We start from the raw sequence: 263,942 nt of genomic DNA, 5'->3' as shown, positions 1-263,942 counted from the left end.
TTGGATAGGATGTGGGATAGCTTCACATTTATTATGTTACATCTTGATTTAAAAAAAAAGCATCATGCAGATCTAGGAAGATAGAGCGAGATAATAGGTTCTTAATGTCCCTAACCATGACGATAAGTAGAGTTGCATCTAAATGATCACTAGGTAGTCTAATATAAGGTCATTTGTCGTGTTGTGACGTGACATCCGGCTCTTTGGTATGCATTACAATGTAAAAAATGAAGTATTGATTAAAGAAGCCATTAGTTTTAATAATGGTTAGAATGAGCTAGCTACCATTGCAAAAGCGAAGTCAAAAGGTCGGACTAAAAATAACTCCTTTGGCTATTTAACTCTCTTGTGTGGGGTTTTTTGAGGGTTTGTGAAGTATTTCTTCTTTAAAATGTGGGCTACTATTGGTTATACAAATGGTGGGATAGGTTGTCATGGTGGGAGGCTTCATTGAGAGCAATAAAAGAAAAAGATATGTTAAGTTGGATAGTTAGAGAGGAAAACATGGTGAGTCTTTGACACATTATAGATCTTAGATGTGAGAGCTCTTTATAAACAAGTAAATGAGGATTTTACAGTGTGCAAGATCGTGCTCTCTTTATAAATAAGTAATGAGGTTTTCATAATATGCTCAAGACTTTAGAGTTACCTTTCTTGCCTCTCTAACTATCTATCTATATATATCTATAGAGAGAGAGAGAGAGAGAGAGAGAGACGTCCATGGGAGGCCTCACGAGCCTATGGGACAAAGTATAGAATCAAGTAGCTAATACAGACCACTGTGGGCCGGGGCAAAGGGCTCACTAAGGCTCTTGTTGAGTACTAAAATGCTATGCTAGTACAAAATATTCACTCTTAGGAACTTATATGCTATAGTTTTGTAGACTGGAGTGATCAGAGCATCTATTTGTCTTAGGAACTTATCTGCTATAATTTTGTAGGCGGGAGCGATCAGAGCATCTTTCTCACCATCTATATCGTCAATCTTGGTTCCCTTGGATGAATGTGTGTGGAGAGAGAGAGAGAGAGAGAGAGAGAGAGAGAGAGACCTCGTGGGCCTATGGGACGAAGTGCACAAAAAGAAAGCCTTAAGGGATTGGAGCAAAGCGTGCACTAGGGCCCTTGGTAACTATTAATCTATGTTGATCTATTGAGCTCGAGCTCAAGTAAAATCACAATCAAAATACAAGCTGAATCAATCTAAGACTCAGTAACATAAGCTTGGCACAATGGTGGCTCTTTGGTGAGGATTGAAGGTATCTTGGATCCGCGTCTATCGAGCTGTCTCATGTTGTGGTGGGGGACACAATGTCCTCGATCTCTGAAATGGTTAAGCTATGTCGAGTGACCCGTTGTCCGTGTTGGTCTCGCTCGAGGAAAGTTGTGATAGGTTCGGACCTCAATAGAATGTGCTTTGGGTGCTCTCTGTCTCACGTGTGGTCTTTGCGTCTCTTGCTCTGTGGTACTGTGTTAGCTCTCTCTGCTAATCTAGGTTGCCATCACATCAGCTAGCTAGCTCCTCTACTCCGTTGTGTCTTGGAGTAGACTCAAATGAGAGGGAGGGGTGTGCAAATAGTGCATGCACTTGCCTACATGTGTGTGTGTGATAGTTTTTCCCAATGAGTATCTCATATGTTGGCAACTTGCTTTTCAAAACAACGACATGGTTCAAACATCCAAAACTTGGCAACATGTATGCGTATAAGGAAGTAAATAAGGAACTAATGATGCAAGATCATTTGCAAAGCCAATTCAAAATGAAACTTAAAAATGGGGTATTAATGTGTTTTTATAATAATGTGTTGTTGGATAACTTGTGTGTGGCATACATTGCTTGTTAAAGCATGTTGAATGGGTAAGGTGGTACTTGATATGGTATTTTAGATTTGAATTATACTTTGAAATCCTAGTAGAGAGAGGAAAAGAGGAGTTGGATTTAGTGTCTAATTGTTTTTTTAAATGAGTACTATTATTTTGCAACAAGGGACATGCATCACATGACTTCCCCAAATAAATTGCCATTGATTTGATTAGCTTTAGGATGAACTCACGAACTATTTTTAGCTTGGGTGAAGTTGGAGAACCTTTTATGCTAGCATCTTTAGGGTTGTTTTTGTATTCATAAGTGATGCTCAAAGGAGGCTTTTGTATTTCTTTTGCCATAGGAAACATGCATCACAATATACATCTTGTTCACATAGTCCACTAGTAATTTTGTTAGAGGGATTTAGAGTTGGTGTTTTTTAGGTTGTGCATAAGGTAACATCTTGCTCACATAGCCCGCTAGTAATTTTTAGATGGATTCACAGCTGGTGTTTTCTAAGTTGTGCATAAGGCAACATCTTTGGGGCTAGTTCTAGTCCGCCAGTAATTTTGTTAGATGGATTCACAACTGGTGTTTTCTACGTTGTGCATAAGGCAACATGTTGCTCACGTAGTCCGCTAGTAATTTTGTTAGATGGATTCACCGCTAGTGTTTTCTAGGTTGTGCATAAGGCAACATCTTTGGGGCTAGTTCTATGTTGATGAGAGGCACGTGTTGATCTTTGAATGAAGCTTCTTTGTCACATTGAGTGGCCTTGAGTTGTGTTGGTAGGAGAAATCAAGGCACATGATGAGGTCCTCAATGCCTCTTTGCTTCATTAATAGCCTCTTGAAATTTTGTAAAGAACAACACAATGCTATCGAAATGGGTAACTCACGAGATTTGAGATCAGCAACATTCTATATTTTAAATACATTGGCATGGAGGGTAGTGGAAAAATGATTTGAGTGGAGTTTAGTTATTGAGCGTGTCTATCCAATAGTGCCATTGACACTTTTTGTAGAAAATTGACCTTTTTTTAGGTGCATGTTGGCATGCAATCGATGTTTGATTTCATGCAATGAAGAGATTGTACTTTTATCATGTTAAGCGCTTTGGGTATTGGAAATCATGCTAGGCTAATGCATTAATTTGTCATTTTTTAATCATTTGGGAGAAAAAATGATTTTGTAATGCTTTTCTCTTTTGTGGAAAAGTTCTTTTAGCACTCATATATGCACTTGTCTCCACAAGAAATGTGTTAAGGGATGGGAGTCTTCTTGCATAATACCATGATTGCCACTCTCATCATTGTTGATTTCATCATCATCGTCGTCGTCATCATCATCTCTCTCTCCCTCTCTCTCTCTCTCTCTCTCTCTCTCTCTCTCTCTCTCTCTCTCTCTCTCTCTCTCTCTCTCTCTCTCTCTCTCTCCCAATCCAGGCAGTTCGAGCAGCCCGTCTCTCCTAGTGAGCAGGTCGTTTTGCCGCTGTCGAGTCGCCGCCAAAGGTCTTCGTCACTGTTGTGCTGTTGCTTTTCTCACCACCGCCACAAAGTTTCTCCAAAGTGCATAGTTTTACAGTTGCCATCTTGGGTTTAGTTAAGCTTCAGTTCAGTAAAGTTCAGCTAACTTCACCTCGATTCAGTATGGTCTAGGCAATTCAGAGTTCAGTTTTACTAGCACTCCAGTGCATAGACTCCAGGTTAGGCTGAACCCCTAGCCGAACGTTTGGGGTTAGCTTGGGCAAGGGGTACACATACAAGTGTAGGTCACCATGGAATTCCCTAAGGTAAATTTTTTTGCAACCCTAGCTCCCTCTTTCAAGCCTTCGTATTCTACCATTGCGAAGACACCTTCCCCCAATGCAAAAACACATCAAAGGCGGATGGTTAATATTGACCCACAGGAGCAAATCTATTACTTACAGCAAGAGATTAGAAAGCTCAAGCTTCAGCTTGTAGCCCTTGGGAGGATATGGAGAGTAGTGGAAAGGAGAAAATTATTGTAGAGGTAGTACACAACTGTAATGCATCTGCACTAGCACCGATACTTGTCTCCGCGGTTCAAGACATGATCACCACTCACGTGAGCTCAATCAGGCAAGAGATAGCTGTTGCCAATGCCAGTAACAAAGTCAATAGAGCTGACCTTTATGTGGAAGTAAAAGAGCAAAAAGAGCAAGAAGCTAGAGCACGGAATAAGACGATCTTATGCATTGGGGGGCTGAAAGAAGATTGCCTTCATGATGATGAGGAGAAAAGCATTGAGGACATAATCATATGCCTTAAGAAGGAAGTATCGCAAATCCAATGGGATGAAAATGACATCCGCAATGTCTGTCAAACTAGCACACAAGCATAGCTATTGCAGAGGGAAGGTAGCAAGAATCAAAATTCTCAGACAAACACATAACTTGAAGGGTACAAAGATTTGGATATCTGAGGAGCTCACTCCACTCCAGCACAAACAAAGAAACAACGAGCTCACCAAGGTAAAGGAAACACACAAGGTAGGCAAATGGGTGTTTTATCGAGATGGGCAAGCATTGATTAGGGACTCCAAATCCAAACCCAAAGACTCTTAATCTTAAACTGATGTTATAAAGACCACTTTATGATAGTGTGAGAATGTAGTTAAGATCTATAATAACTCGAGAGGAGTTGGCCTTGTCCACTCCCTCAATTCTATAGCTATCTAGATGTAGTAAGTCATTTTTTTGATGTTGATACTTTGTCTCATAGACCTGTGGGGTCTTCTACAAACGTTAATAGATCTTTCTCTCTCTCTCTCTCTCTCTCTCTCTATCTCTCTCTCTCTCTCTCTCTCTGTTTGTCTCTCTCTCTCTCTGCGCCTTCCTCTCTCACCGCCTCAGTGCTTCCCTCCTTTCTGCCTCAGTTGCTCCCTCTTGCCACCGCCTTAGCCGCTAGGGTAGTAGTATCTTAGCCATTAGGTCTCTAGCAGAACCGCCATTGCCTAGCTCCTTCCTCTGCCTTAGCTTAGCAAGTAGAATGTAGCGTAGCTATTTACTAGTTTTTGATTCCAGGTCGCATCACTAGGCCCAAGGTCAATTCACGGGTCAGATTAGTCTTTCCATTTTCAGTTTTAGATTGAGGTCAAAATAAAAGTTTCCACTTTGCATCCCCCACCTTGGGTTGTGTTGAACCTTAGCCAAACTTGGGGGTTAGTTTCGACAGTGGGGTACATAGTGTATGTAAAGCATTTTTTGCCTTGACCTCGATTAGTAGGATTTCTTAACCATTGGAGCTACTTGGACTACCACCCCCAATGCAAAGATGCATCAGGAGCAAAGGATCATTTCAGACTTGCAGGTAGATCACAAAAACAAGAGCTCAAGCTCCACTTTGCAGCTCTTGGGAGGAAGGTACAAGATATGGAAAGCAATAGAATATAGGAACTTGTGGTAGAAGTATTACACAAATGCAATTACACAAATGCAATGTATATTTGCCAATACCATGGTTTGTCTCCACGATTAAGGAGATGATCACTAATTAAGTAATTTTATCAAAGAAGAGATGATTGCTGATGATGCAACAAGTAAATAAAGTAAAAGAATAAGAATCTAGAATGAATAATAAATCTTATGCATTAGAAAGTTGAAAGATGGCTACCTTCATGATGATGAGGAGAAATCCATAGCTAACATAACCATATGCCTTAAGGAGGAGGTATCGCAAGTTGAATGGGACGAGAACGATATATGCCATAGGGAGGGAAGCAAGAGTTAAGGTCCTCATATAAAAATATAAGCTGAAGGGTACAACGATTTGGATATTTGAGAAGCTCCCTCCAATCTAGCTCAAACAAAGAAATAGCATTTACAAAGTAAAAGAGGCACGCAAAGCAAGAAAATGGGTGGTTTATTGAGATGGGCAAGCACTGATTAGGGTCTTCAAATCCAAAACCAAAGACTCTCACCTTAAATCAATGTTATAAAGGCCAACTTATGATAATATTATGCCCTATAATAACTCGAGAAGAGTTGAGCTATGTGCATTCCCTTGATTCTTTGGTTATGCAGATGTAGTAAGTCACTTTCTAGCGTTTGTACTGTCTCATACACCCGTGAGGTCTTCTATAGGTGTTAATCTCTCTCTCTCTCTCTCTCTCTCTCTCTCTCTCTCTCTCTCTCGCCATCGAATTGTCGCCTACCTTGGCCTAGCCTTCTCCCCTACCCGCTCCTGGCTGAGCTGAGCTCCATGGGCTCAGCTAGGGGGTTTGCAAACTTTAGAGCAGAACCTTAGCCGTAGCCTTATGCCATAGCTTCACGCTGCCTCAAACAAAGCATCTTGTTACCTCAAACGAACTTCAACGATACCGCCACAGATTGCCTCCAGACTATGAACAGACTACCTCCTACGCGTTCAAGCCATAGCCTCACACTATTGATAACTGTCGCCTCAAACGAGCTCCAAAGTCAACGAGCCACATGCCAAACAAGATCCAAAGACATGCGAATGTTGCTGCCACAGACTGTCGCCACAGAAGACAAATCATAGGCCATTTTCTACCATACTTCAAATATTACCTTGAATATTCTTAAGTGATATGTTAGCATAGTGGATAAGAGCAATGCTTTGTATCTTTGGATATGAAGAGCCATCTTTGTTGGGGTATGACTCTTGAGTTCTCACATGTCATGAGTGTTGGTGGTTCAAGTTGGAATTATTCGTATTTGGCATGTTCCAAAGAAGAATGATATTCATATATGCAGTTCTTCATGTTCATAATTTTCTGTTTTTGAAATATTAATTTTGTATTTTTCATTAGACTCTAATGTTTCTCATACTAGTTTGAAAGAGTTTGATGTGTCTACTCAATTAAATTTAGCAAGGATTTTAGATTCTACATTCCAAATCATGTTCAACAGATGCATTTTTCATTTTGAAATATAATCCTAGTTTACATAATTTTGGAGGCTTGTACCCCATTAACATTAGCGATCTTGCGTGTTTGAAGACTCAATCGAATCTAGTAATGAAAGATGCCTTCAAAGATTAGAAACATGGACCAAAGAGCATGATTTGACAATGAGGATTCTAGCCATGAAGATTCAGATTCAATAATAGATGTCTGAGTTCAGTCTGACGAAGTATTATAGGTTGATGAAGAAATAAACATGGCTACCTAAAATGTTGATGTAGTACAACAACGACTCCAAGGGTCAAGCTGAGACTAGATCTGACTTTTGAGTCCTGATGGAGAGTAGTAGACCTGGATTCACAACCATCATTGGAACTATTGAAGTGGACAAGAGACGAAAGATAGCAAACGAGGTTGTGTCATTCTTGCTAAAGCAAACAAGTAGAATGGACTCATCAGGAGCTAGAAAGGATATCTTTGAACAAATCATTTCTCATCCCCATGTCAAGCATTTGCATAATGTCAACGATGAACTCCAATTGCAGGGAGCAATTGTATCCAAAATTCGCAGCACCTTAAGCCATGTCAAGCAGCCACGAACCTTTGATGAAGTTTTCTTCAAAAGGTCTACCATGATGATGGCAATGAATTCTAATGGACCAAAATACCAAGAATTTAACATTACAAAATCCTCAAAGCTTTTGGGTGTCCATTGAAGGAATTTTTACTTTGCAAAATCTCTTTTGTTGGTTAAAGATCAAGGAATGTTGTTGCTATCCATGTGCCAAAGACAACAACGATGATGTAGCAGCATTATATAGGAGCTTTAGGATATTGTCTTTGCATTTAAGGGTGCCCCCTAATAAGAAAGATGTATGTCGAAAGAGGTTAGGCAAAAAAAGCAGTGTGAAGCATCCCATCCACCTTCTCGAGGAACCTCAGGTCAATGCACTCACTGATTTGTAGCTTTCATGGGACTGCTATTAGATACTTCCAATAGGCACAACAATTCTTAATACATTCATTGTCCCCCATAAATTCTATGGATTTTTGGATTGCTCTAGATTGATATGCTTTTTGACTGCTTTGAAAATGCTATGTGGCTACTAGGTGCCATAATGAAGATCACATGCAATAAAGCTACCAATTCTTGGTGTTTTTTGACTGCTTTGGAACTGCTTGGGGTCATGTGGACTCCCCCAAGCTATGGGCCACATAGACTCCCCTAAGCACCAATTAAACCTGCTTTTGGGACTGTTTGAGAGCTTTCAGAATGCTTTGTGGCTAGAGCCATGATAAAGTGCTTTGAGGCTATTTGATATTGCTTTGAGAATGCTCTATTGCTGGAACCATGATAAACTTCTTTGAGACTATTTGAGTTTGCTTTGAAAATGCTTTGTGGCTGGAGCCATGATAAACTGCTTTGTGACTGATTGGATCCATGATGAACTGCACTAAGAGTGTTTTCATATTGCTTTCTAATTGTTTGGAGCTTTCTGCATGTTTTCAGATTACTTTCTAAATGCTTTTTGACTGGCTGTAGAGCCATGATGAACTGCTTTAAGCATGCATTCAGATTGCTTTCTAAATTCTTTGTGAGTGGCTTTGGAACCACAATGAACTGCTTTGAGACTGTTTTTTTACTGCTTTTTGATTGTTTGGAGCCATGATGAACTGCTTTGAGAGTGTTTTCAGACAATTGCTTTGAGACTGCTTTAAGTAACTACTTTGAGATTGTTTTGAGTAACTGCTTTGAGACTTTTTCCAGTAATTGCTTTGAGACAAATCACAATGCACAAAGGGAGCACAAAGTGATATGATAGTTTTGGCCACAAAGAAACCTATGGGATGGAATGATGAACTGCTTTGAGAGTTGTTTCAGATTTCTTCTTGACTGGTTGGTGACATCATGAACTGCTATGAGAATGTTTTCAGATATTTGCGTTGAGATTGCTTCCAATATCTGCTTTGAGACTGCTCACAATGCACAAACAGGGGCAAAAGTGATATGATACTTTTGGCTACAAAGAAACCTATGGGATGGCATGATGAACTACTTTGAGAGTTGTTTCAGATTGCTTCTTGATTGGTTGGATATGAGAGTGTTTTCAGATAGTTGCTTTGAGACTGCTTTGAGTAACTTCTTTACTTTCAGTAACTGCTTTGATATTCCTCACCATGCACAAAGGGGGCACAAAGTATATGCCAATTTTGCCCACAAAGAAAGGTATGGGATGGCATGATTGTTGGACTTGTCTAGAGTCAGCCTTGGTTGTTGTAAAGCGGGTGAGTTTGTGGTGAGAGCACTATTGTTATTATATAATGAGAGCACAGTGCTGGTGATTTTTTTTAAAAAAGTAGATAAATGATAGTCTGTGTTACTGCTTCTGAGAGCTCCCTTGATTTGTACACCGCCATAGGTTGAGCTCTTCCAACAAGGACACCTTTCAAGAGATCAAAATTCAACAACGCTCATTTGAGTGCTTGAAGCCCTATTTTGTGCGAAAGTTGAAGGACAGGTACACATGCTGTTGCATTTATCATGTGTAGATGATTTTTATCAAGGATGCAATCAATCAGCTTAGGACGCAGAGTTTTGGTCTTCATGGAGCATCTTGCATCTGTGACTGCTAGATATGTGGAAACAGCAAAGGTTGTAGAGCTTTTGGACAGGCTTACAAGGGCATCACTCCCCTCTAGGAGTTATGGTGTGCCCAAACTTGTTGGAGCCACATTCCACTATCGTCAATGTTATGTGGTCCAAAGAACATATCATGTTGCCCTCGTGAGATGAATCAAGTTTCCAAAAAGATGATGGTGAAGGTCTTCCGATATGTGGACATTGGCACCACTGTGAATGGGAAAAAGAAGCAAAGGAAAGACCTTGTGAGAAAGGAGATGGATTGCAATGATCGTATACAGTGACTGAAGAAGCACCTCAAAATATTCATAAAGAATAATTACACTTATAAGTGGCAAGCTAGACAATTCAAAGATGTGGTAGTTTTGGTGGTTGACATCGCAGAAAACTACTCTCTCAAGGAGCAAAATGAGATTCAGTCCATGCATTGGCATTCCATCTAGGTTGCAATTTTTTGCACATAACATATGTTCGTATCAGAAGTGAGGTGGAGAAGACATTTCACTTCTTTATTTTTGATGACAAGGTGCATGACACCCTCTTTGTCTAGTATTGTTTAATGCTGCATCATAGGTGGTTGACAGATCAAGGGCTGGAGCTTACCAAGCACTGGGTTTGGTTAGATGGCGCAGCCTCCCAATTCAAGGCTAGAAGGCCTTTCTATTTCATATCTAGATTTGAACAGCTCAAAGGTTTGCAATTGACATGGAATTTGTTTGGATCTGGGAACGGAAAGGGAGAGCATGATGGAGCTAGGTCTATTATGAAGAGAGCATTGACACATGAACAGCTTAAGGAAAATGGAGCCATCGTAAATTGTGCATTTGATGTCGTAGGTTTCTTGAGGACCAACTTGTCTCATGGGGCTCAAGCTAGCTATGCATCTAAGGAAGGGAACATAGAACGAGCATTTTGGGAGGTTAAGGAAGGAGATTTTGATAGATCTATATAGTGGGACTATCAACCTGCACCACACAATCCATGCACTGCATCAAGGGAGCTACACAAGGGGCTAGCAAGGAAATAGCAATGAAAAGGTTGTCATGCTACTACAATGCTTGTATCCAAGAGTCTTGGAGAAAGTGCACCAATAAAAATCATGTGTCCAAATGGGAATATCACATATTGTTTCTAATGATGCCAATGTAATCTGTACAATACCATGCTTTAAAAAACTTAGGGAGCCAAAAAAGGATTTTAGCCCTCCATACTTCTATTATGACCAATGTTTGAATGATAGTTCTATCGGAACTAGAAATGAATGCATCTAACCACTATGTTGAGTGCTCATCCAGTATCCTGTAGACTATTATGTTAAACTCAATACGTGACCACAAACTCAAGCATAAGAAAAGCATGATTCAAGTGAAATAATTGGCAAAGACACTCTGTAACTAGTATCCTACTGCATCTAACGGAAAATATGCACCAGGTGTTAACAAGCTTCTATTTCCACCTGTATAAGCAAACTCGTATCCTATAGTATGAAAAACTTTAAGGAAAACATTGCACTTAATGCATCAATTAAGCTAGTGACTACTCATCATGCACAATCGAACAATCATCAAGGAAAGTCTAGTCAAGCAAGTTGAAGCAAAAAACCAAATATCTATTCGGATCTATGCCGTGTTGTATCCGCCAACCATGAGTAGCAAAAGAACCTATTAAAAAAGCAAAATAAGGATTATGCCACTCTACCATGATCACTTCCATGCTACAAATAAGGGAATACATAGTCATTTTAGGGTACTTTTAGGGTTCATTCCCAACCACTAAAAAGAGAGCCAATGCTATCTATTTGTATTCATAAAATCTTTATGAACATTATCATGTTCAATATAAGGATAGGAGCCAGCTCAATGGGTAGTCTCAAACAAATATAAATACTATTCGAATTTTGACCTTATGCAAAAGCTTTTTTTTTAACACAAAGTAAAACTTGATTATACATATAGATGGAAATCAGGTCACCATTGTAAGTATGTATTTAGTAATTAAGTTGAAAATATTCCCTTAGAAAAATAGCTCAATCAACATAGTACCCATATTATATATCCAAAATTTACAAGATCTCATTCATACCATTAGATTGTTTTCATCACTTGTCATGAGCACTAACCTCAATTGGCATTATGTATTTGGGCCAAAATAGTTTTTAGTATAGGATATAATGGAGCAATACATTTATGTAATATCTAGTGATCATAGTTTCTAATATAGGATAAAATGGAGCATAGAGTAATGTTGTCATTCAAAAATGATAATATACCTTCCTTGACCGTATACAAGTATCATGCATTCATAAAAAAAGTTAGTCATAAACTGCAATATAATGTTCCCATAATGCTGTACATTAAATCTTCACATGTTAGAATCTGAGAAAGGGAATAATTTAACTATGAAATCAGGGATCAATGTAGGAAATGGTCTTCTATGCACACATATATGCTAAGGGTCCATCTAATACAATATTGGAAATTGATGTGAGTATAAGTGTATGCATCCATCGCTGATGTATATGAGTGTATGCATCCATTTGTGATGTATATTGTTGTACTAATCCATGGTGCTTTACGGCTTGAGTTGTTTGTAGCACAATTAATCACAATGTTGTATTTTTAAAAAGAAAAATGCCATAAAAATTTCATGCTGCAAAACACACACAAAAAAATGGCATTTGTAGCATTAATCCAAGCATTTCTTACAAGCAATCTCCATCCCTCCCTTTCTTGCTTACTCTTTCAGCCACCTCCACCCTCTTGTTGCCCTTCAAGACTGCCTCTTGCCTCCTTGCCTCCTTGCTTCCTCACCTCCTCACCTCCTTGCTTCTTTGCCTTCTCACCTTCTTGCATCATGCTTCATCAAGATTTGCATCAATATATACATATGTAGAGGCCAAGTGGACAAATGCCAGTATTCCAGCTTCTTGTTAATCTTTTGAAGCACCCATTTAAGCTGTTGTTGAGGGGTAATATTCCAGCCAATAGGATACCCTAAATGCCTCACAATGGTATGGGATGAAATAATGTGGCCTGGCCAGAGAAGAGCATGCCAATCAGCTTCTTTCAATGCTAGAAGATTTGACTTCTGAAAGTTAATATGCAGTCCAGCAGCTATGCCAAAATCATTCAGGGTCTGCATCAAATGAGATAGGTCACTTTGAGAATTCCTGGGCATAAAGTATGAATCATCAGCATATGCCTGTGCAAGAAATGGCTGTGCTTCTGGAATTTGCAATCCATGAAGGTGCCCTGTGGCTGCAAGATGGTCCATATGCAACAATAATGGATGAGTAGCAATAGCATACAGTAGCGATTTAAGAGGGCAACCCTGTCTCACTGAGCGGGTCATAGTCCACGGTCCCGTACAGTCTCCTCGTCTGTCTGTACAATTGTACGGCTACCGTACGCTCACCGTATGACCGTACGGTCTGGCCTCTGGCGCTTCCCTGTGTAGCCTCGACCCTTTCAGCCATTGTTTTCATCGCTCTGCCATACCTTCTCTGAAACTCTATTCGCATATCCGTACTTCTTCGTCCTTTTCCGTACAGCCTACTTTCCCCATGCCCTGCTAGCATTCCCGTCCAATCTTCTTCCTCCGTACAGCTTCTGCGCGCCCTATCAGCACTTCTGTACCACTCAGTTCTTTCCATACAGCCCCCTTCGTACATCCATACATTCTGTACGGTTTCGTACAGTCCGTACAATTTGCACTGATTGCCCGTACAATTTTCGTACTTTTTGCCTGTACAAAACCTTCTGCACAGTTCTGCTTTTTCCTGCTATTTCATCAATCTTGCCCCGTTTACCTCTATGGAAGACCAGCTCAAAAGCTATTCCCGGAAGGACTCGTCCCGGGATTCCAAAAGACAACAAATTGACTTCTCTACTGCAGCCTCTGTAGATGCTCACTATGTTTTTGACATGCTCAAAGACGAATTTCACCATAGCCGGAAGGAGTGGGCCAAACCTCCCCCGGCCCTAAAGTATAAGTTGAAGCTGCCCTCTTTGGTCGCTCCTCTCCGAAAGTTCTCTCAGCAAGCAGTTATCATCTTCTTTCCAGGAAAATTACCCTCAGCAAATGATGTGGCTCAGTGGGTTCAGGCTTTGTTGGGAGGTTGCTTTGTTGAAGGAGTATATTTTGCTTCTCGAGGTTTTTATGAAGTGCACTTTATGGATGCCTCATATCGTCAGCAAATATTGGAGATGTCACCTCTATTCTATGGCAGACAAATGGTGCATGTCATGCCATGGTCGCCAAATAAGGATTATCATGGTCTCATTCGACATCACTGCCCTATATGGGTTGAGGTAGTGGATTTTCCGGATTATATGAGGGCTGAGTTACCCAGTCTGGCTGCTACTTTGGGGCAAGTTGTATGCCCACCTCGTCCTTCGGGTAATCGAAATCGATTTTGTGTTCTTTGGGATACAGATCATCCAACCCCTCCCTCCATTGCGGTAGAGGTGGAGGATGTTCCCTTAGGTGAAAAATATTTCGACTTGAAATGCGGCGTATTTGCAGGTGCATGCTTCACTTGTCATAAATTTGGTCACTTAGCCTCACAATGTCCTACAGTTCTGCATCAACTCCCACCCACAGCTATTGCTCCAGAAAACACTTCCCCTTCAACTTATGGTCCGGGGCCTAAGGCTATGCCTAGCAAATTGGGTGATGTGGCATCTAAATCTATCCCTCCCAAAGAAAATCTGGTTCAGATTTCAGCCAAGCAAAAGGATAAAGGAAAGAGCAAGATTTCAGAATCTCATGCTTCTCCCCAGGGTGCTTGGCAGCAACCCAAAAAGGTATTTGTGCTCAAGCCATGACCGTTACAATCTCGCCATTGGGATGCCTCCACTTCCACCCCTAGTCAGGCCTCTACCCCTGCTGATAGCCTCACTTCTCAACTGTGGGTTGATGTACTAAAGAGGGGCATCCCCGTATGCGATAATGATGAAGATTATAGAGCTAATGATCTAGGAGGCCAGGTGGATGTTGATGTCATGGCTGAGGCCTGCTGACAACTTATATCTTTACTATGCTTTTTGGCTCGGCTGTACATACCTTCTATGTCTACTTCAATCACTTGCATTACATACAATGTTCAAGGTCTCTGCAATGTCAATAAGTGGAGACTTTTTTGGCACTATGTACATAGAATGCACCCTGATGTAATTTCTTTACAGGAATACAACCAACACTTCTTGGCTGGCCAGCAAGGCCACTTTGCTGGTTATGACATCTTTTATGCTGGTACAATGCACTTTTCGGGGGTCTGCATGCTGGTGAAACATGATATGCAGCCCGTGGTTACTTACAATGACCCCCAGGGTCGATGGATGGTTATCAGATGCACCTATAATGCTGATCTTTATGAAATAGCATCTATTTATGCCTCTCAAACTTCTACGACAAGAGCTCTAATGTGGGCCTCTCTCAAACAATATCCATGGCTGTCCAATGCCTTTTTGTGTGGAGACTTCAATAATTCACCTGCCATCCAAGATAATACCACTCACCGTTCTCACATGATCCCCACTGAGCTTTGACATTGGGAGGATATGCTTTCTTTCTTGCATGCAGAAGATTTATGGCTCTCAACAAGGGATAGAGATATGGGTTATACATACCATCACAATGCCCTTACTCATTACTGGGCTCGACTTGACAGATGGTATCTGTTGCATGCTTAGCAGTATGCTAGTTTTACATGTGCATTACGGGTTGATCATTCCCTCTTGCTATCTGATCACTTTCCAGTATGCTTGACATTATCTGTAGCACAATTGACAGATGATATGCCTTTCTTTGGTCGTCGCCTCCTCCATGTTAATAGTGCTTATTTGCTTCATTAACAATTTCAGAACATGGTGAGAGTGGCTGTCCGCCCCCTCCTCCTACATGCTCAGGAGGACATGGATTTTGCTCGGATGAGTCTTGCTCATCGTTTGCAGGTTGTCATTCAAGATTATGGATGGACTTACATGGGAAACTTCAGGCTTATGCTGAAATGGGCTCAATCTCACAAGCTACAAATGGATGCAATCAGCTCTCATAGGCAGCTCACCTCCTCTGAGTAGGACTCTTGTGCTTATGTTGTTCATATCATCCATCAAAATGATCTTCGCAAATTAAAGAAATGGCAAATCCGAGCTCGCATGAAACCCCTTCTGGATAAAGGCTACTCCTCCAAAGCATTCTTTAAAAGCCTGCACGCGGATAGGTGAAAGGAGGATATTTGCAGGATCAGGCAAGATGATGGCACCTAGACCACTTCCAAATCAGAATTGGAATCACAATGCTCTCGTCATTTCCAGCATCTCTTTTCTCTTCAGCCTGATCATTCAATGCAAGTGAATGCAGCCAGGTCTCAATTTCTTGTGCATGTTCAGCCTATACTGTCTCGGGAACAAGCTCATGCATTGGAGCAGCCCTTTATGCTTCATGAACTGGATGATGCTTTGAGTCATTTACGTAAAGGTAGCTCTCCTGGCTGGGATGGATTGACAGTTGAATTCTTCCGTGCATTTTGGGGTGATCTTAAAAACACTCTTCTTCTTATGATCAATCATGCTTGGACAGAACGATCTCTTCCTCCTTCTTGGAAACATGGCCTTGTCAAATTGATCCCCAAAAAAAGGTTGTGTGAGACAGTGGCTGATTGGCGGCCCATATCTCTTATGCCAGTCATTTACAAACTCATTTCCAAAATGATCGTCCTCAGGGTTCAATTTATTTTGTAAGCAGGACTTCATCCCAGGCAGTATGGGTTTGTTCCCAGAAGGCAGATTACTGACAATATCTCCAATGCTTTGCTTGCAATTGAGTATGCCAAATATTCCAAACAAGATGTTCTCATTCTGCAGGTGGACATTGCAAAAGCATTTGATACTGTCCATTGGGATTTTATCTCTCAGACCATGCATAAGTTAGGATTTGGTCCTCGGCTGGTCCATATTATTTACTGGCTCTACTCCCATGCTACATACATACACACTTTTTTTTTTGGGTAAAATCCAGTGCATTGTATTTATATTGTCATAACTTTACAAGAGGGAAAGTCTCCAAGATGGAGAGTATTCCACAGATCAGAAGCATAAAAAGAAAAGCTCAATGCAAGATGCATGTATATCACCCTCATGGCAGGCATCATATAAAGATTGCCGCAATGAGGCTCTAAAAGATTCATATGACTTTTGAAACTGACGGCCCAAGTATGCCAGATTATGCTCTTCCCAGATTGTCCAAAGAGCCCAATATCTCACCCATGAGAAAAAGAGTGAGTATTGAGATAAAGGCATCCTAAATCTGCCAAATAACAAAAAATGTTTCCCAAATATGTGACTCGGGAAACGGAGGCGAAGATGATTTGAAATTTTCCCCAGAAGGTTCCGAGTAGACTGGCAATGCCAAAGCAAATGAGGGACAGTCTCTGAAAGAGCGTGACACCGTAAGCAAGTGGGTGAAGCAATGTGACATTTGGCAAGTGTGATTCCCACTGACAGTGTGCCGGTCATGCATCTCCAAAGAAAAAGTCTTTGTTTCAAAGGCATTTTACACCTCCATAATAGTCGGAGATTCTTTCGCCACCATGAAAGGGGCTGCCTGATATGCCACAGAGTATTAGCTACATACACACACACACACACACACACACACACACACACACACACACATATATACACATATAGATATAGATGTATGTATATACATACATATATACATACTTACATACATACAGCAAAATTAGGACCCCATTGGTTGCCTATTTCATGCATTTTGTTGTCTCATGAACATAAGAACAAGCACTTGTGTTCCTTACCTTTCTTTGCAATGGGGGTCTTGATTTTGGGGGGTATGCCAAAAATTGATAAACAACATTATTTGATGAATATAGTTTTAGTTGATGGAGAAAATAGACATGAAAACCATCTAAATTGGATCTTGCCATTCGATTTGATATATGACATGACCCCATTCGGATATGCAAGTCCAAAGATACGGGGTGCTACTTTTAGGGTCTGAATGCCTCAAATAGGCAGTGCGTTAACGCGCTACCTATTTCATGCATTTAGGCCTCAAAAGTAGGACCCCATTGTGTTGCCAATGGGGTCCTACTTTTGAGGCCTAAATGCATGAAATAGGTAGCGCGTTAACGCGCTGCCTATTTGAGGCATTCAGACCCTAAAAGTAGCACCCCGTATCTTTGGACTTACAAACTCGATTTGATATATGACATGACCCCATTTGGATATGCAAGTCCAAAGATACGGGGTGCTACTTTTAGGGTCTGAATGCCTAAAATAGGCAGCGCGTTAAGCCCTAAAAGTAGGACCCCGTATCTTTGGACTTACAAATCCAAATGGGGTCATGTCATATATCAAATCAAACAGCAAGAGCCAATTTAGATGATTTTCATGTCCATTTTCTCCATATATCAAAATTGTATGCATCAATATGTACATATATGCATCAACATATACATAAATACATACATACATATACATATATATATATGTATGTATGTATGTATGTATGTATGTATGTACATGCATATATATACATACATACATACATACATACATTAAAAGTAAGACCCCATTGGTTTCCCATGTCATGCATTTTGTTGTCTCATGAGCATAAGAACAAGCACTTGCGTTCTTTACCTGTTCTTTGCAATGGGGGTCTTGATTTTGGGGGGGTATGCCAAAAATTGATCAACAACATTATTTGATGAATATAGATTTAGTCGATGGAGAAAATGAACATGAAAACCATCTAAATTGGATCTTGCCGTTCGATTTGATACATGACATGACCCCATTTGGATATGCAAGTCCAAAGATACGGGGTACTACTTTTAGGGCCTGAATGCGTAAAATAGGCAGCGCGTTAACGCGCTGTCTATTTCATGCATTTAGGCCTCAAAACTAGGACCCCATTGTGTTGCCAATGGGGTCCTACTTTTGAGGCCTAAATACATGAAATAGGTAGCGCGTTAACGCGCTGCCTATTTTAGGCATTCAGGCCCTAAAAGTAGGACCCCATATCTTTGGACTTACAAATCCAAATAGGATCATGTCATATATCAAATCGAACGACAAGAACCAATTTAGATGGTTTTCATGTCCATTTTCTCCATATATCAAAATTGTATGCATCAATATATACATATATGCATCAACATATACATATACATATATATATATACATACATACATACATACATACATACATACATACATACATACATACATACATACATACATATATATATATATATACACACACACACACACACACACACATATATATATATATATGTATGTATGTATGTACATACATATATATATACATACATACATATAAACATCAAAAGTAAGACCCCATTGGTTGCCTATGTCATGCATTTTGTTGTCTCATGAGCATAAGAACAAGCACTTGTGTTCCTTACCTTTCTTTGCAATGGGGGTCTTGATTTTGGTGGGGTATGCCAAAAATTGATCAACAACATTATTTAATGCATATAGTTTTAGTAGTTTTAGTACACATACATACATACATACATACATATGTGTGTGTGTGTACATACATGCATGGATGCATGCATGCATGCATAAATACATACATACATATATACATATTGATGCATATAGTTTTACTAGATGGGGAAAATAGGCCCCACTCCGATTTTTGTGGACAGACACAACTAGACAAATAGAGCAAGTCCAAGGGGTCGCTAGGGATACCCCCCGACAAATGGAGATGCCTGGTATGCAATTTTAGCACCAATTTTGGGATGTAAGCTGCATAGTCATGTCCAAAAAAAGTTGTCAATTCTTGCATTAAATGTAGGGTGGTGAATATATCATATTCCGTCATGGGGCCGGAGAAGACGGAGGCAAAAAATTGAACCTCCAAAAAGACTTCTTATACCGGTCTATGGAGACCGGCTCTTACTAGTGTTGAGAGTGGACAAGACAGCTACCGTTGGTGTGATATGGGAATCTCCCAGTCTGCAATTTTAGCACCAATTTTGGGATGTAAACTACATAGTCAGGTCCAAAAAAGTTGTGTCAATTCTTGCATTAAATGTAGGGTGATGAATATATCCTATTTCATCATGGGGCCTACAGAATACGGAGGGAAAAAATTGAACCTCCAAAAAGACTTCTTTTACAGGTCTATGGGGCCTAGCTCTTACTAGCATTAAGAGTGGACAAGATAGCTACCGCTGGTATGATATGGGAATCTCCAAGTCTCAAGTTTTGGGATACATGAAATTAGATCATGCTAACGGTAACTCTAAGAGGATCCAAAGGCAGGCAACATTCTTCATCATAGCTAACTCAAATGCAAGGCAGTGAAAATGCCAGAAGAGTTGCTAGGTAGCATTGATTTTGGGAAGGGATATGATGATACTTTGTTGTGTTATGTAGGAAAAATTTCCATTAAATTTGGGACATGTTAGATATAACTTCATAAAATCCTAAGTCATGAAATTAATACATTACAAGTTCAAGCATAAATAATAGTTGTGAAGTTAATGCATTAAATATTCAAGCCTAAAGAAGAATTAATCAAGACCCAATGCACCGTACTAGAGACTTTGGCCTTACCCTCATTCCATAGACTTGGCAACGTAAGGCCAAAATTTTCATTCTTAAGAATATGTGGAAAGACCTTACATTTGGCCCACTTTTGGCGAAAAAATTTCATTCTAAAGAATAGGTGGAGTGAAATTGTGTTTGATAAATACAAATCAATGCTCAAGTTTGGACATAAATAAAGGTATCCTTTTGAAGATATTGGAACACATGAGAGAAATAATATTGAAGATACATGAATTTTTAGACATACTATTAAAGACAAATAAACATATAATGGATGAAATCCTATTGATGATACATGAATTTTCAATAGAACTGTTATTCAAAAGATTTGATGGATTGAATGTAGCTTTAATACATTATCCCTTTTACAAGGGTATTTGAGTTTGAGGCTTGAAACATAAGAATGAATTTGTGTTGAAGCCTAGTGGTTTGTTAAGGATATGTGAAACTTAAAGTAAAAGTACTTACAATGGAAGGGATTATATCCAGATCCTATTAAGGACATGTGAACATATAGTAGAATAATTCTACATGAAATCAGTGGATCAAACTTAATGGCTCAAAAGCAAAAAAGGATGATGGTGCAACCTAGGGGCTACTCTACGGCACTATGGCAGCAATCTTTGTAGTTACTATCAAAGGTAGTGTAACTTTTTTGTCAAGGAAAGAGACGCGAACCACTCCACATGACCTAGATCTGTATGACCTAGGTTGCACCGACTTGTTTCTTTCATGGATAAAAAGTGACCCTTAGGTGATGCTATAGCACTCCCTTTTCATTATTATAGCACAATTGGGGCCTTTTGACCTAATATTAGCTACCCATCAAATATTTGTTGTAGATGTTAGGGGTAATTACCAAACTACTAGTGGTAGTTTTATCACCTTATTTGAGTGTTCCTTAATGGTAGTTCTCCTACTACTACATACAATATTACCAATAGTAGTCCTAATCCCAATGATAGTACACATAATATTATTACGACCGTCCAACTTTAATCATCATCATTATATCTATGAATGCATATATATAGGTCTATCTATATCTATACCTATTTATTCCTCATCCAATACGTTTGCATTTATTTTTGGTGCTTTGCTTACTTTGAAACTAAAGATAATGTGATTTCATTATTGTTTGCATTCTTGTCAAACATGAGGAGCTGGAATGCATAAGAGTTGGGAGTAACATAATAATTTCTGTGCAGATTTGAGCCATTGAATAGCCTATTGATTCTAATTGTTTTCTTTCTTATTAAATTCTTAATTTGGTTATTTCACACCGAACATCGCCATATCAATTCATATTTTTTTTGTTCTAGTAATGTCCTATCGCATCATAGTCTAGGGTTGATCAAACAAGATAAATGGGTGCTCACATTTAATATATTTTTGAGAGTCAGAGGATAGTGGCTGTAGACTACAAAATCATCACTTTGAATAAATTTGGCAAGATTCTTCTGATAGAAGGAATAATTTCTATTGCACTAACGATGAAAAAAAATTATCAAAAGGCTGATACAAGGCTCAAAATCACACTGGTGCTACTAGGCTTAATAATCGTAGGCTAGTAGTAGTATTAGTGTATTTACCAAGTAGTGTGCATGCCTCTCCTCATTAAAATTCATAGTCTTCAAAAATATATAATACATAAGTCAAAATATTCTAATTAGTTTTATTATCCTAATGTTGAAACTGACTTAAATTCATAGTCTTCAAAAAGGTATAATACATAAGTCAAAATATTCCAATTAGTTTTATTGTCCTCATGTTGAAACTGACTTTCTCTTCCTTCGTCTCCTATGAGCTTCAAACCTTTAATCCATTAATCTCTCAAATAGTAAGAATGGTCTTGTATTAAGAGGTGATAATATCTAAAGTGATCTATAAATACTAAGAATGGTCTTATATTAAGAGGTGATGATATCTCAAGTGTTATACAAACGGTAAGAATGGTTTTGTATTAAAAGGTGATGATATCTCAAGTGTTCTACAAATAGTAAGAATGGTTCAAGTGTTCTACAAAAGTATTAGGTACCTCTTAGTGGCTGAAGGGAAGGAGTGATGATATCTCAAGTGTTCTACAAATAGTAAGAATGGTCTTGTATTAAGAGGTGATGATATCTCAAGTGTGTTGAGAGTTCACGCTCAACATCATGTGATCATGTGTGCATAGCACCATCACGTGATCATATGTGCATAGCACTAACCTTATAGAGTGCTATAAAGCAAAGGGTTAGATCCCCTAACCCTAACCCTAAAAGGGTTTGTATATATTCTATTTTTTCAACTAAATCTAGTGTACAGTTAGTCATCATTTGTGGTGTGCTCTCTAGCTGTGCCCTCTCTCCTCATCTCCACTCTTCTCCTCTCCCCTCTTCATATTTTGTCATAGTATCAGAGCTTCCTTGCCTTCCGCTGAGGCATTGTGATTCTTGAGAGTTCTCTTGAGTGATTGTGAGATTTTTCCCTTCACTTCCGTTGAGAGAATTTCCGTCCATTGAAAGAAATTTCCGTCATTGTTCTTGAGAGATTTCCATTGTGACAAAGAGAGTGCTTTACTTGCGAGGTATTCTTCCCTTAACTGAGAGAGATATGCTCCTTCATTTCTTGAAAGAATTCTGATTGAGAGCTTATGTTTTCATTATTGAGAGAAGAGTGAGAGAGCTTACAAAGCTCGGATATAGGGAGAGTTCATTTGAGAGAAAAGAGAGATTTCAGAGACTATTGAGAGTTTGTGAGAGCTCTTCGTGAGAGAGATATGCTTATGACAGAGAGTCTGAGTTAGCCAAGGCTCCAAAGGCTCAGCCCACCTACTCGGATTCCTGGCTCTCCATAGCCAGCAGCGTCTACAACAAACGCTCCTTCACGGTCTCTGCTCAAGCAAGCCCATCAACGATCCTTAGGAGCTTGAGCCTCCTCAACGAGCTTCTGCATCCACTGCGACTCAACAGCCGAAGGCTCCAAAGCCTTTGCCGACCTCCTGCTGCCACCTCCTTCCGCATCAATCGATGCTCACTCGCCTCACACGGCGGCTACCCATCGACTCCCACAACTCTATCAACCACGATATCTTCAAAGGCAAGGGAGTGTGATCGTCCTCTATTATTGACTCACAGGCAAAGCTTGTTCTCTTGGTCTCGGGCAGCGCATCTATAGCGGCTCTCATTCTTGACCAGCACCTTCTCCAACAAGGCCAAGGTCGCCTCCAACGACAGCCGCTCTGCATCGACTCCTACTACTCCAACACCCTAGCTCCTCGCCTTCAATGACTCCAGACGTCAAGGAGGTTGTAACGACCATCAATGAGCCTCCAACCTCGCTAATGAAAGGCTCAAAGGCCTTAAGCTCCCATCCTACTGTCTCCAAAGGCGCAGCAACGAGCAACGACACAGCTAGCTCCAGCCTCTTCAGTAGACTCCCGGATTCTCCCAGCATCATGTACTACAGAGCCGACTCTACACGGCTTTGATCAACAGCCCATGCTCCTTGTCAACGAACGACCGACACCATAACGCTACTCGAAAGACGACTTCCACAACAGCCTCCTACGTGCATCTTCGGCTCCCTCTCGACGGACTGCGCCTTCTCTGCGAGCTCCCTCGCTACCCGTGCTGCTCCTCAACGAGTCTCTTGAAGCTCGCCTCCAAACGACCGACGACGGAGAAGATGACGGAATCTTAAAGATTCCGTCAGCACCTCAAAATATTCCGGTAGGCCTTCTATCGACACGTGGCAACCTTATCTTATCCATTGCCATGTCATCAGCCTATCCACACTGCCACATCAACATTGACACGTCAACAATCCATGTCATCAGGCCACGTCATCACCGACTGCCACATCACCTGCCACGTCATCAGCCATGTCACCTATGCCACATCATCAGTGCCACGTCAACATTGCCACGTCATCCTGCTGACATCATCTGTGCCACCTCAGCACTGCCACCTCAGCAATCCAGTCAGCACTGACCCTTTGCAGGCACAGTCCCTTGCCAGGCACACTGTGCCACACTGCATGTGCACACTCCTGCCACCTCAGCACAGAGCTTCACTGGCACACCTCTTGCTAAGCACAGTGCCACATCATCACTGCATGTGACTCACTGTGGCACATCATCATTGAGCACCATTTGCACTCCTTTTGCCCCTCCACCTAGATCAAGTCATATCTCTTGATCCAGGAAGAATTTGAGGGTGCTTTAAAAAAAAAAGTCGCTCGTTTTTTCGTGCTCTACGCGCTCGTCACATCACGCGCACATTTCGACGCAAGTTACACTCACATTTGAGCCTCGCCGACAAAACCACTTCCTTCATGCACATTTGCCTCTACATCGACGCATCTGACCCAGCACTTAAAAAGAACAAAAGAAAAGGAATTATTTGCTGCTCTTTCATCGATCGACGGTTGGTTTAGATCTAGATCAGAGTAGACTAGATCGCCATAGAGGGGACGCTTTGAATTTCCCCAAGTTGCCAATCTAAGCCATGCCCAAAATTCCCGACTAGTACCTACTCGGAGTCAGTCCATACGCTCACATCCGATTTCACATCATTACATTACCTGAAACCTTACGTTCATCAGTTCAGTGAGCAGACTTCAGAGTTCAGAGGCATTGCAGATTGATTCAGTGGGCAAATAGCACTTGATTTCACACACACATGCCACCATTGTAAAGCCTATTCGGCTATCTCACGGCATTGTGCACATCATTTTCAGCCTTGTAAAGCCTCTTGGCTATTCCCGGCATCATTGCCACAAGCCTTGTAACACAGATCAGATTTTATATACTGCAGTTCTATCTTCACCGACGGTACAGAGATTCCACTTGGCATCTTCTGTGTATTTGCAGTTGATTCATACAGAGTTTTTCAGGACATTTTTGAGTACATTGTTTGCACCATGTCGACTAGCAACCTCAATCTGGAGGCATCTGCTAATTTAGACAACTCCAATTATGGTACATGGAAATACCGAATGGAGACCATTCTTGTGCTTCAGGACAAATGGGAGTATGTTGATGGATCTATACCTAGACCATTGGCCGATCCAGCCACCAGTAGCTCTACTCCATCTGTTGTCATAGCACCAGCAACGGGATCTATATCGGGATCTACATCTACACAAACAGTTTTCGCACCAGTAGCAGATCCTGCCATTGCCCGAGCTCAAGCAGAATGGGATAAGAAAGACAAGTATGCCTATCACTTGATCAAGCAGAATGTGCAAGATGTCATGCTAGGACAACTCAACACAGTTAAGACATCAAAAGAAGCATGGGATATGTTCGCAGCTCTCTATGAGTCCAAGAACACATCCAGGATTCTCACCCTGAGAAACCAGATCAACCAGAGTTTCCGCAACAGCAGTGAAACCGGTCATGCTTATGTACTCCGCATAAAAGACTACAACAATCAACTTGCAGCAGTAGGAGAGACTATGAATCCCGCAGAAATGGTTCAAGTAATCCTGAATGGACTAGGAGAAGGATATGAGAATCTAGTCCAGAGTATTGCCATCCAACGGCAAATTCCAACACTGGAAGAACTTCAGTCAGTTCTACTTGGTGAAGAACTCAGGACTCAGGCCATTCAAGCACGTAAAGGTCATTCTAATGATCAGGCATTCACAGCTTCAGACAGAAGCAGAGGCAAAGGCAGAAACAGAGGTAGATCATATCAGAAAAGTGGTCATCATCAACAAAATCAAAGTCAGCATCAGCATCAGCATCCTCAGCAACATCAAAATCAGCAAAGAGGAAATCATTCCAATCGAGGAAGATTTAAAGGACGAGGGAATGCATCCACCAATGTGTCAAACATTCAGTGCAACTACTGTCACAAGTTTGGACACTATGAAAGAGATTGCCGCAAGAAGCAGTATGACCAAGGCAGTCAATCCAGCAGTAATCGAGGGAATTCCCGAGGAAGAGGAAATCATCGTGGTGGACATTCTAGTCACAGTCATTTTGCAAATGAACATGGAAATATGTTTCTTGCAAGCGAGGAATTGCATACAATGCACCTAGACACACCTAGACACTGATTTCAATCCCAAAGAGGATTTCAGCTATCAAGTCGACCAAGTGGAACAGGATCCTTGGTACATCGACAGCGGTGCATCATCTCATATGACAAATCATCAGGAATGGTTCACAGAAATGAAGCCATTAGAAGGACAAAAGAATGTCATCTACACAGCAGACAATACACCGAATCCGGTTCAAGGGACAGGTGTTATCCCTATGAACAATTTCACTGGTACAAAAGGATTAGTCAAAGATGTGCTCTATGTTCCGAAGCTCAGCAAGAACCTTTTGTCAGTAGGTCAAATGACGGAACACAACTACAAAGTCATCTTCGACGGTGATGAATGCACTATCAGAGACAAATCCAAAAGAGGTCAGCTAGTAGCAAAAGGTGTCAAGGAAGGACGTTTATACAGGATGCTAGCTATAGTACCAGATAAGCATGCCATGTCAGCTCAAATGCAACAGATGCCACTATCTGCAAAATGGCACAAGAGATATGGTCATGTCAACTTCAAGTACTTGTTAGATCTCAGGAATCAGAATATGGCAATTGGGATTTCGAAGCTACAGTTTCTTGGAAAAGTTTGTGAAGCATGCTGCTTCGGCAAACAAAAGCGAACCAACTTTGTCAGAAGTACCTCTCGTGCACGAGGTATTCTTGATTTGATTCATACAGATGTATGGGGTTATGCCCAGACCCGCAGCATCAATGGTTCACTTTATTACTTTCAAATGTATGGGTCTACTTTCTGAAAGAGAAATCTGAAGTGTTTGCCAGATTTCAAGAATTCAAAGCCATGGTAGAAAACCAAACAGGCAGAAAGATCAAGGTCATGAGATCAGACAGAGGAGGTGAATACATGTCTTCAGCATTCATGAACTTTTGCAAAAATCATGGCATACGAAGACAGTTCACATGTGCAGATACTCCTCAGCAGAATGCAAGAGCTGAAAGAAAGAATGCGACTTTAGCAGACAGTGCTAGAGCAATGCTTAGTGAAAAGCATCTTCCGAATCAGTATTGGGCAGAAGCAATAGCTACAGCTAACTATTTGCTTAATCGGCTTCCTACCGAACCGATACAAGGTATGACTCCTTATGAAGCATTCACTGGACACAAGCCACGCATTGGGCATCTCCGCATATTTGGTTGCATAGCATATGCTCACATACATGATGATCATCACAGGAAATTGGATGCGAAGTCACGCAAATGCATCATGGTTGGCTACAGTGAAGAAAGCAAAGCATACAAATTGTATGATCCCATCAACCGCAAAGTCATTATCTCCAGAGATGTAATCTTTGATGAGGAATCAGAATGGAAAACCTCACCTACACAAGAGATAGAAGCATCGACTTCACAGTCATCTACAGAACAGGTTGATGAAGAAGAGCAAGAATTGCCAGCAACACCCCAAGCAGCGCCACAGCAGCTCAGACGGTCTACTAGGGAAAGCAGACCACCAGCCAGATTGACATATGCTCAGAAAGGCAAAGCAATTCAGGTGGAAACCACCAACTATGCTCTTATGACTACCATCATGGCTACAGAAGAGCCAGTGTACTTCGAAGACGCACTTCGAAGACGCAGTAGACAAGCCCGAATGGCAAACTGCTATGAATGAAGAAATGGATGCTTTGTATAAAAATCACACTCGGGAATTATGCGACCTTCCACCAGGAAAGAAGGCCATAGCCAACAAATGGGTATACAAAGTGAAGTACAATCCAGATGGCAGTATTCAGAGATACAAAGCCAGATTAGTTGCAAAAGGATTTGCACAACAATATGGTCAAGATTATGATGAGACTTATGCTCCAGTAGCAAAGATGGATTCCATACGGTTCTTGATATCACTAGCGACACTCAGTAAATGGAATGTGTATCAGCTCTTCCAGAAGCTCACCTGCATCTGCGCTTAACTTCACATTCTGCTCCAAAGGAACTGAAATAGGCTTACAGCCTGTCATCCCATATTTAGACAGCATGTCCAATCCATACTGCCTCTGCAAGAGCCATATCCCACTTGTGGATCTAATTACCTCAATGCCCAAGAAGTAACGTAGCTCTCCCAAATCCTTCATCTCAAACTTCTGCTTCAATAGCATTTTCACATGAAGGATATCTTCATCACTATCACCTGTGATGATCGAATCATCAACATAAATAACAAGCAACATAATGCCTTTCTCTATTTTTCTCACATAAAGTGAGAAATCTGCCTTGGAAATCTGAAAGCCAATAGTGACAAGATACTGTCCTATCTTGTCAGGACTCAGACCATGCTCTGGGTGCTTGCTTCAAGCCATACAAGGCTTTCTTCAACCTGCAAACAAACTCAGGATGAACAACATGTACATAACCTGGTGGCTGCTCCATATAGACCTCTTCTTGCAAATCACCATGCAAGAAGGCATTCTTTACATCCATCTGATGTAAAGACCATCCCTTTGATGTAGCCATAGCAATGACTGCTCTTACGGTTGCCATCCTTGTAACCGGACTGAATGTTTCTTCATAATCAATGCCATATGTCTGTGCATACCCCTTGACAACTAATCTTGCCTTGTATCTGTTCACAGAACCATTTGCATTGTGCTTCACCTTATAAACCCACTTGCAGCCAATTGCATTCTTGTCTTTAGGCAAAAACACCAATTCCCATGTAGCATTTGCTTCCAAGGCATCCATTTCTTCATCCATGGCTTTCTCCCATTTTTCTTTTCCCATGGCTTGTTCAAAAGAACTGGGTTCTAGTTCATGTATCACTTTGATCATATAGACATAGTGAATGGCTGTAAATCCATCATATTTCAGCCTATCCACATGATACTTAACTCTGGTAGACTTGCGCAAAATAGGATCACTACCAAGTGCTCTTAAAACATCCCTTGTCTTCCTTACTCCAGGTGTAACAATAGAAGGAATACCCAACTCATCATCAAGGCTCTGTTCTGAGCCATTGGATTCACCATCCACATAAGAGTGACCTGTCCACATAAGAGTGACCTGCATTCACATCAACCATGGGCTGATCTACTTTCTCTTTTCCTTTTCGTGTGATACTTGAATACCGCTATCTGCATTGCTTTGAGGAGATCCTCCTGATCTCAATCTACCTGTCCATGGTGAAGTATGTGAGTTGAATTGCCATCAGACAAAAAGAGAGGTAGACAGAGTGGAATTCACTCTTTGGAGAGGGCAGCCTGGGATGCCTTTCTCTTTCAGTACAGTGGCAGGGACACTTGGTTTGATGATGCCTTTCATGTTATGCCACAGTCACTCCTGTACTCTTGGTCGAACAGGAGATTACATATGCCCATCCATGCACGTATTGATAGATTTTATGTAGACGATTGGGCACTTGACAGAGACAGATCTGTATGCTTTTCTACTGGGGTTTCCACCTCATATCATTTTCCAGTGGTATTGCAGATTTTTGAGCCTCATCGGAGAGGACACTCTGCCAGTGTTAGGATTCCAGATGCTTTTCATGTAGAGAAGAGCCTCACGGAGGATATTTTACAGATTTGGGTTTCTCACATACAGGGTGTTGTTGTCCGCCCATCTCAGGTAGCCGCAGCCATATCCGGAATTAGTGACTATTATCATACCATCGCTGAGTCCAGAAGACGTGAGATTCTCAGACGTGAGATTGGATTACGCCAGCAGTTAGCGTCCCTTCAGAGGGAAGAGCAGAAGAGGCCCAGTGATGCTTGGATTCAGGAGTGCCTTGCTGTAGCAAGGGCTCATATGCAGACATTGTTGGATCAGAGAGCAGAGTATGCCTTTCATGCACGGGAATCATTTTGGATTCAGATGGGTGGCAGGGTCAACAAACACTTCTTCTCTACTCATGGGCCCAGACATAGTAGAGATAGTGTCTCGCAGCTTGTTGACTCAGACGGGGTTTTACAGTCAGATCCGGATGCCGTCATGCATATAGCCTCATAATTTTTCGCATCCCTTCTTACTGCAGATCCGGGCACACAGGCCATAGATGATGCCAGAGAGGTTATTTAGCAATGTATGTTTCTCTGGATGCACCTTTCACCAATGCAAAATTCAAGATTGCATTGCTTGCCCTTCACAAGGGCAAGTGCCCAGGTTTGGATGGACTTACCCCTTCCCTTTTTATTACTTTTTGGGAGCAAATTAGTGATCACATTACATCAGCCCTGCAGGGCGTGTGGGACTCTGGTGAGATGCCTGATTCACTTACAGATGGTCTCATTCATCTCATCCCAAAGGGGGGTAGTAGGAATCTAGTGTCTCAGTGGAGAGGGGGAGATAATACCATGACCAACAACCAAGGGGAGAATAGAAGGAGAGACCGAAATGCAAGTACCTCCCCTTGTGCCCATAGCAGGCGACCAGAAGGTATGTCCTGAAAGCAGTTTGCTAGACCTACCGCAATCACTAGCATCCAACTTGTGTTCCTAGATAAAAAGGATATCAATAGCACCTCTAGTGACACCTGGATGAAGCTGATTCCGAATCAGTTGCCTACAGCAATGGTGTGGAACTCCGCCTAGGCCTTGTATGTTCCAGCTGACTATCCTCATCGACGGGAGGATGTTGGATGGAAAGGCTTACCCGACCTAGTAGAGGAGACCAGCTTTCCCTGGGCCGACGAAACACTTTTGCTGAGGGCAAGAAACTCAATAGGTGAAAGGATCCCCACACCTGAGAAGCAAGTCTAGCCGAGGAGTGCGAAGAAGACCTACACTCGTGGAAGATGGATGAGAAGGACCTGCCAGGCCTCTATCAGCAGAACTGGAGCTGGGGGCTGAGGAGGCCTGTGGCGGGGCTGAAGAGGGATCTGGAGTCCTCATTTGTGCATACAGTCCCTCGATCGTCCTGACTATGGCAGGAATAGTCTGTGGGGAAGAAGTATCGGAAGCCCCCTCGTGATCCGAAACCAAAGTGACTGGGGCTGGTGCATCTGAAGGCCCCTCTTGATGTGGAACTGTAGTGTTTGGGGCTGCAGCAACATCCATCTCTGGAGTCTGGATGGCGTCTATTTGAATCTGATCAAAGGTCTCCTCATGAGGTAAAGGAGCCGCTCTGATCGCTCTCCATCATGGTACTGGGTGTGCTGCGGGCTTTGGGCGCCCTGCTGTCCCTTGTGGTCCTGGGGTGCACGAAGCAGGGTGCCGTCACACCACCTAGAATAACCCATACAGAAAACAGTTGGAGTCAATGGTCTAACTGTGCTCCAATCACCTAACTAGTTTGATATTATGTCACTCCATTGATTCTCATAACCCATCATTCCCTGGGTCGCTATCCCTTTTCTCTGAACCCATCTAGAGTAACTCAATTGTGCTGATATTGAAGACGATCCTACTATAGATAGAAGACTCTTAGACAAACTCCCATTTTGGAGAACAATGCAAAGAGCCTATGGCCTCAAGGGTTTGGCCAAACCAGTATCCAAGATGGCCTCCTTGATCTTTCAAATCCTTCTACTGCCCACTCTTAGGTGGGTCCGCACACTTAGTCTCTCCTTGAGTTGTTAAGAGAGGAGACTCCATATCCCTAGGGATCTTGTCAAACCATTATTGTTAGGAAATGGAGTCAATTTGAGTGACTTTTAGTGTGTTCTAAAGTAATACTATACTACTTCATATCCTAGAGTGCCACATGTCACTATGGGACTTATCCCATATACATTTGACACTTAGAGTGTGTGTGCCTATCCTATAAAGGCATTGTACTTTCTCATGTCAAATTATCAAGCCTCAAGCCTTTCTTGATCATGTAAGTACTTTGCTTGGTTGTACATTTCTTTCTAGCATTCTTTCATTTCCATTATATTTGGCTAGTCTTGCTTTTTTACTTTCCTTTCCATTCCATGTCTTGCATCTTCATATGGTATCAGAGCTAGGCTATCTTCCAAGAGGTTGAGGTAAGAGATTGAGGACATTGAAGCCTCTCTCCCTCATTCCCCTTGAAGGAATGCCTTCTCCAATTCCATCTTGAGCTTCCTCTCTCTCTTCCACCTTGAGCCTCACGATTGGAGAGCTTCATCAACAAAAGATCATGCTTCAGCTCGTGCCTCAACTCGCCATTCAGCCCACGCTGCTGCTGCGCCATAAAACAAAGCTGTACAAACAGCCCGTACCAGCCGTGCAACTGTACGGACTGTTGCGCTGTACAACAGGCTTGCAAACAGCCCATACAGCCTGCCCGCACACCTGCTCGTGATCTGCCGCTCCTTTTCTCTGCCCGCTGCTATTTTGTCTGCCACCTATAGCTCTATTGTGCCCGCCATCTCTTCCTCTGCTCACTTGTTCCCCGCCACCTACTCATTCTATCCACTCTTCCTATTCTACATTCACTCTTCTCTTTCCTAGCTGCCAGCTTTATGGGTTCGATTTCCACCAACTCTCTTCTTGTGGAAAAATTCAAGGGGGACGGATTCCCCACATGACAAACAAAAGTGCAACTCCTTCTCATGAAGGAGAATGTTTGGGATGCCATTAAAGATGAGAAACACTTGAGGCATCAACGGAGCCTCAAACATGCAAGATTTGGAAGCAACGCAATTCAAGGGCCATCGCAATCATTGGGCTTTGCCTAGATGATTCAGTGATTCATCACATTGACTTCAAGTCCAAGGCAAAGGAGATTCGGGCACGCCTCGAGAATATATTTGGTAACAAGATCACCAACTCCAAGGCATTTCTGAAAATGCAATTTTGTAAGTTGAAAATGAAAGAGTCTGATACATTGAGTGCACATATAGCAAAAATTCAGTCTTTAGTTCAACAACTCTCCAACTTGAAGTGTTGCCCGGATGATGAGGACAAAATGGCTGTCCTCATGACAAGTATGGAAGGGATTTCTCGCTTTGAGAATGCCCTTGAAGTACTTCTCATTGCATCAACTACCTTCGAAGATATGGTATCTCTTCTTCTTGAAAAGGATCGCCGCAACAAAGAATCTCCATCCTACTCAGCGGATACTACATAGGCTCTTGCCTCCACCAGCAAATGGAGACCTAGGCCATTGACTCCACCAGCACGAGGAAAGACATTGAAGCCATTCAAGTGCACATATTGCAACAAGCTCGGTCATACAGAGGATAGGTGCTACCACAAGCTTGCTCAAGAACAATCGAAGGATCATGCCAATTGGGTGGCATCCGCCACTAGTGATGATGCAGATCAAGATGACTAGCCGACACAAGATCATGCTCTTACTATCTGTCTCCAGCATTTAGAGGATGATGGAGATCATGACTTTACTTTCTAAGCATGATATATTTGGGTACTCTGCCCTGGGGGTGTTTCCCAAAAATGAATGTAATAAATCATGTGTGTTGAGTCAATAAAGGTACTCTACCTTGGATAGTTCTCCTAAAATGATGTATTTCCTTTCTAATTTTGGTGTGTGGCTCCATGTTCCTCATTAGTCTTTAAAGCTAGGAAGGGATGTACTGTGGGAGCCATATGTTTTGGCTTTGAAATCAAGTACCAAGTATAGTGCAACACTCCGTAAGTAATCTAAATCAAGTGCAACATGCGATACAGCTCCTGCGAGCTTCCCCTCCCCCCCTCGCCGTTAGCCCCTACCTCCCCTTCGCTCCCCCCCCTCGCCGCGTCCACCTCCACCCCTCCCGTCCGCCCTCGACCCCCGTCCCCTCTCCTCCCCCCCCCGCCGGCACCCCGCTACCCCTTCGCCTCACCTCCGCTCCAGCCGCCCCTCGCTCCATCCCGCCCCCTCGCTCCATCCCGCCCCTTACCTCCGCTCCATCCCGCCCCCTCGCTCCAACCCGCCCCTCGCCCCCGCTCCAACCCCCCCCCCTCGCCGCCGCTCCAGCCTCCCCCTCCGCTCCATCCCGCCTCGCCTCGCCTCGTCCCCCCCCCCCCCCCCCCCTCTTTCTCTCCAGCCCGCCTCGCCCTCGCCCCGCCTCCGCTCCACTCCGCCCCTCGCTGCTCCCTCGCCATCCCCCCGCTCCAACCCGCCCCCTCGCTGCTCCTTCACCCCCTCGCTTCACCCGCCCCGCCTCATTCCGCTCCCCCCGCCCCCCCGCTTCACCCCTCCACCCCCGCCATTCCAACTGCACCCCCCCCCCCCCCCCGCCCTCCCGCCCCTTCCGTACTCCCCGCATCCCGCAGCCTCCGCCCCGCCCTCCGCTTCGACCCCTCCGACCCTTCATTTCGCCTCGCCCGCCTCACCCCCAGGCTCCACCGCCGCTTCATCTCTTCTTGGGTGGCAGCCTGTTTTTCTTCATCGGAAGCTTGCAGTTAGTCTTGGCGGTATGGCGGCCCCCAGCCCGGATCCGGAGGCCCAGTCGGACCCTCCCTCTCCAGATGCCTACCGCGTTATCCTGACAGAGCAACAATCATCTCGTGTTCAGGAGGTAGCCAGTGACTTTGCTCGTACCTCTGTTTACGGTAGAGTCATTGGACACTCCCCCTCCAGGTCTACCATCAGGGACTGGCTCCAGTCCACTCTCTTGCTAGAGGATGGCCATATCGAGGAGGTGGCCCTTATGGGAAGGGGCATCTTCTGGCTCAAACTCTCCAGTGAGAAAGCTGCGAGCAATCTGATTGCCGGTTCCCCCACATCGGTGGATGGGAAGATCATCATGATAGTCCCGTGGTACCGTGGTTTCAGCGCAGCGGATTTCGATACTCGGTTCCGTATACCTCGCCACCCAGTGACACTAGTTTTTCCAGGGCTTGCTACTGAGCTGCGGCCGATTGTCAGGGACTTGGGCTCCCATTTTGGCTGGGTTATGCACGACACCTTTGCCGACGCGGTGACCACGGCAGGAGCTCCCCGAGTCCGTGTGGCTGTGGCGGATCCTGCGACTCTCCCTGCAGTGATCGAGATCGTTACAGGTGCCGGCAGTATCACCCAGAGCATGATAGTCACCGGACAGCCAGGTCAGTGCCTGCGGTGCCATGGCTTTGGGCACTTGGCGGCTGCTTGTCCACGCTTTGCCAGCTCGTCTCGACCCTCCCCGCCCCCGCCCCCTCCGCCCCCACCTCCCCCCCCCGGACAGCCACGTCAGGAGGAGCCGAGGCAGTCGGAGCTTGGGCCAGAGGTAGTGGGCGGTTGGACCGAGGTTCGAAGGAAAAGAGGAAAGAATAAGAAGATTTCGGATAAAGGCAAGGAGGCAGAGGTCACCATTCCTGCAGCAGCACTCCACAGACCTGACAGGCAGATGCCCCAGGGACCTGGGAGAGCCTCTTCTTCGACGGCAGCCCGCCCTCCACAGCCTCAGATCCTCCTCTCTCCCACCCCCCTGCCTTCTCCCCAGTTTCCCCAGTTTCCCCCCCCTTCGCCTGCCCCGCAGTTTCAGCCCCCGCCTCCTTTTCCTCAATCCCCTCCCCCTCCCCCTCCCTCTCAGCCCCAGTTCCAGATGCATCCCCATCCCCCTCCCCCCCCTGCTCCCCTCGCCCCTCCTACAGAGTTAGCTGCACCGTCGCCTTCCCAGCCGAGTGCAGCCTCCGCTCCACCTCCTCCACCTTCTCCGCCAGTCGCCTCCGTGGAGCCCGAGTCGCCTATCCCGCAGCCTCCTCCCCCTCCTCCCCCGCTTGCAGGACACCCGGTGTCTGTACCACCAGTGGAGCAGGTTTCCCTTCCCGCTAGCCCCTCAGTGGCAGACTCAGCTGGGTCTCAGCTCCAGGAGAGAGAGCTCCCTCGAGACTTTTACAGATCTGGCCCCTGGGACTACCTGGATGTGGCCGACCTTGGGACCTTCCCGGCTTGTCTCGACATTAGTATCTTCATGCTCCGCAAAGGGGCGGATGGGAGGATTGGTGCCTTGGCTCCCAGGGATGGCCCTAGCTTCGCCTTCACGTTCCTCAGCGATGGCACCGAGACCTGGACAGACGACTCGGTGTGGGAGGCTCTCAGAGAGCAGACACACGCCCAGATTTGCTCCTGGATAGGCCCGCCCGGTGGGCAGCTCCTCGAGACTCAGTGGTCCGAGGGCGATGTGCGCTTGCGGTGGCGTTGCGCTGCCAAACGTTTCCGATTGATCGTGATCCTCAGACCCCCCCTGGCATGGCCTCTTCCCCAGGATGTCAGAGCTTGGTCCCAACAGAAACTCCGAACCTTCTACGGGATGACCGCTTCAGAGATCTCGAGCTGGCTCGAGAAAGCATTTGTTCATGGCACTAGAGGCCTCTCGCCTTTGCTGAAGGTGTTGAAGAACGGGCAGGACGACCCCGTCTCCCCCTCCAAACCTTCTCACAAGCGGCAGCGCCTCCACTCCGATCTGTCTGATTCTTCTTCGACTTCTTCTGCGAGCAGACAGCTGTTCGCAGCCCCCCATCCCTCTCCATGAGCCTACACCTCGTATCCTGGAATGTGAACGGGTTTCACTCTTCGAGTACCCGTGGTCCCAGGAAGCTCATTTTGCGTCAGGAACTTCAGCCTGCAGTGATTGGTCGATTGGATGTACTGCTGCTCCAGGAGCACAAGCTTTCTGCGGCTCATGCCCGTAGCTGCGGGAAGGTTCTCCCTGGACGCTCCTACACTTATTGGGAGCCTTCGATCGGCGCACAGGGGAGGAGCGGGGGGGTCTGTACCTCCGTGTGCGAGCAGTTAGCTCAGTCAGTTTTCGGTCACGGCACGTTGATCCCAGGCCGAGCCCTTTGGGTAGGCCTGAATTTGGAGGGATCCAAGATAGGAATCCTCAACATTTATGCTCCCACAGACCTCCGATGCAGAGCCACCTTCTGGAGGACACTTACAGGGATTCTTCCAGACATGGATTCCTGGATTGTTGGAGGAGACTTCAACAACCTGGAGACCTTGGAGGACCAGCAGGGTAGAGATCCGGAGTTCACAGGTATGGCCCAGGCAGAGCAGTCAGCTTGGGACTCTTTCATCTTCGCGACAGGAGGGAGGGACAGTTGGAGAGACCCGGCCTTCCGGCGTTGGCACGGGAGCCTGGACTTCTCTTGGGGCTTCCGCAGGGAAGGAGGCAGACTCTTGGAGCGGCTTGATAGGTTTTATGTCAGTGATTGGGCCATCAGCAGAGGTGGCCAGGCGGGCATTGTTCCAGGGACGACACTATCCGACCATGCGCCTGTGCTCCTCTCATTAGTTTCGGCAGCCCAGACTCTCCCCCCCCGATCATGCAGGATTCCCGATTCCATCTTCTCGAGGGTGGACGTCCGTAGCAGCATTTGCAGTCTTTGGGACAGAGACTGGGGGGAGGGCATGGATCTGGTAGACTCGGTCGCGCAGGCTCTGCAGGAGTCCAGCCAGATCTGCCAGCTCGCAGCCCTACAGGTTCGACAGGATTGGTGGGGCAGAGAGAGAGCTCTTCGGAGGGACCTCGCCTCCATTCAGCGACTTCAGCAGTCTTCCCCGGGCTCGGAGGAGCTTCGGATCCAGGCCCTTCGAGCCAGAGCCCTCTTGGAGGAGACCCTCCAGCGTCGCTCCGAGTTCTCCTATCACGCCTCTCTCTCCTTCTGGGCCCGGAAGGGTGACCGGATGTGCAGGGAGTTCTTAAGGACACACGGCCAGAGAGCTGCAGGTGATCAGCTACGGAGTCTCAGGACAGCGGATGGTCACATTGTTACGGACCCGGGGGAGGTCCTGGGGTTGGCCACTGACTTCTACAGGACCCTCTTCCAGCAGGAGCCACTTGCCCCTCGTGCTAGTCGTGACCGTGAGGAGGTGTGGAGGCACATTCCATCCCTGGTCCAGCCCAGCATGCAGGCGACGTTGTTGGCGCCGTTCACCGCGGATGAGATGTTGGAGGCCTTGATGGCTATTGATGGGCAGAAATGCCCAGGTGAGGATGGGCTATCCCGAGCTTTCTTCACCTCCTTCTGGGACCAGATCCATCAGCCCCTCCTTGCAGCTCTGCAGGGGATTTTCAGTAGCGGTCAGATGCCAGAGAGCCTTTCCTCGGGACTGATTTGCCTCATCCCGAAGGGAGGAGATAGACAGGAGATCCGCCAGTGGCGTCCGATCACTCTCCTTACCACTGCCTACAAAATCCTCGCCAAGATGATCAGTGCCAGAGTTCGACCTCTACTCCCAGACCTCGTCCATGACACTCAGACAGGCTTTGTCCAGGATCGCAGTATCCTGGATAATGTCTTCACCTTTTCAGAGGCAGCGGAGTGGGCTCAGTACAGCGGTTCACACCTTGCCATTTTACTTCTCGACTTCGAGAAGGCCTACGATCGCGTGGATTGGTCCTTTTTGGAGGGGACTCTGGAGCGGCTAGGTTTCCCGGCAGGCTGGATTTAGGGTATCTCAGCTTTGTACAGGACAGCGTCTAGCAGAGTCATCATTGGAGGCAGGATGGGTGAGCGTTTCAGCTTGGAGAGATCAGTACGTCAGGGCTGTCCCCTGGCTCCTTATCTGTTTCTCTTCTTCGCCGAGGCCATGACTTACTACCTTCGGGCGATTTCCATAGGGCTCAGGGGTGTTCGCCTTCCACTCCGGGAGGACACGGAGCTTCTGGACTCAGAGTACGCAGATGATACAGCCCTTTATGTCCAGGACGATGAGAGGATGCTAGAGAGGGTGCGGATGGCCCTGGAGGTTTTCTGCTCGGCCGCTGGTGCGAAAATCAACTGGAACAAATCAGTTGGTTTTCTCACAGACCCGGGGGCGTGTTCTCAGTGGGGGCGATTCCTGGGCTTCAGATGGATTCCACGTGGACAGACAGCTAGATACCTTGGCTTCCAGGTTGGCCTAGACATTACGCCAGCTCAGCAGTTTCTCCCGGTGCTAGATTCCATCCGACGGAAGCTGGCTTTCTGGAGCACTGCTAAGCTGTCCCTTGCAGGTCGTGCTTTAGTAGTTAACCAGGTCCTTCTAGCCACGGCTTGGTATGTGGCTTCCTGTTGGTGCTTCTCGAGATCCAGCGTGGCACAGCTCAGGAGGTTGGTTCGGAACTTTCTTTGGTCTGGGGAGGATGGGCAGAGAGATACCAGAGCCAGGGTTGCTTGGCAGACAGTCATTCTTCCGCAGGCGGAGGGGGGTCTGGGGGTCATTGATCCAGAGCTTCAGAGTCAGGCCTTGTTAGGCAAGCTTATCATCCGCGGTTTGACCCCAGGGGGGCAGACGTGGAAGATGTTACTTCAGCAGGGAGTCGGCTCTTGTGTCCCGCGCCGAGGTGGAGAGTGGCTACCGTCCTTCAGGTGGATCTTCACTTCCGCCCCGCTCACTCAGCCCCGCTCCCCACTCGTTCGTAGCCTCCTCATGGTTTGGAGGCGGCTAGATCGATCGCCAGCCGCTCGTCTGGAATGGGCAGGTCAGAGACGCCGAGGGCCTTCAGTTGGGGGAGAGATCACATATCAGGTGGGACGGCTGGATGAGGGGGCCAGCCCGGTCCCTTCGAGTTTGGAGGGATACGTACAGACATCTGGAGATGGCCGATCTTGCAGACGCAGCGGGAGGTGCACGCGGAGTCCAGGCGAGACGCACGGAGATCGACGGTGCGATCCCAGCCGCTTGGTTGGCCCCACCTGAGCCTCAGGTCCTCATGCCTGGAGACACCCACTGGCTGGGACAGTTCACCCCCCGTGGCATCCCACTGGTGGTCGCAGGACGTTTGGATGACTCCTCTATCGCCTTCTTCGCGGTTTCAGGGGACGGACGACTCAGGAGAGAGGATGCGCTCATCGACCCCCTACTCCCGTGGCAGAGGGTTAGGGTCGTAGGCCTTCTGGGGAAGGTCTGGCATACCGACCCTAGTATCGAGCAGGACCAGTTGCAGCTTTGGCGTCTTTGGCTCTGGGAGGGGCGGGCCTTGTCAGAGCTTGAGTGGGACCCAGGAGAGTGGTGGTGGCCAGAGATTGTGACAGGACAGGGGCCGACTTCCTTCTTCGCTTACAGCACGACTCTGGGCAGGCGAGTTCTCGGGAGGATGCAGAGCCGCCCCCCCACCCAGCGTCCTAGTTGGTACGCACAGGGTATTTCCAGGTTCTTTTTGCAGGCTTTCTGGAAGGCCTTGTGGGAGAGCTGGCGGCCGCGGAAGATCTCATACTTCCTGTGGCTTCTTACCCACAAAGGTCTTCCAGTGGAGAGCTGGTTGAGGCAGATAGGCCAGGACGGTTGCTGTCAGATTTGCCATGCGGATGAGGAGTCACCAAAACACTGCCTGTGGAGCTGCACGCGCGCCCAGGAAGTGTGGAGGTGGACTTTCGGGCTTCTTACTCGTGCAGCACCAGAGCTAAGAGTGATCACTTGGGGCGCGTTCTGTTGGTGCAGCACCGCACCTGGTCTTCATCACTTGTTCGAGGCATGCCAGCAGGACCCCACTTTCCTTATCACACAGGGGACGTGGGGGCCGCTCGAGGGTATCCCACAGCACCTAGCAGAGGCTGATACAGGAGTTCGGGAGAGGCAGCCAGTCTGGGAGATTATCAGCAGCATTACAGGATGGCACATCTGGACCTCGCGCTGCGCGCAGATCCTCGGTGGCACCTCCTTATCGACTGCCCAGATCATGGCGGAGATTTGGAGTGAGATTATTCATACCCTCAGAGGCCAGTGGGACCAGATTCAGGGAGACTCCCGGGCTGGTCAGGAGAAGCGGAGACGCTTCCTCCAGGCTTGGGATACACAGAGCCTCTTCTTCGAGCAGACTACGCAGGGCCTTCGGTGGCACTACTCACCACCCCGATGGCTGTTCATTCACACTCAGCATATTCCTCCGTGAGAGTATGATTTATTATGCTACCTTTTGGGCTGCGTCCGGTTTGTGAACGCAGCCCGTCAGCTATAAGCTGACCTCTTGTATCTTGTTCTCGAAGTAATATAATTAGAACTGTTTTTTCGGCAAAAAAAAAATATGTTTTGGCTTTGATAGGCCTATTTTTTGGTGCATTGGTCTCCTAGACCTTTGAGTTGATCATACATCCATGCATGATGAGCCTCTTAGCCATGCTAGATGAGATTTCTATGTTATGCTCACTAGCCTCTGAGCCATGCTCCCTTGCCTCTGAGATTGTGTGGGAACCATGTCTAGTTCTAGACCGGCATGCACAGTTTTTGATGACCGTCACGTGATGGCACAGCAGATACCTTAGCCAGGGTGGCTTGGGAGACCCTCATCCTCCCTACACAGGAAGGGGGTCTCAATATTATTGATCCAGATTTACAGTGCAGAGCTTTACTATGCAAGATGGTGGTACGGGGACTTATGCCAGGGTAGGAACCATGGAAGGCCTTTCTTATTAGCAACATACAGAGGTGCACACCTTCTTCAGGAGGAGACTGGATGAGCAGTATTAGGTGGATCTTCACCACAACACACCTCAAATCACCTTCCTCCCCTCTCATGGTTGCCATTCTGAAAGCATGGGCCAGTTTCAGGAGCACTCTTCAGAGGATTCCTCCTTCCTCTCGTGAAGAGATTGATAGGCAACCCATCATGTGGAATGACAGTATTTTAGATGATCATGGCAGACCACTTGGTGCCTCACTCTACATGCAGTGGTCCAGTTGGAGAGGGGACTTGCATCATCTTTGGGGTCTTGGAAAGCTTTCCGCAGGCTTCCAGAGAGGAGACCAAGTCTCAGTTGACAGGACATCTCAGAGGGAGTGCAGGGACGATCTTGTAGATTGAGGCAGCCCTTCCAGAGAACTGGGTAGACACAGATGATATGCCACTCACTTGCTCCACTTGGGTAGGTACTTTTACGAGAGGCGGTGTTCCGCTTCAGGTTTTGGCCTTTCGAGATGCACAGGAGGATGCTTTAGTTTTTAGTGTGCAGGATGGTGGCAGATTGCTCAGATCCACAGAGGACATCTTGCTTGAGTCTGCTTTTCAGCCTATCAGGGTTGTAGGTCTTTTGGTGTAGGGATCAAATTCAGAGTGGTTCCTCGACCCAGACCCCCGGCTGCTCTCCAATCAAATCAAGACTACCTTCATTACCCCCTGGGGCTGTTTTTGTTACAGGAAAATGCCTTTTGGAGTTACCAACGGCCCCTTGCACTATCAGGAGAATTCAGATATGATTTTATTACCTTTCCTGGATAAATTTTGTAAAGTGTTTATTGATGACATCTGTGTCTACAGTGGAAGAAGGGAGCACTGTGGCAAGCTGGATGAGGTATTTTATGAGATTGATAATAATGGTGGTCAATTAAATCCTAAGAAGACTCAGTTAGCTCAGACTAAATCCCATTTTATGAGCTTTTACTTTTACTGTATCTGAGAATGGGATTGAGCCAGATCCAGATAAAGTAAAAGCTTTAGTTATGCTGTCCTCTCCTGAGAATACCAAGCAGTTGCATACCTTTCTCCAGAAGGTGAAGTATCTGTCGAGATTTATTCATATGTTATCTCAGATTTTGTATCCTCTTCAGTAGGTGGTAAAATCTGAGCCTCTGAAATGGACGACAGAGAGTGAAGAGGTGTTTGAGGCAGTTAAGGAATCCTTGACTCATATTTCAAGTGTAAAGCCACCAGCTTATTCCAGGACTTTTTATGTGAATCCGTCTGTAGGACCAGATGCTATTGGTGCTATTCTTTTGCAGCAGGGAGAGGGTTTCAGATATATGAGGCTAGTCTATTATGCCAGCAGGGTGAAGAGTGAAGTAGAAAGGAAGTATTCAGCGGCTGAATTGGCCCTGGCTAGCCTCTTGTATGCTTGTAGGAGATTTCGGTCTTATCTATTGTCCAGACCTTTTGTGGTTCTCACCTCGTGTTCACTATTGCCTCATATGTTGAATAGTACAAACATCTCCAGGAGCATGATTAAATGGATAGTAGAGTTACAGTAGTACTCTTTTACCTTCTTGGTTGAGAACTCTACCAGAGCTTCCTTGGCTGATCTCCTCACCTATAAGGAAGGACCTATTTTAGTTGAAGATGTGGAGAAGAACACTGACATGAATGAAGAAAAAGTACTAGAGGATGCATTTGTTTTACACTTTGATGGATCTTACAAAAAAAGTTTTTTTTTTTTTTTCCCAAGAAAGAGACTTCTATTAAGAAAGAGAAAAAACCCGCGAGAGCAAGCTCAAAGCGGAATACATCATGAAATCATGAGGATAAATAAAAAATCTACTCAGAGTGAGATGGAAAACAACCAAGGCTGAGGCTGAAAGTGCCACCTCAACCCTGTAGTAGTCTCAGAGAAGAAAGGAGAATCCTTCCATTCCCTGAAGAAAGAAGCCCTCCTAGCTGAGGCTGCATGGGAGTCTCCCTGCATACCCGTCCATACGGCCATCAAAGTATGTACGGTGTCTGTCCAAATACTAGCCAATGTGTGCGAGGGATGAACCTGAGTACCCTCCAAAGGCTCTGTGCATCTGGCTCTCCAGATATGCCAGGATGCTATGCTCGCTAGAATCTCCCAAGAAGTATCCACAGAGGCATGTATAGCTGTAAAAGGAAGGTGTGGTACCACATCCAACGAACAGGACTCAGTCCGATGACGTCGAACCGAAATGGCCCGAGAGGAGTCAAATCTCTCATAGAAAACCTAAGGTCTTGTAAGAGAAAGCCAAGCCACTGAGCCCCATGTCATAAAAAATGGGGAGTGAGAAAAGTGACTGAAAATCCTGGCTACCCCCATCCAAATCATCCTCGCCTGTCTGCAATCCCATAAGCAATGCTGAATAGTCTCCGAAGCAGAGAGGCATCGAGGGCAAGTAGGGTCGGCTCCGAACCTGGACCTCCAAAGGTTCACTGCAATCCCACCATGGATAGAAAGCCAAAAGAAGATAGTGATCTTTCTATTCCTGTGGGATTTCCAGAGTCTCCTCCAGAAGCACCTCTACAGATCCGCAGTGATATCAAATGTCTTCCAATGAGGAACTTTGGAAGGTCTCCAACCTCTACTACTGAGCTAATATCTTGAGCTAATATCTCCTGGCATTATTGACCGTGTAACGAAAGAAGGGGATGCTCTTCTCTCGATGCCCTGCGTCAATCCACTCCCACTCTCCGGGGTCCCACTGCAAATACCTGATGGGAACTCCCCCATAGAGCCAGAGCCTCCAAGACCCGGTGGAGAGTAGCCGGGGGTCTGGGTCTAGAAACCACTTTGAATCTGATCCCTGCACCAAAAGACCTACAACCCTGATAGGCTGAAAAGCAGACTCAAGCAAGATGTCCTCTGTGGACCTGAGCAATCTGCCACCATCCTAGACACTAAAAACCAAAGCATCCTCCTGTGCATCTCGAAAGGCCAAAACCTGAAGCGGAACACCGCCTCTCGTAAAAGTACCTGCCCAAGTGGAGGAAGTGAGTGGCATATCATCTGTGTCTACCCAAACCTCTGGAAGGGCTGCCTCAATCTGCAAGATCCTCCCTGCACTCCCTCTGAGATGTCCTGTCAACCTTGATTTGGTCTCCTCTGGAAGCCTGCGGAAGGCTTTCCAAGACCCCATAGATGATGCAGGTCCCCTCTCCCACCTGGACCACTGCATGTAGAGTGAGGCACCCAGTGGTCTGCCATGATCATCTAAAATACTGTCATTCCACATGATGGGTTGCCTATCAATCTCTTCACGAGAGGAAGGAGGAATCCTCCGAAGAGTGCTTCTGAAACTGGCCCAAGCTTTCAGAATGGCAACCATGAGAGGGGACGAAGGTGATCTGAGGTGTGCTGTGGTGAAGATCCACCTAACACTGCTCATCCAGTCTCCTCCTGAAGAAGGTGTGCACCTCTGTATGCTGCTGATAAGAAAGTCCTTCACGGTTCCTACCCTGGCATAAGTCCCCGCACCACCATCTTGCAAAGTAAAGCTCTGCATTGTAAATCTGGATCAATAATATTGAGACCCCCTTCCTGTGTAGGGAGGATGAGGGTCTCCCAAGCCACCCTGGCTAAGGCATCTGCTGTGCCATCAAGCCCACTCCAGAGAAAGTTTCTGATCGGTCTTCTGAGCTGAATGATGCAATCCCTACAGCGGCACCAGCATGAACAAACAAACGAGGCTGTGGCCAAGAGGACCTGGTTGACCACCACAACTCTAGAGGCAAGATCCAGCTTGGCTGAGCTCCAAAAAAGAAGCTTCCCTCTGATGCTCTCCAAAACGGGAGCAAACTGCTGCGTGGTAGAAATATCCAAGCCAACCTGGCAGCCCAAATACCTGATAGGCTCACCCCTCTGAACCCTAGTGAATCCTATGTCAAGCCCCCAAACTGGAGTGTCCTCATCACTGATCCAAAAGCCATTGGATTTATGCCAATTTATCTGCGCCCCTGCCGCCAAGCAAAATAAATCCAATGCTGTGCTGAAAGAAGTGAGCATCTGTGGAGTGGCATCCAAGTAAACTACTGTGTCATCTGCCAACTCACTGTCAAGTAGCTCCTCTTCCCTTCTGATGGGAAGTCTCAGCCCAAAGATGTCAGCTTGAGATCTAACATAGATACTCATAGCTTCGGCCACGAACAAAAAAAGGAAAGGAGCAAGGGGGCATCCCTGACGGACTGATCTCGAAATCTGAAATCTCTTACCCCTTACCCCACCAACAAGTACCTGCTGATCTGTACAAAGAGGAAACACCTCTGATCCAAGCATCAGTAAAGCCAAAGCGTAGAAGGGTGCCCTCCAAAAAACCCCAATCTACTTTGTCATAAGCTTTCTCAAAATCCAAAAGTAGAATGGCAAGATTCTGGCCACTCTGCATGGCCCACTCTGAAGCTTCCCAGAAAGAGAAAATGTTATAAAAAATGCTTCTGCCATGCACAAATCCCGTCTGAGTGTCATGAATAAGATCAGGGAGAAGGGGCTGCAATTGGAGGCTAATAGCCTTGACCAGAATCTTGTAACAAGTCCACAGAAGTGTGATAGGCCTCCACTGGGACACTAAATTTCTACAACCTCCTTTTGGGATAAGGTGGATGAGACCCTCTGTAAGCGACCCAGGTATCTCGCCAGAGTCCCAAATGGCCTGCAGGGCTGAAGTAATATAGTCTCCAATCATATCCCAAAATGCAATGAAAAAAGACGGGGTGAGGCCATCCGAACCTGGGCACTTGCCCTTGTGAAGGGCTGAAAGTGCAGTCCTGAACTCTGTGTTGGTGAAAGGTGCATCGAGTAGAACATGCATACCCGGATTCACCAACACAGGGATGCTCTGCCAAATAGCCTGCATCCTCTCTATCATGTGTCTCAGGATCAGCAGTAAGAAGGGTGGCATAGAAATCTGAAGCTATGCGTAAGACATCATTAGGCTCTGTCTGTAAAACCCCATGTGAGTCAATAAGCTGGGATACACTCTCTCTACTATGTCTAGGGCCAAGAGTAGAGAAAAAGTGTTTATTGACTCTACCACCCATCTGAATCCAGAAGGACTCCCGTGCATGAAAGGCATACTCTGCTCTCTGATCAAGCAATAACTGCTGATGAGCCCTTGCTGCAACAAGGCGCTCCTGAATCCAAGCATCTGAAGGCCGTTTCTGCTCTTCCCTCTGCAAAGCTGCCAACTGCTGGCGAACACCAATCTCACGTCTGAGAATATCTCGTCTCCTAGTACAAGCAACTGAGCGGTAGAAGTCGCTAATACCAGAAAGGGCAGCGGCTACATGTGATGGATATGGCTGCCCACCCTGGTGGACATGAGAAACCCATATCTGTAGGGCTGCCTCTGTAAGGTCCTCCTCTGTGTAAAAGGCATCTGGAATCCTGATGCTGGTAGACCGGCCTCTCAAGTGAGGCTCTGAGATAGCCAACACAACAGGAAAGTGGTCTGAAGTGGAAACCCCAGCAGCAATGCATACTGATCCACCTCTGTCTAGTGCCCAGTCATCTACATAGAATCTGTCAATGCGTGCATGAATAGGCATCTGCTGCCTCCTGTTTGACCAAGAGAACAGGAGGGACTGTGGCTGAATAAGAAAGGCATCATCCCACCAAGTATCTCTGCCACAGAAGTGAAAAAGGAAGGCATCCCAAGCTGCTCTTTCCAAAGAGTGAAGTCTGCCTTCTCTACCCCCTTTTTTGTCTGACGGTAACTCGACCATGTTAAAGTCATCTCCAATCACCCATGAATCCACAATGGGGGCCTAGGAGAGCAAAGTCTTCCACATAAGGACACGTTCCCCTCTAATGTTGGAGGCATACAGGTTAAGGAAACCAACCTTACGCCCTCCAATCAAAAGAATAATCCACTGAGCTCTAGAGGGAATAATGACTCCGTGTCCAACAACTAAGGGGAGAACCGACTGGGGAGAACCGACTGCGAAACTAAAATAGAAGTGCCCCCCCTGGTGCCCAAGGCAGGCGACCAAAAAGTATGGCCAGAAAGCAACTTGCCTGACTTGGCACAATCTCTAGAATCCAGCTTGTGCTCTTGAATAAATAAGATATCAATGGAACCCCCAGTAACACCTGGATGAAGCTGATCCCGGATCAGCTGTCTACGGCGGCGATGTGGGATGCCACCTAGGCCCTGTATGTTCCAACCAATAATCCTCATCGATGGGAGGATGTAGAGTGGAACACCTTACCCGACCTAGTGGCGGAAACAAACCCCTCAACAGGGAAAGACCTCCTGGTTGAGGAGGGAGGGATGGAACCAAGTGGCGGAAAATCAACAGGGGAAAGAAACATGCCACCTGAAGAAGAAGCCCTGTCAACAGGAAACCCAATCACTGGCTCCCCAAAAGTAGCGGGCACAAACTCCTCCTCTGGGAAATCTGAACCATCTGCCAGGGCTGAAAACGAGTTCCTGTGAAGCAAGCCAGACACGGGAGTGTGAAGGATCCCTTCTGAGGGAAGAGGATCAATAGTGTAAACCATCCCCTTCCCCCTATCCAAGGGAGGAAGTGAGGACTGCTCTCTATCCTGTGTCTGCCCAGTTGCGGAGACCTCTATTGCCTCAAGAAGAGCGTCTGGCACCGCTGGATCTAGGGAAGAAGCTGCAACCAGGGAGGAGGTCGAAGCTTCAGTGTCTCGGACTGTGCGAGGTGAGACTGGAGGGACAGCTCGAGGTGAAGCAGAGTCCACTAATGTATCCTCATGAATTGAAGGAGGGATCTGCACATGTGCCAGAACCCACTGGAGAGCGTCGCGTGCCCCTGAGGTAGGTGGGGGTCGAGGAGCAGGTGATGGACCTGTACCACCACCATCCTGAGGAGGACCGCCATGCGAAGGTCGAGGAGCACCCCTCTGTCGAGGCCGAGGAGCAAGTGCTGGACCTATACCACCCCCCTGTCCCCCCTGTCGAGGCCATGGGGCGGTAGCTATACCAGAGGGCTTCTTGGGCCTTTTCTTCTTCTTGGGGCAATCCCTGGCAAAGTGTCCACTGGTCCTGCATATCCTGCACTGGTCATGTCTGCCTGAAATCTCTACTCTCTGGCGAAAAAAGGAACCATCCGGGCGCTGGATCATAACATGATCCATCTTGAGGTTAGGATCCTTACAGAGGACCCTAACTCTAGGTACCCCATCAGCCTTGGTTGCCTCTTCTGCAGTCAATGGCAACCCAGGGAGGGGTGGGATCTCAGCAACTACGCCAAAATGCTCCCCAATAACAGAAAGAAGTCGATGGTGAACCTAGGGAAGCCCGGGGAATCTGATGAAGAGCGAAAAGATTTCCTTATCTGCCTCCACTGGGTCGAAACCAATATGAAAGGCTTCAAAGAAGATCTTCCTGTGTCCCAGGTGTAAAAACTAAGCCTTGAGCACAGTGCTCGCAGCCTCTGGAGTGTCAAAAACAACCTGGAAAAAACCTCATCCCAGAAGACGAACGTCTGACAATCGTGGAGTGAGGTCTAGGGGGAGAGCCTCAAGCATCCAGTCTCTGGCTTGGGATCTGGAGGGATGAGACCTGAAGATGCATGCTAGCAACATGGTAGAGCATTCAATCTCTACATCCTTCTTGAGCTGCTGCAACTCGTCTTTAGAAAAGGTAATAGTTTTCGCGGCCGGTGGAGGTGGAGTAGGATTGGCTGACGGAGTATCCATCGCCAATCGAGGTGAGGAGGCCGACTCTAACAATTTGGAGGCTCCTTCCGCTCCAAAAAAAAGTTGCGGGAGATAGGGGGGTAGAAAACAGGGAAAGGAGGTGAGGAGGGAGCGGGGGGAAGGGGCGAGGAGGGGAGGGGTAAAGGGGAAAGGCTGAGAGGCTGAAGGGGAGGGGGCAGGCTGAGAGGGAGGGAGGGGGCAGGCTAGGGAGAGGAAAGGGAGAGGAAGGAGAGGCAGGAAGGGGGCGGGCTGAGGGGCAGGGAGGGGGCGGGCTGAGAGGGAGAGGAGAGGGAGAGGAAGGAGAGGGAGGGGCAGGGAGGGGGCAGTGCAGGCTGAGAGGGAGAGGAGAGGGAGAGGAAGGGGCGGACTGAGAGGCAGGGAGGGGGCGGAGAAGCAGGCAGGGAGGGGGCGGAGGAGCAGGCTGAGAGGGGGAGGAGAGATAGCGGGGGGTGAAGGGAAGGGGGAGGAGAGGGAGAGGAGGGGACGGGCTGAGAGGCAGAGAGGGGGCGGAGAGGCAGGGAGGGGGAGGGGGAGCAGGCAGGGAGGGGGCGGAGGAGCAGGCTGAGAGGGGGAGGAGAGGGAGCGGGCTGGAAGGGGGCGGGCTGAAGGGGAGGAGGAGAAGGGAGGGAGGGGCTGAGGGAGAGGGAGGGGCTGAGGGCAAGGGAGAGAGGGAGGGACGGGCTGAGGGAGAGGGTGCAGCAAGGGAGCCGGGAGGAGCAGCAGCTCGTCCTTTAGGAATGCTCCAACCGTGGAACACATACAAAAAAAGTTTGAATAAAAGTACAGGAGGAATTGTCATTTATGATCCTGGAGGAAAGGAGATTCGGAAAATGGGAATTCAGATTGAAGCCAACAGTAATAATGAAGCTGAATATGCAGCCCTCTTAGAAGGTTTGAAAGTATGCATTAGTTTGGGTATAAAGAAACTTATGATTAAGGGAGATGCTCTGTTGGTTGTGAAGCAAATTTTAGGTGTCTGGAAGGTTAAGCATGTTCATTTGAAGAGATGGATAAGCGCGGTGAAGAAACTGTTAAATCGATTGGATGCCTGGACACTCCAGCATATTGAAAGAGGTAAGAATGTAAATGCACATGATGCTGCGCAGGAAATTACAGCAGCTTATGTTGATGCAATAGGAGTGCAGGAGCCCTTATACAAAGGAAGGGAGACATTGGCTTGTGAGGAAAGCTTCCTGTTAACTAGTAAAGTGCCTGAAGAAGTTCTGAAATAAAGAAAATACAGATTTATTAATAGCTGTACTTATTATTGTCTGATAGATGATGTTCTTTACATGAAAGGGGCTGATCTGGTGCTCGGAAGAATTCCTTGGCATGAGAAAGTTTTTCATATTCTACAAGCTAATCATGAGGGAGTATGTGGAGGACATTTTTCTTTCAAAATCATGCTGAGGAAAATACTTACAGAAGGGTATGTGTGGCCGTCCCTCCAGAGAGACATAAGACATTGGTGTAGGTCATGCCTACAGTGTCAGCAGATGAGTAAGAGAATCTTACATCCAGAACTCAGAAATATCATGCTTGCTTATAATATTTTTGAGAAATGGGGAATAGATGCCATCGGTCCTCTACCCATGACAGCCAAGGGAAATTGTTATGTGCTGACAGCTGTGGATTATTTGACAAGATGGGCTGAAGCACGAGCAGTACGGGCTGTCAATGCGAAATCTGTATGTAAATTTTTGTATGAGGATATTTGCTGTAGATTTGGTGTGCCACTGGAGTTGCTTTCTGATAGAGGTCCAAGTTTCAGGAGTGAACTGATTGATTTATTATGTGGAAAGCTGAAGATTAAACACATATATGCAAGTCCCTATTATCCCCAATGTAATGGGATGAATGAAAATTTTAATGGTGTGTGTACTAATATCATGGGAAAGATCATGAGAACACATGAGAAGGAGTGGGACCTTGCTTTGCACTTGGCTTTATGGGCTTACAAAGTTGCAGTAAAAGAAGGCATCCAGTTTTCACCATTTCATCTTGTTTACGGGAAAGAAGCTCTATTACCCTTGGAAGTAGAAATTCCTGCATTACAGATGTTAATGAAGATAAACGAGGATTCAAATTCTACTTTCCAGAACCGGTTATTGGATTTGTAGGAAGCACAACCAGACAGACAAAAGGTGGTGGAACATTATGCTTTAATTCAAGAGGGGAATCAGAAGAGAGCAAACACGAAATTTAGGGATAAGAAAATCAAGGAGGGTGATCTAGTTTTGAGATACAACAGTAGCCTGGGTTCTACCTTCAAGAAGAAATTTGTGACCAAATGGGATGGACCTTTTAGTGTGACGAAGAAATTAAAAAATGGCTCATATCAACTTGAGGATTTGGATGGTCAGTAGCATAAGAATAGAGTCAATGGCTTCAGACTAAAGAAATACTTCCATAGGATCATGAGTGTGGGCAGCTGTGGACCTATTGTGATGAAACCAAACAAGCCGAAAGACCTCATGGATGAGGATATCTCTGAAGAAATGCAAATCTTATATACCCCTATCTGCAAGACATGAATGTCTACAGACTTGGGGATGGGCAAAATGATAGGACAAAATATGTATCAAGTTTTTTAGCACTGTATATAGCTCTGGGTAGGCACATAGTTGTACACATCTAGGGTAGGTGTGGGCTTTTGGCATTTGTGGATTTTTCTTTCACAAGCATGATGGAGTGATGTATAGTTTTTTGAGACAATAAAGTATGTTTTGCAGATACTTCATGGGAAATGATGAAATGCAATGTGGTTGTACGAGACTTCCAGAGCAAGGGTGTCCAGTGTGTGGTCAAGTGAAATGTTTTTGGGGTCATGTAAAGTCAAGTCATGAAGGGTTTTTTTATATTTTCCTGAGTCAATGTGCACTTGCATGTTACGGGAATTTGATATGTTTTGGTGCCCATGTCAAGGGGCTTTTCATGTGTGTGTACGGGGGCGCATGTAAGTTTTAATGTGCATGGTAATGTGTGTGGGAATTGTGTGACTAAAGGTCCAAAATGTGCATTTAATGTGCCTTGGGGGGATATTTGCATTTTTTAAATGGGAGTGGTAAAATGTCACTGATGAGGTGGCAAATTAGGCTGAGGTGGCTGGACTGATTGGGAAGGCATCCTGCACATGCAAGGTGGCTACGTGATGGATGGAGTGTAGGGGAGTTTTCTAGACTGTGAGCTGGAGCTACATGAAGATGGCGGCTGAGCTATGCGGGTGGACGCTAGAAGGATCTACGTTGCACTTGGGGGCTCCTTGAAGAGAAGGCTGGATGAAGAGAGAGTCTCTCGTAGATGAAAGAGAGGGTGTGCATAAGCAAAAGGCTGAGCGCCTATCAAGTGAAGGCCTATGTATGTGACGGGATGGGGATTTCCGATGTGTGAAGATTTTTGAAAACCCCAAACTCAACTTGTACATGTGTACATGAGTGATGTTCTGTATTGTGGTAAAGTCATGGGAGCACTCATTGACTCAGTGTGGGCGTCATGGATGTGTGGATATATGTGGCAATCAAGCTTTAGGCTTTGATGGAAAGCAGTGTGGTTGCAGCAGGCTAATCCAGAGCATGGCATCCAAAGTGTGATGGCGTTTTGTTGAGGGATGACATGTGCTTTCATGGTTGTCCCGAATCCTTCTTGTATGAGGGCATGAGTATTTTTTTGTCGTGGTTGTCTTGTAGATCCTTTGTGTCGGGATGGTGTTCACCATATGTGGTAGTATGGGCAATATGGTGCTAAGCGCTTTTGGCATGCATTGGTGTGTTAAAGGATGGAATTTTGGGCATCAATGGTCTTGGTGTAAAGTTTGAAGGAAGGGTGGAAGAGTGGTGAAAAATAAGGTGATGACGTGGCTATAATCAAAAAGGCATGCATGCAAAGAGGGCTACGTGATTGGAATTTTGGAGGTTTTGGATCGTGAGAGCTGGCATGAACGTGGAGATGGCGGCTGGCAGGAAGGATCTGGACTACGCAGGAGGGAGGACAAAAAAGAAGGATTGCAAATTGCAGGTGGGGGGGAGGCTGCAGTGATGGAAATCATTGCGCAGAGGGAAGGAGTTCGTGAGCTCGCAGGGGGTGATACGAGAGCTCGGGGTGGTGGGAATTGCTTGGAAGTTGCAGAAGAGCTTGCTGACGGTGGGTGCAACCAGAAGCTGGAGGCGTGAATTGGGAGCACCAAAGAGCAACTGTGCATGAACTCGAGAAGAAGGAGATTGGCGCTTCAGCTTGGCATGCAAGGTAGCGATGAGATCGAGAGAAGGCGGACGGGGTGAAGGAGGTAGGTGCATGCTTTGCTGAGGGGGTCGACTGCTGGAACTATGTGGGCTGAAGAGAGGAGGACCTGAGATGTCAGAGAGCACGTACTGAACAACAGGAGAGGCTGTGGCAGTTGGTTGAGACGAAAGCTTCAGGACTTGACTGGAAGCTACGTAAAAGAGGTGGAGTGCAGAGCAACTACACGTGAGCTCGAGGATGGGAGGAAACTAAAGACCAGGGAGAGCAGAGGAAGAGCAGGGGGAACTCGGTGGGAGCGTATAAGGAGGTGAAGGATTGCGCGGGAGGGAGGACTCTTCTTGATAGAGCAAGAAAACTCGTCGTGCGGGAGACGGGCGAAAATAGAGGCCAAAGCTCTGTGAACTAGGAAGAGTGCAGGTAGAGATGGGGAGCTGGGGTGGACTAGAGCTGATGGCTATGGAGGCTCGTAGAAGGGGAGGACCTTGGGAAAAAGAAGAACTACGTGAGCTCCAGGGAGTGATACGTGAGCTTGGGGTGGTGGGGAATTGTTTGGAGGTTCCAAAGGTTTGAAGGATAGATAGTTGCTGCGGAGGTGACCTTCAGGACTTGAAGGAAGGAGTTTGTTGATCATGGAAAGAGGCTTGGCTTGTGGCGATGGAACTATGGGCAGTAGAGAGTTTTAGATAGAGGATTTCATGCAGACCAAAGGTGTTATTCTATAATGGAGATGGCATGTTGTTGGTTGAAGAAATGGCTCTATGATTGTCACCATACTTGATCGTGGATCTCGCAAGAAGAAGACTGGCCGATTGCAATCTGGTATCATAGGAAGGACTTGTGTGGAATTCTTGGCTGCTTATGTTGCTCTCAGTGTGGGTTCTCTCACAAAGTTGTGGCGGGTTTTAATATAGCATGTTGTTCATGAAGTTTGCTCATAGGCTATGGGGTAGTAGTGTTTGATGGCATAGAAGAGGGGTGATGGCTTTGAGTATATGAGGCAGATGATTGACTTGAAGTCAAAGAGATCCGGGATTGTTCATGGATTTTGTCAGGGAAGATATGAGCATGGTTGTTATACCTTGAGCTATCAGGATGTGTTCATGGTAGTTATGCAGTCGTGAAGTTGTCATTTTCTGGAGTTTATGTTTCATAGGTCATCTATGTATTTCCTAAGCTTGAGCTCAGACAGTAGGAGCTTGTGTTGGACTGTGTGGTCCATTGGGTTTCTTTCTGAGGTTGTCTGGCTTCTGGAGGAAATGTGGCCAGAGTGTGAGTTGTATCAGAAGGTATGTAAAGAGACGAGGATGTTGAATGAATGCCTTTTACCTTGGGATTGTGTTGTTCGGTTGTTTTAAACGTAAATGAGGGTGGCTGTGAAGGCGGATTGGGCTCTACTACTTTTGTCCATCCACCGACTGCATGCTTGGCACAAAGGGACTCCAGGTTTGAAAAGGATAAGCTGTGGGTGCTCCGGGATTACAGTTATGTGGTGAATTCAGGTCGAATGGGAGAGAAGGGCTACTGCGAACGCTGCTGGTTATCTTCACGTAGGGGAGTTTGTGAGCTTGTGTGCGCTGAGAAGACCTTGGCTCTGGAGATCTCCAGAGATAGCGAGCTGTTTGTAGTTGGCTGAGCATGGCTTCACAGGCCGGACGATCATCGTTTGCACGTGAGCAGATGCAGGAGAGGCTACGAAATATCAACATTATAGGAAGGAATGTGGTGATAACAGAAATGATGCAGAGAATGCGTTGTCTGCCTATGATCATATGAAAGGGCTGTTGCTGGAGGTGTCTTCTGTTGGGTTTGTGCTTTATTGGTGATGAGCTATGGATTAGTAAAGCTTGAGGCATAGCTGTGTATCATTTTCTGCTGGCTGAAGGACTGTTGGCGACGTGAAGTATGAGCGTGGAGTACTCTGTGGGCAGGAAAAGGATACATATGCTGAAAGTGGATTTGTAAGGCAGAGATGGTTGATGCGATCTGATATTCCAGTCCCTTTCACTCTTTGGTCGTTGACTGCAGCTTTGGGGAGAGTTACGAGCTGTTGTCCTTGATGGAAGCTTGGGAGTTTTGGCTGTGGGTTCATAGTATTCTGAGGCTGACTGTTCTCTGATTTTTGGGGGGAAGTTCAGTTCTAAGTTTATCTGTTTCGGGCTGTGTATTCTTTTGGCTCTCTTTGAGTCTGTGTGATCCATGTTCAGTCAGTTTTTTTTGTGGGGGTTTGTCTCGGTGCCTATTACAAAGACACATACTCTGGAATCTGGTTCATAAGTTCATCATCTACGAGTCCGCATTGCAGCTGATCCCTATGAAGTCTCACCTATCTGACGTGGTGAAGTACATAATTCCTGGTTGCCGCATTGCAGCTGATCCCTATGAAGTCTCACCTATCTGACGTGGTGAAGTACATAATTCCTGGTTGTCTTTCCTTTTTTTTCCATATCAGCGGGTTTTTTCTCCTACTTAATAGAAGTCTATTTCTCGAAAAAAAAAAGACCAAGAGGGTCTTGGATGCCTGGATTCCAGATCAAGGTCTTTCACTTGAATTCATATCTGTCTTTGAGGGTTGTTGGCTCGAATTAGGGTGATTGAGAGACGCTACGACACTCTCATCAAGCTCTCTGCATCGATAGCGACCCCTCCATAAAGATCCATTGTGAAAGGGGCCACCATAAAGATCCACCAGCGAGACTACTACCATTGTCCATCTATATTCCTTAGAAGCCCCTACCATAGCAAGAGCTTCCAAGGCTCGGAGCCTAGAGCAAGGCCCTTGAAAAAAAGCTTCCCCAACATGGATCTACGTGCATATTTGGATAATCAAACCTAGGCCTCCTTCTACTTGGAGGAAAATTAATGTCTTCTAGGTGACCTTGGCCCAAGTATTCTGTGTGTTATCTGAGCTATCCAAAACATATTGCACACCAAGTGTCTCCACTACCCCATGCATCTCTTGTGAAAGAACCATCATGAGGCGATGAACCAGGTTGTAGCCACCAAAAGGACTTGGTTCACTACTAAAGCTCTTTGGGTCAAAGAGATCTAGCTGAGCTCCAATAGAGGAGCTTGTTCCTCTTTGATGCAAGGGTAATCGGACACTTTAATGAAAAATTATATACAGTCCCACCTGACTACCTAGGTACCTCACTGTCTACCTTGGGAAAGCCAACTAAAGCTAAGGTCAATGCCCACAAGTAGAGCTCCTTGAAGCCTATGCTAAGATCAATTGACTTGTTCCAATTGATTTTGGCTCCTGAAGCCACATAGTACACCTCCGAGTAGAGCTGGATCTCCATGCTCTCTATGAACAAGATAATATCATCTATGAACTCGGAAGTCCAATAACTCTTATTAGGTTGGGCAATATATCCACAAGGCCAATTACTTGAGAGCAGAGGAAACACCCTAGTTAAGTTTGCTTGGATGGCCAGCGGCAAGAGTAACTAACTTTCTATTAAGCCTCATACTAACATCCACACCTTCCAACATTCAATAATTAACTGAAATTAATCCCAAAAGCAATCCGAAAAAACACTCCAAAATAGTGTCTAGTAATGAAATGCAAATTACTATATATATCTGTCAAAAACATGAAAGTTCTCCCAATTGGGGGCTTTGGATAGCCTCCAAACTCTAGAAATCATATGAAACGTCCTAGCATCACTTACAATATAACAAAAGAAGGGGAGACTCTTCTCTTGGCACCTTGCATCAATCCATTCCCACTCTCCTGGATCCCACTGCAAAAACTTGATGGGGACCCCTCCATATAGCCAAATTCTCCAAGATCCCAAGAGAGTAAGATGAGGGTTCAGATCTAGGTGCCACTCTGAATCCTTGCCATGCCCCACAAATCCCATGATCTTGATAGGCTAAAAGGGAATGCCCAAGAGAATATCATATGAAGATGTAGACACCCTGTCATCTGACTGAGCATCTGACTGAGGTTTGATGGAAGCATGATATTTAATTATTGGGTCATTGTTTTTGTCTTGGTTTTTCATGCTTTCTAATTGTGCTTACTTAATAGAATAGACAACGTGTAAAATTCATTCTACTAAACACTCCTAAACGCTCTACAAATAGTCAACAAATTGCGTTCTACCAAACACTCCAAAATCAAAATGAAGAGATAAAAGAGATAGAATGAATTTCTAGGGTAGTTTCTCTACTAAACACTCCTTCAGTGTATTGCTAATCTTGTATCACTGATAAAACCTCGCTCATACAATTTTGCTCAGAGGAAGTACAACTCCCCTCGTGTGCTCCTTGAAAGGCTAGGCCTTGAAGAGGGATGCCAGTCCTCGAGAAATCCCCCATCCAAGTGGAACAAACAGTCTACTTGTCATCTGTATCCACCCAATCCTTGGGTAGGGCTGCATCTATCTATTGAATCCTCCCCGCACTTCTCTGAGGTGGTATAGCAATTGCTGTTGACGATCCTTTGGAAGATTTTTGAAAGCTTTCTAGGATCCTATAGAGGAGGCAAGGCCTCTCTCCCATCTGGACCACTGCATATAGTGAGACTGGCCAAGTGGTATGCCATGCTCGTTGACTATGCTATCATTCTACATGATAGGCTGCCTATCAATTTATTCCAAAGAGGTTGAGGGAACTCTTGGAAGAGTATGTTCTAAGCTTTCAAAATAGCAGCCATCAGAGGAGAGGAAGGAGAACTGAGATGTGCTGAAGTAAAAATCCATCTAGTGCTGCCTTCCCAGTCTCCACCTGAAGAAGGGGTACAAGACTATACTCATCGAATAAAAAAGTCCTTTCATAGATCTTGCTCAGGCATAAGTCCCCTTACCACCACAAACTTGCAAAGTAGGATCTTGCACTGCAAGTCTAGATCTATAATATTGAGACCCCCTTCTTGTGTGGGAAGGATGAAGGTCTCCCAAGCCACCCTAGCTCTACAGTGTCTGATGTGCCATCTAGCCCACTCCATAAAAAGTTCCTTGTGGGTCTCTTGAGCTGAGTAATGCAATCCCTAGAGCTGCACTACCAAGAGCAAACATACTATGTTGTTCCATTTGCATTTTGTGTGCATGCAATGGGGTGTGTATCATTGTTGCTATCGCCACTTTGCCCCCTCAAACACTATCTCATATTGTTGCACCATAGGATCATGGGAGTAGGAAGCATACATGAGTAGGAGGTACATAGAGTGAAATCCTCCCATACGTGATCTTTGGCCACTGGGATGACCTTCAAAAGGTTATGTGCCCTGATTGGGACCGCAGAAGCTGACTGTCTCCCTTTTATGCTCTCAAGCATTCATGCCATGTCTGGAAAAACAATGAACCGGAAAACATAAACTAGCCCCATGTGGAATTCATTAACTAGAAAGCAACATGATTATGAAATGCAAAAGAGAGCAAACGAATCTTAATTTCTCAAATAGCCATGCTATGTCACTTAACAAAACAGCCATAATTGCATGAAGAATCGTGCAATATAGAGATTGCTATGAATAACAAAAGTTGAAACCTTCCATTTCAAAGATCAATGATAATGATATATAGTGGCCAAGGCAAGAACAATGCCTTCATGCCATTTTCAGCTTATAAGAGTCTCTACCAAACTCAAGAGATATAGATATATTAAATCTTACCATTCCGCATGACCAATCACCACACATTATTAACTTTTAAAGTGTCTCAATACCAACTCGGGATAACTTACTTTCAACCTCGAGTAGATACGACATTAAACCCTCACCCCCCCTCTCAGATTGGGGTGAGAAACAGTGGTTTGAAACAACCTAGCATGGGCATCCAGCAGCTTCGAAAGTTAATCCGCTTGTTAACGATGTTTAGTTGTGTTTCCAGAATGAGTGATTGGTCATTTATGGTCTCTTTTAAGTGATAAAGATGAGTTCTCCAATGTGATGGAAACACAAACATTGGTGAGAATCCAATGCCCCGAAAACTCAGGGGTTCCTCCGCAAGGTTCATCCATGCCGGGTATATACGAAATATTGTTCAAACGCCTGTTGATTCCGATTGCTCTGCACTGACTTTTGCTTAGTATATGTAGTAATGGACTTTCTGCAGTGTGGCCCACAAACGCTTGATCCTGTAGACTGGCATCATGTTGATATTCTAGATCTGTGCTACATGGCTCATCAATTGTAGCACTTCCGCACTAAGTCTCAGCTATTCCACAATATTGTATAGTTCCAAATATCTCGGCCTTCCTTTATATCTCCCTTCGTACCCTTTATGCTTGACATTTTTTGGCTAGATAAACACCTTCAGAATATTTTGTGATTCCTTGAGTAGAAGTGCAGTCACTGCATCAAGGTCCTTTTCTAGGGATGCATACTGCATGGATGCAAACGTGGAGACCTATCCTCTATGCTCGACGATATCACTTTGCATGTAAAGGCTCTTTCGGACTGGCTAGTTGAGCCATGGTGGATTTGAGTGTACTGATGTGGTCTACAATAGCTCAATCTTGAGACGATAAGATGCTTACGTCGATACAGCCTGTCCTTTCTGCATGAAAAAAAAAAGAATCTCATAGTGCTCCCTGAGGAGACTTTGTAATATCAAGATAATGCATGTACATTTTTCATTACCAGACGTTATCAATCTCAGAGCCTTGTCATTATTGGCATCCCGTAAGGCTATCTTTTTTTCTCCTGTAATAAACTTTTCTCTAGTTCCTGCAACCACTGGCCATTGACTTTTAGGCTTTCTTGACATGATTGCATACGAAGGCTACATGTATGAAAGTTGGTGCCTGAAAACATTCTATCGTTTTGAGTGACAGGAATTCAACTGCATGACATACGTGCTCTAGGTTGAGAGCCCTTGTCTCTGATCCCAAACATTAGTCTCTCTCCCAACCTTTTATCTCTTGCATTTGAGTTGTAAAGAACAAATGCCTTTTAATATCGCTTCAAACTTACAGGCTTCATATTGAATAGAAACTAGCTTGATATAATTCAAAAGAGAACAACAGCATCTTGATCACTCAGACAAGACAGCACTTCAGGACTTACCACAAAACAAATTGAATGCATGATAACAATGTGTAATTTAAAGAATGCTACAAGGAACAAAATGTCAATTCCTTCATGTACAAAGATAAAGATATGTAGTTATCATGACACACAGAAGGATTTGGTTGCTTTCATGATGTTTGCATAATCAGGTTACAGATAACAACTTTGAGTTGATACAAAATGTAACCAGTGGAAGCAGGAGACGACCTGAGATGGGGGTTGGAGCCTGAGAACAGGCAGGGAAAAGTGAGTAGCAGGCTGGGATGCAAGCTTGTGGGTGAGGCTGAGAATTGACTAGATCTGTACCTGGGCTATTAGACTGGAGATGCAGGCTACCGTGCCACAAGGGTGTGCAATGGGCTGAGTGGAATTGAAATTGTGGGTGAGAGCAAGAAAAGAATGAGGTGAGTGTGGAGGGGAGGGGCTGGATGAGAGCTGCTACTTCTTTGCAGCAGTGATGAGGAGAGGGACCGCAGGTTGGTGTGTCAAGGAAAGGTTAGTAGAGGGGAGGAGAATACTAGGCTATGAGCAGGCAGGGCTGTATTTGAAGTTCCTTTGCATTTCATGGAGTTATAAAATAAAATCAATGATAAGGAATAAAGATCATGATGGGATCATTGTTTTGAAAAGACTGTTGAAATTTTAATTGTAGATCAATAGGAAACTCTTTGGTGGTTACCTTAAATGTATTTGAGGAGTCCAAACATTGATGCCTTTTATTTATCCTCGTGTATAGGAGTTTTGCAGCACCATGCAACATTGCAGCCTAGAAAAACGAATCAAAGTATTGTCGAATGAACAACTTATTCTGAGTGGGATACAAATCCAGCTTTAAGAAAAACGAATCAAAATATTGTTGTATGAACAACTTATTCTGAATGGCATATAATCCAGCTTTAATGAGAAAGAAGATTCAGATTGCTGTATATGAGTTGTAACCTAGCAACTGTTTTTGTTTTATGAGGGAAAAAGTAAAATTTTCTGGTGGTACCTGAGCCAACATCTGCCATCACTTGAACTGTACTGTATTTGCTGGGAACGGGCTCCCTGGAGATATATAGGACCACAACGTTCTGATCTTTTCAGCTGTTCTGTTTCAAATGTGAGGCACACATGGACTGCTCTTGTCCCACAAAGGGATGGCAACCATTTCCATGTCCTTTTTCTTGACAATCGTATGGTATATGATGTGGAAGAGCTAAATTTAGTGTTCACGTACTTTCCGGTTGAAAGATGAGGAATTCATGTTTGCCAACAGAGTAGATAAAAGAGACTGTGATTAGATATGGTTCATTGGGCATAAAAACTCATGTTTTATCTCTTCTCTGAAAGCATCCACCACCAAAAGTGAAGCTATTAATGCAATTCATCCACCAAGGTGATGGAGAATCTGCCATAACCAAATTGTGTACATTGTTGCTACAGTGCTTATCCATTATGTTGCTACTCTTAGCATGGACCAAGTTCTTGGGGTCTGAAAAAAATTCTCCACAAATATGTTTATCAGCATCAGGATTGGAATATCTGCAGTCTGTTTTTTCCAAGTCCTGCTGGTAGGTTTCTTTACAGCCAGATATTTCAGAGTCATTAAAACCGCAATGGGACATCCTGATATTTTTAATGCCACACTGATCAGTACAGGAGCAGTATCCAATGCCTTCTCTTCTCAACCTCATTCGCAGCTGTTCTAGTTGCAAGATAACTGCATCAAGGGTAGGCCTCTTCATTGGATCTCGCACAAGTACAAAGTGAAGAAACTCCATGATAGGCTTGAAGTGATTCACTTTTGCTGCTTTCTCATCAGTGATGAGTTCCTGCAAGTAAAAAGTTTGGGAGTACGTATTAACTTTTGCTGCTTTCTCATCATTGATGAGTTCCATATTTCTTAAAACCATATTAACCTAAAACCATATTATTCAATATCGACTAAAGGCAATAAGATTCTCTAAAAATGAAAGACAAGCATTTCAACACAGAAACTTTATGCACAATTACTGCATTTTCTTTTCCCTGTGAAATAGACTTCTATTAAGTATGAAAGAAACAGCCAAGAGAAAACCACTCAAGGTGGAAATACATCATACAGAGCATGAATTCTAAGAGAAACCGGAGGTTGGCTGAAAGTGCCATGCCATGCCATGCCATTAAGAAACTTAGAGAAGAAAGGACTGCCTCTCCAATCTCTGAGAAAAAGCGTCCTCATTTTTAAAAGAGAAAAGAACATTCTATTGATAAACTCCTTAGGGACATAGACACCATGGAAAATAAACTCCTAATGAAGGATACAATATAAAAATACGAGGAAATCCCCCTACTGGCCGCTCTATAGGGGATTATTGTTGGATTATGAAGCCAAAGTGAGTCTAAAATGAGTGTTCTAGGTGGTCTTTTTTTTTTTGCGCAAAAAGTAGTGCTAGTTATATTACTTGAAAACGAGAGTACAAGAGGGCCTAAAGGCCAGCGGGCTGCAATCACAAAATGGATACAGCCCGAGGAGCCAAAATGCTAATTACAAGCCTCTCAGGGCATAATCATCGGAGAGTGGACAAACAGCCACGGTGGGGGGGCGTAATGCCATTGAAGACTCTGAGCAGAGTGCTGGAAGAACAGCTCCCGGTGGTCCCAGTCGCGAAGGAAGCGCCGTCTCTTTTCCTTCCCTGCCCGGGACTCCCCCTGAATCTGATCCCACTGACCCTTGAGCGTGTGAATGATCGTGCTCTGCTAGGGTCTGGGTAGCAGAAGAAGCCTGATCTCCTACGGTCTGCGCGCATCTAGAAGTCCAGATATGCCAGCCTGCAATGCTCCCTATGATCTCCCAAACTGGGTGCCGAGTCATCGCTCCTGCATCTGTCTCTGTCAGATGCCAAGGGAAGCTGTCCATGTATGCCCAGGTGGCCTGCGTGATGAAGAAGACTGGATCCTGCCTAGAGAACTCATAAGCCAAGTGATGTCCCATCTCGGTGCTACACCAGCAAACGGCTCCCCAAGTGATCGGTCCTAGCTCGGGTGCAGCCCTCGCTAAGATCCCCATGACTCCCTTTCAAACTGTCTACGCATGCGAGCAGCTCCAAAGCCAGTGCTTCAGAGACTCCTCCTCCTGAAAACACATCTGGCAGTGCCCCTCCTGCCCCATCTGCCTCAGCCAGCTGCCAACTGGTAGCCCCTTGTGTGCCACCATCCAAAGAAAGTAAGAGATCTTCCTCGGCCGCCAGCTTGCCCAAAGAGTCTTCCAGAATGTGCGAAGAAAGACCAGAGATATCCCTTGGGCATACCAACTATGTGCCTGTGTGGGTAGCCCGCACTGGAGAGCCCCAAGAGCGCGCCTACCAGTACGCGCACTGTAAGAGAAGAAGGGGGTAGGGTTCTCTGAGGTCTCCAATGGTGGCCAGCGCCACTCCCCTGGGTCCCACTCCACCTCTGTCAAGGAACGGCCCTCCCATATCCAGAGTCTCTAGTCCTGGTCCTGCATAATCAGGGGGTCTATATGCCACGTTTTCCTTTGCAGCCCTACGATGCGAAGGTGCTGCCAGGGAAGTTGGGGGTCGATCACGGCCTCTCTGCTCTGGAGGCGGCTATCATCGGCGATGGAGAAGAAGTGGATCGAGGAGCCCGAGAAAAGGCCTGCAACCACCAAAGGAATGTCCTGGGGTGTGAACTGTCCTAGCCACCTCTCATCTCCCGGGAAGAGCTGTCTGGTGACCATGGGAATCCTCCAACCTGCAGGAATGGCAGCATCGATCTCCGCTCGCTGAGCCTGGATCCCACATGCCATACCTACTGCTGCTGCTAGCTCGCCTGGGCTCAGCTGGTTGTAGACGTCCCTCCAAACCCGGAGCGAGCGCGCGGGCCCACGCGCCCAAAGCGCCCAAGGGATATGGGATCTCTCTCCAAGCTGGCGACCTCTATCATCTGTCACCTAGCTACTCCAGATCAGGGGCTGTCTGTCTATCTCCTCTCGGTAGCTAGGGGGAACCTGGGAGAGGCTGTGTCGCAACTTCCTCCAGACCGAGATGAGGCTACGGAGGAAGGGGGAACGGGGCTGAGTCAATGGGGTAGAAGTGAAGATCCACCGGATAGATGGCTGCCAATCACCCCCTCTCTGGGGGGTACACGCGCTGAGACCATGCTGAAGCAAGAGTTTCCACATCTGCCCTCTTGGGGTCAGACTGCGGATGACTAACTTGCCAAGTAGTGCCTGACTCTACAGTTCTGGATCTATGATGCCAAGGCTGCCCTCTGTCTGGGGGAGAATGACCGTCTCCCAGGCGACCCGGGCTCTGGTGGTGCCGGAACCATCTGAGCCAGACCAAAGGAAGTTCCGCACCAGTCTCCTCAGTTGGGCTACACATGATCTCGAGAAACACCAGCAAGAGGCCACATACCAAGCGGTGGCAAGAAGGACTTGGTTGACCACAAGGGCCCTGCCTGCCAAGGATAGCTGAGCCGTGCTCCAGAAGGCTAGCTTCCGTCGTATGGAGGCTAGGACCGGTAAGAACTGCTGAGCCGGCGTGATGTCCAGGCCTACCTGGAATCCCAGGTAACATGTCATCTGTCCTCTAGGGATCCAGCAAAACCCCAGGAAAATACCCCACTGTGAGCTGGCTCCCGGATCCATAAGAAAACCAACTGTCTTACAGGACCTCAGGTTTTCTATGAGGGACTTGACTCCTCCTGGGCCATTTCAGTTCGACATCATCGGGTTGAGCTCTGCTCGTTGGATGTGGTTACACACCGTCCTTTTACAGCTGTACATGCCTCTGTGGATACTTCTTGGGAGATTATAGCGAGCATAGCAGCCTGGCATATCTGGAGATCCAGATGCACAGAGGCTATGGAGGGTACTCAGGTTCATCCCTCGCACACATTGGCTAGTATCTGGACAGACATCGTACACACTCTGATGGCCGTATGGACGGGCATGCAGGGGGACTCCCGTGCAGCCTCAGCTAGGAGGGCTTCTTTCTTCAGGGAATGGAAGGATTCTCCTTTCTTCTCTGAATCTACTACAGGGTTGAGATGGCACTTTCAGCCTCAGCCTTGGTTTCTTTCCACCTCACTCTGAGGGGGTTTTTTATTATCCTCATGATTTCATGATGTATTCCGCTTTGAGCTTGCTCTCGCGGGTTTTTGTTCTTACTTAATAGAAGTCTTTTTCATGAAAAAAAAAAAACCTCTAAGGATAGTCTCACTCGCTCCAGTGACTCGATATCATCCTGCACATATAGGGCTGTGTCGTCTGCATACTCGGAGTCCAGAAGTTCTGCATCGTCTTGAATAGGGAGACGCATCCCGCGAAGACCAGTGGTACGGGCTCGTAGGAAGTGGGTCATGGCCTCCGAAGAGGTAGGGCGCAAGCGGGCAGCCCTGATGCACCGAGTGCTCGAGGGTGAATCTCTCCCCCATCCTGCCGTTGATGATAACCCGGCTGGAGGCTGACCTGTAGAGGCTAGCAATACCTCTGATCCACTCGTCCGGGAAACCGAACCAAGAGAGTGTACCTTCCAAGAAGGACCAGTCTACCCTGTCGTACGCCTTCTCAAAGTCAAGAAGGAGTATGGCAAGGTGCTGGCCACAATCCTGCAGTTCCTGCTCTCGTGATGACGGTCGCACGTTAGTCACAACTCCTTCACGGCGATCACGGCTCCTTCACGGCGATAGGAATCACGTAGTGCCTGGGTACTCCATTTGTTTCAAAGGAAAGATGATTGCGTAGGACGACAGCTGCTACGCATAAGGGGCTGGCGGCACTCCTGTAATCTTGCTGCTAAACACAGTTGCGCATGGTTCTCCAAAGCCTATCGTTGCAGGCCTTTGTTACGCCACTTAATTACTACCGGGCCATCGTTCCGGACTCTTGCTACTTCAAGTCTATTGTGGGCCGCACGACTTCAATTGAGCATTGAAGTCCTTCCTGATGCTCCTGGCGTTAAATCTCGTCTCCTCCATCCCTCCATCATGACCGGCTCTGATACCAATGTTGTAGAACCCCAATCCTCGAGGGCTTTCTTCATTTTCCACCCAACCGCGAATTCCAGTCAGCTCCCCTTACTTACCATGTGGAGCTCTCTTTCTAGAATCCTCCCCCTTGCTCAATACCTCCCAAGTGGCCAACCCTCATGGTGCCATGCGTCCAAGTGGACCTTACCATTAAACCCCTCTTTAGGTTCACTAATGCACCCTTCCATTAATTGCCTAGGCCTAGGATTTCCCCCTAGACCCTAGCCCTCATTAGCCACACGGATAAGTATTGTCAAGCCCTCATGGTTTCCCCGTTATACCGATGTCACGGTATTACAGTTAATGTAACAATTGAGTCTAAAGGTCCTTTGCCTTGGATAGTCCTCCTAAAAAGATGTATTGGTTTTCCTATTATTTTGATGTGTGGCTTCCTAACATGTCCTGTTATGAAGCCAAGGGGGGATGTACTGTGGGAGCCATATGTATTGGCTTTGATAGGTCTATTTGTTTATCAAGCCTAGGCTTGAGAGTTCCAAGATGTTGGTGCATTGGTCTCCTAGACCTCTGAGTTGTTCATGCATCCATGGATGATGAGCCTCTGAGCCATGCTAGATGAGATTTCTATGTTATGCTCACTAGCCTCTGAGCCATGCTCACTTGCCTTTGAGATTGTGTGGGAACCATGTCTAGTTCTAGACCGGCATGCATAGTTCTGATGACCATCATTGTCATGTTCTGTTCTTGGTTCCATTCCACTAGTCTCTGACCTTGCCTTCATGGGGAGGTGTTGAAATATGAAGCCAAAGTGAGTCAAAAATGAGTGTACTAGGTGTCTAGGGGGTGTTTTATAGTCTAGTGAGTCCTAGACATGCCACGTGTCATATTGGGAGTTATCCCATATACACTATGGCTTTCTAGAGTCTAGTGTCACACTATATAGTGTTGTACTTGTCTTGAGTCTTATAATATCAGTCAACATCAAGCTATCTACATGTGAGTATTTTGGTTATCATTGCCTAGCACTTGTTCTTTCATTTTCCTTTCCATTTTGCTTTTCATTATGCTTTCCACATTTCCATTCCGTTCCTAGCTAGCTACTAGATCTCTTCAAGTACTTGTCCATTGCTTTCATTTTCTTTTGATTTCATTTTCATTATGCTTGTTATCTTTCCTTTCCATTCCTAGTATTAGCTTGTTTCTCTCCCTACCACTATGATCTTTCATGTGGTATCACAGCCATGTTCCTAGCCCTGCTCTCTCTTTCCCTTTCCCTTTCCCTTCCAAGAGGTTGAGGTGAGGGGGGCCAATGAAGCTACTCTACCTCCTCCTCCTTGGAAGACTGCCCTCTTCTCTCCTTTCTTGAGCTCTCTTCTCCACGCCATGATCTGCCACCTCTCTTCTTCTTCCTTCAACTACATCTTTCTGTGACCTGTAGATGATGTTCTGCTTCTATCCGGATCTAAAAGCAGAATCACGGCTTTGTGTGTCTTCAACAAAGTTGTAGAGGACCTTGAGTACTACAAATTTCGTTTTTACATCATTGCAATCCGAGTTTTCTGTGAAAAGATACAGCCCTTGCAAGAAGTGACGAAATTTGTTTTTGCGCGCGAATTTTGTTTGGAGCTCAATGATTTGACAGGCCAAGCATGATGCAGCCAGCTCAATGTGGAGCTGCCCATCCTCTTCATCGTTGACCTCTACTCCAGCCTGCTATTTGCTCCTTCTGCCCGACATTTTCTTGAAACTGCTGTCCGCAAGTTGGTGCCCGTGTTCTGCCCATCATTCTCTTGGAGCTGCTGTCCTTCTAATTCTGTCTGCCGTGAAGAAGTTCCAGACTTGCTCCAGCTCATGAAGAACTTATCAAGGTGATCTTTCTATATTTACACTTACATTTCTACTCTTTTCCAGCCATGGAGTCTTCTAAATCAACTATTATTTTGTTCGAGAAGTTTAATGGTAAGAATTTTCCTACATGGCAAACAAAGATGCGTCTTGTACTCATGAAAGATGGAGTGTGGAATGTTGTGCATGGCAAGGAGAAAAAGCCACCATCAGATGAAAAGAAAATTGCACAATGGGAGAATCTGAATGACAAAGCTCTTTCTCTCATTGGTTTGGGATTGGGTGATGACGTTATTCATCATTTCGATTTTGATTACACTGCACACGACTTATGGGATAAGTTTGAAGAATTGTTCGGCAACAAAATCATCAATTCAAAGGTATTCCTCAGACAAGAATTCTTCAAGCTGCAAATGAAGCATGAACACTCTCTTCTTGCTCACTTGAATCATATGGAATCCCTTGTCACTCAACTTGCTAGTCTGGTGGCCCCTGTAGGGGAAGATGATCAAGTTGCTGTGCTCCTCTCGAGCATTGAGGAAAATTCTAAGTACCGGGAAATCATACCAACATTGCGTGTGACACAAATGGGTTATCATGATATGGTTGCTATGCTTATTGATCATGACAGACGGTATGCAGACACTCCGAACTCCACTGTACTGTACTCCAAGGGCAAAGGCAAAGGCAAATTCAAGCCTTTCAAATGCAATCACTGTGGGAAGCTTGGTCACACCGAGGATCGCTGCTTCCAAAAGCTTGCCAAGAACCAACATAAGGATCATGTCAACTTGGTTGGGGCTGCAACAAGTGAAGACGAAGAAGAAGATGATGCTTCAACACCGACTCATGCTCTTACTGCCGACATCAGAGATCTCTCTCTCTATTCAGAGGTCTATGTACCTGATGATAGGGACTTTTGTTTCTGATCTATTATTCCTATAACTTGATGTATTTTGGGGTCCTCTGCCCTGGGTAGTCCCCCTAAAATGATATGTATTGAGTGTTTCGTTTTCATTAAGTCTAAAGGTCCTCTGCCTTGGATAGTCCTGATAAAAAGATGTATTGGTTTTCCTATTTTGGTGTGTGGCTTCCTAACATGTCCTATTATGAAGCCAAGGGGGGATGTACTTTGGGAGCCATATGTATTGGCTTTGATAGGTCTCGTTATCAAGCCTGGCCGAGTTTCAGGATGTTGGTGTATTCCTAGACCTATAAGCTGGTCATGTAGCCATGCTATAGCATAAGTCTCTGAGCATGTTGAGTCTCAAGCCATGAGAGTTCTTGGATCAATCTCTGAACACGCTCAGACTTTAGCCCCTGAGTTACATAGGGTGCATAGTTTGATGACTGTCATTGTCATGTTCTATTCTTGGTTCCATTCCAATAGTCTCTCACCTTGCCTTCATGGGGGGGTGTTGGAATATGAAGCCAAAGTGAGTCTAAAATGAGTGTTCTAGGTGGTCTAGGTGTGGTTTTATAGTCTAGTGAGTCCTAGACATGCCACGTGTCATATTGGGAGATATCCCATAGACATTGTGACTTTCTAGAGTCTAGTGGCACACTATATAGTGTTGTACTTGTCTATTGTCTATCATATCAGTCAACATCAAGCTCTTTGGTATCATGTGAGTACTTGTCCATTGCTTTCATTTTCTTTTCATTTCATTTCCATTATGCTTGATATCTTTCCTTTCTATTCTTAGTGTTAGCTTGCTTCTCTCCCTACCACTTTGATCTTTCAATTACCTCGTACAAAGGGCTGAACAAATAGCCACTCCGATGGTTTATAATGCCATATTATACACCATCTGTGAAATGAAGGAAAGGACCTAGATCCCAGTTACTGATGAAAGCCTCCCTCCTATGCCTAGCGCAATCCAAGTCTCCCTCGAGTCTAACCCATCTGCCTCTGAGAGTATGAATGATATCCAACCAAATGCTGGTTAGTGTCTCAGAGGCTAATGTGATTTTCTGCTCTACGGCCTGCCTGCACCTAGCTGTCCATATGTACCAGGAAATGATACTCACTATCAGCTCCCATCTATGGCACTATCCAAGTGTCCACAACCTCTCTATGAAATCCTGAGTAGGTCAACTCCTGCTTGCCAATCTAAAGGACAAGCTCCCTTGAATGTCCTCGTAACCACAAGCAAGTCCTCTGTTTGTAAACCAGGCTACCACTTCCTACGTCACCACCATTGCATCCTTATTCCTATCAAAGAACAAACTTGAAAGCTCTCCTCCAGGTAATCCCAAATGCAGTGCTTCTGAGACTCCTCTACGAAACCATATCATGAGCATGTAACTAGAATACGACCAAACTGAAACCAAGAACCCCATTGCAAGGGCTATGTGTGCCAATAGCCAAAGGAAGTTGGAGATCTTCCTTTGCTTGTAACTATCCCAAAGCATGTGCCAAAAATCCTCAAGAAATCTCTAAGATAGTCCCTATCTATGCCTATGCTCTACTATTGCCATCGATCCTCGTCATCTGTATCCTGCTACCTAATCTCACTAAATTGCTGAAAAAAGTTAATATTGGGGGCATCCTGGAGGAAAGGGTCTCTCCAAAACCACTCTCACAGGTCCCACTAAAGCCTTTGTAAGGGTCTCCTCACCCAAATCGAGAACCTCGTCAGAGTTTGGAGGGGATCTCCTTTCTTCTCTGAGTTTCCTTCAGGGTTGAGATGGCATTTCCAGCCTCCGCCTTGGTTCTTTATTAGCTCACTTTGAGCTGTTTTTTCCTCATGCATTGCATGATGTACTCCCGAATTTGAGCTTGCTCTCGCGGTTTTCATTCATTCTAAATGAAGTAATTTTCTTTATTAAAAAAAAAAACAAATCGAGAACCTCAGTGCTTTTGTCTGTTCCCCTTCTTCATGACCTGGGGCTCCATTGCTTGGCTCTCTCTTTTAGGGCCTCAAGTCTTTTATGAGAGACATGACTCCTCTTGGGCTTTATCGATTCGAGTTAGTGGAGTTATGCTTTCTAGATGAAGATCTTATCTCACCATTTAGAGCTGTGCATGCCTTTGTGGAAACTTCATGGGAGATATTGACAACTATTGCAGCATGGCATATTTGGAGAGCCAGATGTACAGAGGCATTGGACGTATCCCAAGTTCATCTCTCTCTCACGTTGGCCAATATATGGACTAACATTATACATACTTTGATGGCCGTCTAGGCGAGCGTGCAGGGGTCTTCTCGTGCAGCCTCTACAAAGATGGTTTGTGGATAAAAATGTAAATATGTTTTCCGCTTGTTGGATGCTGATGGGTAGGTGCATAGCTATGTACATAGCTGGTTGATGGTGGCTTTGAGCTATGGACACTCTCATAAAAGACTCTACACTAGTGTAGATATTTTTTTGAGAAGGTAGATACTTTGCAGGGACTCTCAGGATATGATGACAGAGCAGTGTGGGTGCATCATGCACTCCAAAGCACTTGGTGTGGGATGACACGTCTTTCATTATTGTCCTGAGTTATGTTTATCTTGCCATGAGTGGTTCCTAATTTGTAAATCCGGCGAGCAATTATATCATGGTTGTGGGCTTCATGAATGTGTGGTCATATGCGGTAATCAAGCACCCAAGGTTTTGCTTGAAGGTCGTGAATGAGGATGTGCTTAAAGCTTAAGGTTTGGGATTAATGGACCTAAGATTTAAGAAAACCTTTGAGAGGGGTTAAAAAGCATGGGATGATGTGTTTAAAAAAAAAGAAAGAAGATAAACCATGCATGCTACGTGAAAAAAGAAAGAGGAGCTTTTGGAATCACGTACGTGAGGATTACGTGAGGATGGTGGCTGTGGCAAGCACAGATCCGACCGGCAGGAGAGCTCGACTGTTATTTTGGGAGAGCTTAGGGACTTGTGGGGGACGCCACTACTTTGGAAGGTGGGAAGAAAGACGGCGAGGGACGAGAGACCGCCGGGGGCATGCTTGCTGGGGAGATCGTGACGACTGCAAGAAGGGAGAGGAGGAAGACGACGGACAAGGAAGAAGGGAGGAGGCCATTGTGACTGTGGAAGGATCAAGTGACGCCAGAGGAAGGGAATCTGATCGTGGGAGGGCTTGCAGACTTTTGGTAAGGGAGCGCTGTGAGGAGGAGAACTGTAATCGGAGGGGTGGTTTCTGATGGTATGCCTTGGTGCAGAAGGTATCCTAGGTGCTCGGGGATGAAGATATAGAGGAGCAGCTGGCGCTTACAGAGGTCCTGATTTCTGAGTATTGGGCTGGGTGTCGATAGTGTGGTTGAAGGAGAGCTGGTGACGGGAGAGGCGCAATGAAGAGCAGTTGGAGGTCCAGGATCGTGCAAGAAAATACGGTGATTGGACTTAGTGGAGGGTGACTTTGGGGTGGCTAGGAAGGATCTCAGACAACGGGAGAGGGAGCTACGTGATGATGAAGGAAGAGTTGATGGTTGTCTTCACGTAAAGGGAACCGAGCTTGAAGAAGAGATGGTTGCTGTGGTTGTGAGCCCCAAGACATGAAGGAAGGTATCGTGTATGCACAGGGGGATGTGGGCTTCCAGGAGGATGCAGAAAACTGATCACGGGCTGGCTGGAGTTTTTGGAAGGGAGCTAGGTAAGCAGGAGGACTACGAGGGAGAGAGCTCTTTAGAGGCGACGCTTCTATAAGGGCTGGAGATGACGGATGATGGAAGCTGGAAGTTCATGAGCTTTGAGTGCTCTGTGAGCAGGAAAGGAACCGGGAACCATGATTGTCATGCAAGGCAAAAGCTGACGGAGGCGAGAAATAAGTGCATGGTTATCATAGTGTAAAAGACAGTAGGTAAGAAATCTCAGGCTTGGTTGAAGGAATGGGTTGCTTGCTGGTCATAGCTAGCACCTTGTGACTTTGGTGTATAGTTTGAGGCACAATTCTAAAGCAAATGGTGACAAAGATAGATAACTCCTTTGAAGGAAGTTTCGTTGATGAGCATGTGTTAGCATTGGCCAGATCCTATATATTTACAGTGTACTAGTGTGGGTTTCTCCCACAAGATATCGGTGATTGGTCGTGCTGAGAAGTTAGATAGGGTCTTGCTCTTGCATTGAGCTTGTGATAATTCTTGAAGTCAATGGTTTGCTAACAGATGATGTCTAAGTTCCTATGAACAGTCTTGTGTGAGACCAAGGAAGAGAGCTTAAAGACTGATAATATTGGTGTTATTAGAGAATGTTTTTGGTGTTTGAGATGAGCCACAGGGTGGAGGCAATCATTGTATCATGACATGTGCAGTATGAAGTAATATACAATGAAGTTACAGAGGAGCGGTGGATTCTTATCCTACAAATAACTGATGAGATAGCTGTAGGATTGGAGTTTCCCAGGAACCAGTGGCCGAGAAATCTATTTTATGAAATAAATATGATACCAGAATATGTTTTTTTCTGAGACTAGAGTGTAGATATTATATCAGAAACATTTAAGTATGGGATTTGGTTCTATAGATACTTTTGTGGAAAGAGATAGAGGGATACCAGTAGGGGAGATACTGGGAAAAATGAAAAAAATAAAAAAATATATTTTTGTTTAGAGGTAGAATCACAGTATGATACAGTGAGCTTTAGCTGGAACTTTCAATTTGAAGAAATTCTCAACTTTTGAGCACGAGGTGTGTGGCACCTACTGTTGTATGTAAATGATGAAGAGTGGCAGGGTGTTGTGTTACTAGCAATGAAAGACCTCCCAGAAGAAATTCTCTGGATGAGTCTTTGTACAGATATTAAGTCCGATGAGTGGATATATATACTAAAAATAGGAAACTGTATATTCATGTACTTGATCTTGGGAATTGGGTCTGTCTGTGCAGAGCATTGAATCTAATCTGCCATTGCCATCAGCAGGACCTCTTTTGTAAGATGTGTTTTGCTTTAAACTTATCTGGGATGAAGATCTCCAGGGTTAAGGGAGTATATGGTGTCTGGTGTTTGGGGAAGGGGGTGAGCTTATGAAAGAGATTGCAGTAGTTATAAAGGCAGTAAAGTGCTCTATCTTTTTTGCAATCATCTTTTTGGTGCCTCCATAGAGGATCAAACTCCGGTTTACAAGACTGGAAGAGCAAATGATCTGAGTTGTGTTGCAAGCAATGGGGAGAAATCCACATATGAGAGTGATACAGTGTGAATGGTGTGGAGAGTGTGGTCACAGGAAGGACAGATGCATTGAAGTCCAGCTACGTGTGATCCGACTCCGTGCCAGAGTGCAGAGAGCTCTGAAAGTGCTTGCCCGCTGGAAAAAGAATGCTCTTCGGATGCAAAGTGAGCTTCTTCAGTAGTGTGTTTGCTGTTGCTTACCAGTTTTGTTGTGGTTGAGATAGGCCAGAGTGTGGTAATTAAAGGATTGTGAGGATGGCACAGGACTTCCCAGAGTACTGGGGAGTGCCATATGAGAATGCAGTAAGATTTCTGGAAAAGATGGAGTTTACAGCACTTATGAAAGATAGGGCAACCCTTGAGATTTTGTTTCAGATCCTAAATTATTGCTTGCAGGGAGATGCAAAAGCATGGCTGTAGACTCAAGTTGCTACCTTAAGGAATGCTCATCCTCAGCAGCAAAATCCGAAGTATACAGTGTGAGAGCAGCTTTCCTTGCACGGTTTGCACAAGCCAAGAGCCCTAATGAAGTTTGGAAAGAGCTATGCAAAGTGAGACAGGAGGAAGAGCAAGATGTGAATCAGTATCTGATCCGGTTTGGGAGGTTATGGAGTTTATGGTGTGAAGCTCTTGTTCTAGAGGTACCGCCTCAAATGATCAAGCGTGATCGTTTCATAGCTGGTCTGAAGCCTACACTCAGATTGAAAGTAGAGCTGAAGAATCTGGATAGCTTTGAGGATGCTGTCAGAGTGGCCAAGAAGATAGAATGGAAAGTCCAGAGACTGAGGCAGCTAGGCATGCAAGAAGAGCCAAAAAATCTGATTGGAAGTCCAGAAGTAATAAAGGCTTATGCAGACAGAGAGCCAGTGTCTGTCCCTATGCAGGATGACTCCTTGAAGAAGGACTTGCATGATGCTATAGAGCTTATGAAGTCACTCAGCCTGAATTGGATGGAGACTGCAAGAAGAGGAAGAGGAAGAGGCCGAGGTGTGCAAAATAACAGAAGAGATGTACAGGCTGGGAGTGAAGGAAATTCAGCTGGAGTAGGTAGAGGACGGGGATACATGAGCAATGTGAAGTGCTGGAACTGTGGAGAGTGGGGGGACATATCAGCCCTCACTGTGATAAACCAGCAAGAGTAGGTAGAGAAGTTTATCCTGTAATGCAGAAGACAAATGACAGGTCAGGAGACTTTAATGTGGAAGTGAAGGATTTGAATCAGCCCTGTACCAGTGGAGTCAAATGGGAAGATAAGGGAAAAGGAAAGGCAATCAGCCTGATTAGAGTGGAGACTATTCCGGAGATCATGCCAGTGGCAAAGAGAACAAGGAGTGCAATAGGAGAAAATGGACCTTCTGCAAAAAAAGGGAAGCATGTGGAGTTTGATCTCAGCTCTCAATCTCCTAAAAAGAAGAGTCGGAGGCCCAGGAAACATTATAAAACTTCAGATTTGCATATTGGTCAAGGACAGGAGGAATACACACTGATCAATGATTTGAAAGGAAGGACAGCCAATATAACTTTTGCACAGTTGCTTGGTTTGTGCCCGAAGCTCAAGAGAGAATGGAAGAAGTTGGCTAATCCCAGGAAAAGTAATGAGCAGGAACCTAAAAGAGGAGAGATGGAGATGATGTTTGTAGAAGATCTTCCAGATTTATGCCCTACAGTGGATGCATGGTGTGGAGGTATGAGTGTTGGAGAGGCATATGTTGATGGCGGTGCATAGATAAGTGTCATGACTCAGGCATGTATGGAGAGGTTGGGGCTAAAATTGAATGCACATTCAGATTTTAGGCTCCAATTGGCAAACCATGCGAAGGTGAAGTGTTTGGGTATATGCACAGGAGTAGTAGTGGATGATTTTGGAGTATCATGTTGCATTAATTGCCACATTATACATGTTGGTTTAGGAGCATATCCGCTGATTTTGGGCAGACCTTGGCTCACACAGGTGGGAGCAATACAAAACTGGAAGATGGGTACAATTACAGTGCATAATAAGAAGGCTAAGAAATTTGATATGAGCAGCAAACGGGAAATAGAATAAGAACCAGAAGAAACAAGAATGAAAGAGGAGTTCGACAGTGAGATAGAAGAAGAAAGTACTACATCTGAAGAGGAGGGGCAAGTATCATTTCTGTTGAAGGAGTCTTATGCATATGAATTGTAGGCAGCAAAGATACAAGAAGCTAAGGAGGAGAGTAAGCTTGAAGATATGGATAACTTGATGCAACCCTCACCTTCCCAGACAGAGAGAGAAGAGATATTGCTGTCCATGCTGAATTCTAGTCTGAAAGAAGTGGAGAAGGAAGAGTATATGAAGGTCATTCATCAATATCCAAAGCTGTTTATTACCTCACATGAAGAGATCAGGGGTTTCAGATGTGAGCCAATGCACATTGAGCTAAAAGAAGGCAGCAGGCCTGTTTTTCAGAAGTTGAGGAGGACACACAAAGAGCTTTTGCCTGTGTTGAGAGAGGAGTTAAATAAGTTGCTCAAGGCTGGGCTGATATATCCAGTGGAACATTCAGATTGGGGTAGTCCAGTGGTAATCATTCCTAAGCATACAAGAGGATGGAGAGTATGCATTGATTACAAACCTCTCAATGCGGTAATAAAGAGCAATCATTATCCTCTTCCTTTTATTGATGATATATTGGATAGAGTTGCCGGGTATGAGAAATACAGTGTGTGTGATGGATATTCTGGATACTTTTTGATTTCAATTACAGAGGAAGATCAAATCAAAACTACATTCATCACACCCTGGGGTTGCTTTTGTTACAAAGTAGTGCCATTTGGTCTGATCAAGTGTTCCACAGAATGGATGAAGCAGGAGGACAATTCAATCCACGGAAGTGTCATTTGGGATGCTCCAAAGTGAAGTTATTGGGACATATAGTATCTCAAAATGGCATTGAGCCTGATCCAGAGAAGGTGAAAGCCCTTATCTTGCTTCTAGCTCCCTCTACATCTAAACAGTTGCAGACTTTTGTGTAGAAAGTGAAGTATATGACAAGATTTATACATTTAGTCTCTCAGTTGTTGTATCCTTTGCAACAAGCTATGAAAGAAGAACCTCTGCAGTGGAGTGAGGATTGTGAAGCAGTGTTCAATAGAGTGAAGGAAGTGTTGGGAGAGATTGCTTGTGTGAAAGCTCCAGATTTCTCTCAGACCTTTTATGTGAACCCTTCATTTGGACCAGATGCTGTGGGAGCCATCTTATTGCAGAAAGGGGAGGAGTCCCGTTATATGAGGCCTATATATTATGCTAGCAGAGTGAAAACAGAAGCAGAGAGGAGGTACACAGAGGTAGAACTGATTCTGTCAAGCTTGGTGTATGCTTGCACGAAGTATGATGAAGTGGTTGGTTGAGCTGCAAGAATATACTTACTCATTTCTAGTGGAGAGCACTTCCAGAGCCACACTGGCAGATCTGTTAACATACAAAGAGGGCCCCATTTTGGTGAAAGAAGTGGAGAAGAAGATAGATAAAGAGGAGCATGCTATCATTCCAGGAGCATCTATCTTGCATTTTGATGGCTCATACAGGAAGAGTTTACATCAAGCTAAAGGAGGCTATGTGATTACTGATTCAGAGAGCAAGCTAATTGAGAAGGAGGGAGTTCATCTAGAAGCTGGAAGCAATAATGAGGCGGAGTATGCAGCATTATATGAGGGATTACTGGCTGCACTTAAGCTGAAAATTCAGAAGATAATGATCAAAGGAGATTCTCTACTTGTTGTTAAACAAGTCCTGTGAAGTTGGCAAGCAAGAAACCCGAGGTTGAGATAGTATCTAGCCAAAGTAAGAAGACTGCTTCAACAATTTACAGCATGGAATATCCAGCATGTGCAAAGGGAGGATAATCAAATGGCACATGAGTTAGCTCAGGAGATGAGTGATCAAGATCCAGTAATAGCAAAGCTTGAGATCCACTGTACAAAGGGAGAGAATTCCTGGCTCAGATAGTGGATTTCTTACTTACTAGACATCTGCCTCAGGAACTTAAGAAGAGCCAGAAATATCACTTCATACGGAAGAGTAGACAGTATATGATGATTGATGATGAGTTTACATGAGAGGGGCTGATCAGATTTTGAGAAGGGTGCCCTGGAGAGAAGAAATATATTATATACTGTCATCTAGTCATGAAGGAGCTTGTGGAGGACACTATGCTTTTAAGATTACACTACAGAAAATACTTCTGGAGGGTTATGTGTGGCCTTCAATACAGAAGGATGTGCAGCACTGGTGTAGATCCTGCCATGAATGTCAGAGAATGGGAAAAAGAATTCTTAAAATGGAGCCGAGAAATATTATGCTGGTTTATGATATTTTTGAAAGATGGGGAATAGATGCAGTTCTCTACCCAGAACTGCTAGAGGGAAATGTTATATGTTGATTGCAGTGAAGTATTTATCAAAATGGGCAGAGGTGAAGGTAGTAAAAAGAGTGGACAGCAAAGGGGTTGCTGATTTTATATATGAACACATATGCTGCAGATTTGGGATTCCCCTGGAGTTATTTTCAGATAATGGTCCGGGATTCAGAGGAGAAGTGATAGATTACTTGTGCTGACAGATGATGTCTAAGTTCCTATGAACAGTCTTGTGTGAGGCCAGGGAAGAGCTTAAAGACTGATAATATTGGTGTTATTAGAGAATGTTTTTGGTGTTTGAGATGAGCCACAGGGTGGAGGCAATCATTGTATCACGACATGTGCAGTATGAAGTAATATACAATGAAGTTACAGAGGAACGGTGGATTCTTATCCTACAAATAACTGATGAGATAGCTGCAAGATTGGAGTTTCCCAGGAACCAGTGGCCGATAAATCTATTTTATGAAATAGATATGATACCAAAATATGTTTTTTTCTGAGACTAGAGTGTAGATATTATATCAGAATCATTTGAGTGTGGGATTTGGTTCTATAGATACTTTTGTGGAAAGAGATAGAGGGATACCAATAGAGGAGATATTGGAGAAAATGAAAAAAATAAAAAAATGTATTTTTGTTTAGAGGTAGAATCATGATACAGTGAGCTTCAGCTGAAACTTTCAATTTGAAGAAATCCTCAACTTTGAAGCACAAGGTGTGAGAAATTCTTTGGATGAGTCTTTGTACAGATATTGAGTTTGATGAGTGGATATAAATACTAAAACAGGAAACTGTATATTCATGTACTTGATCTTGGGAACTGGGTCTATTTGTGCAGAGCATTGAATCTAATCTGCTATTGCCATCAGCAAGACCTCTTTTGGATGATGAGTTTTGGTTTGAACTTGTCTGGGATGAAGATCTCCAGGGTTGAGGGAGTATATGGTGTTTGGTGTTTGGGGAAGGGGGTGAGCTTATGGAAGAGATTGTAGTAGTCATAAAGGCAGTATAGTGCTCTATCTTTTTTGCAATCAACGGCTGCATTGTTTAGAGAATGGAAGGGTTTACCCTTCTTCTCTGAGTCTACCACAGGTTTGACATGGCATTTTCAGCCTCACCCTTGGTTGTTTTCTTTTTTTTAAAAAAAGAAAATTACTTCATTAAGTATGAATGAAAACCGGGAGAGCAAGCTCAAGTGCGGGAGTACATCATGCAATGCATGAGGAAATAAACAGCTCAAAATGAGCTAATAAAAAACCAAGACAAAGGCTGAAAATGCCACCTTAACCCTAAGGGAGAATCAGAGAAGAAAGGAGATCCTCTCCAAACTCTGAAAAAAGTGACTCTCCTGGCAGTAGTTGCTCTGGAGGATCCCTGATTACTCGCCCATATGGCCATCAGAGTGTGTACTGTGTTAGTCCAAATACTGGCCATAACCTGAGAAGGGTGAACCTGAATACCCTCCATTGGCTCTGTACACCTGGCTCTCCAAATATGCCAAGCTACAATTTTGGAATGAAGGCGCTGACGCTTTTGAGAGGGTTTGGAGGGGGAGGCGGGGTCGTCCTGCCCGTTCTTCAAAACTTTTAGCAAAGGCGTGAGGCCTTTGGTGCCATGGACAAACGCTTTCTCGAGCCAACTCGAGATCTCTGAGGTAGTCATCCCGTAGAAGGCTCGGAGTTTCTGAGGAGTCCAGGCTCTGACATCCTGGGGAAGGGGCCACGACAGAGGGGGCCTGAGGATCACAATCAATCTGAAGCGCTTGGCGGCGCAATGCCACTGCAGGCGCACGTCACCCTCGGACCACTGAGTCTCGAGAAGCTGTCCACCCGACGGGCCTATCCAGGAGCAAATCTGAGCGCGTGCGTCTGCTCTCTGAGAGCCTCCCAGACCGAGTCGTCTATCCAAGTCTCGGTGCCATCGCTAAGAAAGGTGAAAGCAAAGCTAGGGCCATCCCTTGGGGCCAAGGCTGCGATCTTCCCATCCGCCCCTTTACGGAGCAGGAAGATACTGATGTCGAGGCAAGCAGGGAAGGTCCCAAGGTCGGCCACATCCAAGTAATCCCAGGGACCAGATCTGTAGAAGTCGCGAGGAAGCTCTCTCTCCTGAAGCTGAGGCCCGCCAGAGTCTGCAATTGAGGGGGTTGGGCTAGCAGACAGGGAAGACTGCTCCAGGGGTGGTGTAGACTCGGGGTGCCCTGCCTGGGGTGGGGAAGGGGAAGGAGGCTGAGGGGTAGGCAACTCAGACTCCACGGAAGCGACTAGCGGGGGGGCGGAGGAGGGGGAGTGGGGGCTGCCCGCGGCTGAGGAACCATCGGTGCAGCTGACACTGCAGGAGAGCTGAGAGGGGCGGGGGAGGGGGGATGCGGCTGAAACTAGGACTGGGGCTGAGTAGGAAGAGGAGGGGGCTGAAGAGGAAGAGGAGGGGGCTGAAGAGGAAGAGGCGGGGGCTGATGCGGGGAAGGGGCTGGGGCTGAGTGAAATGGGCTGGGGAGCGGAAGAGAGGGGGACCTGAGGCTGCGGAGGGCGGGCTACAGTCGAAGAAGAAGCTCTCTCAGGACCCTGGGGCGGCTGCCTGTCAGGTCTCTGAGGCGCTGCTGCAGGTTGGGTAGCCTCTGCCTCCTTGCCTTTGTCAAAAATCTTCTTATTCTTTCCCTCGGTCCAGCCGCCAGGTACCTCTGGACCGGACTCCGGCTGCCTCTGCTCCTCCTGACGTGGCTGCCCGGAGGGGGGGGGAGGGGGCGGAGGGGGGGGCGGGGGGGGCCGAGAGGAGCTGGAGAATCGTGGACAAGCAGCAGCCAGGTGCCCAAAGCCGTGACACCTCAGGCACTGGCTTGGCTGTCCTGTGACTACCATGCTCTGAGTAATGCTGCCAGCATCTGTCACGATCTCAATCACTGCAGGGAGAGTCGCAGGGTCTGCCACAGCCACACGGACTCGGGGAGCTCCTGCCGTAGTAACCGCGTCGACGAAAGTGTCATGCATCACCCAGCCAAAGTGGGAACCCAGGTCCCTAACTATCGGCCGCAACTCAGCAGCAAGGCCTGGAAAAACTAGCGTCACTGGGTGGCGAGGTATGCGGAAACGAGTATCAAAGTCCGCTGCGCTGAATCCACGATACCAAGGGACTATCATGATGATCTTTCCATCCACAGATGTAGGGGAACCAGCAATCAGGTTGCTCGCAGCTTTCGCAGTGGAGAGTTTAAGCCAGAAGATGCCCCTTCCCATAAGGGCCACCTCCTCGATGTGGCTGTCCTCTAGCATGAGAGTGGACTGGAGCCAGTCCTTGATGGCTGATCTGGAGGGAGAGTGTCCAATGACTCTGCCATAGACGGAAGTAAGGGCAAAGTCATTGGCAACCTGTTGTACCCGAGACGACTGTTGCTCTGTCAAGATCACGCGGTAGGCATCTGGAGAGGGAGGGTCCGGCTGGGCCTCCGGTTCCGCCGGGCAGGGAGCCGCCATACCGCCAAGACAAACTGCGAGACCTCCGATGAAGAAGAGGCTGCCACCAAAAAAGGAGGGGAGATAGACGAGGGATGGAGCCTGGGTGTGACGGAAGAAGATAAGGCGAGACGAATCGAGGCGGGCGGGGGAAGCGGAGGCGAAGGCGGGGGCGGAGGTGGAAGGCGGAAGGGGGCGGAGGGCGGATGTCGGAGGCGAGAGCGGAGGGCAGAGGTCGAAGGCGAGGGAGAGGGACGGCGGCGGAGGCGAGGGTGGAGGGCGGAGGGGCGAGGGCGGAGAGCGGAGGGGCGAAGGGGGGTGAAGGGCGAGGGCGGAGGGCGGGGGGGGGGGGGGTGAAGGGCGAGGGGCGGGGCGGAAGGGCGGAGAGGCGAGGGGTGGAGGGGCGAGGCGAGGGGCGGGGGCGTGGCGGAGGGGCGAGGCGAGGGGCGAGGTGAGGGGCGGGCGGAGGGGCGAGGCGAGGGGCGGGGGGGTGAGGGCGAGGGGCAAGGCGAGGGGCAAGGGGCGGAGGGGCGAGGGGTGAGGGCGTGGAGGCGGGATGAGGCGAGGGGTGAGGGGTGTGCGGCGAGGGCGAGGGGGGTAAGGTGAGGGCGAGGGGGGGCGAGGGCGAGGGAGTGAGGCGGAGGAGGGTAGGGAGGTAGAGGCTGCGGAAGGGAGGGAGGGGGGCTCGCAGGAGCTCGTTGGGTAGAGAGTTGACTGTTAATACAATACTTTTCAGCTTCTTCATCGACATCAGCCGCGAGCAGACAGTTGTTCGCAACCTACCAGTCCTCATCATGAGCTTACACCTTGTCTCCTGGAACGTGAACGGGTTTCATTCTTCTGGCACCCGTGGTCCTAGGAAGCTCATCTTGAGACAGGAACTTCAGCCAGCAGTGATTGGTCGCTTGGATATACTCCTGCTCCAGGAGCATAAGCTTTCAGTGGCTCATTCCCGTAGCTGCGGGAAGATCCTCCCTGGACGCTCTCACACTTATTGGGAGCCCTCGATCGGTGCACAGGGGAGGAGTGGCGGTGTCTGTACTTCCGTTTGCGAGTCGTTTAGCCAGGGAGTTTTTGGTCATGGTACGTTGATCCCAGGCCGGGCACTTTGGGTTGGCCTAGAGTTGGAGGGCTCCAAAATAGGAATCCTCAACATCTATGCACCCACAGACCTCCGATGCAGAGCCACTTTCTGGAGGACACTCACAGAGATTCTCCCAGACATGGATTCATGGATTGTTGGAGGTGACTTCAACAATCTGGAGACTTTGGAGGACCAGCAGGGCAGAGGACAGAGTTTACAGGTATAGCTCAGGCAGAGCAGTCCGCTTGGGACTCCTTTATCTTCGCGACAGGAGGTAGGGACAGCTGGAGAGACCCGTCCTTCCGCCGATGGCACCGGAGCTTGGACTTCTCGTGGGGCTTCCGCAGGGAAGGAGGCAGACTCCTGGAGAGACTGGACAGATTTTATGTCAGTGATTGGGCCATCAGCAGAGGTGGTCAGGTGGGTATAGTGCCAGGGACGACACTCTCTGACCATGCGCATGTGCTCTTATCACTAGACTCGACAGCTCAGTCCCTTCCTCCCTATTCGTGCAGGATTCCCGATTCCATCTTCTCTAGAGAGGAGGTGCGCGCAGTAGTATCGGTAGCCTTTGGGACAGAGATTGGGGCGAGTGCGTGGATCTGGTAGAGTCGATGGCGCAGGCTTTGCAGGAGTCCAGCCAGATTTGCCAGCTCGCAACCCTTCAGGTTCGCCAGGAGTGGTGGGGCAGAGAGAGAGCTCTTCGTAGGGACCTCGCCTCCATTCAACGACTCCAGCAGGCAGCTCCGGGTTCGGAGGAGCTTCGGATCCAGGCCCTTCGAGCTAGAGCCCTTCTTGAGGAGACTCTCCAGTGCCGCTCAGAGTTTTCTTATCACGCCTCCCTCTCCTACTGGGCTCGGAAGGGCGACTAGATGAGCAGAGAGTTCTTCAGGACGCATGGCCAGAGGGCAGCAAGTGATCAGCTCCGGAGTCTTAGGACAGCGGAGGGGCACATCGTTACTGATCCGGAAGAGGTCTTGGGGTTGGCTACCGACTTCTACAGGACTCTTTTCCAGCAGGAGCAGCTTGCCCCCCATACTAGACGTTCCCGCGAGGAGGTGTGGAGGCACATTCCAGCCCTTGTTCAGCCCAGCATGCAGGCGACGTTGATGGCACCGTTCACTACTGTCGAGATGCAGGAGGCCTTGATGGCCATCGATGGGCAGAAATGCCCTGGCGAGGATGGGCTCTCTCGCGCTTTCTTCACCTCTTTCTGGGATCAGATCCATCAGCCCCTCCTAGCAGCCCTCCAGAGGATTTTCAGCAGCGGACATATGCCAGAGAGCCTCTCCTCGGGATTGATTTGCCTCATCCCGAAGGGAGGAGACCGACAGGAGATCCGTCAGTGGCGCCCGATCACTCTCCTCACCACTGCCTACAAACTCCTTGCCAAGATGATCAGCGCCAGAGTTCGGCCTCTACTTCCTAACCTCATTCATGACACTCAGACAGGCTTTGTCCAGGATCGCAGTATCCTGGATAATGTCTTTACCTTCTCAGAGGCGACGGAGTGGGCTCAGCACAGTGGGTCGCACTTAGCCATCCTACTTCTCGACTTTGAGAAGGCCTACGATCGAGTGGACTGGTCCTTCCTGGAGGGTACTTTGGACAGACTAGGATTCCCAGTAGGATGGATTCAGGGTATCTCAGCGTTATACAGGACAGCTTCCAGTAGGGTCATCATCGGCGGCAGGATGGGAGAGCGATTTCGCTTGGAGAGATCAGTGCGTCAGGGTTGCCCCCTCGCTCCTTACCTGTTTCTCTTCTTCGCCGAGGCAATGACATACTACCTTCGGGCGAGGTCGACCGGGATCCGGGGTGTTCGCCTTCCCATCAGAGAGGACACAGAGCTCCTGGACTCGGAGTATGCAGATGACACAGCCCTGTACGTTCAGGATGATGAGATGATGCTGGAGAGGGTGAGGCTGGCCTTAGAGGTCTTCTACTCGGCAGCCGGTGCGAAAATCAATTGGAACAAATCAGTTGGTTTTCTCACAAACCCTGGGGCATGCTCACAGTGGGGGAGTTTTTTGGGTTTCAGATGGATCCCGCGGGGACAGACAGCTAGATATCTCGGCTTTCAGGTCGGCCTGGATATCACGCCAGCTCAGCAGTTTCTCCCGGTGCTAGATTCCATTCAACGGAAGCTGGCTTTCTGGAGCACTACTAAGCTCTCTCTTGCAGGTCGTGCTCTTGTAATCAACCAGGTTCTTCTGGCCACGGCCTGGTATGTGGCCTCTTGTTGGTGCTTCTCGAGATCCAGCGTGGCACAGCTCAGGAGGTTGGTCCGGAATTTCCTGTGGTCTGGGGGGATGGTCTCAGAGATACCAGAGCCAGGGTAGCCTGGCAGACAGTCATTCTTCCGCAGGCTGAGGGTGGCTTGGGGGTCATTGATCCTGAGCTTCAGAGTCAGGCCCTGCTGGGCAAGTTAGTTATCCGCGGTTTGACCCCGGGGGGGCAAACGTGGAAGATGTTACTTCAGCAAGGGATCAGTTCTTGCGTCCCGCGCCGAGGTGGAGAGTGGCTACCGTCCCTCCGGTGGATCTTCACCTCTGCACCGCTCACTCACCCCCGCTCCCCGCTCATTCGTAGCCTTCTCATGGTTTGGAGGCGACTCCGTCTCAGTCTCATCCAGTCCCCTCCTAGGTGTCAGGAGGAGATCGACCGCCAGCCGCTCATCTGGAACGATCAGGTCATAGATGCCTTGGGCCTTCAGCTGGGGGAGAGGTCACATATCATGTGGGACGGTTGGATGCGGGGGCCAGCACGGTCCCTTCGAGTTTGGAGGGACACTTACAGACACTTGGAGACCGTTGCTCTAGCAGCCGCAGCTGGAGGTGTCCGTGGAGCTCAGGCGAGACGCACAGAGATAGACGGAGCAATTCCTATCGGTTGGTTGGCTCCACCCGAGATTAGATCCTCATGCCTGGTGATGACCGTTGGCTTGGACAGTTCACCCCTCGTGGCATCCCACTGGTGGTTGCAGGCCGGATGGATGACACCTCTGTTTCCTTCTTCGCGGTTTTGGGGGACGGCTGACTCAGGAGAGAGGGTGTGCTCATCGACCCCCTTCTCCCGTGGCAGAGGGTTCGGGTCATAGGCCTCGTGGGGAAGGTTTGGCGGACCGATCCTAGTATAGAGCAGGATCAGCTGCAGTTATGGCGACTCTGGCTTTGGGAGGGGCGGGCCTTGTTAGAGCTTGATTGGGACCCAGGTGAGTGGAGATGGCCAGAGGTTGTGGCAGGCCAGGGGCCGACCCCTTTCTTCGCTTACAGCACGACATTGGGCAGGAGAGTTCTCGGGAGGATGCAGAGCCGCCCGCCCACCCAGCGGCCCAGTTGGTATGCTCAGGGTATCTCCAGGCTATTTTTGCAGGCCTTCTGGAAGGCCTTGTGGGAGAGCTGGCGGCCGCGGAAGATTTCCTACTTCCTTTGGCTACTCGCCCACAAGGGTCTTCCAGTGGGGAGCTGGTTGTGGCAGGTTGGTCAGGATGGACTTTGTCAGATCTGTCATGAGGACGAGGAGTCACCAAAACACTGCCTGTGGAGTTGCACTCGCGCCCAGGAAGTGTGGAGGTGGACCTTCAGGATCCTTACTCGCGTAGCACCGGAGCTAGGTTTGATCACTTGGGGCGCGTTCTGCTGGTGCAGCACCACACCTGGCTTTCATTAGTTGTTCGAGGCAGGCCCGTAGGACCCCATGTTCCTTATCACACAGGAGACTTGGGGGCCGCTAGAGGGCATTCCGCCGCACTTGGCAGAGGCGGACACAGGATCTCAGGAGAGGCAGCCAGTCTGGGAGATTGTTAGCAGCATCGCTGGATGGCACATTTGGACCTTGCGCTGCGCGCAGATCCTCGGTGGCACCTCTCTTTCAACTGCCCAGGTCATGACCAACATCTGGAGTGAGATTATACACACACTCAGAGGCCAGTGGGACCAGATACAGGGAGATTCCCGGGCTGGCCGGGAGAAGCGGAGACGTTTCCTCCGTGATTGGGATACGCAGGGCCTCTTCTTCGAGCATACTTCTCAGGGCCTTCAGTGGCGCTATTCACCACCTCTCTGGCTGTTCATTCACACTCGCCTGATCCCTCCGTGAGAGAGAGCTTTCTGTTTCCTTTTAGGGCTGCGTCCGATTTGTGAACACAGCCCCGTCAACTGCAAAATTGACCTCATGTATCTTGTTTTCGAAGTAATATAATCAGCACTGTTTTTTCGGGGAAAAAAAAAATGCCAAGCTACAATGCTAGCCAGAATCTCCCACGACGTGTCTACTGAGGCATGAGTAGCTTTGAAAGGACTGAAGGGAACATCTTGGAGGGAACAAGACTCCACTGAGTGTCGCCGTACAATGAGAGCTGGATCTGGATCATGTCCCTCGAAAAACACCTGAGGGCCAGTAAGAGATAGCCAAGCCATTGAGCCCTAGGTCAAATAGAAAGGTGTTGTATGAAAGAAACTGAAAATCCTAGCAACACCTTTCCACATCTCGTCCTTGCCTGTCTGCACTCCCAAAGACAATGCTGTACTGACTCAACTGCAATGTGACAACGAGGACAAGTAGGTTCAGCCCTGAAGCTGGATCTCCACAGGTTCATTGCAATCCCTCCATGAATAGAAAGCCAAAAGAAAAGAGTGATCTTCCTATTCCTAAGGGATTTCTAGAGCCTACACCAAAAGTTATTCCAATCAGGCGCTCTAGAGGGCCTCCAACCTCTATTGCTTAGCTGAAATCTCCGGGCATTTCTAACTGTATAGCAAAAGAAGGGGAAGCTTTTCTCTCGGTGCCCCTCATCTATCCATTCCCACTCCCCTGGGTCCCACTGCAAGAACCTAATAGGGGAACCACCATATAACCAGAGTCACCAAGACCCCAACGCAAGGAGAAGAGGATCGGGGTCAAGATACCAATGTGAGTCCTTGCCCCCCTCCATGAAACCTGCAATCCTGATAGGCTGAAAGGCAACCTCTGAAAGAATATCATCAGAAGATCTGGTAAGTCTGCCTCCTAACTGAACATAGAAAAACTAGGGTATCCTCATGTGTATCCTGTAGGGCAATAATCTGTAAGGGAATGCCCGTCCCTGAGAACGCTCCCCACCAAGTGGACTTTGTGATCGGCATGTCACCTATGTCAATCCACTCTGGTGGAATGGCTCCCTCTATCTGTTGTATCCTGACTGCTCTCCCTCTGAGGTGCCCAACTGCTAAAAGTCTTTGATCCTCTAGAAGTCTCCTAAAGGCCTGCCAGGAACCTACTGTAGAAGCAAGTCCCCTCTCCCATCTAGATGACTGCATATATGTGACACTCCAAGTGGCCTGTCTTGGTCATCCACAATCGAGTCATTCCACATGACTGGCTTCCTGTGAATTTCTTCACGAGAGATGGGTGGAACTCTGCAAAGAGTGTTCTGAAGCTGCCCCAAGCTTTCAAAATAGCAGCCATGAGAGGGGAAGGGGGAGATTTGAGATGGGCTGAAGTAAAGATCCATCTGATGCTGTCCATCAATAGGAACAGAAAGGGGGCTAAGGGGCATCCTTGGCGGACTGATCTGGTAATCTCAAACATGTCCCCCCTGACTCCACCAATAAGAACTTGGTTGTAGGCTGATCTCTGTAGAGTGCTGACACCCCTCTGATACATGCATCTGAGAAACCAAAACGAGTAAGTATGCCCTCTAGAAAGCCCCAGTCTACCCTATCATAAGCTTTCTCAAATTCCAAGAGTAGAATGGCCAGCCCGTGGCCATTATGCATGGCCCAATCCGAACCCTCCCAAAATGAGAAAATGTTATCAAAGATGCTCCTGCCATGCACAAATCGCGTCTGCGTATCATTGAATAAGATCTGGAAGAAAGGGTTGCAGACGAAGGCTGATAGCTCTTTAGCTAGGATTTTATATAAGGTACCCAGCAAGGTAATCGGTCTCCACTGAGACACTGAATTCCTGCAACCCCCTTTCGGAATCAACTGAATGAGGCCCTCCATGAGCCTGGCATCTCACCCAAGTCCCATACACCCTGCAAGGCTGAAGTAATGTGATCCCCAATCTGATCCCAAAAAGTAATGAAAAATAAGGGGGTAAATCCATCTGAACCAGAACACTTGCCCTTGTGAAGGGCAAAGAGAGCAGTCGTGAACTCTACGTTGGTGAAGGGTGCATCAAGTGAGACAGTCATATCCCCTGTCACCAACTCAGGTAAGTGTCGCCAAATAACCACTCTAGCATCATCTATGGCCTGAGTGTCGGGATCTGTTGTAAGAAGGGACGCATAGAAATCAGTACTAATGTATAGATGGTAGATACTTCTACAGGGACTTCTGGGAGATGATGAAAAGCAGTGTGGGTGCAGCAGACAATCCAGAGCATGGTATCCAAAGTGCGACGATGTTTTGTTACGGGATGACATATGCTTTTCATGATTGTCCCGAGCCATGTGTATGAGGGCAATAGTTTTTTGTGAGGGCGTCTTGTAAATTTTCCAGTGTTTCGGGATTGGGCTTATATGTGGATAGTCAGTAGTAGGCAGTTAGATACTAAGTGCTTGTGGCTTGCATTAGTGTGCACAAAGTCTAAGTGTGGTGGATTAATGCCTTGATCATCTTTGTGGGGAAGTTATGGGAGTGGTAAACAGGCAAAGGTGACGTGGCTAATTTTGACAAAAGGAGGCCATGCATGCTATGTAGCAAGGAAAGAGGAGCTTCTGGAGAAGGACAAAGCCATGTACGTGGGATGGCGGCTTGCAGGAAAGGTGGGGGACTTCACGAGTATTCTGGAAGGAGTTAGTGGGAACACAGGGGATTCGTTGTTGGAGGAGGAGCTCAGAAGCGCAAGGGGAAGGATGGCGCAGGGAGAGGGACACCGGGGACCTGGGTGAGGAGACAGATTCAAGGAGCTGACGGGTGTGGAGGCTCATAGAAGGGGAGGACCTTGGAAAAAAGGAGAACTACGTGAGATCGAGGGAGCATGTGAGCTCAGAGGGAGCGTAAGGAGTCGTCGTGTGGGAAGAGCAGAGCTCTGTGATTGAAGGGGCTGCATGGTTCTGGTGAGGAGGCCGAGAATATACAAGTAGAAGGGGAGGCCTTTGGCTTGGGCGGTACGCGACAGAGTGAAGGGAGGAGCTTGGAGAGTGGGTTGGCATTGCTACGGTAGGCCTGGAGGTCCGTCTGAGGGGCTGTTCTATGAGAAGCTTGGTTAGAAAGGATAGAGAAGCTGTTGGAGTTTGAAAGGGGGAGTTACGTCGAGCGGCTGCGTGGAGGAAGATGGCATGAAGCTCACGGGCTGGCGGGAGGTCTTTGACGGATGTGGAGGCTCGTAGAAGTAGGAAGACTACGAGGGGAGGAGAACCGTGAAGGTCAGAGGTCCGTGTGTGCTCCGTGAGCATGGCAGTAGCCACTACGCTATGACCACCGTGTGAAGGATAAATAGGTGCCTTCAATCCAAATGAGTTGTGAAATTTGATGCACTTGAGAACCCATGCACTACTACAAGGAGTTCCTTTTGTAGAAGATCTCCAAGGGTCGAGATTATCAAAGGGCCAAAGCATTCTCAAAAGGCCTTGAAATGCACATAGGAGAAGAATATTACTTATTGACATGCTGATGAACGTGGCTTAGCAAATCAGAGGCACAATATGAAGTTATCATTGTGGGTTGTAGGTTTTGTGATCATACATGGTTGTCTGGATGATTGTTGGTCAATGAAGTGGGGACTTCAAATGAGTTGAACAGATCTGAAAATCATCAATCTTCTGTGCATCCTAAATTGTGGTTCTTTTGTATGTTTTTGAGCTTGAGCTCCGGTCAGTAGGAGAGCTTGTGTTGAGCTGTGTATCCACTAGGTGGTTTAGGTTGTTTGGCTTGGGAGGAAATGTGGCCAGTGTATGAATTGAATGAAAAGGGGTGTAGAGACAAGGATGTTGAATGAATGCCTTTTATCTTCTGATGGTGTTGTTCACTTGATTTATATGTGGATGAGGGTGGCTGTGAAGGCGGTTTAGGCTCTACTGCTTTTGTCCTCCAACCGCATCTTGATGTGTCTGAAGAAGTCCGCCTTAGTCAACAAGCTGTGAGACGCTCTTCCTACTATGTCTGGGGCCAAGAGTAGAGAAGAACTGCTTGCTGACCCTACCTCCCGTCTGAGTCCAAAATGACTCTCTAGCATGAAAGGCATACTCTGCTCTCTGATCTAAAAGTGACTGATGTTGGGCCCTTGCTGCAGCAAGGCGCTCCTGAATCCAAGTATCTGTAGGCCTCTTCTGCAGCCAACTACTGGCGGATACCTATCTCACACCTGAGGATCTCACCCCTCCTGATACGAGAAATTGAAAGATAAAAGTCACTAATATCAGATAGGGCTGTGACGGGCGGCTAAATCTGACGGAAAAAGCTGCCCATCCTGCATATGAGATACCCATGTCCTCAACACTATCTCTGTAAGGCCCTCCTTTGCATAAAAGGCATCTGGAATCCTAACACTGGCAGAGTGACCCCTCACATGAGGATCTGAAACCATCAAAATCACTGGAAAATGATCCGAAGTGGACACCCCAGCTGCAGTGCTAACAGTACCACCTCTGTCAAGAGCGCAATCATCCACATAAAATCTATCAATCCGTGGATGTATAGGCATCTGCAATCTCTTGTTCGACCAAGAAAACAGGAGAGAATGTGGCTGAGTGTGAAACGCATCATCGTGCCAAGCATCCCTGCCATTGTACTGAAAAAGGAAGGCATCCCACGCTGCTCTCTCTAGGGAGTGAATGCCACCTTCCCTACCACCTCTTTTGTCTGAGGGCATTTCAACCATGTTGAAATCACCCCCTATAATCCAAGCATCTGCAATATGTGACCAAGAGAGCAGTTCCTTCCAGAAAAGAACACGATCCCCTCTAGAATTGGGTGCATAAAGGTTTAAAAGACCAACCGTATGCCCACCAATCAAAAGTATAATCCACTGAGCTCTAGAAGGGACTATGATCCCGTGTCCAATCACCAAGGGGAGTATAGAAGAAGAAACAGAAATGCAAGTACCTCCCCTGGTGCCCAAGGCGGGTGACCAAAAAGTATGGCCTAAAAGAAGCTTATCCGACTTGGCACAATCCCTTACATCCAATTTGTGTTCCTGAATCATCAGAATATCCATGGGTCCCCCAGTAACACCTGGATGAAGTTGGTTATGAATCAGCTGCCTACGACGGCGGTGAGGTACACCCTCGAGGCCCTGAACGTTCCAACTGACAATCCTCATCTGCGAGAGGAGGAGGCTGGATGGAAGATCCTACCCAACCTGGTAGCAGAGAAGCCCTCTCCTGCGAAAAGTTCCTCCTATCAAGGGGATGGAAATCAACCGGGGAAAGCACACCCACACCTGTTGAGGGGGAAACTCTGTCCATGGATGTCTGAAAGATGTACTCCCCGAGCGTAGAGGGTACAAAATTCTCCTCTATCTCAAACTTAGCCAAGTTTGCCAAAACAAAAAAAGAGTTCCTTCGAAGTACCTTTGGCACATGAGTGCAAAGGAGCCCTGCGGAAGGAGGAGTGGAGCCAATGACCCCCTTACCTCTATAAGATGTAGACAAACGTGCAGGAGAGGGAAGGGGGTGCTGCAAGAACTCAACATGTTGCATGGCCTCGACGTGAATCTTCATCTCCTTAGCCACGACTTTGGCATTGTTCTCAAGTAAGGCACGGGTGTTTGCCGAAAGCTTCTCCCTAGGTGAGCACTCCTGCACATGAACACGTGAAGGGGTAGGAGTAGTCTCATTTGCACATGAAACCAGGATAGGAATGTCTCCTGCCTGAAGAGACGGGTTTGTGGCAGTGGTAGCGTGAGGTGGAACTGGCTCCCCAACTCTGACAAGCACCAAAAGGGGGACGATCGAAACGGGACGTGTTGACTGTCCTGACCGCGCTAAAGAAGTACCAGGACGAGAGGCTGATGGTCCTAGCTACGCTAAAGAAGTACTAGGCCGAGGGGTCGGTCCTAGCTACGAAGTCGAAGGTCTAGTAGCGCGTGAAGCGGTAGGAGCTGGTCGTGAGGAAGGTCCAAGTCGGGTGAAGCTATGAGGCGCACCTGTGGATCTTTTAGGTCTTTTCTTCTTTCTTTTTCTTGGGCAATCTCTGGCAAAGTGCCCAAGGGTCCTACAAATCGTGCACCGATCCTGTCTCCTTGCAATCTCGACTCCCTGTCTGAAGAAGGAGCCATCTGGACGCTGAAGCATAATGTGGTCATCCGATATGTTAGGGTCAGAGACAATGACCCTAACACGCGGTGCCCCATCGGACCTGACTGCCTCTGCCGTTGAAGAAGGCATCTCAGGGAGAGGCGGGATCTTGGTAACCACACCAAAGGCGGCTCCAATGGAATGTAAAAGCCAATGGTACACTTGAGGAAGGCCGGGAAATCTGATGAAGAGTGACGTCGTCCGTCTGTCCTCCTCGACAGGATCAAACCCCAATGAGAAAGGGGTTTAAAAAATCCTCCTGGAGCTCAGTGCTAACGGGTTGGCCTGAAGCACTATACCTACTACCTCCGAGGAGTCAAAAATAATATGAAAGAAACCTCACCCAAGTAGACGAACATCTGTGAGGTGCCCTGCGAGGTCTCTAGGTAGAGCGGCAAGCATTCAGTCCTTGGCTTGTAACGTGGAAGGGTGGGACCCATGGATGTGAGCAAAGAGCGATGTCGAGCTCTCCTACTCTGTATCTTTTTTGAGCTGTTGCAACTTGTCTTTTGAGAAAATGATGGTTTTCACAGCCGGAAGAAGCGGGCGAGGATTGGCTGGAACGCTGACCCATCATCAATCGAGGTGGGAAGGCCGCATGCCTCTCCTCCCCTGCGGCACCTCCTCACACCCCTCGCAGCACTTCTGCCTCCTCCACGGGTCTCCCCCTCCCCTACGCCACTTCTGCCCCCCCAAGGGCCTTCTCTCCCCCCCCTCGGGCTGTCTCCTCCTCTCCCTCCTTCCTTAGGCCCTCCTCCCGTCATCCTCTCTACTTCTACCTCCTCTCCTAGCCCCTCTCCCCCTCCTCCTCTCTACTCCTATCCCATCCTAACTTCTCTTCTCATCCTCTCTCTACTCCTACCCTCTTTCCTAGCCTCTCCCCCCTAGCCGGGAAATGGAAAGCAGGCCGACGGGGAGAGGAGCGACAGCGGGAGAGGGAGGAGCAGGCCGACGAGGAGGGGAAGCTGGCCAGCGGAGAGAGAGGCTGACGGAGGGGGAAGGTAGCGGAGGGGAAGGCTGAAGGCGGAGGCTAGAGGTGGGCGAGAGCTAGGGAGCAGCCGATGGAGCAGCAGCTCCGACTTGTGCTTTGGTTGTTTTCCACCTCTTTATGAGGAGTTTTTATCATGCATTGCATGATGTATTTCCGCTTTGAGCTTGCCCTTGCGGGTTTTATTCATACTTAATGGAAGTCTCTTTTTTGAAAAAAAAAAAAAAGAGATATCTAAGCCTCTTCTATTGTTGTGTAAGGATCTGGATCAATGTACCGCCTCCTCTAATATTGAGCTACTATCATGACTCTCTGGGCTGTACATCCTTCCAAGTCCTCCATTTTGACATCTATCTCTGTATTCTACCATTGTCTCACACCGTAAATGTGGAAGATGACTGACTTGAGCTATTGTCGTTACTCTCTGGGGTTTACACCTTCAAAGTCCTCCATTTTGACTCCTTCTCTCTGCATTCTACCATCGTCTCGCAATATAAATGCGGAAAATTACTGACTTTTTTTTTCCCAAGAAAAGTACTTCATTAAGTTTGAATAAAAACCGCAAAGCAAGCTCAAGTGCGGGAGTACAACATGTCAAGCATGAGAAAAAACAGCTCAGGATGAGCAAACAAAAATCCCGGGTGGCGGCTGAAAATGCCACCTCAGAAAGGACAATCCTTCCAAACTCTGAGAAAAGCAACCCTCCTAGCAGTAGTAGTCCTGGAGGTTCCCTGTATGTTCGCCCAAACGGCCATCAAAGTGTGTATAGTATCTGCCCTCTGCCCAGATACTGGCCATAGTCTGAGAAGGGTGAACCTGGGAGTCCTCCAAAGCCTCTGTACACCTAGCTCCCCAAATATGCCATGCTATGATACTAGCTAGAATCTCCCAAGATGTGTCTACAGAAGCATGGGGAGCTCTGAATGGAGTAATGGAACATCTCGGAGGAAGCATGACTCCACAAGATGTCGTCGAACAAAGAAAGCTGTGTCTATGTCATGTCCCTCATAGAAAGTCTGTGGACCAGTGACTGACAACCAAGCAACTGATCCCCAAGTCATGAAGAAGGGTGCTCTATGAAAAGTGCAAAGTATCCTAGCAACACCCTTCCAAACCGTCCTCGGCTGAGTGCCCCGTTTTTTTGGGGGTCTCTTGGGCATCTGGAAAGCGGACGGAGTTTTTTGGTGTTTGAGTCGGCCTTCCCCACCTCGATTGACGAATGGACACCCATTCAGTCAATCCGTTACCGCACACACCGGCCGTGAGAACTGTCACATTTTCAAAAGACGAGCTGCAGTAGTTGCAAAAGGACTTGGAGCATGAGTGTTCCACGACTCTCTTCACATGCATCTTTGGTTCACACCCCTCCAGATCACAGGCTAGAGATTGGATGCTTGCGGCGCTTCCTTAGGAGCTCGCCCCCCACCTTAAGGATGTTCGTTTGTTGGGACGAGGTTTCTTTTAGGTGTGCCAAGATTACCCGGACGTCACGAGAGACTTGCTACAGGTTGGGTTTCTATTTCTAGGCTACAGGAGGATCTTTTTGTTTCCCTTTCAACTGGGCTTTGACCCAGTTGAAGAGGACAAGCAGGGACTTTCTGTTTTCATCAGGTTCCCTGGTCTCCCCTCAGTTTATCACCGGCTTCTTTCAGTTATTGGCGAGAGGTTTGGTGTGGTAGCAGCGATTCCCCCTCTTCCTAGCGAGCCCTCTTCGGCTGCTGAGGCGGTCAAGATCGATGGGGTACCTAGGGTTAGGGTCATTGTCCAGGACCCTAATATTTCAGATGACCACATCATGCTATAGCGACCCGATGGGTCATTCTTCCGCCAGAGATTTGAGGCTGCAGGTCGGCAGGACCAGTGCAGGATTTGCAGATCCTCGAGGAACTTCACCAGAGATTGCCCAAAGAAGAAAAAGAGGCCCAAAAGGCAACCAGCTTGTACTAGCTTACGACAGAGAGTAGAAGCAGGACCTACCGCTCCACAGGCACCACCTCAGACACGGGCTCCCCCTCCTCCTAGGGTTGCTCGAGTCCCTCCTACACCCCACACCAACTCTGGCCCACGGTGGGTTAGGCCCTCTACTTCAGATCATACTTCCACCGCTTCGAAGGCTACCCCCTTGGAGCCTCGGGAGGCTAACGCCTTGGAGCCTAGTGTTCAGGAGCCTTCTTCCACCCACGCTGTACCTCCCTCAGCAGCCCAGGTTGTTGGCACCTCGTTTGCAGCGCTTCTTGATCAGGACCCAGTACACGTGCCTCCTTCCGTGGATAGAGGGAAGGGGGTCTTACACTCTCCCCAGGACTGTGGCTCAGCAGAACTCCTTTTCCGCTCTTGAGGACCTCTCTGACCTCCCAAATGATGATTTTGTACCTTCCACTTTCGGAGAGTCAGTTATCTGCATCCCTATTGAGAGATCTTTCTCTCTCTCACCTGTGGACTTTCCTCCCCTTGGACTTCGTGTGTGGTAGGAGGTCAGCACCGATGGAGGGTTCTTTTTTCGCCACCAGGTCGGGTAAGGTATTCCAACCCGCTTCCTCCTACCGATGAGGATAGCCAGTTGGAATATACAGGGATTGGGCGGCATCCCTCATCGTCATCGCAAACAGCTGATCAGGAATCAGCTCCATCCAGGTGTGTCAGGAACACAAACTGGATGCCAGAGATTGCTCCAAGTCAGGTAAGCTGCTTTCAGGCCGGACTTTTTGGCTTCCTGCCTTGGGAAACAGAGGAGGTACATGCATATCAGTTTCAGATTCTATTCTCCCTCCTCTGGTCATTGGACATAGTACCATCACCCCCTCTAGGGCCCAGTGGATTTTACTTTTGATTGACAGACATAAGGTTCGTTTCCTCAACCTGCTCCAAACAATAGAGGGGACCATGTTCTTTTTTGGAAAGAGTTGCTCTCGTATGCTGACATTGCAAATTCGTGGATTATTGGAGGTGACTTCAACATGGTTGAGGCACCATCCGATAAGCAAGGGGGCAGAGAAGGTGGTATTCATTCCCTCGAGAGAGCAGCTTGGGATGCCTTCTTGTTCAGGTTCAGTGATAGAGATGTTTAGTCAGATGATGCATTTCATATTCAGTCTCAGTTCCTTTTGTTTTCGTGGTCGAACCGTAGGGTGCAGATGCCTACGGATTGACAAATTCTATGTGGATGACTGGGCTCTTGATAGAGGGGGGACAGTTTGCATTGCACCTGGTGTTTCCACCTCCGACCATTTTCCAGTAGTTTTGTCTATCTCAGAGCCCCATCTGAGAGGACGGTCTCACAGTATCAGGATCCCCGATGCCTTATACATAGATGAGACTCTCACAGAGGCAGTCTTGAAGATCTGGGTTTCTCACTTGTAGGGGAGGGTGGCCGATCCTTCACATGTGGCCACAGCACTTGCCAATATCATCGACTTTTATCACTCTGTCGCTAGTGCTCGACGAGGTGAGGTACTCAGGCGGGAGATTGGTATCCGCCGACAGTTGGCAGCCTTGCAGAGGGAGGAGCAAAGATGACCATCAGATGCTTGGATACAGGAGCGGCTTGCTATAGCAAGGGCTCACTTGCAGACATTGCTTGATTGGAGAGCAGAGTATGCCTTTCATGCACGGGAGTCCTTTTGGATACAGATGGGAGGGAGAGTCAATAAAAACTTTTTCTCTACACTTGGTCCCAGACATAGTAGAGAGAGTGTCAGGTAGCTTATTGACTCTGATGGCGTTTTGCAGTCTCATCCGGATACCGTCATGCACTTGGCGACAAATTTTTATGCCTCCCTTCTTTTTGTAGATCCTGACACATAGGCCAGAGATGTGGCTAGAGATGTAGTTTGGCAGAGTTTACCTGTGTCTGTCACACTAGGATGATATGCTCACTTGATGCACGCTTTACCAACACAAAGTTCAGGACTGCTCTCTCTGCCCTTCATAGAGGCAAGTGCCCTAGTTCCGATGGTCTTACTCCATCTTTTTTTACAGCCTTTTGGGATATGATAGGTGATCATATTACTTCAGCTCTGCACGGCATTTGGGACTCGGGTGAGATGCCTGACTCACTGACTGAGGGACTCATACACCTTATCCCAAAAGATGGCAACATGAATTTTGTATCCCATTGGAGACCCATCACTCTTTTGGGCACTCTATACAAAATCCTTGCCAAAGCGATCAGCATTCGATTGCAGCCCCTTCTCTTAGACCTCATCCATGATACTCAGACAGGCTTTGTGCATGGCAAGAGCATATTTGATAATATCTTTTCCTTTTGCTGTTCTACTCTTGGACTTTTAGAAAGCCTATGACAAAGTAGATTGGGGTTTTCTTGAGGGCACTCTTCTACGATTTGGATTTTCAGATGCATGGATTAGAGGGGTGGCCTCCCTTTACAGATCAGCCCACAGCCAGGTTTTGATCGGAGGGGTAAGGGGTGACATGTTTCAGATTTCCAGGTCAGTTCATCAGGGATGACCTTTAGCCCCCTTCCTCTTTCTTTTTGTGGCAGAAGCTATGAGTATCTTCCTTAGATCTCAGGCTGAGATTGCCCTTGAGACAGAAGCAGGAGCTTCTTGACTGTGACTTGGATGATGACACTGCTATTTTTATTGAGGCCTCTTTGCAGTCACTTGATTCTTTCTGGACAGCCTTGGATATCTTTTGCTCAGCTGCAGGGGCACACATTAACTGGCATAAATCCTTTGGCTTTTGGATCAGTGATGAGGACACTCCAGGTTGGGGAGTTGACATTGGCTTTTCCTGGACTCAGAGGGGTGTTCCTGTCAGATATCTGGGATGCCAGGTAGGATTGGGCATCTCTCCATCACAGCAGTTTGCCCCAATACTGGAGAGTATAAGGAAAAAGCTCATTTTTTGGAGCTCAGCCAAACTCGACCTTGCATCTAGAGTTCTGGTAGTGAACCAGGTTCTTTTGGCCACCACCTGGTTTGTGTGTTCTTGCTGGTGCCAGTATAGGGATTGCATCACTCAGCTCATTAGACTAGTCAGGAATTTTTTACGGAGTGGACTTGATGGCACGGTAGATGTTGTAAGCAAGGGTGGTCTTGGATATCATTATTCTCCCTACATGTGAAGGGGGCCTTAATATCATTGACTCGGACTTGCACTGCAGGGCATTGCTTTGTGGTGGTGAGGGGACTCATGCTTGGGTAGAAACCTTGGAAGGATTTCTTTTTTGGATGCATTTAGGCTTGCACACCTACCTTGGGACATGATTGGGTGGATAGCCCTCGCTGGATTTTTACTTCCGCCCCTCTCAGATCTCCTGCCTCTCCTCTCATGACTGCCATCCTGAAAGCTTGGGGAAGCTTCAAGAACACTCTTCGAAGGGTTCCACTCTCTACCCTCGAAGAGATTGATAGGCAGCCGATCACTTGGAACGATAGTATACTTGATGAGCATGGCTGACCACTGGGCACTTCCCATTACATGCAGTGGTCTAGATGGGAGAGAGGCCTCGCCTACACAGTAGGCACTTGGAAGGCATTTATCAGGCTACCTGAGGATCAGAGACTACAGTCTGTGAGTTACCTCAGAGGGGTAGCACGCAGGATTCAGCACATAGATGCAGCCATCCCGATGGAATGGACAGTTGAGATGCCTATTACTTCCACCACTTGGATGGGAGCTTTCTCGAGGAGAGTGGGAGTGGATAGATTGTTGACTCTGTGCCAACATAGACTTAGGTAGAACAGAATGTGTGTGTAGAGAGTAGCGGCAGAGCTCCGCTTGTACTTGCATAAGGCTAGAAATAATCCCTCTTAGAAATCCAACTTGCATGTTCTACATGCAAGTTCGACATGCAACTCCTACATGCGAGTTCTACATGCAAGTTCTACATATGACTTCTACATACAACTCCTACATGCGAGTTGTACATGCGAGTTGTACATGCAAGTTCTACATACGACTTCTACATATAACTCCTACATTCAACTCCTACATGCGAGTTCTACATGCAAGTTCTACATGCGAGTTCTACATACGAGTTGTACATGCAAGTTCTACATACGACTTGTACATGCGAGTTCTACATATAGAGAGAGAAGGTGTTACACTTCCTACATGTAGAGAGAGAAGCTCTCCAACTTGTATAAATACCCCATAATGGAATGAAGCCCACTCTTTGCGGCATTGTATTGAGTTCTTTTTTTTTTCCCCCCCCAAAAAAGAGACTTCTATTAAGTAAGAAAGAAACCCGCTAGAGCAAGCTCTGTGCGGGAATACACCATGCTAAGTATGTAATAAAAAACACCTCAGAGGAATGAGGTAGAAAGAAACCAAGGCTGAGGCTGAAAATGCCATCTCAACCCTGTAGAAGTCTCAACAAAGAAGGGAGAGTCTCTCCAATCTCCGAGAAAAGTAACTCTCATGGAGGAGGCTGCTCGAGATGATTCCTGCATGGTTGCCCAAATGGCCATCAGAGTGTGTATCGTATCTGTCCAAGTAATGGCCAAGATCTGAGAAGGGTGAACCTAAGAACCCTCCAAAGCCTCAGTGCATCTGGCTCTCCAAATATGCCATGCTGCAATGCTAGCTAGGATCTCCCATGGAGAGTCGACCGAGGAGTGAGTAGCCCTGAAAAGAGTGGCCGGAACATCCTCCAGAGAGCACGACTCCACAAGGTGTCGTCGGATGTGAAGAGCCCAAGAGAGCTTACACGGGAATGCAGAATCTTAAAGGACCAACTTGCTACTGCTCAAGAGGCCAGCACTTCACAAGCACAAGTCTTGGACCAATGGTCCAATACCACTGAAGACATTCCTCAACAGGCAAAGGTCACCTTGCAAATGAGAAAGCTTAAGGAGGCATATACAACCATCTAGTATGATTTTGATGAGATACCACTTCCCAGTAACCCCATCAAGGAATTTTGGAGCAAATATCCTGATATGAAAACTCGAGGTGGATGGACCCTAGACAACTTTCCTACCAACCTTCGTCAACGTCAAATTAGTGAAGGTTGGATTAGCAAGTTGGATTCACAACCTGATTGGCACCGCCGCCCCAAGCTCTTTGATGTAATCTTCTTGAAGGAGTACCTACGGGCACCTCCATGTCTCAAAACCCATCCCAAGTTCTATGCAGTTCCACAGCGTAAAAAATGGGAAGCCAACATACACACTTTGGCTGAAGATTGAACCATTAATTGGCCAATGATCGAACCATACTCTGGCGTAGAATGGAATATCCAAGGCACAATGGTCCGAGCACTTCAGCAGCATGAGCAAATAATGTGCGGCAACATTGATCGCTTCCTTCACCTAAGTGCTATATTCTGTAAAACATTGGAATTCATTCTGGAGGTCCCATGTTACCTTGATTCCTATTTGCCTTCACTCAGCTTTAATCCCAATGAAAGGGTCGATGCTCAGATTACAAGCCGACTCTATCAAAGAGTGATCTCCTTAGAAGCACGCCACATATCTCTGTTCGAGCAAATGGTGGATACAGGCTACCTGGAAACTGCGCGAAAATTGTATGGTGCTAAGACTTTACAATAGGATCGACTGGCACGACACAAGTTTCACAGCCACTGGACTAAAAGCATGGCAACCCAGGTACGTGCTCGCAATCAGCCACAACCCGCCGAGGATGGGTGATAAAATGGATCTGGGAGTATGTTGACTCTGTGTCAACATGGACTTAGGTAGAACATAATGTGTGTGTAGAGTAGCGGCAAAGCTCCGCTTGTACTTGCATAAGGCTAGAAATAATCCCTCTTAGAAATCCAACTTGCATGTTCTACATGCAAGTTCTACATGCAACTCCTACATGCGAGTTGTACATGCGAGTTCTACATGTAAATTCTACATACAACTTCTACATACAACTCCTAGATGCAACTCCTACATGTGAGTTGTACATGCGAGTTCTAGATGCAAGTTCTACATACGACTTCTACATACAACTCCTACATGCAACTCCTACATGCGAGTTGTACATGCGAGTTGTACATGCAAGTTGTACATGCAAGTTCTACATACGACTTGTACATGCGAGTTCTACATGCAAGTTCTACATGTAGACAGAGAAGGTGTTACACTTCCTACATGCAGAGAGAGAAGCTCTCCAACTTGTATAAATACCCCATAATGGAATGAAGCCCACACTCTTTGGGGCATTGTGCTGAGTTCTACTTTGGTATTCCAAGCAATTGTCTCAAGTGTCCATGCTTCCTTGCACTCCACGTCCAAAAGCATGTCCTAACCTTGCAACCTATTCTCTCGCTCTCCTTGTTCCTCCTCCCTCTTCCTCCTCCTTCTCTCTCCTCCTCCCTTCTCCTCCTCCTCCTCTCTCCTCCCTTCTCTCTCTTCTTTCCCCCATGCTCTTACACCTTCTTCCTCTCCCACTCCTATGCTCCTCCTAAACCCTTTGTTCCTCAACCCTTAAACTCCATGATCTACGAGGGAGACGAGTTCTCTACCATGTACTCTACTCTAAACCTTGGAACCTCTTCTAAACTCTGGATCCTCTCTCTAAACCTTGGAACTCCTTCTAACCCTGGAACCTCCTTCTAAAACTTGGAACCTCTTCTAAACTCTAGAAGCTCTCTCTAAACCTTGGAACTTCTTCTAACTCTGGAATCTCCTTCTAAACCTTGGAACTCCTTCTACCCCTGGAACCTCCTTCTAAACCTTGGAACTCTTTCTAACCCTGGAACTCCTTCTAAACTTGGAACCTCCTTCTAACCCTTAAACTCCTCCTAAACCCTGCAACCCCCAATGAAGGCAAAAGCCTTCATTACCTCAATCATGATGATACACGTTCCTTTTACACATGCATGCACTTTGTTTGCTTACCACACTTAAGTCTATGTCTCTCAACGAAACACGACTCGAGGTCCTAAGCTACACATATACTACAAATGACAACCCCAATATATCTGTAGGTGACAAAAAGCCTTGGAACCCTGCATACTGAGAATACCCTGCTCTTCCTACGAAAGCCGTAGGAAAGAGCCAACATAGATCATGGGCACTGAGAGAGGGGGATTCCCTTCTTTCGTTTCACGGTTGGTAATGCCAGGAGATTTAAGCTGAGCAGTAGGGGTTGGATTCCTTCCAGATCCCCCCATTGGGACAGCTGCTTCATCACCGCAGATTTGCGTAGGAATTTCTGGAGGAGGCTCTAGAAATCCCTCAGAAATAGAAAGATCACTCTTTTCTTTTGGCTTTCTATTCATGGAGGGATTGCAGTGAACCTGTGGAGATCACGATTTGGGGCTAATCCCACTTGCCCTCGCTGTCATTCTACAGAGGAGTCAGTGTGACATTGCCTTTGGGACTGCAGTCAGGCGAGGACTATTTGGAAAGGGGTTGCTCGAATACTCAGCATTTTTCATACTTCCCCTTTCTTAATGACTTGGGGCTCGGTCGCATGGTTATCCCTCACTGGCCCCCAGGTGTTTTATGAGGGTGAGCCTTCTTCTTGGGCACTCTCAGTCCACCGGCAGGTGATAGAGCCTTGCTCTCTTCAGGATGTACCACTTACTCCCTTCAGAGCTTCTCATGCTTCAGTGGACACCTCTTGGGAGATTTTGGCAAGCATTTCCTCTTGGCACATTTGGAGAGCCAGATATACAGAGGCCTTGGTTGGCACTCAGATACACCCATCACAGGTGTTCACGAGTATTTGGACTGACACGGTTCACACTTTGATAGCCATATGGGCTAGCATGCAGGGCCCTTCATGAGCAGCCTCTTCTAGGAGGACTATATTTCTTCAAGTTTGGAGGGGTTCTCCCTTTTTCTCGGAGGTTTCTACCGAATTGAGATGGCACTATCAGCCCCAATACTTTCTTTTTGACTCTTGAGCTTTTCATGCATCGCATGGTGTATCCCATATGAAGCTTGCTCTAACGCTTTTCCTTAATACTTAATAGAAGTCTCTTTTTGCACACAAAAAAAAAACATCAGTTTAAGACTAAGAGTCTTTGGGTTTAGGTTTGAAATCTCTTATCAGTGCTTGCCCATCTCGGTAGACCGCCCATTTACCTTCCTTCCTTTCTTCTTTCACTTTGATGAGTTCATTTCCCATTGTTTGAGTTGGGTCATAGTGAGCTCTTTAGATATCCAAATCCTAGTACCTTTCAGCTTGTTGGTTTTTCTAAGGATCTTGACCCTTGAGCTTTTTTCTTTGAAGTAAATCTGTGCCTGGTTACCCTTTCGAGTGATGAAGCTAATGTCATTCTCATCCCAATCGACTTGTGGTATTGCCTTCTTGAGTTGAATGATCTTGCTCTCATCAATGTGTTCCTCTTCCTCTTCCATTCCATAACAGCTAAGGCAGTTGTCTTGCAATCCTCCAATGCGTAAAATGTTCTTGTTACTTACTATGGTTTTCTGCTCTCTTACCTCAGTATAGAGATCACATTTGTCGATCTTGTTGTGTATTGCTGCTGTAATTTCCTGTCCCATAGATTTGAGCAGAGTGTTGACCATTTCTTGGACCTTGACTACAAGCTGTGGTGTCGGAGCCGTGGTGTTGCATTGTTGTAGGACTTCTTGTATTACCTCTTGTCTACCTTCATTCTTCATTTCTGGAACTATCAGCTCAGTAGTAGAGGTTGGAGACCTTCCAGAGTTCCTCATTGGGAGACATTTGATATCACTGCGGATCTGCAGAGGTGTTTCTGGAGGAGACTCTGGAAATCCCACAGGAATAGAAAGATCACTATCTTCTTTTGGCTTTCTATCCATGGTGGGATTGTAGTGAACCTTTGGAGGTCCAGGTTTGGAGCCGACCCTACTTGCCCTCGATGCCTCTCTGCTTCCGAGACTATTCAACATTGCTTATGGGATTGCAGACAGGCGAGGATGATTTGGATGGGGGTAGCCAGGATTTTCAGTCACTTTGCCCACTCCCCATTTTTTATGACATGGGGCTCAGTGGCTTGGCTTTCTCTTACAGGGCCTCAAGTATTCTATGAGAGATTTGACTCCTCTCGGGCCATTTCGGTTCGACGTCAGCGGACTGAGTCCTGTTCGTTGGGATGTGGTACCACACCTTCCTTTTACAGCTGTACATGCCTTTGTGGATACTTCTTGGGAGATTCTAGCGAGCATAGCATCCTGGCATATCTGGAGAGCCATATGCACAGAGGCTTTGGAGGGTACTCAGGTTCATCCCTCGCATACATTGGCTAGTATCTGGACAGACACCGTACATACTTTGATGGCCGTATGGACGGGTATGCAGGGAGACTCCCATGCAGCCTCGGCTAGGAGGGCTTCTTTCTTCAGGGAATGGAAGGATTCTCCTTTCTTCTCTGAGACTACTACAGGGTTGAGGTGGCACTTTTAGCCTCGGTAGTCTGATTTTGATGATACTTATATCAGCACAAAGCTCTCTTCAAGGCGCATGTCTCAGTGTGATTAGATTTTGAATCAGATACTATAGCAAAAGGTTATGAGTCTCTGTGTCTGGCAATCTGTTTTCATGACAATTTTTACCCCCGTCCAGTAAGCTGCCCATATCTTTCCGACCACTTCTCTGTTTCTTACGAAACTTATATTAGAGCGAAGCCAATTTCAAGGCGCATTTGGATATGTGTTTGAATATTTGATGTCATGTCTCTACTGAAAGTTATGGGTCTTTGTGTCTTATGATATTTTGCAGAGTGTTTTGAGCTAATTATAAAGGTATCATGAAGGAGGTGCAATGTTTCCTCGGAACCTACCCATCCGACCCAATCAGCCCCTTCAAACTCCTCAATATATATCAGTTCATGTCATGTTGAGCCGCAAGATCTTCTTTCAGCAACGTATTGCTCTTCTCTTTGGCGCAGACCAGCTTGCTGAGATTATGGCCTCCGCTGATCCTTGAGTACAACATCACTTGGAATGTTACCATCTTCATTCACATCTAAGGAAGGAAAGTATGGTATGGTCTCTTGGTATAAAAGATTCTTTTTAATGTCCTTTTCTCAATGATAAATATCTCTATCATTCAGTTCGAAAGTAGTAGGAAGTGAAGAGGTGCGTGAAGTTTATTACCCCCAACTTCATGTCATAGTACTATTTGCAAAACAACCTGAAAATGCACATTTTTTACAGAAAGCTCTAGCTTTTCTAAAGGCATAGTCCAAAATCTCAAAGGGTTAATTTATCTTAAACATTTTCATATTTTGTAGCAAGAGCATGTTTGAAACAAACCTCTATTGCCTATGTCAAGGTTGCTGGAGAATAACGACTATAATAGTTCAATTATAGAAATTTTAAAGCCATTGAATCAGTATGCATTCAATATCAATAGGGTCAAAGATAAATGTCTTGTTCAATAATCTTTCTATCAAGTTTTGAGCTTGAATTCTAGAAGCACTTCTTATGAAGTGATGTATTGTGACAAAATTCCTGCCAAGCAGGGTTAAACAACGGTCACATCATTCAATTTTCATGACTCTATTATGTGTTATCAATGAAAAGCACTTACTTCAGAGGGAAATGTAACACGGACAAAAAATCTTGTCCAGTCTTCATCATAAAGAAGATACTCTCCTGTCAAAAGCTCATACAGTAAGCATCCCAAACCCCAAACATCAACTGCCCTTCCCACACTTTCATCTTTTGTTGGTATGTGGATCAATCCATTTTTTGGATTGATTGTGCTTAAGAGCTTCAACATCTCAGGGCTCTTCACATATTCAGTCCCCCGATTACGTACAGTGCATTCACCACCCTGTAGGATAGAAGCCTAAAAGCACAAAATAATATTAGATTGATCCCTCCATAAGTTTGAACAAGCCTTCCAATCATTGTTAAATTCACCAAAACATTAATATTCATAGCATCAGCTCTATTAAGTACCAAATACATCAAGTCTATTACATAAGAACAAATACATCAAGAAGATAAAGAAACTCATGTGATGAATAAAGCACACAAAAGGTGATAACAGATATCCTGGCTGACGATGAAAGTGCCAAGGCAAGGCAAGTACATCAAGGGTCCTGTGGGTGTGTGAAAAGAAAAGCCCTCCATGATCCCAGTTCCTCATGAAATAAGCTCTCCTAGTAGTGGCTACTCAAAAGGAATCCTGAATCCTACTCCACATGGTCATAAGAGTATGCTCAATGTCATGCCAAATGATACACTTGAGCTGCATAAGTCTAAGAGTCATCAATTGACCCTGTGCATCTGAATGTCCAAACCCACCAGGCTGTCAATGATCTGCCATGCTAAGTCAATGGAAGAAGAGCGACCATTGAAGGGAGTAAGAGGCACTACATCCAAGTGAATAACTTGGGGATAACCCTTAGAATCATGAGTGTAGTATCTACATATAGTCCCTCGTAATGAACCTGTGGTCTGGACTATATAAGCTAGGCAACTGATCCTCAAGGCCCCCTCTCCTAATCCCCTACCAAGCAAAAGTGAAATACCTTGCCGGATCCTCTTGATTACGTCCCAGTCCCAGCTCACTTTGTAGACTGCTACCTTTGTTTCAACTGCACTCTCTCACCCCTTTGCTCAAGTCCCAGCTGCCTTTTGCCTAGCCTTGGCATTGGGTTGGGTCCCCTTTTGCTTTTGCAGACCTCCTTTGCTCTAGCTCACATATGCCACGCCCCACATCCTACACCCTCTTCACTAGGGGGGGGGGGGTAAAGGATGCCGTAATGAAGCTTCATAATGGCCATGCACTGAGTTCATTGCATATGGGATTAACCTCTTAGCCCCGATCTTAGCAAAGCTATTTAATGAAGCTGTTTGTTTGGGGTTTCCACGCACGTAGACCATTAACACTATCTCACCCATTCACAAGGTAGGGGATCCCATGAGCGCGGAGAATTACAGGACCATTATGATTGGACATGTCATGTCCAAGATTTATGCATCAGTACTTGATTCCGAGGTCAACAGATTTGCGGAGTGTCAAGGGCTTAGAGTAGCAGAACAGGCTGGATTCTGGCGTGATCATGGGACCATGGACCACATTCTCACGCTCAGATGTATCATTGAGGAGGAGAGGGCACAGAAGCAGAGGGTTTACTATTGCTTTGTCGATTTCTGCAAGGCATTTGATACGGTTCGGAGAGCCCGACTCATACGGCGCCTACAGGATTTGGGTTATGGGAGATCATTTGGGTTGTCATGGCACTTTACGAGAGAGTTTCACGTAGAGTCCGGGCAGGATCTGGGTGGACAGAGTTTCAAGCAGAGTTCAAGTAAGATCTAGGTGGACAGACGAGATCATGAGTACTATCGGGGTCAAACAAGGGTGTCTATTATCACCTACCTTGTTTGGCCTCTACATTGACGAGCTTGAGACAATGATGCAGACATAGGGGGGGGTAGGTTGCTCTCTTGTGGGCGCACTGATTCGGATATTGCTTTACACAGATGATGTGGCTCTCTTGTCTTCCTCAACAGTGGGGATACAGAGACACCTTGACACACTACAGTCCTTTTGTGAGTCTCATGATTTGAAGGTCAACTTGGGTAACACCAAGGTTATGATCTGTAGGAACAAAGTGGAGACAGGTTGTGAACACAAGTGAGCAAGAGTGCACACACAAGAAAGCTCCAATAGAAATGTTCAAATGAAACAATATAAGTACTTGGTATATATAGTACCCAAGTACTACTGGTCAACCATATGGTTGACTTTATGCCTACAACACCATATCTTTGTAATCTCTTATAAATCCCCCCTCAAAGATATGGTTGAATGTACCCTGGAAACATCTCAGGTGTACCCTGCAGTACCTAGAGTACCATGGTTGCTCAAATTCATCCAAATGGATATGCAACCTATTGGAGTACATGAAAACAATGTCATTGTGAATCACTTACAACCCCCCTTGACATTGTGAGAATGTCTCTGATCCCCAAGCCATGTCGATGTCGTAAGAAAAGATCTATTGACAGGGCTTTGGTGAAGATATCCGCCACATTGTCCTCAGATGGACAATAGATGAGATTAATGAAGCCATGAGAAATACAATCCGTACATAATGATAATGATTTTCAATGTGTTTCATGCGAGCATGAAAAACAGGATTGTTGGCTATGGCAATGGAACTCTGGTTGTCACAGAAGATAGAGTTTACTTCACCATCCTATGCATGATGCAAGTCATGCAAAAGCTTCCTTAACCACATTAACTCCGTAGTGGCTAAATTTGCAGCTTTGTACTCTGCTTCACTGGAGGAAAGAGAGACTCGCTCCTGCTCCTTACTGAGCCATGAGATACATGCTGAACCCAATGAGAAGCAATAGCCAGTAGTGGACCGTCTGTCGTCAATGTCCCCTGACCAATCTGAGTCGGTGAAACCACTCAGCTTTAGATCACAATTTGAAGCATAATGCAAGCCAAGAGAGAGAGTGCCATGGACATATCTGAGAACCCTCTTTGCTGTATTCCGATGTGTGATCATGGGACAATGCATGAACTGGCTCAAAAGCCCTGTGGCATAGGCAATATCAGGCCGTGTGGAGCATAGATATATCAAATTGCCAACCAACTGCCTGTACAAAGTGCCATCAAACTTTTCAGCAGTATCATGCTTACTCAACTTGAGTCTCTTTTCCCAATGGAGTAGCCACAGGCTTACACTTCTCCACTTTAAATTTCTGCAACAACCCCTTCGAATAATTTGTCTGTGACATAGAAATCTCATCATTGGTCTACCAAAACTCAATGCCAAGACAATAGTGCAATAGGCCCAAATCTGTCATGTCAAAGTTGTGACATAAAGCGGACTGCACTGCTGTAATTTGCTGCAAATCACTGCCAGTGAGTATGATGCCATCCACATATAGTACCAACATGACCATTTCTGATTTTTGCTGCAGAACATACAGATTTGGCTCTGTATGAGTGTTTACGAAGCCCTGGGACAGCAAAAACTGATGTATCTTCTGATACCATGCACGAGGTGCTTGCTTCAGCCCATATAGAGCCTTCCTGAGCTTGCATACCTTGTGCTCTTGTCCCTTCACCTCAAAACCTTGGGGCTGATGTACATAGACCTCCTCTTTAAGATCTCCATTGAGGAAAGCGGTCTTGACATCCATCTGGTACACTGACCAACTATAAAACGCAGCAAGAAAGATGACAGAACGAATAGTGGTCATCTTGGTAGCTATACTTTAAGAATTATACAAGTGGCAGTGCACCAATATCAATGCCAAGACCAGTCAGAGAATCTAAAGTTCAAGAAACCGATAGCATTGGAGAAACTCCAATCTATGAGGGACCGGTAAAAACACGCACAATAAACCTCGCCCTTGAAGGGGAGGAAGAAAAATTAGTGAACATTGGGAAACAGCTCCGTCAAGAAGATGAAATCAAACTCAAAGACCTCCTAATGGAATACCGTGACTGCCTAGCATGGTCATACAAAGAGATGAAAGGAATTTCACCAGAAGTGGCAGTGCACATGATACCTATAAGGGAAGGTGCTCGCCCTAAGGTATGTGGACCTTATCGCACAAATCCTAAAAATGGCACCATGGTTTATGACGAGCTGGAAGTACTCCTAGATGCCGGATTCATCTACGAGATAGAGCACACTGATTAGGTTTCACCCATTGTCATTGTGCCTAAACGCAACAAGAAGCTCAGAATATGCGTAAACTTGAAAAATGTGAATGCCGCCACAATTAGTGATCACTTCCCCCTACCCTTAATAGAAACAGTGTTGGAAAAGGTGGCAGGATCCGAAATATATAGCTTCTTGGATGGCTTCAGTGGCTATAACCATTCACTGCTATCTCACCATGAATAGAAAGCCAAAAGAAGAGAGTAATTTTTCTATTCCGGTGGGATTTCCAGAGCCTCTGCCAAAAAATTTTCTGCAAGTCTGCAGAAATCCGATAATTCTCCCAAAGCAGAGCTCTGGTAGGCCTCCAACCCCTACAGCTGAGCTAGAATTCCCTTGCATTACTAACCGTGTAACAAAAGAAAGGGATGCCCTTCTCTCAGTGCCCTTCATCTATCCACTCCCATTCCCCAAGGTCCCACTGCAAAAACTTAATGGGACACCTCCATAAAGCCACAGCCTCCATGAGCCTAGGGCAAGGAGTAGCAGGTCAGGATCACGGGTCAGGATCAAAGTACCATTGTGAAAGAGAGCCATGCTCCATGAAGCCCACTATCCTGACTGGCTGAAACGGTACCTCCAACAATATATTGTCTGTGGACTTGGACATCCTGCCCCCCGAAGAAACATCAAAGACTAGGGCATCCTCATGTGTGTTACGTAAAGCAATCACCTGCAAAGGAATGCGCGATTTAGAAAATGCCCCCATCTAGGTGGAACAAGTAATAGGCATGTCATCTGTGTCCACCCAATCCAAGGGCAAGGCTGCATCAATCTGTTGAACTCTCCCTGCACTCCCTCTGAGATTACGAACCACCTGGGCCTGTCGGTCTGCAAGAAGCCTCCTGAAGGCTTTCCATGCTCCCACAGTAGATGCAAGGCCCCTATCCCATCTGGGCCACTGCATGTAAAGAGAAGCTCTAAGTGGTCTGCCATGCTCATCTAAGATACTGTCGTTCCACATGATAGGCTGCCTTTCAATCTTTTCACGGGTGGACGGGGGAATCCTGCGAAGCGTACTCCTGAAGCTGGCCCATGCTTTCAAAAAAGCAACCATAAGAGGGGAAGAAGGAGATCTGAGGTGGGTTGTGGTGAAAACCCATCTGGTACTATGTATCCAATCATCTCCTGAAGTGGCTGTGCGAGATTGTATGCATCTGATAAAAAAGTCCTTCCAAGGCTCTTGCCCTGGCATAAGTCCTCTCACAACGACCTTGCAAAGTAAGGCTCTGCACTGTAGATCCGGGTCAATGATATTCAAACCCCCTTCCCTTGTAGGAAGAATCAAGGTCTCCCAAGCCACCCTGGCTGTAACATCAGTTGTGCCATCTAGACCACTCCATAAAATGTTTCGTACGGGCCTCTTGAGCTGAGTGATACAATCCCTAGAGTGGCACCAACAAGAGCATACAAACCATGCTGTGGCTAGAATAACCTGGTTAACCACCACCACTAACCACCACCACTCTGGATGCCAAGTCAAGTTTGGTTGAGCTCCAGAAAAGGAGCTTTCTTCTGATGCTCTCCAACACCGGAGCAAACTGTTGTGAAGGAGAGATGCCCACCCCAACCTCGCAGCCCAAATATCTGACGGAGACACCCCTTTGTACCCAAGTGAAACCAATATCATTACCCCAATCCGAGGTGTCATCATCGCAAATCCAAAACCTGTCAAATATTTTCGAAAATACTTCTGCCATGCACAAACCCTGTCTGTGTGTCATGAATCGAATCTGAAAAAAAAACCTATAGCCGCATAGTGATGGCTTTTGCCACAATCTTGTAAAAAGTGCCCAATAGAGTGATGGATCTCCATTGTGACACTAGATTCCTATTACCCCCCTTTGGGATGAGATGAATGAGACCATCTGTAAGTGAGTTAGGCATCTCACCAGAGTCCCACACGCCCTGCAGGGCTGATGTAATGTGATCACCAATCTGCTCCCAACAAGTAATAAAAAAAGAAGGGGTAAGTCCATCTGAACCTAGGCGCTTGCCCTTGTGAAGGGCAAGTAAAGCAGTCTTGAATTATGCATTGGTGAAAGGTGCATCAAGAGAAAAATACATTTCATCCTTCACCAATACAGGGATACACTGCCAAATAAGCTCTCTGGCATCATCTATGGTCTGTGTGCCCGAATCTACAGTAAAAAGGGATGCAAAAAAATCTGAAGCTACATGCATGATGGCATCGGGATCTAACTGTAATACCCCATTAGGATGGGCATGTGTACTCCTGTTTGACCAAGAGTATAGGAGTGACTGTGGCATAACATGAAAGGCATCATCAAACCAAGTACACCTGCCACTGTACTGAAAGAGAAAGGCATCCCAGGCTGCCCTCTCCAAAGAATGAATTCCACCCTGTCTGCCTCCCTTTTTGTCTGACGGCAATTCAACCATGTTGAAATCGCCACCAATGATCCAAGAATCTGCAATGGGGGCCCAAGATAGTAACTCCTCCAAAAGGAGACTCGCTCCCCTCTGTTGTTAGGGGCATACAGATTGAGAAGACCAATCTTACGCCCTCCAATCAAAATAATGATCCATTGAGCTCTAGAGAAGGAGATAATACCATGACCAGCAACCAAGGGTAGAATAGAACGAGAGATCGAAATGCAAGTACCTCCCCTTGTGCCCATAGCAGGCGACTAGAAGGTATTAACTGAAAGAAGTTTGCCAGACTTAAAGCAATCACTGGCATCCAACTTGTGTTCTTGGATAAAAAGGATATCAATAGCACCTCCTGTGACACCTGGATGAAGCTGATTCCGGATCGGCTGCCTATGGCGACGGTGTGGAACTCCGCCTAGGCCCTGTATGTTCCAGCTGACTATCCTCATTGACAGGAGGACGCTGGATGGAAAGGCTTACCCGACCTAGTAGAGGAGACCAGCTTCCCTTGGGCCAAAACACTTTTGCTGACGGCAGGAAACTCAACAAGTGAAAGGATCCCCACACCTACTGAGGGGGAGGCCCTATCAAAAGGAATCCCAATGACCGGGACCCCTAAGGTGGAGGGCACAAACTATTCCTCATCCATGAAAGTCACCAAGTCTGCCAGTGCCGAAAAAGAGTTCCTGAGAAGCAGGTTTGGCCGAGTGCAAAGAAGACCTGCACTCGTGGAAGATGGAGGAGAAGGACCTGCCAGGCCTCCATCAGTAGAAATGGAGCTGGGGGCTGAGGAGGCCTATGGCTGGGCTGAAGAGGAATCTGGAGTCCTCATCCGTGCATTCCCTCGGTCGTCCTGACTGTGGCAGGAACAATCTGTGGGGAAGAAGTATCGGTAGCCCCCTCATGATCAGAAACCAAAGTGACTGGGGCTGGTAGTACTGGTGCATCTAAAGGCCCCTCCTGATGTGGAACTGTAGTGTCTGGGGCTGTAGCAACATCTACCTCTGGAGTATGGATGGTGTCTGTCTAAACCGGATCAAAGGTCTCCTCCTGAGGTAAGGGAGCCGCTCTGATCGCTCTCCATCGTGGTATTGGGTGTGCTGCGGGCTTTGGGTGCCCTGCTACCCCTGGTGGTCCTGGGGTGCGCGAAGCAAGGCGCCTTGCTCCTGGTGGTGATCCTGGAGTGCATAGTACAGGGCACGGGCGCTGGGGAGGTGCAGTCGGGGTAGTATGTGAAGGAGCCGCACCAGAAGACCTCGTGGGTCTTTTTCTCTTCCTTGGGCAATCTCTAGCAAAGTGCCCAAGGGTCCTGCAAATCCTACACTGGTCCTGTCTACCTGCAATCTCGACTCTCTGTCGAAAGAGAGAGCCATCTAGGCGCTGAAGCATGATGTGGTCATCTGAGATGTTAGGGTCAGAGACAATGACCCTAACTCGAGGCACCCCATCCGCTCTGACTACCTCTGCCGAGGAAGAAGGCATGCCAGGATGAGGGGGGATCTCAGTGACCACTCCGAATGTGGCTCTGATAGTAGTAGGAAGTCAATGGTAGACCTGAGGAAGACCAGGAAATCTAATGAACAATGATGCGACCTGACTGTCCTCCTCGACCGGATCGAAGCCCAAGGTGTAGGGCAAAAGAAAAATCCTCCTTGAACCCAAAGCTAGAGGATTAGCTTTGAGAACAAGGGCTGTGGACTCGTGGGAGTCGAACACCACTTGGAAGAATCCACGTCCCAAAAGTCGAACATCTCTGAGGTGTGGGGCGAGATCTCCTAGTAACGCCGCCAACATCCAATCTCTAGCCTGTGATCTGGAAGGGTGTGACCCAAAGATGCGGGCGAAAAGTGATGTGAAGCCCTCTAGTTCCACATCTTGAGCTGCTACAACTCGTCTTCTGAAAAAATGATGGTTCTCGCGGCCGGTGGAAGTGGATGAACATTGGCTGAGTGGAGCTCCATTCACCAATCGATGTGAAAAGGCCGATTCAAACACTGAAAAATTTCCGTCCGTGAACTGCTATCCAGGACGCCCTGGAACACGGGCGCTGGAGAAAGGAGAATAGGAGAGGGTAGGAGAGAGGGGAAGAGGACGAGAGGAGGCGGGGAGGCAACAGTGGGAGGGGAGGCGGGGGGCAGGGGAGAGGAGGCGGGGGGAGGCAGAGGGGAGCTACCTCAATGACAGTGCTGATTTGGCCGGTTCGATCGATAACATGCTCCAGCAATGTAGAGCTCATTGTCCAGCAGCTACCCCAATCGCAGAGGAGCAAAGCTCCCTTCCTCACCAATATTCAGCTCGTCAAGTGATGTTTAATCCCATGCTGCTTCAAAAATCCCTGGAATGCATGTGACATGTACTCTCCTCCTCTATCTGAGTTGAGTGTTCCAATTCTAGAATTGGTTTGGTTCTCAGCCATAGCTTTGAACTCCTGAAACCAATAGAACACCTCAAATTTTTCCTTCATGAGAAAAAGCCATGTGAACCTAGAGAAGTCATCTATAAAGGTCACAAAGTCCCTTGCTCCTCTAGGAATAGTCATGGGGCCACATACATCACTGTGCACTATCTGTTGGAATATGAAGCCAAAGTGAGTCAAAAATGAGTGTACTAGGTCTCTAGGGGATGTTTTATAGTCTAGTGAGTCCTAGACATGCCACGTGTCATATTGGGAGTTATCCCATATACACTATGGCTTTCTAGAGTCTAGTGTCACACTATATAGTGTGGTACTTGTCTTGGGTCTTTGGAGATCAGTCAACATCAAGCTATCTACATGTGAGTATTTTGGTTATCATTGCCTAGCACTTGTTCTTTCATTTTCCTTTCCATTTTGCTTTTCATTATGCTTTTCACATTTCCATTCCGTTCCTAGCTAGCTACTAGATCTCTTCATATAGTATCAGAGCCATGTTCCTAGACTTGCTCTCTCTTTCCCTTTTCCTTTCCCTTCCAAGAGGTTGAGGTGAGGGAGGCCAATGAAGCTACTCTAACTCCTCCTCCTTGGAAGGCTGCCCTCTTCTCTTCTTCCTTGAGCTCTCTTCTCCATGCCATGATCTGCCACCTCTCTTCTCCTTCCTTCAGCTACATCATTCTGTGACCTGCGAATGATGTTCTGCTTCTATCCGGAGCTAGAAGCAGAATCACGGCTTTATATCTTCAGCAAAGTTGTAGAGGACCTTTTGTACTACAAATTTTGTTTTTACATCATTGCAATCCGAGTTTTCTGTGAAAAGTTATAGTCCTTGCAAGAAGTGACGAAATTTGTTTCTACCCGCAGATTTTGTTTTGGAGCTCAATGATTTGATAGCCCAAGCATGATGCAACCAGCTCAACGTGGAGCTGTCCATCCTCTTCATCGTTGACCTCTGCTCCAGCCCGCCATTTGCTCCTTCTGCCCGACATTCTCTTGGAGCTGCTGCCCGCAAGTTCGTGCCCGCATTCTGTCCGTCATTCTCTTGGAGCTGTTGTCCATGCTGCCTCTATCTTCTCTGCCCGTTACTTGATGTGAGCTCTTGACATTACATTGCAGTGACTCCTTCACGTGACTACTCCAAACTTTGGTGAAGACTTCCCGAGCTAAATGTGAGTTCTCCGATACTACTTCAACACACTCCAGTGATCTCTCTGATTAGTGTATTACATCGAGCTTGATGTAGACCACTCTACATCAACAAGTGACTTCTTCAACATTGCTTATTCGATCGGTGCTTGAGGTACTTCACATTGATTGACTTTCCGATTAGTCGTGGTACTTGAGGCTTCTTCTTCGACATTGGTGACTCTCCTTCCTGCATTTTGAGAGTCATCATGTGATTGCTCCATGTAGCTACCCCATGGACTTCACCGACACGTCTTCAGGGGCATTCTTGCCTAGCGCTTCTTCGACATCGTCATCGTCTCGTAGGGATGTGCACACGTGTGCAATGGCTACTTGGAGGACATCTCTTATCATAAGAGATCTATTTTTTTATTACTACAGCTTGATGTATTTTGGGGTCCTCTGCCCTGGGTAGTCCCCCTAAAATGATATGTATTGAGTGTTTGGTTTTCATCGAGTCTAAAGGTCCTCTGCCTTGGATAGTCCTCCTAAAAAGATGTATTGGTTTTCCTATTTTTTGGTGTGTGGCTTCCTAGCATGTCCTGTTATGAAGCCAAGGGGGAATGTACTGTGGGAGCCATATGTATTGGCTTTGCTAGGTCTATTTGTTTATCAGGCCTGCTGGCTCAAGCCTGGCCTGAGACAGGATGTTGGTACATTGGTTTCCTAGACCTCTGAGTTGGTCATGCATCCATGCATGATGAGCCTCTGAGCCATGCTAGATGAGATTTCTATGTTATGCTCACTAGCCTCTGAGCCATGCTCACTTGCCTCTGAGATTGTGTGGGAACCATGTCTAGTTCTAGACCGGCATGCACAGTTTTGATGACCGGCATTGTCATGTTTTGTTCTTGGTTCCATTCTAGTAGTCTGTCACCTTGCCTTCATGGGGGGGTGTTGGAATATGAAGCCAAAGTGAGTAAAAAATGAGTGTACTAGGTATCTAGGGGATGTTTTATAGTCTAGTGAGTCCTAAACATGCCACGTGTCATATTGGGAGTTATCCCATATACACTATGGCTTTTTAGAGTCTAGTGTCACACTATATAGTGTTGTACTTGTCTTGAGTCTTTGGAGATCAGTCAACATCAAGCTATCTACATGTGAGTATTTTGATTATCATTGCCTAGCACTTGTTCTTTCATTTTTCTTTCCATTTTGCTTTTCCTTATGCTTTCCACATTTCCATTCCATTCCTAGCTAGCTACTAGATCTCTTCACTATCTGCAATACTTTGGTTGCCTTGACCCAATTCTTGCCTTATTTACTGAATGGCAAGCGATGCAATTTGCCAAGTGCACACCCCTCACATACTTCATTTTCTGATTGCTGCAATTTTAGCATTCCCTGAGTCATATTATTGTTGTGCAAGTAGGACAATGCCCTGTGATGGACATGTCCAAACTTGGCATGCCATAAATCAGCTTGGGAAGTGTTTGTTACAACCAATACCTTTTGATCATAAGGCTGAGCATCAAGCTTGTGAAAGCCTCTGTCATATGTGCATGTTGCTACAACCTCATACCCTTTCTTTGGATCCTTGAGCCTCCATTGGTTATCCTGAAATTCGACCAACATATGTTGATCATGGGCCTATCAGATTCTTCCTCAAATTTGGAACATACCAAACATCTCATATATACTTAACTTTCCCATTATCAAGCTGAATGGGAATGTGCCCAACTCCGATGATATCTTGAGAAGCATCATTGGCACATGTAAACTGTCTGCCATGAACAGGTGTAATGCTCTCAAACCACTCCTGGTGAGGAGTCATGTGCTTAGCAGCACCACTGTCGATATACCATGTATCACTTAAAACAAGGAAAGCATCCCTTGATTGATTTTCAGCATTCAAATCCCCTCGGGCATCCATCTTCTCATTAAATGTAGCAAACACAAAATCTCTATCACCTTGGGCAAGATGAGCTTCACCATGTGCATCTGAAGCACGAGTTTCAGTGGGGCTAATAAAATTACTGCTAGAGCTGTCCCTTTGCCTTTTCTTTTCATTGGCGATCCTTTTCTGACACTCTGCGATGTAATGTCCTGGCTTCTTGCAATAGTTGCATTTGCTATTTTTTAAATTTTTTCTTGAAGTGCTTGCATTCCCCTCCTTGGGCTGAGTTGTATGGCTATGTTTTGGCTCAAACTTTTTTTGAAATTTGCCCTTTCCACCCATGACAAGCGCTTGCTTACCCTGATGAGAGGCTTGGGCAAAATTTGAGCATCTCTCCTCTTCTTGCAATAAAAGCCCAACTAACTCATTGAACGCTAAGTGGGGCTGCCCTGAGAACAATGGTCAATGAAGTGACGAATGTGCCATATGAGGGCGCTAAGCTATTGAGAGTAATAGAGACGAGCTTCTTGTCTTCTATTTCCTCATCAATACTTGCGAGTTGATCACGTAGATCAGTGATGACCTGGCCTTCCTACATCTCGAGATCCTTGAGCTGATTTCTCAAGGCAATGGTCCTTGCCTCATTCTTAACATGATACATGTTTGCGAATCTTTCCCATGCTGCCTTTGCATCCTTGCATGACTTGATAGTCGTCATAATGTGCCTCTTCACATTTGTAGCAATCAAAAACATCGCTTGGGCACTGCGGCGGTCAAACTTCCTCTGCTCCTCCGTCGATGCTATGGGACTAGCAGGAGGGGCTGTAGCAGTCTGCTGTCTGCCTGTAGTCTGACTTGAAGAAGCTGTGCTGGATGTAGATGAGCCTGTTGGCCTCACCTCATCCCCACTAACAATATCCCACAAGCCCTTACCAACCAAGATGTTCTTAAGCATGAATGACCACAAGGCATAGTTTGGTCCATCCAGCTTGTCACCCTCGGACAAATTGCCAAAACTGTCTGAAAGAGTCGACATGATGCAAAATGGAATACCCACAAGCTTCAACTGTACTTGCAAAAAGAACTGCAAGTCCCAAAAGTGCAACTGGCTGCAAATGTGCCTGCAAATCCCAAACTAATACTGGCTGCAAATGTAAAGCACGACTGGCTACTCTGAAATGCCACTGACTGCACAATGCAATCATTGCAAAAATGGTATCAACCAATCACTGCACTTTGCTGCAATCTGAAGTGCAATCCCAAACTGAAAATGCACAACCCAAATCTGAAAGAGCGCACCCACGAGTGCTCAAATGCATCCAACGGAGCTCAAAAGCATCCACAACCCACTCTGTGGAGGGAGGGGGGGGGGGGGGCGCACGAGGGTGGCCACGGGGGCAATCTCTGGTGAGGTGACCCATCTGTCTGCAACGAAGACACTGGCTTGGTAGCCCGGAGATCTCCACCCTCTAGCAAAGTGTGCCCCCCTCCAGGGTCTCAAGAAGGATTAGCTCTGGGTGGGACTCCAGGCTCTCCACCACCAGTCTGATCCTGGGGACTCCATCATCTGCTAGGATGGAGGCGGCCGTCTCTGGTGGGGACTCGTGCACTGTGCCAATGCTCGGCCAATGGAAGGGAGGATGGCTCAATACTCCTTGGGGAGCCCTGGGAAGCGGAGTGTAACCGAAAATTGTGGAACATGGTGTGTCGTATCCATGTCCTCCACTGTGAACCCATGATACCAAGGAAAGAGATAGACAAGGTGCGAGCCAAGGAGAATGGGGCTCTGCTCCACAAGTGTCGAGGTGGTGTCAGGGGAGCTCAACTGGATGAGGAAAACACCTCGTCCATAGATGGTGACCCCACAAGCACCTTGTCCTAGAGGGACTGGAATGCTTGCTGTACCTGTTGCTTGTTAGCTGGGGAAAGAAGAACCTTAACGGCTGTGGGAGTCGAGGGTGTTGCCATAGAGCCCCTCTGGCCAGACCAAAGGTCACCACCAAGATTTTCTTTCACTGTAGCAAACATGAGTGCTCCCGCTGCAGGGAGGCAAATGAAAAAGGGACGAAGCGGAGAGGCGGAGGAGAGAGAAGGAGAGGGTAGGGGAGGAAGGAGGGAGCAAGGGGAGGAGGAGGAGGAAGGAATGAAGAAAAGGAAGGAGGCGGGAAAGGTGGGAGAAGAGGAGAAGAAGAAGGTGGGAGGAGGCGGAATGGCGGGGGGGGCGTGCTGGCAGGAGGGCGGGAAGAGGTGCGAGGTGGCAAGGAGGGGAGGCGAGGAGGCGGAAGGAGGGGGGGAGGGGAAGCGGGGGAGCAGCAAGGGGGGGGCGGAGCGGGGAAGGCAGCGGGTGGGGGGGCAAAGGTGAAGCAGGGGAGAAAGCAGAGCGGAAAAGATGGCGGAGGTGGAGCGGAAAAGATGGCGGAGGTGGAGAGGGAGGACGAGCGGGGGAGGCAGGGCGGAGCGGGGGGGTGGAGGTAGGCAGAGGTGGAGCGGGGGGGAGGTAGAGTGGGGCGGACGGAGCAGAGGTGGAGCGGGGGGAGGCAGAGAGGGGGCGGAGGGTAGGGGCGAGGGCGGAGGTGGAGCGAGGGGAGGCAGAGTGGGCGGAGGCAGAGCGGAGGGCGGAGGTGGGTGGAGTTGGAGCGGGGGAGGTAGGGCAAAGCGGAGAGGGAGGAGGGGCGAGGCAGAGCGAGGGCAAGGGCGAGGGAGAGGCAAGGAGGGCAGGGCGGGCAGCGGGAGAGCAAATAGGCCGTGGGCAGCCTACAGGCCGCTGCAGGTAGAGGGGGGGAGCTCACCTAGCAGCTCCTTCATACACACGAGATATCTCATGGACATCAGCACTTTTGGTGACTTCATGAAGCACATGCAGTTCGTGACTCTTCGATAAGGCAGCAACGATCCTTTTGGGTGCAACAACCTATATCTTCATCAAGCGCGACGTATTCTCTCCTTTTTGTCGAGGCTACTTGCTTATAGGTGTCTCTGTAGTGAGCAGTTGCTCATAGCGTAGTATAGGAGTTAGTCTGTTGTCTTGTATTGCCAAAAAACTGAGTACGGGTGAGGCTGATAGGTTTAACAGTTATCACTATAGAGAGTCGAGCTCAATAGATTGATCAATAAACGTTTTATATTGTGTGAGAAGAAAGAGGTTGATTCACTGTTGCGCTGAGTCAAAGAATCTGTCATTTTATGTACTATCTTTATATTGCATGTGAATTCTTTGAGTTTTGAAGTGCTTGTAGTAGTTGATTTGCCATCAGCATGTAGTAATAAAAAATAGATCTCTTATGATAAGAGATGTCCTCCAAGTAGCCACTGCACACGTGTGCACATCCCTACGAGACGATGACGATGCCGAAGAAGTGCTAGGCAGGAATGCCCCAAAAGATGTGTCGATGAAGTCCATGAGGTAGCTAAATGGAGCACTCACATAGTGACTCTCAAAATGGCTAAGGGAGACTCACCGATGTCGAAGTAGAGACCACAGGTGTCACGAGCACTTGGAGAGTCGGTCAAAAGTGGAGCTTGGGCACCAAGGACAATCGGGGCAGTAATCGGAGAAGTCGGGAAGTGTTCGGAGCTCAGATAATGCTCCCACAGCTCTTAGGAACCTTCAGAGCACAAAAGCCCCAAAGTTTATCCCAAAATAGGGCAGAAATGTTGTGTAGACTGAAGCAGCAGTAGTAGGCGAAACTTTTGAGTCATGAAATGAGGCGTGGATAGCAGTAGTCGTTGGTGGGAATCCCGAGGGCAGTAGCAACAGCTTGGCAACAATCCCGAGGGCAACGTGAGCAACAGATCCAAGGCTGACGGCGACGACAAAGGCGATGATAATCCCGAGTGCTAGACGTACAATCGTACGGCAGATCCATACGGCAAGCGAGTCAGGTTGGTATATGGCGCACCAGTCCATATGGATGTACGGTTGACTGTACGGCTGCTAAAGGAGCGGCCGATGGCGAGGCATAGGCCTAGGCTGAAGGGGCTGAGAAAGAGGGCAACGATGAAGAGGAAGGACAGCTCCACGTTGAGGCTCAAGGAAGGAGAGGAGGAGAGGCTAGCCCTCCAAGTGGAAGAGAGGACCTTCCAATGAGGAGGAGGGAAGGCAGCTTCTACTCTCTTACCTCAACATCTTGGAGGTGGCTCTGATACCATATGAAGAGACATGGCAATAGGAGAATGCCAAGCTAACTAGGAACGAAATGGAAATATGAAAAGCATAATGGAAAGAACAAGTGCTAGGCAATGATAACCAAAATACTCACATGATAGAAAGCTTGATGTTGACTGATGTGTTTAGACTCAAGACAAGTACAACACTATATAGTGTGACACTAGACTCCAGAAAGTCACAATGTCTATGGGATATCTCCCAATATGACACGTGGCATGTATAGGACTCACTAGACTATAAAACACCCCCCAGACACCTAGTACACTCATTTTTGACTCACTTTGGCTTCATATTCCAACAATCACTTGAAGACTCAGCTCATCACTGGGCTCGACAACTCTATGATTCTCTCTTGGAGTCTCTCAGTTTGCAGTAAAAGGATTGGATCTACTTGGCGATTTAATCTACAAATGGCGAGCTTTTATAAGCATGATATGAATGTAACTGATCCTCCAATAAGCTTAGTCAATATGAGGAGGATCTCATATGCGGTTTCCTATCATTGCATGCTATTTTTGTAGCCAGTCACATGTGATAATGAAGCTTTTCTTAGTTTTCTATTAGTTTGATGAATTGCATGTAGTGTTTTCATTTGGTATCAGAGCTGTCCAAGCGATGGAAGGGAAGTTATAGTAGCTCGTGATCTTCAATGGGACGAATTTCCTTGTGTTGCAGCCCAGTCTACGACTATACTTCTTGGAAAGAGCCTATGGGACATGGCTTCAGGCATTGATAAGAAGCCGATTGGAAAGGCTAGTCAGGATGCTCCCAACAAAGTCACTGCATGGGAAGCCAGAAATGAGCAAGCTTTGCGAACACTAGGTGTCATAACAGGACTCATTAAGAGACTCTGGGCCATCCTAGCATCCACTTGGATGTTGCGTGCCATAAAAGATAACAGCAATATCAAGGTCCTATCCACAATAAGAGCTTCACCCTCACTCACACTCTTTACTGAGACATTTGACTCTTTGCTTATCTAACTTAGCACTCAACATAGAGATCCTTGTCTGAGCTTTTTCCACATAAACTTTCATCCCTGGTTCAAGCTCAACTTCTGGCTCATCCCAATTGAGATCCTCTATGTTCATATCCTCCCAACTTTCAGACATTTTGCATGGTACTATTCACTGCATTGCACCCATTACATGTGTCCGTATCAACACAAACATCTGCTGAAACCCTGTTAAAAATCCAGTCAATCATCTCATCCAAAAAGTGGTTCCAGGAATCATCCACTTCATAGACACAAAGGCAATACAAATCTGCAAATAAGCATGCCTCAAAGACATCCAACTCACAATCCTCAAGCAACGAACACCGATTAACATCCTGCACCTCATGAACTCCATCTTGTGCATTTATCAGCATATCCTCATCACATAAAGGCATATCCAAATGCATACCAAATTTTCTGCTACCTGATACAATTCATGGCTTGTAAGTATAGAAGAATCCCTCAACACCGCATCACAGTTATTCAACTCATAGGGCATCCCTACTGCAGGTACCCACAAGGCTCCTGTAGCCTCTCATCTGCAGTGGATCTCTGACTCATGGACTCAACAATGCTGCCATCATCCTCACCATCAAACAAGCCATTCAATCCACCATCATAAACATCCTCATATTGAATACATGCATCTGAATATTTGCTCCCTAAAATGTCCCCTATTTCTTGCATATCCTCAGGTATTGGGCAAATGGAGGATCTTGTGCTATCCGCCTCAGCGTCTATGATATCTTCATCATTCTTCTTCGCATCCCTCAGCAGATTCTCTTGTTCCAACCAGCCTTCACCACTGCCAACTGTCACATGTGCCGTTTCTTCATGTTCCTCATGCTGCTTAACACTCCCAGTCTGCCACAAAATAGTTGAAGAAGACTCTTGTACCTTGAACTGCTCAACCAAAGCATTTGACAAGGCAACCCAACTGCTCTTGACTCTCCTGGGCAAAGACCTGTACCACGTAAGTGCACTACCCTCAAGAAAATCACCCACGATATCGGTCCATTTTGCCTCAGGCAACTTGTATGAATCACATGCATGCCGAAAAACCCGTAAATACACCTCAGGGTCCTCCCCCCTAGATCCACAATACACTGGCAAATCGATCTAAGGTAAACTACAAACCGCCACTCACCAGACACCAATTGGACCTCAAATTATCTTCAAAACATGTCCACTATGTAGTCTTTCCATCATCCCACACATGCATCCATTCATCATATGCATATTCCTCGAAAACTAAGTCAAACCACCTCCGAAAGTCCTGTAACCAATCAAATACAGCAACTTTGTGATGGTCTACCAACCATGCAATACACCATATTTTCCACGTGACTGCATACAAAAACACTTCAATATATAATCCACACCTCTACGCACTGCTTTGTATCGAAAGCCCCTTCTGGATTACTGAAATTACAGGCCAAATCTTCCCACACGCATGTTGTACCACAGTCAAACCTTGACTTTGCAATGACTCTCGGACTGTGTAATGCATCACTGCAATACCTCTGACCGCTTCCTTCAACAGTGCCAACGCAAAGGCATATACATGGGCATCAAAGTGCGCAAAAATCCCTGGTAATACCCTCGAAAACTCAGCCTCAAAACTACAAAGAAAAGCACTTTTTCCTACTATTTCCTGTTTATTTCCCAACCTGCAATCTCCCACAAACCTCCCATGGGTAATCTTCTTCCCATCAAACACCTTCACCTATGACTTTTATTTCCCACAGTTTCTGTGTAGCAAAAATGTCAAACTTTGCTCGTGCTTTCCCTTTCGCCTATCAGCCTTTATACAAAACCCATGCCATCGCCCACGTTGCCATTTCTTTCTTCATGTGCATCCTCCTCTATGTACGTCACCCAAGCTCTGGATTTTCCCCTCGCTAACACACCTTTGAGCAGGCTGAAGTGGGAAGCAAGTGAAAAGACCGGTAGGTTGCCACCAGCCTCATCTCCTCCATGTGCGCCCTCTCCTACCAGTTGCCTTGCACCTGCTCTTGATTCTTCATCTTTCCTGTCACTTCGAACATCTCTATTCCCTTCTAGCTTCCTCTTCACATAGCTAGCACCGATCCTTGTTTCATTGAGGCAATTCACGAGTCGATTGATCTCTCCAAAGTGGGGCCTGTACTTGTGACTACAACGTCAAGATAGGCTGTCAAGGTGGTGAATACAATCCATCGCAACAAGCTTCAATTTCATTTTTCCTCCTTTTGTGTTACTCGTCTTTGCTGTCTTTCAAAGCTTCCTTTGCTAGATCATGGGCACCGAGAAAGGGGGATTCCCTTCTTTCGTTTCACGGTTGGTAATGCCAGGAGATTTCAGTTGAGCAGTAGGGGTTGGATTCCCTCCAGAGCCCCCCATTGGAACAGCTTCTTCATCACCGCAGATTTGCGTAGGAACTTCTGTAGGAGGCTCTGGAAATCCCTTAGAAATAGAAAGATCACTCTTTTCTTTTGGCTTTCTATTCATGGAGGGATTGCAGTGAACCTGTGGAGATCAGGATTTGGGACTGACCCTACTTGCCCTCGTTGTCATTCTGCAGAGGAGTCAGTGCGACATTGCCTTTGGGACTGCAGTCAGGCGAGGACTGTTTGGAAAGGGGTTGCTTGGATACTCAGCAGTTTTCATACCTCCCCTTTCTTCATGACTTGGGGCTCGGTTGCCTGGTTATCCCTTACTGGGCCCCAAATGTTATGTGAGGGTGAGCCTTCTTCTTGGGCACTCTCGGTCCACAGGCAGGTGATAGAGACCTGCTCTCTTCAGGATGTACCATTTACTCCCTTCAGAGCTTCTCATGCTTCAGTGGACACTTCCTGGGAGATTCTTGCTAGCATTTCCTCTTGGCACATCTGGAGAGCCAGATGTACAGAGGCCCTGGATGGCACCCAGATACACCCTTCATAGGTGTTCACAAGTATTTGGACTAACACGGTTCATACTTTGATAGCCATTTGGGCTAGCATGCAGGGCCCTTCACGGGCAGCCTCTTCTAGGAGGACTATATTCCTATGAGTTTGGAGGGGTTCTCCCTTTTTCTCGAAGGGTTCTACAGGATTGAGATGGCACTATCAGCCCCAATCCTTTCTTTTTGGCTTTTGAGCTTTTCATGCATTGCATGGTGTATCCCGTATGGAGCTTGTCTTTCTACGTAGCCTCAATCTTGGATGCTCAAATTATACATTTCCCTCCCCTCCGTAACCACCGGCTTACCCGCGTACAATTTCCCTTTGTCACAACTCCAATCCTCGCTTTTCTCGGCGTTCTTTGATCTCTCCCTCTGTGACCTCAAACCTCCGCTGTCAAATCATATGTTTTTCTTCCCTCCGTGAACAAAGGCTTACCCGGCATCTTGACCAAAATCAAAGCCCAATTATTTATCTATGTACTCCACATGCTTCATGCTCGGGATGCAAGCAAGAAGGGAGAGAGAACCATATCCAAAAGCTGCATATTTGTATATCCAAAAAAACTGTACATAAGTACCACCACGTCCAGCCTCCCTGATCACCTCGCTCCCTCTAGAGAAATCTCTCCCCAACTCTCATCCTCCAAATACTTCTCAAGGTCCTATTTACACCAAGTCTCACATTCCTTAATTAACCCCCCCTCCCTTATGGAAACGCGACCATGCACACCCACATTTAATTACATATCTTGGGCCCCCGTTACCCAATCAACATGAAACAGGTCCCATACGAAAGCTCACTCAACACGCCACCTCCCTCTAGACTCCATTACGGAGGTGGATTTACAAAACAACCGAACACATCCTCCTACACCACATCACTAAAGCCCACTAACCACCCCTAGTAGCAACAAAATAAAATTTCACATAACACTACCAATGACAAAATCTGCAAATAAGCTGTAGGGGAACATGCACCAACTTTTGATGCTGGTCCTTCTCCCATCTATCTTGCATGTATCTTGAGAAGCCAAAGGTTGGCCCAAATCATTGGGCTGTTTATAAATCTCATCCCAAGTCTGCAGAGTGGTCTGCGTAAGTATCTGTAGTATCTTGTATGCTTGTCAAATCTGATGGGTTGAAGACTTACAAATACTTAACTGTGGGTTGACTTTCAGTTCTTGTTCACCTTTTTTTAAATCTATCACAAGGGGAGGTCAACAAGCCATATTTAGCGAAATTTCCTACAACCAGATCACATACAAAACACGGCAATAGGTGATTGCAAGATACATTTTCTAAATTACATTGATAGATCAAAACAGTGATTGCAAAATACATTTTCTAAATTACACCACGAGTCACTTCCAGGGTACAGCCCCTGTTAGATATTTGACAAGTTAGAGGCTTGATGCAAATCCCTCTTATAATCAATAATTTGACAGATTAAGGAAAATTCATTACTCCAACTTGAGCAGAGGAAATAGCATACCTTGCTCTGACCAAAATCAGCAATGCAAACTCTGAATGGTAAAGAAAAGCTTCGTCCTGGCTCGGGCCAGACTGGATCCCAAAAGTCTTCTTCAGATACTATGGTATCAATAGGTTCCAATAAAATGTTGTCACATTTAAGATCATAATGAACAACATTGTGTGACTCGAGAACCTTCACCTGTCATAAGAAAAAAAGAACCGCATAAACATCATGGATGTAATCTATAACCTCAAAGTTGAGAAAACCCACCTAAGCCCGGTGGCACAACCATTTTTCCTAGTTCTTATTCTTTCATCTACTTCTCACACACAGGCCTTGCGGAATTTATGAAACTTTTCTCATGCTTGAGTCTGTGCAGTCCATTCTATACTTATGCTTTAAAATTATCAAAAATTGGTAGAAGCTGAGTTTTTTTTTAAATGAAAGACTTCCATTAAGTATGAAAAATGCCTCGAGAGCAAAGTGGTCAAGGCAATGAGAAAATTTTGAAAAGCATCATGCCCCAATCAATAGAAAAGTGGTAGAAGCTGAGTTTTTTTCCCCATGAAAAAGACTTCTAATGAGTATATGAACAAAGCCCCAAGATCAAGTGGTCAAGGAAAGAGTACATCATACATAGCATGAAAAAAACCCAAGAGGTCAAGACCTACTCATATAAATGCCCAGCAAAGATCCAAGGTTGAGGTTGAAAATTCCACCTCAAACTTGTAGTGAACTCTGAAAAGAAGGGACAGCCTCTCCGCTCTTGAGGATACTCCTAGCAGAGGCAGCCCTAAAAGACTCCTGCATACTCCTCTACACTGTTTGTCAAAATACTAGTGTAGAGGAGTGGACTTTGAAAGTGCCTCTGTGCATTTGGATCTATATGCCATGCTAAAATGATCACTATGATCTCCCAAAATATGTCCATTGAGGCATGTGTAGATCTATAAGGGAATCGGGCGCACAACATCCAAAGAGAACGGTAGAAAAATCCCTATAGGAGCTATGTATCTCATAAAACACCTGAGACCTTGACCATGAAAGCTAGGGCATGATGAAGAAAGGGGAGGGAGTGAATCTAGTCAAATGTCTTACAATTTCTTGGCCCATCTTTTTTTTTGCGGGGGGGAAGTTATAACATCTTATATTAATTTAAATAATTTACATAGTATTGAATTTCTTCTCAAGTAGAGGGAAAATAAAAAAGTCCAGCTAGCCTACATGACTTATATAGCTTTTCATGGTGTATCTGAAGAGATCTAGTGGCTAGCTAGGAACGGCGGAATGGAAATGTGGAAAGCATAATGAAAAGCAAAATGGAAAGAAAAATGAAAGAACAAGTGCTAGGCATTGATAACCAAAATACTCACATGTAGATAGCTTGATGTTGACTGATATCAAAAGACTCAAGACAAGTACAATACTATATAGTGTGACACTAGACTCTAGAAAGCCATAGTGTATATGGGATAACTCCGAATATGACACGTGGCATGTCTAGGACTCACTAGACTATAAAACACCCCCTAGACACCTAGTACACTCATTTTTTACTCACTTTGGCTTCATATTCCAACACCCCCCCATGAAGGCAAGGTGAGAGACTACTGGAATGGAACCAAGAACAGAACATGACAATGACGGTCATCAGAACTGTGCATGCTGGTCTAGAACTAGACACGGTTTCCACACAATCTAGGAGGCAAGTGAGCATGGCTCAGAGGCTAGTGAGTATAACATAGAAATCTCATCTAGCATGGCTCAGAGGCTCATCATGCATGGATGCATGACTAACTCAGAGGTCTAGGAGACCAATGCACCGGCATCCTGGAACTCTCAAGCCAGGCCTGATAAAAAAATAGACCTATCAAAGCCAATACATATGGCTCCCACAGTACATCCCCCCTTGGCTTCAAAACAGGACATGTTAGGAAGCCACACACCAAAAAATAGGAAAACCAATACATCTTTTTAGGAGTACTATCCAAGGTAGAGGACCTTTAGACTCAATGAAAACCAAACACTCAATACATATCGTTTTAGGGGGACTACCTACCCAGGGCAAAGGACCCCAAAATACATCAAGCTATAGTAATAAAAAAATAGATCTCTTATGATAAGAGATGTCCTCCAAGTAGTCACTGCACACGTGTGCTGTTATGGATAAATTTGTCTAAGAAAGAAGGCATTAATATGTGTGTGTGTTTGTATGTGTGGCAATAGTATAATAAAATATGGTGTGCATAGGGCCCAGAGTTGAGGTGGCAGGGCATGACCATGTGCCACCCTTCCACGTAAGAGGACCCATAAGGTGTGATCCATGGTAGTAATATTAAAAAATGTAAGATGGCATGGCTCCTCCATGTGCCACCCCTCCACCTAGGCTGTATTTAGTGAGATATGGCTCAAAGTCCATGGGAGAAGTACTCAAAGTCCATGGGAGAAGTAATATAAAATAGGTGGAGATGAATATTATATTGGGTTATTCCCTCCATATAGGATAGGCCCATGTGGGGAAGGTATAGAAGGTCCAAGAGAGCAAGTTAAATAATGGGGAAAGTAGGATGAGGTGGCAAGATTCCTTGTGCCAACCCTCCACTTGTCCTCCTAGAGGTTTGAATGTATTATAAAATTGGAAAGAGACCAAGGGAGTATCATAGGCTTGAGATATGGGGCTTGATTTATGTGAAAAAATGAGGCAAAGGGTTGTCACACACAATTGAGAGTGTGTAACCGCCTAGCCCACATGGGAGACTTTTCCACACACACCATGCATGTGGGAGGATGCATTTATTGGGAGAGACCCCCACTCTTGGCTATAAAAGGAGGGGGCTATTCCTTGATGAGACACGCTCATTCTTGTAAAGCCACCTAGCTAGTACTTTGATTTCTTCCTTCCCTTCCTTTCAAAATAAAGCATGGTCCTCTTCCCTTGATGTCTCCATCTTTACATTCCTTCTCCCATCATGTACAAGCTTCTCTTCCCCCTCTCCCTTTCCCCTTATGTCATAGTCTCCCTCTTCATTCCCTCCCCTTCCGATTCCTTTTCCCCTCCCATGATAACGTTTCACCCTCACGTTCTCCTTTCCTCTATGGCCCTCGAGCGTCGCCATGCTTAGCCTCTAGCCTCTGGTCCTGATTTCTTTTCCGGCTAATAGAAATGGTGTGGCCGCTGGGATCGAAATCTCCACGGCTAGCGGTGTAAAACCTGTTACTCCTACGACTGGGTGTGGCTCTGCAGCCTCTTTCGTGCGCAGTTCTCTACTTTTGCACCTCCAAACTGTGTGTCTTCCCTGTCTCTACGGCTGTAAAATCTCCCTGCTTCTGCACTTTCAGTCTGCCTGCTTTCTGCTCACGGTTCCTACGTGTATTCTGGCCGGCGAATCTTCTGCTCGTACCGGTTGCATCTGCAGAACTGTAACATCTGTGCTCCTTCTGAGTTCCTGCGCACGCATTCACTTCGCGCGTCTATTGTGTTCACCCACGCGACAGTTTTCTGAGCTCCCGTATCTTCTAGTTGCGGACAGTTTTTTTGGGTCCGCGCGTCTACTGTGTTCACCCGTGCGACAGTTTCCTTGGTTCCTGTGTCTTCTGGTTGCGGACAGTTTTCTGAGTTTCTACAAAACTGTAATAGATCCCGCGCCCGAAACTGGGCTCCAGTGTCTTCTGGTCGCGGACAGTTTTCTGAGTTTCTGCAAAACTGTAACAGATTCCGCGCCCCCCCCCTCTCTCTTCTATTCTTCTTCTTCTCCTTCTCTTTCTCTTCTCTTTCTCCTCTCCTCTCCTCTCCTCTCTTTTTATTAAAGAGTAGGATTTGAACCCAAGACCTCCCCTTCACAAAAGGGAGACTTATCATTGGGCCAACAAGTTGGAAGTGATGAAAATGTAATGATTTTTACTTATATATTAAAATCTCGGGAGCTGTAACTCTCTAACCGTGGGGAGTTTACTCTTGCTGTAAAAAGCAAAAGTACTTCATTTCCTGTGCTCTATTCACATCTCCTACTAGATCGCCGATTCGGAACTTTTCCGAGTCCACTTCACGGACGCACGCCACATGAGGAGGGTGGATATTTATGTCACTTCTCAACGAGTTTAAGGATTTGGTGCCTGGTCCTCCGCTCATTACGGCTACCAATTGGCGAGATCTCTTTCTTGATCTTCATGTCGACCTTCAACGGCTGATTGTCCAGTGTATTGTTCAAGGAGATACTGGGTGGGATGATACACCGTGGTTGATTCAAGGTGAAGAACTATTGATACGCTGGGAGAAATTTGATTTTAATTCTACTCATTGTGCGGTGATTGAGCTACTTACTGCTTCGGAGGTAATTAAAAGGGTATCCTTCATCGAAGGGTGGGATGCTCCCCAAGCTTGGAGGAGATTTGGTGCATTTGCTTATTAATTCATGTTGATAAGCTCGTCTTGAATGGTTTATTCTCAATCTCACTACAAAGGTTTCTAGGCCTCGGCTATGGTTGGTAATGTTTTGACCAAGGAATCCATTTGTATCTAATCAACCTTTTGTGCCTCATTTCGAGCTTCAAGTTGTAATTATTTTTTGTCTAAAGATAAACTATCAACAAAGGATTGTAAGTTTATTTGGTGCTGAACATTTGGCTCAAGTGTTGAATTCTCCCCACCCTCTCCTTCTACCTATCTTGGACTACCGAGAAACTTGGGATGTCCGAATTTTAGTCTTGGTGTGATGACATCTTGGATCCTTCAATTTGATGAAGCTTACAAACCTTCGACCAAGGCTGCTGGCATGGGTGTGAAGCTCACTTCACCGGGTGGTGAGGAGTATTGTTATAGCAAGTCTGTACCTGCAAGTACATGTAACCAAGCTGAGTACGCGGCACTCATTTTTGGGCTACAAAAGGCACAAGAGCATCGCATCAAGCAACTTGAGGTGCAAGGAGATTCTCAACTAGTGTGTGAACAAGTTAGTGGAAGGTGAAAGGTGCGGAGCAAAGGCTTGGTTCCACGACATCAACAAGCATTGGAACTGTGCCAATAATTTGAAGAGGTAAAAATTCAGCATATCTCTCGAGCTCAAAATATAGTTGCTGATTTCTTGGCACGTGAAGCTTGTACTTCAATCAGGCATGACGCGAGTGGAAGCACCACCCCAACAAAGCTGCAAGCCGGAGGTGGCAGCAGGAAAACAGCTCGGGGATGACAAAACAGCTCTAAAATGCTCATTCAGGGCACCAAAATACTTCGAAATGCTGTAGCAGCCTGAATGGAGGTGATTTTCCAGCGATGGAACTCCTTAGAACAGCCTTAGGGGACCACACATGCAGCAAATGCCTTCAAGACGAACGAAGGAGGGTGATCATTTGTAAGGAATGCAAAGGTTGTGGTCATCATGAAACTAAGTGTTGGGCATACTTGATACGAGTTTACCGACTTCGAAAGATCATCTGAAAGGTCCTCAAGGACATTGCTCAAAAGAAGGATGCCAGACCGCACACCCCTTGAAGAAATAGCATGGCGACTACAAGAACTGGAAGAAGTTGAAGGTGATGTGTAAGCTCTCCAACTGTTGACATTTGTCATGGCATTCTTGTTTGCCTTGATGAACAACCTCATGCAGCGTCGCGTCTCTAACCCTCGCTTGTAAAGATGGCTGCGATATCATGAGGGTTGGTCCTTTTAAGATTGTCTATGAGCTATTCTATGCTGAAAATTCTTCCCATGCAGTATTTCACAATACACCAGTCACACCCTACCTTGCCTATGTGTGCTTTGTGGATGTATGTTCACCTGATTTTCAATTCAAGTTACCTCTTTCCATTGTTTGTCCATAGATAAGTCTCATTTCGTCTCTCTCTTTTCCATTTTCCAAGCATGGCTGACATTCCCGTGTTTTGTGGATGGGTTGAAGAAAATCCAAATGAGTATCTTGTGGCCTTCAAGCGCCGTTGTGTTTCTCTCAACTTTCTTACTGAAGATAGATGGCTGTTGGTTCTTCCCACATTTCTAGAGGGTTTGGCTCAAGTGTGGTATGAGAAGCAGGCTGAAGACGTTCGCCAAAGCTGGCCAAGGTTGATAGCAGCGATGATTGAGTATTTCGGCAAAGAAGAGGAGCCGGAGAATGTGTACCTGCAGGTGGTAAACTTGAAGCAGTCAGAAGGTGAGACGGCGCATCGATATGTGGATCGAGCGGCCGTGCTCCTGGACCGTTTAATTGCCACATAGGAGGACAATGCCGGATTTCGAGCTGGAATGACTCAGCATGTGCTGGGCTACCTTGTAGCAGGAGCAAGTGACGAATTCCGCCTCAAGCTTAAATGGGAGAATCCAGAAACTATGGTGCTAGCAAATGAGATTGCTCAAAAGTTTGATAAAGTTCAGTCTGATCCCGCTTCAAAGAAGACGATTGTCCCTCCGCAACCCCCTCAATTATTGCAACAACAACCTGGGGGGTCTAACTCAGGGGCATACCCCCACTCCTCATCAGGGATGTATCCACCACCTCCACTTCAAATGTATGGTCCTCCCTTAGATGCTTACCCTCAACAAGGTATATATTCTCACCCTCCGTCTCGAAGATTTTCCCAGCCTCGCCCACGAGCCCCCCTCCTTTCTACTCCCTCGGCCCCTCCAGCTAAAGAGGCCCCTCCTGCAAAAGAACCCGGAGTCAATGACCTAGCCAAGGCCCTGAATGATCTTCGGCTTGAGATGGTGGGCATCAGAAATCAAGCCAACCGCCCTCCAAGAGACCGAGCTAATGTTGTATGTTACGAGTGTCACCAGAAAGGTCATAATCGCACGGAATGTCCCAATATTCCAAGGGTGAATCTTCTAAGTGAATCTGACACTGAGGATTCTAATGTAGAGATCCTTGACCTCGGGAAAAGAAGTCGTACCACCTCGGACCCCTCTCCAAACTGTGGACTAGGCCACCCCAGGAAGAAGGTGTCCTTCTCAGAGCCCTCAGATGCTGAGATGGCAGACCCACCAATAGAGAAGACGAAAAGATCTCGCAAGAGTAAGTGGTCGCCCTCGGATTTTCCCATCGGCTCGGGGCAAGAAGACTATTCGGTCGTTCAAGACCTTGCTCATCGTTCTTTGAGCATCACGCTCCCTCAACTAATAGCATTAAGCCCTAAGGTGAGACGTGAGCTGCAGCAAGGGCTCTCAACAAAGAGGAGCAAGAAAAAGGAAAAGGTACGAGAGGTATCTTCTATCTTTGAAGAAATTGATCGGCACCCACATACAGTAGATGTCATCATAGATAATTGCCGTGTCAAAAATGTGTGTGTTGATGGGGGAGCTGCATGTAATATCATGGTGCCCCGAATCATGAAGAAATTGAATTTGAAATGTACAAGGCGTTCCTCCACTCGAATCAAGGTAGCAGATGATCGACGACTCGCCACCCTTGGAGTCATCGAGGATTTGCCCATCACTGTCAATGGGTTGGCCACCACCGTCAATTTCTATGTAGTGGACATTGAAGATACAGGTAGGAGTTACCCAGCCATACTCGGGAGACCATGGTTGAGAAAGAGTGATGTAGTCAGCTATTGGAAGATAGGACACATGTCTTTTGGTGCTTCTAAGGAGAAGATCCCGGTGCAACCAGGTGCCACGGAACCAGAAGAAGAAGAGGAGCAAGACAGTTATACTCCCTCATCCTCGGTGTCTGAATCAATGGAAGAATCAGACGGGGGGGGAGGAGTTCTCAGAGGGAAAAGTTTACATGATGGGGGTGTCTCTGACCCCGCCACCTGCAGAAAAGGTAACAGCTAGTCCTCAACAGCTTGAATCTATGCTTTCCGTAGACCTCACTCCAAGTGAGAAAGACAAGTTCCTAAAAATGTTCAAAGATTTCCCTGACCTCTTTGCAACTAGCTACCACCACCTTCGCCATGTGACTGCCATAGAGCACAAGATAGAGCTGAAGCCTGATGCGAAGCCTGTGGCTCAAAAGTATCGGAGATTAGGGCTACTACAGACCGATGCTTTGCGCTCGAAGTTGCAGAAACTTATAGAAGCTGGGTTTATTGTTCCGGTTCACAATACTGAATGGGTTTCACCAGTGGTAGTCACCCCAAAGAAAAACAACAAGTGGTGGGTCTGCATCGACTATAAGAAACTCAATGCAGCCACCAAGAGGGACCATCATCCTCTTCCCTTTCAAGACCTCATTCTTGAGAAGGTAAGTGGTCATGAGATGTATACTTTTTGTGATGGTTACTCTGGGTTTAATCAAATCAGAATTGCCGAAGAAGATGTGCTTAAAACCACATTTGCCACACCCTGGGGGACATTTGCATTCAAAGTAATGCCATTTGGCCTCACCAATGCTCCTGCTACCTTTCAAAGATTTATGCAAATGGTGTTTGCTCCTCATTTGGGGGATTTCTTGGAGGTGTTTTTAGATGATTTTTGTATATTCTCATCACGTAAGGAGCACGTCATGAAGGTTAGATTGGCCTTCCAAAGGGTCAATGATACGAATGGCAGTCTCAACCCAGAGAAATGCACCATTGGAGCCACTCAAGGGAGGTTACTGGGACATATTGTCTCATCAGAGGGTGTCAAGCCTGACCCCGAGAAGGTAGAAGCCATCCTCAAGCTCTGAACATGTAGAGGCCAGATTGGTACAACTTGAGAAGTTAGATGAAACCTGATGCCTTGCACTACACCAAACAGAGATCCAAAAAAATCGACAAAAGGCCCGCTTGGATGCTAAGATTTGTAAGGGATGGGAAATACATTTTGCTGAGGGGATGTTGTGCTATGCTTTGATAACATATTGGACCACCAAATGGATAAGAAGTTTCTGCCACTGTGGACCGGTCCATACAAACTCATCAAGGAACGTAGCAGTGGGTCTGTACAAGTTCAGGAGCTGCATGAACCATATGGCAAGAAGGTGATAACCAAGCGTTATCTCAAGCCCTTCTTTGTGCGTGATGGACCCAGGCATGGAAATGTTGTGCATTCCCTACCTGGGGGGGGGAACTGTTATGGATAAATTTGTCTAAGGAAAAAGGCATTAATATGTGTGTGTGTTTGTATGTGTGGCAATAGTATAATAAAATATGGTGTGCATAGGGCCCAGGGTTGACGTGACAGGGCATGACCATGTGCCACCCTTCCACGTAAGAGGACCCATAAGGTGTGATCCATGGTAGTAATATCAAAAAATGTAAGATGGCATGGCTCCTCCATGTGCCACCCCTCCACCTAGGCTGCATTTAGTGAGATATGGCTCAAAGTCCATGGGAGAAGTACTCAAAGTCCATGGGAGAAGTAATATAAAATAGGTGGAGATGAATATTATATTGGGTTATTCCCTCCATATAGGATAGGCCCATGTGGGGGAGGTATAGAAGGTCCAAGAGAGCAAGTTAAATAATGGGAAAAGTAGGATGAGGTGGCAAGATTCCTTGTGCCAACCCTCCACTTGTCCTCCTAGAGGTTTGAACGTATTATAAAATTGGGAAGAGACCAAGGGAGTATCATAGGCTTGAGATATGGGGCTTGATTTATGTGAAAAAATGAGGCAAAGGGTTATCGCACACAATTAAGAGTGTGTAACCGCCTAGCCCACATGGGAGACTTTTCCACACACACCATGCATGTGGGAGGATGCATTTATTGGGAGAGACCCCCTCTCTTGGCTATAAAAGGAGGGGGCTATTCCTTGATGAGACACGCTCATTCTTGTAAAGCCACCTAGCTAGTACTGTGATTTCTCCCTTCCCTTCCTTTCAAAATAAAGCATGGTCCTCTTCCCTTGATGTCTCCGTCTTTACATTCCTCCTCCCATCATGTGCAGGAGTTAGGCTACGACTCGGTGATTATCTGGACAGTAGTAGCTCTCTATGAGCGGGTGACGGGGCAGGTCAGGATTGGCACCAGCTGGACCCCAGAGATCACGAGCACTATCGGAGTCAAACAAGGATGTCCCTTGTCACCGACTCTATTTGGCCTCTACATCGACGAGCTTGAGACCACCATCAGGACACTCGGAGGTGCAGGCTGCTCTCTTGCGGAGGCTGTCATCCAGATTCTCCTATACGTAGACGATGTAGTACTACTATCCTCTTCTGCTACTAGTCTTCAGCGATACCTGGATGGACTTCAGGTCTTCTGTGATACACATGACTTGAAGGTCAACCTTGGGAAAACCAAGGTGATGATCTTCAACACTTCCAGACCCGCTATGCACCGAGAGCAGTTCCTCTTCGCCGGCGACCCTGTTGAGATAGTTGACTCTTACACATACTTGGGCGTTGTCTTCTCAGGCCTGTCTTCTCACGCCCGATCTTCACGATGCGCCCGGCCATGCAGGCCAAGATCAGCCGGGGATATGCCGCTCTTGCCAGGCTGGAGCGACAGTGCTACCACTCCCACTTCCAGGACCCGCGGACCAAGTCTCTCCTTTTTGATTCTTTGGTCCACCCAGCAGGCATGTACGGTAGCCCTTGGTGGGGAGTGGATCTTTCAGACACAGAGTGGGCTCGAGTCGAGCCCCTACAGATACCGATGTTTGCTCGGATGATCCGCAGCAAACCATCGGTACCACACCAGATCATTCTAGCAGAGTTCGGCGCCTCACCCCTACAGCTTGATGCGGCTTTTCAGGCTATCACCTATCTCCACAGAGTCAGGTATTTCAGCTCCTCCGCCAACGGTCGCCTCCGCCTACCTTGGCTAGCCCTATCCTCCTCTATGGCCTTATCCGTTGATGGGGACCAGCGATGCTGGTATAGTCGTCTTTCCAGTTGGTTCACCCGACTGGGCCTCGACTTAGACCGGTTGCCTCCTTTTCAGTACAGCCTCGACGCTCCACCATCTCCCCTCTCCCCCACTGACCAGGAGGTCAACCAGCTCATTCGAGCGGATCTGCTCCAGCTCCACACCTGGCGGACATGGTTTCTTCACTCCGAGCTTCCTGTGAAGCTCCACTTCTACCGCCGACACTGCCTCCAGATCTCACGAGAGGGCTTCATCACACCTCCGGGTTACACACAACTTCATCTACCACATGTGCTCCGGATCTCCCTCGGTCAGTTTAGGGTCTTGTCACACCGATTACGGATCGAGAGCGAACGCGCAGAGGGTATCCCACGAGAGGACCGCCTTTGCCCACTTTGCGACTTGCAGGAGATCGAGTCGGAGGAGCACTTTGCTTTCAAATGTCCTATCTATTATGCCATTCGAGGCCGGTACCACTGCCTCTTCCGCGACGGATTCGGCTCCCTCCCACACATGCTGCAGTTCCCGGATCAGCGATGCCTAGCCGCTTTCTTACATGAGATGACTCGCCACCAAGATACCTCTCTCCGAGCACGGCGACACGGTCAGCGCACACAGCGTGAGGACACCCAGCGGCCTATCACTGACTTCTTCCAGTCACAGGATACCTCTTCTCAGTCTAGCCGACGACGCGGACGTGAGCGAGAGCCAGAGCCACGACAGCTGCGCCAGCGGACAGACTCACACATCCAGGTCCATGACATCTCGTCTCTGCTCTCTGCCCGCCCCACCGGGGTTACCGTTGCCCTCATCCACAGGGCCACCTGCCGCCCTCGACGACCGAGCTCGACTAGGCCGCGTGACGTCAGAGGCCAATCATCTATCGCAGGGTTTTTTCTGACCTCCCATTTGACAGCCCCTCTATGATTGGTCTCTGACGATCACCACCTGCACATGTATACTGTATCTCCCCCCTCTGTCCCATTTTTGGTGCCCCCCCCCTTCTTTTTTGTATCATCCGGAGGTAGACACATATTTTTTGTATCAGGACTAGACACACAGTCCTTCATAACCTCTTTTTTGTTGAAACGGTTGGCTGGCCCGTTTTGAGACCACCACCGTTATCCTCATTGTATCAGTTATCTTTAGTCTCATAGACCTTCACGGTCTCCCGAAGACTTTATTAAACTTTCTTTCTTTCTTTCTTCCCCCTCTCCCTTTCCCCTTGTGTCATAGTCTTTCCATTCCCTCCCCTTCTAATTCCTTTTCCCCTCCCATGATAACGTTTCGCCCTCACGTTCTCCTTTCCTCTATGGCCCTCGAGCGTCGCCATGCTTAGCCTCTAGCCTCTGGTCCTGATTTCTTTTTCGGCTAATAGTGCACATCCCTACGAGACGATGACGATGTCGAAGAAGCACTAGGCAAGAATGCCCCAAAAGATGTGTCGGTGAAGTCCATGGGGTAGCTACATGGAGCAATTACATGATGACTCTCAAAATGTAGGAAGGAGAGTCACCAATGTCAAAGTAGAAGCCTCAGGTACCACGACCAATCGGAAAGTTAGTTAATGCGAAGTATCTCAGGCACCGATCGAATAAGCAATGTTGAAGAAGTCACTTGTTGATGTAGAGTGGTCTATATCAAGCTCAATGTAATACACTAATCAGAGAGATCATTGTAGTAGAGTGTGTCGGAGTAGTATCGAAGAACTCACGTTTAGCTCGGGAAGTATTCACCAAAGTTTGGAGTAGTCACGTGAAGGAGTCACCACAATGTAATGTTAAGAGCTCACATCAAGTGACGGGCAGAGAAGATAGAGGCAGCGTGGACAACAGCTCCAAGAGAATGACGAGCAGAATGCGAGAACGAACTTGCGGGCATCAACATTAAGAGAATGTCGGGAAGAAGGAGCAAAGGCGGGCTGGAACAGAGGTCAGCGATGAAGAGGATGGATAGCTCCACGTTGAGCTGGTTGCATCATGCTTGGGTTGTCAAATCATTGAGCTCCAGAACAAAATTCGCGTCGTGCAGAAACAAATTTCGTCACTTCTTGCAAAGGCTGTAACTTTTCACAAAAAACTCGGATTGCAATGATGTAAAAACGAAATTTGTAGTATTCAAGGTCCTCTACAACTTTGCTGAAGACACAAAGCCGTGATTCTGCTTCTAGCTTTGGATAGAAGTGTCACATAGTCCGCAGGTCACCGAAAGATGTAGCTGAAGGAAGGAGAAGAGAGGTGGCAGATCATGGCGTGGAGAAGAGAACTCAAGGAGAGAAGAGAGCAACATTCCAAGGAGGAGGAGTTAAAGTAGCTTCATTGGCCTCCCTCACCTCAACCTCTTGGAAGGGAAAGGGAAAGGGAAAGAGAGAGCAGGGCTAGGAACATGGCTCTGATACCATATGAAGAGATCTACTAGCTAGCGAGGAACGGAATGGAAATGTGGAAAGCATAATGAAAAGCAAAATGGAAAGAAATATGAAAGAACAAGTGCTAGGCAATGATAACCAAGACAAGTACAACACTATATACTGTGATGTTGACTGATATCAAAAGACTCAAGACAAGTACAACACTATATACTGTGACACTAGACTCTAGAAACCCATAGTGTATATGGGATAACTCCCAATATGACACGTGGCATGTCTAGGACTCACTAGACTATAAAACACTCCCTAGACACCTAGTACACTCATTTTTTACTCACTTTGGCTTCATATTCCAATAGTATCATAGAAACAAAAAAGATTCACAGGCCATGGGCTAGTATAAAGTCTTAGTAGAGCTCTTGTATGTCTTTCAACAAGGTTCATCTTTGACTTTGGGGTCAGCAAGAGCTTTGGGCATAGGAGCATAAGGGAGACCAGGTTCATCTTTGACTTTGGAAGTAGCTGGTACTTTGGAAACAGTTGCATTAGTGACAAGAACTCTGCCACCAGGAGAAGTAGGGGCACTGAAACTCGAAGAAGGTACTCTGGATTCAAGGGAAGTAGGCAACCTAGAGTCAGTAGCATGAGTTGAGGGAATAGAAGTAGTCTGGAAAGCATGAGTACTATGATAACCGTGTGTCAGTAGGTGTAGAAGCATTTTCAGCAGAAGGCTTAGCAGCCACAACTTGAGGACTCTTTTGACAGTTACATGCATGAGCATCAATTCCTTTGTTGAGTTGGTCTTGGGCCTCATTGTAATTATTTAGGGCCCTCTCAAGTATGCTTTGTTCCTATCCAACCAAGACAATAACAAGGCATCAATAATAAAATCAACAATATTGAGCTGAAAGTTATTCCTAGAAATCCATATGTACCAAAGGATACGAGCTCTAAGTTGAGCCCAACTTATTTTGCTTAGTTCTAAAAGCATCCCCTAAACGGATAGCTTTCCAATTTAGCAGTTCTCTTGTAACCATCTGAATTGTTTTCCAAAATTTCTTGGTCTGAGGACAAGCAACAAACAAGTGGAAGACATCCTCTTTTATTCTGGTGTTTCCTACAAATACCATCCCCTTTTCCAATGGACAGACTTCTAGCATTAGTCCACCTAGCCAAATGCAATATTAGACAAAACAAAGTATATATCTTTTATGATTTGGTTTTTACCCATATCTTGCAAAACTTGTCCTTCCATTGCTCTCTACTGTCAAGAAGATTCCATCTAGAATTTAGAACTCTAAAGACCTTCTCAATGGTGGTTGAGGGTGTGGCTATAGTAAAAAATATGAGAGCTGCCTATCCAACTGAACTCCATTTTGTAGAGAAGGTGAGTGTCATCTTTCCATCGAGTATCCCCCTCCCAAAGTCCAACTCTGAACATAATGAGCTCTTGAACTTGATTAGAAATTGCAAACTCCCTCTTGATCTGAGGCCAAGACTTCCACCTCATGTTCCACACTTGTCCCCAACTCTGCAGTCCTTTCTTGAAAAGAAGACTAGCTCTAACAAGGTCAGCATCACTAGGAACTTTGTCCTTCAAAATAATAGAAACTCATATTGAGTCAAGATCCATGAATGCCCCTTTTTCTAAGAAAACTATTTGACATTAAATATTTTCACAATGAATGCCAGAGAGGGCTTCCCTTAGAGATGCAAGGTTCTAGGTGACAGAGAGCTGAAAGGATTGGATAGCTCTTTTTCTTTTTTCCAAGAAAAATACTTCTATATTAAGTATGAAAGACCCTCCCAGAAAAACTCAAGGGGGAAAAAACAACGTGCACTACATGAAATGCACCCTAGATGGGCAAAAAATAAACTCCTAAACAGAGGAATGAAACAACCAAGGTTGAGGCTGAAAATGCCATCTCAACCCTGTAGGTGACTCTGAGAAAAAAGGGGAGCCATTACATTCCCTGAGAAATACCTCCCTCCTAGGAGAGGCTGCCTGCGAAGACCTTTGCATCCTCATCCACATGGCCATCAAAGTATGTATTATGTCTATTGAGATACTCGCCAAGGTACTAAGTGGGATGAACTTGGGAGCTGTCCAACGTCTCTGTACATCTAGACCTCCAAATATGCCAAGCTGATATCCTCGCCAGAATCTCCCAAGATGTATCAATTGATGCATGTGTAGGTCTGTGTGGAAGTATCAGAACATCATCCAAGAAACATGACTCAACTGCATGTCAAATCAATAGAGCCTTGGAGAAGTTATGTCTCTCATATAGAAAATGAGGCACGGAAAGGGAAAGCCAAGCTATCGATCCCTAAGTCATATAGAAAGGAGAGTGTGTAAAGGTGCTCAATAGCTTAGCAATCCCTTTTCAAATAATCCACACTTGTCTATAGTCCCAATGACAATGCTGAATAGACTCCTTAGCAAAAAGGCAGCGAGTACAAGTAGAATCTATGCCAAACGTCGACCTCCACTGGTTCACTCCAATCCCTCCATGTATGGAAAGCCAAAAGAAAAGAGTGATCTTCCTATTTTTGAGGGATTTCCAGAGTCGCTTCCAAAAATATTTCTTCAAGTTGGTAGAAATTTGAAAATTCTCCCAATGAGGAGCTGTGGTAGGCCTCCAACCTCTCAAGCTCAGCTAATATTTCTTGGCATTACTCACCATGTATTGAAAGAAGGGGAGGCTCTTCTCTCAATGTCATGCATCAATCCATTCCCATCCCACTGCAAATACTTAATCGAAACCCTCCATAAATCCAAAGTCTCCAAGAGCCCAAGGGAATGTGGTTTGGGTTAGGATCTAGATACCATAGTGAATCCAAGAAACTTTGCTCCACATGGCATACAACCTTGACACGCTAAAAACAAAAATGCAAAGCTATATCATTTGATGATCTTGACAACGTGCATCCAGAATGAACATCAAAGACCAAGTCATCCCTATCTGAGAGTGAAAGTCCTATGACCTAAAGATGGATCCTGAATTCTTGTACAAGCTCCAAGCCAAGAAGCAGGAGAATGGTATCTTGTCACTTGGGAATACCCAGTCCATAGGTATAGCAACATCTATCTATTGTATCCTCCTTGCATTTCCTCTGAGGTGGCTTACTAATTGAAATTATCAAACGTCTGGGAGTCTTTTAAAATCCTTCGGGGAGTCCACCAAGGAAGCAAGACCTCTCTCCTATCTAGACCACTGCATGTAAGAAGAAAAACCCAAGGGTTGGCCATGCTCATCAAGTATGCTATAATTCCACATGACTGGCTGCCTATCGATATCTTCCTGAGAGGTAGGGAAAACTCTCCGAAGAGTACTCTTGAAGCTGGCCCAAGATTTCAAGATGGCAGCCATAAGAGGGGAAGAGAGAGCCTTGAGACGGGGGAATGAGGTAAAAATCCACCTATACTATCCAATCAATCTCCACATATGGAGGGAGAATAAGATCGTATGCATCAAAGGAAAAAATCCTTTCAAGGTTTCTGCCCTAGAATAAGACTTTGACCACCATCTTACATAGTAGAGCTCTGCTTTGTAGGTCTAGGTCTATGATATTAAGGCCCTCCTTCCCATGTGAAAAGGATCAAGTTATCCCAAGCTACCCTAGCACTGGTATCTACCAAACCATCTAAGCCACTCCAAAGAAATTTCCTTATCGGCCTTTTGAGCTGAGTTATGCAATCCCTAGAATGGCACCAATAAGAGCATAGGAGCCAAGCCATGGCCAGCAGCACCTGGTAAGACCACCGCCACCTTAGAGGCGAGGTCAAACACAGGGACAAACTATTGTGAAGAAGAGATGCCAACACCGACCTGGCAGCCCAAATATCTGGTAGAAACACCCCTTTGGATCCAAGTCAATCCAAAATCGGTCCCCCAATCTGGAGTATCCTGGTCACTAATCTAGAATCCTTTGGATTTATTCCACTTCATATGTGTACCTGTTGCTAAATAGAACAAATCCAAGGCTACCTTGAATGAAGTAAGATTAAGTGGAGTGGCATCCAAAAAAACCAGCAGTATCATCAGCCAACTCGCTATCTAGAAGTTCCTTACTCTATCTCAGGGGGACCAACCACATCTACCTGAGATCTTAAAAATAAGGCTATATAGAAGTTCCTTATTCTGTCTCAGGGGGAGTCTCAGCCCAACCACATCTACCTGAGCTCTAAAAAATAAGTTCTTCACTTTAGCCACGAATAAGTAGAGAAAAGTTCAAGAGGGCATCCCTCTCCAACTGATCTCAAAATCTGAAACCTCTCTTCTTGTACTCCTCTCTTCATGTACTCTTCTTGTACTCCTCTAATAAGCACCTGGCTGTAGGCTGTTTTGTACAATGAGGAGACCCCTCTAATCCATGCATTTGAGGATCCAAACCATAGAAGGGTACCCTCCAAAAAACCACTATCTACTGTCATAAGCTCTTTCAAGATCTAGTAAAATGGCGAATCTTTGGCGACTGTGCATAGCCCACTTAGAAGCCAAAAGGAGAACATGTTATCAAATATACTTCTGCCATGCACAAATCCCATTTGTGTATCATGGATAAGGTTTAGAAGAAAGGGCTGCAAACTCAAATTGATGGCTTTGGCCAAAATCTTATAATAAGTCCCCAAGAGAGTGATGGGCCTCCATTGGGAGATTAATTTATACAACCTCTCTTAAGGATGAGATAAATGACACCCTCTACAAGTAAGCCAAACGTAGTACTAGAGTCCTATGTACCCTGCAGGACTAAAGTCAAGTGATCCCTAATCATGCCTCAAAAAGAAATAAAGAAGGAAGGTGACAACCCATGTGAACCCACACACTTGCCTTTGTGCAGGGCTCGAAGTACAGTCCTAGAGAATCAAGAATAACTATCATGTGTGGTTTCACCAATATATGAACATGCTGCCACACCCTATCTCTAGCATCATCTCTAGTAGCTGGTGTGTCAAGATCTGCTGACAAGAGGGAGGCATGAAAATCTGGTGTGTCAAGATCTGTTGACAAGAGGGAGGCAGAAAAATCTGTAGCTATGTGCAAAACCGCATCAGGATCGGTCTGCAAAACACCATTCGAGTCAATTAAGCTGAGAAATACTTTCTTTACCATGTCTAGGACCAACCGTAGAGAAAAAATCCTTATTGACTCTCCCTTCCATTTTGAATGAAAGAGGATTCTTGTGCATTAAAGGCATACGCTGCTCTCTGATCTAGTAAACCCTGTTGGATGAGCCATTGCTGTAGCAAGGTGCTCATGAATCCAAGCATCAGTAGGCCATCTCTGCTCTTCCCTCTCTATAGGGTTGCTAGCTGTTGTCTAAGGCCTATCTCCTGTCTGAGAAGATCAAGTCTTCTGGTGCTAGCAATACACCAATACTTGAGAGGGTTGATACCATTTGAGAAGGGGATGCTACTTCACCCTGCATGTGAGACACCAAAATCTGTAAAATCTCCTCAATAAGATCCTCCTCTACATATAGGGCATCTGAAATTCAGATACTGTGTAGATTAGTGTCTCGAATGAGGGTCAGACTACGAGAAAGCAATCCGATGTAGAGACACCCAATGCAATGCATAGCAAACCTCCTCTACCTAGTGCCCCATCATCCACATATTATTTGATCATGAAAACATAAGAGAATGTGGCAAAGCATGGAAGGCATCGTCTATCCAAGCATCTCTGTCCCACTGAACTGAAAAAGGAAGGCATCCCAAGCAACTTTCCTAGTGAATGTATGCCTCCTTCTCTCCCCCCCTTTTTATTTGAATGCAATTCAACCATGTTGAAATCACCTCCAATAATCCATGAAAGCTGCAATGGGGTTCCAAGAGAGAATTTATTTCTTAAAAAATGCACGATTTCCTCTATTATTTGGGGCATAGAAATTGAGAAGGCCACCTTACAACCCCCGATCAACAAAATAACCCACTGTAATCTAGAGAGGATAATGATACCATGTCCCACCACAAGGGTAAGTATAGAGACTAAAACTGAGATGCAAGTTCCACCCCTAGTACCCAAGGCAGGTGTCTAAAAAAATGACTAGAAAGTAGTTTATCTAACTTTGGGCAGTCTTTGACATTGCTCCTGGATAAAGAGAATGTCGATAGGTCTCCCAGTGCTGCAAATACTCGCCAGTATCTCCCAAGAAGAATCCACAGAGACAAGCACAGCTCTAAAAGGTGAGGCGAGAACATCATCTAGAGAGCATGGCTCAACTAAATGGCGTCGAATTGATAAGTTCTAAGAAGAGTCATGTCTCAAATTTCGAGGCTCCATAAGAGAGAGCCAAGCAACTGAGCCCCATGTCATGAAGAAGGAAAAATGGACAAAAGTACTAAAAATCCTAGCTATCCCCCTCCAAATAATCATCACTTGTCTGCAATCTCATAAGCAATGATGAATTGATTCCACAGGAAAAAGGCAACGAGGACTAGTAGGATCGGCTCCAAACCTAGATCTCCAAAGGTTCACTACAACGCCACAAAGATGACAAGAGTGATTTTTCTATTTCTGAGGATTTCCAATGTCTCTTCCAAAAGTTCTTCTACAGCTCAATAGAAATCTTAAACCCCGCCCAAGGAGGAGCTTTGGAGGGCCTCCAACTTCTACAACTCAGCTGAAATCTCGTGGCAATGCTAATAGTGTAATGATAGAAGGGGAGGCTCTTCTCTCGGTGCCCTTCATCGATCCACTCCCACTCCTTGGGATCCCACTACAAGAACCTTATGAGTACACACCCATAGTCACAATCTCAACGTCTATGTACCACTCTGAATCTGAACCATGCACCACAAGATCAACAATCATGACTGGCTGGAATGCAATCTGTAATAAAAAATCATCTATCGATCTAGATAGCTTGCCTCTTGCAAGGACATTAAAAACTAGGGCATCATCCAACACAGCTTCTTCGGGTCAAACTATAGGCAGACAGCAGATTGCTATAGCTCCTCCTACTAGCCCCATAGCATTGATAGAGGAGCAGAAGAAGTTTGACCAAAGCGATGTTTTTGATTGCCACAAATGTGAAGAGGCACATTATGACGACTATCAAGTCATGCAAGGATGCAAAGGCAGCATGGGAAAAATTGGCAAACATGTATCATGTTAAGAATGAGGCAAGGGCCATTGCCTTGAGAAATTAGCTCAAGGATCTCGAGATGCAGGAAGGCCAGGCCATCACTGATCATATTGCCAGGATCACTGATCTACGTGATCAGCTCGCAAGTATTGATGAGGAAATAAAAGACAAGAAGCTCATCTCTATTACTCTCAATAGCTTAGCGTCCTCATATGGCACATTCGTCACTTCATTGACCATTGTTCTCAGGGCAGCCCTACTCTCATTCGATGAGTTAGTTGGGCTTTTGTTGTAGGAAGAGGAGATATGCTCAAATTTTGCCCAAGACTCTCATCAGGGTAAGCAAGCGCTTGTCATGGATGGAAAGGGCTAATTTTAGAAAAAGTTTGAGGCAAAATATAGCCATACAACTCAGCCCAAGGAGGGGAATGCAAGCAGTTCAAGCAAAAATCAGAAAAATGGCAAATGCAACTATTGCAAGAAGCCGGGACATTACATCGTAGAGTGTTAGAAAAGGATTGCCAATGAAAAGGAAAGACAAAGGGGCAGCTCTAGCAGTAATTTTGTTGCCCCCACTGAAACTCATGCTTCAGATGCACATGGTGAAGCTCATCTAGCCCAAGGTGATAGAGATTTTGTGTTTGCTGCATTTAGTGAGAAGATGGATGCTAGGGGGGATTTGAATGCTGAAAATCAATCAGGGGATGCTTCCCTTGTTGCAAGTGATACATGGTATATCGACAGTGGTGCTACTAAGCACATGACTCCTCGCCAGGAGTGGCTTGAGAGCATCACACCTATTCATGGCAGACAAGTTACATGTGCCAATGATGCTTCTCAAGACATCATCGGAGTTGGGCACATTCCCATTCAGTTTGATAATGGGAAAGTTAAGTATATCTGAGATGTTTGGTATGTTCCAAATTTGAGGAAAAATCTGATAGGCCCATGATCAACATATGTTGGTCGAATTTCAGAATAACCAATGCAGGCTCAAAGATCCAAAGAAAGGGTATGAGGTTGTAGTAACAGGCACATATGACAGAGACTTATACAAGCTTGATGTTCAGCCTTATGATCAGAAGGTATTGACTGTAGCAAATACTTTCCAGGCTGATTTATGGCATGCCAGGTTTGGACATGTCCATCACAGGGCATTGTCCTACTTGTACAACAATAATATGAATCAGGGAATGCCAAAATTGCAGCAACCAGCAAATGAAGTGTGTGAGGGGTGTGCACTCGGCAAATTGTATCGCTTGCCATTCATGCATTCCAGGGATTTTTGAAGCAGCATGGGATTAAACATCACTTGACATGCCTTTACACACCACAACATAATCCACTCTCTGAGAGAAAGAATAGTACTCTCTGTAGTTGTGACAGCCACTTATATTCAGAACAGATGTCCTACAAAAGCTTTGGTTAATGTGACTCCATTTGAGGCTTTGTATGGCTTTAATCCAAAGGTTCGTCATTTCAAAGTTTTCGGCTCAGTGGCATATGCTTTGGTTCCAAATGCACATCGGACAAAGCATTTTCCTGGGGTATAGCACTGAAAGCAAGGGATTTAGGCTTTATAATCCCGCTACCAGGAAGGTAATAATCAGCAGAGATATTCCCTTTGCTGAGAATGAGTGCATGCAGCCCGCTAGTGCAGACTTGCCACCATACGATGATACCCCTTTGGACATCATCCCGTTTGAGGATGATGACATGGAGTCTCTTGATACTTCCCCTTTTACTTCTCATAGTTAAGATGGCTTGCCACATGTTGAGGATGGCTCTCCCTCAAATGTTTCATATTGGTAGCCAATTAATGAGAATAGACTGCCTCATGTTTGGAGGCATTATCAACGTCATGAGGCCACTAAAGATGTTGATGCAGGCCCGAGTGGTACAACAGAGAAACCTATTCCACGTTGGGCAAGGTTGACCATTCAAGATGCTAAGGATTAGCCTACTTTGGGGAAAACCAGGGCCAGCACTCAGAAAAATGTCAATTTTGCTTTGATGACCTCAGTGATGGAAGCTGAAAATGAGCCTCAGAGCTTCAAGAATGCTCAGCATAATCCGGCATGGCAGAAAGCTATGGAAGCTGAGATTAAATCCATTGAGAAGAATGCCACATGGGACTTGGTTGATGCGCCCATTGGGAAAAATGTGGTTGGCATGAAATGGATTTATAAGGTGAAATACCATTCAGATGGCACAGTTGAGAAATACAAAGCCCGTTTGGTTGCCAAGGAGTATGCACAAGAGGAGGGGATAGATTAAGAGGAGACTTTTTCTCCAGTGGCCAAGATGACCACCGTTCGTTTTGTCATCTCTCTTGCTACGTTTTATGGTTGGTCAGTGTACCAGATGGATGTCAAGACCGCTTTCCTCAATGGAAGTATTAAAGAGGAGGTGTATGTACATCAGCCCCAAGGTTTTGAGGTGAAGGGACAAGAGCACAAGGTATGCAAGCTCAGGTTGGCTCTATATGAGCTGAAGCAAGCACCTCGTGCATGGTATCAGAAAATACATCAGTTTTTGCTGTCCCAGGGCTTCGTAAACACTCATACAGAGCTACATCTTTATGTTATGTAGCAAAAATCAGAATTGGACATGTTGGTACTATATGTGGATGACAGCATACTCAGTGACAATAATTTGCAGCAAATTACAGGAGTGCAGCCTGCTTTATGTCACAACTTTGACATGACATATTTGGGCCTATTGCATTATTGTCTTGGCATTGAGTTTTGGCAGACCCATGAAGGGATTTCATTGCCCAGAAAAAGTATTTGAAGGGGTTGTTGCAGAAATTTAAAATGGAGAACTGTAAGCCTGTGGCTACTCCATTGGAAAAGGGACTCAAGCTGAGTAAGCATGATACTGCTGAAAAGTTTGATGGCACTTTGTACAGGCAGTTGGTTGGCAATTTGATATATCTATGCTCCACACGGCCTGATATTGCCTACGCCACAGGGCTTTTAAGCCAGTGCATGCATTGTCCCATGATCACACATTGGAATGCAGTAAAAAGGGTTCTCAGATATGTCCATGGCACTCTCTCTCTTGGCTTGCATTATGCTTCAGATTGTGATCTAGAGCTGAGTGGTTTCACTAACTCAAATTGGTCAGGGGACATTGACGACAGACGACGGTCCACTACTGGCTATTGCTTCTCATCGGGTTTAGCCTGTACCTCATGGCTCACTAAGAAGCAACAGTAAGAAGCAAGAGCGAGTCTCTCTTTCCTCCAGTGAAGCAGAGTACAAAGCTGCAAATTCAGCCACTATGGAGTTAATGTGGTTAAGGAAGCTTTTGCATAACTTGCATCATGCACAGGATGGTGAAGTAAACTCTATCTTCTGTGACAGCCAGAGTTGCATTGCCATAGCCAACAATCCTGAAAGACATTGAAAATCATTATCATTATGTACAGGATTGTAATTCTGATGGCTTCACTGATCTCATCTATTGTCCATCTGAGGACAATGTGGCTTGCATTATGCTTCAGATTGTGATCTAGAGCTGAGTGGTTTCACCGACTTAAATTGGTCAGGGGACATTGACGACAGACGGCGGTCCACTACTGGCTATTGCTTCTCATCGGGTTTAGCCTATACCTCATGGCTCAGTAAGAAGCAAGAGCGAGTCTCTCTTTCCTCCAATGAAGCAGAGTACAAAGCTGCAAATTCAGCCACTATGGAGTTAATGTGATTAAGGAAGCTTTTGCATAACTTACATCATGCACAGGATGGTGAAGTAAACTCTATCTTCTGTGACAGCCAGAGTTGCATTGTTCATATACTCCCATAGGTTGCATATCCATCTGGATGAATTTGTGCAACCATGGTACTTTAGATACTGCAGAGTACACCTGAGACGTTTCCAAGGTACTTTCAGCCATATCTTTTAGGAAGGATTTGTAAGACATTACAAAGATATGGTGTTGTAGGCATAAGGTCAACCTTATGGTTGACCAGTAGTACTTGGGTACTATATATACCAAGTGCTTGTATTGTTTCATTTGAACATTTCTATTGGAGCTTTCTTGTGTGTGCACTCTTGCACAATTGTGTTCAAAACCTGTCTCCACTTTGTTCCTACAGAGGGAAGGAAAATCCACGGAAAAAAGAACCCCATACTTGCGGAAGGAGATGCTTTGTCAATAGGAAATTCAATAATAACAGCATTCCCAAATGTGGAGGGCATTAACTCCTCCCCAATCTCTGCCATATCTCCCAGGATAGAAAAAGTGTTCCTCTGGACCAGGCCTGACACTGGAGTATGAAAAATCCTTAGTGGAATCCCCCTTGCCTCTATCAATGGAGGAATCCCGAAAAGCAATAGAGGAAGGGAATTGCGCAGATAAAGGGCCAGGAGTCTGAATATCTACACGAGAACCATCACTGGTTCTATCCATAACTCGAACTAAGGTATCTCTGATGGGCACTGAGGCATTTGATGGCTCCTGATTTGCAACTGATGGAATGGTAGCCTTCGTCACAACCAAAATAGAAATATCTCCTACCATAATAATTGGAGAAGATCTTGGGGCATGAGAGGTGTCCTCCTGATCTACAGCTGGTGGTGGAGTGACGACCCTAACCGAAACCCAACGGGTGACAACTGATGGAGGACATAAGGAGGGTCATGGATGCACCGCAGGAGCCGACTATGCTGCTGATGAAGGTCTAGTAGCATGCGCTCAAGGTGCCAAACGAGCAGTGGGTGTCGAAGGAGTTGTACGAGGAGGAGCCGCACCAGAAGACTTCGAGGGTCTTTTCTTCTTCCTTGGGCAATCTCTAGCGAAATGCCCAAGGGTGTTTTAGATTCTGCATTGATCCTATCTGGCCGCAATCTCAACTTTGATGGAGAAAAGAGGCATCTGGGCGTTGAAGAATGATGTGCTCATCTGTGATGTAGGGTCAAAAACAAGAACCTTGACTCTAAGCACCCCATCGTACCTAACTGTCTGCGCTGAAGAAGAAGGCATGCCAAGGAGGGGGGGGGGATCTTTGTGACCGCTCCAAAACAGGCTCTGATAGTATAGCAAGTCGTGGATGATACACCTGAGGGAGGTTGGAAAATTGGATAAAGAGAGAGGCAACCCCACTGTCCTAGTCAACAGGATCAAAACCCAATGGGAAGGCTGAAAATAAAATCCTCTCGGAGGCTAGCACCAAGGGGTTAGCATAAAGCACCGAAGAAGCCCTGGCCTGCCCTGGCCTCAGGAGAATCGAACCTTGTCCCAATAAGCGTACATCTGAAAGGATAGGAGCGAGGTCTTTCGATAAGGCCGCAAGCATCCAATCCTTGGCTTGTGATCTGGAAGGGTGGGACCCACGAAGTAGAGATTTCAAGATCTAGATCCTTTTTTAGTTGTTGCAACTTGCCTTTTGAAAAAATAACTATTTTCATAGTTGATGGAAGCGGTCTAGGATTGACTGAATGGGAATCCATTCGGTCAATCAAGGCAAAAAGGTCGACTCAAACACGATGAGGCTCCGTCCGTCAAATCCTTAAGAAAAGATGAAAATTTTGTTTTGAGAGAAAGGAGGGGTAGATGGGAAGGGCTGATAGGAGGGAGGGCTGAGGGGGAAGGGGATAGGGAAAGGCTGAGAGGAGGTAGATAGAGGGGGGGGGGGGGGAGTTGTAGAGAAGGTTTGAGAGAAGGAAAGACTGAGGGGGAAGTGGGGGGACTGAGGAGGGAGAGAAGAGGAGGCGAGGGGGCTAGGGAGGGCGAGAAGGGGTGTTAGGGGTAGGCGGGGGGTCTAGGGAGGAGAAGAGTAGCTGCAGGGCAGCTAGGGGGGGAGGGATAGCAGGGCTGGGGGTAGAGAGGGCTAGGGAGGGGGATAGAAAAGCAACAGGGGGGGAGTGGTACTACAACAAGGGTGGGAAGGCTAGGGAGGGGACGGGATAGCAGACACCAAGGGGAGGGAGTAGTTAGGAAGGGAGAAGGACAACAAGCAGGGGGAGGGAGAGGGCAAGAAGGGAGTGGGATGAGGGAGGGGGCGGCAAGGAAGAAGGCAGGGAGTAGCAGCTGCTTGGCCATGTCACCATAGTCTACTCTTTGATCTAGCTGTGTAGCAAGATTCACAAAAATTCCAATTCATAAGATGACCGAAATTCTAAAACCCACCATTACATGTGTGATTATCCAACTCAAATAAAAATCATCCATCATAATCAATTGTGACCACTACACATGGTCGTGTTACACCAATTGATTTCATAAGGTCTTCCAAATACTGCTAGGAGGGATTATTTTTTCAGAGTTTGGAGAGGATCTCTATTCTTCTCTAATTCTCCTTCAGGGTTGAGGTGGCACTTTCAGCCTCCACCTTGGATTTTTGCTAGCTCTTTTTGAGCTGGTTTATTCTTTCATGCTTGTCATGATGTACTTCCGTACCTGAGCTTGCTCTTGCGGTTTTCGTTCATACTTAATGAAGTAATCTTTTTGCCCAAAAAAAAAACAGCACCTGCTCAAAAGGTGTATGAAGGATGTGCACTTGGAAAGTTACATGGCCTACCTTTCAAAAAGGATGGCCCAGGTTCAGTAAGAGCACACAGGGTTTTGCAGATTGTGCATAGTGATGTTTGTGGACCAATGAATGTAACTACCCATAAAGGGTATCGGCACTTTGTTACATTCATTGATGACTATTCCAGATTCACGTAGCTCTTTCTCATGGAATGCAAATCTGAAGTGTTCTATGGATTCAAGGAGTTCAAGGCATTGGTTGAGAACCAAACCAATTCTAGAATTGGAACACTCAATTCCGACAATGGGGGAGAGTACACTTCAAATGAAGAATACTTGAATGAGAATGGGATAAGGCATCACAAAATAGTGCCACACACACCTCAACACAATCCAATTGCAGAGAGGAAGAACATGACTCTCTTGGAGATGACACGGTGTATTCTGAAATTTAAGAAGATGTCAAAAGCATTTTGGGGTGAGGCAATAGTTACAGCCACAAATATTCAAAATAGATTTCCTACAAAAGCATTGGTTGACAGGACGCCTTTTTTATGGCTACAAGCCCAAGGTCAATCATTTCAGAGTATTTGGCTCTATTGCATATGCTTTGGTACTGGTTCAGAATCGATCCAAGCTTGATGATAAGAGCATTAAATGCATCTTTGTGGGGTATAGCACTGAAAGTAGAGGCTTCAGGATTTATGATCCAGCCACAAGGAAAGTAATCATAAGCAGGGATGTTTTATTTGCTGAGCATGATAGCATGCAGCCCATCAATGACGATTTGCCTCCATATGATGATACACCTCTGGATATTGTTCAGTATGAGGATGATGCTGATTTGGGTCCTTCAGTTGATTTGGGTTCTCTAATTGATATTCCCTCTATCTCTCAGACTCCAGCTGAGTTGCCACATGTTGAGGGTGCTTCTCCCTCAAATGTTTCAGATTTGCAGCTAGCCCATGGAGAGGGACAGCCCAATATTTGGAAGCACTATCACCGTTGTGCAAAGGATGCAACTCCGGGTGCACTTCCAGTTGCTATTCCCAGTGGTACAGCCAGCGGTACAGGTGAAAAATCAGTTCCAAGATGGGCTAGGTTGACTCTTGCAAATGCCAGAAATCAGTCCACTTTAGGGAGGGGGCCAGCACCAAAGTGCTCAAAAGCACATCAATTTTGCCTTGTTGACTACAGTATGGAAGCTGAAACTGAACCTCAGCGTTTTGAGGATGCACATGGACAGCTCGCATGGCAGGAAGCCATGAAATCAGAAATTAGATCCATTGAGAAAAATGGTACATGGGATTTGGTTGATCCTCCCATAGGCAAGAATGTGGTTGGCACCAAATGGATCTACAAGGTCAAGTATCATTCAGATGGTACTGTTGAGAAACACAAGACCCATCTTGTTGCCAAGGGTCTTGGCATTGAGTTTTGGCAGACCTAAGCGGGGATATCTATGTCACAGACAAAGTACTCTAAGGGCCTCTTGCAAAAATTTAAAATGGAGGATTGTAAACCTATGGCCACTTCATTGGAAAAGGGAATCAAGCTGAGTAAACATGATGAGGCTGAAAAGTTTGGTGGCACACTCTACAGGCAGCTGGTGGGTAGTCTTAACTACTTATGTTCCACTAGACCAAACATTGCCTATGCCACACCTTTACTTAGTCAATTCTTGCATTGTCCCACAAACACGCATTGGAACGCAGCAAAGAGGGTTCTCAGATACGTACATGGTACACTCTCTTATGGGCTGCGTTATACTCCAAATGGTGACTTATTGCTGAGTGGTTTTTCAGACTTAGATTGGTCAAGGGATATTGATGACCGCAAGTCCACTTCAGGATATTGCTTCTCATTGGGCTTCGCGTGCATATCATGGCTCAGTAAGAAGCAAAGCCATGTCTCTCTCTCCTCCAGTGAAGCTGAATATAAAGTAGCAAACGCAGCCACTATGGAATGTATGTGGTTAAGGAAGGTACTGCATGATTTGCATCATGCTCAGGATGGTGAGGCATCTCCGATCTTTTGTGACAGCGAGAGTTGCATTGCCATTGGCAACAATCCTGTTTTTCATGCTATGAAACACATTGAAAATCACTATCATTATGTGTGGGATTGTATTCAGGATGGCTTCATTGATCTTACATATTATTTCACTGAGGACAATGTGGTGGACATCTTTACAAAAAGCCTGTCAACGCCTCTCTTCACACGTCATTGACATGGCTTGGGGATCAGAGACATTCAAACAATGTCAAGGGGGGTTGTAAAATGACATTGTTTTTCTTTTGTACTCCAACTCCCATAGGTTGCTACATCCACATGTGGATGAATTTGTCCAATCATGGAACTTTAGGTACATCAGGTATTTCTGAGATCATTCCAGAGTACTTCAACCATATCATTGAGGGAGGATTTGTAAAGATATACAATGATATGGTGGTGTAGGATAGACTAGGACTTAGTCTATTTTGTGTGATATTACTTGGGTACTATATATACAAAGTACTTATACTTCATTTGGTTGAACATTTCTTTTCAAGTTCACTCGTGTCCACTTCTTTCTCTCTTGTGTTCACAATCTATCTCCATTTTGTTCCTACAAAATGAAGTGAAGTGTTCTAGTAGTAGGATTCACAGAAGATTTGATACAGATGGCCAATACAACAACTATCTTTACGAAAGCTAGCTTATTCTCATGTGACCCAAAGAAATGGAAAAATGTCAATGTAGACTATCAAGACAAAGAAGGATAGGATTCAAGCAATTGAAATACCAATTTGTAGCACCGAGGTAAGCAACTTTGATACCAACTTGACAAACCACTATTCAAGTCGAGTAGGTTCCCAATGTTAGAGGGGTGGGTCACAAGGAATTATTACCACTGGCTTGGGGCGGCTTGAGTAAGGAGAAGAATTTGTGCCTAAAGCTATAATGTATGAAGGAAAAAATAATAAAATATTTAGACACAACATATGACAAAGAGTGGACACGGATGGAAAGAAGACACTTGCAATCTCTGATAGTGTCTACGTATACATACTTGTAGGGCAAGACCATTCAACATTTTTACTCTCCTTCCCCTTCAGCTCAATCACTCCTAACCCTACTCGAGTATGGAATACGTGGTCTTGCGCTACAAATATGTATACATAGAAACTATGAGAGGTTGGAGGTGTCTTCTTTCCATCCATGAGTATTCAACATTTTTACTCTCCTTCCCCTTCAGTTCACACACTCCTAACCTTACTCAAGTACGGTATACTTTCTCCCCTCAATGGATTATTCTCTCGTTTTTTGTTGGGTGACTCATCGAACCTAGCACGTCTCTGCTATAAGGGGATCTTCTGGCCCATTGATCTTCTTGTTCTTCATCCACTCCCCTATTGATGAAATACACAAATTATGTGGGTTACCAACATTTCTCTCCAATAACTGGTTGTAAGAAATCTGCTCAAAGCATGGATGACGATATGCCTTGGACTTTGTTCAGGTCCCACACATAGCTCATAATTATCTTGATTGACAGCCAGTCCTTTCCACTGCAAGGTGAGTACCATATCTAATAATAGGTGGGCTGGGATAACTTGTTATTTGGCAAAGAGAAAGAAGCCTTCCTATCAATGGGCAGAGCTGAGCTGTGTTCAATCAAGGGTCTCTTGCGTTTTCATTTAATGTTTCTACTTCTATGGCTGTTTTGACCACCTTGGTCAAGAGTTCTTCAACCATAGGAATTGCTGTCATTTTTTCTCTCACCCTTAAGAATATCATGGACCGTGGCCAGATCTTGGTGTAAGAAAAGATCTTTCCAATCAACATCAAGATCTTTTCTTTATAAAATCAAATAAATCCTTTTGGGCTACTGCAAGGGATTCAAGCAGCAATATACTTCTTGGATGCTTAACTCATTCTAGCTAAGTGGCACTCTCTCTGCAAAGTTAATATTGACAAATGCACCACAAAATAGCAGTTCAATGTACTTACTGATTAAAATCCTGGATTAAAAAAAGGAATCAAGTATGTAACAAGCCAGCACAAAGAACAGATAAATTGTAAATAGAAGAGAATAAAGATAACTCTAAAAATGTTTACTGGAGAGGAAATGGCATGTGAATTGCTTACTGCCTGAAGCACAGCTGAATAAACTTCTAAATAGAGAGGTAATCTGTTGTAGAAAGATTCGATAAACACCGTGTGGTTTTCCTTCTCCCCTTTCTCAAATTGCACAATATGGTGTTGCCGCCAATGCCGTAGACTACATTTGTAATGCTTGAGGACAAGAACAAATGACTCAAAATCCACACCATAGTCCAAAAGTTGGCATATCCTATGATTGCCCACAAACTTCTCAAGAATTTCAACTTCAGAATACACATCAAAAAATTTACAAGGATCATGCAGTCCTTTAGGAAGATCCACTGTCTTTAGCACTACAGATTTGCTCTCCATATTGTCTCCATCCTTCTGTCGGAGTGTTGCTGTGTAAACCTGCTATGTTGAAAAAAAAAGGGAAGTAACAGGACCTGATTTTAGACAAATCAAGCTATGGTGCATTAAAAATGTATTTTGAAAATTTATTTAGATATATACAATCTCAAAAAGCCTGAATCACTGCCTGACCTGAGCAAAGGCACCGTGTGCAATATGCTGTCTATTTGTGTAGAGAGATGAGTCAAAAAGATCCCTCCATACCAACTTAAGGATTCGAAAGGCTGACGGATGAAAGCTATTCAGTTTCTTTCTAAGAAAACGCAGCATTTCTGCATTGCCTGCGTGATTCATATCTGAGTGTAAAGAAATATGTGAAGGGCAACGTTAGATTTTGACATTCTGGTACTCAACATGCTCAGAGGCTCACGTTATAGCATGGCTACATGACCAGCTCATAGGTCTAGGAATACACCAACATCCTGGAACTCGGCCAGGCCTGATAATGAGACCTATCAAAGCCAATACATGGCTCCCACAATACATCCCCCTCTAAACCTATCAAAGTCAATATATGGCTCTTACAATACATCCCCCCTTGGCTTCATAACAAGACATGTTAGGAAGCCACACACCAAAAAATAGGAAAACCAATACATCTTTTTAGGAGGACTATCCAAGGCAGAGGACCTTTAGACTCAATGAAAACCAAACACTCAATATATATCATTTTAGGGGGACTACCCAGGGCAGAGAACCCCAAAATACATCAAGCTGTAGGAATAATAAAAATAGATCTCTTAGAAGTAAGAGATGTCCTCCAAGTAGCTAAGACACATGTGTGCACATCCCTACGAGTCGATGACGATGTCCATGAAGCGCTAGGTAGGAATGCCCCAAAATATGAGTCGGTAAAGTCCATGCGATCGCACGATGACTCTCAAAATGCCGGAAGGAGAGTCACCTAAAAATCGATGTAGAGGCCGGAGGTGCCACAAGGACTAGTAGAGTTACTCAATGTGCAAGCCTAGCACCACGAACAATCAGAGAAGTAATCGGAGAAGCCGGGAAGTAATCGTACCTCACATCAAAATCATTTTTCTTTATCTTCTTGCTTCAAATTAGTGTGGAGTCTACACACCGTTATAGAAGGTGGATGAGGTGTGCAATGTGGCAGCTCGAATGGCGAGAAGATAGAGCTTCGTGGGCAATAGAAGAAGCGTGAGCAGCAGGAACAGCTGCGTGGGTAGCTAGAAGCAACATGGGCAGCTAGATGGCGGACAGAGAGGATAGCTACGTGGGCAGCAGGAGAAGCGACGTGGGCAACTACAGCTTAGCTTCGTGGGCACCAACTGGAGCAGCAAAAGATGAAGGTGGAGATTAAGATAGTGACAATAGGCTGGACACTATCATCCTGTGGTGACGCAGCGCATTCTGGTCACTGGTCGCCCAAATCAGTGTCTGAGATGCCATGGCTTCGGGCACCAAGCGCGCTCCTGCCCTCGCTTCACGGGTACAGAACCTCAGAAGGCCCCCGTTCAGGCAACTCAAGATCCCCCCCACCAGTCAGCGACATCCCCTCTCGAAGGGGAAGGCTGGACGGAGGTCAAAAGAAAACGGAAGGGAAACAAAGCAGGACCCAAAAAACCTGCCCATCTACAGCAAGAGCCCCCCCCTGTGGTCACTACTCACCAGCAGCCTAGTAAGGGGAAGGAGAAGGGGAAGGAGAACATCAGCTAGCCTCCCCCTCATCCTTCACCCCGCCCTCCTTCCCCTCCCCCCTCCTCCTCGATCCCCCGACCCCCACCCCCTCCAGGATCCCCCCCAGCACCGGTGGTTTCCGCTCCACTCTCTTCCTCGAGCATGATCCAGAGGGAACCCCCCCCTCCACCTGAGCCACCTGCAGCCCCGAAGCCAGCACAGACCTCACCCGCACCTATCCCTCCTGGCCCGGTGGAGGGGAGAGGCCCTTCCCCGCAGATGGCCAGCACCCCTCTCTCTAGTTTAGACTCCTCATCTTCGTCCCCACGCCCAAGGGCTGCTCCTAGAGCTCTTCCATTGGAGTTTTATCGAGCAGGATCTTGGGATTATTTGGATGCAGCGGGTATTGGCTCCTTCCCTGCATGCCTAGACATCAGCATCTTCTTCCTCCGCAAGGGGGCGGAGGGTAAAGTGTCCGTCCTTGCCCCTCACGATGGTCCTAGCTATTCCTTCACTATCTCCAGTGAAGGGAATGAGCAATGGACGAATGAAAATGTTTGGGAGACGATACAAGATCAGTCCCAGGAGCAGGTGCAGGACTGGATCGGTAGCAGAGCAGCGGAGCTTCTTCAGCAGCAGTGGAAGGAGGGTGACGTTCGTCTGCGATGGCGCCACAGCGCCAAACGTTTCCGACTCCTGGTCATTATTCGGCCACCTCTGGAGTGGGCCTACGCAGAAGGGCTCCGCCCGTGGAGGACCTCAGAGGTAGTGGGATTCTACAGTATTTCCCTGGCAGAGGCGTCGAGCTGGTTAGAGAGAGCCTACCACCACGAGACGAAGGGCCTCTCCCCTCTCCTGAAGGTTTTAGAGGATGGGTCCGATGATCCGGCCTCTCCTTCGAAACCCTCACAGAAGCGCCTTCGTCTGCACACTGGACATCCTCCGACCACTTCGACTCAACCGCAAGCAGACAGCTGTTTGTGGCCCACCTTCCCTCCTCATGAGTTTACGCATTATCTCTTGGAACGTCAACGGGTTCCACTCATCAGGAACCCGCGGCCCCAGGAAGTTGGTGCTCAGACAGGAGCTCCAGCCAGCCTTGGTGGGAAGGGTAGATGTGCTCCTACTGCAGGAACACAAGCTTTCGGCTTCTCAGACCAGTATTTGTGGGAAGGTCCTCACAGGACGCTCCCACACCTACTGGGAACCTTCGATTGGCGAGCAGGGGAGGAGCAGGGGTGTCTGTACCTCCATCGACGCTTCTCTAGTTCAGCATGTGTGTGGTTTTGGCACTCTGATCCCAAGATGTGCGCTTTGGGTGGGCTTGCATATTGAGGGATCCCGTATCGGCATCCTAAAATATCTATGCCCCAACCGATCTCAGACGGAGAGCCACTTTTTGGAGATCCTTGATAGACTTGTTGCCAGAGATGGGGACTCTTGGATTGTAGGAGGGGACTTCAACAACCTTGAGACCCTAGAGGATCAGCAGGGACGGGTCAGAGTTCCTCGGTATAGCTCAGGCAGAGCAGGCAGATTGGGACTCCTTCCTATTCGCAGTGGGAGGTCAGGACAGTTGGAGGGAGCCTTCCTTTCGCAGATGGACAGGGAGTCTGGACTTCTCTTGGGGTTACAGGAGGGAGGGAGGCAGACTTCTGGAGCGGCTGGACCGTTTCTATGTCAGCGATTGGGCGCTTGGCAGAGGTGGAGAGTCAGGAGTGGTTCCAGGGACGACACTCTCAGACCATGCCCCAGTCATCCTAGTCCTGGACTCAGCCTCTCACTCCTCACCTCCACGCTCATGCCGGATCCCAGACTCCATCTACTCCAGAGCAGCGGTTCACAGCAAGATAGTGGACCTGTGGGAGCAGGATTGGGACCCCACCGGGGATATGGCAGTACAGGTAGCTCAGGCGCTTGCTGAGTCTAGCCTCATCTGTCAGCAGGAGGCGATTCAGGTCAGGCAGCAGTGTTGGGCGAAGGAGAGGGGTCTCAGGCAAGATCTCGCTTCGATTCAGCGAATGCAGCAGTCTTCTCCAGGCTCTGAGGAGCTCAGGAGCTCAGACAGCAGGAGGTTCAGGCCCGAGCCATGCTAGAGGAGATCACCCAGCGTCGCTCAGAGTTCTCATTTCATGCTTCCAAGTCCTTCTGGGCTAGGAAAGGCGACAGGATGTGCAGAGAGTTCTTCAGGACCCATGGACAGAGGTCAGCAGGGGAACAACTCCGTTCTCTTAGGGCGCAGGATGGTAGTGTTAGGACAGATCCAGACGAGGTCCGGGACTTGGCGACACATTTCTACATATCATTGTTCCAGCAGGAGCCCCCAGACCCTCGTGGCCGCCTATGCAGGGAGGAGGTGTGGAGGTCTACACCGCGGCTCGTGCAGCCTAGCATGAGTGACTCCATTCTTGCCCCTTTCACCGTGGCGGAGATGCAGGATGCGGTGAGCGCTATTGATGGGCAGAAATGCCCAGGTGAGGATGGCCTCTCTAGAGCTTTCTTCACCACCTTTTGGGAGCAGATCCACCGGCCCTTGCTCGCAGCCTTCCAGCATATCTTCTCCAGCGGCGGGCAGATGCCAGAGAGCCTTGCGACAGGCTTGATTTGCCTCATCCCCAAAGGGGGGGACCGTCAGGAGATCAGACAGTGGCGCCCGATCACCCTCCTCCTGACCGCCTACAAAATCCTCGCCAAGATGATCAGTAGCCGCATCCACCCCCTGCTACATGACTTGATTCATGACACCCAGACTGGTTTTGTCCAAGATCGCAGCATTTTGGACAACATTTTCACTTTCTCAGAGGCAACGGAATGGGCCCAGCACAGTGGCCAGCACCTTGCCATACTCCTTGTCGACTTTGAGAAGGCGTACAATAGGGTAGACTGGTCCTTCTTGGAAGGTACACTCTCTCGGTTCGGTTTCCCGGACGAGTGGATCAGAGGTATTGCTAGCCTCTACAGGTCGGCCTCCAGTCAGGTTATCATCAGCGGCAGGATGGGGGAGAGATTCACACTCGAGCGCTCGGTGCGTCAGGGCTGTCCGCTAGCGCCCTACCTCTTCCTATTTTTTGCGGAGGCCATGACCCACTTCCTTCGAGCCCGTACCACTTGTCTTCGCGGGATGCGTCTCCCTATTCGAGACGATGCAGAACTTCTGGACTCCGAGTATGCAGACGACACAGCCCTATATGTGCAGGATGATGTCGAGTCACTGGAGCGAGTGAGACTGTCCCTAGAGATTTTTTGCCTTGCGGCTGAGGCGAAAATCAACTGGCATAAGTCAGTTGGTTTTCTTACGGATCCGGGAGCCAGCTCACAGTGGGGTATTTTCCTGGGGTTTCGCTGGATCCCTAGAGGACAGACGACATGTTACCTGGGATTCTAGGTAGGCCTGGACATCATGCCGGCTCAGTAGTTCTTGCCGGTCCTAGCCTCCATACGACGGAAGCTTGCTTTATGGAGCACGGCTCGGCTATCCTTGGCAGGCAGGGCCCTTGTGGTCAACCAGGTCCTTCTTGCCACTGCTTGGTATGTGGCCTCTTGCTGGTGTTTCTCGAGATCATGTGTAGCCCAGTTGAGGAGACTCGTGCGGAACTTCCTATGGTCTGGTTCAGACGGTTGCGGCACCACCAGAGCCTTCTATCCGGTGGATCTTCACTTCTACCCCTTTGACTCAGCCCCGTTCCCCCTTCCTCCGTAGCCTCGTCTCGGTCTGGAGGAAGTTGCGACACAGCCTCTCCCAGGTTCCCCCTAGCTGCCGAGAGGAGATAGACAGACAGCCCCTGATCTGGAGCAGCCAGGTGACAGATGATACAGGTCGCCAGCTGGGAGAGAGATCCCATATCCCTTGGGCGCTCTGGGCGCGTGGGCCCGCGCGCTCGCTCCGGGTTTGGAGGGACGTCTACAGCCAGCCGAGCCCAGGCGAGCTGGCAGTAGCAGTAGGTACGGCACGTGGGATCCAGGTTCGACGAGCGGATATTGATGCTGCCATTCCTACAGGTTGGAGGATTCCCATGGTCACAGGGACAGCTCTTCCCGGGAGATAAGAGGTGGCTAGGACAGTTCACTCCACGAGGCATTCCTTTGGTGGTTGCAGGCCTTTTCTCGAACTCCTCGATACACTTCTTCTCCATCGCCGATGATAGCCGCCTACAGAGCAGAGAGGCCGTGATCGACCCCCAGCTTCCCTGGCAGCGCCTTCGCATTGTAGGGCTGCAAGGGAAGACGTGGCATATAGACCCCCTGATTATGCAGGACCAGGATTGGAGACTCTGGATATGGGAGGGCCGTTCCTTGACAGAGGTGAAGTGGGACCCAGGGGAGTGGCGCTGGCCACCATTGGAGACCTCAGAGAACCCTACCCCCTTCTTCTCTTAGTGCGCGTACGGGAGTGCGCATACGGGTAGGCGTGCTCTTGGGGCTCTCCAGTGCGGGCTACCCACACAGGCACATAGTTGGTATGCCCAGGGGATATCTTTGGTCTTTCTTCGCACTTTCTGGAAGACTCTTTGGGCTAGCTGGCGGCCGAGGAAGATCTCTTACTTCCTTTGGATGGTGGCACACAAGGGGCTATCAGTTGGCAGCTGGCTGAGGCAGATGGGGCAGGAGGGGCACTGCCAGATGTGTTTTCAGAAGGAGTCGTCCCTGAAGCACTGCCTTTGGAGCTGCTCGCATGCACAGATAGTTTGGAAGGGAGTCATGGGGATCTTAGCGAGGGCTGCACCCGAGCTAGGACCGATCACTTGGGGAGCCGTTTGCTGGTGCAACACTGAGATGGGACATCACTTGGCTTATGAGTTCTCTAGACAGGATCCCGTCTTTTTCATCACGCAGGCCACCTGGGCATACATGGACAGCTTTTTTCCCTTGGCATCTAACAGAGACAGATGCAGGAGCGATGACTCGGCACCCAGTTTGGGAGATCATAGGGAGCATTGCGGGCTGGCATATCTGGACTTCCAGATGCGCGCAGACCGTAAGAGATCAGACTTCTTCTGCTACCCAGACCCTAGTAGACATTTGGAGCACGATCGTTCACACGCTCAAGGGTCAGTGGGATCAAATTCAGGGGGCTACCCGGGCAGGGAAGGAAAAGAGATGGCACTTCCTTCGCGACTGGGACCACCGGGAGTTGTTCTTCCAGCACTCTACTCAGAGTCTTCAGTGGCATTACGCCCCCCCACCGTGGCTGTTTGTCCACTCTCCGATGATTATGCCCTGAGAGGCTTGTAATTAGCATTTTGGCTCCTCGGGCTGTATCCATTTTGTGATTGCAGCCCGCTGGCCTTTAGGCCTTCTTGTACTCTCGCTTTCAAGTAATATAACTTGCGCAAAAAAAAAGAAACGGTGGCGGTTTCTATATCTATGATGTCTACAATAGAGTTGATCCTTTTGTCGAAGGCCTTGAGCTTGTGTATCGAGCCTAGCTCTTCGTGAGCTCTAGCAGCTGCTACTAGAGTCTTTTAGGGTCCATAGAGAGTCTTTGGTTTCACTGTTGTAATGCCAAAAAACCGAGTAGAGGGGAGGCTCTAGATCAGAGTTTTTTCTCAGTTAATAAACTCAGATTTTGTGTCGCCATCTTGAGTTTCTTTGTTGTTTATACATACTGCATCATCTCGTGGTTATTGAGCACTTGCATGCAAACTCTATAATCAATATCCTAACAGTGGTATCAGAACAGTGTTAGAAGGATTGTGGAAGGCGGTTCTGGGAGCGTGCAAGATCAGACTGCATGCCGAAGAAATCAAATAGAGCAGCGCTTTCCTTCAAGTATATAGTCAAGTTCTTCCCTCAAAGTTGTCGACGACCTCGCAGTCAAGTTTGTAGAAGATGAAGAGAGGCAATAGATCTGCTGGTTGAAGCTTTCTTCAGAGCTATTGTAGAAGGCTCCTAAACAACGCGATGGATTATACAAAGAAGGAGAAGTCGATTGATGGGTCTATCATAAAGTTCAACCGCTGAAACTTTTCAAGTCGATTGCTGAAAACTGGAGGATTCTGGAGACGCTATTCGGGGTACGTATGAAGCACTTGAAGGCAATACTAAAGCAATAATTATTTGATCTGAAGATGGATGATAGCGAGAATCTGGGAACATTCTTGAATAGAATGCAAGCGCCCTTGAGGCAGTTACATGAGCTTGGGTCAGGGGTCGAAGCTGATGACAAGAAGGCGATACTCTTGAAGAGTCTACTCTCAAAATTCAGTGAAACTGCACGGGTGTTACATCTGGATGAAGATGCTAACTATCTTGACTGTGTTGGTCTTCTACTTAGTGAAGAAAGGAGAGATGATCTGCTGCAATCATTTGGAGACACTGCATACACAGCAAAAGAAAATAGGCGGTCGACAAGCAAAAGATCAAATGGTTGTGTCTGTCATTATTGTGGTCGTGAAGGGCATATTGAGAGGTACTGTTATACAAAACAAAAAGACGAGCTTCTGAAGGACAATTCAAAAGGTAAGGCATGTTTAGTTGAAGGGTCTTCATCGAAAGAGGAAGTTGCAGGTTTGGTCGAAGCAGATTTTGATGATCAAGATTGGGCCTTCTGAGTTTTTTGTTTGAACAGAGTTTTTGAACTGTGGCAGTTTTTTGTAAACCCATAGTTTTCTGAGATGATCTTGGCACTTGGTGAGCAGATCATGTATTAGTCTGTTCAAATAAATTTGTATTGATGATTCGAAAGTTTGTGGTCCTTCGTGGACAAATTTTGCAGGGTCTAGTTGTTGTGAAGGTTTCTACAGTTAATGTTTCTTTTGATGAGCATCCCCATTCGTCTCCTTGGGGGGAATGTTGGCATAAGGCTCATTAGGTGATGCTTGGCAATTAAGCACGTGATTTGAGTGCATGGGGAGATGACTACTACGCGGAGCAACAGCATCGATTGGTCCATGCATTCTCAAATCTCTTCCTCTCTGTCGCTGAAATGTCACTCCCCCAGAAAGGTGCTGCATACATTGCGGTCGGTCTCACAAGGGTGTCAAAAATCCAACCTTTCGTCGGAGGGCCTGGAATTGTGCCTAAAAGCACCGCCTCTCTAGTCCGGTTCAAAGCACCCCGTCCTCGTGTGAGTCGTGTTGTACCTGTATGGATCATCATGAAACTTGGTCCGGTGAACACTACCCCCAAATATGTGTAAGACTGCACTATCTCCACTGGCTCATCTTGGTACGTGAAAGCTATGGCAACGGGACACTGCTCGCGAGGTGTTGAAGATGATAACCTTGGTTTTTCCAAGGTTAACTGTCAAGTCTCTCTCTCTCTAGAACATCTCCAGAGCCTCTAGATGTTTATGCAATCCCTCTGCTGAGGATGATATGAGCACTATGTCATTTGCGTATAGCAATATATGCACCATCAGGTCAGCCAGAAGTGAACCCTCTCCACCTAGGTGATCTACGAAGGATGTAATCTCATCGATATAGAGCTTGAAGAGAGTCGGTGAGAGGGGGCAGCCTTGCTTCACTCCAATAGTGCTCTCAACCCAATCTGCTGATAGACCTCTTGGTGGGGCATGTACCCTCCCTCTGATGATGGACTCATATAGACTCAGAACCCCCCAAATCATGATCTCTAGAGCCTGCTGCCTGTGGCCCTCTGTGTGGCTGCTGCTGATCTCCCTCTCTTGTACCGACCCATATATCTTAGCCAGGGTGTGGCCAATCATAAGATTGTGGTAGTTCCCAGTGTCCATGGCATCACTTGTCTTGTGTATCGGTACTATGGTGGTAGTGCTCTAGGTAGGTGAAAAGCCATATCATATGGCATGGTTGAACAACTGCACTAAAACTGAGGTAAAGACCTCCTACCCATGTGCAAAGTGCTCAGTGCGTAGTCCCTCATGATATGGTATCTCTAGTTATGAAGCCGGAGAAGGGCAGCCTATACATTTTGTGCAGTAAACAAGTGACACATACTAGGTCTGGGCATAGAGGACATATAAGGTGGTGCTTCCCATCATAGAGGGAGCATGCATATGTGTGCCAAATTGCTGGACCTGTGATAGGGATGGGCGGCTTCCCCTCCGATAGGAGCCACCAAATCGTAGTAGGATCTCTTCCACAAAAGGATCCGATCACCTCATCCATCATGTGTATGAGGAAAGCCCTTTTCTTATGCCGTGTCACTCGGCGTGAGATCCACTGTGCCTTTGGTGAAGTCAAATGTCCCAGTGCTCACTCACATGTGAGGTGGGCTCTCATCTCTCTGTACACGTCGTCAAACCAGGGGTTTTGGAGCATCTTCCCGTCTGGGACACGTGCAGATCGAGTCGTGGGAAAAGGATCTGGTGGCAACATCCTGTATCACCGAGACACATATCATCTCCTAGTAAGACTAGCCAGGTGGCTCACGTACACCGGGTCAAGAGCACAATCAAAATGGATCTAAACGCGAGTGGTTGGCAGGGGGGCCCTCCTCACGACTGGCATGGCGGCCGAGATACAGAAGGCAAGGTATGAGTGGTCAACACCGAGTGGAGGAGGAGGCATAGTAAAGTTGCGTATCCGTGAGGTAGTCGACTGTGCTTCTATCCCCGCCATGTGAAAAACAAGTGAGCCCACTAGATGATGGCCATCTCTAGAGACTGTTATATATGATAGAGTCATGGATAGCCCCCAACTCGAGTAGGTGCCTCCCGTATGCATCCGCATCTGTCAACTGCCTCACAATCTTCAACTCTGCTGCATCCATCTCGGTACTATGAGAAAATCATCATCGCAATCTAGCAAGCCAACCTGTCTATTTCCAGTAAGTGCGTTGAAGTCACCAAGGAGGAGAGTGTCCCCTTGTCTAGAGAGCTCTGTGATGTCATCATGAATAGTCTCATATGGGTTGTGCCCACTAGTGGTGACTTCTCGTGCGTAGGATGATGTGTCTAGGGGAAAGTAACACACTGCAATGAAAATCGGATGTGTATCTAGTAGCTGAACTCGCACCCACATATGTCGTGCGTGCTCCTCTCTCTAGATCACACATATGAGTGGTCTCAGGTGTGCTCTGGAAAGGACAGCCACTCCTCCCAACCCCCGTATCATGTTGTCTCTCCTCATCTCCTTCCTAAGGGGTGATTCCCAGATATGTCTCGTCACTGTCGGCAGCCCTCTTTCCCGGCTTTCATGGGTCTCGGTATAGAAGATCATGTTTCTGTCGGTGTATGTTTCCAAGAAACCCTCACGATCAGACCAAGGGGTACCATTACAATTCCACACTGCTATTCTCAGCCCCCTCTGTGCCCTCATCTCCTAGGTCTGGCACCATCATGTGCTGTCCATCTCCCCCTCTTCTCTTTCCTCCCTTTCCTCCCTTTTTGCTCTCTCTCTCATAATCACTTTTCCATCTCTGTAGACAGCCAATTTACTTGCATCTCTTGCTCTTGCTGCCATAATACGCACCATTCTCTCTCTCCGATGCTCCTGTTGTAGCAAAGTAAGGTCATCGTCCAAGTATATTCTTGTCCCTTTCAAGGTTTCCCTCATGCTCATGAGGGTACACCTATCTATTGCTGTTCGGAGTTTCATTACAAGGGGTCTCGTTGGAGCCTCAACTTTGCCAACTCTCCATGCTGTCTCACATGTGAGGTTGACTCGCATCTTGGTGAACAAGGTTTTGGCATCTGACAGGGGTATCTCCAACTATTAAGCCTCTAACCAAGACATTCAAGGCCTTTCTGCTCCTTCTCTTTTCTTTTCTTTTTTTTGCTAAAAAGAGACTTCTATTAAGTAAGAAAGAAACTCGCTAGAGCAAGCTCTGTGCGGAAATACAACGTGCTAAGCATGTAATAAAAAACACCTCAGCGGAATGAGGTAGAAAGAAACCAAGGCTGAGGCTGAAAATGCCAACTCAACCCTGTAGAAGTCTCAGCAAAGAAGGGAGAGTCTCTCCAATCTCTAAGAAAAGTAACTCTCCTGGAGGAGGCTGCTTGAGATGATCCCTACATGGTCACCCAGATGGTCATCAGAGTGTGTACCGTATCTATCCAAGTACTGGCCAAGATCTGAGAAGGGTGAACCTGAGAACCCTCCAAAGCCTCAGTGCATCTGGCTCTCCAAATGTGCCATGCTGCAATGCTAGCAAGACCTCCCGTGGAGAGTCGACCGAGGAATGAGCAGCCCTGAAGAGAGTGGCCAGAACATCCTCTAGAGAGCACGACCCCACAAGGTGTCGTCGGACATGAAGAGCTGAAGAGGAGTCAAGCCTCTCAAAAAGACCTGGGGCCCTGAAAGAGTAAGCCAAGCCACTGATCCCCAGGTCATATAGAAAGGTAGGTGAACAAAAGTGCTGAAAAGTCTTGCAATCCCCTTCCATATGATTCTCGCTTGTCTACAATCCCAAAGGCAGTGCTGTATTGTCTCCAAAGCAGAAAGGCAACGAGGGCAAGAAGGGTCAGAGCTCCGAACCTGGATCTCCATCGGTTTACTGCTATCCCACCATGAATAGAAAGCCAAAAGAAGAGAGTGATTTTTCTATTCCGGTGGGATTTCCAGAGCCTCTGCCAAAAAAATTTCTACAAGTCAGCAGAAATCTGAAAGTTCTCCCAATGATGAGCTTTGGTAGGCCTCCAACCCCTATAGCTGAGCTGGAATTTCCTAGCATTACTAACTGTGTAACGAAAGAAGGGGATGCCCTTCCCTCAGTGCCCTTCATCTATCCATTCCCATTCCCCAGGGTCCCACTGCAAAAACTTAATTGGGACACCTCCATAGAGCCACAGTCTCCATGAGCCCAGGGCAATGAGAAGCGGGTCAGGATCCAAGTACCACTGTGAAAGAGAGCCATGCTCCATGAAGCCCACTATCCTGACTGGCTGAAACGGCGCCTCCAACAAGATATCGTCTGTGGATCTGGACAGCCTACCCCCCGAAGAAACATCAAAGACTAAGGCATCCTCATGTGTGTCATGAAAAGCAATCACTTGTAAAGGAACTCCCAGTCTGGAAAATGCCCCCATCCAGGTGGAGCAAGTAATAGGCATGTCATCTCTGTCCACCCAATCCAAGGGCAAGGCTACATCAATCTGTCGGACTCTCCCTGCACTCCCTCTGAGATTAAGAACCATTTGGGCCTGTCGGTCTGCAGGAAGCTTCCTGAAGGCTTTCCATGCTCCTACAGTAGATGCAGGGTCCCTCTCCCATCTTGGCCATTGCATGTAAGGAGAAGCTCCAAGTGGTCTGCCATGCTCATCCAAAATCCTGTCATTCCACATGATAGGCTGCCTTTCAATCTCTTCAAGGGTGGATGGGGGAATCCTGCGAAGAGTACTCTTGAAGCTGGCCCATGCTTTCAGGATAGCAACCATAAGAGGGGAAGAGGGAGATCTGAGGTGGCTGTGGTGAAAACCCATCTGGTACTGTGTGTCCAATCCTCTCCTGAAGTGGGCGTGCGAGACTGTATGCATCTGATGAAGAAATCCTTCCATGGCTCTTGCCCTGGCATAAGTCCTCTCACAACAACCTTGCAGAGTAAAGCTCTGCGCTGTAGATCCGGGTCGATGATATTCAAACCCCCTTCTCTTGAAGGAAGAATCAAGGTCTCCCAAGCCACCCTGCCTGTAACATCAGATGTGCCATCTAGACCACTTCATAAAAAGTTTCGTACAGGCCTCTTAAGCTCAGTGATACAATCCCTAGAATGGCACCAACAAGAGCATACAAACCATGCTGTGGCTAGAAGAACCTGGTTAACCACCACCACCCTGGAACCAAGTCAAGTTTGGCTGAGCTCCAGAAAAGGAGCTTTTTTCCGATGCTCTCCAACACCGGAGCAAACTGTTGTGAAGGAGAGATGCCCACCCCAACCTGGCATCCCAAATATCTGACGGAGACGCCCCTCTGTACCCAAGTGAAGCCAAAATCATTACCCCAATCCGGGGTGTCATCATCGCAAATCCGAAAACCATTGGAATTATGCCAATTAATGTGTGCACCTGCAGCTGTGCAAAATAAATCCAAGGCTGTCCAGAAGGAAGTTAGTGTCCTGGGGAAGGCATCCAAAAAAACAGCCGTGTCACCTACCAACTCACTATCCAAGAGCTCTTCTTCCCGGCGGATAGGAAGCCTCAGCCCATAAATATCAGCTTGAGATCTAATGTAGATACTCATAGCTTCCGCCACAAACAGAAAAAGAAAAGGGGCGAGAGCACATCCCTGGCGGACTGATCTGGAAATCTGAAATGTGTCCCCTCTTACCCCCCCAATGAGCACCTGGCTATGGGCTGATCTATAGAGAGAGGATACTCCTCTAATCCATGCATCTGAAAAACCAAAGTGAGATAGAGTACCCTCTAAAAATCCCAGTCTACTTTGTCGTAAGCTTTCTCAAAGTCCAAGAGTAGAATGGCCAATCTCTGGCAGCTCTACATGGCCCATTCTGAGGCCTCCCAAAGTGAGAAAATATTATCAAAAATACTTCTGCCATGCACAAACCCTGTCTGCGTGTCATGAATCAAATCTGGAAGAGAAACCTGTAGTCGCAGACTGATGACTTTCGCCAAAATCTTGTAAAAGGTGCCCAATAGAGTGATGGGTCTCCATTGAGACACAAGATTCCTATTACTCCCCTTTGGGATGAGATGAATGAGACCATCTGTAAGTGAGTCCGGCATCTCACCAGAGTCCCACACGCCCTGCAGGGCTGATGTAATGTGATCACCAATCTGCTCCCAAAAAGTAATAAAAAAGAAAGGGGTAAGTCCATGCGAACCTAGGCGCTTGCCCTTGTGAAGGGCCAGTAATGCAGTCTTGAATTCTGCATTGGTGAAAGGTGCATCGAAAGAAACATACATCTCATCCTTCATCAATAGAGGGATACACTGCCAAATAACCTCCCGGCATCATTTATAGCATGTGTGCCCGGATCTGCAGTAAGAAGGGATGCAAAAAAATCCTACCCGCATGACAACATCAAGATCTGACTGTAACACCCCGTCTGAGTCAACGAGTTGCGAGACACTATCTCTACTATGTCTGGGCCGCCAGAGGATATCTCGATGTCGACATGGAAGGGGCCTCGTCGGTGAGGATAATTCATAAGACTGTACACATTTGGATCATCCTCATCAGACCTTACAGAATAGAGATTATCATTTGAATAGTCGTAAGAGTCATGGAGTTGACAATGCAAACACTGTGTATCAGACTCAAAGCATTCCAAGATGGATTCATCGGAACTATCCTGAGAGACTACCTCCCATTTTTTGGGATGCGCAACCATTGCAAAAAACCCTTTTAATTGTCGTTGTTGTGGATTGCGGGGCTTCTCAATGCAGTCGTGAGCAAAATGGCCCTTTTTGCCGCAAATAAAGCATCCAGAGAACTTACTGGTTCTGTGTCAGCAGAGAAAGCGTTGAGGTCGCCTAGAATAGCGCCGTCACCAACGGAACTTACGGATCTTTGGGAAAGTTGAAGATCCACAAGCACATTTAGAACGCCGGGCTTTAGGGTGTCGGGAACGTCTAGAAGACCGGTCAAAAGAAGTGGAAGGGGGGCAGAAATTCTAGTGATGTCCGACGAATTGCTCACAAATGGCTGGAGAGGCGATTCCGATCTTTGTCAACTTCTTCCGAAGAGTATACTCTATACATTGCCTTTGGATGTAGACTTGAACCATTTGAAATAAATTGGCGAAAGTAAAATCAGCAACAATTTTATGCACCTCTGTTGGCGTATTATCAATATTGATAATCTTGGTTTGAGCTTCGATGAGAGTCATCACCGCCTCACGACGTCGATGGGGAAGACTATACAGGTAGTGCCTTTTAGCACAAGTGTCTGCAAAGATGCCTGCACGATATACAAGTTGCTGTACATGGGCATTATAGGCTTCTAATTGGAAGAAATCACGCAGCTTCAAAGCAGAGAATTTATTAGATGCCTGGGCTCTGTCATCTGTGAAGGTGGGAAGGAATTGGTTAGAGATGGCAGCAATAAGAGCATCGGGCGCATTTGGGTATTGATTGCCATCCACACTAGCGATGATCTGTTCTTTGGATTCAGCTGACAAGAATTCCCACCAATTGGCAATTACACCAGTAAAGCCCTTTGTGGTTTCTTCCATGGCATCACGGGGATTCCAGCGATAGATAGTAACCAGAGACATCATATGGCCGTAAAAGATCTTTAAGATATCTTTCATGGCCTTTGGAGAGATGGCGTCGATATTGAGAATGTACTCGGGGAAGAACTTGTGTTGAAAGCGTCGTTGGAGATCCGATTGCTCATCGAGATCGCCATCTATGAAGTGAGTTTGGAACTCAGCCCTCATGAATTGTGATCCGGGTGCATCACTTTGGCCATGCCATGGCTGCTGCTGCTGCTGTGACTGTTGCGACGATTGGTCTGGTGCAGCAAGCGAAGATCTTCTTGCATGGGCTCAGGCTTAACTCCTTAATTCATGTACAAGATCTTATGGAATGCTGTAGAAGAGGAGGAGGAAGCTACTGAATGAGAGCTAGGTGAAGGTGGAGGAGAATCTGGAAGCGGAGGTGGAGAAGGTGGTGGAGAGAGAGGAAGTGGAGGAGGAAGTTCCGGCAGGAAAGGAATCTTTGGGAGAACTTCGATTGGCATCAAGAGCGTCAACGGGACCTCTCAAAGCTCTGTTAACAGGATGATCTGGATCAGCCCATTCGCGCATATAGCATGTGGGAGCAGATTCATCACCAGGCTCGGCAGGATCAGTGGATGGAGGAGGAAGGGGCCAAAGCATGAAGCTAGGAGCATCAGCTGGGCGAAAGAAATCATTAATGGGACTAGCAGAGGAGGGAGGCAACAAAGGAGGAAAAGACTTATATACAGAATGTTGCGAGGAAGATGCATGACCTTGCTGAGGATGCTGAAGCTCACTTAACACAGTATGAATATTTTTGTCGAGCTTACCTACAGCCAATTGAAGATCATAGAGCGCTGTATAACATGCATCCAAACATGCTTGAGTGGCAAGGTTGTGCGAATTGCACCAGTTGAGTTGCTGTTGCTCCACGGGCATGTTGTCATCATCTTTGTCTATCAGTGCGTATGGAGCATTCACCGACTTGAGAGAACCATCTTCGGAGGTGGGCTGGAAACCAGAAGATCTAGGCCATTGGACAGGCCACACCATAAGCATCGGATGTATGTGTTCAGATGCAGTGATGTTCTCATAATTGGAATGAGACTGGGGCTGATGATTGACTGCAGTTGCCTGCCTGTACTGAAGACTTGCATCAGCAGGAAAATGCGAAGCTGCTGTAGAAGTTACCCAATCACGAATAGCTTCAGCCTTTTCGGAGGGCACATCTGGAGTTGCCTCAGAAGCACTTTCACGAACATCATCGGGGACCCCTGCTATCGAAACATGGGAAGAAGAAGGAAACGATAAACGCATGACACGCTTACCATGATCTCGAGGGGAACGAAGCCATATCACCACTTTCGATGGAGCATCTTCAATTTGAATCTGCGGGAGCTGAGAAGAGGCTTCATTGATGACCTGCTGATAGTCCATCTCCCACTCAACTGGTATAGGGAGAGCGTCAAACTTGAATCTGGTAACCTCTGCATTGGTCTTACCATATAATATACACTCATCCTTAGTATTAACATGACGCGGTATGGGATTAATAGTAGACACAAGATAATTGACAAATCTAACATGGATGGCACAATGCTCGGACTTGGGCTTCATGGACAAACCTTTTATCTGTACATACAACGGCGAGCAGTAGAAAGATATGGATCATTCAAGGACATCTTAAAGTTGGGGTAGACTATGGTGTGTACAGGCTCTATGTTGAGACTACCATGCACTAAGCCTATACGTGCATCTTTGAGATTGAGATGACGGGTATTGACAAGACTCGCCATACAAGTGGCGTTGACACCTAAACGGAAAAGAGGCTCTATGGCCAAAACAAAACAACCGTAATGAATATATTGGTAACCTGAGTTCTGGAATGAATCTATCTCATGGGGTGTGAACAGGGGAAAATAGACTCCAGTAGACCCTTCGTCTGCCACGTTAATGACAACTTCGGAAACTTTGACGTGCTTGAGGGCCTTGAAGTGGAATGCTGAAAACTTGTAAATATCCTCTGGATCTATGATCGGCATGTTCCACGCTGCCTTGCTATTAGTAATCTCGGTGGATGAGGAAGCAAAGCAAGGAGCAGAGAAACGGGTAGAAAGGGAACAGTAGACGGTAGGACCCCTCCCAGGCTTATGCTGCTGGCAAAGAATGGCTCGCACCTCTTGAATTGATAGGCTATGAAGAGGGCCGATGGGATTCGTATCTAAGGAGAACTGGAAAATTCAATGGGCAGTCCCCCTGTAAGTCCCTCTCACCAGGCCTTTGGGATGGCTTCATCAATCTTCTCAATCTTAAAAGCTTCACCAGTCATATACACAATCTTGCAATTGCTCCTCTGGCTGATGCGGAAGACAGCTCCATGAGCTCAGCGATCTCGCTGGTCCAACTATCCCATTGTGCCAACTGATATATTTTGTGTTGCTAAGGATGAAACCCTCCTGATGACAGACCTCTATGTGCTAAATAAGGGGTTGATGCTCCATCTCCTCCCTGCATTGAGGGCTGGCATGCATGAGGTCAGCTGATAGTCACAAGACCCTCATCAAACCCCTCATAAGGGAGAACCTGTCAAGGGCATCCCTAAGCCTGTGGCCATCTGCCATTTCAGCTTGGGTGTCCACAGCAGACTAGCCATCAGATCTAGGCTGGAACAACAGCAACAGCAGCTGTATATAGGCATAGGGCCAGTTGGCCATTCCCAAAAACCCCCACAGATTAGTTGGCTAGCCTGTAGTAGGTCGGCCAGTGGTAGGGCCTAGTCATCTGTCCAGGAAGAGCCTGAGTTCCGTGAGGTCTTGACAAGTAGACTTGGCCTGAGTAATGGTTTCTCTCAGAGTCCTCATGTAAGACTTGCCATAAGCTCTGATCACCATTTGCATTTTAGAAATAAAAGAAGCCCAGGCATCATCAGCATGAAGATAGCTACTAGAGGAAAGACAATGAGCTGCTTCAGTAACCATTGCCTTGAATTCAACATGTTGCAAATAACTATTGTTGATGATTAGATGTCGCCTTTGTGGCAATCTATCTTCTGGCGTCTTATGAAAAGATAAACGCAGCCATAGTGGTGCATGGTCTGAATGCACAAAGGCATGATCAATCCATATTTTGCATGCGAGATCCCCATTTTGTTGGGGAGCGACACTATACCAGCGATCCAGTCTTGCCTGATAAGCGGAAAGAGCATTATGTTGAAAAGTGTAGCCCGGTGACAAAGGCTGCAATTCCTTCCAAAGGTCAACCAGATTTAAATGCAAAAGTAGTTGAGACCATGCATGCCTTTCAGGAGATAACATATGATCGTGGCTGGAAGTGTTGTCTCCCTGTTGTGGAGCATTATTGAAATCCCCACATATGTAGGCATGATATCTCCACGGGTATTGTTGCATAGCATCCCAAATTACAGTTCTGTCTCGAGATGACTGAGGTGCATAAACTGAAGCAAATTCAAACACCTCTCCTCTGATAATGCATTGGAGAATAAGCCATCTACCTTTGTTGTCATTTAACGCAATGACTGGTTGAAGCTCATGCTTGATCAGAAGGACAACCCCTGAGAAAGAGTGCTGCCCAGCATAGAAAATGTCATACCCACAGAAGTGTCCTGTCTTGCCTGCATAAATATGTTGGTTGTGCTCTTGTAATGCCACTATGTCAGGCTGAAATCTGTTGATGTACAGCCACACAGATTTCCATTTCCTACTGTCACATATACCCTGTACATTGAGTGTAAAACATGTGATTTGAGCAGTCATATATACAGATATTTATAGGAATGTAACAACTATGTACAGCAGCAAAAGTATGAGGTCAGCCTTGCATCTCTATCTCAGGGTCGAGGCCTCGCCCCTGAGAAGAAGTAGTGACCTGAGAAGTGGACAACAAGGCAGCAACCTCTTCTTCAGGGAAGAGTGTTCTGCTGGCTGTTACTGCAGCCCATGTAATCCCAATTCCTGTATTGATCTCTGGAGTGTTTCCGCTAGAAGATGCACCATTCCAAGTGCGGGGGGGTGGAATTCTTCGAGCAGAAATAACTTTTCTTGGGCTCTGCCAGCCATCAGTTGAAAGTTGCTTTCCTTTGGGCATGGACTGAGTAACAGGAGGTGAATGTGAAGTAAGATTCGTATTGTTAACTACTGAATCTTTGCCTTTTTCCTGACTTCCAGGATGCTGTCTGCTGTTTTTATTTTTGTTGGCAACTGGAGTAGGAGCATCTTTAGTAGGCATGTGTACCGGCAAGGTGACATGAGGCATTTTATGTGAGTTCAGTGGGCACTGTGAAGCCATGTGTCCAAACTTTTTGCATTCAAAACAGGCCCCTGCAAATAAACCCCATTTGAGTTTATAAAATGCACTCCCCATGTTCACATTGTTCACCGTGACTGAATAAGAGTCCGGTGTGGGATTATCAGTATCCCAGAGAATGCAAAATCTGTTTGAATTGCCATTTGGCCGTGGTGGGCAAACCACTTTACCTAAAGAGGCTGCAATTTTAGGCAAAAGTGAGGCCATGCATTGGGGGAAATCAACGACTTCAACCCAGACTGGGCATCTGTGTCTGATTAAAGCCTGAAAGTCCCTTGTGGGAGACCATGGCAAGACATGCACCATTTGCTGTCCAAAAAAAAGAGGCGAATGTTCCAAAAGCATTTGTCTGTGGATCTCATCCACCATGATAACCTCGAAAAAGCCCCTGGCTGCATAGTGTACCTTTCGAACAAAAGAGCCAGCCAAAGTGCGTGTCAGCCAGTTGCCTATCTCTGCAGCAGGTGGCATGCGGCCTGGAAAGAATAATATAACTGCATTCTTGGCATACTCTCTGACTGGATCCACAATTTCATCGACCTCAACCATGAGGCCAACTGAGGGAACCGATTCTTTCCAGTCTTTTCTCGTATCTGCAAATCCTTCATGCATTACATCATACACTAGTTGAGCCTCAAGTGTATCATGCATTGGGTCATGCTGACCCTCAACCTGCTTTTGCTTCTTGCAGGGAGCCGAGCGCTCCTTTTGAAATGTTTTTTCATATGAATACTCTGCCATGACTTGGTAAGAAAAGGAGCTTGAAGATGAAGTACCTGTAAGAAGGTGGCGAAAGCCAAAAAAACAGTCCCAAAGGAAAATCAGAAGAAGCCCACAAGAGAGAAGAGGAATTGTGTGACTAGTAAGGAGAGATCAAGGGGATAGGTAGGAGTTGGCAGAAGACCAGCAAGGAAGAAAGGCGAAAGGAAAACCCCCAAAGAAAAGCCAGATTATACAGCAGGGCTGAAATTGTACGGAAAACGTAAGTACGGTCGCCGTACGGTGACCGTACAGGGGTACGGACGACGATGACGCAGAGAGGAAGCTGTTGACGGAGGACGATCTGTTTACGATGTACGGAGATGTACGGATGCACAAAGTCGAGTTATGGAGAAAGGAAAAGATGGCGACGCACACACACGCAGGGTTGGAGCGGGATGACGCAAAGATCTGCAGAAGGGGCAAGATGATCGCGCGGGCTGTCCGTACTGGTGTACGGTACCTGTACGACAACCGTACAGGTATACGGAGCAGACGGGGGAGCTGTACGGAGCTCTCACGACCGGGCTTTCTTTCTCCTCTCTCTCGTCGTCGCACGCTCACTCTCACGCTCCTTATATATACACACACACACACACACACACACACACACATATATATATATATATATACATATATATATATATCCCTCCCCTCAGTTAGTATGTGCGCTTTTGCACCCCAGTAGTTAACACAAGCACACTTAGTGAAAGAGCAGTGTAGTCTTCTTGCCCATTACATTGGTATTAGAGCTTCAACTTTGCTTTATAAATGAGAAATTAAAGTTGCCTTAGCTGCAGGATACGGTACAAGAGGTAGAATGGAGCATTCATCTTTTGACCCTCTATCGGGAACCTATCTGTATAGGACGTCTCCAAACCGCCCCTGCATCAGACAAAAACATTGCCACTAGTGTAAGACAACAAAGTCTTTCTATATAGCAATAATGTCTGTCACATAACTGTCATGTACTTTGACAATATGCCTTAGAGAGGGCAATAGCGAGACAGATGCTGATTTAAACAAGAGCAGAATTTGATACCGAAATTTCATGGAAATGGTCCAAAACCAGACACTAATAATTATAATTGAATACACCACATACGCCTTACATGTAACTCTTATTAGTCAGGGAAAAAGTTGTACAAGAAGGCAATACTGCTTCAAAGCTGATATCACAATTCCGGAAATACGGAAAAGACAACTCTGCAATATAAAGATTTTTCAGCTGCACTTACTGTGGCGTCACCATAAGGGATACAAACAGCTCCAGTAGTAATACATGAAGCTTGGAGTCACGATAAATGCGCCGTTTTGATCTTTCACTCTCGTATGACATCCCAAAAGTTTTATCAGTGCTGCTAGAATTATCTAGCCCCCATGTAACTTCAGAACTTTTGCAATGGTTGACTTCCAAATGCAGTTTTTTCTTAGCCTTTACATCTTCTATGGCCCGTTCTTCAAAAGATTCTTTGGGGGAGCTAGAAGCTTCATCTCCTTTCCTTGCAGATTTGGGAAGGTTCAACTTTGGCACTGGGGGTCGAATTGCACCATTGATCTTCTTCGACTGCTCATCATGAGGGTTGGAAACCCCATGATGAATTTTTGATGATATTCTATGAGCTTCCGGGGAAGCATGCTCTGGCTTCCTGTTTGTACCCTTTTTCTTTTCGCTATCACGACTTGGAGTAGATACTTCCTCCTCAGCAAGCTCCCGTTCTACTTCCTCATTCAAGTCAAAAAATCTTCCACTATAGAAAAAATTATTCATGCATCTAGATTCACTTGACGTTATTTGTGCAGCAATACTTCCGTCACCTTGCAACTTTCCCTTATGGGGCCTTGGGCTAACAACCCCACCTGCTGTGGCAACTAAGGCCTTTGTGGGTTTTCTCTTTTCACAGCCATGAGTGCTGTCGCTGCCAAACACAAAGAATGAGTTCTCATACTGATTAAGATCTGAAACACTTTGCTTCTGATGAGCATTTCGAAAACCATTTCCTGGAATTCCCCTCTCAAAGAATCTCTCTCTCAACCGCTGCCTCAACGCTTGCCTGCTGCGTGGGCTCATACGTGGAGGAATGAAGGTAGGTAGCCTGAAATGTAGATTAAGAACACCTTGCTGATCAACTGGTAAAACTGTATGAATTCCAAGGCCACCAGCTAGAGATATATCACGATGATTGGATCTCTCAAAGCCAAATTTTACGTAATTATTTTCCATCCGACATGAAAAAAATCCAAGCTGATTCAATGGCCTTTGTAAAATAGCAATTTGATTTCCTGTCCCTGAACGATTACTCTTCAAGTCCAGAATTGCCACGGAGTTGTCCTCTTCAATTCGTGGAACAATTATGCTGTGGTGCCCCATTTCGTCATTTTTTCTCAGAACGATCTGCCTTGCATCATCCGTCGTTTTGTACAATCCTTTGCTACAGCCTTTTGGCAATGATTTTCCAGACGTCAGTAAATCTCTATGCATTAGAGTGCCCTGTTTTGTTTCACACGCATCATTTCTAACACTCTTCTCTTCTACCAGCACCTGATTTGTTTTGGGTTGGAAGTAGCAATCATCTACGTTGCTTTTGTCCTTTTGAAAGGCTTTCATTAAATTTTCTTCTGAAACAGATTCCCTTGGGCTAACAACATGTGATACTTCATACTCAAGAGCTATTTGATGCACCAAGAAGTTCATCACTTTGAGCTGCTTGAAACGCCTGCTCACGTCCTCATTTTGATTCTGTGAAAGTGCCAACAATACCATTCCATGTTTTCTGCATGCCAACGTTATTGTCTCATCTTCTGATAGTAAGACAGAGAAAAAATCTTCAGAAAAACTGGTTTTGTGTGTAGCATGCAGTGCATCCGTTGAACCTGTATCAACATAAGTAGATCCGTCTTCTGAGGTATGGTATGCCCAATCTACATTTTTCAATGAGGAACCTTGTGTTTGTCTTTTAGACTGGCACTCTTCTGCCTTCCAGTTGTATAGCTGCAAGAAGCAAAGAAAATGATAATCGAGGAAGGCATCGACATATTTTTGGGAGAGGAATGGATTTTCCAATGCTTTTAGCTGCGTGATGTCATGCAGTCGGCCTGTCAGAGCACTGCCACTAAACTTGAGACTAAAAATTTGTGCCAAAAGTTTGAGACTCTCCTCTTCAATAACCAATGAGATGCGTAAAGAAAGGCCTTGAGCTACTACTCTATTTGCACAACTTTCGCAGAGGCAATGTGAATAATCAAACTGAGAACATTGTGGCTGATCTAAGGAAGCAGCATTAACAATTCTTTGGCTACAAGCCAGCTCCGAAGTTAGACCCTGGGACAGTTGATTAAGGGCCTTGAATAAATACGAAGTTTGCCAACCCCAACCTCTCATGGGTGAGTTTCCATATCTATACTGGGAGGCCATCCTCGCATGTTTACCATGAGATTCTCTCTCTCTTGCACTGCTGCTAAGATCACTCCTGCTACTTGCTGAGCTTAGCTTCAATGATGGGGAAATATGAGTGTCATGGTTTTCCCCAAATACAATCATGTTTTCTTGAGCAGTAATCCTGAAATCCAATGCGTGCCCTTCCATCTCTCTCTCACTCTGAATCATTCTTCCTTGGAAGAATGGGCCTTTAAGTGTCCTCATAAGTACTCCATCAAGTGGATTCATAAGAAAATCAAGAAAGGAAGCCATGTGCTCAGGCAAGAGTTGAGGACATTCATTGGGAATGTTGGAAACCTGTGCCAATATCCTTCTCTGTAGAATGACAATGAGTAAGCTGAGATAGCCAAATGCATCTTTCAAAATTTTGAAGCCGGGAGATTCCAAGCAAAATCCTGGTTTGCTGAATAATAAGGTAGCCAAGGCTTCAGGTGTGTCAGGCCAAAACTTCCGGTAGTTAGAGATATTCTTAAAGCATCCTTGACAAGATTCAAGTATCAGCCAGCTTAGATAGTTTGTAATACATACCCAAAATTTTTCATTAATTACAAGAAGTTTCCAAAGCTGCTCTTCAAAATCAGTCCAAGGGGAAGAAACATATAACATGTCAATAGTATTCCTTTGAAACATGACTTGCAATAAATTAAGCAAACTTTGCATTGCTAGTATCTGAGAAAGATTCCAATTAGCTGGGTCTCCCAGCCCAGAAAATTGAGTTACAGCACTTTCTATGTGCTCCCTGAATTCTTTAAGAATAGAGCATTGAATCCCTTTCTCTGAATAGAAAACGTTATACTCTGCTAAGATGTGCATGGAAATGCTGATGCTTTTCCAAATGCTTGAGCTTGGGCTTGAGAGCTGATCATTGGAATTCATTCTAAAGTTGGTTCTGCGTAAGAGTCCATGCGTAGAACTAGCTACATTATCTCCAGCTCCTGAACTAACTCCAAGACCTCGACTTTCAGTGTTCCTCAGTGAGTGATGGATGTTAGGAGAAAGTGTAATCCTGAGGTGCTCCGAGGCCTCGTGAAGAAATCTAGTCAGGATCATGCCGTTGGGAGTATCTGTTGGTGATTCATAATCTCTTCCATCACAAATTTTTGCTGCTTCTGATCTAGCATTCCCTAAGCCTCCATGCATACAGTGGGAGACATTTTGGGGCAAGTTACTATCCAACTGATACATAACCTCAAATATTATCTTATGCAATTTCCTTGCATCGCATGTTTGATAACAATAGAAGGACTTATACAAGTCAATCATGAAAGAGGAGACAATGTTGTGGCCGTTTGCATGGATTTCCTTCGACGTGTCATGTTTTGCTAAAACTGCGGAATCACTTCTGTTGACAAGCAATAACAAATATGCCTCGAGAAGATTAACTTTTGCTTCTAAAACCATAATGAAGCATTTGAGCGAAGTTTTTGATGGTGTGTCTGAGGTTGTAAGGGAGCTGGAAGTTGAAGGCTTAGTAACAGCAGAAATTGAACTTTGCATGTGATGTGGACTTAGCCCTTGCACACTATTTTCACTCATTTCTGCTGGCTTCAAAATCAGTTTTGGCACCTTTGGTGGCCTTCTAGGACTTTGTGATGTTGCACTTAGTTGTGGAACATGATTGCTTACTGAGATATACCGACTACTGGAATCTAGGTGTCCAGATGGCAACACCTGCTGTCTGGATCCAGTTGATATATGTTGATTTTCATGTGAACAATCTCTTGCTGACTTGCCAAAATGGTACCCTGAAAATTTTATGCATAAGCTGTGTAGTAACCATGAAGTTTGTGTATCATTATTTACTGGGTTATGGTTAGAGCTGTCTCCTTGCCCAGCTGGTTCAGGTGACCTGAGATTTTCCAGCCTCCCTTTTCCTCCACACCAGATGAGCATAGTTGCTAGGAAAGAACAGAATCTGAAAGCTCTGCCATCTATAACCGCATCTGCTGGTTCTTTCTTATTATATAGCTTGTCATGTTCTAAATTCTGACTCAAGATGCTGGCAACATCTCGTGGAGTTAATGATTGATTCGCATCATGCTTTCGTCTAAAGATCTGGGAAAAGGAAGTAGAAAATGGAGAGACTATCAATGGCTCCCTGTGCTCTTCCAATACTCCTCCTGGAAGTGTGTCTGTAACATTACTGTATTCAATTTCAGAGCATGAACAATCTATTCCAAGACGATATGGTATCCTTAGTCCAACAAGAGAGGCATAGAGTTCAAGAATCACACTCAGACCCCCACATTCAGCTACTCCGGATGCAATGAAAGTAGACCTCCTAACCAGCGAAAGTAAAAGTTTGCTTACACACCATACATTTATCAGCTCTCCTTCGAGCTTCTCATTCATGTTTTTCCTTGAATTTGCCTCAAAATCTTGTTTGCAGGACTCACCTTTGATCTCTGCCACATCATTTGGAAGCTTTGATCTACCACTCGGAAAGCTGCTACAACCCAGTAAAGTATTGTTGCCACTACACTCCTTCAGCCAGAACATGATAGCCTGAATCACATGACTGCTACCATCTGCTGGAAGAACTCTCGTAATTTTCAAGCATATATCCGCTGTTTCTTCAACATCCAAGCCTATTTCGCCTCTTGACATTCCTTTCCCAGGTACTGAGACTGCCTCTTCAATCAGAGATTCCAAAAACCCACCCTGTACCCATTCTGATAATCTTATCTTTACTGATTCTAAGGTGTCACAGTAACAAGATGGATTATCTTCTGAAGTATTTGAATCACAACACAACGTTTCAAAAAACCTCCCAGTGCCAATCCCCTCAGATGCTTTCTTATTTTTGTCACCAGATGCCCAAGTCTTTTGAGCATCATATTCTGGTACATTGCGTGCGTTTAGCATTTCAGGTTCATGCTCTGTGTCTTTTTCTGGCTGTAGGAGTAATCGAATACTCAATCCCTCACGATCAGATCCATCTTGTATCTCTGGAACACCCTTGATTTGCTTTCCTAACGAATCTCCTCCTTTACAAAGGTCCCCCTTCTCCAACCCTGAAACTGCACTAGAGGTTTTCTTACTTGACAAGTGTCCGCTTGGCGGTGCTGACAAAATCCCTTTCATGTCAAGTCCATTATGGGCATGACAAAGAGGACTGGCAGATGCAGGTGTTGACAGCTCTCTCCCACTGGAAAGCTCACTCTTCAAAGCATTGATACTTGAGCTGTATCTTCCCTTTCCACCCCCAAGCAAAATCTCTAGAAGAATCCGCATCCCTCTCTGCCTAACCATTCTGCTGTTGCTTCCCAAATTCAAAAGAGCACACCGTTCCTTGGATGAAAGTGGGGGAGATCCTGTTGAACAACACGACTGAAGTTCCCAAACCCTCAAACCAGTGGGAAAATCCTTCATTGTGGAATCCTTTATACATGAAAAGGACTCGAAATCTCTCCTAAAAGCATCTACTGTATGTTCTTCTATAAAACCAGCTTTACTGTACAATACATCCAAAACGGTAGCAGATTGCAAGCTATGGTCTAAGCTATGTACTTCATTGTTCAAAGGTTGCCAAATTTTCCATTTCACTCTTTGAAGACAAAGATCATTGTCACTACCCGTCAGCTGAATGGCAGAATTCTTTATGTCTTTCCACTCACTCTCCGCATGGCTGGCCATCTTTTCCCGCCAAAAATGTTGCAAAGTCTCCAAATTTCTGCCCCCAGTAATCTTGAGGAAGTTGACGGTGAAATTGAACCTTACAACAGCCCATTGCAAGTCCTGCAACGTGACTAAAAAATCCAAACCTTCTAAGATTGCAATATAGGCGTGACGTTCTAGCCAATTCATAAAATCTATCAGCTCAAACTTCACGTCCACAAAACTTGGACAATGTACAATATTTCCTACAAGCTGTTGAAATTGCCAAAGCGTGCCACCTGGCGCAATCATTCTCACAAGCTGCTTATAAGATGCAACTGGGAGAGCCAGTAACCACCTTTTGATCCAGTAAGGGGCTTGTGACAACCCCTTCTGAAGCTGATCAACCTTGATGCAAAAATCGTCACCCAAGTGATTTACTCCAATCGACTTTAAAAACTTCTCTTTCTCCCTTTGTCTGAGGCTATGCCACTTGCCACACAGAGGACTTCCCAAAGTCTGGTCTTCAACAGTTGTCTTTCTTCCTTTTTGCACGTGGGGGGAAACGATTATTGGCGTCCCCTCAAAGACGGATTGAAAAAGTGGCTGACGAGAAATCAACCTGTATGCCAACCGCAATTGGCCTTTCAAAAGTCTGTGAGCAATATCTGGCCTACTAAAATCCATTTGCTCCTCTGCTACTTCCACCCATAGTGCACATGACCCTTGACCGGCGGAGTTCAACCACTCTTGGACTGCTTTCTTCGTCCCTACCAGGACCTTGATGAATTCCGGGGTGTGAAGCTCCCTATTTTCGAAGCAAGGTTCGGGGTTGGGGGTCTTATGTTTAAAGAAACGGGTATGGAGGAGGCTACGTTGGGGGAAGATCAAGCCTTGGGCGAGGCCAGGGATGTCGTAGTCGTCATGGAAGGAAGAGGACCAAGGGTCGGACATGGTGGCATGCGAGCCGGGGGGGAAGGAGGGGGGAGGCAGAGGACATGGTCAAGGAGGTGAGGAGGCGTGATGGGCAGAGGCTATGGCGATGGCGATGGCGAGGAGGGAGCTCGTTGGAGTGTGTGTTTCCATTTCACGTGAAGTGGAGTTTCACTTTCAGTTGAAGGTTGAAAGAGAGATGGTAGTTGGGCGCGCAAGCCCTTCCTCATTTGGCTATTGCCTTAGTTTTAGAGGGCCCCACTATCATGGCACCCTACCTTGCTTCCACTAATCCATGGTAACGAGGGGAAGAAGAAGATGCAAACTCTTTGGAGTGTCTGTTTCCATTTCACGTGATGGAGTTTCCCTTTCAGCTAAAGGATGAAAGAGAGATGGCAGTTGGGCACGCAAACACCCACCCCCCTTCTATTGCCTTGGATTAGAGGCTTCTCATTTGGCTATTGCCTTAGATTCACAGGGGCCACGTATCATGGCACCCTGTCTTGCTTGCACTTATCCATGGTAAGGAGGGGAAGAAGAAGATGCAAACTCGTTGGACTATCTGTTTCCATTTCACGTGATGGAGTTTCCCTTTCAACTGAAGGGTGAAAGAGAGATCGTAGTTCAGCGCATAAACACGCCCCTTCTCATTTGGCCATTGCCTTTGACTAGGGGCTTCTCATTTGGCTATTGCCTAGCCAACATTATGGCACCCTATCTTGTTAGCACAAGCTCTTTGGGGTGAGATGTTTTTTATCTCATTTGGCTTTGCCTTAGATTAGAGGGGCCAATATTATGGCACCCTATCTTGTTTGCACTAATCCATGGTAAGCAAGGGAAGAAGAAGAGGCACACTCTTTGGAGTGTTTGTCTCCATTTCAGGTGAAGTGGAGTTTCCCTTTCAGCTGAAGGGTGGAAGAGAGATGGTAGTTGGGTGTGCAAACACCTCCCTTCTCATTTGGCTATTGTCTTTGATTAGAGGCTTCTCATTTGGCTATTGCCTAGCCAACATTATGGCACCTATCTTGAAAGTTGTTAGCACAAGCTCTTTGGAGTGTGTGTGGAGTTTCACTTTCAGTTGAAGGGTGAAAGAGGTGGTAGTTGGGCACACAAACACCCACCCCCCCTTTCTCATTTGGCTATTGCCTAGTATCATCTTGTTAGCACTAATCCATGGCAGAAATGGCCTTAATGAAGTTGGAATTCAAACTTAACATATCGGCCTCATATAGGGAGGTACTTTTTAGAATTGCCTAGCTAGGTAGCTTTTGCAAAAAAGTGTTCCACATTGCCATGCCCATCCAAACTTTTTTTCCACCCCCCCATGCCCATGCCTCAATTAACTAGTTTCTATTCTCATGCATGAGTACTCTCTCTCTCTCTCTCTCTCTCTCTCTCTCTCCCCAAAATCAACTCATCAACATCATCGTCCTCTATCAATATACTACAATGCTCCATAAAAGCTAAAAACATCGAAATAATAATGAAGGCAGTGCTATCGAGCACATCACTTGCTCTCTTGTTATTAGCATGTTAGAGGCGAAATGCCGATATGTGTGTTCCCATTTCTTTTGAAGTGGGGTTTCCCTTTCAGTTGAAGGGTGCAAGAGAGGTGGTAACACCCCCTCCCTTCTCATTTGGCTATTGCCTCTCTCTCTCTCTCTCTCTCTCTCTCTCTCTCTCTCTCTCTCTCTCTCACACACACACACACACACACACCACCACCACCAAGCTACCTAGGGAGTCTACCCATTTCTGGCCCAAAGGAGAGTTTGGATAAATTGATTGAGTATTCTGTATAGAGAGGAGGAGCCACTGAAAATTACGTTTATCTTCTCTTTGGAGGGCCGATGGTTGACTGTTGAGCGGATTCCTAGGGCTCCTATTGTGACTAGTGGTCCTGGGGTTGAGAATCCTGTTGGAGTTCCTCTGCATCCATGTGGGTTGGAAGAGTGATAGACGAAGTATGGGATGGCAGAGATAGATGGGGCTATAGTGGTGGATGGGGTAAGGGAAGTAGAAGTGAAAGGAGATAGCCTAGTGTGAAAGTTAAATGAGGGATTTGATTCCATAGAATTAAGTTCTCAAAATAGACTACTGAGGGATTTAGAAGAATCCCAGATAATATGGGCTGTGCCAACAAAGATTTTTGTGAGCTAGAAAGGTTGGAGGCTGGTAGAAAACATGGATAAATTTTGGTAGATTTTTATCCTTTTTACTAATTTAGTGTTTTGGACCCCGAGAGCCTATATATATAGATTTTGGTAATTCATCGCACTAAATAAGCCTGCAATTCAGCACGTTGAATTGCTAAACTGGTGCACTGTATTAGTTCTATCCCCATGTGTGCCAAATTGTTGATAACCCTGCATGTACCGAATTGGACTCAACCCTACACGTTGAGTTACTTTAACCTGTGCACTGAATTAGCGTTAATTTAGCGTTGCATTGAATTAGGGCTAATTCAACGCTTTTGACAAACTTAATCAGTGTTGGAGTTTTTTGAGAGACAATCAGTCCTTTGACTTAGGATGTCCCTTGCTAATGACTTTTGCATGTACATGACTTCCTAAATGACTGACTTGTATAAGGTATTTTCAACTCTTGGATGACTTGGTGAATCCAATTTGTGCACTATGTGGACCTGAGGATTGGGTGAACCCAATTTGTGCACTGTGTGGACTTGAGGCTACCCATTACTTACGGATGTACCCTCAATGATTCCCAGTGGAATAAAATGTAAGTGCTAGACCCTATTACTGGAGTGGACCCTAATCACCTAATCCTGATTGTTACAGCTTGACATGTGTGATTTATGAGAATTGATGGTGTGATACGGCTAAATGTAGTTTCTCAGATTTATGCCCATCCTTAAGACTCACCTAGACATACGTAGTGATGGATGTATGTGTGTTGATGAAATCTTGGATCAAACAACAACAATTCACCAAAAGTACTAGAAGGCGGCATACCTCATTGCCAACCATGACACAAAAGGGTTGGTTAGCCAAGCTGTCAACAATCGTGGTGAATTACTAGGTGTTTTTTCCATTAAGTTGTCGATAATGACTTTGGTCACAGTGAAGCATTTTCCTCCAGTGGTAGCAAAGTTGCATCTAGATGTACCGACTCGTCCAACACAGTACGTTCTTGTGGTACTACCCCTTTTTTAGCAGTAGGTTCTTGTATTTCTATTGCAGGTGTCTTTGGTAATAGGGCGGTTGTTCAGCTTGCATTCTTTGGTCACCATTCCTACTGTTATGGTTGGATCAGTACATAATTAGTGAGCAAGCGGGGATTGATGGTACAATGCGTGGGTGCGGCTTTGGAAGCCACAGTTGCTAATTGCCTTCATAAGATCCTTGGGCTTGTAACAAGGCTTTTGGAACCCAACGTGACTAACGTTGTTGATTGGTCCATGCTTCCCTAGGATGAAACCATGTTGAAGCAGATTGTCGTTATTCAATAGGCAGTGTGCTTTGTCCAGTATTTGTTGGTCTTGTAATTGGTCTTTTCTCCTCCATATTGCATGGTACATGGTCGCTTTGGTCGAGGTGGAACTTGTGATGAGGTGGGAGTTGTGGAGTTTATTGGAACAACGGGGGTGGATGGCGAGGCAGTTGCCTCAATCGTTGGAGTTGAACTTTCACTCTCAAGCTCTCGCTAAAGAAATACTATAGAAGTATGGTCACTGCTTGTCAAGATTGCCATTCTTTCTCACCAGTTCATTTGGAAATTGACAACATAGCACCATGCCTTGCCTAACATAACATGTTTCTCACTTATGCCAGTAGACATGATAAAGAATTTAGTGTCAGCAGCCACATGATTAGTTTAACCATTGATAGCTATAATAGTTGCAAGATTAGGTGTAAGGGGTACCTGAGAAAGACATTCCCATACTCTTGTGTGAGGAAGTTGTGACCAGCATCTCGGTGCACCAATGCACGAGTTATGGTGACTGACGGACATTTTGCAACTGCACAAGCAACTTGGTCAGATCGATCATTGGTTCATCAAGAGTGTTATCACTTTCTAGTATTGCCTTATGGATTGTCATTGGTGTTTTCTAATGGAGCTTGGAATTTCTAGACTTAGCTTTCTCTTGTGCCCATTTCTTTAAGAGCGTAAGCTCCTTCTTTTGTTCCTTTCCTCAATGGATAGCTCGGAGAGTTTGTTGGGTTAGGGGTCCATAGTAGCATTTAATCTTACTGCTGTTAATATATCCATGCATTTCAATTCCATCAAGTGTTGCAATTCGATATGACCCATGTGCAATGATTTTTACTACTCGATAAGGACCCATACCTAAATACTATAACTTTCTCTTTCTTACACTATACAATAATACAATCTCTCCTTCATTAAGGTCCTTGTTCTTTAAGTTTAGTACTTAAGTCATAACTTTTCAACCTTCACACAGCAAGATTTTCAAGCTCCACAAGCCTTTTCGTTAGGGCTTCCTCGGATAGTCTCTCCTTGACTACAACATCAGACTAGGCACCACAAACTCCATAGGCATCACAGCTTCCATTCTGAAGGCAAGGCTAAATGGGGTGCAATTTGTTACAACCTTATACGCTGTGTGATATGCCCATAGTGAAACGGTAAGCTTGTGTTCCCAATCAGCTCTACTAGCCTCTGCTATGTGCATTGTTGTGTTGCACAAAGTCTTGTTTAAGCTCTTGGCTTGGCCATTTGCTTTGGGGTAGTATGGTGTAGATTTTCTATGAATTATCAAGAATTTATTCATTAGCATTCTTATTGTTTCATTGATGAGTGTGATCATCAATGTCTCATGTTTTCCAAAGGACAACCAAAGCATGATATAAGGCTTTCGTATGGAAGTTTGGTTGTCAATCTAGCATCATCTTTTCACATTGACTTAGCTTCTACCCGCTTAGAAAAGCAATTGATCACAACTATAATGTACAGTGCTTGTGTGCCTTTGGCCGCTAGACTTATAGGCCCAACAAAATCAATAACCCCTTTTTCAAAAGGTTGGTCGATAAACAATCCAATGGGGAGCATATAGTCCTTCTTTTGAGGTATGGCTGCTCTTTGGTTGGGGTCACAACATTTAACAAATTCAGCTGTGTCCACAAAAAGAGGAGGCCACCATAGACTGGCTTGTAATACCTTGCAAGCCCCGATTTCATATATCTATCCCTGCAAGGTGATAGCACACATCACCAAATGCCTAGCATAGAGATCCTCTAGTGTAGACCATACCTCAAATGCACTCTCCAGGGTCTAGAATCCTTCTTTGTGATTGTCTTGGCCAAAGTTGAATGTGTCTTTGAATCCCAATCCCCCCAATTCTTGAGCTCCTCCTAAAACTCATCCTCCTCGTCAGCATCCCAATTGATAGACTCTTTGAATGCTCAGCCTTCCGTTCCTAGTCTCAGGCTCCCACAAACCTTTATGGATAAACCGTATCTTCAAGTTGAGCCTCCACTAGGCATAATTTGTGCCATTGAGCTTGTCCTCCTTACTCATACATGGGGGTGTGGGGGTTAAAGGTCACTGTGCCTTTACCCCAATTATGTACAATACTCAAACACATATATAAATGAATGAAAAAGAAGATTAGGGTGTTCTGCACCCACCAAAACTTGTGTGTCTCTTTGTTTCTCTCTCTCCCTCTTCCGTTCTTGCTTCCGTTGAGAGCACTCTCAACTGGTATCAGAGCCCGGGTGATCTAGCTGAGCGTGCGTGAATGCTTGAAGCTCAGCAGCTCTATGGGAGGAAGGAGAAGCTCTGTGGGAAGCTTTGTGGGTGACTTTACTTGCATCCAAGTGTGCAAAGATCTTGGAGGAACCTTTGGAAAAGTCACTTTGGTTTTGCTAAGTGGTTTTGAGAGCCTGTTAAGTGTTTTCAAAGAAAAAGTCGTTTTTTGAGCTTTTCCCTGTTCCGTTCGATGACAGAGACTTCGTATTGACTTGTAAAGGCAACTATTACTTGCTTTTGGTATCCACTTCACTTCAGGAGCTTGGAAACACCTTCATTCTTGAATCTGGGATCATTTCATTGGATTTCTGACTCACTGTGTCAGTTTCTGCGTTTTTCTGCCCAGGTGTTGGAACTCAAGTTTAGAGCAACCATTTGCAGATCTGTCAGTTCCGCCGGTGGACTCACGAGGTCCTAAAACTTCTATGTTGCTCATCATTCACACTCCGATGGAGTTTACAAACAGCTCTGTTTCCAAAAACGTTTTTCAGTCCATGTGTTGGACCCAGTGATTGAGACCACGATTTCCAAAACCGTCTGTCCCATTGCGTTCCGGACGCCCAAAAACCCCTACTTGTCAGTTCTTGCACGATTCAGTGGAGGATTTTCAGAGTTATAGATCTCTGTGTATTCGATTTCGTCTCTCTGTTATGCATTTTTCATTCTAAGGTTTTGAAACCTTAGATTTATGCCACATGGCAGTGGATAAGTGTTGACTCCCATTTCTCACTCATTGGTTGGGATTTTGGAGTTCCGGCATAAGAGAGATATTTGCAGATTTTCTTGCTGAGTCCGATTATGCAATGGCGCCCATGTTTTGAGGCCTCTCAGGTTCTATTTTCAATAGCGGTCTTTTCTGTGGAACCATGATTTCTTGAGCGTATCTTATGCAGATCACTCTGGTTATAGTTTGAGCAATGTGCGCTCATTCGTGGTGTGCATTGGGTTGCAGTGGATGATTTATAGGCCATTTGGATGCATTGCGGTCCTTAGTGGATGCGCTGATAGGCCCAAATTGCCTTGTGGGATGCTATTTTTATGGACGCTTTACACATGGATGCTATTTTATGCTGAGGGACAGCTTACAACACATTGCAGGTGATGCACTGATAGTGCTATGCTCTCTTGGATGAGATATTATTAATGCATATGCTAGTGGATGGTGTTTATGCTTGAGTCATTTGGCACTTATTGGCATTTTGGATTGCCATTGCAGTTGGCATTTTCTTTTGGGCCAGATTTGCTCATATGGATGCATAGTATATGCACATGAGTCAGATGCTTTGAGACATGAGTTTTGGTGATATTTCACTCTATTGTGGCATACACATTTGGGTGCACCTGGTATTTAGTGTGATTCTCTCTTGTAGGCACTAGCATTTGGGATTTTTGCTTCATTTGCATCATGGCATCCTCTTCCATGTCTGAAAAGGAGTTTTTTAGCATTAAAAAGTTTGATGGGACAAACTTTTCTTTGTGGAAAGAACAAATAAGGGATGTGCTTATTCAAAAGAAGCAGATTAAACCCTTGGTAGGGATTGAAGCTAAGCCTGCAAATATGTCTGAGGATGATTGGAATGAGTTGGATGCATTAGCAAAATCTACTATTAGACTTCATCTTGCAGAGTCAGTTTATTTCACAGTAGTAAATGAGCAGACTACGGAAGATTTGTGGAAGAAACTGTGTGCCACTTATGAAAAGGAAACTGCCTCTAATAAAGTTTACCTCATGAAGAGGTTGTTTGAGCTACAAATGAAGGAAGGGGTCTCCATTGCTTCTCACTTGAATGAATTCAATATTATTTTCAGCCAGCTTCAAGCTCAGAAGATGAATTTTGATGCGGAGACTAAGGCAATATTTCTCTTATTTCATTGCCATCCTCATGGGATACCTTCCGTACAGCTGTCAGTATCTCTGCATCTGGTGGAGTACTGAAATTTGATGATGTTGTGGGTAGCTTGTTGGCCGAGGAGATTAGACGAAAGTCTATGGATGGCAACAAGCAGGATGCAGCCTTAAATGTGCAAAGGGGCAGATCAGGGGGAAGTCCCAAGAAAGAAGGAAGTCTCGTAGCAAATCCAAGGCACGGAACATTGAGTGTTACCAGTGTGGCAGAAGGGCCATATGAAAAAGGATTGCTACAAGCTGAAAAGAGAGCAAAAGGATAAGAAAAAGAATGAAAATTGGGGTACAAATCAAAAGGAAGAGAGTCCAAGGGAGGACAAAGGAAAAGTGAAGATCGAGGAGATCAATGCAGTCACACATGATAGTGACAATGACATTCTCTTCATGTCTAGTTTATCTGCAGAGTTGCTTACCACTTCAGATGATGCATATTCCCAGGATTGGATTTTGGATTCTGGTGCTTCATTCCATGTTACTCCCCATAGGGAATGGTTCTCCACTTATGACAGTGGAAAGACAGGTTGTGTGCATCTTGGAAATGACTATGCATGTGACATAGTGGGAGTAGGTGACATAAAGTTTTCTTTTGCAAATGGGTCTGCATTTATTTTGAAACATGTGAGACATGTGCCTAAGTTGACCAAGAGTCTTATTTCAGTAGGTCAACTAGATGATGCTAGTTTTCACACCACTTTTGGCTTTCAGAGTTGGAAAATTCAGAAGGGCTCTATGCTTTTGGCCAAGAGTGCCAAGTGTGGGACTTTGTATCCCTTACATTTATCAGGGGTATTTGATCATGTTGTTGCAATAACCGAGCAGCCAAGCACTTCTTTGTGGCATTGCAGGTTGGGGCACATGAGCCAGAATGGAATGAAACTCTTATGCCGTTTGGGTTATGTACCGCATTTGAGTTTCTCTGATTTTGAATTTTGTGAGCACTGTCTCTATGGGAAGCAGACTAAATCAGCCCATAAAAGAAGGGGAAAGAAAGAGTTTGAAAAGCTTGATTTGGTGCATTCAGACGTATGTGGTCCCATGCCTACACGGTCATTAGGCGGGGCTGAATACTATGTGACATTCATTGATGATGCAACTAGGAAAGTGTGGGCTTATGCTATAGCTCGGAAGAGTGATGTGTTCCAAGTATTTCAAAAATGGCTGGCCTTGGTTGAGAATCAGTCAGGTAGAACGCTTAAATGCCTACAGACTGACAATGGTGGAGACTATCTCTCTCATAACTTTCAGCATTTCTGTGATACACGTGGGATTAAGAGGGAGTTCACATCCCCTCGTACTCCAGAGCAAAATCCAGTTGCAGAAAAGATGAACCGTACCATTCAAGAAAGGTTGCAATGCATGCTTTCCAATGCAAGTCTTGCTAGTGGTTTTTGGGCTGAGGCAATGAAGACTGCAGTGCATGTGATCAATAGATCACCTAGTAAGAGTTTGGATGGTGGCATTCCTGAAGAGGCATGGAGTGGCAAGAAGCCCTCTTACTCTCATTTGCGTATATTTGGGTGTGAGGCATATGCACATGTGCCAAAAGAGCTTCGAAAGAAGCTAGATCCTAAGTCTAGGAAATATCTTTCTGGGTTATGGTGAAAGTGGAGAGATGGACTATCGTCTCTGGGATCCAGAAGCAAAGAAGATCATACGCAGCCATGATGTAGTCTTCAATGAGAAGAAGATGCATAAGGCACCCATGAGGGATGTGGAAATGAGGAGAATCACTTTCCAGGATGTGAATCCACCTACATATGTTGATAGACAGCAAGCTGTCCATGCACCAAATGTGCAAGAAATGGTACCACCAAGTACTCCCACAGGTATACAATCAAGGGTAGATGATGGATCATCTATTGGTGGAAATGATGAGCCAAATGTGGCTGATATGCAGGTGGGACAGCAAGCTGAAATGCCCTTGAGAAGATCATCTAGAGTGTCTAGACCGCCTGATAGGTTTGTTCCAGGGGTAGACTATGTGATGCTTACTGATTGAGGGGAGCCTTCTTGCTATAGAGAGGCTATGATGCGCGAGGATCAACGCAAGTGGGAGTATGCTATGCAATCAGAGATGAGTTCACTTATGAAGAATAAGACTTGGGACTTGGTTTCTTTGCCACATGGAAATAAAGCATTGCCATGTAAATGGGTCTACAAAATGAAGGTCACAGGTGATGATGTGCCTAGGTACAAGGCCCATTTGGTCGCTAAAGGGTTTAAGCAAGAGAAGGGTGTGGACTTTGATGAGATATTCTCTCCGGTTGTGAAGATGACCACACTTAGATGCATGCTTGGACTAGTGGCATCAGAGGATATGGAGCTTATGCAGATGGATGTCAAGACAGCTTTCTTGCATGGGGATTTGCATGAGGAAATTTACATGGTGCAGCTGGAAGGCTTTGAAGAAAAGGGCAAAGAGCATTTAGTTTGCAAGCTGAAGAAGAGTCTCTATGGTCTTAAGCAAGCACCTAGAGAATGGTATCAGAAGTTTGATGCTTTCATTCGGTCCCAGGGTTTTAGAAGGAGTGAAATTGATCACTGCCTCTACACTAAAAGGGCTAAGGATAATAGCCTGATAATCTTGGCACTATATGTGGATGATATGCTATTGGCTAGCAAGAATACGTATGAGCTAGATGCATTAAAGGCCAAGTTGCATGAGGCCTTTGATATGAAGGATTTGGGACTTGCAGGTCATATTCTTGGTATGCGCATCACGCGTGATCGGAGTAGGAAACTCTTTTGGCTTTCACAAAAAGAGTATGTTACAAAAGTATTGCAGCGTTTCAATATGGAGGGGAGGAAGGCAGTGAGTACTCCATTGCCTCCATATGTGAAACTGAGTCATACAGATAGTCCCAAATCAGATGAGGAAAGGGCCATGATGGCCAAGGTTCCTTATGCATCAGCAGTTGGGAGTCTTATGTATGCTATGATAGCTACTAGACTAGACATTGCATTTGTAGTGGGAGTTGTTAGCCGGTATATGGCTAATCCAGGAAAGAGGCATTGGGAGGCAGTTAAGTGCATCATGAGGTACATGAAGGGTACCAAGGAGATGTGCATCTGCTTTGGTAGAGGAGACATGCGTGTACTTGGGTACACAGATTCAGACTATGTAGGGCATGTGGATAGTAGGAGATCCACTTCTGGTTATGTGTTCACCTTTGCAGGTGGTGCAGTGTTGTGGATGTTTCGCGCACAGAAGTGCGTTGCTTTGTCTACCATAGAGGCTGAGTATGTTGCAACCACAGAGGGTTGCAAGGAGGCTATATGGCTTGATCTGCTAGTGGGAGATTTGGGGATTCATACAGGTGTACCGACATTGCATAATGATTCCATGAGTGCTATTCAGCTAGCACGGAATCCGGTCTTTCATGCAAAGACCAAACACATTGAGGTCAGGTACCATTTCATCAGGGAGGTACTTAAGGACAAGCGCATAGAGCTTGTCAAGGTTCATACAGATGATAACCCTACAGATATGCTGACGAAGAGTCTACCTAGTCAGCGGTTTGAGTATTGTCGTGTATTGATGGGCATTGGATAGTATGCTCACTGGTTGTTCTCCCTTAAAGGCACATTGTCCTTTAAGTGGGAGGTTGTGGGGGGTAAAGGTCACTGTGCCTTTACCCCGGTTATGTACAATACTCAAACACATATCCAAATGAATGAAAAAGAAGATTAGGGTGTTCTGCACCCACCAAAACTTGTGTGGCTCTCTATTTCTCTCTCTCCCTCTTCCGTTCTTGCTTCCGTTGAGAGCACTCTCAGGGGGTCCCATGGAGCTATTATACAAGCTCCACAACCTGCAACTGATCCTTGCAACAACAAATACCTCATGTGGATCCACACAATCTTGGATAAGACACAGGCGATGGTTTCATCCATGTGCAATGCACTAGGGGCGGGTCGGACATGGATCAAAACAATACTCTATGTCACCTTGCGACTGACCCCTTTTGAAAATCCTTGACATTGGAAGTAATTGTTATTCATGAGGACATTAATATTCTTTTTGCAATCATTTCAATGGGCAGAAGTGGCCTGGTTAGGTGAGCCTACAAGATGGGCCATGCAAGCCCTCCCTGCACATAACTCAAATAGTTCTTAGGGCTCGTCAACTTCTCTCTTGAATGTAATTGCAATTGCTACTTAAGAATTGAGAAGGGGAACTATCCTCACTGATTGTTGAGGAATGATCAGTCTCACTATCCTCTCTAACTGATGAGGATTGGTCATCCTCCATATTGTTGACTGTTACACCCACTGCTTATTCTATGAGGGTACTCCCTCCTGCTAAGCCTAAAACACCTAGTGGCATTGGAACTAAGGCACTAATCTTGAAACCTCTCCTACTGAGAAGATGAAATGTGAGTCACATCGATTAAAACTAATCCTGTAGCTAACTGAGATCCACAAGTGTAAAACCCAGAGGAACTAAATGTAGAGGGTGGAAGATCCATCAAAATTGGCTGTTGCAATTAGAGTGTTCTTGTGGGAGGAAGCCCCAAGAGAAGTACCTGTGGGAATTGGACTATCCCTTGGGTGGTCATCTTCTACAACTACTTATGGGCCTGATATGTCTCCAAGGATGGAAGACCCATCATGAATGACTCTCCAAACTATATGATACCTTGACGAATTGATGCACATGAATAAGCTCCCTAGGTGGAATGCCCATAGGAACTAACTGGACATGTTGAAGAATGCGCACAAGTGGAAGACCCATCCAGCTTAACTGTACTAATGACTAAATGATGCCCTCGAGTGGGAAGCCCAAGGGGATAAGCTGCTGAAACTTGAGCATCTCCATGGGTGGTAGACCCAAGAGGCTCATCATATGTGCATGTGAACTGGCCCCATGAATGGAAGACCCTTTAGAACTAAGTGGAGAAACTGCAAGACCCCTTGTGGTAGACCAAAGACACTCAACCTCCACCACTGCTAACTGCATTGAGATGGCTTCAAGGAGGGAAGACTTATGAGTTTTGATTGTGGAACTAATGACATAACCTCGTGGTTGGAGGATCTTGAGGAACTACATGCAGCTACTATGGAAACTAAAGTGATTACCGAAGGATAGTTCATGGAACTATGCTCTAAGGTGGAAGACTCGTGAGTGGAAGATGAACTTCGACAACGATCAATCTGGATCTGGGGCTATTCAAAAAGGAATCGATTGTGCTCAAAGAGATGATCCTACTCCCTGAATGCTCGCATGAGAGATGCAATGATGGATCGATCCATGATGAAATACTACTAGACCCATCAATTGCACGGTGAAGACAAGTGTAAATGCAAATGGGGGAAGCTATGACTCGATGTGCAATGAAGAAAGAGAGGGAGAGGATAATGGAATATGGGGCTATACCATGGCACTAGTGCCCTTAATCCCTTCAATGGGGGGTCCACCCTCAAATACTACACCCTAGCAAAAGTAGCTAATTGAATAGTAAGAAAACATATGCATTCTTTTGGCAAACATTCTAATTTAAACAACTTGAAATTTCAAGAAACAAGATGGGCAATAAATGAATTACCAATCAAGTCAGTATGCAAGAAAGTGAACTTGGCAAAAGAGCATTTTAATGCCCACTTCAACAGTGTGCAAGTGCCTTATCTATGCAAGTGCGAGTTTTCTTTGCAATTTCAAAGGCTCTCTATGGCATCACACCATGTTATACCTCTACAGTGAACCTTACACCTTTCTTAGCCTGTATATGGCAACATTCTAGTTGTTTGAGCCTCTAAACCAAGGAGAACGACCCTCGATATCAACTCTTTCACCCAATGGTAATGATTATAACAATCTTTTTCACATGTATCAGCAACAGCTATTATATTGGTTGAACTGACAGTACTAACCTCTTGTACATGCAATACTAGTTGATGTGCTCCTTATGACAGTGTTACATGTATTGCAGGTGGTAGGCAATTGATTTTGAGGAGCCATTGTGTTGGCATACTCTACGGAGCACCTTGAACATGCTTGTATTGGCTATTAAGAATGATTATAGGCTAGTGGTTGAGCGTTTATGGATCAAGCACGAGTGTTGTGATTCAATTTTATGAGCACTTGAAAGAGGTAGGTGGGCTTCTGCAACATATAGATTTATAGAGTAATTGATAGCTTAATGAATTTCTCGAGAAGATTTAGCCTTATAAGGAACCAAAATCTTCAGTGCATACTATGACATAATGAAATAATAAACTTACCTCTAGCATCATCTGACAAAAGTGTTTTCATCAACTTTTGAAACAAATGTTTAAAAGAAAAGAACTTTAAAACAAGCATACATTAGAATCTAGATTTTGCAAAAAATTTACACCTACCGATTATGTCCCCCTTGACATTGAAAAATGGGAAATTTCCTATTAATTAGTTGTGGAGAGAAGAAGAGGGGGGGAAAGGAAGAGGGCACAGCCACGGTTAAACAAGGGATAAAGGGGGAGGGGAGGAGCTTCAATTAAAGAATAATAGAAGCTAGGGGGCATTAAGAGGGAGCTACACGAGATTGGGGTGGGGGGAGAGGGACCACTTATGAAGGGGGCATTAAAGAGAAAGGGACTTGCGAAAGGGGGAGAGGGGGGAGGGACCATTCATAATATTATAGCTATCTATAGAGTTGTTATACTACTCTATAGCTTAGTGGTAGAGCTCACATGTGTGAAATACATGATTATGGGTTCGAGTCCCTTCTTGAATTACATATATAATGTGCACCCCTCTCTTAAAAGATTAATCTATGCATAAAGTAAATTAACCCATGGAAAAAGATAGGTTAATTAGTCTCCATGAACCAAAACAAATAGGAATAAAGTTGAGTTGAGCGAGTATGTCCCCATAACATTGATATATATATATACACACATGTACACACACACACACACACACACATACATGTTTGTATGTATGTATGTATGTATACACACACACACACACACACACACACACACACACATCTATGTGTGTGTGTGTGTGTGTGTGTAGAGAGAGAGAGCAACGGGGGCAGGAAGAGGAAGCAATACGACGTGCTTCCAATTTCACCCCAATGGAAAAAGCTCCCACTATACATCTCCAAAAGAAAAGCCTCTGTTTCAATGGCAATTTAGCTTTCCAAATTTTCTTGAGTTTTGATTGCCAACAAGATAAAGGCCTATCCAAATTCCAAAGAGTGTTGGCATGCTTATCAATCCATGGCGGTGGAAGAAGAAATCTGTAGACCATCGAAGATGTCAAATTATGCATTGAAAGTGAACTGGTAGCAGGAGACAAGAAAGTCAGATTCCAGTCTAGTAATCTGTCCTGTATCCTGTACAAACAACGGAGGAACAGGAACAAAAGGCTGCAACATGGATGTAAGTAGCCTCCAAATGGGCCTATGATGCAGACCCAAGGGGAATGTCCTGCAAGCTTGTGGAAATGAAAGCACATAACCATGTTGATCCACCATATCTCCGACAAATCTTATGCCCAATTTCATAAGATTATATGCTTTAATAGGTGCTTGTAAAGCAAGTGGCGAATCAAACACCTTGCTCCAATGGATACTTTCCAAACGAAGAGAATTACCATGATGGGAGGAAGCACCTGACCATTTAGCATACGAGAGAATTCTCTTCCAATCATGAATAAAAGTAGTAGAAACAGGACAACTAGGAATTTTCCCCTAAAATGTAGTCATTACTGCTTCCCAGTGATCTGTAATCCAATGCCAATATGCGTGAGACTTCATGTTTCCACACATAGCTGCTAACATAATAGCCCATGGCTATTTTTGCTAAAAAAAATCAGCAATCATAGTGCTCTTTCTTGCCAACATATGAAACCGAAGATTGAGAATATTCAGTCCCCCATGAGTCTTAGGAGAACAAACAGACTGCATGGGAAGTAGTCGCAAAGCCTTCTTGTGAGATTTACTTTTCCAACATATCTCCATAGCCTGGGACATATAGGAAGCCAAGTGCTTAAAAGACCGTTGCTCTCATCATCGTGAGACAGTTCCCCATCTATTATGGTCTTGCCCGCACTCTCGGATATTGATCACTCATGTCTCTCACATAGAGATGGCATTTTAGGATGGGACAACAGCTCCCTCAGGCATATGCTTTCTTCAGAATGTCCCTCAAGCAATCTTTATATGATAGTAGTTGATTTGGATGCTACTAGCCTTGAAGTGTTTTCTCACTGCTTTTGAGTGCTTCCATTAGGCTCTCTTTTGGAGTCTAATGTCATGTACATTGATTTTATGTTAATTTTACAGTCACTAGTTTCACCCCAAAAAAAAAAAGTGTGTAGAGAGAGAGAGAGAGGGAAAGAGAGAGAGATCAATGTTATGCCAAAAATTTGTGAAATTACTAAAGCATTTTGAGTACTCATCCTTGCATTATATCTAAGTAAGAAAATTGGGACGTGTTTCTATCCAAATTTTAAAAACTTGCCATGCAACAAAGCATACCCTAGCAGAATTTTGATCATGCATGATTTTCTGGTCAATTATATATGCGATTAGAAAATGCATACACATTCTCACAACATTGAATGGCCATGCATGAAAATTCAACAAGAAAGGAAATCTAAATATAAATCTACCTTTCCAATCACTTTGAGGTTCCCCATAATTATGTTATGTCCACCATAACTTTCTAAAGAGGAGCCGAAACATGATTCCCATTGTGAGAGAATGTCCTCCTCTAGTAACTCTGATGACTTGCATGGGTGTTCCTTACGCACAAGTGGTCCCCATCTTGCAAACAATATCAAGTTGAACTTGGTTGATCTTTGAATTTCCCCATTTGTTCCTTCGAAAGCCAACTTCTGCAAATTAGTACCACCAATTCACATAACAATCTCATGGAAGTATTTGTCCAATTAGATGTCAAAGAACAACTCTCATATTGTAGGTTGCAAATGTGCTAAGATCATTGTACAAAGAATTAATTAGAAGTGTAACATGCTTGTAGGCACACAAGAAAATGAAGCCATGCAAAGTGGATATAGAACTTAAACTTCAGAGTCTCTTTTCCCTGGTGATGTTGCGTATGTTGCAAAGGACAAGAGAAAGGCAACTAAGGATTCAAGAATAGATTCTTGTTCTTGTTACTATTGTGGAAATCCAGGTCATATTAAGAGGTTTTGCACCAAGAAGCAGAAAGATGAGGCAGCAAAACAAGGGAAGACGAATGCTTGCATTGTAGAAGAACCTTCACCACCTCCAAATGAGATGGCGAGACTCATTTCAAACAGCTTGGCTGACCAGGATTGGGCTTTCAAAGTCATGAACGTATTTCAAATTTCTAGTGTGCTTGCAATTGTGCTAATTAGTCGTAATTTTCTCTGTGAGATGGTCATTGTGTTTTCGGCTTCGATGCCAAAGTTATTTGATTGTGTTGTTAAGCTACGGTGCTTGGAAGATTTTCGGCTGTGCTATGATGCCCAATTTCCATTTTCAATGTATTCAAACTACGATCATAGAACCAAGTGCCTTTTGGTAGCATTCATATGAGAGTAGGGCTAGATTTAATGTGTCAAGAATTCCTTTATGTTTCCATGGAGGGTTATTGGGGTAAACCCAATAAACATAATAACGATTTTTTTTGTTGAGTAGAGGAACATTCTTACGGCCTGTTCTGAAGGGCCTAGTTTGCAAACCAGGTAGACATGAAAACCAGGATCCATTAAGACTACGACGTCCACCATTTCTTTCTAAGATTCTCCCTATTCGGATCAAGGGAGGGTGTTGGAGGAATGATCCTCATAGGGACATTCACATAATTGTTGGTGTGAGTGACTAAGGTTTGGATATGTGTTGTGATTGGTGGACAAGTTTGCTGTGATTGGACCATGCATGAAATGGAACATGATTGGAGGGCTGAGAGCATGGTGTACAGCTGGCAATGTGATGGAAGTAACACAACGTTGCATGGCGGTGCCTCCAATTGCAAGCAGCTTCTACAAAGCTCCATGGCGACAAAGTTTTGGGTCTTTTGGTCGAGGCCACGAGCCACAGAGCCGTGCGCCATAGCTTATAGAAATGGTATGATGTAGAGCAGCTGCTCACCGAGGTTGTAAGGTCTTTAGCCGAGTCGATTGAGTCCATAGAGTCCGGTAGCATATAGCCAAATCTTGTACTGCCAACAAACTCAATAGAGGTGAGGCGCGGTCGAGAGTCAGAGTCAGGTTGATTGTGATTTAATAGAGACAACTTGGTCGCAATTTTAATTGTGTCTCTTATCTACATGCTTTCACAGTTTGCAGAGATTCCGAATTCATATTGTAAATACTATATGCGAAGAGTGGTTCTCATCTTAGCTTCTCTTGCAAACTCTATCAACAACATTTAAAACGAAAGAAATACTCTATGCATCCAAAGAAGAAGAAGGTGGCTGCCCCTTCCATTCTTCCGAGCCACTTTGTGAGAAAAATTGTAGACACTAGAAAGTCAAAGAAAAGTAGAGGTGAGAGAGAACCTTTCACTATACGCTTTGAGGAGACGAGATGAAAATGGGATGATTGAAATTTATGGATGAAAGAAATATACAGAGTCAATTATCACCTGGGCATAAGAGCCACTTTACTGGAGGATGGGCCAGCTTTGAATCAAGTTGTAATGCTTGTGCCTGCCTTGAAACTCGGGTGCATGTCTTTTTGCATTTCTGAATCGATCCCTATAATTCTGTAAGCTGTCGTTCAAAGTGCTAAGAGAATGCTTTTGTAACCACAGCTTCCGAAATTTGCACGGAATCCCTATTTTGGAGGTGATCCTCGTAGGAGTGGTGTCATGTCTAATAGGCTTGTGATTGGTTGATAAGAGCTGTAGACACTTGGTCATTGGACCATGCATGAAGTGAAACGTGATTGGAAGAATGAGGACGCGGTGACACTTGGCAAAAAGAAGAGAAGCAACTAGACGTTGCATGGCAGTGGACTTATGCGACTACATAGAGTCGTCTCCTGGGATGATGAAGGTCTCTTTGTCGAGGTTATCAGCCTATGTAGGGTCGCAGCTTCATGCTGCAAGTATGTCCTCTAGGGTCCTTAGATGAGTCTTCTAGTTGTCGGTTGTAAGCCAACAAACTCAGTAGAGTTGAGGCGCATATAAACTTGATTCAATAAAGAGATCTTTTGTGTGTCTTCTTCGATTCTCTTTTGATCGTGATCCTATGTTTATAATTAAAGCAATTCTTTATAGTGTATGTGAAGAGTGGATCTCACTCTGAAATCCAACATTTGCTATTAGAGCGTGGTCGTGAGGATTCAGAGGGGAAGAACTCATGAGAAGAGACGGAAGATTCGGCTCAGGCAACCTCAAAGTTGACGGACGCGTGCTAGATTTTCTTTAGAAGTACAAGCATATGCTCTCAGCTGTATCTCGAATCGGTTAGTGCATGCTGGAGGGGAAGCATGGAGTCACTGAAGAAGACAAAGACGCCTGTCAAATTCTCTGGGAGGAACTTTCCGAGCTGGCAGCTATCTAAACGTTGGTTCATGCAGAAGGGCTTGTGGGAGATTGTGTCTGGAACTGAGGAGGAGTCGACAACCGGTGAAGCAGAGAAAAGAGTGTGGAGGAAGAATAACGACAAGGCAATTGGTATGATGGGATGAGCTTTGGGGGAGGAATATTTCCATCATCTAGAGATGACAAAGACAGCTACAGCGAACTGGACAATTCTAGAGGCTCTGTTCGGGACCAAGATGCGACATTCCAAAGCGAATCTCAAGCAGCAACTATACGACCTGCATATGGGTGACAATGAAGACCTGGCAACCTTTCTAAATCGCATGCAGGCACGCTTGAAGCAACTTCAAGAAATTGGTGCCAAAGTCGAGGACGATGATCAGAAGGCAATGTTATTAAAAAGTCTGCCTTCCAGGTTCAGTGAGATGGCACGAATTCTAAGGATGGACGATGAAGCGGATTTTGTTGATTCTGTGGGACTTCTTATGAGCAAAGAAAAACAGGAGAAAGATCTCTATGCTGGCGACACAGCATTTATCATGAAAGATAGAAGGAATACAGGGAGAGACACTCGTGCATGTTATTACTGTGGCAAGCCTGGCCACATTGAGAGGTTTTGTACGAAGAAACAGAAAGATGAGGAAGCTAGAAAAGAAAAGCATAAAGCTTGCACAGCCGAAGAGACAGCGACAGAGGAGATAGCCAGATTTGTCAGTGATGATATGCCCGGCCAGGACTGGGCATTTTGATGGTGGTGCCGTTTGGCTACGATGCCAATCGGTAGGCTTTGACACCTGGAAGATTTGATGCAATGGAGCTACGATGCTCAAGAGTATTTTGTGTGGTGTGGATGCTTTTGACGTTTTGAGTGTTTGATTGTAATGGCAACAAGTCCGGTAGGAATAAGCCAAAGTCTTTTTGCTGTGTTTTGCTATTGACTCCCTATTCAGAACAAGGGAGGATGTTGGGGAGCTGATCCTCATAGGAGTGGTGTCATGTCTAAGGTTTAGTGATAGGCTTGTGATTGATTGATAAGAGCTGTAGACACTTGGTCATTGGACCATGCATGAAGTGAAGCGTGATTGGAAGAACGAGGATGCGGTGACACTTGGCGAAAAGAAGAGAAGCAACTAGGCGTTGCATGGCAATGGACTTATGCAACTACATAGAGTCATCTCCTGGGATGATGAAGGTCTCTTTGTCAAGGCTATGAGCCTGTGTAGGGTTGCAGCTTCATGCTGCAAGTACGTCCTCTAGGGTCCTTATATGAGTCTTCTAGTTGTCGGTTGTAAGCCAACAAACTCAGTAGAGTTGAGGCACATATAAACTTGATTCAATAAAGAGATCTTTTGTGTGTCTTCTTCGATTCTCTTTTGATCGTGATTCTATGTTTATAATTAAAGCAATTCTTTATAGTGTATGTAAAGAGTGGATCTCACTCTGAAATCCAACAATCCCATCCCTCTATGCTTCAAGTTAACAATAAAATGCTTAACGCATCATTACTAGTCCTGTGCCCAGACTAAGTAAGATCTCAATTGAATAGGGACCATGCCTAAATTCTAGCCTCTGATGCAAGCTGCTTCCTAGGTATGAGCCAGTGGTCCTTCTGGTAGAAACACTTAAACTAAGTTCTTCCATGCTACATTGCAAGTACAATTAAACCTTGGGTGTATTCACAAAAAAAAAGAGCAAGAATCAAGTTGAAGATGAGATTTAATAAGATAGGTGACATCCAAAAGCAAGACAACTTCCATGGGCTGCAAACTGAAAATGCTGCACTCAAATCTCGATGTGATCATTACAGGTCTGGCTACCACAGATAGAGAGAGAGAGAGAGAGAGAGAGGCTTTCTTATTTCCACACCGGTGGAGCTCTTGATCTCAAGACCACATGGAAGCACGGGTGGAAGCTTCACTTACACTAAAATGATGACCCTAATGATTGTGAATACAAACCCGACAATTATGATAACATGCCATACACTCATAAAGATTTCTTGTGAAACCGACCAAGAGCTAGAAGGATGTACTGCGTATGAAAATTTTTGTTTCTTCAGAGCAACTGATTGCCTGGTTAGCAGATCAAACAGAGGTTCTTCTTTCTGCTAAAGTCTAGACAAGGTACACCAGCAACCAGGAATCCTATTGATTACATTGGCTGAAAGAACCCATAAAATTGTCCAGAACAAGTACATAACACTAGATAAATATGCACATAAATCTGCAAGAACAGCAAGAATGAGGCAGAACTGCAAGGATGAATGAACAGGCATAATCTTTAGCCATGTTATTCACATTTATTCAGTACCATCATCTATAATAGTAGCTTTCTCAGCATTCTGTACATATTGGAGCAGCAACAGACACCCTGCCTGGACATGTGAACTTACGAAAGAACCTGTAGAAGATCCATCCGCCACATCCAGAGAGCATTTCTATGGCCTCAGGACACGAACAGCTCAGCTTCACTTTGTTTTACTTCAGGTGACAATAGGTGGAGGGGACAATAATGACAACTGATTCTAGCAAATCATTTACAAGGAAAAGTAGTCACCAATTGTCGTATATTAGAGGAGGCAAGCTATTACCGCACAGCATAACCTACCCCAGACAGTTACCTTATTCTTTTTGCAGAAGGTGTGAGAGGGTTCCGAGCAACCAAGATATAGCTTACTGTGGCTGTATTGACTACACGCGAAACTGAAGCAGATGCTCAGGTGACAAATGGCCAAATTTTGTCTTGGTAGGCATTGCAAGCAGTCGATTGTATAGTTAAGGCAATGCAGCTATGGGTTACATAGCTGCCTTAGTTCCTACAAAATTCCAGCAACTGGCTCCATTGCTGTTAGACATCATGAATTTGTCATTCAACAACACTAGACCATCGCCCTGTGTACACAAAATCACTCTTGTAAGTGTAACAAAAGAATTTGAAGCCACCATCTAGAGTACCCACGGCCAAGCTCTAGGTTAAGGAAGAAATAGTACTATAACTAACCTCTTCGTAGTCTTCATCATGATGAGATCCATTTTCTTTCATTAAAGATTCTCCCGTGTCATCTGTTCTCGCAAATCTCCCTCTAATCCGAGGCCTACTATCAGCTAGAGTTTTTCTGCATGCATACTTCAAAAAGAAAACGGTAAACTTATAAGAAAAATGGAAACTTATAAGGCTGGAACAAATGCCAAACGCAATATTTTGGAAAAAAAATTAAAAGGCGTGCACCTTTATCTTCTTGTTGAAATTCCTTTCAGTACGCTTCTGCCTGTACCTATGCAACTTCATCTTTCTCTCCTCTGGTGTGTAATGCCCGATCTTCAAACTTCCAGCTTCCTCTACGTTAATGTGTTCCAGTGGATTAGGACTATTACATCCATAACCGAATTGCATTCCATTTAACGCCTATTTAAACAGACAATGTGTATCGTCAGCAACAGCCTTGAAAGCTAGGAAAAGACTGGACGAGCATAAAGACTAGTTGGCATAAGGACATGCGTTCATGTATTAAACAGTGAAGCTAGAGTCACATTTGCTGCTTGATTAAAAGTGCAGCAAGCTCGACACTCCACTGGAAGGAGTAGCTGATGTAAAGCATACCTGCAGATCTCCAGTACTGTATACTCGTCTCATAGATGCAACCGGAGAGCTTTCAGCTGAACCCTGTGAATCAGATACTTGATGATAATGGGTGTAGGGGCCCAGATTAGAGAAGCCCCGTGTTGACATCTCTCTCCCAGACGTAGGGGATAGACTGAAATCCTCAACGCCAGGACCTGTGTGACCAGTAATTCTAAACTGACCTAGAGCATGGCTACTGTAGCTTCTTTGCATAGAGGGAAGATGTGACGCCTCTTGCATGACATGAGGGGGAATTGGGCCACGACAATTCCCAGAGGCATCAGCTCGAGGAGACTGCCTGCCAAAGATGGGCGAACATTCACTGACTGAACATAAGTCAGCGGTATGGCCTATGGCGGAATTGCTCACGTGAACGTTCAAATTCTCCTCGTGTGCAAAGGTGCGGTTAAGTAGACCATTCGCAGTTCCTGTGGTTGTTACCTTCGCCCCTGCACAACTTCCATCAGAGGTGGTAATCGTTGAGGAAGGGGACGACACTGGAGAGAGGCTTTGCAGAGATGGCACAGTTTCCGCCGAGCTTAATGGCAAGCCCCGAGTTCTTGCAACCTGTCCAAGAGGTGACAGGGGGGAGAGAGGCCGACCTGCTGCAAGAGCACTCTCCAAGTTCAGGCCGCCTTTTCCCATTTCCTTAAGAGACATGCAGTTCATCTTATTCGTTGCTGTCAAGGTTCTAGGAGACAATATCTCCACCTGTTCTGCCTGGCCAGGGGAGAGTTCACCACTGATTACGTTTATTAATTCCCCATGTCCATTGCTGGGACAGTCAAAAGTTTGCAATCCTACTTTTGAGCAAGAATTGGTGGAGGCGAACGCTGTAGGCCTTGAAGACCCGTGAATGAAGCTCGTGAATAGATTGTCATAAGATTTGGGAGACTGGGAGTCCGGCTTCTCGACCCCCTTTGAACCTTCTAATGAAGTACCAAAAGCATGCAATTCGGGGATGAGCAAAGGTTTTAAGTCATCTTTGCAATCCAACTCTTCAAGGAACTTTCCTGCCGTGATCCCGTCAATCGAATTACTCTGCATATGAGACACACAATTCAGTAAATGGAAGATAGGTGACACATGGATCTTTCCACAAGGACCAAAACTCAAAGCACTTGAGATCTTTGTGATTAGCAAATTATCAGCATTTAGTCGGAAGGTTTCATAAATCCCGGATTGTAATCGCGCTAAACTAAATCGTGAAACAAAATCGAAAGATGCAATCGCGTACCAACACTAAATCTTTGGTGAAATCCTCGAACTCTGGCAATTGGCCGAAGTCGGGGAAAATCAGAGAATCCGAGTGAGGGAAAAGGAGATCGTTTTCCGTAGACATTTTAAAATTTTGCTATGAAATGTTAAGAGAGCAAGCGGTCATCCACTGTACTGTCTGCAATCCCCCTCATCTAATTGCACGGGCAGTGATTGAGAGAGTTGTTAATGGAGGAGCATGATGTCACCGAAAGAAGCATTTGGCAGTTTGAACTCGTTCGTTCCGATTAGAATTAATCACCAGAAACAGAGAGACGAAACCGATAGAGAGGGAGGAGATGGCAAGAGTGACATGCATATGGCAGAGCGGAAACGAATGTGCTTAAAATTGGAGGGACGATATGGACAAACAAGAGGAAGGATAGGGACAAGGGAAGAGGTCAAGGTGAGAAAACCGAGGGGAAGGAAGGTGGTGCAAAAACTGAGGGAGGAGGGAGAAGAGAGGAAGTGTGAAAAGTGAGGATTTGGGAGAAACCCAAGTTGAGAAAGGAGATCCAACAAGAGAAAACTGAGAATTTGGGATGAACCCAAGTGAGAACGAACAGAAAACTGAGGATTTGGGATGAACCCAAGTGAGAGAGGAGACGCAATAAGAGAAAACTGAGAATTTGCGAGGAAAGAGAAGGCCCAATCAGAGAAAACTAAGGATTTGCGATGAATCCAAGTGAGGGAGAAGACGCAGTGAGAGGAAACGGGGGATTTGGGATGAACCCAATTTGAGAAATGTGAGGGAGGAAAGGACCCAATTGGAGAAAAAACAGGGGGGAAGAGGAGGGGGAAGGGGAGAGGGAAGGGAAGGGAAAGGGGGAGGTTTGGGGGCAATGCAGGAGGGAAGGGGAGGCAGAAGCAGGGGAAGGTGTTCTAAGCTCTGCACAGTGTGTGTGTGTGTGTGTCTGTATCTCACAAAAAAAAAAGTGTGTGTGTGTCTGTGAGAATGAAAGATTTCACCAAAAAAAGTGAGTGATGTCTGTGAGAGAGAGAGGAGCATGGGAGGCGGAAGAATAGAAAGGGACTAACTCACGGAAACACAAGAGAAGTTGGGCTCAGCCCAAAAAGGCCCAACGCCGACGAGAGACAACGTCGCACTCCTCTCTCTCTAGCGTTCTTGGTCTCTTTCTCTCTCTCTCTCTCTGTCTCTCTAGATTCTCTCTTTCTCTCTCTATCTTGCCTGTGTTTCTCTCTCTAGACGCTCTCTCTATTTTCTCTCTCTACCCTCTAGACGCTCTCTCGTTCTCTCTCTAGCTTGCTTTTGATTCTCTCTCGTTCTCTCTCTATTTTTTCTCTCTGCCCTCTAGACTCTCCCTTTCTCTCTCTAGCTAGCCTTTATTTCGGTCTCCAGACTCTTTCTCGTTCTCTCTCTATTTCTCTCTCTACCCTCTAGACTCTCTCTCTCTCTGTAGCTTGCTTTTATTTCTCTCTCTAGACTCTGTCTCGTTCTCTCTCTCGCCTCTCTCTCTATCTTCTCTCTCTCAAACTCTCTGCCCGCCTTCTGAGAGAGAAAGGGAGAGCGCTCTTTCCGCCTTCGGAAACGGAGGCAGAGAGAGAAAAAAGCCCCCTCCAAAGGATTCCGTAAGGACACAAGTGTTTCTCTCTCTAGACTTTAAGTGTTTCTCTCTCTAGACTTTCCTCTTTTACTCTCTCTCGAAGGGGGAGAGAGAACGCGCAACCTCTCTCCTCTCTGTATACTTTTTCTCTCTTGCCGCGCCTTCCCACCCTTTCCGTGTAAAGAAGAGAGTAGAGAGAGAAAAGACTGAGCCTAAAGGCCAAAAAGGCTAGACGACACAACCCATGCACACATGCACATGCACATGCATATGCATGGCCCCATCATCCATGTGTCTCCCTGTTATGCATCCTCCTCCCTCCACGTGTCCCCCTCCACGTCACCCCCTCTTGTGGCCCTCCTTGCCCCACCTCAGCCCCACCTTTTAGCCCTTTCTTTTTGCAATCTCCCACCATAACAAAATAACATAAACCATTCTAACCACATAAACTTACCTTTCTTGCTTTTATCAGCACCATAATAGTGCTTATTGTGCTTTCAAACCCATTCATGTTCCTTTTCTACATATTTTCTCTCCCTAAACATCTTTGTGTCATATTATAAGTCCACTCTTTTGCCAATGTCTTTTTCATACAATCTTTGTAATCTAAGTCTAGTGTTATCTGATTTTATAAGCCATTGTTTTGCCAATGTCTTTTTCTAAAGATCTTTATTATATAATTCTAGTTTTTAAAAAGCTTCACTACCCCCCCACAATTCTTGCTCTTGTCTCACCAAAATAAAATCAATAACCCATCATGAAATCTAGCCATAGGAAAGTATTTTCAAAAATTTGCCTGCATGATGATCTTGAATTAAAATCAAGTATCCATTTTAGGCATATTCCTTAATAGAATACATCCTACTATTCTATTATACCCTTCACAATTATATCCCCAACCAAATAATTATTCACATGGTTAACTCACTCACCCTCCTTAACTACTCACATTCTCAATCTTCAACTCAAATTGTCACAATCGGCTTTAAGCTTTGAGCTTAACAACCTTCCTTAAAGAAGACGAGAAAAGTTTTTTGCAAAAAAGATTCCCTTGCATAAGTATTACAATAAGAGAGACGATTACTTCTTTACACCATCTATATTATCAATGCCCACCTATGTGTTTATTTTCCAACCAATCTCTCTCTCTCTCTCTCTCTCTCTCTCTCTCTCTCTCACATTACCCCCTACATAATTCCCAAGGCCAATCGTGAATGAACAAAGAGATAGTACCCATGAGCATCATGCTTCCTATTTTATACAATGTGTTTAAAAGCAATGAGACACCTATGTGTTTTATCTTGTTTTACACACTGTGTTCAAAAGCAATGAGACACATGTGGTCCACAACAATGCATTCATCTAGGGGAACTTAGATGCATAAGAAGAACTTTATAAAAGTACTTGTGTTGGGGCATAAAACAATGTAGGATAGTAATAACAACCATATGGAATACCTTGTTCATGCCTACTGCAATAGGGCTTTGTGCTCACAATCCTTGTAAAATACTCTCTCTCTCTCTCTCTCTCTCTCTCTCTCTCCCTCTCCACATAGCATAAAACGCATACAATATACATGTGTATAAAATAACTTTCACACTTATGATCAATTCTATACTAGAACCCCATTGTGACATATTTTCTAAAAAGATAAAGTTCCATAATTTAAATGTCCATTTGATGCATGGCTCACAAACTAGTGATGTAAGTTGATGCCAACTATAGAAGCCTACTCATTCATGTCTCTAGCCGATGTGAAAGAAAAAGTACAAAACACAACTAATTTGTATTTTAAGGAATATATGTGTGCATAGAGTTTCTACTTCTAACCATTTTATGTCTATTACTAATGCATCCTTCTTAACCTCTAATCAAATGTATAAAAAGTGGTCCTCCAGTTCAGCCTGCAATGAGCTAACAAAGATGCTGGGAGGTGCACAAACTCCATTGTTGATCGTCAAGCACAGCTCTTACCCTCCCTTTTCCCTGTCAAAGAACCTACATTCTGAAGGGACACCCTGTTCCTCTGTCACAAAGCTATGTGAATGCTACCAGGTTACTAGAAGCAAATTTTTTTGGTCTTTTTGCTCTGATCAGGAGATATCTTGGACACATAATGTATATTCCTCTCTTAAGAGGGAATTTTGGTTTTTGAGGACCTTATGTATACAAATCATATGGTCATCATAATATAAACAAACTTTTTTTGTGCCCAAAAAAAAAGAATGTATATAAAGTGGTTTAAACTTGGGTGTTGCCAATTGCCGTTCTTTTCTCTCTACCATGCCTCAACATTCATTTCTGTCCTCATTAGGGAGACTATGGGATTTTATGATTTTTGGGGATCAAATGTCTCACATTCTTTCTTTTGTTTTGTAGAGAAGGGGAGTATCAACATTTGGGCTTAGTGTCAATTGGAGGCTTACTTCGTAATTATATTTTGATTGAGGTGGCTTTTGATATTTTGATATGGCTACATCATTTACTCTACCTTCCCCCTCCCTTACTAATGCACTCTCCCCTTTACTTGAATTGCTCCTTCTCCTCCCTTTTAAGCCCTCTCCTCTCTTCCTTCTTAAAGCACTTCTCTTCCACCTTCACTCCCTTCTGGCCCCTCTCGTCTCCTCACATTTCACATAGGTACCTTCTGACCCGATGAACTACTATGTTTTTCACCTTATTTTTAAAAGTTATACTACCCACTCCTTGACCGTATTATGTGCATGCATGCAACTCAATAGTAAGAAATATAATGAACGTGGAAAAGTTATGGGATTGAATCAAGAAAAGAAAGTACTTGCCAAGGATATATTAAACAACCTTTTAGATGAATTCTATGTTGTTGACGTTTAATAACTTGACTTCGGTTTTGCAAGTGGTTGTGGAGAAATTTACCAAAAAGGTGATATTTTTTGTATTGATTCTTTCCATATTACCAAAAACGTGGTGTTTTTCAATTGATGCTTTCACACATTTGTACAATGCAATACATGCCTAAATCTCAAATAGACAAAAATATCAAGGTTTAAGTTTCAATGAACTTAAAAAAGAATGCCTTAGTTTATACTAATAAGACCTTCATAATCCTTTTTTTTGGGGGGGTAAACCATGTGCATAATCTAAACCTTAATTTATGATGCTTAGAATATTTTTTACTCCTATATCTTAGAAAACCCATTATAATAGCATACTCATTTACATCAACAAAGAACTTATTGTGATAAAGAAAGCTATCATCATAGTATCTTCAAAATCATGGATGAGAGATATATCACTTATAATTTGATTAAATGTTTTTTTTTTTGAAATAAAGTCTTGAAGGATATATTAGGGATAATATATCTCACATTTCATTACCTTAATGCACAAATATTAGATCTTAAGTGATCGAGTGAAATGTTTAGACTTTTGCATTTCAAGCCCCCACTCATCCTCCCTTACATGGAGGTATAAAGCCTCAACTCGTAAATATTCAATCGATTACAAAATGCATAAAATTGTATTGTGTCCCATCATAGATAGAAGACATGTTATGGTTATATGATGAGAAGGGATTTAAAAACTATATACAAGAGTCAAAGAGTGCATAACTAGAGAATACCATTGGAAATTGTCATTGTTGTAGAACAATTTTGTGTAAAATCATAAAGCCATTCATTGGCAATTTTCTTTCTTCATGATGGAACTCATCATGCTACTTATGAGCTACAATCATACTTTAATCATTCTATTATGATACTGTCTTGTATCAATACAACTTAATAAAGTTCTTTATAAGTTTTAGTTTTATATAAAAGTAGAAAAGGTGGACCTTGCTATGGACATAATTGTACTATGCAAAGGTTGTCTTTTTCCTTTTCCTCCTTTTTGATATGGAATCAATATTGAATTTCAAGGAATTGTAAGTGTGGCTATCATTTTGCCATAGCACAAAATCAACATAACTTTTTTAAATGCTACATGATACTTGGTCGGGTAGTCTTGAACATGCGTTGAAGTGAGCCATAGGCTTTTCACATTTAAACATAGAAAAGGATTTGTACCTTATGATAATGATTTGGTTAAAGAGTGCTTGAAATCATTGTTGATATGAGGAACTAGAATCTACCATGCAATTGTGCCTATGAATAAATTTTGCATGAAGGCTTGCTCTGTTGAAGTGTGACAGTGTGCTTGTACGATTCCATATGATATTTAAAAAAATCAACCAAAATAACATTGTGAGCGAAGGAAAACAAGTCACACATTTAATATGTATCCATTACTTTTCAACCCCATTCCTCACACACAATCTCTCTCTCTCTCTCTCTCTCTCTCTCTCTCTCTCTCTCTCTCTCTCTCTCTCTCTCTCTCTCTCTCTCTCTCTCTACACATGCACACACAGACACACTTACTTTTTGTAAAAGCATGTGCGTGTGTGCGGGCGCATGGACACATAGTGCATGCGCGTGCACGTGCACGCACTCACACACAAACCCACACACACGTGCGTGCATGCATGTGCACGCGCACACACACACACACACATAGATTGTGCATGCGCACGCATGCAAGAAGCCACACACATTCACACGTGCATGCACACACACGCATGCATGCATGCACGCACACACACACACACACACACAGTGCATGCACGTGCACACACATGCACACAAGCACACGCACATGCACACATGCATGCACATGCACACATGCATGCACATGCACACACACACACATGCACACACAAACATCATGTACATATGCATGGCCATGACATTTTGCATAGACAAGCTATCTGGCGTGGTGCCTCATTTTGGATAAATCCCAGCATACAAACCTATTTCTATTAATCCCAAGCCCTAATGTTCTATATTTTCCATGAAGCACCTTGCATTCATAAAGACTTGAACCCCTAGATCATCTAGATACCATGCAATTCTTAATAGCCATAATATGCAACACAACAAAGGTGCAAGACATAAAGCTTTGGTAGTATATCCTTTAAAATAAAAGAGAACCAATCGCTAAATAACTTGTAGAAAAAGTACAAGGTCAAAATATTTTGTACAAAAAGTTGGGGAGGGATGATAAACATGGGTGAAGTGGAAGACTTTTGTAGTGGTTGAATGAGGCAAAATCCTATCAAGAGGAGGTGGAGAAATTTTTGTCATGGGAGTCTAATAATATTGGTGAGCAATACAAGTGGATCCAAGCTATAGAGGGAGATTTAAGCTATCAACTCCATGTCTTTGGAAGTGCATCTCAAAGAAAGTCCCCAAGGAATGCTTCTTCCATAAAACCCTTAAACTCATGATGCTTATAAAATTCAAAGTAGATTATAATATCTCTCTCAAATTCAAAACTCTTTTATGGAAAAAATCTTAAACATAGCTTTGTTTAGTTTACTAGTTACAAGGTAGAAAACTGATCCTCATCATTGTACAACAACACTCTAATCTCCTGAGGATATGGAAAGGATCATAATTAAAACCCTTTTATCTCCTCATTGTAAAACCACACTCTAATGCATGTGTGAGAGGAGGAGATGGGGAGATCATAATTAAAAATCATTCTACCTCATCTATATCAAATGTGAGCACAACAATTTGACATGATGCTTCTTAATATACAAGTCACGGGTTCCAAAATGAAAAAAGATATAGTATACAATTGATGTGAATTATCATACCTTCTCTCAATTAATGGTTGAGTAAATAGGAATGCATATAAGAGAAATTAGCATTTCCACTAGTGAAGCAAATGAATGCTTTAAAGATTGAGGCTTACCTATTAATGAATAAAGCCAATAATGAGCATTTAAATGAAACATTATATACTTGCACTTGAAGCTTTGGTCATAAAATCAAAGTAATAAAACGTGTGATATCAATATGGTATACATAAAAGGCACTTGAAATAAGAATAATCTAAAATGGTGTTTTGTGTACCTTTGTTCATATACATGGGCATAAATTTTCTTCTCATGGTCCACTTGTGCAATATTAAGGTCAACAACTTTATTGTGAATATGGAAAATCAAATTTCAAGCATAATGCAAATGATTTGAAATAAATCACTTGCTTGGAGGTAGATTTCTTGACCCATAAGACCACAAGATACACTGCCACAAGTCAACTTATATTCACACATCCTACACAACACCTCTTACATAAGTGGATGGACCTTTACAAGCATTTGGTGACCTGCTTTATGACTCTAGGGGTCTAGATGAATGATGTGCTACAACCATGTGCAATATACATAGACCCTTATTCCCCAAAGGTTTGTTTGCTAGGGGATAGAGAAGGATCCTCTTCATTCTTATACAATAAGGTTATTATATTAAACCACTATAAATGGTACGATTAGTCCTCAAAATTAAATGTCTCACACAATGACAACATGAGGGCCTTGATCCCCTCTATTTCACCATTTTCCCTTTAAGGGGGTAGAGGCCTAATATTGATATCCTAAAGAAAATTTCCACCTTAATTGGCTTACATTTCTAAATATATGTCAATATTTGAGGGGTAATTTTTCTCTTGTTCATCCTCTTGGTTCTTCCTTTTCTCAAATTTATTATTCCTATACTTGTGTTATAGGTTGAGATCTTTAGGTGTCGTGTTGTGGTATGTTGCATTAATGAGATTTCTTGATTCATAAACTGAATACTATATCTTCAGGAATAATAAAATTTGTTGTGGTATGTTGCATCAATGAGATTTCTTAATTCTTAAATTGAATACCATATCTTCAATGAGATTTCTTGATTCATAAACGAAATACTATATCTTCAAGAATAATAAAATTTTATATTTTCTAGGTCATGTAGCTTGTAGGTTCATTTTTCAAAATCTATGTTGCTACTGCTATAATTGCTAGAGTATTCTATGCTATGCTACCTCTTACATAACTAGCAAGCTTAGCACAATAACTACATGCAAAATGGAAGCAACACATCACTTAATATACTAGGAATAACTATCTACATCAGATGCATACTGCTACACCTGCAAAATAAGAAATAAAGAGCCAAATGCAACTGTTGCCACTATCCCATGGCATTCGTAGGAGGATGTGCAAGGTGTGCAAGGTTCTGAGACGTTTTGTCACCCACAAATATATCGGTATCGTCGTTGTTGTAGCATATGTGTGGCTTAGGATCTCAGATCATATTCCAATGAGAGACGTAGGCTCAAGTGTGGGAAGCAAACATCGCACATGCTTGTATAAAAGGAGTTTCAGGGTTCAAAAGGAGGTTCCAGGGTTTAGAAGGGTTTCAAAGTTCAGATGGAGGTACAAGGTTAGAAGGGGGATCCAAGGTTTAGAAGGAGATTCAAGGTTAGAAAATGGATCAAGGTTAGAAGGGGAATCCATGGTTTAGAATAGATAGCATGGTGGAGAACTCATCACCCTCATAAACCTTGGAGGTTAAGGCTTGAGGAACTACTCTAAGAGGGCAAGGGTTTAGGGGAGCATCAGAGTGGGAGAGAAAGAAGGTGTAAGAGCAAGGAGAGAGATGAGAAGGGAGGAGGAGAGGGAGAGGAGGATTTGTAAGGTTAGGACATGCTTTTGGATGTGAGAGTGCAAGGGATCATGGACACTTGGAGACACCAAAATACAATGCCCCAAAGAGTGTGGGCTTCATGCCATCATGAGATATTTATACACATTGGAAAGCTTCTCTCTTTGCATGCAGGAATTTTAGGACTCTCTTTTCTCTCTACATGTAGAAGTTGCATGTAGGATGCACATGTAGAAGTTGCATGTAGGATGCACACGTAGAAGTTGCATGTAGAACTTGCACGTAGAAGTTGCATGTAGAACTTGCATGTAGATCATGCATGCAGAACTTGCATGTAGAACTTGCATGTAGAGCATGCATGTAGGAATCACATCTAGACCATGCATGTAGGAATTGTATGTAAAACTTTCATGTAGAACATGCATGTAGGAATTACATCTATTACATGCATGTTGGATTCCTAATAGAGATTATTACTGGCCTTATGTAAGTACAAGTAGAGCTTTGCCACTACTACACACACATTCTGTGGTACTAGAGTCCATGTTGACCTATATTTATCATAAATGTAGGAATTGCATCTAGAACATGCATGTAGGAATTGTATGTAGAACTTACATTTAGAACTTTTGTGCTACTTGAGTCCATGTTCACCCAGAGTTAACATACATGTAGGAATTACATCTAGAACATGCATGTAGGAATTGTATGTAGAACTTATATGTAGAAATTACATGTACAACTTATGTGTAGGAATCGTATGTAGAACTTACATGTGGAACATGCATGTAGGAATCATATGTAGAACTTACATGTAGAAATTGCATGTGGAACATGCGTGTAGGAATCATATGTAGAACTTACATGTAGAAATTGCATGTAGACCATGCATGTAGAAATTGCATCTAAAACATGCATGTATAAACTGCATCTAGAACATGCATGTTAGATTCCTAAGAGACATTATTCCTGGCCTTATGTAAGTACAAGTGGAGCTTTACTGCGGCTACTCCACACACACATTCTATGCTACTTGAGTCCAAGTTGACCTAGAGTTAACAATAATTAATGCTAGTAGCACAGGCACATCATTGCTGCTGATAGATTACTATAACACACACAAAGTGACCTCTGCTACTAGTAGTAGATAAGCTAGACCTTATCTTAGACAAGCATACTTGTGATAAGTAAGGACGCTGAAAATAATGCTACAACACCTCATTGATACACAATACAAGCCCACAACATACGAACCATGTAGACGAGCAATTACAATACTAGAATGACAGACAACACATGCATGCAACAAAGGATAAGTAGACAAGCAACGATGCTTGCAATATTGCCAACAAAGAAAATAACAAATGTGCAACACAAGCAACTCCTAATCTACTAAGCAGTGTGACCTATAGGCTTGATGTATTGATGTAATAGACAACCTATAGTAGTGACTTGACAAAACAAAAGCAATCAAGAAACGTGACTGGTACAACTACAATGCAAGCCAAGCAACTTCAATGACTCGACAAAGATAGGTGCAATGTAAGAATTCAGCTAAGAAATGTAGAGGAAAAGGCATCATAACAGCTCCTATATAGCTTCCTTAGCCACAATACAACAACCATGAATAAAGCCCTGTGGGCAAATGAAGTGACAATGAGATTGACACATAGTAGTTAAACTTGGAGATAAGGTACTTGTGACAAATTACTTCATCAGGAGCAATCACTTCACCTATCCACATCAACAAGACATGTGGAAGTACATCATCCATCAATAGGCCACCTCAACAAGCCACATGGCACACAATTCACCTCATCCTTTTGCCACCTAAGCATCCTTATACCATTAGTATACTTATGTTTGCAGCATATGCACACATCTGCCACATCAACCCAATGCTTCATAAGCACACCCCACCACTAGCATCATTTTCATGCATGTTGCACTTTGCCTTCATTTTTGAATTCAAATGATGTAGCTAGTTTAAGCCTCTAGGTTAGTCTGAAGAACCAACTCCACAAAAGCCAAATCTCACAAATTGGTTGGGATAGTTAGTTTTTGTAACTTGAATTGGGTGCCTCAATTAAGACTAGTTTGAGAGCTTGTTACCTATATTTATTACACTATATCTTGGTCAATATCTATCTAATTTGGACCTTGTTTCAACCAAGGTTTTACAAACCAAAAGCAGTATCTTTTTGCATTATTTTTTATCATTTCTGACCTCTTTTTTTGATCGTCGTTGTGGCATACTTTATCACCAATTTATAACACTATTTTTGGCATTTTTGGCCACAACTTGATCAATTTTGACCAAAATTTTGTTCTATCTTCACCGACAACTTTTACAAGTCAAAATTGATATTATCAAGAAAATTATGAGGATTTTGTATCATTTTGGATAGCATTCTTAAAAACCCCACTTTTTTACCTCTTTAATTTATATCTAGGTCATTTGACACCCAAATTATGTCACCTACAAGAAACATCAATCTTGAGATTTCAACAAAGCTAGACAACTCAAATTTTGGCACTTAGAATATAGAATGGAAACCATTCTTGTCTTAGATGATGGATGGTATTATGTTGATGATGCATTACCCAAAACAATACATTGACACAAGCTATTGCACAAGAACAATTGGTGATCCATCAACACAAGCACAATACAAATGTGATAAGTACAATATGCCTATCACTTGATAAAGAAAAATGTACAAGATGTTATGCTTGGAATAAAGTGAAAACATCAAAGGAAACATGGGATATGTCTGCAAATTTGTATAAATCAAAGAATACTTCTAGGATTTTGACACTGAGAAATCAAATCAATCCAAGCTTCTGACATAGGAATGAATCAAGACATGCCTATGTACTGAGAGTCAAAAGACATCAATACACAACTTCTAACCATAAGAGAGACTATGAAGTCTAAAGAAATTATGCAAGTAATCCTCACTGGATTTTGTTCAAAGCGTAGCAAGTTCTAACATTGTAAGAACTCCAATCAACATTTTTGTGGGTATTGGTTTAGCTCTCCTAGCCTCATAAGCCTTAAGTATATTGATCATATTGAGTGGTGCAATCACGTCCTCCACCTTCTAACTTGGTGTAGCAATCTGTGTTCTCTTTTTCTCTAGTTTGTCAATGGTTGCAAGTACATGCATCCAATTGTAGAGAATTCGGGTTTTAGTAGTGATTTATAGAGTGGGAGAGAGGGTGTCCTAGATCATAGGCACCTCTCCGACATAAAGGGAAATTAGCCCTATATCATAGGGACTTCCTAAATCATTGGCACCTCTTAGAGAGGGTGCCTTCTACTGCATCATCACCCATGTCATGGTCTGAGATAAAACTAATTGTACTTTAGTATACTAAGTGTGATTCACTACATACACACACACAAACATGTGGCTGCTACTAGATGCACACATGTACCTTAGAGCAAGCCCTTGATCACAAATATCCCAACAATTATCATGACCTTTTCCTTCTGTGAACCTTGTGACAATCTCAGGGTGTCAACAATCTGTAGTGTCTTGTTTTTTGGCCAATTTCTTTCATTATTTTGACACATGGTAGTAATCTACAACCATTATCTACTCTTCTCTAAGGTTCTTAATGCAAGTCAACTTTGTAGTTGACTGAACCTTTTCTTCAATATTTTAAGGCAATTAAAGGGCTGATTGTGGTGACATTTGTTGGTTATTAAGTCTTTTTTTAATTCTTGCATGCTCTCTTCATTGAAGTACTTGTGAGAAAGCAAGAAATATGCCGACAAAGGAAATTTCCTTTGGACATATGAAACCGTTTGATGGTGAAGGTTTCGATACATGGCAGACCCAAGTCAAGTATCTCTTGATGTACAAAGTTTTGTGGCCCTATGTTAAGGGCACAAAGTAGATTGACATCACTACTGGCAAAGAGGACATTGGAGAGAAATCATAGGCCGTGATTGCTCTTAAGCTTCCACCTCCAAACTCATGCATTTGGTGTGGCAGGAGCTATGTTGTAAAAAACAACATGGAATGAGTTAGATCAGCTCTATGGAGCAAGTGGCAAGCACTCCCATATTGTAGTCAAAGTCAAATTGTTTGGTTTATGCTTTTTTTTCAATGAAAATTTGATGATTTTCTTAGTGATCTCCATAGTATCACAACACAATTGGCCACCATTAATGCTAAGGTGGAAGAGGAGGATGTTATTGTAATACTCTTGAAGAGCATGCCCGAACCTTATAAGAACCTCATCACAACCTTAAAGCTTCTCCCGAATCCCAAATCAAAAAGCATTATGTTTTGCTTGATGCAGTGTGAAGCATCAAGGCAAGGAAAGGAGAGGGTTTATCTACTACTCAAGGGCAAGCCGTATCGATGGGTCATGGAAAGAAGAAGAAACTTTTAATGGATTTAAATGTAATTTTTGTAAGAAGGGTCATGATGAGGCCCATTGTTTTTCGAAAGACCCTTCACGAAGAAAGTGTCATTGCTTTGGTGACCTATGTAAGCAATAAAATTCATGGGTGAGTGGATGTTGGCCAGCCAATGAGATGCAAGCTTAACAATTTATGGATGAAGACCCTAATCCTTATCTTTGTATAACACACATTTGAAGTGTGTGGTGTGGAAGTGAAATCTGAACATAGGAGTTGTATAGATTGGCTCTCTTGCCTCCTACATCTTCTTTCTGCTACATAGAGCAAGCTCTCTTCTTTCATGAGACTTTCCTTCTTGAGCATTCCTTCTCTTAGTGAGCACTTTTAACAACATTTTCCATGTAGCATCAAGATCCTATCTCACGATAAGAGATTATATGGATTATAAGAAAACTATCTAGCATCTTCAATTGAAGTCTCTCAATTAGAATCTTTTGAGGAGGAATGGTAGAACAAGGACAAGCTGGTGATAACATATACAACAAAGAGGATTATGGATACAAGCCATCATGGCCTCAACTAAATTATGATAGGATGGGTGATGCAATTGGTTGTGGAGATCAAGAAATCCTCAACAAACAGAACAATGCCACCATGCTAGCAATTGTGAGATCAAATTGGTGTACCCAAGTATTTTGGAATAGAGGACACTAATCTTAGTGCTTTCATCAAACTTTCTATGTCATCAAACTTTCTATGTAAATCAACTTAACAATATGTAAATAGCGCAAGTGCTTTCTCCATGTGCTAAGTGATAAAGACTTGGAATGGTTTATGGATCTCAAACCTAATGACAAAATCAACCTTAATATACTTGTAGTGGAATTCTCCTTGATACAAACTTCAAGTGAACTTCTAATTGAGGTTCCAACTAGTATAAAAGACGACCTCTTAAACCTCCTCAACACCATCAAGCAAAAAAAAAAAGGAGGGGGCAAAGGACTATGTAGTACAACCAAAGGCCTTAGCAAGAAGATTCTATAGGGAATTGAGTGATCATAAACCCTCATTTTCTTTAAGGGCCTAAATGAACAATTCATGATTGTCTTGCTTATAAGAAAAAAGTATATTGGCTTTTGTCTCCAGTTGTAAAAAAGTCCACTAGGATTTAGGACGATTTAGGTCACACACTTGTACAATGCCCATTAGGATTGAGGATGATTTACTAGAAATGATAGACAATGATGTCTTGACCTCGATCTTGAGTAATGACAAAAGTTCTATCAGAGCTCTTAGTTTCCTACGTTAAAAACATGTTAAAATAGTTGATAACTTTAATCATGAGTTGATAGATAATCTACAACCAAATTGAGGCTAAGTTCACAAGGCTACTCCTACATAGCAACAAATGATGAGTGATTAATGGCACCTCATGCAATAAGATATTACAAACTCAAGCCAAGAAAATATGATGCTTTACTACATAAGGTATGGCACTAGGACTCACATTTATATGAATGAAGAAGCTCTAGTCTTGTGTATATGTTGATGAATCACTTGAAATCCATGAGCTTCTTCAAGTGCTTTGGTTTGCATCAGGTAACAAATTGTCCTCTGAGAATACAAGAGGGTATCTTTCAACTCCTTTGCAAAGAATTTGGAGTGGGAAATCTCATAAAATATTTAATCCTCTAGCATGCAGTGCAAAGAATATTACTACTCAAATCAACCCTCTACCATGCAAAAGTTGAAAGCCTCATTAGTGTGCCATAGATTTGTAGGAGTGTACCTCTAATAGACAATGATAGAATCTTGACAATGGTATCCATGGCCATCACACCAAAGTAGGAAATGGAATGTAGCACGTCCTTGGATCATTCTTCATTTTTTTATTTTGTTGCCATCTTAAGCACACAAATTGGAGTCTCATTGGGACCCCTCTTGAGAACCAATCCTAGCCTATGGGCTATCGTATAGCCAATGCGGAGGATGCAACCATGGCCCTTATATGTAACTAGCCATTTGGAAGGAGATGCCCACAATACTACCAATCCTTTAGAATTTAAAATATCAAAGCCTATGGGCATTGTCCTTGATGGACATGCTAGTATCAATGAGCTTTAACCTAACTTTTATAAATTGTGGGAATTTCACCTTTGCAAAAGAAAGATCTTAACATCAAGCTTATAGACCAAACCAATGCATAACCTCTAGGACTCATAAATGATATACTAGTGCAAATAGTTGGGCTTCTCTTTACTATAACTTTTGCAGTAATGCATGTCATAAACACTCTAGAAGCACTTGGGAAGACCATGGATGAGGGCACCCACTAGGTTGCCAATAGTGTGGCCATTTTCGATAAAGAACATATAGCCAAGGTTGATCTACTCTTGTAGAACAAAGTCAATTGAAACAATAAATTGGGATGAGGAAACAAACACCATGACAAGTACATCAAACCAAAGTAGATTATCTAAGAATCAAGAGATTATGTTGATCACCAACTCTATTTTGTAATTGTTAATGACATTGGTTAGCAAGGCCAATTTTGCCATTTTGTTTGTTTTAAGTAGCATATTTGGTAGTCCAATGTCGTGCAGATTTGTCCGAGGCAAAAGCTTGAAAGTCGATTGGTTTTTCTCTCACTTCTCCTCCATCTTTGGACCAAATGGGCTCAAAATTAAACAAGTAGTTGATAAGGTCACCCATCTATGACTTAGAGGGTTTTGCAAATGGTTGAGTCTCAAGGAAAAAATTTGCAAAATGTCGTCAGGTGAAGAAGCTATCAACACGGGCTATGGTGGGACAATTTGTAGAAATGCTTGGAGTTGCAAGGTTGTCTATAGTAGAGGAGTCTATGATTGAAAGGATTGGGAAAATGGCACATTGAGGACAGAGAATAAGCCTTAGAAAAAAATCAAGTAGAGTCGAGGCAAATTAGAGAGAAGGTGGTGAGTGAAGAAGAAGGTGATGAGGTTGCAGCTAGGAGGCTAGAGAGGTCACTAGAGCCTAGAGCTCTAATACCACATGTTGGGGAGTGGTGGGAGAGAATAGATGCATCATGACAAGAGTTGAGAATACAAGAAGAATCCAAAAGTGTGTTCTATTCATTGTCATACCAATGATTGTACCAATTCTCACCCTCTTTACTCTCATTACATGTTTGGAATACATCAATTGATGTCATCTGTTGAGTAGTGTCAAACTCACCTATATGCAAATTCCCACACATAGGGTGAGCATTCCATGTTTGAAGATCTACCCTCATGACTTGCTCATCCTTTTGTAAATAAATGTTGTTGGAGTGCCAGTCATGGACCAATCCTGCTATACACTGGAATGGTATGACTAATATGATTTCATAAGAATTGGCTTGGTTGTGGAAGTCCAACCACAAGAAACTATACTCAATATGTGAAGCCAGAGGTTTTGATTTTAATGTCCTTGAGTACTCCAATCGGCTGAATCGTTGCTCCATCGGCCAATTTGGCTACCAAGGAAGTAATTTCAAGTTTGGGTTTCTCCCATTTCTCCCAAAAATGTTTGGTGATAATGCTAACACCTGCTCTTCTATCTAGGATCATCGTAACTTTTTTAGTCATCATAGGATATGGGTAGCATTGCATTAGTGTCATCGATCTCAAAGTATTGGCCCAATTTGTTTATTGGTACCTTTAAAAGATCTTAAGAATAATTTGGACATTCAACCACTTCAAGGTGTAAGGGATCGAGTGCCGCTATTTTTCCATTCATCCAATTAGAGAGTTCCCTCCAAAAGGATGGGATTACCTCAGAGCAGTGTCGCAATGGTCATCTTAACCTTCATGGATAGAAATAAATCCAATCCAGCAATGTCTTGAGGCCTTGTGGGTGGTTCAAAGACAACTAACTCTAGCTTTTCAAAATCATAGAAGTACATGTCACCATCCTCTTTTAGCTATTGTATGGCAAGGTCCTCTTTGAATATCGACTCCATTAGTTGGATCCCTTGTCTTAGGAGCTTGAGGCACCTTTATCTTCAACTTTTTTAAGCACATGCAAGTATTTAGAGGAGTTGAGTGTCTACATGGTGCCTTGCATGGAACGTATCAGTCCCCTTGGTCACCTTGAGCCACTTGCCCCCACAATCAATTAGACAACTACGTAAGAACCTTATCAAACAACTACATAAAATCCATCCCAACATTTCCCTTTCCAATTTTAGTAGCACTCTTGGTATTTACTTGTGCAGATTTAGTTTCCTCTCTAGGCTATGATACACTAGCCTTAACCCTTTTGGTATGCTTGCAAAGCTCTCTAGTAAAGGCCTTAGCCTACAATCTTGTGGTTGTATTTAAGGAGATGGATGACAATTGAACTCTTTCAATGATTAACAGATTAAGGCTTGTGGTCTTAGGGTCAGTGGCAAGCATTAAAGGTCTTCGCATTGGACAATCCAGACAGTCAAGTCCATACCCAATGCATAATGGTGCAGGTGTGTTAGATGTAGTTGGTTGGCACAGCTTGGTTTTCCTTATAAGTGAAATCCTTCAAATAATGATGTCTTTGACACTTACAGCATGTGACTAGCTGATTAGTCACTCCCTTGAATGGACACTCATTATCCCTGAGAGGCACTTGGCATGTGTAACAATGAATTGATGGTTTCTTTGCCAAGTTATTCATGTCTCTCACTTTTTGAGAGATAGGTTCCATTTTTCTAGATCGGCTTGTAGTCATCTCCATTGAGATCATGCTTGTTGTCTTCCCAGTCATGTTGGTAAGCTCTTCTACCAACACTTGATTCACAAGAGTGATTGAGGTCCCAATACTGGTGGGGTAATGGGATACTTCGAGCTCTATACTACCCTTGATTGGTAGGCATGGTTCCTTGTATTGCCAATTGTTTCTAACTAGATGAATTGGGTGGTGCATGCAAGGTTAATTTTGGCCTTCATTAATACATTGGTTTTGTAGTCACCTTGGGATAATGGCATTGCAATGTGTCATGATTTTTACAACGTATGCAATGAGCACAATAGAGTGTAGGTCTTGCTCTAAGATGGGGACACTCATTAGTGGGACGACTCCAGGTGCAGATTCCACACCATACATTGTCATGCCATGGGTACAATTAGGGGTTATTGGGATCTTTCTTTGATGATCCCTCTTTCCATTGCTAGCTAAGTTGATTTAGAAAATTGGTAGCCAATTCCTCCATGTTCATCTAGAGCCCATGCTCCCCTCTTTAGTTTCTCCTAAAGTAGTTGCCTTCAAGGTTTGTGACACACCAGATGAAGTTGAAGAACATCTTCCCCTTGGGGGTTTCTCCATCATGTTGTGACTTAGACGAATCGTCATTTTTTTGTACAACTCAAATGATGTGGGAATCATTGTGAACAAATGATCGCAAAGTTTATGTTAGATATCAATGCTCCACTCATGTAACTATGCGGGAACTAGCTAACTCTACTTGTAAGCCCCCCATATGAGGAGAAGGCATTTGAGTAGCTCGGTTATCCGGTAGGTCCTGGTTTGGACACCAAATGGGGGCCATGTGTGGCGTGATGGCTGGACGGCTTCAAATAGAGTTGGCACACTGCCAACTAGGCTACATGCAAGTGCGGGAAGGCATCCCTTGACTGACTGCACTGAGGGTAGACAGAGCATTTCCTAGGGTAGCCCACTCTCGAGTTGCGGGGCCCATTTAGAGCCTCAGATGATCCCAGATGGCTCTGGGTCGAACAGTAGCCGTAGGTTAGTTGCTCTGTTTTGCGCACCGATTCTATCGTATGGTCGGTGGCCTATTTCGGGACCGACCCCAGTCGATCGTTTTGGGCGGACTGGGTCAGTCACCCAGTTGAGCCTAACCGACTGGTGGCTATATAAGAGCAAGCCTGTGAAGCCCATTTCATCACTGGCTACAGCGACCCTGATTCCTTAGCATCCAGCCTCCATCTTCTACTATTTCCAGCATGCCATTGAAGCTTCTTTCACAAGAGCGCATGGTTGGGAGGCAGCGCCATCTATTGTATCAGTTCTACAGTAATCAAATTTCTTATTCTCCATACTATCTTGTTTTCTCTCTTGCGTACGAGATCCTATTATCTGTTGAGCACAGACGTTGTATTATTTTCTTACATAATATCAGAGCCTGGACTCTAGCAAGAAGATTTGGTAGTGTGTTTCTGTTTGCAAGCAGATTGTGAGAGATGGCCCAGCCTGCAAGACTGCGAATCCCACCGTTTGGCGAAAGCGGAAAGTTGGACGGCTTTAACTATCCACTCTAGAAGTTCAAGATGAAGACCATCCTAAGCACATATGAGCTTTGGGACACTGCTACTGGGGTGGACGTGAGGCCGGTTACGAGATCGGATCCAACCAATGCAAGACAGCAGGTAGTAAAAACAACTGCAGATGAGATTCTCGTGTGGACAAGAAGAAATGCAGATGCACTGTGTTCTATTGTCTGCAGTGTGAGTGATTCCGTCATGGCGTTAATTCAACATGTCACCACATCGAAGGAGGCATGGACGGTCTTGAAAAATCTATATGAGACCACAAGTCAGATGTGGATTCAGAATCTGGAGACTCAACTCGTGAACGAGAAGTTATCTGAGTCTGAAGCGGTAGAGAAGTTCATCACCAAGGTGAAGAATCTACGCGATCAGATGACTGCGATTGGCATCACCATCACCAGCGAGAATCTAGCACGAAGGTGCATACGGATTCTCCCACCAAAGTACGATGGTCTTGTTACGGCGCTGAATACGCAGAACAAAAATCCGCCCCTCAACTTTGAGGATTTCAGCGTGATGCTTATGGAGGAGGAGATGCGTCAAAAGATGAGGACTGAAGAAGATTCAGCTTTCTAGATCGGATCAAAGAAAGGAAAGGGTAAGGACTCTGGTAACCCATCTTACTTAATGCATGTAACTCATATTTGAGCCTAGCGTTCTCCCTTTCCATGATACCTAAGCTAACCTAAAGCACATTGTTCTCGAGTTTTGATGCTGTCGAGTTCAGTGATACTCTTGGCCCGCTCCTAAAGAGACTTAGACATTGCCATGTTCTCTCAAGGCCTCGCACAACTGATTATTTACTTGGCCTTTGCTTCTAGTCAACTTTTAGATTCGTCAAAATTTTTTGTCCCCTCGCAAATCAATTCACCTTTCCCTTCTCGCGTTCCCAATTATATTACTCCCACAAGGATTAATGAGATAAATCTCACCACAAGGATTCCCGAAGCCCAACCTAGTTGCTGCTTGATTATCTTGATTAATGAGACTTAGAACTCCAACTCATACTGGCGATCTTGACAATTACAAACAATTGGTCTTTCATATGGGCTAGATCAACCTCACTGTTGATCTCAAATTGTCAAAACATTAAGGCCTCAAATTTTTCAAGACTGCGGCTTTGAACATGAGTCGTAGCATCGGCGCACAAACTCCAACTTGAGCTCCATTGCCGAACATGATTCCAAAATACTATGTCCCTATAGAACATTGAACAGGATCTCAGACTCGGAAGACAAAAAAGTTAGAAACCCATCGAGACCCCCTTCTTTGAAGCTTGGTATTGCAAGAGACATTTGTCATTTCATTGGGGCTTTTGCAAGCTCATCCTACTGGCCACCATAACATCCACTTACGAGAAGATCAAGATTGTCGTTATTAAAGAAGGCCTTGTCACTATTTTTATTATTCTTTTTAATCAAAAATTGTCTGAGGCGGTTCTTCTTTCTCGCAATAAAATGATCTTACCAGTCTCTTTTACGAAATCAGAAAGCTTGAAGCACGGACACTGGTGTAATGGAGAGTTTGCGAAACTTATCTATCCCGAAATTGCCACGATGATGCGCTCTACCTTATGTCAAATATCTGTAGATTGACGAGTCCAACGAGCTGATGGAGTATATGTTTGGATGAATTACAGCTCAAATTCAAAGCCAGAGTCAGTACGAAAAGCTTCAATATCATGAATTATAGCTCAAATTCAAAGCCAGAGTCATCAAGAAAAGTAGAGAATTGTTAAATAGACAATCTCGATATTCCCGAGTGATGGAGTTTGAATGTGAACGCAGTAGAGGTTCAAAATCCCTGCAGTGACAGTGTTTGAATCTGAACGAAGATGCTGCTAGGGGCTGAGCGGAGATTGTTGCTGCTCTTACAAGGTAAGGGAGAGCTGCGAACTGAGAAGAGAAGAGAAGAGACAGGGTTGAGAGTAGGTAGAGGTAAGGAAAAGCATGCCTCCAATAAAAGAGGATTCACATTCACTATACAGCATTACATCTTCACTACACACCATTAGATCTTCAGTAGAATCAACATCTATAATTATGACAAGTGGCTTCATAAGGGAAGAGAAAGGGAAAACTTCCCTTTAGGCTGCCTACCTTAAATAGGCAAAAACAAATCAGGGACAGGGGAGTAGTAAGAATAGTAGGAGAAGTTTTGAGAGATGCTCTTTCTTTGTCTCCCTCATCACTATCAATTCATTATCTCCGCCCTCTTTTGCTATTTATGAATGATTTGTTATCATTCACCTTGTTTAGACATTTCTTTTTATTTTAAAGTGATTGGTCCAAGTATGTTCCTTGTAAGAGGCTTTCAATGCATACATTTGTCACTTCATATAATTATTAATAAAAAAGAGCATCACTACAAAATTTTATTGATTTGACTCATCTAATGCACTTTCTATCATAGAGCTAGTAGTTTGTGACATAATGTAATAGGTCTAATGTTTTTTTTGTAAATGTCTTTAAGCCAATTGGCATTCAAAAAATTCATTCGCAAAGGGAATATTTTTCAATGGGTCTTTTGTGAATGTGGGTGGCCTCGGGTTTGCTTGAAGGTCATTGTATCCTTTGCGAGTTATTAGAAATGCTTTCTAAATGCACCATTGATTGGTTGGAAAATGCCAGTCTAAGAGGGGAGATTATGACACATAGGGACTTGGGAGGAGGAATTTACATAGTGTTGTGATTTATAGGTATAATCATATTTCTTTATTTAGAGGGTTTTTGTACTTTTTGGATTTTTTCCCGAAGCAAAAAGGTCGAATGTTTGTAAATAAGTTTTTGCAACCTACCTTGTCTGGTGTCGATATGTGAGCCATGTCATCGATAATCTTACTGCATCATATAGAACGAAACGATGTATGAGTAAAATGATGCTGAAATTTTCTTATTAAATTGTGAAAGGGAGAGTGGGTCGAACAAGAACCTTTGATATTAGAAATTTTCTACTGCTTGCACATGCATATTTATTCTTAATTTGGCTATTGGATTTGAGGCATTAGTAGAAATTAGTTTGGTGTGATGCGATTCAAGATGCGGAGGTTATGTCAGGAAGTTACACGTGACAGCATGACATAACTGAGCCCCGATGTAAATTTGGTCCTCCTTAAGATGATCACAAATTTGCCTGCTACAGTTGAGCCTTGAGCTTTGTGACCAGTCATTGCGTATGCCAACACAATAGGGAATGTGGACTTTTGGTACCATTTACACTTATCGACGTGTGTTTGTGCTTCGAGCACTTTATATGGCAGTCCGGGGGCTCTCTCCTCATCTGAACCGTCTTGGGTAAGCACTTGATTCGTGCCTTTGCCCACCTTGGTGACCTTCTTGGGCTTGCTCTATGGGGGATGGGGTGCCTCGGGAAATTGAGATGTGGGAGTCCGGTCCTTCCTTGCCCACTTCTTTATTTCTTTGCCTAGGGCCTTTGCTTGCATCCTTGTGATGACCTTCAAGGGCACCCCTGCTACTTGACGTTATTGAATGCTCAGTAAATTGATGCTATTGTTCTTAAGCATGGTGGTCGGAGTTGCTGGCCTCCTCAAGGGATAATCCTTGAATAAATGCTCCACTCCACATCCAGCACACAAGGGCGTGGGACCCTTGTGGGCGAACAGAGGAGTAAGATTCCTATATGGGACAGTCCTTTAAAATTATGGCCCTTGGCATTTAAAGCATGATATAGAAGGGTATAGTGTGCCCTTATGTGGGCATTCGCTTGCCTTGTGTGTGTGAAGATAGTGGGAGAGAAGGAAGGAGTCTCACTTGCAGCTTTCTCACATACACAATGGGGGAATACACACAGAGGTGGAGGCTGAAAATAGTTTTCCTTTTCTTAGTTGTGAAAGCCAAAAGAACTCTAGTACAAAGAAATAGAAGAACCCTATATGTGGGTCTCAAACCAAACTCAGCTAACTAAGGTGGCATACTAACTGAGCCATGAACTAGAGTACATAAGGATAGTTGTCATCCAGCTATTATTCATGGGCGGTGTACTAACCGCATCTGCAGCTAACAAGTTGGTGACATAAATGCACAACAATCACCCTGGCATATCACGAGTGGAGCTCGATATCTCAACACTCCCCCTCGAGCTCAATCCCAATTCCTGCACACCAAGCAGGTCTCTAAACTTGCGCAGCTTCTCTGCGCCCAATGCCTTTGTGAATATGTCATCAACTTGATCCTCTATGCTGACATAAACTAGATCAATAAGACCTAGTAAAGCCTTCTCCCGCACATAGTGATAATGCAACTCAATGTGCTTTGTTCGAGCATGATAGACTGGGTTATTTGCCAAGTGTATTGCCAAGTGTATACTGCTCATGTTGTCACAATAAATGACAACTGGACCATCTGTAGACTGATGCATATTATAAAGTAGCTTATGCAACCAAGCTACCTCACATGCAGCCATTGCTGCACCCCTGTACTCAGCCCCTGTGCTCGACAAGGCAATTGTAGGCTGTTTCTTGCTGCTCCAAGTGACTGCAGTACTCCCAAAAGAGAACACATATCCACTAGTAGATCATCTATCAGAAATACTACCAGCCCAATCAGCATCAGTGTATCCATGCAACTGTATCTGAACCCTAGCCTCATAAAATAGTCCATACTGTAATGTGGACTTCACATACCTGAATATGCGTCTAGCCGCATCCAAATGCGGTTTCCTTGGAGCCTGCATAAACTGACTTACCAATCCAACAGCATAGCTCAAATCTGGCCTGGTAATAGTCATATAAATCAAACTTCCTACTATGCGTATATACATAGTAGGGTCTTCCAGAAGCTCACTTGCATCTGTGCTTAGCTTCACATTCTGCTCCAAAGGAACTGAAATAGGCTTACAGCCTGTCATCCCATATTTGGACAGCATGTCTAATCCATACTGCCTCTACAAGAGCCGTATCCCACTTGGTGATCTAATCACCTCAATGCCCAAGAAATAACACAGCTCTCCCAAATCCTTCATCTCAAACTTCTGCTTCAATAGCATTTTCACATGAAGGATATCTTCATCACTATCACCTGTGATGATCAAATCATCAACATAAATGACAAGTAACATAATACCTTTCTCTGTTTTTCTCACATAAAGTGAGAAATCTACCTTGGAAATCTAAAAGCCAATAGTGACAAGATATTGTCCTATCTTGTTAGACCCTGCTCTAGGTGCTTGCTTCAAGCCATACAAGGCTTTCTTCAAGCTGCAAACAAACTCAAGATGAACAGCATGAACATAACCTGGTGGCTGCTCCATAAAGACCTCTTCTTGCAAATCACCATGCAAGAAGGCATTCTTTACATCCATCTAATGTAAAGACCATCCCTTTGATGCAGACATAGCAATGACTGCTCTTACAGTTGCCATCCTTGCAACCGGACTGAATGTTTCTTCATAATCAATGCCATATGTCTGTGCATACCCCTTGACAACTAATCTTGCCTTGTATCTATTCACAGAACCATCTGCATTGTGCTTCACCTTATAAACCCACTTACAGCCAATTGCATTCTTGTCTTTAGGCAAAGGCACCAATTCCCATGTAACATTTGCTTCCAAGGCATCCATTTCTTCATCCATGGCTTTCTCCCATTTTTCTTTTCCCATGGCTTGCTCAAAAGAAGTGGGTTCTGGTTCCTGTATCACTTTGACCATATAGGCATAGTGAATGGCTGTAAATCCATCATATTTCAACCTATCCACAGGATACCAAGCTTTGGTAGACCTGCGCAAAATAGACTCACTTCCAGGTGCTCTCAAAACATCCTTGGTCTTCCTTACTCTAGGTGTAACAATAGAAGGAATACCCAACTCATCATCAATGCTCTGTTCTGAGCCACTGGATTCACCATCCACATAAGAGTGACCTGCATTCACATCAAACATGGGCTGATCTACCTTCTCTTTTCCTTTTCGTGATACCTGCATACCACTATCTGCATTGCTTTGAGGAGATTCTCCTGATCTCAATCTGCCTGTCCATGGCGAAGTATGTGAACCACTGCTAGAGGACACTGCAAGTCCACTAATATTTTGTGATTGCTGCTGTGAATTCTGTGCAGCATTACCATTTTGTGCATCTACATCATCAATCACATTTACTGGTTTATACCAACTGCTCATCTCATTAAAAACAACATCTTTGCTCACTGTAAACTTACGAGTAGAAGGGTTATAGCATCTATATCCTTTCTGCTATAGAGAATAACCAATAAAGATGCACTTCTCGGCTTTTGGATCCAACTTGGACCTCAACTCATCTGGCACATGAACATAGGCAATGCAACCAAAAATTTTCAAATGAGAAATATCTGGTTTCCTACTAGTATACATCTCCTTTGGCGTCATGCCATGTATTGCTGCAGTGGGAGTCATGTTCATTATGTAAACTGCTGTAGCAACTGCTTCAGCCCAATAATAATCTGGTAGGTCTTTTTCATTTAGCATGGCTCGAGATACCTCTCCAATATGCCTGTTTTTCCTTTCTGCAAGTCCATTTTGCTGTGGGGTATGACTTCATGAATATTACTGCTTTATGCCATGTTCCTGCATGAACCTTGCAAACTCATTTGAGAGGTACTCTCCCCCTCCATCTGACCTTAGGCATTTTATTTGTAGGCCTATTTCTTTTTAAACCATAGCTTTAAAAGCTTTGAAATGCCCAAACACTTCACTCTTCTTTTTCATAAAATACACCCAAACTTTTCTGCTGTAGTCATCAATAAAAGTGACAAAATAATGACAGCCTCCAATAGATGCAGCTTTAGTAGTCCACACATCAGAGTGGATTAATTCCAATGGCTTTTTACTCTCTAGGAAATGGTTTCCTTGCCTGTTTTCCAAATTGTTAGGCTTCACATACCTTATGCATTTCTGCAACCTTGAATTTAGGCAATCCTGCAACAATATTTTGGGCCTGCATTGATTTAAGTCACTGTACATTAACATGACCAATGCGTTTATGCCATATATCAATATCTGCAACTACACCGGTCCCATGTGTAAACATTGTTGCACTCAATTCAGGCATGTCCGCATCCAACGTAAACATCCTGCCCTTCTTCTTTCCTTTTGCTATCAAGCGACCGTTATTTTTCATATCCTCAACAAAGCATCCATGAGGATTAAATCTGATCTGCAAGCCCTGCTCAACCATTTGACCAATAGAAACCAGGCTCTTGGTGATATTCGGGACATGAAATATATCAGACAGGTATTTCTTTTTCCCATCTTGCATAGACAAAGGAATTTTACCAATCTGCACAATAGGATGTGCAGTATCATCACCAGTCTCCACAAATCTTGGTCTTTCCATTTTCCTTTCATCTTGCATACATTCTGCATGACCTGTCATGTTGTTTGACGCACCTGAGTCAACATACCACACATCATTGCTTTCTTTTGCACTTGTCACAGAATTGGTCATGTGTTGCACCATAAACAAATGCTCATTTCTGTCATCACCCTGTCTACTAGAAGATGCATAATTCCCTTGCTGCAATTTTTCATTCATGATGTCATTCTGCTTTTTGTAGCAGTCTTTAGCCATATGACCCATTTTACCACAGTAGTAGCATTCAACATTGCTGTTTGCATTTTGGCCTCTCTGCCATCCACCACGACCTCTTTGGCTCCCCCTGCCTCTAGAGTTACCATGTCCTCCTCCATAGGACTGGTTTTCCTGAGTTTGCTGCATATTCTGATTTCTACCATGGCCTCCAGATCGGCCTGCTCTACCTCTGTCTCTACCTCTTCCAGCATTTGAGTAGAAGACAGTTTCTTTTGAAGTTCCTCCTGAAGAAGATGCACCACCATTTCTCTGCTCTTCAGAAATTAGAAGAGCAAACAACTCCTCAAAATCCGAAAATTTTTCACGGATGGCAATGGATGTCCGGAACTGTGCATAATCCTTTCCTAGACCATTCAATGTCACAGAAACTAAATCATCATCTTCCACTGGCGACCCAATGGAGGCAAGTGCATCTGCGATTTTCTTCACCTTCATGTGGTAGTCATTGATGCTCATATTTTCTCTCTGCACATTATGCAACTCCTACTTGAGCTGCATTTTCCTGGCTTGCGTATTTGTGCTATACATTTTTGCCAAAGTATCCCATGCCTCCTTTGGCGTACTTGCATCCTGAATATGCACAATAATAGAATCTGAAATACTGATAGACAGCCAGTACATAACTTTTATGGCTCTCTCATGCCATCCTTTAAATGCCTGCATTTCCTGTTGATTGGGAACATTAGGAAGAACTGGTTCTTCTTCATTTCCTGTAATGAACTCCCAATAGCCTTTTCCCATAAGGAAATTCGTCATTCTAAACTTCCATGCTTGGAAGTTGTTCTTGTTAAGCTTTTCAGTGACAATCTGTGAAAGAGAATCAGACGCCATTACAAAACACTGCAAAATATTCTGCCACTGCAAAAAACACAGCTTCTGCCTCACAAGGGCAAATCTGCAAAACTGACAAAAGTGGTATTTGACCACACAGTCACTTCCTAGTGACGATTTTACATGAACAGGCAATAAGGATGATTCTATAACTCCCAATATCTCTGCGCATAGGCATACAATGCAATTTCTGCGGTAACTTTTCACCAACCCATAGAGTAGTGGTCGCACAGCAAAAATAGGGCCTTTTTCTCAGTGCTTGCGGAGAACTTCCGCCTCCAAAACGGGCCCCGAAATGGCCTCGAATCAGAAAAATAAAGTCACACCGCAAAGGGCGTCTCAATCTGAGACAATGCACTCTTACACTTTCCAGTTGTGCTACCTGTAGAGATTTGCTCCCAAACTCGAAAAAGGAAAGCAACATTGGTCCTCTTACCAAGACACCTCGAACTTGGTTTGCTTTCTTGAGCTCCTTACCACGAACCAGGCTCTGATACCATGTGAAGATAGTGGGAGAGAAGGAAGGAGTCTCACTTGTGGCTTTCTCACATACACAATGGGGGAATACACACAGAGGTAGAGGCTGAAAACAGTTTTCCTCTTCTTAGTCGTGAAAGCCAAAAGAACTCTAGTACAAAGAAATAGAAGAACCCTATATGTGGGTCTCAAACCAAACTCAGCTAACTAAGGTGGCATACTAACTGAGCCACGAACTAGAGTACATAAGGATAGCTGTCATCCAACTATTATTCATGGGCGGTGTACCAACCACATCTGCAGCTAACAAGTCGGTGACATAAATGCACAACGGTCACCCTAGCATATCACGAGTGGAGCTTGATATCTCAACAATGTGGACCTTGACATGTCTAGCATTGGATCAGGGGCCTTCGTGCCAAGTAATTTATGTCTCTTGCTCTCAAGGCCATGGGCGCTATCTAAAATACTAGGACATGCTGATCCTCATGTAAAAGGTAGTGACTTATGATGCCACTTCCCTCCTCGGTAAGGATGATAGTCGAGATGTCCATGCTCAAGATCTTCCCAATCATTAGGTAGTTCTTCCACCAATACTTGGTTGACTGGAGCTATATGAGGTGGGGGCAGTAAGGCCAGTTGGGGCCTTGGCTGGTAGATCGATTTGGGAAGGAACTTTAAAAATTGACACTAAGAGGTGTCGTGGTTCCCCCATCTATAGCAGTGTGCAAAAAAGAAGGCTTTCCTTACTCTGAGGCAGGGATACTCATTTGAGGAGTGATTACCATTGCATACCTGACACCAAACATTATATCTTCTTGGGAATAAGTGGGGGTTACTTGGTGTTTCCTTGGAGGTTCCTGACTTCCACTGCTGGCCCAGTGGATTCAATAGACTAGAGACCAACTCGCCTATATCTAACCCCTTAGACACCTTGGTAGGCTCAGTACTGGAAGACCTTACCAATGGTGATACCTCGGATGGAGTTGTAATTTTGTCATTGATGTCCTTATCCATCATATTATCACTTATACGGATGGCTACCTTGCTGTAAAGTTTGAATGAAGTGGGGTTCACCATTAAGTGGTCATGCAGCTTCGAGTCCACCAATCCGATGAGGAAGCATGGCAACAGTCACTCGTCACTCATCCTCTCATGTAGTTCGTAACGGGAATTGAGGTGTTTGATCTAGCAATGTAGTCTAACAAGATTTTCATTCTCATTGTGTTTCACCTCATACAACTGATAAATCAGGCTCCACTTGTGACCACTTGGGGTGAACCTTTCAATGAAGGCTTTCTCCAATGCCTCCTAGTTAACTTTCTCCTCAGGGCTAAGAGCCCTATACCATTGGCTTGCCTTGCCATCCAGGCTGAGATCGAATGCGTTAACCATTTCCAGATCTCCAGGAGCACCAAATGCTTCACATATTTGCTCAAATCTCTCCATGTGGGAGACCAGATCTCCTTCCCCGAGAAATTTAGTTATCAGCTTGGAGATGGCTATGGGTCGAGTCCTAGAGGGATTGGTCTTCCCCGTTGGGAATACGAACACAGTCGAGGGTGGAGCAACCCCCTTTCTAGTACATCCACCAAGATGTGCATTGCCTCATCTGATAGCACTGTTTGGGAAGCTTGAGGAGGCATCATTGTTGTGGACCTAATAGGACATAGAGGTGCAGCCTCAAGCGTTGCCTTGGTAGCAAGGTCCATTGGTTTGCCGGTATTGACATTGGGGCTGTAAGCCCAATGCGGACCATGAGGCCTTGAAGGTGAATTGGTCATGTAACCAGTGTGGCAAGAATGCTCACTATTTTAGCTACGATGCCACAAGAAAAATACTGGTTTGTTAGTAGTAGCAATTACGACAACCCCAACATCCGTACATCTGGAGATCATGGACATAGGAGTTCCATCTTCTCAAGTTCAGAGGGAAATGTCAGGATCATCCATTTGTACTTCAATCATTGTGTGGAATTCAATCCATTAGGGGATTCAATTTGCAAGATCCAACTTGCTCATTAGATTACTTACCCCATATCTACTCGCTGTGCTTGGATGCCATCTGCATTAACTCTCATTTGACCACCGCCATCCCTCGTCTTTATCATTGCTTGAACGGTATTGGAAGAGAACACAAATTGATGGGTTGTTGAGCTTATTGCTTCACCCAGTCCTTCAACCACTCATTGCTTCATAATTTTCTACATGAGGGACTTAAACATAAAGCTATAATCATAATAATTCTTCATTTGTGTTGTCTATTTGTACTTCCTCCTTAGCAAGCCCACGTATGCTGGGTTAACAACCTGACACATGATAGGTTAACATCCCAACACATGGTAGGTTAACATCCCAGTGCATGCCAGGAAAGTAAGCCAATGCACATGTCGAGTTAGTAGGGTGACTGACACACACACATGCACATGCACACGCACACACACACGCATGCACACCCACACACATACACACACACCCATGCGCGCGCACACACACACACATACACAGAGCTCCACAGGAAGAATCACCTGATGCAGAGCACTTATGTTGAGCTACTTACATGCTATTGAGATCTAGAAAAGTCCTAGGAACTAAGCGACAACTAGAAGATAGTGCCTCCAACAACTTGCAGGCACCCTAAGCCCTTTAATCCTATTCTCATTGATAGCCTTCTTGACCATGATGATAAGTGGCACTGTGCAAATCGGGGTTGTAACTGTGGGAGTAAATTGTCGGACTCCCTAAGGGAGCAGGTTACCAGGCATCTGCACAGATGCTCCTTGCATCAGTCTAGAGGGTGGAACTTGCAAGGGCACATAGCCGGTGGCTTGTGACCTAACGGCAAATGTTGGGGGAATTTGGAAGGTCTAGAGCTCATAATGGATTCCTCCTTGGAAGTGTCGTGAGTTTCCAAGGCCAGGGTTTTGTCTTGCAAAGTCCCTCATCCATGGGTTTTGTCTTCCATGTGCTTTGGATTAGGGTGCCTAGTGAAGATTATGGGTCCTGAGTCCACAAAAATGGCCTCAGGTCCCTGCTTGTGGCTCAAGGACTAGATGTCACTGGCCTCCCCTTTCTGTGGGCATACTAGCAAAAGGGTTCTTCATTTTTGCTAAATCCCTTCGGCCTAATTGTCCAAACATATTGCATAGAGTTCCCCGTAATCTAGAGGCTACGGAAGGAGTAGAGAATGGGATGGAGCTATGCTAGTGTAGGGGGCCTCGGAGGCCCTCATGCTAGTTAGTTCTTGCATTTCCTCGTTCAGGCTCTTGATCTTGTCTGAACTAGAGGGGTTGATACTGGGAATTGAACTCCTTGTTGGATTTGAACCCAAACTGGGGCAAAAGGTGGGCTGTGTGTAGTTCAAAATGCTATCCTCAGGCTCAAGCTCCTTGGACAAAAATCTCTTGGACCTCAAGTGCATGTATGAGATCCCTGTGAAGGCACACCCTAGTTCAAATTCAATTCCATATTTTCTATCAGAGACTTTGTTCCCAAAGCTATCCCTCCAATTGGAGGGTTAACTGTATGCCACTGGGTTGGAGGGTTAGCCTTAAGGCAACGATCGGTGGGATAACAAATGACACATGTCAGCAGGTTGGAATGGGGTTGGTATGCCACTATGTCGGTAGGTTAACATTAAAGCAACGGGCGACAGGATAACTCAAGTTGGCTAGATGGAAATAGGACAACAGTTGTAGGGTTAACCACTAGCGGGATAGCTTGCCTTGGAGGGATACCAGAATGACACCAATCGGAGGGATCATGGTGGTTAAGGGACTGGGTCAACACCTATAAGGCTGGTGGGAGAGCAAATCCTGACACATCATAATTAAGGTGGTGGGTTAGGTGACTGACATGTGTCAGGTCGATGGGATAGAGACTAAGATGATGGGTCGGTGGGATAGCGAGAGCTAAGGCAATGGGTCATCGAGATAGGGTTATCTAGGAACCCGCAGTGTTGCCAACTCTCTTCTAATGATTTTTGGTGATTCTTCAAGTTATGTTCCAGGTTCGTGTGCATAGGGGGGGTGTTAAGGCCTAAACTAACTACCACAAACAAAAAACATCACAAAACAATAACTTTGGCACACAAATGAGTGGTTTCTATAAGTTAGACTGTCAAGCACACAAAACCACTTTGAAATTCCCCTCCAATCTTCATTTTAAAGTGTTTTTAGTTGAATTTGACACTACACCAACTTAGCAACCATTCTAGCTACCTTCTTGTATAAAAAAACAATAAAAAACAAGCTCAAATGCATGAAAATGGTTTTATGGATAGAAAGTTGAAAAGTAAGCTTTTCTACTCTAAAATTACTCTTTTTTCATTCTAATCCACTCCTAATCTCCACTAAAAAGGCCTAAGGATATGTGCAATGGGTTGTTTATAGGAGGAAGATAAACAAACACAAAAGCATACCTCTTATCTCTGTGGCAATGGGGCCAAAGATGTGTTGTTTGGTGGAGACACACATGTCATGGGGATGTTGGAAGTGCATCGACGGAGCTCCTCGCTGCCATGCTAGTCCTCGTGGGAGCATTGCATAGTAAAGCCTTCACTTGTGTCGTTCGAGTGGCTATTGGACCATTGTAATGGGGTTTCCACCGAGAAGAAGGGGGTGAGAAATAGAGGGGAGGGGGAGGGAAGAAGGGAAAGGGGATGGAGAAGGAGAAGAAGGTGAAGGAGGATCATGGCAAACAAGGAGAGCAAGCAAACCTTAATCTCAACACATTTGCATACAACAATGAAGACCAAAGTCAACCATGGCCTTTTATACATGTCACCCTTTGAAGGGAGGGCCAACCCTATTCCTTGCATCACTCTCTCTTTTCTGTTGGGCCCGTATGGCACCAAGGCATATGCTGATTCTCTCAATCTTCTCTCTGTCTTCAAATGGCTCTTGTATTATCCATATATGGGATCCACATGGCTCTTGTGTTATCTTTGCCAATTGGGGCGATCTCGATGACTACTTCAAAACTGAGCCATTTGTGTTTGCAAACCCGTAGGGTTTGTACAGACCAGACCTGTTAGCATGCTCAATGGTTGTTAACATAGAGTTTTGAAATATTATCCAAGGTCTATAAACAAACAAAGTGGAGGTGTGTGTGTCATGGCAGGCATGAAAATGAAGAATTAGAGTTTGAAATCCACCCAAGGTCTATTTGTAATTAAATATGTGATGGGTGAGAGATTGTGAACCATGTTGTTGTTGAGAGCATGATTTAAGATTTTGAAGATCAACCCAAGATCAATTTTCCAATTTGAAGATATGATATGCAAAAATGTGTGAGAGCCATTGTGCTAATGAGAGCATGTTCTAAGAGTTGTGAAATTGACCCAAGGTTGACTTGCAATTGGAAGTTGTGCTATGTGGAAATGTGGTGAGCCATGGTGCTCATGAGAACATATCTTTAGAAATTTAATATTGACCCCAAGTTTAATATTTAGTTTAAATATGTGACGTGTGGACTGTGCATGAAGCCATGGTTCCAATTAAAACATGTTTCTAGAGTTTTGAAATCAACCGGAGTTTCATTTATATTTGAAATATGTGATGTGTCCAAGGTTGGGTTACATTTGAAAGATATGATTTTTAAAAAAAAGAGATTTGAAAGATGTGATATGTGTGTGTGTGCACGCATGCACGTGTGTGTGAGTGGGTGCACATGCATGTGTGTGTGTGTATGTGTACACTCACACATGTGTTCTTATGTGCATGCATGTGTGTGTGTCTACATGCATGTGCACGCACGTGCACGTGTGTGTGTGTGTGTGTGTGTGTGTGTGTGTGTGTGTGTATGTGTGTGTGTGTGTGTGTGTGTGTGTGTGTGTGTGTGTGTGTAAATCCATGGTACTGATGAAATTATGTTTTTAAAGTTTTGAAATCGATCGATCTGGATTTCAAAGTCGTGATGTGTAGGAGTGTGCATGACAACATGATGCAAATGAAAACTTGTTTTAATTTTTGAAATCTACCCAAGGTCAATTTTCATTTCAAAGATGTAATGTGGGACATTGAAGCCATGGTGCTAATGAAACCATTTTTTAGCTTTAAATTTGATAAAAGGTCAATTTACATTTAAAAGATGTGATCTGTAATCATGGAGTTTCCATAAATCCTTAGTATTGATAAAAACATATTTTTAGAGTTTTGAAATCAACCTGCAACCAAAAGATATGATGTGTGAAAGCATGCTTGAGGCCATGGTGCTAGTAAAACAAGCTCGATTTATGTTTCAAGGATGTGATGTGGGAGTGCATAAGCCATGGCAGTCATGAGAATATGCTTTCACAATTTTGAAATCTACCCAAGCTCATTTTGAAATCAGAAGACATCATGTTTGGGACTGTGTGAACCATGGTAGAGATAGAATGCAGAGCTAAAGTTTTGAAATCAACCCAATTTCGATTTGTAATTAAAAGATGTGATGTATAGGAGAGTGCAAACCACGGTGCTACTAAGTGCACATTGTTAGAGTTTTAGAATTGATCAAGGTCAATTTGCAATTCTAATATGTGATGTGTATAATGTAAGAGAGACATTGTGTTGAAAAGAGTAAATATTTGGAGTTTTGAAGGTGACCCAAGGTCCATGTGTAAGCAAGAGTTCAATTTGCAATTCGAAGATACGATGCATGGCAAGGTAAGAGAGTGATTGTGTTGATGAGCAAGTCTTTAGAGTTTGAAATTGAGGTTTAGAGAAGAAATAGTAAAAGGTGCTTGATGGTTGATTAATTCAAAATCCCATGGAGTTTGATTCCAATTGTTAGGGAGGGAGAGAAGTGAAATTCCATCAATATTTTGAAACAATCATGCACAAAACACAAGAATTGCGTAGTTATGACAATTCTAGCAAAGAGTAAAAGTCAGGATAAGTCATTCCTGAAGCAAAGTTGTACAAGAACCTCATTCTCGCACAACTTGATAAGAGATTAGAGAGCAAAGTGGCACGTGGCTAGCCTAATCTAGGGTTGCCCACGTGGCACATGGTTAACCTTGCCACACGGCACACAAAGCTCAATTACAAGCAGATAAGAAATTTTTCATTATCATACACTACGTATACAATTGGTAAAAGTATTGAATCCATCAGGTAGTCCAGGCTCTGAGGTTAGACCTCCTTCCCTAGTGGGGAGAATGAGGGTCTCCCAAGCCACCTAGCTACAACATCTGAGATGCCATCTAACCCACTCCAAAGAAAGTTCCTGATAGGTCTCATGAGCTGAGATATACAACCTCTAGATCTGCACCAAAAAGAGCAAACGACCCAGGAAGTAGCCAATAATACCTGCTTCACAACCACTACTCCGGATGCAAGGTCAAGTCTGACAGAACTCCAAAAAATGAATATCCTCCTGATGCTCTCCAACACGGGAGCAAACTATTGTGCTGGACAGGTAATGGCTATGTCCCCTAGCTTGTTAGTGCTTTCCTTAAGAATAAGCACGGCCTTCCAGATTCTAGATTCTAAAGTGTCAAGATTTCACAATCAAAAGAGTGCACACCACCATTTTAAATACAAAAAGGGTTTTGTCCCCACTAATAAAGGAGAAGTTACGATCATTTATAAAAAAAAAGATTAGTCAAAAGGGGGTATTCCACGCCCTTAGAAAAACAAAAGGATTGGTTAAGGAGGTATTCAAAACGTGCCCTTAGACAATTTAGAAACATAAAAGCATTAGGTAATAAGGGTATTTCAATACATTAACAAGATTTACGCATACCTCATCAAACTTACATGGATTCAACATTTAGTCTAAGATAACCAATAAAATGATGTAAATTTTAATATGAGAAACAAGATTGAGAGGGAATAAAAGGACAAGTAAAATTAAAAAGGAAAGCAATAAGAAAGCTAGGAATATACATACAGTTAAAACAATAAATAAATAAATAAAAAGGAACAAAAAAGCAAATTAATTAATAAGCTTAGTGATAGAGCTCCTAAATAGCATAGCTTAATTGAACCACTTGATGGATAAGTAAAGGGGTTAGTATAAGTTATTTACATAAATACATATGCCAAAAAAAAGGTCTTAAAAAAAAGGAATATAAGTTAGGAAAAAAAATTTAATTAGGACAAAAAAAAGAGGCCATTAGAAGGTAAATGGAGAAAATTACATGTAGATATACATAGAATTCTACATATATTCTCATGTGTATGTATGTATACATACATACATATATATGCATATATGTATATATGTATATGTATATGCATATGCATATGTGTGTGTGTGTGTGTGTGTGTGTGTGTGTGTGTGTGTGTGTGTGTGTGTGTGTGCACGTGTATGTATAAGTATTAGCATTATTTGTTAAGGATAACGGCAAAGAAGTGTATAATAAATACGTGAGGCATGCAATGATCTATAAGCTAGTCGAGTTGGTGAAGCTTGCAAATGTGCAATCATTGACAGACCTCCTGTGATCATGAAGTGGACAAGTAATATTATTACAATATGAACAAGCAACTAGAGATGAAGTGCTGGGGTAAGAGCAGGGGTGAAGCTTTGCAGCTATCAAGGTGTGGCTACAATTAGAGAACCACTAGGGAGGAGAAGGGGTTGGACTAGGTGCAATGACTTAGAGATGCATAAAAAAGCAAGAGGTGATCCTCATGATTAGAGTAGTTTTAGTCTCATAAATCTTATACATGAGTGAGGCACAGAATGGGAAGAAGTTGAGACAATTAGAGGCTTGAGTTTCATATGTAAATAGGATCAAAGGAAACATGAGTGCAAGAGGTATGTAACCATCAAGGGTACAGTAGAACCGGATAAGAAGCCATAAAGAGAACATGATACACATAACCAAAATCCCAGCAATAGCATGAGCTAAACCAGTTAGCATGTGTCTAAGAATAGTAGCAACCAATAACCTAAGGCGAGCAGGGGAGCTGCTCAATCAGTCAAACTAGCCAAGGTATACAAAGGTGAAGGGTGTGGAAAATAGCAACATCGTCAGCTTATCCCATATCAAGAGGAAATTTGGTAAGCAACTAACTAGTGGGTACTATGAAGTGAAACCAGAGAACAATGAGGAGTTCATGCCAATCATATTTTGGGTTGGGGTTTAGGTTGGGTTGGGTAGTGTTTTGGTTATAAAAGCAGAGGAGGGGAGGGGGATAAGGGGGAATCCATGTAAAAGTTAGTGAAGTTAGCTTGTACAAGTGTCAGTCGCATGGGGAAGGTTTGCACGTGTTTGAGTGTGTGTGTACATGAATATAATGACCATATACTTAAGAAAACCATTCCGATAATGTCCCTAGCATGGATCTACCACTTTGTCAGAAGCATGCCTAAGACATCATAATGCAAAGATGCATGTCTTCATTATTATTTAACTTTAATGATAGCATTTAAAATAAAAAGAAGAATGTGAAATAATGAAGCTAATTTGCTAATTCATAATGGTAGAGCACACAAGAAGGGCCTAGTAAGGAATGTGCAATTCCAAGAGGCCAAAACCTTAATGACCAAGAAGCAATTATTAAGTATAGTTCATAGGTGTAGAAGTGTTGACGGGGGGAGATTCAAAGGGAAGTTTGGGTTTAGGTTTTAAAAAAACATTTTAAGGGTTACATAAAAGTGTAAAATTCAAACTTGGGGGTTTGGGTTAGTAAAGTAAAATTAAATAAAAGATTAAGAGGGAGTAAATAAGAGGGGGGTTAACATAAAGAAAATTAAGGGGGGGTTTATTAAGTAAACATAAAAAAGAGGGAGGGTAAATAAGTAAAAATAAAAAAATAAAATTTCCAAATAAAAATAGTAAATATCTATTGTATAAAAGGGGTGTGATTAATAACATAATAGGTTTAATGTATAGTTCTCCAGTACGGGAGTTTGATTAATAACATAAAAAAGGGCGAAAAGAATTAAGGAGATAAAAAAATAGGGAAGGAAATTATGAGTCAAGGTTAGCATACCTCAAGAGCAAGACAATCATCCAACATATAAAAGCTTACCCAAATGGTTCGATAAGGCAAAAGTGTCTAAATGGGAAAATAAAAAATAAAAAAAGGATCATTGAAAAAAAAGGGGGGAATGAGTGTATTTCATAAGTATGTGTGTGTGTGTGTGTGTGTGTGTGTGAGAGAGAGAGAGAGAGAGAGAGAGAGAGTGTGTGTGTGTGTGTGTGTATATTGACTATAAGGAGGGGGTTAGGGGGTGTGTGTTTAAAAAATTAAACTTTTTAATAACATGGTCCATGAAGCTTAAATAAGGGTGGATAAACTTTTTTAAATTATGTGGATGTACATAAAATAAAAGTTGGTACAAAAGTCTCGAATCCGTCTGGTAGTAGAGGCTCTAAGGTCAGGGTCCACTTACCTGTTACCATCCAAACAAACCTAGGTGTTAGAACATCATAGATTTGTAAGGGAAGACAGGTAATGCGTGTCCCCAGCTTGTTATCACTTATACCAAAGACCAAGACATCAAATCGGATTCTAAAGCAATCACCACAATTTATAGCAATAAAATAAGGTGGGTATATGACATTAAACCAAGGACACATAGGCTTTCAACCAAAAAGGGGATAATCCATACCCATACATTTCTTAGATTCAAGGGGAGTAGTCCACACCCTCGGAAAGCACATTGTTTTAGACCAACAAGGGGGGTAGTCCTCACCCTTGGGAAGCACATCTTTTTCTTATTCTCTTTTCTCACAGTCAAGGGGGCTAGTCCTAACCCTTGGGAAACATTAAATACTTTCTTTGGATAAAGGCAATTGTATCAAACGTGAAGCATTTACTTGAGTCAATTTGGTTGAAAAAAACAATTAAATTAGCAAAGGGAAAGATATAAGAAATAAATTCATGAGTTAAGGGCAAAAGAGTTAATATATTTTAAAAGGAAAAGAGAGAAAAAAATTAGGGGACTAAAAGGTAGTTAAGAATAAAGGTTAGGTAACCAAAAATTTTAAGAATTAAGAGAAAAAGAATTACAAAGTTATCTCCAAAATTCAACATAAAATTAATGAAAACGGTATAAAGATATTGCTCTAAACCTACAAATTGGTAACAAATGTATTAATAGACAAGGTAGTAAAAAATCCTTGGAAATTAAGGAAAAAATGAGGGAATTTTTTTCTTAAGAAAGAGAACATTGAACTAGGTGTTATAATGAAAGTAATAAAGTGAAACATTACTATATTAGCAATAAAATTAGATGATATAATAGATCTAAAAGGAACCAGCAAGCAACTATGTATGTATGTGTATGTGTATGTGTATGTGTATGTGTATGTGTATGTGTATGTGTATGTGTATGTGTATGTGTATGTGTATGTGTATGTGTATGTGTATGTGTATGCGTGTGTGTGTGTGTGTGCATGCACGTGTGTGCATACACGTGTGTGTACAAAGTAAACATATAGAAACTTAAAATGATAGTGAAGTAGCGAAATATATATACAATAAACAAAAGGCGTATATAAGAAAAAGGCATATATATAAAATAAAAAGTTATATATATATATATATATGTAAATGTCACCAATGCATGAAGATAAACTTAGAAAATGATCCAAACAAGAGTCTCAACAAAAAGTGCAAACGAGTAGCTGTAAGTGACAAGGCAGTTTATTAGGTCAAAAAATCACGGGGACAGCATAGTGAAGAGACAAAAGAAAGGCTAGAGTGGAAAGGAGGAGGAGGCCACATGCATCCTAATCGACCACTGCTAAAAAAAGATATCTCTTCCATAGAAGCAGCTACATGAGCTCTAGCCATGCATGTATCGAGAGTTGCCACTGTGCAAAGCAAAATCCCATGCAATGAGGTTTGTCAAAATCTCGGATTGCAAGGTGTCCATGCGGCATCATGAATCGAGGCTACATAGATAAAGTTAGCTGACAACATAACTAGAGATTACGACAGATAGCCCACAAGACAACAAGATTCCACTTAGTCACGAGAGGCCAAAGGCACCATAGGGAGAGGTTCCAAGTCACAATGAGAAAGCAACGAAAGGCAGTTAACTATATACAACAAACAAGCAACGATAATTGACAAAACTAAAGCAAGCAAGAGATGGCAAGGGAGTTCTCTATTTCATAGGTTGGATATATCCCATAACTCGTATGTGACTCAAATAATAAGTTTCATCCCGTTCTACTAGAGATGGAGGGACTTGAAGTCTTGAACCTATGAGATAGATAATGGGTACAACAAGGGAACTTCAATGTAAACATGGACAACGATATCTTTATTATGCTATAATATCTATGCAGATGAGAGGGCAACCAAACAATGCTCATAGAAAACATCTTTCTTAATAGATACAATAACTTTCAAGTTGAAAATTTTAAAGGTATTTATTGTAAATTTGCAAAAATATAACTAAAATTCCTTGAAATTTGTAGGTTTCAAAACCTTCTCTTTTCAAATTTAAAGGTTAAATTTCAAAAACTTCCATTCACCTATCATTAAACCTCAATTTTTCTAAACATTGGGCGCATAAAGTTACATGTGCACTGAAGTGGAGGAGGATATTCTTAGGGCTTGTGCACGTGCATAGGCTAGAGTGGGGTTGATGATGCCCGGGATTAGGGCATGTGGTTAAATTGGACAAGTGCATCTATGCAACATTGGGGCACTTTGGAGTTTAGGGGTGCCAAATATGGCACTAATACACCACTCCAAGTTGATCAAGAGAAACTGATAGGCCTTGAAGAATACTTGTGCAAAGTGGAGGCAGAGGGGAGTAGATGGTACAACAACCAGTGTGAAGTTCTCCTTGAAGTATTGAGGGCATCTAGGGAAAATGAACAAAAGAATATAAAAAAGGCTTGTGCAGTGTGTAGCCAATAGCGTGCAGCTAGTGCATAGTGTGTACCTTTTGAGGCTAGTGTGTATAGGGTCTTAATAGTCTACTAGTGATACTAACATGTCAACATTAAACGTTGACACAACAGTCTCTATTTCCCCCTCTAACAACTTGACTACGGTTGCCATGGAAGACCTTAAATTGTGATCTTGTTGTATACATAGGATTCGCTTCCAACTCCTCAAAAAGCCCCATTTAATTCCTTGTTTATGACTTCTAATCCCATCTTTCCTTCTCATCACTTCTTTGCAGCCCACTCTAGAAAATACCAACAACTATTGTCACCTTCCCCATCAATGATAGATCCAGGATTTTCTTGCCTCTAACTAGTTCTAGCACAACCATTCCATAACTATAAACATCACATTTCTTGGTCGCAATCGAACATGTCAGCCATTATGGGAAAATATAATAGTACGTCTCACTCCTATCCCCACAAAGAAGTCCCTCTATCGTTCAGCCTAAACAACCCGAAGTCAGCCAATTTGGGGAAAATTTGTGAATCCAAGAAGATGTTCTCTAGATTGATATCTATATGAAATATAGGCTGTGGGAACTCTTCGTCATATATAGAAGTCCTTGAGTTGTTCCAAGAGCCACCACGAATTGTTTGGTCTAGTAGTTGAGAATGCCGTGGCCATATTTGGTTTCAAAAAGCCATTGATCCAATGAGCCATTTTCCATATACTCGTATATGAGCAATTGATTGAATCTCTATGAGCAGAAACCATACAAATGAATATGTTGGGACGGCTTGTCTCCTTGTTGACCCTAGGTTAGGCAAACTAGTATGCCATCATCACCGAGCATCAAGCACAGATAGTGGGAGTGGCAGTCGAGCACCATTTCATAGCAATGGGTGCAGATAATTCTAGAGTATCAACCTATAAGCAAGTAATAGGTGCACATTGGGGTAGGACATTCCCCACTAAGGAGTGCGCTACATATATTTTTGCGAAGAAGTATAGGGTATGTGAATTCCAACATCATAGTTCTAGATGAAATCTAAATTCATGCAACGTGATATTTCTGAATGGAAAGATCTGTGTTGGGCCTTGTGTGAATTTAGACCATTCAACAACTCTATCGGATTTCATTTCACGTCTACTTTTTTCATGTAGATGAAGTACCTGAATGTTAGGTGGAGGGCCTAAAGACTTAAATTCTCCAAAGACTTTGAGTCTACATTAAATGAATGAGATATGGTCTCTCTTCTTTGTTTAACACTATATTAGGGAATTTTCAAATAATTTGGTACTTCCCAATATGGTTAAGATTTGGCCTCATGGTCAAATCTGAACCCATTACTTGAAAGTGGAATCCATCCTAAACACCATATTAGGAAATCCTCTCAAGTCCCACTTTCAAATAAGGATTCATGTTTTGGCCACATGGTCAAATCTTAACCCTTTACTTGAAAGTCGGACTTGGGAGATTCCCAAATTCTCCAATGTAGTGTTGTTTCACTTGTTGCGTACTTCCCTAAGTGTTAAGTGTGGATGACTACTAGGTTTCTCCCATCATCACATTGTTCTTTCCCGTTAGCTAGCCCCAACCTCTGAGTGTTAATTGTTGGCACCTGTTCTACACCCGAGAACCTCTACCTTAGGATTGCAAGAGTGAGCATCTTCATGAAGAACAGCACCAAGTTGGGAACTAACCCAATTGTTTTGAGTTAGCGAGGTGAGTGAATAGAATTGTCAGCATTTTAGCAATTCTTCTTGGGAAGGTCAAGTGAATTGCGAGTTGACAAGCTATCAGGGTAGGAAATTTAGAGAACTGAGTCAGTAAGCTTAGTTTTAATGGGGAAAAGGAGAGAGTTCATGATTTCCCATGATGAAGCAAAACAATTCTTGGGAATTGTGGGTTACTATAGGAAGTTTATTCAAGTAACTCCAAGCAAGTGGCATCCACTAATAGAGTCCTTGAAGACCAAGGTGTGGAACATAGGAAGTATGCAGATTGTTCTTCGATTGATTTTTGATTTAAGAAATGGTTGACACACACTTGGAGAGAAGAAGAAGATACACGACTAGACGTGAATAATATCTAAACTAGAGGGACTGGTTACATCCAAATATGCAAGGCGGAGCAGTCTTAGAGCCATATTTCAATGCCCACAGGAGGCTAGCCAGGGCAACTATCCAATAAGAGAGATGAACATGACAAGAGAGACTCAACTATGCTACCCTAGGGGTGGAAGTTAACTACTATGTAGAGACAAAAGATCAAAAAAATGGTATTGGAACAAGGCATCCCAGAAGATTGGCAAGTGAAAGCCCATCATGGCAAACGAAATCTGAGCACTCATCTATAGAGACTTTGTATTTTGAACAAATGGCCATCTCCTCGATGGAACAAAAAAATGAATGTGAAGACCAACTCAAAGAGTGATGAGAATGTCTTCAATATTACTCAACTATTGTACTTGAAAGAGTATGTCTAGAAATGTTTGAAGAGAAAAGACTAGCTATGGCAGATGGACAAAGAAGCCATTGTCATGGACATAGGCATGCTTCGATGGAGAGAGACACCACCATAGATCCAAGGTCGATGAAGGGCAACTAAGGCAGTTTGACCGAGTTTTTTTCACAACATACAAAGAACCTACTTGGACGATAGGTATACATCTAGTCGTACCCATGAGGCCTGAGAATAGTACCAACCGAGTCAGGGGTTTACAATGATGTCATAATCAAGAAGGTGATGGGGTGGGGAGCAAGCGAGTTAGTTCTTTCAAGAGTTAGACCCACATACTCAAGTTCAAATCCAACTCCAATATCAAGGTAAAGTTCCAAAATTTTAAAGGCACAGATGATGAAATTCCTTACAGTCACTTGTAGAGTTTTCTGGGTGTCCGCCATATCAATGGCACAACTATAGATGTAGATTATATGGACTATTTTCCATGTACCTTAATCAAGAACGCTCAAAGGTGGTTCAGTCAATTTCCAATTGGGTATTTTCCAGATTGGTATGCCATGTCAGAAGCCAACTTATGCAGGTTTCGACAAGAAATTAATGAAGAAGATGTGAGAGCAAAGTTGAGTGAAATAAAGTAGAATAAATGCAAGTCCATCCAAGACTTTGTGCTTAGGATGAGAGATCTTATTAATCAGTTGAGTACAGTTCTAGATGACAAGTCTATGCAAGCCTGGGTGATCATAGGTTGTACCTAGGTTGATTTGCATAAGCCAGAGATAGTCATGACAAGAACCTTTTAGGACCTACTAAATTAAGTTATTGCTCAAGAAAAAAGCAAGCATTTGAAAAACAACGTGACGAAGAAGGATGTTGAGAGTGACATTGAGGAGACTCTAGTTAAGAAGGATAAGCTAAAAACTGACCTGAAGAAGGCCTTAAAAGAATTGGGCATCCGCCGAGGTAAACTAGGTAACAATGAGAAGTGGTGTGACAAGTGTTCTAGAGGTGGACATGTGGAAGAGGAATGCAAGATTAAGTATTGGAATACATGTACGTTGGCCATGATGACTCATATTGTTGGTTTAATGGCAAAAATAAACAAGTGTTAGCAAACCACGTCACAGCTAATAATCGAGCACCGAGCGACAAACCTCTGCATCTCGAGAAGAAGGACAAAGGTAAGAATGGTAACAAGAAGAGTGATTCATCTAACATTTAGTGTTTGTATCATGGATAAAATCATTTGCTTTCTAATTATCCAATTTGGATGGAACACTTAGAATTCTTAAAGAATAACATGGAAAGGAAAGAGGTAGATCCAGAATGCTGAGTAGTTGTAATTAAATTGCCAGAAATAGTAGATGCTAAGTAATTAATCGATTAAGAGGGGTAGTGACAACAGTCTTGGGTAAGGACATAAATTGGAAGGCACAAAAGGAGTTGGCAACAAATATTGCAAGGCAGTTGAAATGTCCGAGTAGTTCTAGCACTCTATTACTGAGAGCAAGGAGAATCCTTGAGATCTAGCTCTTAAAAAAGAAGAATCCATTATGCCCTAGCAAACTAGTGTAGAGCTAGCCCGAGCATGGGATGTGTTCAAGAATATGCAAGTTGGTATAACTTTTGTCAAGCTGATGCAAATAGCTCCATACTGTCATGACTTCTTTGCTCAGTAGATCAAGGAATCCACCAAGCAACAACACAGGGAACTGGAAAACTTAGCCACCATGCCTATGATTGATACACTAGTTATGGATGATGAAGTTCCAGTATCACTATCAAGATTAAGAAGCAGACTATATCAGGTGTAATAGTGGATGGAGGATTAGGAGTGAACATCATTTCTGAATAAACCACCCAAATACTGAAGTTTAGGCCATAAAAACCATCGCCATTCCGAGTGCGTATGGCAGATCAATGACCAGTTGATCCTAATTCCAAACTCCCGACTATACTATCAACCTCTCTATAGCAAGCATCTCCCAGCTATTTAGGCCAGTATAATGCACTATTGCAAACCTCAGCACACACTCTTCTCACTAATTTCTTGCTACTCTTTGCTTGCTTGTATGCCCATAGTAACTCCTCCTTTCGCTGGGGTTCCTTCATCCTTCTCTCAATACTCTATACATCATCGAGCCTCTGCCATCTCCCACCAAAAGAAACATACATCATGAGCTTGACAAGTAGCTTAAATGAATAGGAAAAATGATAGCCATGGAAACGAATATTCATCTTATCTGTTGCCTCCATATAAAACAGCAAATTATGAAGCATGTCCTCCTTATAGCTATTTTCCTCCCTCATCTTCGGGTCCAGATGTGGTCATCTCAATTGGTGGCATTTATTATATAATTAGGTTTATTGTGAATGCTATGGAGTAGCATGTCTACCCAAATTTATTGGGGACGTTGGCTGAAAATTGCAAAAGTACTCCATGATTGGGGTACAGAGCAGATGACCATTAAGACAGAAGGTGAAGATGTGTGTATACTAACTAATCCTTGAAAGGTTCTGAGTTTTTGTCATCCTAAGAATCTGGAGGTTAAAGGTCCATTTCTGAAATATGTTGAATCTCATCTAATGGAGTAAGATAGACCACTATCAAGTAGCTGTTGACATCAAGCAAAAATTGCACGATGAATAGATTGCCAAACAGAAGGATCTGTTTCCAAGCAATTTTATAGAGGACATTGAGGGAGAAAAGAGAGATCGCTGAAGTACTAGTAACTAACAATCACGCATCTTGGAAGTAAACAATTGGTTCTAGCACCTACACAAGAGTTGAATCTAGGAACACAAGAGCACCAAGCCATGGTAATGGTAAGTGCCAACTCGTCCACCAAGCAACTCGACGGACTGACAATGGCTCTATTTGTCAAGTACAAGGATGTGTTTGCATGGAGTTACACAGATTTGAGAGGAGTTCTTCCTTAACTATGTTAGCACAAGATACCTTTAGTCCAAGATGCTAAGCCAATCCGGCAACAAAGTTATAGAATGAATCCCAATTATGCCAAGTAAGTCAAGCTTGATATCTAGTTTTACAAAACCATAACATCAACATGCAAAACTATGCTAAAGTGAGAGTAGGTGAGGCCTTTAGACACTAAACTTGCAATTTGTATATGAAACACTTGCACCTCATTAGGTATTATAATATCCTCCTTCACAACATCACCACTCTCCTTCAGTGCCTTCTCTATCCTCTCTTTGAATTCCTAACTCAATTTTGATCTCCATCTCACAATCTTTCCATCACAATGGGGAGGTCGTGCATGACTAATTGCACTACCTTGTCGGACTCTAGTATCCTCGAAAACATCATCTAGGGTAAACCCTGCTTTGACCAAATGATCTCTCTCCTCCATAGTTAGAGAGGTGTCCCGTGCAATCTTCCACACTCGGCATCAGCCAAGTACCCAAAGCATGTGACTACATTATGTGGTTCAGTTCTTCATACTACCCAGATGGCATCATGCACATCCTCCTCTTTATAGTTGCTTTTTATTGGTTGAATTGAATGGGTCCCAATGAAAGACTTCATTTTTTGACCAAGAACTCTATTCATTGTGATTGATATGTACTATGGTCGATGATTATCAAGCTCACTTTCCTCAACTAGTAATCCCAAACCCCTCTTTCTACGTACTATCAAGGGTACAGACATTGGTCTCCTCATCTTAGAAGAAATTAAGTCAGTCTCCACAAGTGTGGCGTCTGTTAAGTCCACACTTGTGGTTTGGTCGAGAATGTCGTGGCCATGTTTGGTTTCAAGAAGCCACTAATCCAAGGAGCCATTTTCCATATACTCATAAACAAGCAATTGATTGAAGCTCTGTGAGCAAAAACCATACAAAATGAAAGCATTGAGATGGCTTGTCGCCTCAATGGTGGACACCTTTGCAAGAAACTACTTTTGGGATCCAGATGCCAACTCTAATTTCTTCACAACTATTTTCCTCCCATTTGCAAGACAACCTTTGTATACAAGCACATGGAAAGAGAAAAAATTAAATGCAATATCTACAAAATAATCAAGCTATTTGATTTGTAGGGTAATGAAATTGAAAACATGGGCAATGATAAAGGATTTGAAGCCAAATTTTCCATATATTGTTGGCCATATGAAGTAGCTACTAGTCTTACTAACTTCAATATGTACTCACAAACGTAGTATTTTTTTATATTGATGCCACGTAGTTTAAGAAAAATACATTTTAGAATTGGACCAAAAGTGCAAGTCCTAATAAAAGTGGGACATGGGGTATTCCCACTTTTCTTAATATGGTCTTGATTTCCCCCCCCCTCCCCCACCTCAAGCAAATTGAAAACAAAAAAATCTTCAACTTAACCTTGGACACATCAAATGTTCTAGAAAAAGTGCACTTGATATGCATATAATCCTTGGTATGATGGCAAAAGCATGCTCTGAATCAAGTCCATTCTCTGAGCTCTTATTTTCGCTATTCTTTCTAGTAGTCTTGAGAAGTATTCTCAACTACAACAGTCCAAGCATTTGCAATAGAATTGCACTCTACAAAACCATTATCCCAAACTATCTTTATCAAGGATTGTACACTCTTGGAAGAAAAAAGTTTTGGGACTGCTTTAAACCAGGAAGATCTTCCGTGTCTATGATAGTGGAAGTGACAAGAGGGGGAGAGAGAGAGAGAGGAGTGCACACAATATAGCTACCCGTACACTTAGTTGTATTGAACATGAACATGAAGACATACATGTGAACCCCTTAGGGTTAGGGTTAGGGTTAGGGTTAGGGTTTACCCCTAATGCCCTAGAGGTATGGTGCAATTTACACCATCCTCAACACCCCCTCTTAAATTGCACTGGGTAAGTAGAAGGTGCATGTACAAGACCTTTTTGATGATTTTGTTTGGTGCATATGATAGAATCCAAAACTATAAAGAAAATTGAAAGAAATCAGAGTAGTATGTGCATATGCAAGCACATTGACTACATAACGAAAACTTGTACAATGTGTATAACTCACGATCCTATACAGAAAGTGGATTACCCCCTCTTAGGTTATGGGTCATCCTTCACCTTGGGGAATAAAACCTAAAAGATAGGCCGAAGGGAAGAGGAAGGAAATGTGCAAAAAGTAAAGTCACCTGGAGACTGGTCGATTGAAAGATGACTGCGTGAATAATGGTGTGTATGGCTATGTGCTAAACATGTCATGAGTCACTGTGGACTATGCAGCTACTTTGTAGAAGAGGCATTCGGATGTGAGGCTAGTCGATGTAGCGATGGAGAAAGAATCCGATAGGTTGTGACAAATGAGAGTGTCACCAACCCAAAAGAACTAGTAGCAATGTATGAGGTATGCTGTAGTAGAGGTATAACCTTTGTTGAATGATGTAGGGTCGAAGAAGACTGCATAGTTGGTGCAAATAGAGTGATCTAGGGGCTGAAAATCTGGGGCCAAAGGTGCAAATATGATACACTACTCTGCTAAAAGAATAGGCCCGTAAATCTTACAAGGTACGGCAACCTGTCGAACCTATATGCTCAACTGTCATGAGCTGAATGAAAAAGAAGATTAGGGTGTTCTGCACCCACCAAAAACTAGTGTGGCTCTCTATTTCTCTCTCTCCCTCTTCCGTTCTGCTTTCATTGAGAGCACTCTCAACTGATATCAAAGCCCGAGTGATCTAGCTGAGCGTGCGTGAATGCCTAGAAGCTCAGCAGCTCTGTGGGAGGAAGGAGAAGCTCTGTGGAAAGCTTTGTGGGTGACTTTACTTGCATCCGAGTGCATAGAGACCTTGAAGGAACGTTTGGAAAAGTCACTTTGGTTTTGCAAAGTGGTTTTGAGAGCCTGTTAAGTGTTTTCAAAGAAAAAGTCATTTTTAAGCTTTTCCCTGTTCTGTTCAACGACATAGACTCCGTATTGACTTGTAGAGGCAACCATTTCTAGCTTTTGGTATCCATTTCACTTCAGGAGCTTGGAAATACCTTCATTCTTGAATTTGGGATCATTTTGTTGGATTTATGACTCACTATGTCAGTTTCAACGTTTTTCTGCCCGGGTGTTGGAACAAGTTTAGGGCAACCATTTGCAAATCTGTTAGTTTTGGTGGACTCAGGAGGTCTTAAAACTTCTATGTTGCTCATCATTCACACTCTGGTGGAGTTTACAAATAGTTTAATTTCCAAAAACGTTTTTCAGTCCGTGTGTTGGACCCAATGATTGGGACCTTGGTTTCCAAAACCGTCTATCCCATTGCATTTCGGACACCTAAAAACCCCTACCTGTTAGTTCTTGCGTGATTCGGTGGAGTATTTTTAGAGTTATAGATCTCTGTGTATCTGATTTCGTCTCTCTGTTATGCATTTTTCATTTTGAGGTTTATGCCACATGGCAGTGGATAAGTGTTAACTCCCATTTCTCACTCATCGGTTGGGATTTTGGAGTTCTAGCAGAAGAGAGGTATTTGCAAATTGTCTTGCTGAGTCTGATTATGCAATGGCACCCATGTTTTGAGGCATCTCAGGTTCTATTTTCAATAGTGGTCATTGAAGTGGGACCATGATTTCTTGAGCATACCTTATGCAGATCACTCTGGTTGTAGTTTGAGCCATGTGCGCTCATTTGTAGTGTGCATTGGGTTGCAGTGGATGATTTATAGGCCATTTGGATGCATTGCAATCCTTATTGGATGCACTGATAGGCCCAGATTGCCTTATGGGATGCTATTTTTTATGGACGCTTTGCACATGGATGCTATTTTATGTTGAGGGACAGCTTTAACACATTCCAGTTGATGCACTGATAGTGTTATGCTCTCTTGGATGAGATATTGTTGATGCATATGCCCATGGATAGTGTTTATGCTTGAGCCATTTGGCACTTATTGGCATTTTGGATTGCCATTGTAGTTGGCATTTTCTTTTGGGCCAGATTTGCTCATATGGATGCATAGTACATGCACATGAGTCAGCTGTAGCTTTTGATGCTTTGAGCTTTGAGTTTTGGTGATATTTCACTCTATTGTGGCATACACATTTGGGTGCACCTGGTATTTTGTGTGATTCTCTCTTGCAAGCACTAGCATTTAGGATTTTCCTTTATTTGCATCATGGCATCCTCTTCCATGTCTGAAAAGGAGTTTTTCAGCATTAAAAAGTTTGATGGGACAAACTTTTCTTTATGGAAAGAACATATAAGGGATGTGCTTATTCAAAAGAAGCAGATAAAACCCTTGCAAGGGATTGCAGTTAAGCCTGCAGCTATGTCCACAGATGAATGAAATGAGTTGGATGCATTGGCAAAGTCTACCATTAGACTTCATCTTGGGGAGACAGTTTATTTCACAATAGTCACTGAAAAGACTACGGAAGCTTTATGGAAAAAGTTGTGTGCTACATATGAGAAAGAGACTGCCTCAAACAAAGTCTATCTCATGAAGAGATTGTTTGAGCTACACATGAAGGAGGGAGTATCCATAGCTTTGCACTTGAATGAATTGAATATCATTTTCAGTCAGCTTCAAGCTCAAAAGTTGAATTTCGACGCGAAAATGAAGGCAATATTTCTCTTATGCTCATTACCATCCTCATGGGATACTTTTCGTACTGCTATCAGTAACTCTGCACCTGGTGGAGTATTGAACTTTGATGATGTGGTTGGTAGCTTGTTGGCCGAGGAGATTAGATGGAAGTCAATGGAAGGCAACAAGCATGATGCAGCCTTAAATGTGCAAAGGGACATATCACAATCTAAGGGGAAGTTTCAAGAAAGAGGGAAGTCTTGTAGCAAGTCCATTGCATGGAACATTGAGTGTCACTATTGTGGCAAGAAGGCCCACATGAAAAAGGATTGCTACAAGCTTAAAAGAGAGCAAAAGGATAAGAAAAAGAATGTAAATCGGGGTGCAAATCAAAAGCAAGAGAGTGTAAGGGAGGACAAAGGAAAAGTGAAGATCGAGGAGATCAATGCAGTCACACATGATAGTGACAATGACATTCTCTTCATGTCTAGTTTATCGGCAGAGTTGCTTACCACTTCAGAGGATGCATATTCCCAGGATTGGATTTTGGATTCTGGTGCTTCATTCCATGTTACTCCCCATA

At 44.7% G+C, this 263,942-nt stretch overlaps 2 protein-coding genes across 3 annotated transcripts; both read right to left on the bottom strand.

Annotated features, from left to right (window-relative positions):
* Positions 1 to 58,847: 58,847 nt before the first annotated feature.
* LOC147906141 (uncharacterized) lies at positions 58,848 to 188,009 on the bottom strand. Its single transcript, XM_087387227.1, has 10 exons — positions 181,258 to 188,009; positions 180,825 to 180,904; positions 159,389 to 159,552; positions 158,891 to 159,256; positions 128,111 to 128,290; positions 106,585 to 106,845; positions 61,093 to 61,915; positions 60,781 to 60,867; positions 59,673 to 59,759; positions 58,848 to 59,589 (listed from the first exon to the last, which is right to left on the bottom strand). Exons 1-7 carry the CDS (start codon positions 188,007 to 188,009, stop codon positions 61,409 to 61,411), a joined length of 8,310 nt encoding a protein of 2,769 aa, XP_087243353.1. The 3' UTR covers positions 58,848 to 59,589; positions 59,673 to 59,759; positions 60,781 to 60,867; positions 61,093 to 61,408.
* Positions 188,010 to 209,267: 21,258 nt separating this feature from the next.
* LOC147906140 (uncharacterized) lies at positions 209,268 to 212,797 on the bottom strand. 2 transcript variants are annotated; one of them, XR_015541281.1, is made up of 6 exons: positions 211,948 to 212,797; positions 210,690 to 211,751; positions 210,318 to 210,494; positions 210,090 to 210,215; positions 209,710 to 209,980; positions 209,268 to 209,613 (listed from the first exon to the last, which is right to left on the bottom strand). XR_015541281.1 is itself a non-coding variant. In XM_087376639.1 (5 exons), the coding sequence occupies exons 1-5, from the start codon at positions 212,050 to 212,052 to the stop codon at positions 209,885 to 209,887; spliced, it is 1,566 nt and encodes a 521-aa protein (XP_087232765.1). In that variant the 5' UTR covers positions 212,053 to 212,797; the 3' UTR covers positions 209,268 to 209,884. The 2 variants fall into 2 exon arrangements, 1 of the variants encoding a protein (XP_087232765.1); XM_087376639.1 differs by having other exon boundaries at positions 209,268 to 209,980.
* Between the last annotated feature and the right edge of the window lie 51,145 nt (positions 212,798 to 263,942).

The sequence above is a fragment of the Dipteris shenzhenensis genome, chromosome 1, assembly GCF_047967505.1.
Source record: "Dipteris shenzhenensis isolate YYH24624 ecotype China chromosome 1, Dip_SZ_1.0, whole genome shotgun sequence".
In the NCBI taxonomy this organism is placed as follows: domain Eukaryota; kingdom Viridiplantae; phylum Streptophyta; class Polypodiopsida; order Gleicheniales; family Dipteridaceae; genus Dipteris; species Dipteris shenzhenensis.
The sequence above is the reverse complement of the archived record's forward strand: the minus strand, read 5'-3'. Positions and strand labels throughout refer to the sequence as shown.

Excerpts from the sequence above, each read along its gene's own strand:
- LOC147906141 (XM_087387227.1), bottom strand. The coding sequence starts at position 188,009 with ATGTCCGACCCTTGGTCCTCTTCCTTCCATGACGACTACGACATCCCT. Across the intron at positions 180,905-181,257 it reads TCCCTTATGGTGACGCCACA|GGGCGGTTTGGAGACGTCCT; the intron begins GTAAGTGCAGCT and ends TGTCTGATGCAG. Across the intron at positions 61,916-106,584 it reads GTGTTACATTTCCCTCTGAA|GAACTCATCACTGATGAGAA; the intron begins GTAAGTGCTTTT and ends TTTTACTTGCAG.
- LOC147906140 (XM_087376639.1), bottom strand. The coding sequence starts at position 212,052 with ATGTCTACGGAAAACGATCTCCTTTTCCCTCACTCGGATTCTCTGATT. Across the intron at positions 211,752-211,947 it reads TCACCAAAGATTTAGTGTTG|AGTAATTCGATTGACGGGAT; the intron begins GTACGCGATTGC and ends TCTCATATGCAG. Across the intron at positions 210,216-210,317 it reads ATTTCAACAAGAAGATAAAG|TATGCATGCAGAAAAACTCT; the intron begins GTGCACGCCTTT and ends TTCTTTTTGAAG.